Source organism: Gadus chalcogrammus, chromosome 15, assembly GCF_026213295.1.
Source record: "Gadus chalcogrammus isolate NIFS_2021 chromosome 15, NIFS_Gcha_1.0, whole genome shotgun sequence".
In the NCBI taxonomy this organism is placed as follows: Eukaryota; Metazoa; Chordata; class Actinopteri; order Gadiformes; family Gadidae; genus Gadus; species Gadus chalcogrammus.
In genome coordinates this window covers 25,003,872-25,292,229 of record NC_079426.1, presented here as the reverse complement: position 1 = coordinate 25,292,229, position 288,358 = coordinate 25,003,872, and the positions used below count along the sequence as shown (strand labels likewise).

General features: G+C 44.2%; 4 protein-coding genes, 1 long non-coding RNA gene and 2 pseudogenes across 5 annotated transcripts; 3 read left to right on the top strand and 4 right to left on the bottom strand.

Annotated features, from left to right (window-relative positions):
* Positions 1-62,545: 62,545 nt before the first annotated feature.
* LOC130404236 (acetylcholine receptor subunit alpha-like) lies at positions 62,546-157,848 on the top strand (annotated as a pseudogene).
* On the bottom strand, positions 111,494-115,853 carry LOC130404420 (uncharacterized). The gene is made up of 4 exons (XM_056609127.1): positions 115,492-115,853; positions 114,085-114,204; positions 113,463-113,681; positions 111,494-111,811 (listed from the first exon to the last, which is right to left on the bottom strand). Exons 1-4 carry the CDS (start codon positions 115,649-115,651, stop codon positions 111,498-111,500), a joined length of 813 nt encoding a protein of 270 aa, XP_056465102.1. The 5' UTR covers positions 115,652-115,853; the 3' UTR covers positions 111,494-111,497.
* On the top strand, positions 117,401-120,435 carry LOC130404417 (uncharacterized). The gene is made up of 4 exons (XM_056609125.1): positions 117,401-117,666; positions 117,752-117,865; positions 118,370-118,577; positions 119,573-120,435. The coding sequence occupies exons 1-4, from the start codon at positions 117,488-117,490 to the stop codon at positions 120,044-120,046; spliced, it is 975 nt and encodes a 324-aa protein (XP_056465100.1). The 5' UTR covers positions 117,401-117,487; the 3' UTR covers positions 120,047-120,435.
* LOC130404425 (uncharacterized) lies at positions 138,757-141,140 on the bottom strand. The gene is made up of 3 exons (XR_008904228.1): positions 140,848-141,140; positions 140,604-140,745; positions 138,757-138,985 (listed from the first exon to the last, which is right to left on the bottom strand). It is a non-coding gene; the product is annotated as an uncharacterized LOC130404425 (long non-coding RNA).
* LOC130404423 (endoplasmic reticulum junction formation protein lunapark-B-like) lies at positions 157,356-215,919 on the bottom strand. The gene is given in 17 exon segments (XM_056609130.1): positions 157,356-160,873; positions 161,360-161,555; positions 170,601-170,771; positions 175,362-175,432; positions 176,244-176,349; positions 177,164-177,256; positions 190,420-190,539; positions 202,765-202,816; positions 203,076-203,096; positions 203,098-203,160; positions 203,453-203,494; positions 203,768-203,846; positions 204,228-204,364; positions 209,916-209,966; positions 213,360-213,401; positions 215,074-215,127; positions 215,849-215,919. Coding segments are annotated over 16 exon segments (1,284 nt in total). The 5' UTR covers positions 215,101-215,127; positions 215,849-215,919; the 3' UTR covers positions 157,356-160,860.
* A 224-nt stretch (positions 215,920-216,143) lies between these two features.
* On the top strand, positions 216,144-282,756 carry mcm8 (minichromosome maintenance 8 homologous recombination repair factor). Its single transcript, XM_056609116.1, has 21 exons — positions 216,144-216,204; positions 264,339-264,623; positions 264,783-264,848; positions 265,097-265,179; positions 265,486-265,635; positions 265,918-266,015; positions 266,152-266,350; positions 266,749-266,834; positions 267,204-267,349; positions 267,963-268,037; positions 268,400-268,514; positions 269,436-269,466; positions 269,597-269,734; positions 273,909-273,969; positions 275,397-275,477; positions 276,093-276,288; positions 276,825-277,041; positions 277,345-277,554; positions 280,734-280,810; positions 280,999-281,188; positions 282,341-282,756. Exons 2-21 carry the CDS (start codon positions 264,377-264,379, stop codon positions 282,431-282,433), a joined length of 2,559 nt encoding a protein of 852 aa, XP_056465091.1. The 5' UTR covers positions 216,144-216,204; positions 264,339-264,376; the 3' UTR covers positions 282,434-282,756.
* On the bottom strand, positions 243,247-244,683 carry LOC130404235 (uncharacterized; annotated as a pseudogene).
* Positions 282,757-288,358: the final 5,602 nt, after the last annotated feature.

Sequence of the window (288,358 nt, the reverse complement as noted above, 5' to 3'; positions counted from 1 at the left end):
GTCGCCTCCATGCGCCTAAGGGCTGTAGGGGGGAAAACTCTGACTGTTGTTTGTGCGTATGCACCAAACAGCAGTTCAGAGTACGGCCTTCTGAGAGACCCTGAATGGAGTCCTGTATGGGGCTCCAGTAGGGGACTCCGTAGTTCTGCTGGGAGACTTCAACGCCCGCGTGGGCAACGATGGAGACAACTGGAGAGGTGTGGTGGGGAGGAACGGCATCCCTGATCTAAACCCGAGCGGTCGTTTGCTATTGGACTTCTGTTCTAGTCATGGATTATCCATAACGAACACCATGTTCGAACATAAGGGTGCTCATAAGTGTACCTGGTACCAGAGTACCCTAGGCCGAAGATCGATGATCGATTTCGTGATCGTGTCATCTGATCTGAGGCCGCATGTTTTGGACACTCGGGTTAAGAAAGGGGCGGAACTGTCAACCGGCCACCATCTGTTGGTGAGTTGGATCAGGGAATGGGGAAAATTTCCGGATAGACCTGGTAAGCCCAAACGAGTAGTGCGGTTGAATTGGGAACGTCTGGAGGAGGCCCCCGTCCTAGGTATCTTCAACTCACACCTCCGGCTGAGTTTTTCTGGCATTCCTGTGGGGGTTGGGGGCATTGAGCCGGAGTGGCGGTGTTCAAAGCCTCCTTTGCTGAAGCTGCGGTGGCTAGCTGTGGCCTCAGGGTCTTAGGCTCCTCAAGGGGCGGGCACCGTGGTGGACACCGGTGGTCAGGGAAGCCATCCGATTGAAGAAGGAGGCCTTCCGGGATATGATATCCTGGAGGACTCCAGACTCGGTTGCAGGGTACCGACAGGCTCGAAGGGCTACAGCTGATGCCGTGACGGAGGCTAGGCAGGGGGGTGGGAGAAGTTCGGAGAGGCCATGGAGAAATCTGAGACTTTGGTCGGCACCAAAGTGTTTCTGGAAGACTATCCAACTAACCCTAACCTCAGGAGGGGGAAACAAGGAACAATCCAAGCTGTGTACAGTAAGGATGGGACTCTGTTGATCTCAACTGAGGAGGTCGTCGGACGTTGGAAGGAACACTTTGAGGAACTCCTGAATCTGAATAACACGCCTTCTATGTTGGGGCAGAGCTCGAGGTTGATGGTGTTTCGTCGTCAATTTCCCTGGTGGAGGTCACTGAGGTAGTCAAACATCTCCGCAGTGGCAAAGCCCCAGGGATTGATGAGATCCAGCCAGAAATGCTAAAGGCTCTGGGTGTTGAGGGGCTGTCATGGTTGACACGCCCATTCAACATCGCGTGGGAGTCGGGTACAGTGCCAAAGGAGTGGCAAACCGGGGTGGTGGTTCCCCTGTTCAAAAAGGGGGTCCAGAGAGTGTGTGCCAATTACCAGGGTATCACACTTCTCAGCCTCCCTGGTAAAGTCTACTCCAAGGTGCTGGAAAGGAGGGTTCGGCCGATCGTCGAACCTCAGATTGAAGAGGAACAATGCGGTTTTCGCCTCGGACGTGGAACTACGGACCAGCTCTTCACTCTCGCAAGGATCCTGGAGGGGGCCTGGGAGTATGCCAATCCGGTCTACATGTGTTTTGTGGATCTGGAGAAGGCATATGACCGGGTCCCCCGGGAGAAACTGTGGGAGGTGCTGCGGGAGTATGGGGTAAGGGTCTCTCCTCAGGGCCATCCAATCTCTGCTCCCAAAGCGAGAGCTGTGTTCGCGTCCTCGGCAGCCAGTCAGTTTCGTTCTCAGTGGGTGCTGGTCTCCGCCAGGGCTGCGCCTTGTCACCAATCCTATTTTTGATATACATGGACAGGATATCGAGGCGTAGTCGTGGTGGGGAGGGGTTGCAGTTCGGTGGTCTGAGGATCTCGTCACTGCTTTTTGCAGATGATGTGGTCCTCATTGGATCATTGGCCTGTGACCTTCAGTACTCACTGGATCGGCTGGCGGCCGAGTGTGAAGCGGCTGGGATGAGGATCAGCACCGCTAAATCTGAGGCCATGACTCTTAGCAGGAAACCGGTGGATTGCTTACTCCGGGTAGGAAATGAGTCATTAGCCCAAGTGAAGGAGTTCAAGTAACTCGGGGTCTTGTTCGCGAGTGAGGGTACTATGGAGCGTGAGACTGGCCGGAGAATCGGAGCAGCGGGGGCGGTATTGCGTTCGCTTTACCGCACCGTTGTTACGAAAAGAGAGCTGAGCCGCAAGGCAAAGCTCTCGATCTACCGGTCGATCTTCGTTCCTATCCTCACCTATGGTCATGAGGGCTGGGTGATGACCGAAAGGACGAGATCGCGGGTACAAGCGGCCGAGATGAGTTTTCTCAGAAGGGTGGCTGGCGTCTCCCTTAGGGATAGGGTGAGAAGCTCAGCCATCCGTGAGGAACTCGGATTAGAGCCGCTTCTCCTTTACTTAGAAGGGAGTCAGCTGAGGTGGTTCGGGCATCTGGTAAGGATGCCCACTGGGCGCCATCCTTGGGAGGTGTTTCAGGCACGTCCAGTGGTGAGGAGACCTCGGGGAAGACCCAGGACTAGGTGGAGAGATTATATCTCAACACTGGCCTGGGAACGCCTCGGGATCCCCCCGTCAGAGCTGGTCAATGTGGCCCGGGAAAGGGAAGTCTGGGGCCCCATGCTTGAGCTGCTCCCCCCGCGACCCGACCCCGGATAAGCGGATGAGGATGAGGAAACTCACCCTCCTGATCCTTGTTAAATACCCAGATGTGAGAGTTGTGGCCTGGTGGTCTAGCAGCTTCTCTGCCGTCCACTACCCTATGGACTTTTTTTATGAACTTGGACTTATGGGACTATTTACTTATGTATTATGACCTCTGTTTAATCCTCTGTTGCTTCTGATGAACTGTTCCTACCTGATGTGGCACCTGGAGAAGCGCTGACCTCGTCACCCGAAGCCTGGGGGGGAGGACGGTCTGTTGAATAAGCTCCGGCAAAGTCCTTTTCCTCAAACGCAGAGGGGTAAAAAGGCCAGCTTCAACTCCTTGGAAACACGGGTGTGACTGGTGAAGTGGGCCAGGTACAGGAGGAAGTCTGGCTCCTTCATCCATCCAGTTGGGTTGCCGCTGCCAGCACAGCCAACGGGTCCACCCCTCAGGAAGTGGTCTTTGAACCGCTTACGGGGGAAGATGAAGAATGGCGGAACAAGGTCGCCCTGCCGATTGCCTGCCAGGGCAACTGTGACAGGGTCCCCCTCTCCGCTGAGGTCACTGACCCGACCTGCTTCTGCCCCATCTGGGCGACGACACGGTTTGGCACCTGGACAGTAGTGACCCCTGTAAATAGTTGTGTGAGCATAGTTGTATGTATATAGTTATGTGATATATATACATATAGTTGTGTTTTATGTTAATATAGTTCATATTAAATACCGGTTTCATCAATGTTCCAAATATCCTTGGCCTGGAACTGGTGCCGTCTTTAAATTTTGGTGGAACAAGTTGACATTTCTTTGGTTGAAATTTGACAACCGTTGTTGGCTAGTGGCCTCTGGACGCCGAAGGGAGAGGCTGCCACTGCGCTCCATGAAGGAGGTGAACCAGTCCTTCCCCGCCATGCTCTTCCTCAACCAGGATGCAGGGAATGGGCAGCTGAAGTGCACTGCCAGCTCAAAGGCTTATTTTCTGACCTGAAGGGGTCATAGAAAGTTGATGTACATTTGTGTGTTTATGTTTATGTTTGTTATTTGTTCATATTTATTAATTAAAGTATGTGCATAGCATACATGTGTGCCTGTCCTAAAACTTATGTAGCCCTTTTCACAACACTGACCTCATTAGGGGTGAGCCCAAAATAAATGGCTGCTGCCCTGTTCAGGTAGTCCCTGACCTTTCCCTCCTGCGCTGCGTTAAAAACCCTATTGTGCGGGTTATAGCCAGGGGACCTAGCCACTTCACTGCCCTCTTCTGCCCTCCGCTTGAGGTAGCGTGACAACGTCACATGATTTATGTTGTTTGCCAACGCTGCCTGCCTCACTGAGCTCCCAGAATTGACCTTGCTGCAGGCCCTGGCATACACCCATGCAGGAACCAGCCCACGGGAGGTGGTTCTCCTTCTCACGCGTGGCATTTTTCACTCAGTAATAATCTGTTGATGCATGTGATAAACACGTTTTGTTCATTCAAAATATGTTATTAATTCAAAGCAGTAGTTATTCATTGCAAAACATTTATTAATTCTGTGATTTATAGAGGTAATGATTGTGCAATGCTCACGTAATTACGCATGGTGATGTGCTGGACGTTTGAAACAGGTTAAACACTTAAACCTTTTTTACCTCTAAACTTCAAAACTGTGACATTGCACACTTTATCACAGGTTTAAGTACTAATTCATCTGTTGTATAGTCATATTATTATGGCATGAAACAAAAAATAAAACTATTAATTAATAAAAAACTACCGCAGGAAGGATTTTACTTACAGCTCTCGTTATCCCGCAAACAGGTTTGCGGGATAACATCTGAACGGCGTGACGTCATTACACAAAATTTCCCGGGGTTGGTCAGTCTTGCTTGCTGAACGTAGTGACGAAATTTGTCGTGAAAGCCTTGCGTGGTTTTCGAGTAAATCGCTGTGTTTCAATCGTCCCGTGTTTCAATCGACCCGGCTCTCCCCTAGGCACTCTGTGATTTATAAAGCAAAGATTGCGTATGGTGTCCGTATGCAGGGTTTTATAAATCGGAATATTTTTTGGCGCCCCTGGTCACCCCTGGTCATCCTATGAAAGCAGAGTCGAGTTATCCTTTTGAGCCCTTGGTGTGTGAGTCTAACGTTAAAGTAAACTAGCAGCGAGAGAGACTCTGCTTTTCAAACATTGTTGACGGATACTTGCTGTGGATTAAGGTGGACTCGTTTTCAAGTGACATAGCTTAATAGAAAAATCATGCTGTTTTACAACCACTAATCCAGGGTTGCCAACAGTAACGCCCCTGGCGGGACTATCACACTTTCACCATCAATCTCACGCTGTCACGCACACGCAAGAAAAAATCCTCCCGTTCATTTTCTGCGGGAGCAGACTAACAGCTGTAACATCTGCCTACCTACAACGTGATCACGGCAGTATTCTCTGATCGTTGATTCGCTGAAAACCACGCACCTGATACTAAGTTGCTTTTGAAAAGGTCAGTTCAGAGCCGGAGTCGGAGCCTACTGATGCGCGTTTGGGGATGGGTTGGTCGCGACCGATTCGTTCACAACGAACAAATCCCGAAAGTGAACGACAAGAACTTGTTCCCCAGAACAGGAAGAACTGGTTCTTTGATTCTTTCTTTTTTAACATAAAACAAAAATATGGTCACGTAAATAAAATATACAAACGAACAGAGCTTTGTCTCCCCGCGACCTTATATCGATTGAGTCTACAACGTTCTCAAAGATTCAGCCAATGAGAAGTAGCAATGGTGTTGCCATGGCACCTGGGTAAACAAATGACAAGGTGGTACCGTCTAATTTGCGCGCTTTCTCTGTCTGACGTATCTTGGGTCATACCATTCGACGTGGGGCCACTAATATATCCCCCTACATTTCCGAAAATAGACTTGACCTCCATCTGTTTATTGGATAAACGCATTTCCCAATCCCAGGAGCCTTTGCTCCATTCTACGTCAATTCAAGAACAAACAAAGAAATTAAACTGCAGTTCGTATTTTTTATTTATGACCATGAAAGTTCTGTAATGCCTGAATTATGAAGAATTAAATGTAAAGTAAAATAGAATTATATATATAGAACCATGAATGACATATAGAGAGTAAGCAAGTGGTATAAATATTGCTGGGATGTTTGATTATACTATATTGTATATCTTGTCGATTTTCACAATTAGGTGCTGAGACAGTAAAGACTTCAACTAGTTGCAAACGTTTTCTCGCGTATGTTATTAGGGCTAGGTAATTGCTAAATAAAGGCTCATTTGCAATGACGTTTTGTTAGATGAGCTTGCTGAAATATTTCAAAAGAAAAACGAATCATGGACATGGAGAGAAGAATCAAGCAGAGCTTCAGCAGGTAAGCTAGTCACATAATGATTTATGTTCAGTTGTTTGTTAGCAAAAACAATAGGGATCCAACCTGTTGGCTTGGACCCCTAAAAATCTTACACTAGGCTACCTTTTCATTAAAAGATGGACAGTGTGCCTTATGAAGGTATTATTGTAGCAAAAGTGTTTAGCACCTGTATCTGCAGAATTTGAATGCGTACGCTAAAGTCACAGTAAATTTGAAGTCGTATATATTTATTTTGCAAGAGTACTCTAAAGTCACAAATGTGTGACAGTACAAGATCTAGTTTACATAGGCTACAAAGAAGCGGTCATCAGGACAAATGAGGATGGGGAGTACCACAGGATGGCCCACCTATGGGTACATCTTGGAAATCTTAAGAATCGGGCAAGTGGCACTTTTAAATTCCCCAAATTATTCAATGTGGCCCAGATTGTGTTGAGCATGCCTCACTCAAATGCGAATGCTGAGCAAACATTTTCATTGATTGGCCTAAACAAGACTGACACCAGAAACCGACTGTCCCTTGAAGGCACCCTGTCGTCAATTATGACCATGAAAATGAGCAGCCTTGAACCCTGCGTCAGATACGAACCTCCTGCAGAGGTTGTGAAGCAGGCCAAAACTGCCACTGTGGCATACAACAGGCCTAATATGTAACTTCTATGTTCTGCCTCTGCTGAGGAGTGTACAGGCACACACACACACACACACAGCCCCCCACACACAGCCCCCCACAGCCAGCCAGCCAGCTCTGGAGAGCTGGGGTAACTATTGTGTCCCTTTTTTTATACAAGATGCCTGTCTTTATTTTGTAATAGTGCAATCAATAAATGAATTGTACATTTTGAAAAAGCGTTTCCGTTCTTTAAAAAAAATTAGGGTTAGGGTTGTCAAAAATAATCGCCGCTCACGCTAATATTTTAGAGTCTCACTCCAGCCAAAGTCCCAAAGTTGGAAACCCTGCTAATCAAACAACTCACATGTCCTTTCTTTCTTTCATCCCCTCTCCAAAGAAATGCATTGAATTGAACTGCTGTTGGCGTTTCATTTTTATGGAAAACCCTGCGAAGTCTCTTCATTCAGTGAGCAATTTCTCAAGTGCGCATGCGTGGTGGAACACGTCTGAGACCCGAGTCCACAGACGCCACAATGGGGGATTATCACCCTGATACGTAGTACTTCCGCATTCGGTGATCTTTGTGCACTGTGACATCCGGTGAATCACTCATCACTCTGGCGAACCGATGATGGAGGGCCGGCAGTTCACTTTCAAGACATTCCTGGTAAATGTACCCAAAGTCACGTTTTCTGACGTTCACAGACTTACCGAACAACACTCCATAACAGCCCGCTCCAAACTATATCGACTACGAAGGTGAGTGTCTGCTAGCTAATTTACGCTAGGTAGGTTGGCTTATGCTAATGTCAGTTTGGCGTCAGCTCAGTCTGGAGGGATGATGGAATGATAAAAGAGATGAAAAATAAAATAGACTTGTACTTCCTTGGTACACATATGAATGTGTATCTTCAGCAGAAAGTGAAATGAATGTGAAATGAACTGAATGAATAAAGAATGAATAAAGGAACTGAAAGAAACTTTTTCTGAGTACATCATTTACTACATTACATATTAACATTATTTTGAATACTTTCAGGATGGACTGACTGGAATTTAAAATGATTATAGATGAAAGACTTCTAATTCAATTACATACATGTCATTCAATATATACAATGTTTTCAGTATGCAGAATTACAGCTCCGGAAAAATGAAGGGACCACTCCAAATGTTCAGTGTCTCTCGTTTTAATATTTATATATTATATTTAATATTTATAGGTACATGTTTGAGTAGAAACACTATTCAACAGGGATGTAGCCTTTTAAGTCAAGTGGTCCCTGGTAGTTGGTCATCACACTGCAGACGGTCCACAGCTGGTTGACTGTCCCAGACAAGGTGAGAGGACAGTGCGTTCCCAGATGCGGTATTCCTTGACTCTGCGTATTGCTCTTTTTACGAGGATTCGAAGTCGGGCGATTGCTTGTGTTTTCAGAGCATCCTCTTCGGTGAACTGCGCAGTGGTTAGAGACAAGTTAATTAGTATTATTATTGTGAGTGCTTCAGTCCACGATCAGCTAGTGGCTTCTCGATGGTGAAACCCTTGTCTGCCATGCAGCCATCTCCTGGCTCCAATAAATCCAGGAGCAATTGCTCCACAGGAAGGGCTGGGTGAACGTCATGGCCTAAGCGAGTTGATGCTCTTTTATAAACAGACTCCCTTCTTGGCAGTCCCAAGTTGTTCCACTGGAAACGGGAGGGTACAGACCCGATTTTCAGTCGCTTGGTGTGACCCCGGTTGGTTGCTAGCTGTAGCGTTAGTGTAGTCTGATTCACTAAAGTGCCGGCTACAAACAAACGTGCTACCTTGTTTTATTTCAAGTTTGAGCCTTCATCCCGGCGAACCGCTTGAATCCACTTCTTCCTTAGACTCAATTCAGTCGGGAATCCATGTAAACTTAAGTAGGGTTAGTGTTATTTGTTAGATGTACAAAGTGGAACAGAGCAGTGACATCTAGCCTTTGTTTCAGCCATTGTTGAAGTGCGCAAGTGTTCATGCACAACGAAGACAAATCCCGTCAATGGAACCCGGAAGTGTGATAATCCCCTATGTAGCCTACTATAGAACCGCGTAAGCAGGCGGTCCGTGTCCGCTACTCGTCCGTGGCAATTCTTTATGTTATTATTTTTTTATATATCAGGGCCTTACAATCAGCAGCTCAATTCACATTCTCAGCAAGAATCTGACGGTTGGCCAAACAGTAAGGACGATTTTTGCGGTTAAAAAAGTGGGGGGACACAAACAGGATTTTGAAAAGAGGAGGGGACATGTCCCCCCGTCCCCAGTGGAAATGACGCCCATATATATACATATATATTAGAGCTGTCAGTTAAACGCGTTATTAGCGCAAACCAATTTTAACGGCGTTAAAAAAATTATCGCGCGATTAACGCAATTTTTTTTTTTTTTTTGGCTCAAAACAAAGAAGCAGTAGCCTGACTGCTATGTTCAAATGACATTTGTTCGAAGCAGTCGTTTAATTGCACTATAGGCTTTTTTTGTATCGTCCTGTTTTGATCAGTATATGACAATGTTGTTATCAATAAAAAATCTTTTGCACAAGGCAAGCCGATGCACTTCACCATGTTGATAAGAGAATTAAAATGAGAAGAATTATGGGACAAAAAAATCAAGGGATATTTAGCATAGAAAAAGAATTTGCGATTAATCGCGATTAATCGTGAGTTAACTATGACATTATTGCGATTAATCACGATAAAATATTTTAATCGCTTGACAGCTCTAATATATATACATTGCTGGCCGTTTCGGTGCCCTACGCTAGCGGTCCCCAACCACCGGGCATTCCTAACCGGGCCATAGCTTAACGAGGCTACGACATGACTAGAAAAAATAAAATTCATGCAAAATGCATGCACACTTAATAAACTCAATTTACTTCGCAATACTGTCACTCTTTTACATGCCATAAGTCTATATGCAGTTGTTAGATTGCATATAACATGTTTGCATTTTTGGCAACCTCTGCGCAACATAACCCAACCACCCAGCCCTACACACTCTGCATACTCTGCGTATAGGGAGCGGCGGGCCTGTATATATATATATACATAAAATAATAACATATCTATATATAATTTAACCTTATTATAATAATCATTATTATTATTGTCTCGTACTCAAGTGCTTTGATTGCACAGCCTTGAGTTTATATAGATTTTTCTTACAATTATTAATACTAACAGGAGTTACCTTGTGTCTTGTAAAAGTGACGCGTGTCTTGTAAATCAACATTTGAATGAATGTGCAATAGTTGTGCAATAGAAGCCCTTAAATTCTTTCCAAGAAGTCTCTTGCTCAGCAAAGACGGGAAATACTATCCAATTTAAACCAGTATAAACATGTATAAAGATTACCAAGCTATCGATAAGCCATGCACGCACGCACACACGCACGCACACACACGTACACACACACACACAGCCACGGAATGGAAATCGGGAGAGTTGGGAGAATTCCCGGTGGGCCGTTAACGTTTTGGGGCCGCCGGACTGATTACTGTGGGATAACAATATTGCGTTTATAAAAGCGTTGTCCGGCAGCCTGAGCTGTGCGCCCCCAGCCTCTCACTCACTCAACACAAGCAACACTCACAAACTGTCAACGTTAGAACCAAGTCGATATGTGCAGAGGGGAGTAAATGAGCGGCCCCTCCCCAAGTGGTACAGCCCAGCTGGGCTGGACTGGCTTTGACTGGCTGATTCCATGGATGTACTTTGCGTGTTCTATGTCGTATAGGCTTCGCCTTTTAAGGCTATCGCTATTTGGTTATCCCTAGGCGTGAGCCGTAGCACTGAAAAATTTGTAATCCCCGCCCACCAACAGCGTGGGCCTCAATTACGTCCGCGTGAATCAACGACGTCCGCATTTCGCAGATATAGTCGGGCGCCGGCGGACGTTCTGCTCCCATTTTCTTCAGGACGATCCTGTAGCATACTGAAGTAAATAAATAGATATTATAGACTCAACGGCGAACGGCATCTGCAAGACATGTAACGCGGGTAACTTCTTGGCGTATGGCGGCCATGAGGTGTGCGAGGGCTGCCTTTGTCATGCACATGCCGTCTCGGCGCTCTCGCCGCCCTGCCTGTGTCGGCATTATGCTGCGCTGGCCAGACAGCGCGGAGCCGACACTGCCGCCGCCATTGCTGAATGGGACGACGTCTTTACTGTCCCGCTCGACGATGCCCTCTCTCCTTGTGAGCTCGGAGTCAGACGACTCCGACCGCGTCGAGGAGGGGGCGTTGCCCCCGGCTTCCCCTCTCCGAACGGAGAGGCCCAGGGCAGCAGCATTACCCGTCTCTGCCGCCACCTCACTTCCATTGGTTGGAGCTTTGCAGGCAGAGCTACCGGGCATTTTCGTCAGGGCAGCCGCAAACCTTGGCCTTGCGGTGCCCATGCCTCCGGACCAGCTCCGTGGCATCTGGGGGCTCGAGGCCGCGACACGCCCCGCCCGTCTCGACCCGATCTGGCCGATGTTTCCCGCCATCAGCCCGTACTTCAGTGGGGCTGCGGCGGAGCCCGGGAGGCTCGGTGCCCCGGTGAAAACATTTATCCAGGTCACGAAAACGGCGGGTCTGACATACCGGGGTTATAGGGCGGTACCACCGCTGGATACGCTCTGTGTGCTGTCTTTGGAGTGAAGCCGGGGCTCAGCGACCGCTACCCCACTCCCGAAAAACCAGCTGACGGCCAAGCTTACAGACAGAGCGCTGTCTGTAAGCGGTGTATGATGCAGCAAGAGGCTGTTATGAATAACATCGCCCTGCTGGCGCGTAACATCTCCACTATGGCGGTTGACCCTCATCGTCTGGCCGAACAGGCAGTCGACGTGGCGAAAACCGCCGGTGTCATCCTCTGTCTCTGCTCCACCGGCGCAGTGGCAACGGCCCGGACGGCGGCATGGCAGCAGCTCATACAGAGGAACCTGTGGCTGCAGCAGACCGCGGGCATCCCTGAGCCGATGAGGCGGCAGTTACTGGAGTGCCCCATCAGCCCGGACGGGCTTTTCGGGCCCCGTCTGTCTTCTATGGTGGATGACATGCAGGCCGCTTCCGAGGAGGCAGAGAAATTCCGGAGACACGTCTCCCACCCTCCGCCTCCACCCAGGCGGCAGCGCTCCGCTCCAAGCCCCCGTCGCTGCCATAGGCCCCCGGCAGTCACTCTCGCGGCGCCACCGGAAGCTCCTCCTCCTCCTACCAGCCCCGCCCGCCTCCATCGCAGGCTGCGGCGAGCGGCCAGCGAAGGCCCAGGGCAGCGGGCTCATGGGGCAATGTCCCGCCCCACAAGCGCCGGCGAAGGCAATTACGGGGCGAGGGAGAAGCGTGTGACAGCGAGAAACACCTCTTTACTAAAGACGCTTGTTTTTTCCCCCATACAGTTAACGCCGGAGCCTGCCGGCCCGACCATAACTGTTTCTCACGCATCTCCCACCACACATTGGCAGGCCGTCAATAAACCTTGTATTATTGATCGAGCCAGCCCTTCATTACCTTTTCAAAGGCAGACTCATCCGGCTTACCGCCCCCACCCGCCTCCATCGCAGACTGCGGCAAGCGGCCAGCAAAGGCCTCGGGCAGCGGGCTCATGGGGCGATGTCCCGCCCCACAAGCACCGGCTATTACGGGGCGAGGGAGAAGCGTGTGACAGCGAGAAACACCTCTTTACTAAAGACGGCTGTTTTCTCCCCGTGCCCCAGTTAACGCCGGAGCCTACTGGCTCGGCCATAACTGTTTCGCACACATCGTCTGCTACGTATGGGCGGGCCGTCAATACACCTCGTGTCATTTGTCGAGCCAGCCCTTCATTGCTTTTAAAAAGGCGACCTCGCCCTGATTACCAGCCCCGCCCACCTCCATCGCAAGCGGCGGCGAGCGGCCAGCAAGAGCCTCGCGCAGCGGGCTCATGGGTCGATGTCCCGCCCCACGAGCGCCGACTATTACGGGGCAAGGGAGGACCGTGTGACAGCGGGGAACACCTCTTTACTAAAGACGGCTGTTTTCTCCCCACACAGTTAACGCCGGAGCCTGCCGGCCCGGCCATAACTGTTTCATACGCATCTCCAACCACATATAGGCAGGCCGTCAATAAACCTCGTATTATTGATCGAGCCAGACCTTCATTACCTTAACAAAGGCAGCCTCGCCCGGCTTACCAGCCCCGCCCGCCTCCATCGCAGGCTGCGGCGAGGCAAAGGCCTCGGGCAGCGGGCTCATGGGGCGATGTCCTGCCCCACAAGCACCGGCTATTACGGGGCGAGGGAGAAGCGTGTGACAGCGAGAACACCTCTTTACTAAAGACGGCTGTTTTCTCCCAGTGCCCCAGTTAACGCCGGAGCCTACCGGCTCGGCCATAACTGTTTCGCACGCATCTTCTGCTACGTATGGGCGGGCCGTCAATACACCTCGTGTCATTGGTCGAGCCAGCCCTTCATTGCTTTTAAAAAGGCGACCTCGCCCTGATTACCTGCCCCGCCCACCTCCATCGCAGGCGGCGGCGAGCGGCCAGCAAGAGCCTCGGGCAGCGGGCTCATGGGTCGATGTCCCGCCCCACAAGCGCCGACTATTACAGGGCAAGGGAGGAGCGTGTGACAGCGGGGAACACCTCTTTACTAAAGACGGCTGTTTTCTCCCCACACAGTTAACGTCGGAGCCTACCGGCCCGGCCATAACTGTTTCACACGCATCCCCCCCCACATATAGGCAGGCCGTCAATAAACTTTGTATTATTGATCGAGCCAGACCTTCATTACCTTAACAAAGGCAGCCTCGCCCGGCTTACCAGCCCCGCCCGCCTCCATCGTAGGCTGCGGCGAGTGGCCAGCAAAGGCCTCGGGCAGCGGGCTCATGGAGTGATGTCCCGCCCCACAAGCGCCGACTATTACGGGGCAAGGGAGGAGCGTGTGACAGCGGGGAACACCTCTTTACTAAAGACGGCTGTTTTCTCCCCACACAGTTAACGCCGGAGTCTGCCGGCCCGGCGATAACTGTTTCACACGCATCTCCCACCACATATAGGCAGGCCATCAATAAACCTTGTATTATTGATCGAGCCAGACCTTCATTACCTTAACAAAGGCAGCCTCGCCCGGCTTACCAGCCCCGCCCGCCTCCATCGCATGCTGCGGCGAGTGGCCAGCAAAGGCCTCGGGCAGCGGGCTCATGGAGCGATGTCCCGCCCCACAAGCACCGGCTATTACGGGGCGAGGGAGAAACGTGTGACAGCGAGAAACACCTCTTTACTAAAGACGGCTGTTTTCTCCCCACACAGTTAACGTCGGAGCCTACCGGCCCGGCCATAACTGTTTCACACGCATCCCCCCCCACATATAGGCAGGCCGTCAATAAACTTTGTATGATTGATCGAGCCAGCCCTACATTACTTTCCCCTTACCACGTCATGCCTGGCATGACACGTGGTGAGACGGCCGCTAAAACAAGCTCTCTGTCTACGAATGACACGCAGCTCGTTCACAGTGTCAGCTGTCTGCTGCCCAGTCACAGTGTTATTCCTCCTCGCGTCCCAACGCTCAGGAGAGAGGAAGCTACACTCTTGTCACAAGCTGAGCATGCCTCTGCTAATGACACACACACCCAGCCCTTTCGGGCAGAGCCCCCCATGGGCTGCGGGGAGGACTCTTCCCCTTGCAGCGGCGGCAGGGGCTCAAGCGTGGCTTGTTTCCATGACAGCCGCATCAAAACAAGAGGATGCACAGCCGCTTTCACAGCATTCCTCAGAATGGCTGAACGCATGCACCCTGGCCAGATGGATGGACAGGCTGATCAGCAAGGGTCAAACCCTGCAGTTCACCTCCGTTCCGCCGCGATTCAACGGGATTGTGGAAACAACGCTGTCATCCAAGGATCAACAGCTGTTTCTTTTGGCGGAGCTCCAGCAGCTTCTAGCGAAAATAGTGATTTCCACGGTCCCGAAGGGAGAGGAAATGCAGGGATTCTATTCCCGTTATTTCCTGGTACCCAGGAAAACAGGAGGGCTGAGACCGATTCTCGATCTAGCCCTATTCAACGATCTGATCAATCAGATATGGAGCGAGTTTGGGAAGGCGGAGGTCGACCTATTCGCCACGCGGGAGAACACACAGTGGGAGCTGTGGTTCTCTCTCAGCGCGAAGGACAATCCCCCGCTCGGGGTCGATGCGTTCGCTCACAGACCACGTACAAACACTCCTGTACGCTGATTCCCCAAGTCTTGGACCGAGTCCAAGAGGAGCGGCTGTGTATGATTCTCATAGCACCGCAATGCACGAGTGCACCGTGGTTTCCCTGCCTTCAGCGTCTGCTCTCGGGGCCGCCGAAGGAACTCCCTTGGAGGCGGGACGGTCTCTCACAGGCAGGGGGAGCAATCATAGATTACCCAGAGATCGGCCAGCGCTTGTGGGCCTGGCCGCTGAACGCAAGCGCCTAGAGGGTCTCGGCCTCTCCCAGGAGGTCGTATGGACCAACCAGGGTGCCAGAGCTGACTCCATCAGAGCGTGTTACTCGGCTAAATGGGCGGCTTTCCAGAAATGGTGCACGGAGAGGGGTTGTGATCCCATCTCCTGCCCTTTACCGCGTGTGCTCTCTTTCCTCCAGACACTGATGGAAAGAAGGCTGGCCTTTAGCACGGTTAAGACGTACGCGGCTGCTGTTTCATCATGCCACGAAGGCTTCGGGGATAAAACTGTTTTTAGTCACCCCTTAATGAAGCGCTTCCTAAAAGGTGTTAGGAGAGAGAGACCCGTGACACGCTCTCTCACTCCACAATGGGATTTAACACTGGTGTTGCGTGCACTGGTTAAAGCACCATTTGAGCCTCTTGACCGGGTGCCCCTCAAGTTTGTGTCAGCCAAGACAGCTTTGCTGCTGGCCCTGACGTCAGCTAAGAGAGTGAGCGACCTGTCTGCACTCAGACACAGCCCATCTCTTGTGCCCCGTACGCGCGCTTTCCTGTTATGTGAAGCGCACGGAGGCTCTGCGCAAATCTCAACAGTTATTTGTGCATTACGGAGAAAATTCCCAGGGCCTCCCCCTGACGAAACAACGGCTGTCGCATTGGCTGTGTGATGCTATCACACAGGCTTATGTGTCAGCGGGGGCAGAGCCTCCTGAGACTATCAGAGCTCACTCGACCTGAGGAATATCGTCCTCTGTCGCTCTGCAAAGAGGGATGCCTATGGAGGATATCTGCATAGCAGCCTCCTGGGCTTCCCCATGCTCTTTTATTTTTCTCTTGGGTTTTACCCAAGAGACATGTAGCGCCTCTCCATGACACACTCAGTTCTAGGTGCTTTGTCAGAGTGAGTGTGATTGTGTGACTATTCCCCTCGCATATTAGACAATGTGAGGAGGAGTCAAATATTCATGCTGAGAGCTCTTGTGTCTTATCAGACACATTGGAGCTGCTCGTTGATGACGTGCCGTTAGACGCATGACGTATGTTATGCTACGTCTGACGCATGATACTAGCGCGTATGTAGCTGTGTTTCTGGTACTGATCGGGACAAATGAGGCATGGACTATATCGTGCTTCGCCCTTTAACCCAATAGTGATAGCCTTAAAAGGCAAAGCCTATATGACATAGAACGATAGTTAAGTATTGTAACTCTAGATTCTATGAGTATAGGCGCAGCCTTTTAAGTGTCGGCCTCATTGTCCTTTCAATAGCTGAAGAAAAGCTGTTTATTGGGAGCAGAACGTCCGCCGGCGCCCGACTATATCTGCGAAATGCGGACGTCAACGTAATTGAGGCCCACGCTGTTGGTGGGCGGGGGTTACACATTTTTCAGTGCTACGGCTCACGCCTAGGGATAACCCAATAGCGATAGCCTTAAAAGGCTGCGCCTATACTCATAGAATCTAGAGTTACAATACGTAACTATCGTTCTGTTTTTTCCCGCGGATGTGAAGATGCTGTATGGTTATGCTGTTGAGAGCTTAAAGAGATACTTCACCGGTGGGAATATGAAGGTTTTATGAATTAAATAATTCAATGTATTATAAATGTGAAAAAAAAATTGAAATCGGTTCATCCTAGCCTGAAAAAAGGCAGAAAGAGTGTTTTCATGGTCTCTCTGGCTCAAAGTAAGAAAACCTCCAACTACCACAGTGCATTGCGCTCGCTGCCCCGCCCACCTGTCGGTCTCCCATCCCCCTCATTCCCCCTCAGTACGCGAGCTCCCGGCCCCTCTCATTCCTTATTGGTGGAAAAATTTGCCACCAAAAGTGTGTTGCAGTCCTCGGCCCTTCTAGCGGGACAAGAGGTTTCTCCCGAAATGACGTCAAACGCGTCATTTGACGTCATTTCGGGAGAAAATTAGATGAGTAAAAATGGGCCAAGGGGAGACTGGTTTAGACTGATATTTATTTATATATTTATTTATATTACAATAGCGATTTTATAGTGATAGAACGCCGGTTCTAAATGGGTGAAGTATCCCTTTAAATAAATTGACAATATAAGTTGACTACGAACAATTATTGAGGTTTAACATTTTGTTCAGCAAATGTGACAACTGACTTGAATTTCAGGTTGTACTTTTTCTTGGTTGTGCCGTGGCATTTGAAGTTATCCAGTAACTACTGAGGAGTTACTGGTAAGCAGACTAGGGGACTTCTTTATTCGTTACTGAGTAACGAATGATGAACGACTGGGTGGTTAATGAGTAGGCCCTAAGTGACAGTGATTCAGTAACTACTGAGGAGTTACTGGTAAACAGACTAGGGATATTGTAATAATTAATCATTCCTTGAATTAGCAAACTGACCAATTGATTATTGATTTCACAATTAGTTATTAAATTAACAGGGCACAGACGGGATGATTGTCATATTTTAACAAAGATATTCACAATACATATCCATTACTGTTCACATTTAAGGTTTATTATGTGGCATTAGTAATGTTGAAGGCTTAAAAGCAAATGTCCACCACTGCAGGGCACGCTTTAAACCTGCCTCATTTGGTTTCAAGCATTGGTAAGGGCTGGCTTGGGTCCCACACTGGATCGATTGGTAGAGCTGGATTTGACTGATGATTAGTTGTTACTCATTCGTTCACCTTTCGTTTACCATTAGTGAAGCCTTTTTAATAATTTGTTCACCAGTATTTAAGCTGTTTGAATCATTCATTTATCATTCGTTTAACAGTAGTGAAGCACTTTAAGTTTAGTTATGAAATCCCAAACCACTGTTGATGAAAGGCCTAGTAAAATGAAACAAACGCTTAACTTTCAAGCAATGCATTTCTCACAACAAACACTCAAAAAAATTGACAAACAAAAGAGCTGTCTGCATCAACAAAACTTCAATTTAAATGTTACTGATGTTTTTTTTTCATAAAACACATGACACTGTGACCAAAATGCAGACTTCTTCAACCTCTACAATTTGAATAAGCGGCGAAATGTCATGCAACAATCTGCCTAGGGGAGCATCTTTGTGGTCACAATACACACAATACACAAAATGAAAAATATAAAAGACACAAAACAAGAAAATAATAAAATAAGCTAGAGTAATGGACTGCAGTTGCAAGACTGGGTTAGTTAAAGGCATCTGTTTTTTAATCTTGGATTAAATTGAGTTTTTGGGAGAAATCTTAATATTTAGGGGTAGGCGGTTCCATAGACGGAAAGCTGCCTATCCCTGCTTAGTGCGGGCCCTGGGTTCTACCAATTGGTATTTTTCTACTGATGTAAGTGATCTGGAGGGACTGTACATTTTAAACATGTCTGATAAATACAGAGGTCCTTGGCCATTGAGTGATTTAAAACAAGCAAAAAGGGCTTTAAAATCTATTCTGTAGGTCACAGGTATCCAGTGTAGTGATTTTAAAACTGGTGTAATGTGATATATGTTTCTGGTTCTGGTCAGTAACCTTGCAGCTGCATTTTTAATCATTTGGAGAGGTTTGATTTTTTTGGGGGGGAGACCAGTAAAAAGAACATTACAGTAGTCCACCCTGCTGGTAATGAATGCATGAATATGTTTTTCTTGATATCCTGGTGATATGAAGTTTTTTACCTTTGCAATCATTTTTTTTATTAATATAAATCCGATTTTGTGATTGCCTTCATGTGGCTACTGAAACTTGGGTCACTGTCAATAATGATTCCAATATTTTTAATGAGCACACTGAGCTTAAATACCAACAAACCAATCACCACACATTAGCAACAGGTGTGTTCACAAAAAGGCAGCACTTCAAATAAAGACAGGAGTAGCAGGGTGGAGTCAAAAGTACATGTTAAGCCAAAACAAACAGAAAAGCACAAACAGGAATGTAACCCCCCCCCCCCCCCCCCCCTCCTACGGACGCCTCCTGCCGTCTTAACTGGGGGAATGGGATGTTTCTCCAGAAAGTCTTTAATGAGCGAACGGTGGGGTTTGGGGGGAAGCAGACGGACGGCAGCGGGGCAAATAATTCTTTCAATGGGGTATGGACCAAGGAAGCGGGGTGCAATTTTCCGAGACTCCACCCTGAGCGGAATTTCCCGGGTCGACAGCCAGACACGCTGTCCCACATGATAGGGAGGAGCCTTAGAGCGATGGCGGTGTCACGTTAAAATTGTACCGGCCTACGTCATCCATAGTAATCAATTCTGCCTGGCAACAGACGATCGTCGCCCGTTGCCTGCCAACCGGCGTTCGCGTCGAATGATGTGGGAAGGTTCTTGAACATTCGCGCGTCGAATGACGTGGGTAGGTTCTTGAACATTCGCGAACTCATTCATTGAGCGCGACAAGACATATAACACTTATTTTACAAATTACATTTATTAGCGTTCCAAACTTTATATTTGCATTGTATTTATCTATTTCCCTACACAGTAATAGCTAAATGTTATGGGGATAACGTGAATAATAATGATAGAAAACATTTACCAGTTAGTAAATGGCTGCTCACCTATCTACCCATCTATCTATCTATCTATCTATCTATCTATCTATCTATCTATCTATCTATCTATCTATCTATCTATCTATCTATTCTCTATCTATTATCTAACACTCAGTTTACTAGCTAAATTCGATTAAACAATTAATTGCAATACAAATATGAAGTAAAAACAAGTGTTATCTAGCGATCCGTTGTCTGTATTATATTATTTCGTCTTCGGCAACATGAGCGCGATTGAAACCTGCCTGGCAACGGACAACCCCTTAAGTAATCTGTTGTCCGTTGCCTGGCAATTGACAACTGATTACGTACCCGGTACAATTTTCCCCCCTGGTACAATTTTAGGCTGCATCCCATTTCTACCCCTTAACCCTCCCCCTTACCCCTCCCCCTTGTTTTGAAGGGGTAAGGGTGTCCCAATTCTCATTTGGGTTAAGGGCTAGGGCGAAGACAAAAGGCTACGTAGCCCTTGAAACGAAGCTATCCAAGGACCACACTTTAAAGGGAGGGCTTCGAGGAAAATCCGGCCGAAAATGCATTTTACTAGTTGTTATCATTCGGACTCATGCTGTAAAGTTGTATATTCGGCTCGAAGTCATACACGGACAATGCGATCTCTGAGCTCGATATAAAACATGACATAACGGTAAATAACTGTTGAACTATACATACAAGATTTTGGCGCTCTCAAGTGGCCAACCGAAATCGTCAAATAAACAAACAGCAGCGATGGCTCAAGCGAAGGACACGCACAAATGTAAGTATTTTCAGCACTTTAATTACGGCAGACTGGTGTAATAATACTATTTTCGAGGGTTTTTTAATTGTGAAGTTAGTTTTGAATCACTAGTCAAGTTTGTTTTGATTCACTAGTCAAGTTTGTTTTGAATCACTAGAAGCCAAAGCTAATGTGTTCCGCTATCGCTATTTGTTGAGATAGATATCCGATAACCCTTGACATGACATGTTAAGGTTTAGAGTAAAATTTGTGTGCAGTGGATTTGCTTACTACTACTATTCCTATGTTGATTATACCGGCGCACTGCTTTGATATCGGTAAAGCTGCCACCTAGGCTACGTCGCTCGCCTGTCAAACTGAAGATTTCCTTTCCACTTTTACCTCAGGGACACCACAGGAGACCAGACCGCTCATTAATTTCAGGGCGACCAGGGACAATGAGTTCCTAAAATCGAAAATGATCGCCAGAAAACAGTGGGAGTGAGTCTTACGTTGTTCAAACTTTTCATTTTTGCGTCTGTTTTCTACTTTGGTATTTCTGTGTTGAGCTCAATAGCCCACTGAATGTCTGTGTCGTTAAACTGTACGTTGGCTGTGATGTAGGCTTTTTCTGGAAGAAATGGGGATGGAGGGGAAAGTGACCAGGCAACAGGCTTCTAAGAAGTGGGAGAACCTTAAAAAGAAGTACAAGGTATGTGTCTATTTTGATTAAACAATTACCAATTGTCTAATGAATGTATCAACCAAACGAGACCATTGTTTTTGTTGTAATTGAGTATTTGCTGTGTGTGTGTGTGTGTGTGTGTGTGTCTGTGTCTGTGTCTGTGTCTGTGTCCGTGTCCGTGTGTGTGTTTGTGTGTGTGTTTGTTTTTTCAGGATTTGAGGACTCCAAAAACTGGGTCGGGGACTGAAAGTGGGGAGGTGACTGTGGCGACGTGGCAGTATTATGACTTGATGCACGAGGTTCTTGGTGCCCGGCCAGCAATTGACCCACCAGTCCTTGTGTCATCTATTCAAGACCCCATGGTTATCCTCATGGTGAGGGTGATGTTGTCTCATGAATTTCACTAACTGCTATTCAAACGTTTCATGAGATATTAGCTGAACATTTCTAAAGAAAATGACTTCTAACAACTGACTTGCATTGTTTCTTTAGGACAGTGGTTTTCAAACTGTGGGGCGCGCCCCCCCTGGGGGGCGCCAGAGTTCTTCAGGGGGGGCGCGACGTGAGAAAAAACAAACAAAAAAAACCTGAAAGACGATTATTCAAATCAACAGTCCTACTTCAACTGTAGAAGTAACATACATAACTAAATCAATTTTCAACCGTTTATCTTCGTGCAAACCATTTAACAAATCTACGCACTTGTATCTTCAATAATATCTAATCAGAATTTCGATATCATTTAAAATGTCTTCAGAATCACAGTTTTAGTTTCATACCGCTTCGTTTTCAGATGTTTTCATTGAAGACGTCAGCCCATTCTGATACACCTACTTCTAGACATCGTAACTCATTCCCTTTTCAACCGTTTACCATCATTCAAACCATTAAACAAATCTACACACTTGTATCTTCAATACTATCTAAACGGAATTTTGATAGCATTTATACTTTTTTCAGAATCACAGTTTTAGTTTCAAACAGGCGTCGTTTTCAGTTGCTTATAATAATTTAGGTCACCATAGCAACGCCGGTAAACAAACCCCGCCGAATAGTCGAATCTCTGGACTGAAAAGGCAGATCTGATTCGACTCAGAAAATTCAGAGTTGGGTACCCTGAATGAATCTGTAAACTGGCAGTTTACACAGACTAAGATGTTCAAATGTATTTAAAAAAGGTTAAGCTAAAACATGCTTAGATAAAGTTGTTAAATTGTGTTGTTTAAAAACGCAAAAAGATGTTGTAATGTTTCAGAAATATGTTTAAAAGATATGTTAAAAAATTTGTTTCAAATGTTTCAAAAATATGTTCCAAATGTTTTAAAATTATGATCGGAGATGTTTGAAATGTGTAAAATAATTAAAATAGCTTTCAAAACACAGGTATTAGAAAAAAAAATTGGGGGGGGGGGGCTCAGCTGAATTTTTATCTCTGAGGGGGGGCTCACTCTCTCACACTTTGAAAACCCCTGCTTTAGGAGATGGTGGAGCCCTACACCCAAGCACCCCCGACAGCAGCCAGCACCCGAGTACACCCTACCACATCAATCATACCACCACGAAGGAGGTCCAAAACACTGGCAGAACTCCTGGCTGAGGAGGCCCTTCAGGAGCAGAGGCGCCATGAAGAAAGTGAGGCCAAGACGGATCGCTTTCTGGATCTCTTTGAGAGGATGGTCAACAAATTATTATTATTGATTATTGTTGTTCCTATGTTTTTTATTCTTGCTATTTATTAATTTATGCTATTTATTATTCCTATTTATTATTGTTATATATATTTATATTTATTAATTTATTATTCATATTTATTATTGTTATATATATTTATATTTATTGCTATTTATTAATTTATGCTATTTATTATTGTTATATATATTTCTAATTTTAAAGTTACTTGTAGAACAATAAAATATTCTTGTTTACAAAAGTTTTTTCTATGTGTGATAAATGCTACAAGAAGCAGATAGTTTTAAAACATTTATCAATCAGTTTTAAAACAACTATCAATCAACAAATAAATAACACAGTATGAACATAATCATCAGGATAAACTTGTAAGGGAACATAAACCAACAGGTAACTGTAGAAAAACTATTTACAAGTGATAAGTAAGCGTAATAAAAAACAACAAGAAAAACTATTTACAAGTGATAAGTAAGCGTAATAAAAACCAACAAGAAAAACTATTTACAAGTGATAAGTAAGCGTAATAAAAACCAACAGGTAACTGTAGAAAAACTATTTACAAGTGATAACAGTTAAAATTCATATGAGACTTGGGCAGCCAGCGAGTCTGGGATAACAAATCCTGGTGTTTCATTTGGTCCAATTTGTTCTTGAGGGGGATGGGGGTCAAGGTCATCCCTGGCAATGTCTTCATCAGGATCCAGTGTGTCTCCATTGTTTAAGAAGACATTGTGCAAGAAGGCACAGGAAGCAATGACCTGGGGGGCAAAGGTAGGCTTGACTTCTAGCGCCCGGAAAAGGGTTGACCTCCACCTTGTCTTCATCATCCCGAAGGCCCGCTCTATCACAGAACGTGCCTTGGAGTACCCACCATCACCTAAGAGCATGTAACCCGGCGGTGGATACCTGGCAGTCAAATAAAAAGAACTGTTGTTCATTACCCTTGTGTCATGGACAGACCCTGGGTAGCCCACAAAAATGTCCAAAAATGTCCCCTTTGCATCACATATGGCCTGCATGTTAATTGAATAGAAATTATTGTAATTTAGATAGTCTAATCGATGTCGTGGTGGTGGCTTGATCCGAATATGGGTTCCATCGATCGCCCCAACAACATTTGCAAAAGCAGGGGTCCCTGATAGATCGCAAACCCTTGCCCCACTGCTTTCAGCTCCTCATAGGCCTGTGGGAAGGAGATCACCCTGTTCAAATTTTTCCATATACTTTGTGCCACCCGGTGTATTACTCTGTGCACAGTTGCCTTCGGTACACTGAACACACTGGATACCACCCGGTATGACAGTCCATGGGCAAGCCAATAGGTGTAGATCAGGATTTCAAATTGATTCCCCCAACCATGATCTTGCCCCCTGTCCAGGAGCCTCTGCAGGCTGTTCATGGCACGTCTGGACAGGCGAAAGTCTTGCCACAGTTCAGCCCCCTCATCGCGCCATATCCGCAGGATGGGCACAGTCGCATCCACCCTGCAGTACATAGGGGGACAATCCACCTGGAGAAACAAAAATACTGATGTTCAAACTGGGGTCGAGATGATGCGTCATGAAATGTCAAAGCCTGTGACGTGTGTCCCGATAGGACTCACTATATTGATGCACCTAGCCGTTCCAGAATCACTCCAGAATCATGCTGTGACACCATGCTTTCAACAAGATCACCATATATATTGTGTATCTCATATCTTATGATAAAGTAAATTAATTGCTTTATAACTTTTTGTGTATCTCATATCTTATGATAAAGAAAATTGGTTTCTTTATAACTTTTTGTGTATCTCTTATGATAAAGAAAATTGGTTTCTTTATAACTTATTGTGTATCAAGTATATTTTATGATAAGGTAAATTGTTTACCTTATAACTTCTTCAATGCTTACATATATTTTATGATAAGGTAAATTGTTTACCTTATAACTTCTTCAATGCTTATATATATTTTAGGATAAAGAAAATTGGTTTCTTTATAACTGCTTGTGTGAAAGTAAATTGCTTACTTTAGATTTTCTTATGTGTTAAGATTATGTGCCTTAAAATGTCTTACCATAGGGCTAACTGGTTACATTATATACACTTTTATGTAGTAAATTGAATGCTTAAACATGTCTCCTCGTGGAGAAACATTGGAGGAATACAAAGAACATGTGTCCCTTTAGACCCCATGATGTATGAACACAACTTCAAGCTCCTTGTGTTGCCCCTTGGGCAAAATAAGGGAAACTCTGGAACGTTTATCAAAGGATCTGTTGTTATCAGGAGAGTAAAACAGGGAAATCTGCAGAGAAATCCCACTCTCTCTCTCTAGCTCGTGCTCTCTGGGTCTTTTTGGTTCTTCTGCTGCTGGTGTGGTGCCGTGTGTTCTCGCTCTGCTCTGCTCCTGCTCTTCTGCTTCCAAAAAACAGCGGCCTTCATAGCAATAGGTTTTTTTAGCTTAAAAAGACTCTGACACCGTAAGCGCTCGGTTCAGACTCTGTTTTCTTTTTAGTTTAGATTTAGAAAATCCAACCTCAAGCTCCTCTTGACGAAAAGTTGGTGGTTTAGTCCTAGAACCGTCTTCCCGAAAGAAAAAGGCAGCTCTCGGGGTCGTGCGTTGTATTGAGGCACGAGAGTTTGCTTGAACGTAAAATTCCTGGGCTCCACTCGGGAAACGTTGGTAGTGTAGATCTAAAAACCCACCTGCCTTGAGCTCCTCTCGAGAATAGCTGGTGGCTTTTTAGTAGATTTAGTCATAAAACACCGTCCTCGAGCCACTCGAGTGCATTTGGTAGTTTTAATAGGATTCCCCTCCCCTACTTACAAGCGCTGCCTACCCCTCCTGGGTAAGGCTCAATTAGGATCCCCTCTTAGAATTAGCAATAGTTTAGGTTAAAAGGCCTGTCCACTCTTCATCTATTTTCTTCTTCTTTTTACTGTCTTTTCTTTTCAAATCTATACTCAGTTGTAAAAGTTATTTTGTTTATTGGACCTAATAATAAATCTACCTGACTACATTTGTAGTAGGTTAACTCAATCGTTCGAGTCCTTTTCCCTGTCGACTCCTCGACACAGGCAAAGCAGAACGACACGCGCTCTCCCAGCTGATCCCCTCACGGTGAGTGGCGCATTGTACAGGCAATGGTTGATTGTGACTGACGTGTATAGGGGGTGACAAGGCAAAAAAGATACATCATCATTTCGTGTTAACTATTATTATTGTATTCGAGAGACTTTGGTCCCGCTAAAACGGACGGGTCTGAATTTGTATTAAAGTAAAACTGTTGTGAAGGGACTTAACAGAGTGACCTGGGTCGGACCGTATCACGACTGAGCCGAGCCGGACCGAGCGCCTCCGTGAAACCGACGATTCACGGAGACAAGCGGGCTCGACCTTGGTTGGTCCCGGGGAGCGTACGTGCGACACCCAGACTCACACACACACAAAACACAAAGCACACCCCTGCGGAGCGGTGTGTGTGTGTCGTACGCGATCGTTCCTATAAATCACCGCGAGTGCGGTGTCCAACACTCGACATGGCGCCCAACGTGGGGCTGTAGCTAGTCAAAGAGACTAGGCAGTCCAGTGCACGAATCGCACACCTAAAATAAAAAAGACTGTAACTAATCCACGGACTAGGCAGTCTTGGTCTTAATTTTCGATCATTGATATTAATAAACTATAGTTGCATTGTGATTTGTTGTGGTTATTGATTATTGCTTGTGAGTGATCAAGGATTGTAATCCTGTTGCGATTGTAACTTGATAGTTGTTTTTTCCCCATATTTGCGTCTTGTGAGGCTGTGACTAGACAAAGGACTAGGCAGTCTTGGTTTTGAATTGTGGGAAAATTGATTGATGTTCATTGGCATTGATAGCTATGATTGTTGTATTTGGTTTAAATTATTGATTATTGGTTGGCAATGGTCGATGGTTTTTGATTATATTACAATTATCAAGTTTTGGTTATTTCTGCTTGTTAGCGTGCCTAATACATTATTGGGGTTAAAGGTACCATCTCATCTAAAAATAAAGTAGTCTAATGAGATCGGTATTTGTGCTAAAAGTAACGTTACACCTTAATTTTATTTCTATTCGATTTAATTTTCAAGTTAAACTGGCCCGATTGGTCTAAAAAGCCAGGCCGTTTTGACTTCAAAATTAAAACAGAGGCCCGACTGGTCAGGAGAACCAGGCAGCCCTATCTAAATGGATTTAAAGAATAAATTAAGTTAGCCCCATAAAATAAAATAAAAAATAAAATAAATATAAATAAAATAATTTTATAAAGGTACCATCTCACCTAAAAATTAAAATAGTCTGATAAGATAGGTAATTGTGCTAAGAGTAACGTTCCACTTTAATTTTATTTTAATGCGATTTAATTTTCAAGTTAAGCGGGTCCGACTGGTCTAAAAAGCCAGGCCGTTTTTGTCTACGAAAATTGATCGGAGCCTACTGGTCTAAAAAGCCAGGGCCGTCTCTGTCCTCGAAATTGAACGGGTTCTACTGGTCTAAAAAGCCAGACCGTTTTTGTCTTCGAGGAGAGAACGGCGCCTACTGGTCTAAAAAGCCAGGGCCGTCTCTGTCTTCGAAATTGAACGGGTCCTACTGGTCTAAAAAGCCAGGCCGTTTTTGTCTTCGATAATAGAACGGCGCCTACTGGTCTAAAAAACCAGGTAATCTGCTATATTATGTTAGGAGGCCTGACTGGTCCGAAAAAACCAGACAGCCTTACCTGAATAATCTTCTATATTATGTTAGGAGGCCTGACTGGTCCGAAAAAACCAGACAGCCTTACCTGAATAATCTTCTATATTATGTTAGGAGGCCTGACTGGTCCGAAAAAACCAGACAGCCTTACCTGAATAATCTTCTATATTATGTTAGGAGGCCTGACTGGTCCCAAAAAACCAGACAGCCTTACCTGAATAATCTTCTATATTATGTTAGGAGGCCTGACTGGTCCTAAAAAACCAGACAGCCTTACCTGAATAATCTTCTATATTATGTTAGGAGGCCTGACTGGTCCTAAAAAACCAGACAGCCTTACCTGAATAATCTTCTATATTATGTTAGGAGGCCTGACTGGTCCGAAAAACCAGACAGCCTTACCTAAATAATCGTTACGGATACAATAGGCTAGCCACCTGAAAGATATTAAAGCAGGTTAGTAAAGGAGTTATTTCTTTCTAAGGTAATATTCCACCGTAGCGCGCAGGTCTCTAACGGAGTTACACTTCATAGAAATAATATTCCACCTGGTGAAAAAAAAAAGGGTTTTCCCCCCCCTTTATGGTGAATACGGCAGGTGACTAAAAGGAGTTATATTTGTTGAGAGTGATATTCCACCTAGTTGTATAGGTTGGCAACGGAGTCATTTCTTAATAGAGCTCGTTTCCCACCTGTTACAGAGGGTTTTTTCCTTGTTCCCCCCCCCCCCTTTTGTGGATTAACGCAGGTTGGCAAAATAAGTTATGAGCTAAATTTCCACCTGCTAGAAAGGGTTTCTAGCCCCGCCCACCCCCCCCCCCCCCTTTTTGTGGATTAAAGCAGGTAGGCGAAGAAGTTAATTTGTTGAGGTTGACGTTCCACCTTGTCGTAAGGTTGGTAACGGGGTTGTTCTTAATAGAGATAATTTTCCACCTGGTAGAGAGGGTCTATCCCCCCCCCCCTTCATAGTAAATAGAACAGGTGGACGAAGGAATTTAATTTGTTAAGGGTGATATTCCACCTAGTTATATAGGTTGGCAACGGAGTTATTCTTAATAGAGCAGATTTTCCGCCTGGCCAAGGGGGTCTCCCCTCCCCTGGTTTATGAAGGTATTAAAAAAGTCATCTTTTGTCATGGAGTAATTTGGTTCGTGATAAAAGCTTGGTCTGTCTAGGAAAAAGTTTTTTCCCCTCTTCCCCCCCCCTTATAGTATAGTGCAGGTGTGGCAGAGGAGCTATATTTGGCGAGGGTGATATCCCACCTAGTTATATAGGTTGGCAACGGGGTCATTCTCTGATATAGCATACTTTCGACCTGGTAATAAAAGGTTACCCCTCCCCCTATTAATAAAAAGGTTGCTAAAGGATTTATTTTTTTTCATGGAGTAATTTGGTTTGTGATAAGAAATAACATTCTACCTTATAATAAAAGGGTTGGCCCCCTAAAGTATTGAAGCAGGTGGCTAAAGTAGTTGTATCTGATGAGGGTGACATCCTACCTAGTTGTATAGGTCTCTTGAGGATGCATTCTTGCGTATGACTGATTTCCGCCTGGTAATAAAAGGTTTGCCCCTTCCCTAGTTAGATAAAGCAGGTCTCATACGGAGTTATTTCTCGTCATGGAGTAATTTGATTTGTGATAAGAAATAATATTCCACCTGGTAAAACGGGTTAACCCCCGGAGCGTAAGTAAGATTAAGTATAGTTAGTTTGATAAGAGAGTAATTCTAGTCAAAGATAAAAGTCCATTAATAAAGAGGCAACCTGAGTTAAATAAATAAAAGTCCACTTAGAAGTTTCAATAGGAGATAGTAAAATAAGTTATCTTATCTGAAAACAAAATCCCACCTAAATATAGATTAGGTTAAAAAAAGGAGTAACCTGTGTTAAAAGTAAAAATTCCCCCTAAAAGTTGCGATATTAAAAATAAAATAAATAAAAATAAAACATGAGCAGAACGGCTGCCTCGGAGATAGGGGAGCGAGATGCCGAGATAGATACCCTGGAGGACGGGGAGATCTCGGAAAGATATGATGAGCCTCAGGGAGGACCTGGACATGGAGGACCATGGAGAGCACCAACGCCACACTCCCTTTCCCCGGTCCCTCCTCGAAGAGACTCCCAGGTGATAGAGATACCTGGGTCCGGAGTACCAGGGCCATGGGCGCCCTCAGATTTCATAAGAGGACCATGGCAGGAGGGACAGGTGACCATATACCAGGGCGACCTGTGTAGCTGTCCCCTGCCCCGAGGACCAGGAGAAAAGGTTTACATGTTGAATCCCACCAATCCAAATCTAGCTCATGATTCGGGTGCCGCTCGAGCACTGAGGGATAGATTCCCCACGCTAACGGATAGATTTACTCAGGATCAAAGGCTAAATAACCGGCTACCATTCCACACCCCATCAGCCCACCTACAAACAAACAAGGAGCATGGACTGGTGGGAATAGTGCATTGCTGCTACCTCCCCAGGCAGGGGCACCAGACGGTCAAAGACCAACAGGTGGTGCTAGAGGAAGTGATGAACCTAGGAATACAGACGGTACTCGATATGGGAGACCCCCCCCCAATCAGGATTGTCCTGCCAGTGTTTGGAGGTGGTGGTTTCCAATATGAAACACATGCGTTTACCTTGGCCTTCCATAGACTGATCTGGGAAAACCCCACCATTCGCTTCACTTTGGTGACCCACTCGGTAGAAGAGTATGAAGAATTGACGGAACAATTGACAGATCGAGTAACTCTCGACCAACCCCGGAGTAAAGGGACCCCCCAAGCCGAATTAATCTACGGACCACAAAGAGGGGAGCCAACACGACCGGGGGCTCCACCGGCCCCGGGGACCCAGGGTTTTGACCAATACAGGCCCCCCGCATATAACTATGGGGGATCGGAACTAGTGGGGCCACACCATCCGGCATTCTTGGTCGACGCGGAACGGGACCATGATCCGGTACAACATCCAGCACCAATGGACATGGCCACCCCAGATCCAAATCCGGCTCCAATATTGGTAAGGCCAATCCCAGTTAGGGGACTGATCAACCCTAACCGTGGAGGAGACCCCATGCATAGTCGAGTGCAGAGGACTCATGACCTATACCCGGTACCTGACTATCGGTATCCCGAACCCCGCCGGCAACAAAGGGAAGAAAGTCACACACTCCCATCTCATAAACACCCAGAAGGGTCCCACAGATCCCTGAAGGCACAAAAGGAGGAACACCCTACCCGGAATCAAAATTCCGCCAAGGAACAATCAAAGTCAACGAGCAAACAAAGACCACAACCACCTTTCTTAGAAGAAGAGAGGTGTGAAGAAGAGAATGCAGGAGAGGAGGAATACGAAATGTATAACCCACCGAGAGGAAAGAGGCAGGGAGTGCCAGGATACAGGTGTAGGGATATAGACCCTGACAAATACCCGTGTATTAATGAAAAAACCTGTATGAATAAAATAGCAGCGAAGATTGATAATACTAATGATGAATGTAAAAATGGAGTATTGAATGAAATTGCGGTGATACTACGGAGTGAATTTTTGGACGTCGGATGTATAAAATTAGCAATTATAGAAATGACTTGCGGTCATAAAAATCTATTTATCTGGAAAAAAGTTTTATATGCGAACATGATGTATCTGCCTTGCCCCCCCTTCTCTCACGATCAGCCTCACCATGTTGTATGTTGCTCTGCTGTAAACCCGGGGGGACTGGGAGGAGCCTATCAATTTCGCTCCCGCTTTAATGGGAGGATGTTGGGAACTAGTTCCACATTATTTAGTTAAAAGCGGATCGCGAAACAATAACTCTTGGACACACCTAAACCCTGTTTTTCAGATGGCAGGGGCGAGCGGATCACACGGCACCACCACCAAGTGGTCAGAGAACCCCCTTTATGAGGGCCAAGGGCCCGAAGGGCCACATTCAGAGTTTAGAGAACTAAACTTCAACAGGTACACATGTGACACCAGGAACATGTGTGAAGTGCAATACCAAATGTTTTCTCCCTGTATGGACAGGGTTGAAGAAAGATAAAAAAAATGCAGCAAGGATGTAGCCAACCTGCAAGACCCAGAGGTTGTTAACGGCTATGTACACGGAGCAAAAGGTTCCCCAAGAGGAACCACATGAACCTGCTGGGGGTCACTGCAGCTCCACATTGGTGGAGCTGCCCTGACAACAGCAGGTGACGTTACACAAAGCATAATATACACCATAGGAGGGTGGATCTGGCCTCTAATAAAAACCCTCCTCACATGGTGTGGGTATGGCTTGCTGGGCCTTTTATGCTTAGGGGTCATATACTATATGATCAAAATAGGCCTTGGGCAACTCGTAAGAAATTTCTGTAGCAAACAATCGTCCAATGTAAAGAAGCAGGAGGAGAGTAATGCGTGAAGTAGGCCGGCCTATACCACATGATTTTATCTTAACAAACAGACCAACACATATAGACTCACAAGAGACAAGAATCAAGCTGCAGCCAAGTCCTACAGATTCTACCTTCACTCCACATCGAGCCCAGACAGAAGCAAAACTTGAGCAGCCCGGAAATCCTGATAGAATATGGCAAGCAATATGACCTCGACACCAATGGAGGGAGCAAACAATTGCACCCCGGGAGAGTCCGAGATCACTGGCTTAACCCAGGTAATATTTCGAACCATATTCTATAGAGACATGTTTGCTATAGTTATGTACTCTGTCATGGCCTGCTTCCACCTCTTAAAAGAAGGAAGGTTAATGGGAGGAGCATTAGCATTACTATACCTACTTAAGGCCTATGCAGCTTTTTATTTTACTGGAGCAATCATTCCATCCTACAATATTATATTCCTATATCAGATGTACCTACCAGTCAAGCTAAGGGGATGGACTTGTGTGAATTTTCTCATGTATGTTGTCTCCATACTAGGACGTGCTATAGAATATTTAGGAGGGGAGAACAAGACACTCATTAATCTAGGAGTGGCTGTAAGCCTGGTTATTATCTACCTCACCTACTTAGACCAGCTCAATAGGAACTCCCAAGGCAGTCTACGGAAACAATGTGAGAAAATAGCTAGTCAGGTAGCAATAATGACCACAGCCTGTGTACTAAGCACGGTTGTTGAAATAGATCCGGCATGGGCTGTAATCTGTTACACTAATTATGTGGCGGGACGGGTAAAGAGTAACTAACATCTAGGGTCAGTGTCAAGAAGACTCTGACCAAAAAACTCCTTTCCCCTTTCCTATACTAATAAAAACTGTTAACTAATCACTGGCTTAACCCAGCCTATACAGCTAGATGGAGCTCCTGAAACCCCCACACCGGAGACAGGAGGAATGACTGAAAACAATAGCGGACCAGCTAGAGCTACGGCAGACACGGAGGTGGCTGGTATAGTAGAAAGCATGTCCAACGTTGTAATCACTTATTCTTTCGAAGAATGGCCCACCTTAGGTGGACCAAGCTATCCAACCCGAAAAAGGAAATCTAAAACACCCTTAAAAATCTCGGATGACACCCCACGTGACGTGGGATACATAGGAAGCACGTTAGCGGTAGAAATGCAAGAGGTAATCGACCAGGTGATAGAAGATCACCATAACAACCCAGTTCAAATTAACCCTGATGCGGACACCTCAGACCCCTTTTTCTTAGAATCGATTATTCAGGGAATAGGCGACCTCAATGGGGACAATAGAGAGTTGCCTCAAGGGGAACTCTCTGAAGCCCCCTCAACCGAAAGGAGGGTAACGTTTAACTTAGAAACTGAAAGCTCCTCGCCTAGCGACAATGACTGTCATTCTCCAGGCGAGGAGGGTGTTCACTGGGGAAATCTAGATAGAAACCCATATACTAGATATCGATGCGGCCCAGGAGACAGAATAGTAGTAGATAGTAAAACTAAGGGGGCCAGGGTGTTGTCTTCACTTTGTTCTCCCGTTTATAGCCAAAGGAATTCCCCAGCTAACCAAGGGCTAGCACCCAGAGAAGTAATGATCTATCAATGTCCGGCGAATACCCCCAGGGGCCACAGACTAGATGGGCGGTCCTTGAGCCGGGTGTCCCAAGCTCCCCGCTCAAGAAGGGAGCCTTATGACCTAACAAGGGGGCACGGCGACAACCAGACGAGACTCAGACAGCTTAGAGAGATGACCAGCCATAGAATTCCCTCTGCTGCATCTAACACTCATGCCCAAGGAGGACCAAACTTCAGGACTCGTGCGGCACCAAGAGACACCACTCCAATGCGGTCTCCACCCCTGATGGGCGTTGGGGCCCTTGTACAAGGCCACACTGGGTCCCGCTCTGCTCAGCGACCAGAACACTCCCAACATACTCGGAGGGAAGGCTCCCACCTCCCCTCTGAGATGGTTTTCCGGGAGCTAGGAGCAGGCAGAAACCAGCTGTACCAGCTCAAGGAGGGAAAGTGGTCCAGAACGAACAACAACAAGCTGAAGAACCCAGAGTGGGCCTTCGACCACATTCGCGGTCTCCGGTTGGGACCCCGAGGGTGGACCCATCTAGAAGAGGATTACCAATACATATGGCCTCTTAATTCCATCAGAGAAGCGGACCACCTGATGCCGTACTCCACTCTTGTCGCATCCTCCCCGGAGGAAGCCAGGATATATTCTAACCTGAGTATCATACACCTGTCCCGGAAGCTGTTTTATCATCTCCCCACAAAGAAGAGTTTCTGTATCCTGGAAAGCAGCAATGGACGACACATCATCTACTTTGAACAACCCAAAACCCCTAACATCTGGGGTTGGGCTCCTACTTCGGATGAAGTTGGACCCCCCAGGCCTTGGCGCACATAAACAGAGAACTGGGGCCCCCACAATGACAACACCTACACTCTAGTACACATACACTCACGCATACACGAGTACACATATGCACATATACTGATACGGCATAGGTGCATGGGAGGATGACGTGTGTCCCGATAGGACTCACTATATTGATGCACCTAGCCGTTCCAGAATCACTCCAGAATCATGCTGTGACACCATGCTTTCAACAAGATCACCATATATATTGTGTATCTCATATCTTATGATAAAGTAAATTAATTGCTTTATAACTTTTTGTGTATCTCATATCTTATGATAAAGAAAATTGGTTTCTTTATAACTTTTTGTGTATCTCTTATGATAAAGAAAATTGGTTTCTTTATAACTTATTGTGTATCAAGTATATTTTATGATAAGGTAAATTGTTTACCTTATAACTTCTTCAATGCTTACATATATTTTATGATAAGGTAAATTGTTTACCTTATAACTTCTTCAATGCTTATATATATTTTAGGATAAAGAAAATTGGTTTCTTTATAACTGCTTGTGTGAAAGTAAATTGCTTACTTTAGATTTTCTTATGTGTTAAGATTATGTGCCTTAAAATGTCTTACCATAGGGCTAACTGGTTACATTATATACACTTTTATGTAGTAAATTGAATGCTTAAACATGTCTCCTCGTGGAGAAACATTGGAGGAATACAAAGAACATGTGTCCCTTTAGACCCCATGATGTATGAACACAACTTCAAGCTCCTTGTGTTGCCCCTTGGGCAAAATAAGGGAAACTCTGGAACGTTTATCAAAGGATCTGTTGTTATCAGGAGAGTAAAACAGGGAAATCTGCAGAGAAATCCCACTCTCTCTCTCTAGCTCGTGCTCTCTGGGTCTTTTTGGTTCTTCTGCTGCTGGTGTGGTGCCGTGTGTTCTCGCTCTGCTCTGCTCCTGCTCTTCTGCTTCCAAAAAACAGCGGCCTTCATAGCAATAGGTTTTTTTAGCTTAAAAAGACTCTGACACCGTAAGCGCTCGGTTCAGACTCTGTTTTCTTTTTAGTTTAGATTTAGAAAATCCAACCTCAAGCTCCTCTTGACGAAAAGTTGGTGGTTTAGTCCTAGAACCGTCTTCCCGAAAGAAAAAGGCAGCTCTCGGGGTCGTGCGTTGTATTGAGGCACGAGAGTTTGCTTGAACGTAAAATTCCTGGGCTCCACTCGGGAAACGTTGGTAGTGTAGATCTAAAAACCCACCTGCCTTGAGCTCCTCTCGAGAATAGCTGGTGGCTTTTTAGTAGATTTAGTCATAAAACACCGTCCTCGAGCCACTCGAGTGCATTTGGTAGTTTTAATAGGATTCCCCTCCCCTACTTACAAGCGCTGCCTACCCCTCCTGGGTAAGGCTCAATTAGGATCCCCTCTTAGAATTAGCAATAGTTTAGGTTAAAAGGCCTGTCCACTCTTCATCTATTTTCTTCTTCTTTTTACTGTCTTTTCTTTTCAAATCTATACTCAGTTGTAAAAGTTATTTTGTTTATTGGACCTAATAATAAATCTACCTGACTACATTTGTAGTAGGTTAACTCAATCGTTCGAGTCCTTTTCCCTGTCGACTCCTCGACACAGGCAAAGCAGAACGACACGCGCTCTCCCAGCTGATCCCCTCACGGTGAGTGGCGCATTGTACAGGCAATGGTTGATTGTGACTGACGTGTATAGGGGGTGACAAGGCAAAAAAGATACATCATCATTTCGTGTTAACTATTATTATTGTATTCGAGAGACTTTGGTCCCGCTAAAACGGACGGGTCTGAATTTGTATTAAAGTAAAACTGTTGTGAAGGGACTTAACAGAGTGACCTGGGTCGGACCGTATCACGACTGAGCCGAGCCGGACCGAGCGCCTCCGTGAAACCGACGATTCACGGAGACAAGCGGGCTCGACCTAGGTTGGTCCCGGGGAGCGTACGTGCGACACCCAGACTCACACACACACAAAACACAAAGCACACCCCTGCGGAGCGGTGTGTGTGTGTCGTACGCGATCGTTCCTATAAATCACCGCGAGTGCGGTGTCCAACACTCGACACCTGTCAGCCAGATGAACCACCAAAGTGGTTCGATCAAATCATTTGAGAATTCATAAATCATTTGGCTAAGATTTTCATATCGCGGGACAGCACAACGTAATTTCGCCTGTGAATCCTACTCGATACGGAGCTTCGCTGGGGAGGAGCCAACACCTACTTGACACACGCCCCAATGCCTCGACGCAAACCATTACATCACTATTTAAAACCACTTGATGATAAAAAATGTTAACTCACCCGGCACTGACAAAAATAAATTAACACATACATGGTTAAAAAACAGATCGTATACAAACACATACGAAAGCTAGCCTACATTTCCAGCTGAGCCGGCTGGCTAACTGATATTTCATACAATGAAAAAATAAAGAAGTTATACGTACCATCATTTGATTAGTCAGCAGACGTATGCGTCGGTGATACATTCGTCGCCTCCGGTGTCTTTTTTTAGCAGCAGACAGGCGTAAAAACAGAAAAATGGCCAAGGCAACCGACATTATAACCGGTGAGGACGGCATCATGAATTAATAATTAATGCGACTCAATTGCCGCCTTTGAGAGGGGTCTGTGCGTGTGGAACTCAACTGTAATTCCTTCTGAACACCCACTGATCGTAACTAATACGAATTAACGTTTTAACATTATTTAGGATCTTCATGCTCTTCCACCGGCACATTTTACGTGTTTCCATCGGTTATTGTCTACTTTTAATAAAGAAACCAAATGCAATATGTTCTTGTACTGTTGTGCTTTGATAAAGTGGTCAGTTAGAATGAAGATCAAATCACATTCCAGTGACCATAATGTATTTGTGCATGTAAGACATGGATTTTTGTAGCCTATCAACAAATTATTCACGACAAGACACGTCTTCTTTTGCATAGCTCCTCCAAGCGATGTGTGTGTACACTATCGATTGAAGGAGCTTGGTTAGATTTCATTCCAACCAACTGAATTCATTACCCTCTTGTTTAGCTTTTATTTTATTTTCCAAAGAGGGCAGCATGTTTCTTGTCAAACGAGCGCCTGACAGTCTCTCCGTCCTGTCTCCCCACACTGTCCTTTATGATTCTTGGACGGAATGTAACTGATCATTTCGTTGCTCTGTAACATGTGCAATGACAACAAATAAAATCCTATCCTAACCTATCCTATCCTATGGCAATGTTTTGATATGTTGAGGGGAGTGTCTTATGTCTGCATTTATTTGAAAGAGCATATGCACAGAAAAGCAGATGGATGGAGTTACAATGGAGATCCTGCGAGTTTTTAAAAGCCATGTGACACGTCACATCACATAGGAAAGTTAACGCACGCATTTCTGACGTTTTTATCCACTAATTCATTATGTTATGTGAGGCAACGCAACGTATGCTTGATCTGAAACATGCCTTCTCGTGGCCTCTGTTGACATAGCAGTCAGCTGTCCGCAGTCAGCGACGATGAAGCCACGTAATGGAGGGGCGTCCCATTTCTTAGGGGAACGTTTTACCCCTCTGTATTGAGGGGCAAGGGGAAGGGGTAAGGGGAAGGGGTAAGGGGGAGGGGTAAGGGGAAGGGGAAGGGGTAAGGGCTAGAAATGGGATTGGGCCTTAACGTGACAGCGGTCAGCCTGACTCTTCATCTTGACCGAGGCACGTGTGGTAGAAATTAACCTTACATTTTATGTTAAACTATGATTATTATTAGGCCTACATATCACATAGATACTTTAATAGTGGAAAAGAGCTGATCACCTTTAGCCTAGATGTTATGTGCCATGTGGCACCAGTGACTGGTTCCAGTCAATATCTTGTGCAAACAAATTCGGCCGTTTTTTTCGATACACTATTAAACGTTGTATAAACTGTTTCCTTCTGTATTTAAGTTGTGTTAGGATTAAGTTACCTCGGAGGCTTTTACAATCCGTTTTGTTTTTAGTTTATCCTGTCATTAATAAGACAGTCAGAGAATAAATAACTTGTCTGGAACAAGTGGGAAAAACCTTATCTAGGGGTGTGTTCTCTTTGCCTGTGGCCAGAAAGGGTGGGGGCTTAGGAGCAGAGAATTGCTGGGACGCACATCCCAATCAACAGAGAGAGAGAGCAACGCACGGGAGGAGTGCACATTTATAGCCTTAGAGATAATAAAATAATTTGTCTAACGAGTAGAATAAACTCAAATAAATTGTATTAAAAATAGTGTTTATACACCTAGAGAAGATTAATATGTCACAGACGGCAGTGGAGATTTTGAGTAGAGACCGTCCATTGCTTAAAAAGAAGATTAAAAAGATCTCTGAGAGATGGAGGAAAGAAAAGAGAACAACTGGAGAAATAACAAATAAAGACGTAAAAACTGAGCCATTATCCCGAAGGCTCAGTCACCACCATATAACACAGGATTGTATCCACTGATAACAGGCACGGTAGATATTAAAGGGGAGGTCGAAGTGAATGCAGAAAATAAGGGGGAGAGTTTCTGGGACAGACACAAGGGGGGGCAAAGTCAAGCAGCATTAAATCATTACAGAGCCCCCTAAGCGCTCGAGTTACATGGGAAGCATGGTAGATCGCATGAGGAGAGAAGAGCACCCGACACGTCATCAGGAAATTATCTTATTCTAGTTAAACAGCAACGGGCATTCTCTCCTCCAGTACAATGGCCTTAGAGCCAATGGTCACCTACTCCACCTGTCATAAATATAATCATACATCATTGTGGGAACCAAACAAATGGAAATAGGCAGAATCAGTATAAGGGACCCAAGGATAGCAAAGCAATCAACAGCAGGACAACGCAGAGGACCTTTAATATGTTTTGGGTGCAAGCAGGAAGGAAAAATAAGAAAAATTGTATGTGGTTGCTAGTGTGTCCTAAAAATGAATCCTGACGGGACAGGTCATTAGATTTGGATGAATTTGTCATGCGTTTCAACTCCAAGGGTGACAATCTGAGAATTCTTATTTTCAAAGTGAGTAAGTGAGTGAGTGTGTGAGTGCGTGAGTGCGTGAGTGAGTGAGTGAGTGAGTGAGTGAGTGAGTGAGTGAGTGAGTGAGTGAGTGAGTGAGTGAGTGAGTGAGTGAGTGAGTGAGTGAGTGAGTGAGTGAGTGAGTGAGTGAGTGTGAGAGAGAGAGAGAGAGAGAGAGAGAGAGAGAGAGAGAGAGAGAGAGAGAGAGAGAGAGAGAGAGAGAATGGATTTGCATTGTGCTGAATAGATTACATTTGTGATTGGATGTACTCTGTACTACTTGGTCCTTTGATGTAACCTGTGGCCCCTTAATGGCCCCTGTTTTATGAAAATCATAGAACCACCACTGGGATCGGTGACTCTGTGGTTCTGTGTGTCGCGACAACCTTTGAGACTCTCCATAGCGTCGTGGTACCATGTGATATGAATCATTAGATCTTGGTACACAGAGCAATTGCAGAAACACTGTGTTGCTTCAGAGGGATACAGCATGTTGGGTAAGGGAGAGGATTGAGAGGATTCTGGATGTGATGAGTTTAATGTAAAGGACACAGAGAGAGATGGTAGGGCCCAACCCAGAGGTGATAAATCAATGGAGAGCCCAGTATCGAAGTATTAGAGCTACATGGTAATCACAGGTTATAAGGGTAATTATCTAGACTCCATAAAATGAACAATTAGCGTTTAATGTTGTCAATAACATGCACACCGCTCGTCCACAGAAGTCCAGGGGGCTAGCAGCGCTCGGGATTCTTATTCAAAGAATTCAGGGTAAACACAGTTGCACTCATCCAAAGAGGAGCTTACCCAACCCTTGGACTCCGCGGTGGATAGGTGGATGTTGTTTTGGTGTTTGGACCTGACGAGGTCTAGGTGCCAAGATAACAACACAAATTAAATATTTCCTAAGGAAATTTCCCCTACGATAATAACGGACATTTATTAAAAGTGGTCGTACAATCTAGAAATAATAATCGGCAATACTTAAAAATTAGACTAAATGAGTACGATAAAATATTATTCAAATTTATGAATTCATGTCATCCACAATGACAAATGTCATTTAAAAATAAATAAGTAAAATACAAAAAAAAGGGGTGTGTGTTTCAGCCTGCTCTCGCGTGTGTGCAGTGGTGTATTAAGTACTCAAAAGCCATACTTAAGTAAAAGTACAGATACCTTACTGGAAAATTACTTAAGTAAAAGTAAAAGTCACCTTTTAGAATAGTACTTAAGTAAAAGTATTAAAGTATCTGATCTTTACTGTACTTAAGTATCAAAAGTACTTTTCTGATATTAAATGTACTTAAGTACTGAAAGTAAAAGTACAAGTAACCGTTATCGAAACTCCTCCCTATAACTGCCCTCGTCCAATCATGCCTTAGCACTAACTGGCTAGATAGATACCTCGCCAGAGATGGAATAAGAATAAATAATCTTTATAGGTTATTAGCTAGCTTGAAATATTATATACAAATATTACCCAGTGGTGAAAGAACCTTACTAGTTTAAAATGTTGTGCTGGTGGTATTTATTTTGAGGTCGTGAAGTTTCTAATTTTTTGATTGAGACCTGTATGATTTTGCTTCGATTATTGTTGTTTCCCCTTCGTTGTTGATCTTTTTTGAAAACATCCTTCCACTGCATATTGCAGTCCATTTTGCCATGATCTGGATGCTGTCGCGGAGTTACTCCAAAAAAAAATCACTGACACTGACAGATATCGTAGCCCGACCTATTATCCCGCAAGCGCTGGTACACGTTACTTAATATTGATTTTGGTGTCATCCAGGATTGCGGATTTTCGGAAAACTTAAGTCCCTGCCCAAAAAGGGTATTTAAATTAGCTTTGTAGCAAAAATGGCACATATACAGCGTATTGAAGTGTATAAGATAGTATTGTAATACTGCGTGTACAAACCAGCCTGATACAAATAGTAGAATTTTGATAGCCCTTGCCCTCGTCCTAGCCATGCATTTGTGTGTTGACAGTCGTAGGAGTTTTGATCGACGTAGCAACAGTAACTAAGCAAGGGGGCTTTGCGAACGTGCGCTGGGACAGCTGATTTGCCAAACAGGCTCGCAGTCTCTGTTCTACCACAGTCCCCGACGTTATTCTCATATCTCTCATGATTATTTTTTTTTTTTCTAAAGATGAGTTGATTTTGTAACGAGTAACGAAGGTTTCAAGGGAAATGTAGCGGAGTAAAAGTATCAGTTTTCTTCGCAAAATGTAGCGAAGTAAAAGTAAAAGTACAGAGAAATATAAGTAGTAAAGTAAAGTACAAATATCCAAAAAAACTACTTAAGTACAGTAACGAAGTATTTCTACTTCGCTACTATACAACACTGCGTGTGTGTTAGGGCCACAGAGGCAGGGGAGAATCCTCTCCTACTTAGTGTGATGAATACACAAAGGGGTACCAAAAGCTTACCTCAGACAAAACAACAGGTAGAATATAATAAGATTAGATCGCCCAAATTAAATAGTGAGTATAAGACAATCGGGTGGAATTATAAAGGGAATTGTGATTATGAGTAACGGTTAACACAGAAGTGAGTCGCCAAATATTGAAAATGCAAGTTTTGATATTGTGATTTTTGTTTTATTTCACATCTCCTTAGTTAAGGACAATAGGTGGATTAACGCCACATCTGTTGGGAATGGATCCTACATGCTAGGTCTCAATTTACATTCAGAAGTAGTGGGTTTACCTTTCAAATGCCATGACTGCTGTTGCAACACTTTTATAGAATATTAACATTTGATAATATGATATTTTTAACTGATAAATTACCTTTAGGTTCACCCCATCATATACCCCCCGCACACACAGGGTCAAATTTTAGTTGTTGTTGTTGTTGTTGTTGTAGCTGCTCTGATGTGTATCCGTTACGCACAGCCTTGGCTGCATGGGCAATTGTGATTGAAGACTGTCTCCATCCCTCCACTTTGCGGTCAATACCGCCTTATGGGTGGGGATTGATTGTATCCCAGGCACGGCATCCTGCACTAAGCCAGTATGGAAGGCTGGTTAGCCAACGATGGGTAAGATCCCACCTTGAAGCCCGGGACAACCTAAAACAGGCACAGTCACGATTACTTGGCAGTCACTGTGAGCACTGGCTCACTTGATCATGAAGTGACAAACTGCAACCATCATAGGAAGAGCCGGCTGGTCAAAGGTGGAGGGGGAACAGGAGTCAGATGTGGCAGCCCCGGCAGCAGAGGTGGTGGTCTTGGAACAGGGCATGTTGCGTTTTATTTGACCGTTGAGGTATGAAGGCCTACTGACGCATGAAATCTTTTCGGTTTAGTGCATGACTTGGTAACGGTGTGGTTTCAAGGCGGCTGATGGTAAAACCCACCAATATCAACCTTTGGTTTTGGATATACTGGCTTCGATTTCCCTTCCCAATAGTTTGGTTTTAGTTTACGGATGGTTAAGATTAGGAGTTCCAACGTTGGTTCCACCAACGGCGTTGTTAAGTTTGCCTATCATTTAAATGTGCATGGTTTTGACCATTGCGCAAGGGGGGAGGTGTTGAGGAGTGTTGAGGGGAATTAGAAAACAAGGTTTTTTCTTCACCATAATTGCAAAAAATGATTGATAACCAACTAAATGAGTATGAAAACAATGTAAGAAAAACAATCACTACTACATTGGGACACATTCCCACACCTGAAGGACCATTTTGACATTTGGTCATGAACTATGTTGACATGTTGTGCATGTTAGTTATCCTTGACAGGTTCAGCAGATGGGTAGAAGCAGTCCCATCAAAAGACCAAAGTGCGGCTACAGTAATGAAGTTTCTGACTGGAAAAGTCATGCCAAGGTTTGAAATTCAATCAGAGATAAGTTCAGACAATGGGCCAGCGTATATTCAGCAAACACTTATTCAAGCACTAAATAGAACTGGTTAGATGCAATTATTATCTTTATAACTTTTTCACAAACACACACACACACACACACACACACACACACACACACACACACACACACACACACACACACATATACACTCATCTATACACACACACACACACACACATATACACTCATCTATACACACACACACACACACACACACACACACACACACACACACACACACACACACACACACACACACACACATACACGTTTACCATACCAACAGGGGACTATCGGTTTTCATCGACCAAGTGTGGAACTCTATTTCTGGTTATTTAAAAAATACAAAAACATAATACAGAGTTTAGTTTTAAGTTATTTTGTCATAATATAACTTCAAATGTGTTTTTTTAATTTATTTTAAAGAAGTTGCCAAGAGGGGACTTGAATACTTAAGCGATATTTACATATCAAAGAGGGGACTCCATTCACTGCAGCAAGGGAGCTGTCTGTGCCTCTTGTTTCACTCAATGAGTGTTTGCCAACTGCAACTGTTGCTTCTTTCAGTGCGTTTACATGGGAAAATATAAAAGATGGTCCCCATTTGGATTGTAAAACATGACATGACGAGTCCCCTGTTAAATGGTATGGGGCGACCCTCACACTCCTGCATGGATCTTTTCATGTGTGGAAAAGAATAAATGTAATCCTCATCAATAATCAGAATCATCTTTTAAGATATATTTAGAAGGGTTAAAAGATGTGCGTTTAATTTGCAATTTGCAAGTTAAATATGGACAATAATGCGATTAATCATCATTAAATATTTTTATTGATTGACAGCCCTAGTTAGCCCTGTTATCTATACGCCTTTTTTTCTCACGAAAAAAAAGTCTCTTATGAACTATGGAAGAACTGTCTAAAGGCTCTATGGCAAATTATTTATTTTTTACTATAGGGAAAGCAGTTAACAATTTTTTTCTAACTCCTTTCATGAAGTGTGGAAAAGAAAAAATGTAATCCTCATCAATAATCTATGATCATCTTTTAAGATATATTTAGAAGGGTTAAAAAATGTGCGATTAATTTGCAATTTGCAAGTTAAATATGGACAATAATGCGATTAATCACGATTAAATATTTTAATTAATTGACAGCCCTAGTTAGCCCTGTTATATAAACGTTTTTTATCTCATGACAAAATGTCTCTTTTGAACTATGGAAGAACTGTCTAAACTGTCCAAATGATTTATTTTTTTGCGATAGAGAAAGCAGTTAACCATTTTTTTCCAACCCATATGTATGCATAAATGCTGGAGTGTAAGTGTCGCTCCATACCATTTAACAGGGGACCAGTGTCATTTTGTACAGGCAAAGAGGGGACTTCTGTCATTCTGTACATTCCAAGTGGGGACCATCTTTTCTGTTTAACAGCACAAATTTAAAAACAAAATTCTACACATTACAGTTTTTCTCAGTCGCTTTGGTACATTTCTCAGATCAGAAATGAAATTTGCAAAGCAGTAAGTGCATTTCTCAAAACAATGCGTTCAAATAGCAAAACACCATGGATTACCTGCAAAAGCCAGTCTCTTGCTCAAAATCCTTAGCTCATCTCTCAAAAGTTCAATGAACATGTCAGTGCCATCAGAATGACAAGTCCTTGCGTCATTGTCTACGGATAAGACAGTCAAATTGCTTAGTCATGTTGTCAATATAACAGTGTACTCTTGAGGGATAATCTGATGTAAACTATGGCTAAAGTTTTGAAGACAGTTATTGTAAATTGTAAGTTACACCTTAGTGTATGTGGGAGATTGATTGCAAGAGACTGGACAAGATTCACATTTACGCTTTGACTGTTTGTACTGCAATTTGTTGACAGACCATGTCATTGCTAGAAATGTGAACATAGGAAAATCTCCTTAGGGAAAACTGTACATGCATTGCTGTCGGAATTACAGTGCAGTCATCCTACAACTCCTGACGTTCCTGTGTGTTGGGCCACAAATTCTCAGACAATTTACTGTAACATTGTGTTGTGCTCCAGCTATATACTTGCCAGTTCATGGTTCAGGAGATGCACCTTTGAGCTATTGGTTGATCGTTGGTTGAACTAACACTTCACACATTTCCCTTCTTTAGAGAAAGGCAAGATTCAACTGGTAGCAATTGACCAATTCAGGATAGATTTAGAAAAAAAAGAAAAAAAAAGAGTCTAAGGCCAGTGTATAGAAATGTATAGAAATATGCTTGACATATTATGACAACTTGTTCAACCATTTTGCATGCAAAGACTTATGCAATGAACTAATACCTAAATGTTGTGGGGGTGAGACTCTTCCATAGAGACCATTACAATACATTTTGATCAACATGACATAAGCAATTGATAATGTAGGAAAGAGCAGAGAATTGTACATAATCATGTGCATGGATGTACCAAAGCATTCGCAACGTTTTCAAATAAATGAGAAACTGTTTTTTTCATGTGCACAAGTGACACACTGATTTGAAAATTGAACAGGTAGTTTTGAGAATTTCAATTCTGATCTGAGAAATTAACCAAAGCGACTGAGAAAAACTGTAAACTTTCTTGAATGGTCTGTATACTATTGTGCAGGTTCCGACATATGCTGTAGATAACTCCATCAAAAAGACAGGTGATAGCTTTAAGGATGTTCAAGTGCAGGGAACAGCGATTGTTGCTTGATTGAACCGTGATAAATTGTGGTAGTTAAAACTGAAGTCATGATATTGTGGAAAAATATAATTTAGAAAAAACTGTCCCTTACATAAGTTCACATTCAAAGAACAGACAAACATTGTGCTCTAAAATATGAAAAGATGGTCCCCACTTGGATTGTACAACATGACAGAAGTCCCCTGTTAAATGGTATGGGGCGACCCTCACACTCCTGCTGCATGGATCCATTCATGAAGTGTGGAAAAGAATAAATGTAATCCTCATCAATAATCAATAATCATCTTTTAAGATATATTTAGAATGGTTAAAAAATGTGCAATTAATTGGCAATTTGCAAGTTAAATATGGACAATAATGCGATTAATCACGATAAAATATTTTAATTGATTGACAGCCCTAGTTAGCCCTGTTATGTATACGTTTTTTTTTCTCAGGACAAAATGTCTCTTATGAACTATGGAGGAACTGTGTAAAGGCTCTATGGCAAATTACTTATTTTGTACTATAGAGAAAGCGGTTAACAATTTTTTTCTACCCTAATGAATACATAAATGCTGGAGTGTAAGTGTCGCTCCATACCATTTAACAGGGGACCAGTTTCATTTTGTACAGGCAAAGAGGGGACTTCTGTCATTCTGTACAATCCAAGTGGGGACCATCTTTTCTGTTTAACAGCACAAAGTTAAAAACAAAATTCAACACATCAAACTTTCTTTGATGGTCTGTATACTATTGTGCAGGTTCTGAAATATGCTGTAGGTAACTCCATCAAAAAGACAGATGATAGCTTTAAGGCGGTTCAAGTGCAGGGAACAGCGATTGTAGATTGATTGAACCGTGATAAATTGACTGTTTATCAAGCACTCCTTCACACGACTGTTGTGAAGGAGTGCTTGAACGCCGCTGCCGAGACGTTATTTGAAGGTAAACAAAGGGATGAATTGTGTGAAAAAATAAAGCAAATCCCAATGTGAGCTGCAACGACAACCAGAAAATCCGAAATGTTATCAGATGACGCACTGTCACAGCTTCATGCGGCTGTTCAGAGTGCCCCATCCTTAGCCATTGATGAGTCTTCAGATGTAACGGATAATGCCCAGCTTTTGGTTTATGTGCGATTGTTTCATCAAGACAAGAAAGATCTGTGAGGACCTGTTGGGTCTAACACCACTTGAGACACTGTTGTGCTTACTTGAAATGAAGGCCTAATGCTCTTTTTGTGTTTATTTGAAATGAAGGCCTGGTGTTCCTGTTCTGCTTACTTCACATGTAGGCCTTATGCACTTTTTATGTTTACTTGAATTGCAGGCCTAATGTACCTGTTTTGTTTACTTTAAATGTTAATATGCGTTACTTTGACTTAGTAGTTTTTCATGGTTAAAAGTAAGCTATTTGGAAATTGAAAATAAATACATCTGAAAATATAAGGTAATATGCCGTGTTGATTTTATTTGACAAAAGAAGGCTATTAGGACGTGGTAGGTTCGGACCTTACTTAGAAGGAATTTTTAGTAACTGGACCTTGTTCAATTTTAATTGAAGACCCCTGGCCTAGTGTGAGTGCAGGCCAGAGAACAATGGGGCCAGTTGAGCCAGTTAGGTGTGAAAACTGCCAACGGCGTTGGTGTGAGTGCACCCTAAGTAGCATAAAGTATGTAAATGCAACAACCCTCCCCCGTCTCTCACTTCTCAGGGGCCACTCACACTAGGGCCGTTTGCCTGTTCCTTGCTGCAGGAAGATTCAGCAAGATTCCCCCCCTTCCCCCCTCCCCCCGCTGGCCCGTGGTCACACTGCTCCCAAAGGCCGTGGCCTGGGCACGATTGCTCCTTCATACATACGTCATCACGTCGTAATACGATAAATACGTCATCACCAAGCGTGGTGTCCAGCTGCGACTGAGTGCTGTCGTCGGCCCAAATTTCAAGTAAACACTCGACTTCACTATCGCACCAACGTAAACCCACTCGTGAACCCCTTGCCGCCATTGTTTAAAATGATTGTTGTGGGGAAGAAGGGCATGGACCTATAAAGAAAGAAGAGTCTCGCAAGGACTACGTCATCCAGCTCACGTTGGTATGAACAAAGAAGAGCGCTTTTGGAATCTCAATTACGCATCATGCTTTAGCACATCACTTTATAGACCTAAGGCCTATAGATAGACGTAGTAGTCAGGAATCAAATATTTCCCTCGTAGTTTAGTTCTGCTTGTATAACATGAGGCCGACTTTTTCGTAATTCTGTTGAATTGTTTAAGTTTTCAACAATATTTCGACATCGCAACAGACTGGCTGGGCTTATTATACGGAACATGCATTCAAATTTAGGCTACTACGAGATAATAACTACAATAGTCTACCGCAAATTCACGGTCATCCGAGGTCAGAAGGTTAACAGCCCTTCAACGCAAATCAGAGCAAGCATCAATATCAACATTTATTTTGCTGCATTTCAAAAACAAAGCCTTTCAGAAGCCTTTAACTTATCAGGCAAACTAACAATATCCTTAAGGGCAGAACATCAAAATAATAACTGGGTAGTTTTGCGCCAACAGGCAGGCTTAAAAGATTGCCAAACATGAAAATAGATAGGCATGGGAAGAAGAGAGAGCATGAAAAGAAAATGTATTAATTCATTTACAGGAGTAATCGGCGGGGTTCGCTCTTGAAAATGTCAATGATTTCATCGAAGTCGAGAGTTACTGTAAGCTGTCTCTCAAATGTCAACAGACAGAGGGACTTAAGGCGAGTTGTAAGCATGGTGCTCCTATTTGCTGTTTTAATTCGGTTGACACTGGAAAAGACGCGTTCAACTAAACAGGATGTCATTGTGTGATCAGAGCTTGAAAGCATGGATATTCGGGAAAACGTCCTCATTGCATGTGTCCATCACTTCAAGAATACTTTTGAGATGTTCTCCTATTTTTTCCATAATCGCACATTTTTTAACCCTTCTAAACCCTCTTTGTTGCACAAACACTGCGAGCTCCGACTCTGATATGGTTATCTAGCGCTTTCCTGTATCATTGAGAGAGTTCGCTTTAGTAGCCAAAGTGGTGTCATTTATATCGAGGATGGGGACATCAGGATTGCTGCAGATGACATGAGCCCATAGGTGTCACTGTGGAATCGGTTGTTCAGTTCATTAAGCTGGCAGCCTATTAGCGCGTTGGAAATGTTGCGCAGGTCACTGTCACTCCTCACTCTTGTCGATTTCCCCAACGTGCATGTGAAGATACTTCCCTCAAATCGGCCTGGGAGATTTCTTTAGCGGGAGGGCAAACTGGGTACATCCCAGTTGTTGACATCATGATCCTCCATCATCTTATTTGTTGTTGCCAACATGTTTAAGAACGTCACCTGAGCGCATGTCTGTCAGTTCTTGTTTGAGGTTCTCGATCAAATCAATCGTGTCTGTCACTGATGCGGTGATGGACTGGAGGCTATTAGACGTGATGTTAAAGGCTATATTGCCAATGCAAAAAAAGAACTTCACAAGGTCTGTCTTTTTACAATTACTATTCGTAGCGTTGATTAGCAGAGAAATAGTCTGCTTAAGACGTTTACGTTGCTTAGCAACCGAATACGCTGGGGTTTATGAATACCTGACATGCGGAGTGATATCAAAGACGTGATTCAGAGGCAAAAACACTTCCCTTGACGCTTTCATTCCACAGCATTGAAAAGAACTGTGCAATAAATTAAATATATAATATATATTATTTTATTTTTTATTTTTTTAAGAAAAGTTTTGGGTGGGCCTGTTGAACAGTGGGTGGGGCTGGGTCCGTCAGGCCCACCCATAACGCCGTGCCTGGTGTGAGTGCAGGCCAGAGAACAATGGGGCCAGTTGAGCAAGGTGTGAGTGCACCCTTAAGTAGCATAAAGTATGTAAATCCATTCCACATCCCCCCCTCCCTAAAAGCGGTATATAATGTGGTGAAGAAATGGTATAGTAACAAAATCCTACTGTATCTCTATAGTTAAATTAGTATTTTATTATGATCAGAGCAATTTATTAGAATTCAAAAGAATAATCCGCCTAGTTTGATAGAATCTAGAATAAAACTGGAAGCCGACCTGTCTGCAGTTTGTGATGGAAAATCTACATGTTGTATTGTTTTGGTCTATGTATGAATTTAAGGTTTGTTGTTATTCTGTGTAATTTAATATAGGGCCTACGTTCTACTCCATGCGGGTCATTTAAAGTGTAAACCGTCAAGGGTTGAGTGATACATTTTTATTGCCTGCCTGTTCCTGTGTTTTCGTGGCATGTAAATCACCCTCCATGCAATCCTCTGATGTGTGGGCCTGTTTTCTCGACCCCCTGGCTAGCGTCAACCAAGCCAGGGGTTTAGATGACACGGCCGCTACCCCCTCCAATGGCATTCCCCACAGCTGCAGTTGTAAAGATAACCATCTGGTACACAAAGGCTTTTGGTATTGGGGGACCACCCCCTAATAAACCCAAACGAATAAGAACTCATCGATTGGAAGACTCGGTGGACTTCTCCCCAGCGTACCTTCAGAGAATGAAGTAACACGCAAAGAGAAGCTCCCATCTGGGGCCTCAGATTATTGTAATGTATGCCTGTTATGTTGTTTGTTGATGCATGTTGTGATGTATCTTTGTTCATACTTTTAATACAAATATATGCGACCAGCAATTGCCTACAAGTATTGTGTGCTTTTTTGCATCTAAAGATCTCATCTGTCTCAGACGCAATATCTAATAGAGAAATTGCCACGACAATTTGGGGGCTCGTCCGGGATATCTAACCTGAAGATTCCACGAAATATCGCTCCAAAACAGGTCCGAGTCGGTCCCAAAGCTCTACCCCGCCTCCAGGTGACTGTAACCAGACTAATGGGGTCGAGGAGAGAGTGCCTGTGGGGGATAAACTAAGGCTTCTTCAGTACGGTATCCAGAAGGAAACAAAAGAATTCGAGCAGGTGAGATCTCAATACTTCTGTAGCTTGAAAATACCTTTAAGCTACAAAAAAATCCGTTACTAAAACGGTATATACTGTTTTCAAAACGTATATTCGAACAAATCGGCCACGTTCGAACTTTGTTATAGGAACATACGGTAAAGCAACTCCGGTGAAGTTCCGTCAATATATGAACTATATGTTATATATGTAACAGAAAGGGCAGGAGGGTCTGTCAAAACGGTAAAGGGAAACCCGTTATGCGCTGTTGGGGTCACATATATATATAAATAATAATAATAGGTATTCATTAATAAATATATGTATATGTGTGTAGTAACAAGGAGGTTTCGGCGATATTAGATAATTTGTAAAATAATAACTAGTGTAAAAGGATCTAAAATATGGGGAACAAATCTGGAAAAACGGAGATAACGGGACCTGCGAAGGTGATGTTGGAGAAGCATGGTGAAGCGGCTCTGGAGGGTTTAAAATATTGGTGCAAACTGGGCTTTCCTGAAATGGGGAGTTTTAGCTTAAAACGATTACAGGAGTTAGAGAGACGATTGTTGGAATCAGAAATGAAAAAGAAAAGTTCCAAACTATGTTGGTGTGCGTTTTATTTGTGGGAAAGAGAGGGCCAGGATAAAAAAAAAAATCAGCCAGGGACAGAGAGCGTAGAGAGTGTAGGGATTTTTAATCTCAATGTCACCCGAGATATAGACCCGGACCTGGACTGCACCGGCGGACCGCGTGCGAATCCCCCTTCTCCTCCCTCCGTATGACAACGCCCCTGAAGCTGCATCATCGGACAATCTCTACCCTGACCTCAAAGATGAGGAGAAAGCACCCGATTGCAGCACGGCAGGAGATAGGCCTGCAACTCGTAGCCAGAGGAATGCTCCACAGCAGGCGACGGACACACCGACCAAGCGGGAGCCCGTCGCCAGCCGCTTGAGAAACCAGGGAATGGCGTTCTCCCCAACTACTCAACACGGGGACGTGATGAATGGACAATTCCCCATGATCGAAGTACTGAACCCCCAGGATGGCAGTCCAGCATACGTTTTCCGTGCATGGAGACCCAGTGACATTAAGGACATAGCGGAATGGCTCCCAGACCCATCTGTAGTGGGGGGGGGCTGCCTTCGCCACAGCCCTTCAAGAGTTGGTCCAACAACACAAAGCCTCCATCAGCGAAGTTCGCCAACTCTGTGCGTACAGACTGACCCTAAGGTGGGGTCGGATCCAAGGCGACATGCCCGGGAGGGACGAAGCGGATTTAATGTTCAATTGGGATCAAGGGTCCGTGTACCGCCGGCTGGTAGAGGGACTGTGTGAACGGGCCAGGGGGGCGTTCCCCATGGTTAGAGATTGGACCGCTATTCGAAAGATCAAACAAACAGAAGGCGAGACGGTGGCTGACTTGATGGACCGCGTCGAAAAGGTGTTCAAGATCCACGGGGGAGTGCCTGTACCAACCGACCGGGTGGTTCAGACTCCGTACGAAGAAAATCTCACCGCGGCCTTCCTGGATGCGTTGGACGACAAAATATCGGAATTCATAGAGACACACTGCATTGGGTGGCGTACCGCCAGACTTGATTTGATTATAAGTCACGCAACCCACGCAGAAAATCTCTTCATGAAGAAAGAAAAGTTCGAGAAGAATAGAAAAGAAGAGAGAACCAAGAAGCTCCAGCTCGCCCAACTGGAGGCCCTGGAGAATCCTAAGCCAACCCGTCGCAACAAAGACCAAGGAACCGATCGGCCAGAAGAGAGAAAGTCCCGTGGAGTAATCAACCGGGACTGTTTGTATTGTGGCTCCAAGGATCATTGGTTAAAAGATTGTCCCATTAGAAATGAGGAAAACGATGAAGCGGACGGCTGGGAAACCGCACCTTCCCGTGAAGTGACTGTGAATCATCCAAGAGGCAGAGGTGAAGGGGGGATTTCGCATTGACGGGACGCCGGAGCAGACCAGGTCCAAGGAGCAGGTATGAGCACCATAACACATAACACAACCAACCAAATGATTGTTGTATGGTTCTCACCAGCTTTAAGCGAGCTAATCAGCTAAATTTAATATTAGATATGGTTATTTTAAACAACGGGCTATTGTAGACAGTGGATACTCGATTTTTACAATCTATCAAAACCAATTTAATGGTCAACCATATCACACAGCCATGACATGACCCCAACTGACCCAGACTAACCCCGACTGACCCCCACTGACAACAGAAGTGTATTGCCTAATATTGAAAAATGCAGATTTTTATATTATGATATTTTGTTAATGTTTTATGGCCAAATGGCAAGAAGGTGAATTAATGAACGTATGAGACAGATTGGAAGAAGTATGTGTTATGGAAGGAGAAGAGATAGATAAGAACGTAAGGCAAGACAAGATAAGGAAAGGGGTGGGGAGAGAGATAACCCATCTACATCAAGTTTTGTTCAAATAGATCCGGACCTGGACAACGCTCCTCCTTCTCCTGCTTTCAGCCCGACCAGTGGCCCAATACAGTGCAAATACCCCACGTCACAACTCCTTTGCATCAGACTTTATGAAGTTACAGACCATGGGAGGCCCACCTGAAGAGCTACGGAACGGTCTGCTGGACGACACAAGGAGACAGTCCAGCAGGACCAACAGCACCAGAGTGGTGGCCTCCATGGTGCCTGTGTAGCCACATTGAAGTGGCCTGAACATTGAGACAAAGGAGGGTCTCAGAGACGGGAGAGACGTGGGGACAGGCACTTCAAAGGACAGCCCGGGATGCGGATGAGAGGCAGGAAGCAGAGAGAGAGGTGGAGGCGTGTCCAGGCGGAGGGAGAGAAGAGCAGTGTACGGAAAGTATCACACTAGACACAGCAATACTGTCTATATGAGTGTGTGATAGTTTCTAAGAAGTATATCTGAAAGGTTTGAAAGTTATTAGGAAAAGTAGTTTGAAGGATCAAAGACAAGTAGAAAAGTTGAAAGTTAAAGAAATGTTTTTTTTTTCAGAATTAAAGTAGAGGGTTTTTGGTGCGCTCGCAACAGAAAGCCATGCTTACAGGCCTGGGCTTTCCCTTATTATGGTAAATTGACGCATGGGTAAGTCCATGCGTCAAGAGGGGGGATGGGGAGCCCACAACAACAACCTTGAACAACAACCTTGGGTATACTAAAGCAAACCAAAGGAAATAATTACTAAAAAAAAAAATATTAAACAAACCCCATGTAGGTCCCTCAGAGACATCATGAAGGACAATGGGAAAGAGAAGAGGAATACCGTTTAAATGTTGGGTTATACTGTGTGTTATTAATGCTGACTGGATTGACAATTAATGTTTAGAGTAGTAAACATTAAGTGCTTGCCAACTACTCATGTGTTAGTATCACGGAAGCAGCATTAAGGACACATTAAATAAGAATATTTTTGTTTAGAAATGTTTTTAAAAGGTAGCCTTGTTTCTTTGTTTTGGTTTTCTTTTCTGTTTTTATTTTTATGACTTTTGAATATATGGAAACAGATGACTTGATTGTGATGTTAGGTGATTTTATGCTACCTTCTGTAAAAGCGAACGGTGGTATAAATAGTCTGAACAACCTCCTATAAAAGCGGAGAAGTGCTGATGGTCGGACATGATAGATTTTTGAATTTGTGATTATAAAATAATCAAAGGGGGGATTGTGATGGAAAATCTACATGTTGTATTGTTTTGGTCTATGTATGAATTTAAGGTTTGTTGTTATTCTGTGTAATTTAATATAGGGCCTACGTTCTACTCCATGCGGGTCATTTAAAGTGTAAACCGTCAAGGGTTGAGTGATACATTTTTATTGCCTGCCTGTTCCTGTGTTTTCGTGGCATGTAAATCACCCTCCATGCAATCCTCTGATGTGTGGGCCTGTTTTCTCGACCCCCTGGCTAGCGTCAACCAAGCCAGGGGTTTAGATGACACGGCCGCTACCCCCTCCAATGGCATTCCCCACAGCTGCAGTTGTAAAGATAACCATCTGGTACACAAAGGCTTTTGGTATTGGGGGACCACCCCCTAATAAACCCAAACGAATAAGAACTCATCGATTGGAAGACTCGGTGGACTTCTCCCCAGCGTACCTTCAGAGAATGAAGTAACACGCAAAGAGAAGCTCCCATCTGGGGCCTCAGATTATTGTAATGTATGCCTGTTATGTTGTTTGTTGATGCATGTTGTGATGTATCTTTGTTCATACTTTTAATACAAATATATGCGACCAGCAATTGCCTACAAGTATTGTGTGCTTTTTTGCATCTAAAGATCTCATCTGTCTCAGACGCAATATCTAATAGAGAAATTGCCACGACAAGTTGCATTGCCAGAGGCAAATTAGCAACCTTGAAACTCACTGTAGAAAGGCCTAACGACCATCGTCAACTCAGGTAACCATCCCCCATCACGATACGAGACGAGAGCAACAACCCTCCCCCGCTCTAAGTTTCTCACTTCTCAGAGGCAGCACTCACCACAATTTAAGCTTAAAGTTAGGATCTGTGAAGTGCATGGTTGCTGGTCACTCAACTGTTCTTAAAAATATGTAGAGAGACATGAATGATTATTTAGCCATCCTCTAGCTGACTGGTTCTTTGCCTTCTGGGTAGCCCTTTATTTAATACAGTTTCATAATTGACAATGGTTAAGCAATCCATTAAAGCTGAGCCCTAAGATTCTGTTAGAAAAACATAGTAACATTGAGTATATATAGTTATTTCCTCTTTCATAAAAGCAGGAGTGTGAATGTCGCTCCGTGCTATCTAAGAAGGGACTTGTGTCATTTTGTAATAGCCAATATAAATATATCATAATAACAATCTAAATATATCATATTCAGATTGTTATTATCTCTTAAGAACTATCCATTTTGCTTATTTATTATTTTACTCATCCATGTTGGAGTGTGAATGTCACTCTATGCTATCTAAGAGGGAACTTCTGTCATTATGCATCAGCCAACAGTGGACCCCTGTCATTCCATACAGTACAAGTGTGGACCATTTTCTGTGATGCAAATCAACAATTCAAATGCATTTCTTTAAAAATAGATTGGGGACTGAAGTACATTGTAAAATGGTAAATTAAGGCTAATTTGGGGATTGAACAATTTCAAAGATCTAGAGCCTTATATTGTATTTTAATTTTATTTGTTAATCATTTTTATTGATACAAATGAATAGATAGGTTTTTGTTAGACTATTCTGTTCCTAAAAACACACTAACAAATCAAGTTGGACAAATTATTATTACATTAGTTGAGATTACTATCTTCCCCTTACAGTATATATAGTTAATTCCTCTTTTCATAAAAGCAGGAGTGTGAATGTCGCTCCATGCTATCTAAGAAGGGACTTGTGTCATTTTGTCCTAGCCAACAGTGGACCCCTGTCATTAGAAAAACTTATGTTATGCAAATCAACAGATAAAATGCATTCCTTTAACCGTAGACTAAGCACACAAGTTTGTAGTTGTAAAGAAATAAAAACTTTATTAAGTTTAGAAATTTGGGTTCATGACAAGCCACAATTACAACATTGTTGGGGCAACTTTACTTGCAAAATAACACAATATATATGTATACATATATATTTGAATATATATATATATATATATATCATATTTAGATTGTTATTACCTCTTAAGAACTATCCATTTAGCTTATTTATTTTTTTACTCATCCATGTTGGAGTGTGAATGTCACTCTATGCTATCTAAGAGGGAACTTCTGTCATTATGCATCAGCCAACAGTGGACCCCTGTCATTCCATACAGTACAAGTGTGGACCACTTTCTGTGATGCAAATCAACAATTCAAATGCATTTCTTTAAAAATAGATTGGGGACTGAAGTACATTGTAAAATGGTAAATTAAGGCTTATTTGAGGATCGAACAATTTCAAAGGTCTAGACCCTTATATTGTATTTTAATTGTATTTGTTTATCATTTTTATTGATACAAATGAATAGATAGGTTTTTGTTAGACTATTCTATTCCTAAAAACACACTAACAAATCAAGTTTGACAAATGATTATTACATTAGTTGAGATCTCTATCTTTCCCTTACAGTATATATAGTTATTTCCTCTTTTCATAAAACCAGGAGTGTGAATGTCGCTCCATGCTATCCAACAGTGGACCCCTGTCATTACATACAAAAAAAGTATGGAACTTTTAAAGCTGAGCAGTTACATTTTGTTAGAAAAATACACTATGTTTGTTTGTTGTTTGCATGTTTCAAGAGACTGGTTCTCTTTGTGATTGCATGTTTGAAGAGACTTTACTAAGTAGTCTGTTTAACAGCCCTCTACACTCTGACAGACGTGTGAACGGCTGCAGGTCGTTCACACAATAGAGGAGTGTTTGAAGCGACGTGTGTGGATTGGTCGTTGAAAATCAAGCTCTGGCCAGCAGAGGCGCTATAGAGTATGGACTAAACACTCACACACTTTCAGGTCCCCTCTTGGCAAAAGTTGAGAAAATGCGTCAAAATATTTTAGGCATGTTTTTAGGTTGATTTAAGGCATGACCAAAAGGGGACCTGAAAAATGTCCCCTCTTGGCTCGGAGGTCCCCTGTTGGTGAAGGTGTTACGACGCCGAAGTCCACTGTTGGATAGTTAGGCGAGTACACACACACACACACACACACACACACACACACACACATCTATATACACATATACACACATGTACACACGCACACACACACACACACACACACACACACACACACACACACACACACACACACACACATCTATATACACATATACACACATCTACACACACACACACACACACACACACACACACATCTATACACACATAAAACATTTAAGAAGGAATGCAAATGAGGCATTATCAATTATAATACAAACATATTTAAAACACATACATATTTCGGGTCCAATGTTTCCAGAAGCAAGGTGAGTACCTTGTATCTCTCTGAGAGATATCAATTAGACATCAATCAATATCTATAGCAATACTGAGTTATCACATACAAGCTAATAGAATGACACAGCTAACTTACGGTTAGATTCGTGCTTGCACTTACATTTCAAGGGCCCCATAAGGGACTTCCATTCGAACAATTAAAAATAGAATCAAAGGAAATATGTTTTTGAACAACTAACTGCTGTACATGAGTATGTATTTCTACAATAGAAACGCAAAGTTCCAGAGCCAGATGCAGGCACACCCGGAGCCTACAAACTACGTCCGCCAAGCAAGGAGTAACAGCCACATGATGCAATCAAATAGTGGCAGGGGTTTGAATGAATTCTGTTTTTGTGTTCAACCATTCACAAAAATATTGATTGTATAATTTATATAAAATCAGCAACGTTTTATCAAATTTACCATGGATACAGCAGAAGGACTATCAGAACAATTAAATGCCACCTCCCGAATGAACTATCAAATTAAGCTAGTCTTGGTTATGCATTGGCAGAACTAAGAGGGGTGTGTGGGATGATAGGGGCGACATGTTGTGCTTTTATCCCCAACAACACAGCTCCGGATGGGTCGGTGGCCAGGGCGCTGGAAGGATTATAGTGCCTCAGATTAGAGTTGGCAGAGAACTCCGTAATTAATAACCCCTTCTCAGGACGGATGGAGAGCCTGTAAGCAGTGAGCACTCAAGGAGCACCAGGTGTCATCCAAGAATACATGGAGATCCAGTTGAACCTGTGAACACAAATGAGGATCCAACAGAGGCCCGACCCGATCCTACTGGACGGTTGGGGACATATGCCCTTGCCAAAGAGGATTACGGACTGTGATATATCAAACACTAGGTGGAGGCTCACGTGATGTGCTAGTGACCTCTTCATGTGAGCCGGCCTCGTGATCTACAAGGCTTGATTTCAGCCAACAGGAGCAACATCTATGACCTTGTCCAAAACCCCCCACCTGTATCCTGCGCACCAATACATGAAGATCACCTGAGCCATTCAGATCCGTGCAAACCTGCAGACAATCTCAAGATTTCAAATGCTGAAATGTCCATGTTTGGGTACATTATCATGACGCATATTTTAAAAATTATACATTTTTAGTTTATTATTATGTCACATATTTTTGAAAAATTGTGTTTTTCAATGCATGCTGAAAACATATTGTCATGATTTTTATGATTTTTATGAGGGTATTTTAGGTACACATTTTGATTTGGTTGTATTCTGAATGTCGGAACATTGTGGTGTTATGTTTAGAAAGGTTTTTTGATCTTTTTATGAATACTTTGGGGGAGTCAAAAATATTGGACATAATTCACCACATTTGGCAATCTTTTTCATCACCAGGTTTCAATTCCTGGATGCAGGTTGAAACCCCTGCTTTAGATTAGCGGTGTTTTTTCTAGGTAGCCAGATGTGGTGCTATTCTGATCCAATCGCCGGCACATAATCTCATAGACTAATTAATAGATAAAGGGGACATGGGACAATTTAAGTAATAGAGATGGTATTATTGTTTTCTTTTATTGAGGCTTGGGCAAGCCTCAAAGGGGGGATATGTGGTAGAAATTAACCTTACATTTTATGTTAAACTATGATTATTATTAGGCCTACATATCATATAGATACTTTAATAGTGGAAAAGAGCTGATCACCTTTAGCCTAGATGTTATGTGCCATGTGGCACCAGTGAGTGGGTCCAATCTATTCCCATCTGATGTGCAATGTGGCACACCAGTGAGTGGGTCCAGTCTATTCCCATCTGATGTACTCTCTGAAGACAATGCTTACATTTACACGTGTGCATCGTCTCTGTTTGTATAAGGATAATATATGTTCTAAGGTCACATTGGGACCCAGAAGACATGAGAATATGCTGACATCCACACAGTATGACCCAGAAAAACATTCTATGCACATCAATATTTGATGAAAGTCCAACTTTGTATTGTGTAAGGATTGGGGATATAAGGAGCTGTACGGGTGTCATTCAATAGTGTGTATTCGCGAATACCATTCGGCTTTGTTGTCTCTCGGTTGCGGGTGTGATTAGCTCCAGGATGGCAGAAGAGCCGGGATGAATGACCCCACTGCAAGACCTGGGAACGGAGGGACACAGTGACAAACAGGCTGTTGACAGGGCACTGACTGGGTGCAGCATTGTCTGGTTGGGCGGAGCGCACCAGAGACTCTATGTCCCACTGGACTGCCCCAACAATACAGTGGCCACGAAGGTTATTCCTCAGTTAATCTGCGCTACTTGAGGCAGGAAAGAACCGGGAGAAGGCATCTGGTTTGCCATTCTTTCATCCGGGACGGAAAGACAGGGAGAAGTTGAATCTGGAAAATAAGAGGCACCAGTGGGCTTGGCGGGAATTCAGACGTTTAGCAGTGTGAATGTATTCAAGGTTTTTATGATCAGTCCAAACCAGGAATGGAACATTAGTCCCCTCTAGCCAATGGCTCCACTCCTCTAGAGCCAACTGAAAGGACAATTCCGGTATTTTGATCAGTGAGCCCCCTTTCTGGTTTTTTTAGGATGAAATAGAGTGGGTGACACAGAATTTTGAACTATTAGTCCTTTCTCGGGTATTTGGCTCATTTTGAATCGCTCCTGCCTGCTTCACAATGGTTGTCTGTGTGCATACACAAACCTGTCAACCCAGCAACCCTAAACGTTCGTTTTCAAAAATGTGCAAGTAACCGAGTGGTGAGTGGCATTCGTGAAGTTTAAAAAATATATATCGGCGCAATATATGGTTTCCATCCGTGTTAGTTGCTAATTGGAACTATTTTTTCAGATACCTCACAACCGCATATAAACATCCGCAAAAGGTCCCACTCCGTGCAGCACCTACTTTCGACTTCCGTCGGCATCTGTCTGAACTTCCCACAGGCACACCATCAATTTCCCGTGATCCTGGGTACCGCTTCAGCCGGAGCTTCAGACGCCTCCGTAGCCCTAGCCTCCATCTCACGTAGCTCCTCTTGGGTGAATTCTGGTTAAAAAATATATCCTCTGCCGTCAAACTCAAAATCGAGTGCGTCCTCCAGAAGCCACCTTTCATAATCCATTTTCAGTGATTTTCTATGTGATTTTCCCAGCCCACCTTTCCGGTTCGGCGGAGTAATATCAACGTGCAGTAATGAGTCTTCCAACTGAAATCAACTGGCGATAAATGTGCAATAAAACACGACAGAAACCATATATTGCGCCGATATATTTTTTTTAAACTTCACGAATGCCACTAACCACTCGGTTGCTTGCACATTTTTGAAAACTAACGTTTAGGGTTGCTGGGTTGACAGGTTTGTGTATGCACACAGACAACCATTGTGAGGCAGGCAGGAGCGATTCAAAATGAGCCAAATACCCGAGAAAGGACTAATAGTTCAAATTTCGGTGCCACCCACTCTATTTCATCCTAAACAAACCAGAAAGGGGGCTCAATGTTCAAAATACCGGAATTGTCCTTTAACGGCCAGCAATTCTCGATTGCCGACATCATAGTTTTGCTCCGATGGAGTGAGTCGATGGGAGAAAAAAGCACAAGGGTGTACCCTCTCATCCTTGGCTGAACGCTGGGATAGAATGGCTCCAACACCCACATCTGACGCGTCCACGTCCACGATGAACTGGCGGTTGGGGTCATGCTGCGTCAGGATGGGGGCAGAGGTAAACCGCTTCTTTAGATCTTGGAAAGCTCTCTTCGCAGCAGGTGCCCAGACAAACTGAACTGATGTCGAGGTAAGGGCAGTGAGAGGGGCAGCCAGAGCGCTGTAGTTTTGAATAAATCGCAGATAGAAATGGGCAAATCCCAGAAAGCGTTGCAGCTCATGGCAGGTTGTCGGTTGGGACCAGTCAATGACTGCTTTTACCTTCTGTTCATCCATCTCAATGGCCCCGGCAGAGATAACATACCCAAGGAAGGGAACAGAGCTGCGGTGGAACTCACACTTCTCTGCCTTGACATAGAGTTGATTCTCGAGGAGGCGCTGGAGAACCTGGCAGACATGGTGAACATGGTCAGTAGGGGAGCGAGAAAAAATCTAAATGTCTTCTAAATAGACAAAAACACATTTATTTATAATGTCTCTCAGGATGTCATTCACTAGTGCCTGGAAAAAAGCTGGGGCATTGGTGAGGCCAAATGGCATGACGAGGTACTCGTCAGTTCGATAATGAACTGTTGGGGTATTGAACGCGGTCTTCCATTCATCCCCCTCACAAATCCGAACCAGGTGGTAAGCACTCTGGAGGTCCAGTTTGGAGAAGATGGTCGACCCATGGAGTAGCTCAAATGCGGAAGACATGAGGGGAAGAGGGTACCGGTCTTTAACTGTGATGTCATTGAGACCACGATAATCAATACATGGACGAAGGGAGCCATCCTTCTTAGCAACGAAAAATAATCCTGCCCCCGCAGGCGAGGATGAGGGGTGAATTATGCCGCTGGTCAATGAACCCTGATATACTACTCCAAGGACCCATATTCAGGTCGGGGGAGCGAGTAGAGTCGGCCCCTAGGTGGCGCCTTACCTGGCAGGAGGTTGATGCCACAATCACATGGGAGATGAGGGAGAGGGGGAAGGGCAATGGTGCAGGATTTACTAAATACGGCCTCGAGGTCCATGTACGCAGAGGGAACGGCAGATCAGGGAATTCACCAGGGGGTCCACCACTGCAGGGAAAGGGAAATGAGCTTGGCAGAGGCAGAGTGACAAACAGGATGGGCTCCAGCCCAGAACCTTGTTGCTGACCCAGTCTATTTGAGGGTTATGTTTCTTCAACCAGGGATGACCAAGGACTACGGGAGCGTGAGGGGACTCAATATGTGGAGCTGGATCTGTTCACGATGGTTAACAGAAACTAGAAGAGACACAGGAGCAAACACATGGGTAATATCAGCAAGCTTCCTACCATTCAAGGCATTGGCCACTAGGGGTGAATCTAAAGGAGGAATTTGCAGTCTCAATTGTAAAAAGCTAGTTTAGTGTCAATGAAATTCTCATCAGCCCCAGAGTCAATGAGAACGGTGAGTGGTTGCTGCTGACCAGCCCACTCTAGAGTAACAGGAAGCAGGATCGAGGAGGACTTGAAAAGGGTAGCACTCACCAGTACTCCTAGTCTCACTGATGAGCACCGCCTTTTGATGGACAAGAGACTGAGAGGCGGAGGTGGAGTTGGAGATTAAAAGGCAAATGCAGCAATGTCCGGTTTCCCAAACGTAATCAGCGCAATTGACTGCACTCATATTGCTATACGGGCTCCATCTGAAAATGAGTTTGTTTACGTCAACCGAAAGCACGTGCACACTATTAATTTTCAAGTTATATGTGATGCCCATATGGTCTTAACAAACATAGTGGCACGTTGGCCTGGTGCAACACATGATTCCTTTATTCTGACACACAGTAGTGTAGGGAACAAACTACAGGCAGGCGCGGGCGGGATGGCTGGCTACTAGGTGAGTTTTAAAGAGAGGAAAAATGTAACATTGTGGTTCTTGACATAACTAATGATTTTCTGCCTTGCAGGTGACAGTGGATACCCCCTGAGACGCTGGCTCCTCACCCCGATTTTGAACGCGCACAGCGCAGAGGAACATAGGTACAATGACATCCATGCCCGTGCTCGGTCAGTGGTGGAGCGCGCCATCGGCCTCCTGAAGTGCCGGTGGCGCGCTCTGGATGCGTCGGGCGGGAGGCTTTTATACCAGCCTGCCAAAGTGTGCAGCATTATAAGAGCCTGCGGGGTGCGGCACAATTCGTCCCAGCGGAACGACATCCCTCTCCCCTCCGTCCTCCCTCCCCCCGAGCTTGACCCGGAGTCCGAGCCCCCTCTGAGGCAAGTGGGATTTCAACAGGGTGCAAGAGTATTTGTGGATGTCATGCGGCGTTTATGAAATTAAGACAACTTCAAGGTTCATTTTTTCACAGTATCTTTTAATATTGTGGCAATTTCCCTCGCCGGCATCATCGTCCTCCTCCCAACCGACCCTTGACTCTGGATGACGCACAAGCAAAATAGCTTGCACTATGCATGATCAATAATAATAATAAAAAAATCTATAAAAAACAGAAATCAGCTTTACTTTGTTCTTCTGTGTTGTCAGTGTCTCCTTCCCTTTCGGACACGATGCCACTCACGCTTGCGGTGCCAATTATGGATGCTACTTTTGTGTCAATTGGTGTTTGGTCAGGAGTACTGGGACCCCTCCCCCACCAGTTGCAGTCAAGCTCTGGCGGTGTGAGGACAGCCTCCGCTTTGCATCCACCTGTAATTAACGATCTTCACTGTACGATCAGTAACATTTGAGCAATCAATTATAAACATGTGCTAATAAAAATATGTACTTTATGTCAGACCACTTCTTTTTTAATTCTGGGACTGTGCGCTCCGTGCCACTGACAGAGTTCACTGCTGCAGCAACATGTTGCCACTCACTCTGCTTTTTGTTGTTAGTGATCCCAGTCCCGTGATCACCGAACAAAACTACTTTTCGGGCCTCCACCTCACCCACAAGTGTCTCCACTCCACCAAATTTCGCTTTTTTGCTTTTCTCAGTCCTTCTGCCATTGTTTCCGACAAGGCATAATTGACCATTTATGGTTAAAAATGGCTGTGAACAGGGCGGAATGTGAAGCTGATTCAGCTGCTCACACTTGTAGACACTCTGTGATTTATAAAGCAAAGATTGCTTAGAGGTGTGCGTACGCAGGGTTTTATAAGTCTGAATATTTTTTGGCACACGCCATACTTGGCTTTTGGGTGTACGTACGCTTTTAGTAGCGATCCCACGCACAGCTTTATGAATATGACCCCAGGTCTGAGGTGACTTATCCTGCTCACAGTCAACAATGAGCATTATTGGAGCTTTAAGGAGGGCTTTACAACACGCTCCCAAATCGCTCAGCCCACTTTATTAGCTGCTCGGTTAAAAGATTTGGTCATGCAGCAATGTCCGGTTTCCCAAACGTAGTCTTGAAATGTCTTGAAATGTGCATTTGGAACTTCAGATCAAACGATTGACCCTCTTTACCCAGAATGCAGTTCTGACCTCCAGTGCCCAGAATGCAGTAGAGAGGTGAAGGAAAATATGCTTTTATCATAAAACCCGTTCATTTTAAATGAAAGGTAAAACATTCCTAAATGACAGCAGCAGATATTCTTTGTATTTTAGGCTACAGACCTGCAACACAATAACTGTTGTTACCTTTATAAATAACACTAAAAGTGGAGCCTTCCTTATTTCCAGTTCACCGTTTCTGTTGGACAGTGAAGGATACAAACGCAGAGCTGCATAATCATGAGGAAAACAACATTACCGTCCATTCTCCTCTGCATGGGGCAAGGACAGTGTCACCTTGTGACTCACAACACAACAGCCTCATGCTCATCCTCAGCTTTATCCTGAAGACTGCTGGTTGTGTGTGTTTCTGTCCCCCCCTCTCCCCCACTATATTAATTTTATGATCATTTCCTCCATCTCCTGGCATGCTGAACTTTGTGTGATCCAACATGTGTCCAACATATTCCTGTATTTATGGTTTTGAAGGCTTTCTTTTATATTGACATTATCTCCAGCAAATATTTATGAACTCTCCTCCGTCCTAATCAGAATCAGACGGTCTTTAAGAGGAACATCTCTCTCTCTGTCTCTCTCTGTCTCTGTCTGTCTGTCTGTCTGTCTGTCTGTCTGTCTGTCTGTCTGTCTGTCTGTCTGTCTGTCTGTCTGTCTGTCTGTCTGTCTGTCTGTCTGTCTGTCTGTCTGTCTGTCTGTCTGTCTGTCTGTCTGTCTGTCTGTCTGTCTGTCTGTCTGTCTGTCTCTCTCTCTCTCTCTCTCTCTCTCTCTCTCTCTCTCTCTCTCTCTCTCTCTCTCTCTCTCTCTCTCTCTCTCTCTCTCTCTCTCTCTCTCTCTCTCTCTTTCATTACCAATTATTTCATGTATTATACATATTCAATATTATATAAACACATCGGTCTATCTTTCCGTCGTTCTCTTGTTCTGTTGTCCTTTCTGAGACTGTCAATTCTGCTAAGTTCTCCATGGGAGCTAAACACGATGATGAAGAGTTATAGCAGAATGACCACCAATCAGCAGAACCACCATGCCTATTTACAATGGGTTGGAATGAATGTATGCGGTCAACATTGTGCTCTGTCGTGAACTCCATGGTTGTGACGCATCAGTCTCATACTGCCACCCAGTGGTCAACCTCATAAGACATGTACATCAGATATCGTTTGTGGATGCGATTATTTTTATGAAGTTGATTTTAATGCTTTAATTGAAAAGAAAATTGACACATGAGTCATGGAGTAAATTAAAATGGAATGATTGGCACCGATTTGTCCAGATTTCATTTGGTTGATTTGACATCCAACACATTTACACTTAAAAAATGCATGTTCTCAGAACAAGCTTTGTTTAATAAAAACAGAAATTCAAACATGCGCACACACACAAACACATACCACATTATATTTAGATGATGCATTCCTTGTCTCCGTGTGTTTTGCCTTCAGCTTTCAGCTGTCTGTCACTCTGTCTGTCCCAAGTCTGGTGCTTCTTAACATTCAGTCTGTCCCTCAACATCCTCTACCTTAAAGCGGACCTATTATGCTTTTTCGACTTTTATGACCTATAAACGTTGTTATAATGATTGATAGTCATGTTTAACCATACTAAAGTCTCAAATAATGACGAACATGCATTTCGACGTATTCCCTGCTGACAGTCTGGGGTGGCTGTGCAGAGCGCTAAACACTCGGGACAACGTTTGAGATTCACTTGTTCACATTTCCGTGAAATCATCTACGTAGAGGCACTCCTGCCACGCCCCCATATGCCTGGTCAAATCTGCCCTGCTCTGCGGGCTTCAAGGAAGGTAACCAATCATAACGGAGTTTGGTTGGCAGGAGGGGGGCTAGGGGGCGGAGAAGGACGAAACCGAGAGTTGACAGAGAATGCTGAAAGCTCCCAGATGAGAGGAAGAGTTTCCCGAAAATCTACATAGTTTTTTGTGTATGGTTAAGCATGTCTATCAAACATGATAACGTTTATAGGTCATAAAAGTCGAAAAAGCATAATAGGTCCCATTTAATATCTCCCTTCCCCGGTCCCCGTCTCTCTCTCTGTTCCCGCTCCCTGTCTCTCCCTGTTCCCTGTCTCTCTCTCTGTTCCCTGTCCCTCTCTCTGTTCCCGCTCCCTGTCCCTCTCTCTGCTCCCGCTCCCTGTCTCTCTCTCTGCTCCCACTCCCTGTCTCTCTCTCTCTGCTCCCTGTCTCTCTCTCTGCTCCCGCTACCTGTCTCTCTCTATTCCCGCTCCCTGTCTCTCTCTCTATTCCTGCTCCCTGTCCCTCTCTCTCTTCCCGTACCACTTGCTGTCTGTCTGTCTGTCTGTCCGTCCGTCCGTCCGTCCGTCCGTCCGTCCGTCAGTCTGTTCGTCAGTCTGGCTGTCTGTCTCTCCATCTCACTGTCCGTCCGTCTGTCTGCCGTGAGGCCAGCAGTTGCCCCGGTAGAGCATTTGTAACGGATATGATGGCGCCGTAATATCCAGTCTGTTCCACACCGTGCCTGCTGTTACACACAATCCTGCCCAACCTCCAACAAGGCAGCTGCCACCCCCCCCCACCCCCCCCCCCCCACACACACACACACACACACACACACACACACTCGCATCGCTCACAGTCCTCCGTGCCGATGCAGTGGGCTGGGTGCGTGAGGCGGGGGGTGGGTGGGGGTCACCATCAGAGGGTGGTGCTCCAGTACTACGAGTTTGACCCTTCCTGCACTTCGGCCTCAGGAACAGGAGTGGACGGTGGCTCCATGAACTGAGCTGGGAGGTCACTTTTTGAATATCTAATGACCTCTTGGTTTCTGGTTGCTGCCACTATGATGCCTCGCCAGATCTTTCTGGCATGGATCCTAAGTTTACTTCCCGGTAAGTGTGTGTAATGTTTGTAATGTGTGTGTGCCTGTGTCTGTGTCTGTCTGTGTATGTGTGTGGTGTGAGAGAGAGTTGATTAGGAGTTAGTTGACACATTACATATCATGCAAATGTTCAGTTGAATGTATTGAAGGCTGCTCCTATAGTCTGCTATCAGGCATACAGCATGGGGACTGAATATTTATACTTGATCTTCTATATCGTCTACATCATCTACGTATGCACAGTTACAAGTTACAAGTTACGAGTTACAAACTTGGTGCCTGAATAGTTCTTTATTCATTTATTTTTGTACAATTGCTTCCCCCTTAGAGGTGGTTGAGTATTGTTCCCCATTACAGTCCCTCTCTGAGCCCATATAGCAGAGCAGCGCTCCTCCAACAGACATTACGGACCAAATACAAAACTACCCACTACTATCATGTTTTTTCTGGCCAAAATATAAAAAAAATAACATAAGTTGTCTCAGTGGTTCTCAAATAAAGTGTGATCAACTAAAAGACCCTGGTAGTATGATGGTAAATAATAATAATAATAATAATAATAATAATAATAATAATAATAATACATTTTATTTATAATGCACTTTATATTCAAGAATCTCAAAGTGCTTCAGAGAAAAAAATACCAAAAAACTATTAAAAAGGGGGGGAACCTCAAAGAAAGTTTAGCTAAATGCTCTTTTAAAGAGATGGGTTTTGAGGTTCCGTTTAAAAAGAGCTGTAGTCTGTGGAGCCCTCAGGTGGTCAGGGAGGGCGTTCCATAGTCTAGGGGCAGCAGCAGAAAAGGCCCGATCACCCATGGTGCACAGCTTCGTATGTCGGGTTTGGAGGGTGTGAGTGGATCCTGAACGGAGTGTACGTGAGTTTGTCGGGGGGGTGAGGAGTTCCTGAAGGTAGAGGGGGGCAAGTCCGTGAAGGCACTGGTGGGTGAGGAGGGAGACCTTGTACTCAATTCTGAGTGAGACAGGGAGCCAGTGCAGTGATTTCAGGATGGGGGTGATGTGGTCATGCTTGCGCACCCTCATCAAGACCCTGGCAGCACTGTTTTGAATGTATTGGAGCCTCTGGATGCTCTTGCCAGGGATCCCAATGAGGAGTGCATTGCAGTAGTCCAACCTGGAGGAGACAAAGGCATGGACGAGCTTCTCTGCATCAGCCAGGGTGAGTGATTGGCGGAGTTTGGCGATGTTCCTGAGGTGGTATAAAGCTGTCTTACAGAGGTGTTTGATGTGGGTGTCAAAATTAAGTTGTGGGTCCATTTTAACACCGAGGTTGGTGACGGATGTGGAAAGGGGGATGTTTTTGCCAGAGAAGGTGATATTGGTGATGGTGGGGGAGCGGAGCTGATGTGGCGTGCCACTAAGGATGGCTTCCGTTTTATGGCTGTTAAGTTGTAGGAAGTTGAGCTTCATCCACGCCTCTATCTCCTCCAGGCAGGTGGTCAGTGTGGATGTTGGCAGAGGGGCAGAAGAAGTGGGGGTTGTCCTGATGTAGAGCTGTGTATCATCAGCATAGCAGTGGTAAGACAAGCCATGCCTGCTAATGACACTACCCAGGGGGAGCATGTACAGTGAGAACAGTGTGGGGCCCAACACCGAGCCCTGGGGGACACCGCAGGTGACGTTGTTGGTGTGTGATTTTGCTTTGCCCAGGGCAACGTGCTCAGTTCTGTCAGTGAGGTACGAGGTGAACCAGTTCTTTACATTTCCTGATAGTCCAATGGTGTATTGCAGGCGGTGAAGGAGAATATTGTGGTCAACCGTATCAAAAGCAGCTGTTAAGTCCAGGAGGATGAGGAGAGATGGGGAGCCGGTGTCTGCTGCCATCAGGAGGTAATTTGTGACCCTGACCAAGGCTGTTTCTGTACTGTGGCCATAGCGGAAACCAGACTGGAATTTTTCAAACAAGTGATGTTGTATGAGGTGATCCTGGAGTTGTGCTGCAACTGTTTTTTCCAGAACTTTTGACAGTAATGGGAGATTTGAGATGGGCCTGTAGTTGGAGAGGACTTCTGGATCAAGGGTAGGTTTTTTTAATGTTGGTCTGATGACAGCAGTTTTTAATGCAGATGGGATATGGCCGGCCAGGAGGGAGTGGTTAATGATATTGGTGATGAGTGGAGAGACAGCAGAGATGTTGGCCTTCAGCAGAGCTGTAGGGAAGGGGTCTAGTGCACCGGTGGATGGCTTCATTTTCCTGATGACGTCCTCCACCTCTTCCTTTGTGATGCTGGAGAAGGAGCAGAGGGTCTGGACAGAGTCAATCGGTGGGTCAGCAGTTTGAAGGGGCAGGGCAGTAGTGATGGAGAGGTGTGAGCGGATGTTATTCACTTTTTGTTTAAAAAAGTTGATGTGCATGTTGCACCTCTCCGTGGTGACATCAGATTGGGATGGTAAAGGGGGTTTGAGAAGGTGATGGACAGTTGAAAAGAGCTGTTTGGAGTTACCAGGGCTATTGTTGATTATTGCGGAATAGAACCTGGACCGTGCATTATTCAGGGCTTCAGCATATGCCCTCCTGTGTTCCCTGTATGCCTGTTTGTGAACGGTCAGACCAGAGGCCTTGAGTCGCCGCACAAGGACACGCCCAGCAGCCTTCATTGTACGTAGTTCACTGGTGTACCAGGGTGCGGAGCGCGAGAAGGAGACTGACCTCGATGTTAAGGGGGCGTGGAGATCCAGGAGACTGCTCAGGGACTGGTTGTATAAGTCCACTGAGTCAGCAACAGAGAGGGAGTCAGTTGAGCCAGAGGAGAGATGTTGAAGGTCCAGGGCCAGGGCATCCATGTTGATATTTTTCACATTCCTGAAGTGGATCTGCCGCTTTGGTTTGGTGTGGGAGGAAGGAAAAGGGAGCTCCATTGACACAACTCTGTGATCCGAGACGCCAAGATCATAGACCTGTAGGTTGCTGATGGGGGCGGAGTTTGAGATGACCAGGTCAATTGTGTGTGCTCTGGAGTGTGTGGGGGCATCAACATGTTGTTGTAGGTTGAGGGAGTCTAGCAGCTGAAGAAAATCAGCAGCGGGCTGGCATGAGGGGGTGTCAACATGAATATTTAAATCACCCAGAATGATGGTATTGGCAGAGGTAGTACAGAGTGTTGTGAGGAGATCAGACATTTCCGGGATGAAAGCAGAGTTGGGTTTAGGGGGCCTGTATATGAGTAGAACAGTCATGGGATGGGGGGGCTTGCATGTGAATGCAAGACATTCAAAGGAGGAAGTTGTAGGCAGCACCATGGGGGACAACTCCAGGTCCTGTTTGTGGATGACAGCTAGGCCACCACCGCGTCCAGTTCTGCGGGCTGCCTCCAAGTAACTGTAGCCTGGGGGACAGGCTTCGTTTAGGGCAGAGTAAACCTCTGGCTGGTGCCAGGTTTCTGTTAGACACATGAAGTCAAGTCCTTTTTCCCTGATATGCTCTTCAATCAAGCTGGATTTATTATTCAAGGATTGAGTGTTGAAAAGTTCAAATTTAACCAGTGACTGTGGAGTTATTCTCTGTACAGGTCGCAGAGCCTTAAAATCCACTCCGCGCAGGTTGGAATCCACTACATGAAATCAATCCAGCCGGGAGTGCGGGGATCTTGCGATGTTACGTCTTTTGCCCTCAGCCGTCTCAGCGGACCTAATGGATGTGATGAAGCCGGCAGGCTGACCATAAATAAAGTTTCTCCCTGAGCCTCTGTGGATATATCGAGGTCTACGCAATAGTCCTAGCTGCTTAATGGTGGAAATACAGGGTGGGATGGAGCGATTGTTGTACTTCAGCAGCTGTGGGGCGAAGTACGTCAACATCGAACCTGATGTTGAGTGATGTTTGCCTGTTAGCAGCTAGGTACGGACCCGACGCATCTGGGGAAGAGCTGGGAGGCAGTGCAGAAAATCCACGAGACAGTAGAGACAGCTTAGCAGGTTGACCAGGGCATATTCCTCACCAGGATCGCCGAAAAAAAACGCCAGCAGTGACCAGGAAAATGTCACATCGGCTACTTGTTTTTAGCCGTTGTTTTTAGCCGTTACTAGGGAAACCAAAATAACAAGTGAGCTACACGGCTCTTCACAATAACACAATAACACTGGAACAACTAAAGACAGTCCATAAGCTTGCTTTTCGTCGCTGATGTAGCTTGCAGGGAACCAAGTAGAGATAATATGTCAACAAAAAATCACTTTTTAAGTAACTTTGCCAAAATTGGCCCAAAAATTGCTTGGAAAAGCGGCGAACAGACAGCGCCAGCGTCCTCTCCGTTTGTTGCCTAGATACCTAAATGTATATCCTATGATCATATGAATGTCATAGATCGACATTTCCACCGGACGCGTTACGGCCTGCGGTACGGAACGGCTGCGACTCTGCCCTGCTTACACCGGGATCCCACCGGACGCGTACGCGCCGCGGAACGGCTGCGTCCTCTGCCCTGCGTCCATTCCTACCGGGCGCGTAACGGCAGCGTAGCGCTGCCTTGCGAGCCCGCCAGTATTCACGCGAGATCACGAGATCACGAGATCACGCGATAATTCTAAACCTAATGTACTCACCTTCCACTCCCAAAACGATTGCAATTAAATGCCACGCTTTGTCCTTTCTGACATTTTCCTTATAAAAAGGATGATTTGGTACATAAATGACATTTGACATTCATGTTGCTGAACTTCGACAATGAGTCTCTCGTCTTCAATGTTGCCGACCCTCTGAGACCCACCGGTCATGATGTAATAATGTTGATGTGAAGTTACATGAGCTGAGTATTGTGTTTTATTTTGAAAATTGACCGGATGCTCTATGGCAGGGGTTTTCAAAATGTGAGAGAGTGAGCCCCCCCTCAGAGAAAAAAATTCAGCTGAGCCCCCCCCCCCCCAATTTTTTTTCTAAATACCTGTGTTTTGAAAGCTATTTTAATTATTTTACACATTTCAAACATCTCCGATCATAATTTTAAAACATTTGGAACATATTTTTGAAACATTTGAAACAAATTTTTTAACATATTTTTTAAACATATTTCTGAAACATTACATCTTTTTGCGTTTTTAAACAACACAATTTAACAACTTTATCTAAGCATGTTTTAGCTTAACCTTTTTTAAATACATTTGAACATCTTAATCTGTGTAAACTGCCAGTTTACAGATTAATTCAGGGTCCCCGACTCTGAATAGGCTCTGTGCACTAGAACCCGGAAGTCAACTGGCGGTGTTGGCATTCTAGTTTCCGGTCTACTTACTGACCCAGTCCATAGCGTGAACATGTCTGGCTTTTCTAGATGTCTCCAAGACCTACCGACAATAAATGTTAATGATGTTCACCGCATTGTTGGTGCTAGTTCCCTTGCACCTACAAGCAAGCGGGAAAAAGGATTTAAGATCTATATTTCGAGTTATTTGCATAACTTTGAGGGTAGGTAACAGACTACCGGCTTTTTAGTGAACATTTGTTAGCGACAACATTTTTTTTCTGTATTTAAAACTGTCCGTTGTTGTACTAACTGTACCAACGTGTGTCCATTTTTTAGTGTCTAGCAAAGATAAGGGAACATCGGAGGTGATTATCGGAGCATTGTGCCACAGGTCCATGAAGAAATCAGAGAAGCCTCACAGCTTGAGTGTATGTTAAAGCTAGCGATAAACCAACCGTTATAAACAAACCGTTATACGCCTGTTTCTTTTATAACAGTGTCCGTTGGGGGATTTAGCTGAGGTCATATGTTTAATCAATACAAACATGTATAATTAAAAAAACAGCACAAATGTACACACAAGCGCACTTTCCTCATCAGCCACCACAACACGCAGAAAGCTCCAGCCGAGAGCGCCCACCACGGCCCCAACACAGTGCAAGCACGCGAGCCGCACACAGACACAAACACACCAGCTTCACATTGCCTCAAACTCCACAAATGTCTCTTTTTGTATAGCACTGTAGTGCTCACGGTCAACACACACTGTACTAGTAGCACTGTACTCATGGTCTAAGACCATCGGAACGGGTAGCTCAGGCTCTTCGGGGTCGGAGCAAGGCTCGGGACTCGCCGGTCTCTCTCTTCGCTCCCACACACCAGCCCGTGTTACCGGCTGGAAGCTGAGCACAACTGTACACAGCAGTGTTGGTTTGATCCGCCTTTACTCCGTTGAAGCTTGTGAAGTCTTCTAACATTAAATTTCCGTTGTTTGGTTGGGTTTTCCATCTTTTTACTATTTATAGTTGCCGTGGTAACAGATACGGGAAGTAGACCGAAAACTAGTATGCCGACACCTGGCGACACCGGAAGTTCGCTTCTAGAGTTGTGCACAGAGCCTATTTTCTGAGTCGAATCAGATCTGCCTTTTCAGTCCAGAGATTCGACTATTCGGCGGGGTTTGTTTACCGGCGTTGCTATGGTGACCTAAATTATTATAAGCAACTGAAAACGACGCCGGTTTGAAACTAAAACTGTGATTCTGAAAAAAGTATAAATGCTATCAAAATTCCGTTTAGATAGTATTGAAGATACAAGTGTGTAGATTTGTTTAATGGTTTGAACGATGGTAAACGGTTGAAAAAGGAATGAGTTACGAATGTCTAGAAGTAGGTGTATCAGAATGGGCTGACGTACAATGACTCAATGACGCACCTGCGAGTGCATGACATTATTCCTCAACTGTTAGTACGCAGCTGATCGCTTAAACAACGGTAAACTTTATAACGTGTGGCTGTGTGTCTCTCCAACCTAACATATGTTTACTATTTTTTCTGGGTACATCCCCATTCACGAGGCTTTAGTAGGCTAATTTCTTGCGATGTTGACTAAATAAGTGTGGGTTGTTCGAAAGCGCCCACCAGAGCCCCCCCCCCCCCCCCCCTTCGCTTTTTTTCTACTCGTCCTCAGCGCTCCGGGAGCTCCCACTTGACAAATTAAGCACTGGTTATGTTACTTCTACAGTTGAAGTACGACTGATGATTTGAATCATGTCTTTCAGGGTTTTTTTCGGGTTTATTTTTTTCTCACGTCGCGCCCCCCCTGAAGAACTCTGGCGCCCCCCACAGTTTGAAAACCACTGCTCTATGGCTTTTACTTTTCACTTCCTGCCCGGCTCGACCTGCTCTGTCGAAATTGACGCGGTTTAGCAGCGGCTCGCGGCAAAAATAGAATTGGACGGAAAGATAGCGCCGCGGCGCGGCACGCCGTTCCTGGGACGCTGCTGAAACGTTCCGCGGCGCGCCCGGTGGAAATAATCTCATTGATTATAGTGGAAGCGATCAGCTGCGTGACCGCGGCGCAGCCGTCCCGCGGCGCGTACGCCTCCGGTGGAATCTAGCCTTTAGATTTCCAGCGGGCGCGTTACGGCAGCGGAGCTGCAGCGGTATTCACGCGAGCTCACGAGATCACGCGATAATCCTAAACCTAATGTTGGTACATAAATTACTTCATTTTGCGGAACGACAATGAGTCTCTCGTCGCCCATGTTGCCTGACCCTCTGAGACCCTTTGATTGATTGACTGCTGACCTGGTGCCACCGGTCATGAGGTAATAATGTTGATGTGAAATTGTGATAGGCTACATGAGCTGAGTATTGTGTTTTATTTTGAAAATTTGACTCTATGGCTTTTACTTTTTCACTTCCTGCCCTGCTCGATCTGCTCTGTTGAAATTGACGCGGTTCAGCAAAGGCTTGCGGCAAAAATAGAAATGCTACTGAATGATAGCGCTGCCGCGCAGCGCTATCATTCACACTGCACTGGGACACTGGGACACTGCTGAGACGCTCAGCAGCCGCGCCTGGTGGAAATGGTTTCATTGATTACAGTAGAACCTATCTGCTGCGGTGACTGCGGCCAAGACGTAACGCTGCCGTAACGCGTCCGGTGGAATCGGGCCTTAACGCGTCCGGAGGAATCCCGGCGTTAAGGTTGATAAAGAAGGATCAAATAACTGATAAATACTGCCCTCTAGTGGTTCTGAATGTGCTGACATCACCCCCCATTAGTGGTTTCTAATTGGGAGCTGTACTTTTGCTGAATTCAAACAGATGGATGGGTCAGCCAATATTTTTGAATCCCTGTTGTGTACATTAAAGCCCTTAATACTCTTGGCTATTACGTATGGCAATAAAAAAAATAAAAAAAATTAAGCTCACCCGCTACACATTCTAGCTGCACAGATAGCCAGGAAAATGCTCTAGGCTGGAAGCTCTCCTGTATCGGCGATGGGTTCACTGTCTTTCATTGTGTAGTGGGAGGAGAAAGAGAAGCAGATGTAGCCGCTGTCGAGCACCAAACGGCTCAGACCGACATACAGCATAATAGAATGAAGAGAAGAAGCACACAGAGTTGCAAAGGTTTAAAGAACCAGCTCTCGCTAGAAACAAGTCATGAGTCCAAGCTATATAACCACTGAGTCAGGCATTAAAAGGACAGATACTGTTGCAGCCTGCAGCACTTTGTGTGCGTAATGGAATGTACCTGGCGGTGTACTACACCTGGAGGCCTTCCAAGGCCTCTTCATCTGATGTTAGCCACCATCCCATCTGGGCCGCTGCTGTTCTTCAACTTCCAGCCCCGCTCATTTGTAGTAAAAGTGTGCAGCACTATATTCAAATCTCCCTTAGTGTTTGCAGAAAGACATTTATTTGGCGTTAACATTTCCATAATGATGATGATCAATTGATCCAAACATTCAGAATTTAGGCTGAGTGGGGATTGTTGTAAGATGCATGCATGTAAAACAAATATGGTGTTTAACCTCATATAACTGACCTCATATAAGTGATTGACAGGTCCAAGTGTCCCTTTCATCCTGCCCCACCTAGTCTATTTTAGTCAGGGGTCCATTGAAGCATTCCTGAGAACATACTACAAGGAGAGTAACATTCATGCTGATCACACACAGACACACAAAGGATTAAAATAGTAATCTACTGGGCAATTTTCGCATACACATGATCCAAGTCCGAAAAATAATATTAATACTTCTCATAGCATAAGAAGATGCTGGCCTCTTCATTATGAGGTCAGCAGACAACGTAGGACCACAGAACTCCATCATGTCTCCACACCAATCTAATGACTTTATTTTGGCTTTGTCGTTTTGTCCAGAGTTAAAGGTCCCATGACATGCCACCAGGTGTGAGTGTGATTAGCCATTACAAGCTGTTTTGAAAATCTGGCTCTTCTGACATCACAAGTGGGATTGTCCACTAGATGTGTGACGGTTAGATGAGCAACGTTTGCTACAGCCCCCTAGGTAGGCTGGTAGACAGATATATCCACCGTACATCTAGGTGGACACGCCCAGGGCCGTAGCACCAAATCCTGGGCCCCTATACTATAGCTACTGATGGGCCCCCCTGCGCCAGTTTGTTGAGGGGGGGGGGGGGGGGGGGGGTCCGGGGCAATTGTTGACGGGGGGTGGTTCGGAGCGATTGTTGACGGGGGGGGGGGGGGGGGGACTGAAAATATATATATATATATTTATTTTTTTTGGTCATGGGCCCCCCCTCTGCCTTGGGCCCCCCCACAACTGTCCCCTTTGTCCCCGCAGTCCGACGGCCCTGGACACGCCCATTTGTGATGTCAGAAGAGACAGATTTTCAAAACAACTTGTAAGGGCTAATCACACTCACACCTGGTGGCATGTCATGGGACCTTTAAGGCTTAGTTATGGTTCCACGTTGACGCAACGCAAGGGGGTTTACGGACCCATTGCGTCCTTGCTGACCCTCCTTGCGTCCACTAAAAGGGCCTGGTGTGCGAGTCCCAAAAAATGACAACCTTGCATTGAGGTGGGCTGTGATTGGTTCGCTAACTAAAACCCGACTCAGAACCAAAACAGGTTCATGACTGCGGCAAAGCGTCCGCGTGGTCATTGCATTGCATCGACATGGAACCATAACTGAGCCTTTAACACACAAGTGATGATGACAATGTTTGTTTCTTCATGTGCTCCAGCAGTTAAATAAAATGGGAGTTCAAACGTTAAAAGCAAGGGAAGGCAGTGATTGACAGGTCCAAGTGTCCCCTTCGTCAGGGCCTCCATTTGGTCTGGGGCCTGGTGGGTGATTGACTGATGCTAGCAGGAAACCCAGAGACCACAGCAGACGAGAGGTCAAGGGAAGTAACATCCATCCTGACACACGCACGAACACACACACACACACACAGTTGTCAGGATTTTGTTTTTAAGATAAAGAGGCAGATGTTGTCTATGCCTGTTCGAAGGCTTTCGTTCACAACGAACATTCACATGCCGAAAATATCTCCATATGACCTGCTGGCATCAGGGAGAATAACTCCATAGGACCTATGGGCACCAGGGTATTTCATGTGGATAGCTGCAGGCTGCTAACCTAGAGACCATTTGAGTGTGTGAGATTAACACACAGCTGTTGGCAAAGCTGTTTTCACAAGGAAAAACAAAGAGAAATTGGTGCCATTTTTACGTTGATTTTATGGATTAATTTCAAGAAGATTATGTATATTTTTTTGAGTCTATTTTTTTGAGTCTCTATTTTCCCTTTCCCTAAATTTATTCAATTGACTGAGTAATAGTCTGGCTGCAGACCTACCTTTTGATTACCATCAAGGGGTTGCACAGTATCAGGTATATTTTTCACTTCTACAAATCCCTAAGTTGGTTTTCAATATTGGTACAATGGTAGTTATGGTTCATTTCTGTGTTTGTCTCTTCTAATTCGCTGCTAATCCATTCGAATCAGTGCTTCAACTAGATGTCATGTTAATAAAAACACGGTGTGTGTGTGGGTGTGTGTGTGTGTGTGTGTGTGTGTGTCAGGCCTGGCGCTGGGCTCCGAGGCTGAGACCCGTATGGTGAAGACCCTGTTTACCGGCTACAACAAGGTGGTACGGCCCGTCAACCACTTCAGAGAGCCGGTGGTGGTGACGGTGGGGCTGCAGCTCATCCAGCTCATCAGCGTGGTGAGAGGCTCATCAACACATCTTTATTTATTTTATATTTATAATACAGGAAAGTATTAAAAGTAACAAAGTTACAATTTAAAACTGGCCTGTCTCAGTAAAATAGCTGATTTCCAGCAGGTTCCTGTTCTGCAGCACATATAATATATAACAGGGACATGCATTCACATTGATTCTTCCTTAGCGCAGGTGAACCCCTTCCCTATAACTAGGTGACCCATCAACACCCTTTATCTTAACATCGCTAAGGTTTGATGGACTTGGATGCATTGCAGTCCCATTATGTCCCTTTTCACAAATTTTAACCAATTTGAGGAAATCACGGATTTGGTTGAGGGATATTCTGGATTCATGATTCAGCTTTAGAAACGTCTCCATCTATCTAAATGTAAAGATCTTCTCTTTCACCTCCCTCCCGAGGATGAGGTGAACCAGATTGTGACCAGTAATGTCCGTCTAAAGCAGGTAAGAGATCGGCCTCTTCTTCTCATACCTCACGTGGCAAGGCCCGATGAGCAGAGCTTCAAAGATGTTCATGGAGGTGGACGGATGTCAACCTTAACTGGAACCCTGACGACTACAGTGGGATCAAGAAGATCAGAGTCCCATCGAAGGACATCTGGAGACCCGACCTGGTCCTATACAACAAGTAAGATCCACACATCAACAAACAAACTGTTCTCATTAAACCCTCTGAGGTCACTTTTATGGGTCAGCCTCTTTGGCTAACCACCACAGATGATAAGGAGATAAATCAGGGGCCGTATTCACAAAGCTTTTTATCTTACCGCTAGGAGTGCGCCTAAATCTCTTTTTTTTTTTTAAAGTAATTCACAAAGCCGCTTATACGTAAAAGGATTAGGGCCACACTGACTTTATTCTCAGAATTTAAATTTGAGTTTAAACTCTGAATTCTCACTTTAATCTCAGAATTGTTACGATGCCGACCTACCGCAGCCATCATTACCTGGGTACACAACCGTGTGTCTGTCCCATTGTGGTGCGTTGAATTTGAGGTATGTTCCTAAGCTTTCCCTGGGTGAGTGCAATCTTACCTATCTAGGGGGTTAGGTGCGAGGTACCCACCTCAGTTCCACAGCCACCGTAGGCAAACAGCTCCGTGTCCCGCCGCACAGGCACCTAGTCTCCTGTTGCCCAGCCCGCGCTTGGTATTCTGTCTTTTAATTCCAACGTGTATGTATAAATCAAAAAGGTTCCCTCAATAAAGTGTCGAGCAACGCGTGTCTATCGGTTTAAATTCCTATATACAAGTCCAAACTACAGAGAGCCACCTCCCGAGACTCTCACCTCACAACCGTCTACCCACTGCACCGTTTGTCAACGGATGACGGAAGGCGTGGCTGACGGATGGGGGAGTAGTATTTGAAGAGGCATACGTCAGCCAAACCCGACAACGTAACCTGTGAATTTGAAACATTTTCAACTTTCTTGACGGAGCCGACGGATCCAACGGAACGGATGGATCCACAATGCATTGGGGTACCGCCTCATTCTAAGTCAATGGGATCCGTCCGTTGACGGATGCAGTGGGCAAGAGGGGGATGAGCACGTCAACACCGCCCCCTCTGTGGGACGTCAGTACTGAACCTAAAAAAGTCTGAATTATGAGATTAAAGTCAGAATTCTTACTTTATTCTCAGAATACCATAGATCTGAGTCTAAAATCAGAATTCTGACTTTAATCACAGAATTTTGACTTTTTTCTCAGAATTCTGACTTTAATCTCAGAATACTGACTTTAATCTCAGAGTTCTGAGATTAAAGTCAGAATTGTGAGTTTATAATCAGAATTCTGAGAATAAACCCACTAAACATTGGACGTTGGATAGACTTGCAGATCATGTTTATATCTGGTCCGTCGGTCCATGACCAATTCTTGACATCTATTTGACGTCCAAAACTAGGTCCACTATTTGGAAGTCAAACCGTGACCCAATATGGACGTAATTTTGACGTACAACATTTCACCTTTGAACCGAGTTATTTTTTTGGACATAATTTGGACGCCTATGACTGCAGGAAAGGTATACATGATTCCACTGCGCCATGTACCGTCGGAGTGACGTATTTTCTGTGTCATTATTGGTCTTCAAATTTCGGTCCACTGAAGGGGTTGTTTTGTGACGCCAGGCCCAGGTGGCATCTTTTTTTCGACGTCTACCAAACGTCTAATGTTGACGTCCATGGGACCTCCGTGCAAGGGCTATTTATAGTCCAAATGTGACGCCGGAGTGTCTTCTTTTCTACCTCAAATTTGTATTTCCAGGTTTTACCCTTATAATATATAAATATTGCATGCCATGTGATATAATCACATTCTACTCTTAATTAACACCATTAAGCGTTTAAACTTCAGTTTAGTTTACCTTTACCAGTTGCAACAATAGTGTAATTATCTGCGTTTTCTTTGACACAAAACCATTTCTGTTCATTCAATATCTTCTCTGGAGATCTGTTGCCAAAAATGCCAAAGCTTAATAACTAAATATCCGGATTCTTATGTCAGACATTAAACAATACGTAGCTTTTGAAATATTAACCCCTTAATATCATCATCAGAAATTTGGTCTTAATCAGTAAAGTATTAACAATCAAGGATAGCAGTCATTAACTGAACACAGCAGTATTTTTCTTTTTCCTTTCTTTCTCTTAACTGATCTCAGTCCTTTTTCTCGGAGGACACACTTCATGGACAGTTAGTACTCAGTTCACAAACAGTTCTACTGTGTCCACTTTTTTTTCTCTTTCCAAATCAGTCCATGCTCAATCTACAAACAGTTCTTCAGTAGTATCCCATGGACACAAGTGAAGGACAACCCAGGTGTGGTCCAAACATCTGTGGAGGTGGCCAAGGCATACAGTATTGTCCATATCCTGGGGCCAGTGCATTAACATACAGTAGGTTAGTGTGAAGCTCCACCACATGATGCGTTGGATGACCTAATGAGTCATCCGTCAGTGTTTCTCTGGGTCGTCTTTCCCTCTGTGAACGACGTGGTTGCATGTCAGTGAGTTCTGGCTCCCGGTCGCCAGGACAGTCGTCTGCAGCTGGAACTGTCTGTGGCACCTCTTCAGTGTCAACTCTAGTAACATCATTTTCGGTAGCGTCATTGTCCACAGGCACTGGGGCTGAAGTATCAAACCTGACCCCCTCTATATCAGCCTCAGGTTCCGGCCGAATAATTTGAGGAGGATTGTGAGATGCAACATTTAGCTCTCCAGGCTGGTAGCTCAGTCTATTATCCCATTATTATTCATCCTCACATGAGCTCTCTGAGTCCTCTTGTGTATGTAACCCAGGTAGTAAATCTTCCAGGCTATTACCTCCATTATTTTGGAAAATTAAGCTGCATTCCATGTGATTTGTTGTTAAATTTAGTTTTTTAAAGAAATAACCTATTCCTCAATTTGGTCACAAGGTGGCAGCAGAGGCGCAATCAATACTCTTTTAGTTGCGAAGAAAAAACGCTACGAGTCATCATCTTACTCGCACGTGTTTCTTTGTTCTTCCTCGTGCCTGCTACGCAGTTCGTGCGGATGTTGGAGAAACAACATAGCTGTACCTTGATAAAACTGAGTCAGAAAGTTGATAACTGAAATAGAAAGAAGATATTGATAAACATTGAGACGCTTGAGAAGCTGTGGACATCGTGTAGAACTCTGTTGAACTATTGATTGATATTCCGGCTGGTTTTTTTTGTGGAGCCCTTCAGAGGACCGTCATCTGTCCATATCTCCATCCTGGTTGCTTTCCATCTTCTGCCAGGGGATCATCATTCACATTGCCATTCCATCCTGCAATACTCTTCCTGGACTGCCTCATCTGACATCCATTGGGGTGGTAGGACTTCTGGGGTGGACTCAAATTTCTATTATTATTTTATTATTTCTTTTTCCTGAGATCTCAGAGGTTTTTGTTTGGTACAATTTCATTTAAGAAAACCACTTATGAAGATATTGAAGGTTTAAGGTTCTTTGTGAATTTAACTACATTACTGTGTTATCATACTAAATTGTTTATTACTATTACTAGAAGTGTGGTACTTTCGTGCCTTAGCAGTATTTTGTTCTTCATTCCATATATCTGCATTGTGGAATACTGACTCCATAAGTTTGTTTTCAATATATATATTTTTCTTCAAACTAAATCGCCAATCGGTTGTCGTGTGAGTTATTTGGGGTGGATATTACAGGTATATCCTTACAGTATAACAACCAATCTCCTCATCGAATCTAAAATAGATAATGACCCCTGCCTCTTGGTTTTATAAACACACTAGCTTAAGGACTTAGGTGCCAGAGGGGTTACATGTATCTTTTGTTTTGTTCTCCTTGTGTTCTATGTCGTATAGGCTTCGCCTTTTAAGGCTATCGCTATTGGGTTTTCCTTAGGCGTGAGCCGTAGCACTGAAACATTTGTAATCCCCGCCCACCAACAGCGTGGGCCTCAATCACGCCCACGGGGCCTCAATCACATCCGCAGTTCGCAGATATACGCAGGTACCAGCGGACGTTCTCCTCCCATTTTCTTCAGGGCGATCTTGTAGCATACTGAAGTATATAAATAGATATTATGGACTCGAAGACGACCCGCATCTGAAAGACATGTAACACGGGTTACATCTTGCCGTATGACGGCCATGAGATGTGCCAGGGCTGCCTTGTGCATGAACATGCCGTCTTGGCGCTCTCGCCGCTCTGTCTGTGTCGGCATTGTGCGGCACTGCCGTCGGATGACAGACTGCGCAGAGCCAACACTGCCGCCGCCATTGCTGAATGGGCCGACGACTTTACTGTTGACGATGCCCTCTCTCTCCTTGTGAGCTCGGAGTCGGATGACTCCGACCGCGACGAGGAGGGGGCGTCTCCCCCGGCTTCCCCTCTCCGAATGGAGAGGCCCGGGGCAGCAGCATTGCCCGTCTCTGCCGCCACCTCAGTTCCAGTGGTTGGAGCTTTGGTGGTAGAGCTACCGGGCATTATCGCCAGGGCAGCCGCAAACCTTGGCCTTGCGGTGCCCATGCCTCAGGCCCCCTAACGCCCGGACCAGCTGCATGGCATCTGGGGGCTCGGGGCCGCGACACGCCCCGCCCGTCTCGACCCGATCTGTCCGATGTTTCCCGCCATCAGACCGTACCCGGGAAGCTCGAGGCCCCGGTGAAAACATTTATCCAGGTCAGGAAGTCGGAGGGTCTGACAGCCGGGGTTACAGGGCGGTACCGCCGCTGGATCCCGCTATGTGTGCTGTCTCTGGAGTGAAGCCGGGGCTCAGCGACCGCTGCCCTACACCCAAAGACCAGCTGACGGCCAAGCTTACAGACAGAGCGCATCAGTGTATGATGCAGCAAGAGGCTGTTATGAATACAGGGATGCAAACACATGTATGACAAAAAAAGAGAGAGCTACCCAAAGTCGGAAAAAATATGACTGCATGATATCCTATTATCATGAGATGGCCTATGCTATATTCTATATGCCTAGAAAGATAAAAAAAAGTGACTTTTTAAACTAAGTTAAATATTTTCACATACACACAAACACACGCCTCTGCATTGGATATGCGATCACAGGTACAGGTACTGGCAGTGTAGGCCTGGCACTGTCCCTGATCTTATCTGCTGCTTAGGGGGTTTCTGGAAGAGGGTTTCGGAGAAGCTGTGCAACACTTTGTGTAGTTATTGTTGTTGTCACTTTCCTCAGATGAATGTCTGCCTTACAGTGTGCATACAGGGCATGTACACCCCTGCTGGCATAATTAATTTCTTTAATGCAGAGTGTGCATTTAGCACATCCTTTTTTCTCAATTTTTTTGAAAAAGTCAGACAGTGAAAAGTTATGCTTCACTGAATTCACCTCAGTCGTGGCTTCTAATTTGAGCCATGACCACTTCCAACTGCACTTGCACCCGGCGTCCTGCTGCACGATAAGTGCATCCTTCTCCGATATTTCCCACCACTATCCTCGGGCCGGGCCTTTGATCAAGCGTTTTTATTGGCCTAATCTGAGCAGAAATCTATGCCATAAACAGAAATATTATAGGCCTTTATTACACAGGTCTTCTCAATGCCGTGGAACGCTCCGTTCACTTTGGTAGTAGTCCGGTGACTTGTTGACCCCAGCGTCTTCAGTTGCTAAGCGACGTCACCGTCTTTGTGGACAATTTATTATTGCTGTGCTGTTCACTACGAATGCTGGTAACGAATACATTTTAAAAAGGCACACCATGTGAAGTCAACTGAGGAGGTCGTCGGACGTTGGAAGGAACACTTTGAGGAACTCCTGAATCCGAATAACACGCCCTCTATGTTGGAGGCAGAGCTTGAGGTTGATGGGGTTTCGTCGTCCATTTCCCTGGTGGAGGTCACTGAGGTAGTCAAACATCTCTGCAGTGGCAAAGCCCCAGGGATTGATGAGATCCAGCCAGAAATGCTAAAGGCTCTGGTTGTTGAGGGGCTGTCATGGTTGACACGCCTATTCAACATGGTGGTGGTTCCCCTGTTCAAAAAGGGGGACCAGAGAGTGTGTGCCAATTACCGGGGTATCACACTTCTCAGCCTCCCTGGTCTACTCCAAGGTGCTGGAAAGGAGGGTTCGGCCGATCGTCGAACCTCAGATTGAAGAGGAACAATGTGGTTTTTTGCCCCGGACGTGGAACTACGGACCAGCTCTTCACTCTCGCAAGGATCCTGGAGGGGGCCTGGGAGTATGCCCATCCGGTCTACATGTGTTTTGTGGATCTGGAGAAGGCGTATGACCGGATCCCCCGGGAGAAACTGTGGGAGGTGCTGCGGGAGTATGGGGTAAGGGGGTCTATCCTCAGGGCCATCCAATCTCTGTACTCCCAAAGCGAGAGCTGTGTTCGCGTCCTCGGCAGCCAGTCAGTTTTGTTCTCAGTGTGTGCGGGTCTCCGCCAGAGCTGCGCCTTGTCACCAATCCTGTTTGTGATATACATGGACAGGATATCGAGGCGTAGTCGTGGTGGGGAGGGGTTGCAGTTCAGTGGTCTGAGGATCTCGTCACTGCTTTTTGCAGATGATGTGGTCCTCATTGGATCATCGGCCTGTGACCTTCAGCTCTCACTGGATCGGCTGGCGGCCGAATGTGAAGCGGCTGGGATGAGGATCAGCACTGCTAAATCTGAGGCCATGACTCTTAGCAGGAAACCGGTGGATTGCTTACTCCGGGTAGGAAATGAGTCCTTAGCCCAAGTGAAGGAGTTCAAGTACCTCGGGGTCTTGTTCGCGAGTGAGGGTACTATGGAGCGTGAGATTGGCCGGAGAATCGGAGCAGCGGGGGCGGTATTGCGTTCACTTTACCGTACCGTTGTTACGAAAAGAGAGCTGAGCCGCAAGGCAAAGCTCTCTATCTACCGGTCGATCTTCGTTCCTATCCTCACCAATGGTCATGACGGTTGGGTGATGACCGAAAGGACGAGATCGCGGGTACAAGCGGCCGAGATGAGTTTTCTCAGAAGGGTGGCTGGCGTCTCCCTTAGGGAGAGGGTGAGAAGCTCAGCCATCCGTGAGGAACTCGGATTAGAGCCGCTGCTCCTTTACTTAGAAAGGAGTCAGCTGAGGTGGTTCGGGCATCTGGTAAGGATGCCCACAAGATGAGATGAGAGAGATGAGATGAGACCATGTGAAGTTATTTTTTTAGTTTTGGCAAGTAACCGTGTAATAAGCGGGTTCATGTATAGAACGTCGCCGGTCATTATCGAAAATAAGCCCCTTCAGGGCATAGCAAGACATCTTCGCTGCGCGTCGGTGTACTGTTCACCATGTCGGGGCTTATTTTCCCGATAATGACCGGCGTTCTATGCATTATCCCTTACATATATATTTAACACAGAAGGCCTAGTATCAAATGTGTACAAAGTTACATATGTGTTAAAATAAATGTCGGGTTGAAATCGGGCTAGGGCTCATAATTACAGTTAATGTGTCGTGTCGGGCCAGGCTCGGACAGAACGTGCACGGGCTCGGGCCGGGTCGGGCTTGATTTTCTGGGCCCGATCTAAGCTCTAACGTGCGCATCTGCATCAAATATTTAACCTTCAGTCGACGCGACGGCAAGAGCTGTGATTGGTCCCCTAACAAAATAATTTCCGGAATCACTTTTCTATACTTTGAAGGCTCGAGGGGTCTCAGGCCCCGTCCACACGAAGCCGAAACGGGCGAAACCGTTCCGGTTTCGATCTTTCCGGTTTCGGAGTATCTCCGTAAAGACGGAGTCAAGCGAAACCGGGTAGATCTGTAGAAACGCTGTAGTACACATGCCAGGCCCATAAGGGGCGCTGCTTCTGCTACAGAAATCCAGAAGAAAATTAAATAAGAAGAAGAGGCGAGCATGCGCATAAAGGCTGCCCCCCGATCCACTAACAACACAAACCAACAGTCAGTCAACAGTCTGAATAAATAATGGCTTAGCAACCCAACAAGGGACATGATCTGCTGCAGAACGATTACGAGCCAGTAGTCCGCCATCATCTTTGTTGTTGTGAGTTCTGAGACTCCGCGGGCTTAACAGTCATTGGCTAGAGGGCCGAGGGGTGTGGCGATGACGTCATGGTTTACGGTTTCAGTCGGTTTCAGGCGTCCAGACGAATCCAAAACGAAACCGGGTAGATTTGAAACCACCTCCTAGGGTGGTTTCAGAAGTTTACGGTTTCGGTCAGCGGATTCGCCGGCTTCGTGTGGACGGAAGGCCGAATCGTACAAGACCTTTGCGGTTTCGCCATGAAATCGTCTTCCTGTGGACGGGGTCTCAGTCAGTCAGATTACGGAATATTGACACCTGCCCCCCCCAAAAAAAAACTCTTCGGATCTGTACGAACCACACAGGTCCCCAAAATGTATGCTAAAAAAGCGACTGCATGTCTGTGAATAACATCGCCCTGCTGGCACAGAACATCTCCACCATGGCGGCTGACCCTCATCGTCTGGCCGAATAGGCAGTCGACGTGGCGAAAACCGCCGGTGTCATCCTCTGCCTCTGCTCCACCGGCGCGGTGGCAGCAACTCATACAGAGGAACCTGTGGCTGCAGCAGACCCCGGGCATCCCTGAGCCGATGAGGCGACAGTAATTGGAGTGCCCCATCAGCCCGGACGGGCTGTTCGGGCCCCGTCTGTCATCTAGGCCGGATGACATGCAGGCTACTTCCGTGGAGGCAGAGAAATTCCGGAGACATGTCTCCCGCCCTCCGCCTACACCCGGGCAGCAGCGCTCCGCTCCAGGCTCCCGTCGCCGCCATAGGCCCACGACAGCCACTGTCACGGCGCCGCCGGCAACTCCTCCTCCTGGCCCCCAGGCTTAACGGCCACCTCCATCGCAGGCTGCGGCGAGCAGCCAGCGAAGGCCCCGGGCAGCGGGCTCATTGGGCTATGTCCCGCCCCACAAGCGCCGGCGAAGGCAATTACGGGGCGAGTGAGAAGCGTGTGACAGCGAAATACACCTCTTTACTGAAGACGGCTGTTTTTTCCCCACTCTCCCCACCGGCTGTTTTCTCCCCACTGTGAAACAGTGTTTCACATGCATCTCTCGCTACATATAGGCAGGCCGTCAATAAACATTGTATCATTGATCGAGCCAGCCCTTCATTACCTTTAAAAAGGCAACCTCGCTCGGCTTACCAGCCCCGCCCGCCTCCATCGCAGGCTGCGGCGAGCGGCCAGCAAAGGCCTCGGGCAGCGGGCTCATGGGGCGATGTCCCGCCCCACAAGCGCCGGCTAATACGGGGCAAGGGAGAAAATGTGTGACAGCGAGAAAGACCTCTTTACTAAAGACGGCTGTTTTCTCCCCACACAGTTAACGCCGGAGCCCGGCCATAACTGTTTCACACGCATCTCCCAACACATATAGGCAGGCCGTCAATAAACCTTGTATTATTGATCGAGCCAGCCCTACATTACTTTCCCCTCACCACATCATGCCTGGCATGACATGTGGCGGGACGGCCGCTAAAACTAGCTCTCGACGAATGACACACAGCTCGTTCACAGAGTCAGCAGTCTGCTGCCCAGTCACAGTGTTATTCCTCCTCGCGTCCCAACGCTCAGGAGAGAGGAAGCTACACTCTTGTCACAAGCTGAGCAGGCAGGGCATGCCTCTGCTAATGACACACACACCCAGCCCTTTCGGGCGGAGCTCCCCATGGGCAGCGAGGAGGACTCCTCCCCTCGCAGCAGCGGCAGGGGCTCAAGCGTGGCTCGTTTCCATGACAGCAGCATCAAAACAAGAGGCTGCACAGCCGCTTTCAGAGCATTACTCAGAATGGCTGAACGTATGCACCCTGGCCAGATGGAAGGACAGGCTGATCAGCAAGGGTCACACCCTGCAGTTCACCTCTGTTCCGCCACGATTCAACGGGATTGTGGAAACAACGCTGTCATCCAAGGATCAACAGCTGTCACTTTTGGCGGAGCTCCAGAAGCTTCTAGCGAAAAAAGTGATTTAAACAGTCCAGTCCAGCTACAATGAAAGCACTGCTCTCACAGTAGAGGATGGAGACCCTGTTGTCTCTCCTCCGCCCCTGTTCCCCGGGCAGCCCTCTCTGTCATGAGGCTGCTGGGCATGATGTCAGCCGCTCACACGGTGGTGCCGCTGGGGCTGCTTCACATGAGGCGGCTGCAGAGATGGTTTTCTCGCCTGCGCATCGACCCGGTGCGCCAACAACGGCGCAAAGTGACCATTCCCCTATCAGTGGGCCCATTGGCGTCAGTTTGGTTTGAAATGTGCTGGGGACAGAGAAGCATTCGGAAGTGCATTTTTAGAAGTGCTGGGTACAATGAAGATGCACTCCTTTTTCTCTCTTTTGTGCCGGTAATGAAAGGTTCTGAAAGACGGCATAACCATGTAGCTAATTACTAAGGAATAAAATGTATACAAAATCAGTCTGGCACGTTTTATGAAGAAAACGTTTTCAAAAAGCATCGGACATATGACCCACTATGTTCTGCTCCATGTGTCCAATGTTGACAACGTGACATGTAATGGCTAAGCTAACAACATAAACAAGAGGAGCTAGGAAAGGAATTTAACTGCGTGTTTAAGTTCAGAAGGGCCAAAGATGTGGCTACACACAGCACTATAAAAGTCGTCAAGATTGAAAAATAAAGAAATATTTGTTGCACAGCTGAACGCTGTAGCCTATCACATCAGGAGCTAGCTCAATTCACAACACGCATTCCACCAAAACTAGCCTACATCAGGCATTCTGACCAAAACTCATGAACTCCCCCCCTCAATTATTCCAGAATTCAAGAATGAGCAAAAGTCACTCTGTGTCAACAAGAGACTGACTCCACCGACTATCAATTGCAAGTTAAAACAGCCGACCACTTGAATGCAAAAAACACAAAAGACCTCGCCACAGCACCAGCAAATCTTGAGCAATAAATATCGCGTCTTACCTTTATTTATGTGGCAGTTGTCTGCAGATGCATCCCGTGGTGTAGCCTACCACATCCATTTAGTTCAACAGGTTATCGTTCTGATACAGTCCATGGTACTAGCAACCGGCCCTGGTGCTTTCTATCTATGTATTCAGGCTAAAATGACTTGATTGTCTGATTGCCTCATCATCCCAGCCAAAGATTATTGGTATCATTAGTAATGGCTACTTGCCAAATTGAAAAAATATTTTTCCAATGTATTTGTTATCATTCGTAGCGTTGATCAGCAGAGAAATAGTTCGCCAAAGTCGTCGACGTCGCTTAGCAACCGAATACGCTGGGGTTGATAAGTTACCAGACTGCGGAGTGATACAGATGACGTGAATCAGAGGCAAAAATAAACACTTTCCTTGACAGCGGTCAAATATGCTGGACGTGAGCATTCCACTGCATTGAGAAGAGCTGTGTAATGAACTAAAAGAATTGACAGCTGAACGTTAGGAAGGCCCATGCAAGTGAATGGAGCAGTCTACAGCATTGAGAAGAGCCGTGTATTAAGTAAGGGATAATGTATAGAACGCCGGTCATTATCGTGAAAATAAGCCCAGACAGGGCGAACAGGACACCGACGCACAGCGAAGGTGTCTTGCTCGCCCTGAAGGAGCATATTTTTGATAATGACCGGCGACGTTCTAGACATTATCCCGCTTATTACACGGCTACTTGCCAGAACGAAAAAACAACTTCACATGGTGTCTTTTGACAATTTATTTGTTACCCAGCATTCGTAGTGTTGATCAGCAGAAAAATAGTCTGCCAAAGACGTTGACGTCGCTTAGCAACCGAAGACGCTGGGGTTACCAGTTACCGGACTACTTGAGGAGTGATACCAAAGACGTCATTAGAGGTAGGGCTGCACGATATGGGCAAAATATGATATCCCGATATTTTTTGGCTGAATGGCGATATACGATATATATCTCGATATTTTCTATAGAGCGGGTTAGATGTTTTTTTTCTAAGTCAAATACCAAATGTGAGATGTTGCAAGCACTTTTATTAAAACATAGGTCAGTATGACTGCAACATGTGATTTTGTATCGGTATTTTCAACAGAATAGAGTGAACATGTTAAAAAAAAGGGACGTTTTTCACCTTCTTCACAAAATAATCACCTATGCAAAACATTATAAAGCTGTAGGTTACACACATTAGCTACCAATAAGAGCATTGGCTTCGTCGCATTGTCCTGCGTACTACGGTGAGGGTTTCAGTGCGCCGTAACTTTAATCCCCCGCCCCCTCCCTTCTCCGTTCCATTTGGGAACATGTTTGGTTTCATTTCGCTTGTTTCGTATATTTTAATTAATTAATTAAGAGCGTCACCAGAGGGCGCTCCCAACACATTTGCCGAGCGCCGGCCCTGGTTTCGGGGCAGAAGAAACTGTCGCGGCCGGTGATGCAGCACTTTGTACCGCTGCTGTAAATGGTGGAACAGATTTGTCGTGCTTCCACTTTTAGTCACAACGGTTTTGCTACACTCTCTACAGATGACCTGCAGCTGCAGCTCATCTGTTTTTTTTAAACCCAAACTATTTCCACATTATGGAGCCGTTGTTTCTCCTCTTTGAAACAATTTCGTCTCCCGCCGCCGTCTCGTTTTCTTTACGGGTATCATCCATGCTTGTTGTGTTGTGAGGGGGCGGCGGGGGTGGGAATGAGGCGTCTTTGCACACGGCACGTTCGGAAAGACAGAGTGAGAGGGGGAGGGGTCGCGCTCACAGTCTCCAAGGCAAGCGCTGTAGACGCTTGAGCGGGAAACTGACCATTTTAACGCATATCGATATTAACGATATTATCAAATCTTGTATCCCCTTGGAAATTATATCGATATATCGTACATAGCCGATATATCCTGCAGCCCTAATTAGAGGCAAAAAGTCCTTTGTTTTCCTTGACAGCGGTCAGTGAATTATCAAACATAATTCACAGACGGAAGTTGTGAAGAGCCCATGCAAGTGAACGGAGCGTTCCACGGCATTGAGAAGACCCGTTTAATAATCAATAATTATTCAACTCTATTTATTTTTTTAGATTTTTTTTACAATTGGTGGGTACAAAATGAATCTTGACAAAATCTGGTGGGGACGCGTCCCCAGCGTAATCGACCTTGCCTTGCCTTTGCAGGGAGAGGCTGAAAGGGATCAGAGGTAGACAATAAGTTAGCTGTGAATTTGGTAATGAATTCAGTGAGGTAATCTATAAATGGTAAATGAATAAACCATAACTTGTCAACAATTGTACTTTAGTGTAACACGTCAGCAGAGTTGACAAATACTCACAGCTGAAGACATAATTAAACAAAAAATGTAGCTTTAACAGAAATATTGAATGTCAATCTTGATTAAAAAAAAGACAAAAGATTGTGCACAGACTAAATATTATAAGACAATTAACCTAATTAAAAAAGGGTCCAGCGATCTTGGGGTCAGCTTTGCTTGAATGGTGAGGAGCTTCACATGCTGTTTCATCTGCAGATCTTCTTCCCTTGGCAAGCCATGACTTTACATAACGATGTGGATTGAACTGGTGTAAAGGTGGCCCATTGCATTTCAGAAACACCAGGTTGGACAGTCTGATCATAGCAAGTGAGTTTCCATCTGCAGTAAGAAGGTCATTCATGCAACTGAAAGCTCGCTCACATTCACTGGTAGACACAGCAATGATATGGACAGCTTTAAGTAGTGGCTGGGGTCTGGGATGCTCTATTGTCCTTGTAATCCCGAAATCCCTGGATACTTCCTCTTCTCTCTACTTTTAGGTAGTCACACAAACGAAGCACCTCTGCATCACCATGCTGTATGTCCAGTTTTCCCTCAGGCCAAGTTTCTGGTTGAAGAACTTTCATGTCTGTCACCAGTTGGTTGCTACCTCTATGTTCTGTTGTGCTGACATGAGAGGAAGTTGTTGGAGTTATTCAGCATTTCATATTTTCGGCCATGCTTCGGAAGAACTGTCCTGCATTGATCTTCACGAGTTTGTGGTTCTCATGCAGGGCTTGTCTTCTTGAAAGACATCTCTGTCTGAGCTTGAATCACAGTGTTTGTGTAGGGACCAGGTGTTGAAATGATGGACTCAAAGACTCGAATCTGTCTGGTCAACAGCTTGTCTGCTTCAGGCAGTGTCATGTCTCTCTTCTGGAGCATCTGTTAGGGCATCATACATTACTCCAAGATTAAAAACAAAGGGCATAGAGGTGAGAACATCATTAAGTCCCTTGTATTTTGCTCTCTCTGTTGAATCCCTTTTCACATCATTTGCGGCAGTAGAAAAGTGCACCTGAAGCACTCTGTAGCTCTCCCTAACAGCTTTGACGGTTCTCTCACTTGAAGCCACCCAGCGGACTGACAAAACACGTCCTATGACAAGAAGACGCTGACCGACACTCTGTGCACACTGGACCAACTCTCTTTGGTTTTTGGGTGAAGCATTGTATAAAGTGTACAGCTTATCAATGAAAATCTTGAAATTATTTAGTCCACTGACCTCCTTCATAACATCCCCAACTGCCAATTCCAAACGATGATTTGAGCAGTGCCACACAAATAGGTGTGGGAATTTAGCACAAAGCTGTGTAGCAACCCCTGCGCGTCTGCCAAGCAATACAGATGCTCCATCACATGCAAAGGCCATAAAACACTCCCCCAAAAAGTTGTCATCGAAGCCATATTTATGAAGGCATGTCATTAATGTGTCTGTGATTATGTTTGCTGTGGTCCCATCCAACTCAAGAAGATCGAAGATGATTGTGTCCGGCTCTGCATCAGCAAAAGCTGCCCTTAAACAGACCACCAACACAGTCTTGCCACTGATTGTGGTGGATTCGTCAATCAACACACACAATTTTCGTCTGTTTTTGATTATGTCGTCGGCTATTTTCTTCTTCATGTCTGCCGCAAAATGGTCAATTATATCACCACACGTCTTGTCTGTGTGCAAAACTCGCCCCATGTTTACTCCATTTAACTCTTGCAAGGTCACATCAGTTGGAATATCTGTGAATGGATGCCCATGCTTACCGATTTTGTAACACTCTGCAACTAGTATCGTGTTTAGCCTTATGCATGTCTTGGATTTTCTGGTGAATGTCATTACGTTCTGTGTTCTTTTCTATCTCCACTGCTTTTAAATGGGATCTGGAATCTCTGTGTTCCTTGATTTTCTTACGCAGTGAATGCTGTTGCTTAGCCTTGTCAGTACCAAAGGCAGAGATTGAACAGCCGCTCCACTCAGGTGACAGCCTCAGTCCCTGCTCTGTGTGAGCAGCAAGCGATTTTACTTTGCTGCACACTTTTCAGCCTAGCTTCTTTTCTTTGACAATGAGCCAGTCATTTTGTGATAAAAAATACATCCTTTGGTCACTTTACCAACAGTGAGGCCATTACTTCTGCAGGACTCACCGGGTTATTATTAACGTCATCGTCAACTTTATCGGGAGCCGCTGGTCGGTCTGGTCGTTTGGCATGTCAGGCTGTGGACAGCTAGGAGCGGTGCTAACGCTCTGTCTCGTAAGCGTTGCTAAAGGTAATGTTGACGAGTCATTCGAGTTTAGAAGATTGGACATGCCGTCTTCTGAATCCGTTCGTTTCCTTTTACTCTTGTGGAGCCAGTTCAACATTTTGGAAAGGTTATTCTCACAGTCATTACATTGACTAGCCGCCGACAGACGCAATGAAACAATGGAACCCGGTGATCGCCACAGTCAGTGTTGGGGTAGTTATTGTGCGTTTTATACTTCTTCTCGGATCTCGGATCTCGGTGGTGACCGAGCAAAATTCCGAGACAGAATTCAAGATTGCTGCGCCCATTGTGACTTGAAGTATGAACTGTTTTCATTGTGCTTGGACCACTGCTACCGCAACAACAGCTTTCCGGGTGGCGTCCATGTTTTCCTCCAACGGCCGAGCAAAATAATAAAACGCTTGAAGTGTGGGCGTGGCGTCAGATCCGAGATCCGAGTCGGTTCACAGAGAATACTCAAACGCAGCATTAGCCTGTATTTCTTTATCAATTCGCAGTCCTCCATTGTCTCTAAAACATTTTGTTTCACTGCAGCCATTTTCAGAATCTTTGTGAATAGGTCTTACTGAGTTAGGAGTCCTCTCGAGGACTTTTAAGCTCTCCTAGACTTAGGTGCTACTTTTAGGCCTAAAATACTTTGTGAATTGCTCTGAGTAAAATAAATTAGGAGTCCTAATTTTGAGACTGACACGCCCATAATTTTTAGGAGTTTCTTCTAAATTTGCCACTTATGAGCTACTTCTAGCCATAAGATTCTTTGTGAATACGGCCTTAGATCTTTTAAACTGCGATAATCTCTCTCTCTCATCTCATCTTCATCCGCTTATCCGGGGTCGGGTCGCGGGGGGAGCAGCTCAAGCGGGGGGCCCCAGACTTCCCTTTCCCGGGCCACATTGACCAGCTCTGACGGGGGGATCCCGAGGCGTTCCCATGCCAGTGTTGAGATATAATCTCTCCACCTAGTCCTGGGTCTTCCCCGAGGTCTCCTCCCCACTGGACGTGCCTGAAACCTCCCAAGGGAGGCGCCCAGTGGGCATCCTTACCAGATGCCCGAACACCTCAACTGATTCCTTTCTAAGTAAAGGAGCAGCGTCTCTAATCCGAGTTCCTCACGGATGGCTGAGCTTCTCACCCTATCCCTAAGGGAGACGCCAGCCACCCTTCTGAGAAAACTCTTCTCGGCCACTGGCACCCGCAATCTCGTCCTTTCGGTCATCAGCCAACCCTCATGACCATAGGTGAGGATAGGAACGAAGATCGACCGGTAGATCGACCACATCATCTGCAAAAAGCAGTGCCGAGATCCTCAGACCATCGAACTGCAACCCCTCCCCACCACGACTACGCCTCGATATCCTGTCCATATATATCACAAACAGGATTGGTGACAAGGCGCCGCCCTGGCGGAGACCAGCACCCACTGAGAACGAAACTGACTGGCTGCCGAGGACGCGAACACAGCTCTCGCTTTGGGAGTACAGAGATTGGATGGCCCTGAGGAGAGACCCCCTTACCCCATACTCCCGCAGCACCTCCCACAGTTTCTCCCGGGGGACCCGGTCATACGCCTTCTCCAGATCCACAAAGCACATGTAGACCGGATGGGCATACTCCCAGGCCCCCTCCAAGATCCTTGCGAGAGTGAAGAGCTGGTCCGTGGTTCCACGTCCGGGGCGAAAACCGCATTGTTCCTCTTCAATCTGAGGTTCGACGATCGGCCGAACCCTCCTTTCCAGCACGAGTAGACTTTACTAGGGAGGCTGAGAAGTGTGATACCGCGGTAATTGTCACACACTCTCTGGTCCCCCTTTTTGAATAGGGGAACCACCACCCCGGTTTGCCACTCCTTTGGCACTGTACCTGACTCCCACGCAATGTTGAATAGGCGTGTCAACCAAGACAGCCGCTCAACACCCAGAGCCTTTAGCATTTCTGGCTGGATCTCATCAATCCCTGGGGCTTTGCCACTGCAGAGATGTTTGACTACCTCAGTGACCTCCACCAGGGAAATTGATGACGAAACACCATCAACCTCGAGCTCTGCCTCCAACATAGAGGGCGTGTTATTCGGATTCAGGAGTTCCTCAAAGTGTTCCTTCCAACGTCCGACGACCACCTCAGTTGAGGTCAACAGAGTCCCAACCTTACTGTACACAGCTTGGATGGTTCCCTGTTTCCCCCTCCTGAGGTGGCGGATAGTCTTCCAGAAACACTTTGGTGCCGACCGAAAGTCCTTCTCCATGGCCTCTCCGAACTTCTCCCATACCCGCTGCTTAGCCTCCGACACGGCAGCAGCTGCAGCCCTTCGAGCCTGTCGGTACCCTGCAACCGAGTAAGGAGTCCTCCAGGATATCATATCCCGGAAGGCCTCCTTCTTCAATCGGACGGCTTCCCTGACCACCGGTGTCCACCACGGTGTCCGAGGGTTACCGCCCCTTGAGGAGCCTAAGACCCTGAGGCCACAGCCAGCCGCTGCATCTTCAGCAATGGAGGCTTTGAACACCGCCCACTCCGGCTCAATGCCCCCAACCTCCAGAGGAATACCAGAAGAAGTCAGCCGGAGGTGTGAGTTGAAGATACCTAGGACGGGGGCCTCCTCCAGACGTTCCCAATTCACCCGCACTACTCGTTTGGGCTTACCAGGTCCATCCGGAAATTTCCCCCATTCACTGATCCAACTCACCACCAGATGGTGGTCGGGGACAGCTCCGCCCCTCTCTTAACCCGAGTGTCCAGAACATGCGGCCTCAGATCAGATGACACGATCACGAAATCGATCATCGATCTTCGGCCTACGATACTCCGGTACCAGGTACACTTATGAGCACCGTTATGTTCGAACATGGTGTTCGGTATGGATAATCCATGACTAGCACAGAAGTCCAATAACAAACGACCGCTCGGGTTATTGCGATGATCCAGAACATAAAAAGAGTACAGGGCAGAAGCAGTATAAGACAATATATGAAAATAAACCATGAATCTACAAACTAATAAACAGATAATCCTTAAAGTAAGAGAGGTCAAAATGTTGGTAGACATTTGAGTTAGAAATGACGGACAGTTTACATTATGATATCAATGCATTAGTGACCATCTGATGTAAATATGTAAACACAGAGCCATCCTTTCACTGTTCTCCTCCATCCATTGATCATTCTGGTTCCTCCTCTTCATGCCTGAACCCTCTGTGCGGCCCCTTCCTCCCTCTTTCTCTCCTTACCAGTGCTGACGGGGACTTTGCCATCATCCATGAGACCAAGGTTCTTCTGGAGCACACCGGGCAGATCACCTGGAACCCGCCCGCCATCTTCAAGAGCTACTGTGAGATCATCGTGCTGCATTTCCCCTTCGACCTGCAGAACTGCAGCATGAAGCTGGGCACCTGGTCCTACGACGGCACGCTTGTGGTCATCAACCCGGTGAGTAACCCGATGGGGGCACTTGTACACACAGGCACAAACACACACACACGCAGACATACTCGAATCCATGCGCAGTGAAGCAATCTACGAACAAACACACACACGCACACACACAATCACCCTCAAACCGCACACACACACAAACACACACAAACAAAAAAACACACAAACACACACATGTTCACACTCTCACAAACACAGACACAGACACACAAACCTACACACACGTTCGCACACACACACACACACACACACACACTGTGGCATCCCGCCACGGAAACCTCGGCCTGGACGGGCCCGGGGTACTGTTAAGGACTGGGTATACCAACCCCACCCACCAGCCGGCGACGAAGAGCAGCCCTTTCGGCTCCCCAATCAGGGTGATTGGGGGACACCTGGCCGAAAGCGGAGGAGCCATTTTAAAAGGAGGCACAGCACAGCACAGCACGGGTCGGGTGCAGGAAGGAAGGGCTCGTGGCAGCGAGAGAGCCTAGAGGCCCACGGAGGCCCTAGAGACCGCGACTCCTTCCTTGTTTGATTGATTTAAGTTGATTGTTGAATAAATGCCTGAAATGGCGTTAACCCTCGATAAACGTGTCGTTTATACCTGGAACCCGGCTCATTCAAGGAGCGGGTTACCACACTTGGTGGAGAATGCAGGCACCTTGAAGGTCCCACTACGGCTCCCCGGTACCGCCGCCGCAAGAGACGCCGCCGCCGCCGCAAGGGACGCCGCCGCCGCAGCCGCAAGGGACGTCGCCGCCGCCGCCAGAGACGTCGCCGCTGCCGCAAGAGACGTCGCCGCTGCCGCAAGAGACGCCGCCGCCGCCGAAAGGGACGCCGCCGCCGCCGAAAGGGCCGCCGCCGCCGCCGAAAGGGACGCCGCCGCCGCCGCAAGGGACGCCGCCGGCGCAAGGGACGCCGCCGCAGCGCGAGACGAGGCCGCAGCGCGAGACCGGGACGTGACAGTGCCGTCGGCCTACGCGGACGTGGGGACGGGCCGGCCCTGCATGCTGGTGACATGTTGGGCAAAGGGAGCGTCTGGGTGCCCAACCGTACCTGCGAGAGTGATGACCAAACAGACGCAGGCCATAGTGGACACTGGCAGCATGGTCACCCTCCTCCGGCCCGACCTGGCGGTGGGAAGGGAAGGGTCACCCATGGAGGTGACATGCGTACACGGGGACACACGAACTTATGAGACCTGCCACATGGTCGTCCGGACACCACAGGGGGTGTTTACGGCTAGGGCAGGGGTCGTGCCACACCTGCCGGTGCCGTTCCTAATTGGGAGGGATTGCCCGATATTCCGTCGGCTTTGGGACCCGGCACTAGAGTCCCGGGGCAGGAGAGATGCGGTCGCCGCCGCGGCAGGAGAGGCAGCCGCCGCCGGCGCAGCGGGAGACGAGGCGGCGGGAGACGAGGCGGCGGGAGACGAGGCGGCGGGAGACGAGGCGGCGGGAGACGAGGCGGCGGGAGACGAAGCGGCCGGAGACGAAGCGGCCGGAGACGACGCGGCCGGAGACGACGCTGCCGGAGACGACGCTGCCGGAGACGACGCGGCCGGAGACGACGCAGCCGACGCGAGGGACGCAGCCGGCGCCGCAGGAGACACCCGGCCCCGGCGAGACACCATCCTGGGCGGGTCCCTCGGCTACCTGGGGCTTGGACAAAGGGTGGAGGAGTGTGGCATCCCGCCACGGAAACCTCGGCCTGGACGGGCCCGGGGTACTGTTAAGGACTGGGTATACAACCCCCACCCACCAGCCGGCGACGAAGAGCAGCCCTTTCGGCTCCCCAATCAGGGTGATTGGGGGACACCTGGCCGAAAGCGGAGGAGCCATTTTAAAAGGAGGCACAGCACAGCACAGCACGGGTCGGGTGCAGGAAGGAAGGGCTCGTGGCAGCGAGAGAGCCTAGAGGCCCACGGAGGCCCTAGAGACCGCGACTCCTTCCTTGTTTGATTGATTTAAGTTGATTGTTGAATAAATGCCTGAAATGGCGTTAACCCTCGATAAACGTGTCGTTTATACCTGGAACCCGGCTCATTCAAGGAGCGGGTTACCACAACACACACACACACACACACACTCACACTCACACACACACACACACTAAGGGATGGAGATGGCCTAGTCTCTCCAGCCCCCTATAGGATGTGCAACTGTCTCAAATATACCTTACTCGTCCCAAACTATGAATGTGCATCAGGTCTATTTACTTTGTAGTGTTTTCCTTGCCCTTTACTGTGGTTTGTTGGTCCCAGCTTGTGTAACGGTAGCTGTGAGCCAGTGCAGAGAACACTGCACTCTAAGTACATGCTGAGGAGTAATTCCACTGGGACTCTTTATAATGCAAAGGTACAACATTAATTAACATTAGTTCATGCACTTAGAAGTATTAGCTAACAGTTAACTGACTAATGGTGTTCATGTTAACTAATTAAATTACCCTTTAAGGTACCTAAAGCGCTTTTACATAGTATTTACATAGACTTCATCCACTACCAGTATGTGTAACCCAGTATGACCACCACACACTGGTCACAGTGGAGGGGTGAGGAATGAGGCTATCCAATCAGAGGTTAAGGGATGATTAGTTGGTACAAGAGCCAGGACACCAGGGTTAGCCCTCCTCCTCTTGTGATGAGTATCAAGGGATGTTTAGTGAGCAGCAGGGGTCAGGACCTCCGTTTAAGCTCTTATTGAAAAAGGTGCGCTTCCCAAAGATACAGCTGCCCTCTGTCCTAGGGATGAGCATTCCCGGGTCCTTCTCTGTATGGTGACATGAGGCCAGAGGTAGGAGCCCTCCCTATTCCTTCTTTGTGGTGATATGAGGCCAGAGGTAGGAACACCCCCTAGTCCTTCTCTTTCCAGAATGATGAGCAATCCCTAGTCCTTCTCTGTATGGTGATATGAGAGGAAGGAGCACTCCCTAGTCCTTCTCTGTCCAGAGGGAGGAGCACTCCCTAGTCCTTCAATGTATGGTGATATGAGAGGGAGGAGCACTCCCTAGTCCTATTCTGTCCAGAGGGAGGAGCACTCCCTAGTCCTTCTCTTTCCAGAGTGGTAGGCTTTATTTATTAGGCTGTAAAATGCACCGTGGAAAGCTGAATTTGACATAAATTTAAATCATTCCTGTGATGAGGTTTAGTTGTTACCCTTTGACCGTTGATTGCACTAAAGAGATCTTATGTATGGAGTAGTTTGCCCGCTATGGGCTACTGTTGCGTATTCTTGAAGAAAGTAGTCCAATCCCGGGTTGCTTTTAACTCACTTTATTCGTTATAAAGTCGGCATGTTTCGGTATGGTAACTGAAGCTTAAGGGAGGGAATTGTATCTAACGCGTGTGAGAGGAAAATACCGTGATCTACTTCAAGCCCCCCGAGCTTAGGCCCGGGTGGCTTTCTGCGCCGTCTACCTATTGATCTCTGCCTCTGGAGTTCGAAATCACCCGCTAGAGAGGACGTCAAGTAGGCGTGGCCTAGTGGGCGTGGCCGGGCTGACAATGGCTTCGGCTTCTTCACCTAACTAAAGATGATGCCTTCTGTGGTGGAGAAGCCTTCAATAAGGTCTTGCTCCCCTTGTGGCTATGTGAGGGTAATGCAGCTTCTTAAAATACTTAACAATCCCTCCTTGGTCATCTCAGATGACCATACAATAATATTTTAAATCATAAACACCATTTACCACACTGATAACATAGTCAAAGTAGGATAAATCATCAACACCATCAACCGTGTGGGAACAACTCTATCGAATAGAGAAAAACCACTACGCGTCCCCATAATATTGAAACGGTATTCACATTGTGGGTCTCATAGGAAATACAGGTCATTATTTAACAATACAACAATGAACTTATATCTTGTTATCATACAATCATATGGTCAAACAACACACAAACAAAAGTATCCATAGAAATCCTTAGCTAATACCCTTCGGTTATGTGCTACAAGGTCATACAATTTTCAACATGTGCAAAAGTAAAGTAAAAATTGGTAGTCATAATACAATTTAAAAAATTCCAAAATGATTGATAGGCTAGCAGGGATTTGGGTGGTTCAGGTGATCTTTGTGTATTGGTGCGCTGTTGCATGTGGGTGGTTTTGGGCGTTGTTATTATCGTAGCCATTGTTTCTTCTGTCGCCGTCGGGCCTGTAATTCATGAACCCAAGACTCGTCCCTCCTTGTCAAGGGCTCAGCTCACAAAGAGGTTACTTTTACATCATGGGAGCCTCCAAACAGGTTCTCCATCGTCGTCGTGTCAGCAACAGGTGGCCTGTAAACAACCGTCTCAAAGAAGATCAACAATACCATTATCAATGCAGCGATACAGAAATAACGGGTTGCACTCGCAACCAAACAATACTATATAATAACAAACACAACTCGTCTTGGTGGTTCAAAATTTGTTATTCAAGTAAATCCGGGATATTGATTATCTTATATACTGGCGCTTCTACTAGAATAGTATAGGTGTTGACTATTCTACATATTACAGCTGGATAGGGTCGGGCCCCTCAGGTGAGGTCTTGTCCACTTTCATCGGATCATATCTGATCCCCATGTAAGCCTGAATGGCGCTTGGCGCTTCTGTAGCGCCCACTGCTGTGGTGATCAGCAGATGCAGTAGCCCTCGTGCGCAGGGAATACAACGGCAGCCGGTGACAATTAACACGGTCTCTGCATTTATTCCCGCGACGGGCACTTACTGGATCATGCCTTTCCACCTCCCAAACATATTCTCCAGCCATCCTGTGAAAGGGTCATTAATGCCGGAGTTCTCTGCCAATTCTAACCTGAGGGATTGTAATCATGCCAGCGCCCTGGCCACCAACCCAACCGGAGCTGTGTTATTGGGGATAAAAGTACAACATGAAATGTTGTGCCTATCATCGCATACACCCCTCCTTGCTCTGTCAATAACATATCCATACCTTATATATTCCTTTAACCTTATTCGTGGAAAACTGTATGAACTGTTGCTGATTATGATATGTTGTTTATACAAACAATATTTTTCTAATGGTGGACAACCAAAACAGAACCGATTCAAGTCCTGCTGTTATTTGATCTCCTCATGTGACTGTTAGTCCTTGCTCGGCGGTGGTAGTTTGTAGGCTCTGTGGGTGTGTCTGCATCTGGTTCTGGAACTTTTGTTTCTATTGCAGAAATACAAAGTCATGTACAGCAGTTAGTTGTTCAAAAACATATTTCCATTAATTCTAATTTTAATTGTTTTACAGTATCTACTTTGATTTAATTTCACACTACATCCCTCCTTGCGCATTGCTTCAGCCATGCGCATTGAATGACAACCAAACCTAACAACGCCGTAGTGCAACCAAGTTGCTATAACCAAAAATATGTAAAAGGGAAATAACAATGTTAAAATTTGCATGTTCAATATCACTTCTGTGTTAACCGTATCTCATAATAACAGTTACCTTCATCATACTACCCGATTGTCCTACACTAACTATGTATATTGGATGACCTAATCTTCATTTATTCTACCTATTGCTCGCATTTGATGTTGTCCACACTTTGATTCACTCCTATGTACATAGCATACCACATCAAACGTGCATACGCCTTATTCTCTGCACAACATCCTATTGCGCCACCTTTTGCATACCACATCAAACGTGCATATGTCTTAGCAAAGTGAAGTAAAGTAAAACCCAGTTTTATCTTTACTTATTTTATAGCTATACATGTCCCGGACACGTTCATTACTTTTTCCAAAACAGTTTTTTTTAGCTACGCAGGTCCCAGACCTAACTATACCATAACATGAACAGTATTTATTATTATAATTATCTAGTTTTTTGTTGGTCAACATCAAATCGATACATTAATTCAACCTTCTGACTTACTGACTAACTTGATTTCTCACCGTGTGAGCCCGTGATTGACAACTCTCCCGGGGCCTCCCCATGAGCCCCACCGCCACCACTCCCCGTGTGAGCCCGCGATTGTTAACTCTCCCGGAGCCTCCCATTGAGCTCCACCGTTACCACCTCAGAACACTGCAGGAACGATTAGTCGATCAACGCGTGGCTCGGAGGCTCCGAAGGAGTGCCACAATCCTACGTCTTGACACCTGGTGCAGTCGACGTGTGGCTCGGGGGCTCCCAGGAAGTGCCACAATCCTACGTCTGACACCTGGTGAATCTTGAGCTAGGTCAATCAATACCGTCTAAACTAGGTAGAATAAAGAGTCATCTAAACTTACAACAATTATGCACATCTTGGTATTAAATATATGGTGATATTCTATAAACAAAACAAAAACTGAACCTAAAAGAAAAATTCAGAAGTTATCGGTTGAAACAAATGTTATTGTAATTGAACTACAGCAGTTGAGCTAACTCCCGCCTTGTGCACCGGTTAAAACCATGAATGCCGGGCATCCATCACTGCTTGGGTTGCAAAGGCCTGAAGAGGAAGAACAAATTGACTACAAATGTGAACATTTACAGATCGTTTAAACTATTAATGTTGGTGAATCAAAAAACATTATATATATATTCGTATGTCACAAAGTACATCTCAATACTGTTAAATTACTAAGCTTGTGTCCTCTAGCCATGCCAGTGCTTCACTGTTCAGGGTAGACAGTGCCTGGACACCAGGGCACTGGTAGTTGGTGCAGCCGTTTATGATGTGATCAGCCATTTGCTCTGGGGCTCCACAGGGGCAGTCAGGGGCAACACAAAGGTTCATCCTGTGCATGTTGGCTCTGAAGCGTCCATGTCCTGTCCGGCATCTGTTAAGTCGTACCCAGGATTTTCAGTTGAGGTTGTGTCCTGCAGGCCTTGTGGACGGTGTTTCGATGTAGCCATGTAGCTTGGTGTTGGCTTGGCCCCACTGTTTGGTCCATTGTGTGATGGTCCAGGACCCAGGTGGCTGGCCATTTGCCTCATGCAGCAGGCCCCGGAGTCTTGCAGAGATTGGTTCCCTCGACGGTAGGCGTGGTGGTGGGTCGTTTGAGTTGATGTCGTGGTGGAGTAGGTGGCTGGCTCTGCGTTGAGCTCTCTGTGCAAGGTTAAGGCAGGCTGCTTCACGACGGATTGCTGGTGGTGGGATTCCCCTGAGGATTGGTAAGTATGAGATTGGTGTAGATTTTATGCATCCTGAAACTATCCGCATGCTGTGGTTGAGGGCTGTGTCAAGCTTGGAGGTGTGAGTGGATTTGCACCAAATAGGTGCACAGTATTCTGCTGTTGAGTAGGCCAGTGCTAGAGTAGCAGTCCGGAGTACAGGGAAACTTGCTCCCCACGAGGTTCCGCAGAGACGGTGAATGAGGCAGTTTCTTGCTTCCACCTTGGCTCTGACTTGCTGGAGGTGTTGTTTATAGGTTAGGGTTCTATCCAGAGTAACACCCAAGTATTTTGGGGACTTTTCAAATGGGATGATGTTTCCTGCACATTTGACTTCTTGTTGGATGTTGGCTAGTCGGTTGGCAAGATGGAAGGTGCTGCTGACAGTTTTGGTTTCATTCATTTTCAGTCGCCAGTTGATAAAGTATTTGTTCAGATTAGTAAGATCATCAGTTAAGGTGTCATTTAGTGAGCTAAAGGAAGTTCCGGTAGTTAGGAGTGCGATGTCGTCTGCATAGGTGTATTTTTTGCTGCTTGTTTTTGGTAAATCCGAGGTATAGATGTTCAAGCAGATTGGAGCTAGAACAGATCCCTGGGGCACGCCATTCTTTAGCATTTTCTTTTTGGTTTTTTGATGGTCGATGTGCAGTGTGAAGCTTCTGTTTGTCGTCATCTGCATGATACGTTTTACCATGTGTTTGCTTGGTATTGTTTGTAGCAGCATCAAGGCAAGGCCACGATGCCATATGGTGTCGTATGCAGCACTCAGGTCTACAAATACTGCACCAGCCTTTTCTTTGCATTGAAATGCAGTTGTGATATCCTCAGTAAGTCGGGCAACTTGGTCAGTGGTAGAGTAGCCTTTTCTGAAACCGGCTTGTTCCTTAGGGAGGTTCTCATCAACGGTGTCAAAGATGCGGTTGAGGATCAGTCTTTCAAGGAGTTTGAAGCTGATGCAGAGTAGGCTAATTGGTCGGTAGCTTTTTGGATCTTCAGCTGGTTTGTTTGGTTTGAGTATGGCAACTATTTTGGCGGTGCGCCAGATCTTTGGGATCTTCACTGTCCTGAGACACGTGTTGAAAAAGTTCTTCAGCCATAGTAGGGTCAATTCTGGGAGGTGTTGGAAGAATTCTGGGTGCACGGAGTCTGGTCCTGGAGCTTTGTTTTGTTTGAGTGTGGCAATGGCTGCTTTGACCTCAGCCATGGAGAAGTCAGAGCACAGATCTTGGTCAGCTGATGGTGCGTTCCATGCTTCTTTCAAGTGTCTATTGATCTTGAAGGTAAAGTCTTTGTTTGGTGTATTGAACTTCCCATTATTTATCAGGTTGTTAGCTATGTCATTGGCCTTAACTGGAGCTTGTGAGGTGAAAGGTTTGACATTTCCAATTAGCCTGTTCAGTTTGCTCCACGTTTGTCTGCTGGAGTGTGTGAAGTTAATATCTTCAGTTTCTTCTATCCATTTCTCTCTGCGTCGGTTGTCAAGATGGTTGAGGAGAGCGGTGGCAGCTTCTTGGGATTCCTCGTAGGAGGTTGCATTGTCATGGAGAAGAGCATATGTTTCACATTCTTCATCCCAGCCAGGAACATATACTCTGCGGTGGCCACGAGGTATGCTTGCTTTTGCTGCGTTTATGACGGAGTTGCTAAAGTGCTTGTAGGTAGTATCTTGGTCTTGTTCTGCTAGGTCTAGTGGGGGGTGTTTGTTAAGTTCTTCTCTGAAAATGTCCCAGTTTAATTTTTTAAAATTCCATTCCAGACTGTGGCATTGATGTAGTTGGAGTTACAAGAGCTGGGTGGGTAATGAGAGAAGGTCTATGCTGTGAGCGTGGGAACTTACTGATAACAGTACGCTGTGCTGTAGAGCGATCTTGGGAGCTGCAGAAGGCCAGGTCAGGGTTGGTGCCGGTTTGCCATCGGCCAGAGGTAAAGGAGCATGGTTGTTTGCTGTCGTAGAGGAGTGTTAAGTTGTTGGTGGATGCCCAGTTTGCAAGTGCTTCTCCGTCTGGTGTTGTGTATTTGTAACCCCATTGTTCGTTTTGGCAGTTAAAGTCGCCAGAGTAGATAACAGGATGGTGGTAGGCCGGCAGGTTGGAGAAACTTGTTTTTGGTGATTTGTATACATTTACCACTGTGGTATCTCCGATTGATACAGCAATCCATTGTTGATTGCTGCTATGCGAGGAATCCAGTATGGAGTAGGTGTGTCCATTTTTCACTAGCGTGGCTATTCCATGATGTTGAGAGTGAATTGAAGCTGCAAGGTGGTAGCCGTAGATCTTAATCTCCTTGTCCTCCTTAGTGTGGGTTTCTTGTAGAAGGAGGACTTCGGCTGAGTGCTTTGTAGCAAGGCGTTCAATCACTTCACATTTGGAACGTGTAAGTCCTTCAACGTTGAGCTGTAGGATACAGGGGCCCGTAGTCTCTTGAAAGATTCTATGGCTGGGTTGCTTAGTCATTGCAGGTACGAGATGTCGGGACTGGTTTATGAGCAGTTAGCCGTCAGAGACGTTGTCCAGGGAACACCACGTGGAGGTAGCTCATATCGTTCCCTCAACATTGATTACAACCTACACAAATATTTGCGTGTTTTGCCGATATCAACTATGGACCGGCTCCCTGTATTTCAGCACCCAGACACACAGACCCTCAAATATACAAACACATACTAAATTTACAATCTGGTTCCAACACATTATCAGATGTCTAGGTTGGGAGGGAGCAAGGGTAAGAAAGAACAATAAGAAAATAACTTAAATTTAACTAACAATAGAGAGGCGAGTGGCCTTCTTTAAGCAATATGAATAAGGAAGGGTAGGGGAAGAGAGTGTTTGCAGGGACAAAGGGTGGGGAGGGGGGGATCTGACGACCAGACCTGTGGAGAAAGGGACAAAAGGATGGGGGGGGGGGGGGGGTACTCGTGTGTAGGGGGCCTGGAGGGGGGGCGGGGGGGACTTCACGTGTGTAGGGGGTCAGGGGGTCTTTTACGAGTGTAGGGGGTCAGGGGGTCTTTAACCTTAATAATTCATCGTCTTTAGTAACAAAATACCAACAGACTTGAACAATTAAAATGTAAGCATGCCGTTTAGGGTAACATTTAGCGGATCGGCAGACAAGATAGTATACACTCCGAACGTCCGCTATGGTGCTACTGCTTAGGAACACAGACCGTGCCGGCCTCAGCGGAGAAGTGAAAGATAACTCTCGTTAATATACTATTTTGGCCCGATCTATACAGAGACCGATAGTGGAGGTTTACCTCTCAACCAGTACCAAGAACGATTGTTAACGACGAGCACTCAAAACAACTCAAGCGTAAGGAATGGGGGAGGGAGGGCCCTCAGTGTTCCTTGCAACTGTTGATCTACACGTGTTGTTATGCTAGGCCTCTGGAGCAGCACGACTGGACGGTGGCTAAAACAAACTTACACCTAAATGTTCTTATAACCAATCCTATTTCAGATTTAATCTTTAAAACAATGAGTTCTACTTACCTCAGACGTGTGTGGCCTGTTGAAGTTGTTTTAGCGTCGCGCCCGCCGGGATTCTCGGGACTTTCTTCCAAACGTCGTGGGTCACCAAATATGTTGCATATTCTTGAAGAAAGTAGTCCAATCCCGGGTTGCTTTTAACTCACTTTATTCGTTATAAAGTCGGCATGTTTCGGTATGGTAACTGAAGCTTAAGGGAGGGAATTGTATCTAACGCGTGTGAGAAGAAAATACCGTGATCTACTTCAAGCCTCCCGGGCTTAGGCCCGGGTGGCTTTCTGCGCCGTCTACCTATTGATCTCTGCCTCTGGAGCTCGAAATCACCCGCTAGAGAGGACGTCAAGTGGGCGTGGCCTAGTGGGCGTGGCCGGGGTGACAATGGCTTCGGCTTCTTCACCTAACTAAAGGTGATGCCTTCTGTGGTGGAGCAGCCTTCAATAAGGTCTTGCTCCCCTTGTGGCTATGCGAGGGTAATGCAGCTTCAAGAGATATAAATCTAGGTAACCAAAACACAAAGCTTCTTACCTTAATCGGACTATACCCTTAAAAAATATAAACAGATTTAGTAATGTTGTATTTAATTTCTGCCAGGTCTGTTGGGCTAGATGCCACTTCATTCTATACATCTAAAGCTTGTGTGCCGTCCTCGGTATGTCTACTCATACCCTGACGGCCAGCTAAACTCTTTCCCAAAACACCAACTCTGCAGATGTATTTCTCACTTCCACAGGTTCATTGGAAGAACACGGGAAAAAGGTGAAACTGCAACACACGAATAAAAAGCAGAGAAATCAGAAATCTCATTTGTAATCATCTCGAACAACTAAGCAAGAATATTTACTTGTAAACAGCATTCTTTTAGGTCATTACAAAACTATTAGCGTCGTCAAATGTCCCACGTGTGACCTAACATGGTATTCGTGTAGCCGTAGTACATTTGACATCCTGGTCTCACAGGAACCCGTGAAATGACCACGGACGCTTAACTCAAAATCCGTGGGATCATCACGGAAACACGCCGATTTCCGTGATATGGGCATGGAATTTGCTCCAATGCAAGTAAATTACACTGATATTCCGGGGCCACACACGGCACGGAATTTGCTCCAATGCAAGTAAATGACACTGATATTCCGTGGCACACACACGGCACGGAATTTGCTCCAATGCAAGGAAATGACACTGATATTCCGTGGCACACACACGGGTTCCCTTTTCAATGAGCGAGTTGACCTGGCCTCACAGGGATCCGTGAAATGACTATATATATATATATATATATATATATATATATATATATATATATATATATATATATCACCTAGCCCAGGGATTTCCAAAAATGACACTCTAACACAGTACATATAATACATATTGTAGTGGCGATTTTTCCTCAATAAAACAATAACAAAGCAAAATCAAACAAAGCAACGTAATCAAAATAGCCACTGAGGCACCAGGGGGGACGAACTTAAAAGAGTCAACTGTCCAGTCGTGAATTTAGATTTCTGCAGGTTTATTTTCCGATCTTCCAAGCAAACAAAACAAATGTGCAACAGTGTGAACCAGCAGCCTCACTCCTTTGTTTTAATGTTTAATTACCTATTAGGGCTGGCCCGAATGCCATTTTTCAAGCTTCGAATACTCGTTGGTTTTCCGAGCGAATATTCGAATACTCGTTCCAGAAAAAAACACCATAAAAAACAACATTAATAATCCCTATATTCTCCCTGGAACCGATTTTAACAGTATCTGCAAATTTTGTTGAATATTTAATAGCTTTTGAACGTTAATTAGTAGGCCTAAGTAGGTTGAAGTTCTGGTAACACTTTATAATAAGGTGCCATAATAAATAGCAAACTAGTCATTACCTAACCCTTTGTTAATATTTGTTAATTGTTACTAAAATATCTATTTGGCACAAGTTAATAGTTTTTCCATCATTAATTAAATATTAGTTGTTTGCATACAATTTGTATGTTAATGTTTTAACAAATAGAAAACAATCTATTAACTAATATTGTATTAATATTTATTAATAGTTAACTAAATGTATTTTTGGCACTAATTAACAGTTATTTCTTACATTATTTAAATGTTAAATGTTTATTTACAAACTATATGTTGATATAAAAGTTAATGACATATTATTATTTAACTAATTGTTATTAAACTGTGCTTCTGCCTATCCCAATATGAACCACTCCTCATCGGACTCTTACAATGAAGTTGGTTAAGCTTAATTAATATATGAGTAATATATAACTATCAGTATGGGGGACCCTTATAATAAAGTTGGTTAAGCTTAATTAATATATGAGTAATATATAACTATCAGTATGGGGGACCCTTATAATAAAGTTGGTTAAGCTTAATTAATATATTAGTAATATATAACTATCAGTATGGGGGACCCTTATAATCAAGTTGGTTAAGCTTAATGAATATATTAGTAATATATAACTATTAGTATTGGGGACCCTTATAATAAAGTTGGAACAGTAATTATTAATCATTTACAAATATTTATTATAACATGTATTAACGATAGCAAATATTTTAACTCTCACACTGGAAATGAATGATCTCAGCACACACTGTTGGGAAGGGGGATGAAAATACTTTATTTATAACTCTCTAACAAAGGACTCTCAAAGAGCTCACAAATAGCTTTTTGTTTTCTCCTGGAACACTGACCACTGATAGTTAACCTGATGGTCTACTGGAACACTGATCATTAAACTGATCAAAAGATGATCAAACTAGAATGCCAACAGAATGTATAAAATGGTATATCAAATAAACAGAGAAAGAGAGAGGGGTTCAACCAGAGCGTGAGAAAAAGAGAGAAAGACAGTGAGACAGAGCACAAGAAAGTGAGGGAAAGACAGAGTGAGAGACAGGCAATATTTCTTAACCACACTAGAAAAAAACAACACGAACGGGTAAAAAAATAATAATTATGCTCTCTTTGCATACGGGATTAATTTGCATTGACTTTTTAAGTCATCTATTTTTGTCTGAACCTGAGCATCACCTTTAATGTAGTTTTCGCATAAATTTGCTACATCTTTCAGCTTTCCCTGTTTGGTTTTATCGAGGAGCTTTGTGAACTCGGCAGGTGACGCTGTTGCCAGCTCTGCAATGCTTGCCGTGGACCTGACTGTGAGTTCGTTCACCCCTGCGTATGCACAGGAAGCCGACAATTTCAAGCCCCGATTGTATGCTTTCAGGACCTTCTTGTATCTTCTTATCACTTCAAAAGGGCCACGGGCTGCAAGGAGCAAATCATAAAGAAAAACTACATTATGGACGGTACATAAAAATGTGTGTTCACAACAGTGCTATGAGTTGAAATGCTTATTGTATTGTTATGTGGCAGCATACAAGACAAGACAGAATTCCACCTAGCTCCTTTAAATAGGTCCACTTTATGTTAGGGTAGAATTAAAGGGATACGTCACCATTTGGGGAATTACACCAGTTTCCACTTTCCCTCGAGTTAAGTAGCCTAATTGAGATTGACCTTTCTCCAGTTCATTCAGCCGTTCTGAGTCTGACGGTAGCATTTTTGGCTCCAGCCAAGCATAGATCATTGAATCAGATTAGACCATTATCTCGCCCATTAGCATCTTGCTCAAACGTAACTAAGAAATCTGATATTTTCCCTGTGTAATACTTCAGTAATTACAAAGTGTACCAACAGAGAATGAACATGGTGATCAATACCGTGGTTTGCACTACTTGACTTAAAGGGATTATGCGGAGTGAATCAACCTGTAGCCCTGTTGTTTCGCGTTGCCAAGTGCTGTCGATAGGCATGAGAACGACAGAATTCCATGCACGGTAGACCAAATAGCGAAACGGCAGCCAACGCTAACTACTGAGGGCATGTGAGTTTCGTTTTCCTATGCCCGCATCTGGTCTACGTTGTAACTATTGCTGTCGTTCTGATACCTATTGACAGCACCCGGCAGCCTCAAACAACAGGGCTACGGGTTGATTCACTCCTGATAATCCTTTTAACACATGGAGGGACTATTTTCAGATGTGTCAGCAAATGTCCTAATTTACTATGCTGGAATGAGAGTATAGTTCCATGTTTTATAGGAATAGAAAATCGCCACATTTCATTATCCACTGTCTTTGTACTCTTTGCAACTACAGAAGGATCAAGTTTTAATTAGAATTTTTCTTTGAATTCTTAGTCACTTTTGAGCAAGATACTAACAGGCGAGATGCTAATGGGCTAATCTGATTCAATAATCTATGCTAGGCTGGAGCTTAAAGTACTACTGTCAGACCAAAGTTACTGACCAAGGTAGAGCAACATAATACATTACAATGGGAGTAGTCTCGCAAAGCCAGACCAAACTACAGCAAGTAGAATGGTCTGGAACCACGCTATTTAGAGCCGTCTATCCGTGGGGAAACTGGGCTGGCCTGTTTTTATTTCTTTAAACCAATCATAATCGTAGGGGCGGGGCTAACCCCGGGAAGCAGCAGCGGTGCGCAATACGGGAAAGCCAGAAACCGGAAGGGGAGGAGTAGCGGTGGAATCTGACGCTAGCGCAATAGACGCTGTCCATTTCCGCTCAGCCAGACTACAATGGGAGTAAACTTGAATAGTTCCAGTCTGCATAAGTGGGAGTGTCACATAACGTCACAATGTAAACTTTTCAATTAACTTCTGTATGAGGTATGAGGGCTCGACTCTGGGATTTCCCCCCCTCCCCCTTCTGAAAATAGAACACAGAATTTAACAGACATTTGTGCTTCTCGCTTCACTTTTAACCTCTCTGGTCAAACTCAGAGAAAGGCTGAATGACCTGGAGAAAGGTCAATCTCAAATGTTGAAGACAAGGGGAGGTGGAAAATGAATTTGCTCCATAAAGGATAGATTCAACGTTTTACTGGAGTTTTACCTCTTTTGCGGACATCAGTCACTTTGTGGTGCTTCCTGGCCTTCTTTATTTTGTTCTTTGTCTTTGAAAGTCTGAGTTTTCCCTTGCCCTTTCGTTTCATCTTCTCATCTGAGGAGGAGGAGGAAGAACAGGAGGAGGACCGGCTCATTGAAGACAATGATGAGCAGGAGGCAGTGTCTTCCTCTGAAGATTGTTCTTCTCTGGGAGCTTTAGACAGGTCTAGACAGTACAAAAAAACAAAGATTAAACAGATATTGCTGATGCCTTATACAGAATACCATTTCTTCCTTTTTGTTCCAACAAAGGTAATATTTTGTGTAAAGTCAAAATAACCCTAGACCTGGGATGTGTTACTATTAGGTGGTTACTATTAGGTGGTTAAGTGTCGAACCAGGGTAAGTAAAGCTAGAGGTAGTGGTAAATATGATAATAGAAGAGTCTGGAGTCTCCATTCTCTTAACTACAGAAAGCCAGCAGGCTACTATAAGGAGGTTTACCACTTCCTCTAACTTAACTAACCAGGTGTACCACTTAACCTCCTACTTGGAATAGGTATATGTTTGACTGACACTGTATACATTTTTGTGTCATACACCGAAAATGTAGGCTTGTTGAACCTTACATGCCAGTTGTTTGCGAAGAGCATCCCTCTCCTTTATCACTTTCTGGAGTTTCTTATCGTGAGACCGCTCTCTCATCTTGGCCTTTTGGAGGAGATTCTTCACCGTTGGTGACCGGTCACCTGTCAAAAAACGTCATTTCAGCATAGTTGTACAGCTAACACACAGCAATTTAATATATTTTTTTAACACAGCCTGTTTATGTTATAGCAAATTCGGTAACAAATACCACGAACATTGTCTATCTAGCCATAACTTTTGAAAGTAAGAGATTTTGAAAGTATTGTGCATCAAAGTTACTGTTAGGAGCAAAATATTGCCGTTCTCATGAATAGCTTAGAGTATTTTGGACATTTAAGTAGTTACTCAGCTGTAAAGTAGCCACTAAGCTGTAATGTAATTCATGCAGAATAATAATTTTTATACACTATGACAAGACCTGAGGTGCGTTCAAGTTCAGCGAACATAGGCGAACGTTCGCAACGAACGCGTTGACCATAAACAATTAATTTTGAACGATTTTTGAACACCGTTCTAAACAAACTGTAAACGAAAAAAATGGATACGAAGGCCATGGTATTAGCGGCAGCCTCCATGTTAATGGAAGAGTTTACAGAAGAGGGTTTGCAAGTGGTCGACCTCGTTGAAAGCCTACTGCAGACAACCAGTACGGAAAATTCAAGAATAGAGGGCTACGTCACCGAAGTTGTACCCACTTACTGCGATATAACGTTCAAATCGCATTTTAGGATGCAAAAGACAACAGTTGAAGTAAGGGTGTAGATAGGCTATATGAAACGTTTTATCTATTGCTTTCAGTGTAGGAAAGGAGTAAATGATTTCAATATAGTTTAGTTTAATGCCATGGCAACGAATGTCACGTAGCCGAAGAGAGCACCGCGATCCATCTCTGTTTGTGGAGAACTACCTCTTCAGACAGTTTGCCTATGTTCGTAAACGTTTGCTTGCTTATGTTCGTTTAACGGAAAATGTTTAAAATCGTTCGCGAACGTTCGCCCATGTTTGCGATTCTGAAAGTGAACGCACCTCAGGTTATTTGAATAGGCTCAGGCTTTAATAGGCCTACGGTCAGAGTTCGACACTCCATTTGTTCCGACCCGTGGTCGTAACAAAAGTTGTAAGAATTACATAATACCTAGTCAAAAATAACCACATGTACTCCGACTGTGTAATAAATATGTATTAATAATAATAAAAACAAATCTAGGTCTCGTACCAGTGCATGACATGCTTCGGCCAATGAATCGATTTTCTCACCACGCGGCGGACTATGGCGGTGCGCCATAGTCTCGTCAATGTGTGGGAAAGGGTGCCAGTGTTAATGCTAACCAGTAAGCATAGCCTAATTTTATGAACATAATGCTAGGTCATAACCTGTTCGAACTTACCTTTCTTCGGTTCAGAGACATGGGGGGTATCTGTGGAGTCATCACCACTGTCAAAGTTGATGTCACATGTTTGAGCGGAGGCGGAGGGGAGCATTTTGTCGTCCTTCGCTGCTGTTGTGTTCTTTCTTAAAACTTTCCCAGATCTGGTGCCTGCCGACATTATGTACACTTCCAAATAAACTAGCGAGCCTGGCTTGCGCAATCAAAAGAGCATCAATGTGAACTTCAGCCAAGTGTCTCTGCTTGTTGAGCTCTGCGAAGTGAGTTCCAACAGGAGGAGTCAGATGTATGCAGACCACTGTGATTGGCGCATTTGAAAAAAATAAATGTATGCATATTTATTTATTTAGTGGTTTATAATATAAAAGTTTTAAGAATTACATAATACATAATTACGGTAATAAAAAAAAGTTTCACAGCTAATGTAGCCGTTTTGAACGATTTTTGAACACCGTTCTAAACAAACTGTAAACGAAAAAAATGGATACGAAGGCCATGGTATTAGCGGCAGCCTCCATGTTAATGGAAGAGTTTACAGAAGAGGGTTTGCAAGTGGTCGACCTCGTTGAAAGCCTACTGCAGACAACCAGTACGGAAAATTCAAGAATAGAGGGCTACGTCACCGAAGTTGTACCCACTTACTGCGATATAACGTTCAAATCGCATTTTAGGATGCAAAAGACAACAGTTGAAGTAAGGGTGTAGATAGGCTATATGAAACGTTTTATCTATTGCTTTCAGTGTAGGAAAGGAGTAAATGATTTCAATATAGTTTAGTTTAATGCCATGGCAACGAATGTCACGTAGCCGAAGAGAGCACCGCGATCCATCTCTGTTTGTGGAGAACTACCTCTTCAGACAGTTTGCCTATGTTCGTAAACGTTTGCTTGCTTATGTTCGTTTAACGGAAAATGTTTAAAATCGTTCGCGAACGTTCGCCCATGTTTGCGATTCTGAAAGTGAACGCACCTCAGGTTATTTGAATAGGCTCAGGCTTTAATAGGCCTACGGTCAGAGTTCGACACTCCATTTGTTCCGACCCGTGGTCGTAACAAAAGTTGTAAGAATTACATAATACCTAGTCAAAAATAACCACATGTACTCCGACTGTGTAATAAATATGTATTAATAATAATAAAAACAAATCTAGGTCTCGTACCAGTGCATGACATGCTTCGGCCAATGAATCGATTTTCTCACCACGCGGCGGACTATGGCGGTGCGCCATAGTCTCGTCAATGTGTGGGAAAGGGTGCCAGTGTTAATGCTAACCAGTAAGCATAGCCTAATTTTATGAACATAATGCTAGGTCATAACCTGTTCGAACTTACCTTTCTTCGGTTCAGAGACATGGGGGGTATCTGTGGAGTCATCACCACTGTCAAAGTTGATGTCACATGTTTGAGCGGAGGCGGAGGGGAGCATTTTGTCGTCCTTCGCTGCTGTTGTGTTCTTTCTTAAAACTTTCCCAGATCTGGTGCCTGCCGACATTATGTACACTTCCAAATAAACTAGCGAGCCTGGCTTGCGCAATCAAAAGAGCATCAATGTGAACTTCAGCCAAGTGTCTCTGCTTGTTGAGCTCTGCGAAGTGAGTTCCAACAGGAGGAGTCAGATGTATGCAGACCACTGTGATTGGCGCATTTGAAAAAAATAAATGTATGCATATTTATTTATTTAGTGGTTTATAATATAAAAGTTTTAAGAATTACATAATACATAATTACGGTAATAAAAAAAAGTTTCACAGCTAATGTAGCCGTTAGCACACTCAGGATCTCTTAATTACGAGATAATATCTCGTAATTACGAGATCCTGAGTGTGCTAACGGCTGCATTAGCTGTGAATCTTTTTTTTATTTGGTGAATGCTCAGCGCCACCGTACGTTAACCTATAACCCCAAGGAAGAATTGGAGGGAAAGAGCCATTATGTACATTGGGCTAACAGCGCACTCAGTCAAGCATAGATGGGTCTGACGACATGCTGTGTACACTATGACAGACTTAGCTAGGAAATTTAGAATCCTTATTGAGGGTCGCCGATCAACTAAGAAACATTTAAAATTAATTAAGTGGCTACAGAAAAAACAAATCCTCAAGCAGAAGATGAAATGCAAAACCTGCAGAGGCAAAATGAAAATGACAAAGAAGTCTTGTGGAGACTACTATGAATGGTAAGTTGGTCTTCTTCTTAAGTTTAATGTCAAATTTACTTTTGACTTTTTTGTTAAAGAAATATATTTATATTTTAATCCGCAGGATGTGCAGAGGGGGCTTCCATCACAGGAACAGAGTGAAGCAGTCTATAAGGCACAAGTCAATTTTCAGCCAGTCCAAGTTATCTCTTTTTGATTGGTCACGGTTCATTTACAGGTAAGATTATGACACAATAATGTAGGCTAAGGATAGATGAGTGGAGTGTTTTCATTGTGCGCCTGCATGTAGCCTCTGGTAATGTTATTTTAACGTATAGCTTGAGAATGAAAGGAAAGGTGAGAATGAAGTGAACGGCTCTTCTGCCAAAGTGCACCACATACACCAGCAGCCAAAATGTGACATTAAAATAGCCTGTAGCCAAATAAACACTGTCATGCTCTTACACAATTTCAAATGTGATGTGAAGCCTTGCAGTGTGATGTGAAGCCCTACGCATACCGGCTCTGTTACTAATGTGTTACACGTGTCCTTTCTATTTTCTGAATATTATTACAGTCTATGTATGTATGTGTGTGTGTGTGTGTGTGTGTGTGTGTGTGTGTGTGTGTGTGTGTGTGTGTGTGTGTGTGTGTGTGTGTGTGTGTGTGTGTGTGTGTGTGTGTGGAAGGGGGGGGGGGGTCATTTGAAGAAATGCTAATTATTTGTGATGCTTTGTTTCAGGTTTTCACAAGGACTGCGTTTAAGACAGATTGACATGATGATGGATGAGATATCAAGGAGTCCGACCTCTCTTTCAAAGATGGCAAAGAAGCTACGAGAAGTATGTATTTGGGCACTTAATAGAAGAAGGAGAAGGAAGGGACAGCGATTGGGTGGAAGACACGAGTATGTGGTGATCGACGAAAGCCACTTCAGACATAAGAGAAAGGTGAGAAAATATTGTTTGAATTTTCATAACATGTACATAAAATATCAGAGTAACTACCATAATTAAAATATTCTGGAAAATTAAGTGTTAGACATCACTGACAACAACACACATTGATAATAGTAAAGTGCATACACACGCATTGTGCACCCATTCCCCTCTGCATTCGGCCAAGTGTCATTCTTCACATTCAGCCCCAACCTACACACACTCATTTACCCACATGGGCCCACTACTCTACCCCGACAGCTCGGCCCCTAGCTCTGCCCATCATCAAAAAAAAACTCCACTGATGTATTCTGTATATTGTAAGGCCCCCCCCGCCTCCCCCCTAACGCCTGCTACCACCCCCCACTCCACACACCCCATAGCCCATCACCAGGAAGCCCCCCGCCCCTCCTGCCTGCAAACCCCACCCAGCTCTTGCCCATTCGTCATACCACTTCATCACCTTATGCCTAGTACACAACATCATACGAGTTCAGCCTCTGATTTGGAGAGTGCCGACACCCCTGCTAACTCCATTGTTAAAACCACATGTCTGGTATTTTTATAATTGGGAGTCTCGAGTTCGTGCATAGGGCTGATCTGTAACTTCGTTACACACACCACTGGCACAGGTAGACCCTCAGATTACATGGTGACGTCATGTTTAATCCCTTTCAAAGTGTTAACATTAGATCAGGGGCAAATTCAACCGATGCACCGGTTTTCGCAAATGAATTACCGATTGATTTACGAGGCAAGGTCTTTATCTGTGATGTCCAAGCCGACCCTACAATCCCTCAATAATCCCTCCCCAATGTCCAACATGCACTTTACATCTTTACGAACTCAATTTCATTGCATTTCTTACACCAGTAACTATGTGCATGTGACAATAAAACGTTGTTGTATCCTTGTGTAATGCATCCCTTATACACAGAATGTGTTATGCTTTGCTGCGACTTGCTTGCCTTCATGATCATTTTCTCTTTTGTTTTGTTTTAATATAGTATGGGAGAGGCAGAGCGGCTGGGGGGTGGAAAAGAAAAAAGTGGGTTTTTGGCATGTTGGGCGTGAAGAAAAGTGATGGGAAGAGTCAGAGACCAATCCTGCGCCTGGTGGACAGGCGAACCAGACAAGAACTTGTCCCTTTGCTATGCCGACATGTAAAAATGGGCTCTTACATCATTAGTGATGAATGGCGGTCATACCGCGTACTTAATGATCTGGGGTTCAGACACTTGACTGTAAACCACAGTATGTGGTATATGGATCCTATTACAGGAAACCATACACAGCACATTGAACGTGCTTGGCGAACTGTTAAGGAGCAGGTCTGGAGACAAAGGGGCAACCGGACAGAAGAACTGTTGTCAGACCACCTAAATGTGATTGAGTGGCATGAATGGATTGCAAAAAAGTACCACAGTGGTCCATTGGGTAGGATTTTGCATGACATAGCAGAGATGTACAAACATCTCTGAAACACATACACAGTCTTTCATTAAAGGCACACCAGGTAACATTTTTAGGTTAATTTAACAGTTTCTTAGTCACTGATGATTAAATGGCTAATTACCGGGTGAATGGAGCGTCTCTCACCCATCTTTGCCTTGTGTGCCTTTAAGAAACCTATTAAATCTTAAAAAAAAGCTATTGGAGAGTTCTTTGTTAGAGTTATAAATAAAATATTTCCATCCCCCTTCCCAACAGTGTGTGCTGAGATCATTCATTTCCAGTGTGAAAGTGAAAATATTTGCTATCGTTAATAAATGTTAAATAAATATTTGCAAATAATTAATAATTACTATTACAACTTTATTATAAGGGTCCCCAATACTAATAGTTATATATTACTAATATATTAATTAAGCTTAACCAACTTTATTATAAGGGTCCCCTATACTGATAGTTATATATTACTAATATATTAATTAAGCTTAACCAACTTTATTATAAGGGTCCCCTATACTGATAGTTATATATTACTAATATATTAATTACGCTTAACCAACTTTATTATAAGGGTCCCCCATACTGATAGTTATATATTACTAATATATTAATTAAGCTTTACCAACTTTATTATAAGGGTCCCCCATACTGATAGTTATATATTACTAATATATTAATTAAGCTTAACCAACTTTATTATAAGGGTCCCCTATACTGATAGTTATATATTACTAATATATGAATTAAGCTTAACCAACTTGATTATAAGGGTCCCCAATACTAATAGTTATATATTACTAATATATTAATTAAGCTGAACCAACTTTATTATAAGGGTCCCCCATACTGATAGTTATATATTACTAATATATTAATTAAGCTTAACCAACTTTATTATAAGGGTCCCCCATACTGATAGTTATATATTACTAATATATTAATTAAGCTTAACCAACTTTATTATAAGGGTCCCCATACTGATAGTTATATATTACTAATATATTAATTAAGCTTAACCAACTTTATTATAAGGGTCCCCCATACTGATAGTTATATATTACTAATATATTAATTAAGCTTAACCAACTTTATTATAAGGGTCCCCATACTGATAGTTATATATTACTAATATATTAATTAAGCTTAACCAACTTGATTATAAGGGTCCCCCATACTGATAGTTATATATTACTCATATATGAATTAAGCTTAACCAACTTCATTGTAAGAGTCCTATGAGGAGTGGTTCATATTGGGATAGGCAGAAGCACAGTTTAATAACAATTAGTTAAATAATAATATTTCATTAACTTTTACATTAACATATAGTTTGTAAATAAACATTTAACATTTAAATAATGTAAGAAATAACTGTTAATTAGTGCCAAAAATACATTTAGTTAACTATTAATAAATATTAATACAATATTAGTTAATAGATTGTTTTCTATTTGTTAAAACATTAACATACAGATTGTATGCAAACAACTAATATTTAATTAATGATGGAAAAACTATTAACTTGTGCCAAATAGATATTTTAGTAACAATTAACAAATATTAACAAAGAATTAGGTAATGACTAGTTTGCTATTTATTATGGCACCTTATTATAAAGTGTTACCGAAGTTCTTTAGTTTTTCCCCGTGAAAGCGAACAGCTGTTGTTCCGTTCCAAATCAGCTGTCCTCTGCCATCTCAACCCTTACGGGAGCTTTTCAATTCATTTCAATGCATCTTTTCAGGGAATTTGTACAATAAATCCATAACAAATACTGAATATTGATTGTCTTATGTGTCCATATTATATCCATTATATTGACCGGGTATTCCCAAGACCAGGGATGGGCAACTTTCATGATAAAGAGGGCCACATTTTTCACCATAACCATCGGAGGGCCACATGACTGCACACTTCAACTAAACGTGAGCTGAGAGAAGCTAAACAATTTTGAATTTGGTAGATATGATTTCCTGTATTCTGGTGCATTTTGGGGATGGCCACTACCTAAAAAATCATCCAGAATCATAACCTATGTACGGTATGTTAATTGAACCAACATACATAAATTTCATGTTTTCCATGCTCAAACAGCCACATGAATGGTCAGTATTTGTATCAGTGCAAAGGGCTCACATACATCATCATTCAATGAAGTCAAAAAACTGAAAAACAGTGGCCCAACATTAAGTGCAACAACTCAATGAACTCAAACCCAACAAGCAGTTGTAGTAGTTGTAGTGGCGACTTAAGTGGATATCTTTAATGACTGATATCGCTTCTAAGCAAACTAGACGCATGGGTTTGCCTTCGAATTCTACTCATCTTTCTTGACCGAGTTTTCTGTAACTCGATCAATTATTATTATTCTTTTTTTTTTCATTATGTGCGGGCCTGACTGAGTGAGGATGCGGGCCGCACTGAGTGAGGACGCGGGCCGCCAGTTGCCCATCCCTGCCCAAGACGCTCACGCTCTGCAGCAAGCCAGTCACAGTTGATTGGCGCGGCGCTGTACAGCGAACGTAAACAAACAACTAAGGTTAGCATTTCGTCAAGTATTACATTTCCTCCCGAGATCCCGCTAATGTTGTGTTATAAAGTAAAGGGAAACAAGATATATATTCTTCCTCCACCTCTCTCGCTTCTCTGCTTGGTGTCGCTGACGCTTATAGTTTGCCCCCCTCGCTCTTGTAACGTCACGTACGTGGAAAAAAAACAACGAAGCTCCGAATACTGATTTAAGCTTCGAATACTAATTTTCCGAGTAGCCGTTAGCTGTAAAAATCCATAGATTAACCGCACCGTTATATAAGCCGCAGAATCGAAAAATGGGGAAAAAAAGGCGCGGCTTATAGTCCGAAAATTCCGTTACATTATCTGCGACACTTTATTACAGCAGACACCCGACAATGGTTAATTAGGTGATATTAGAAAAGTTTCCCACGGCACACCTGACGATCTCTCGCGGCACACTCGTGTGCCACGGCACACTGGTTGAAAATCACTGAACTAGCCTATATCATGCGATTTCGTGCTCATGCGCACAACCGTTAATCTATTGAATCGTGTCCAAGAGCACGGTTGCACCTTTTTCATCTTCCACAGAACGGAATGTCGAGAGAGGGAGAGAGCGCGCAACCTGGTACCACGCCAAAGCGTGTAATAGATACGTTGGTCCACCTCGCAAGACGTGTTCAGTGTTACGCTTTGCACCAACAGGGGGCGAGATGTTCTCCCAGCATTTGGTGAAATTGTTACATAGCCTATATTTGCGGGTCAAGCAGCGAAGCTGCGAGACAACCTATTGTTTTCGTACGTTTTTAGGGTGCCAAGCCCGAAGGGCTGGAACCCTATTGTTTTTGTAAGGATTATTATTATACTTACCCCCCTAAAAGTGGGTCCACAGCCCAAACCGTAGATGGTGCAGACATGCCAATTGCATGACTAGATCCAGGTCCGTCCGGTGTACGCAGACGACAAAATCCAGACATGCCGGTCACTAGGTGGCGCTACACCAAGGATCAATTTCGCCACAAGGGGGCGCAATAAACGAGGAAATTGTAAATCTTGGCACCCTCAATAACTGCTTGCAGTTATAGTCTTATTATTTTCCTGCCATGGGAGTCTATGGCAGCCCATAGAATGCCTCGGTGAAAAGTTGTAAAATTTGGCACACTGTTTCAGGACAGGCCCATTAGCCCATGAAGATAATTTGAGGTTGCTAGCTCATCAGCTCTAGCGCCACCATCAGGTCAAAGTTGGACATGCATTCATGTTCATAACTTTCGACCCATTCGTCCAATATTCACAAACAAGGTATCATTGGATTCCTTGGTCCAAGCCGAGTTCAACGCACCCTATGAGGTCAATTTGCGCCATGATGGATTCTCCGCCATCTTGGTTTATGTCAAAAACCTTCAAAATGCATCTCCTATCACATATTTTCTCCAATCATCTCGAAACTTGGCACACATGATGTTTAGGTCATGTTTGATGAAAAATATTGAATACATTTTTTTAATTCAAAACCGTTTGCCCGCTAGAGCCAATCAAATTTGACCGCCAAGTCGCCAAACAGGAAGTAAGCCGATATCTCAGCAGCCCTTTGACATATCATAACCAACCTTGGTTCATAGACCCATGACATCATCATGGGGACACCCAATGAATCTGGTGACCTTTGACCACTAGGGGGCGCTGTTATTAATGTAGAAGTGTTTTAACTCCTTTCTCTTCACATGAGTATATTTCAAACTTATTTTCCATGTCTGATGATGCTATCAGACCTCCCCATATAGCTAGTATATTATTTCTTGCAGAAATATCCGCAACAGCCAATCATATTCGACGCGAAGCCGCCAAATAGGAAGTAAGCCAATTTCTCAGCAAGCCTTTGACATATCATAACCAAACTTGATACATAGACCCATAACATCATCATGGGGACACTCAATGAATTTGGTGACCATTGACCCCTAGGGGGCGCTATAATTAATGAAGACGTGTTTTAACTCCTCTCTCTTCACATGAGTACATTTCAAACGTATTTTCAATGTCTGATGATACTGTCAGACCTCCCCATATAGCTTATAAATTATTTCTAATGGCAACATCAGAACTTGGCCGCCAAGTTGAGAGTTGTCAAAATTAGTTGTACATTTCCACAGGCCACAAATGATGTCCAATCTTCATGAAACTTGGCATATATGATCTTCAGACCAAGCTAAACAAATTCGTCAAACAGACTTGACGGCAAAGCAGCCAAACAGGAAGTAAGCCTGTTCTCAGCACTTCTTTAACATATCATAGCCAAACTTGGTACATAGACATCATTCTGGGTACATCCAAACTATTTGGTGACCTTTGACCTCAGGGGCACGTCAAACAGGAAGTGAGCTCATATCTCTGCCAGGCCTTCATGCATCCAAACCAAACTTTGCTGATAGTCTTATGACCCTATCCTGATGATGCCCAAATAATTTGGTGTGATTTTAATTTTAGGGGTGCGTTGTTAGCGTTGTGGGCTATTCCAGCCCTTAGAAAGCAACTTCAATGTATTCTCATTGTGATACCCATTTGCCAATAACTTTCATTGTCTAATCATATTTATTTTTTCATGGTCATATCCAGGGCTGTAGTGGAGGGTAAACGCACGTAAACGCCGTTTACGCACCTCTGGAATTTAGGAAATAGCGTTTACGCACCTCTAAATAGCGTTTACGCACCTCAAAGTTCCCTGTGCCTTGTATCCTGCCGTTGGAATAATCGGAAATAAATTCAGCATCATTTTAAAACACCTAAGACAAGGTTTCATATTGTTGAACAAATAAACGCTGTAATCTGAATAATTTTCATCAGAGGGGTGTTCCACGAACGGAGGTTTAACAAACACTGAGTTAACGCTGAACTCTAGGTTGATTGACCCTGTGCCGACCAACCCAGAGTTTTCGGTTCCACAGCAGCGGTTATGTATTAGTTCAATCAACTCGGGGTTGGTTAACACAGGGTTGTGCGCGTCCACGCCAAACTTAAAAAGACGTGATGTATGGATCATGGAAACCCTGATCGATATGGCAAAACGGGCCGCTTATTTCAATGAAATGGAACTCCAGGTTCTCCTGGAGAGCTATGACGAGGAGAAGGACATTATCACAAGAAAAGGGAACGCTAAAACCTCTGGAACCCGGAGAACCAAAGCCTGGCAGCAGATCGCTGACCGCGTAAATGCGTTAGTTACACGTCAAAAGCATGATCCTTAATATTTGAGCCATGAATATATAAATATCCCAGTTAAGCAAGATCCTACCACATAACCCCTTTCTTCTAAAACAATATGTAGCCTACTCCGATTGCTTCCAAGCTGTTAGAGGATCAAGTATAAAAATGAAGTATAAAAAACATACAAACTAAGCTTTTCCCACCATCGTATTGGTATAAATTTAAATAAGCCATTTTTTTAAGCCAATCGTGAAAAGGCCGACAGTCGGCAGACTGGATCTGGCCCTCAAATTGTCTTGACCCCGGTGGAGGAGCTGTTAATAAACATAAATTCAGGGCGCCCTGGCATGGAGGGGGTACCTGGAGGTACCTACCACCTCAGAGAGTCATGGGCCATACCCCACACTGGTTGAATGTAGGTTTTTGTGTTTTCTTGCATTTTAGATTTTTTTTGCCTTCGAAGTAACACATGCAAACCGTGTGCTTGCCACAGCGCATACTATTCCAAATGTTTCCTTTTTTGGTAACTGGGTAGAAAACCTAAAAGTGACAAATCATCGACTTCACAGATCAAGATGGATCAGTGCTTGTAATGAAGCCGCCGGCTACGATCGAACATTCTCCAGTGGATGCAAGTCCGTTGGGACTATTTTATACTTTATGTTGTAAATGCCTCTCGGCATAGAACTCAGACAATATTGCTCTTTGTATGATAGGAGGCCGATACAAATCTTGGATGGGTCATCTGAAACGACTGTGATGTGCTCAGCATCTCCAGCATTATAGCCATTATAGCCTATAGATAAAACTACCATTTGAAAAAAACGGAGGGCTACGCAAATAGTCTGGAGTGAACTGAAGCCAGGTCCTCGATTGGTAGTGTTGGCTATGTAAGGCTATTTAAATATATTAAAGATTTGCGCGAGAATCTATATCTCTCCACTCCAGCAAAAAGTCATCCAATATGCCAAGATGTCGAGCCGTGGTCTTATCAATCGCTCCCGGTGGATTGCACGTATAATTTGCGCTCTGATATGAGCAGTTCTTTCATCAAAAGGGCATGCCATTGTGAACACATGAAATCTGCGGTGAACGCCGGTGGAAATACCCAAAACCGGGTTATGTTTCAAACTTAACCTGCGCAAAACCTGGTCCGACCAGGTTTGATTCAGAGCATATGTTGCTATAGCAACTAACATACCGTGATCCTTTTGGAACGTAAAACCTAGGGTTACAGCAAACCCTGGGTTAACTTACCCAGTTATGTGATAAAACCGGCTTTGTGGAACACCCCACTGCGCTGTAGGCCTATGATATTATGGTCTGTGACCCTCCAATCAGTGCCTTGCGGCTGCGGCAGCGACACCAATCAGGATCCAGGAAAATATGTAAACAGGAAGTATGTAAACACATGGCCCTGCGCGTTGTGGATTATCATGCCTGCCTACCTGTCATTAATTAGCCATGGATATCAGGCGATTTTTGAAGAGACCTTCGAGTGCTCCCACTCCAACAGATGCCCGAAAAATGCCTCAAGTACAAAGTAAGACTGAAGATGATCAATTCACATGAGTTGTTTTTGTGATTTATAAATCAATTTTACTTGACGAACTATTAAGTGACTACGAGCATTCAGATTGGCCAATGCGTAGTCATGCTATCCGTGTACTGCCCACGTCAAAATGAGTGAAAGTCAGTCAGAGTTTTACTATCCATATTAAACTCCGGTTTCGGCGTATCAACTTCGCTATAGCTTGGTCGCTATGTTAAAGCCTCAATTTGGAGATGTGAGGTTGGCGGTTGCAGCCGTGGACTCCGCGGCTGAACCGTGGATCGGGCGGATGACGCGACAAAAAAATATATTTTAATTAAATTCGGGCGGTTGGCCGTTAAACCAATAAAAATATAAATATTTATAAATATTTGTATTTTATATATTATAAATATTTTTATTTTATTATTTATTTTCTTTAAAGTTATTTTCCCAGCAAACTGGCCTGTTCCCTAGAGGAGCAGTATGGGGAATCCAAGTTGAAACAACTTGCCCAAAGGTTCAGACTTGATGACCGAAAAATTCTTGAAGGCTATAGGGATTTTAAGGATAACTCAAGCATCATTCCAGAAAACCTTGCACCACTCCTGAATATCGACCATCTCATTCCAGTTAGCACTGCTGAGTGTGAGAGGGGGTTCAGCTTAATGAACATCATTAGTGTGCCCCCTGAGATGCAGTCTGCACTTGGTCACAGTGTCGTCCTTGATGTTTATTCAACTGAATGGCCCACCACTCAGCCACCACAAAGTTCAATCCAACACGTATGTGAAGTCCTGGCTGGTGAAGCACAGGGGAGCCATGAACTCCAGAACACGCCCCTGCAAGGCAGGACCTGACGTGGAGGACAAGGAGGACCTCTGGGTACTACTGTGAAAAGCATGCATACTAATACACACACATACACACATGCCATATAGATAGTTCTTAATCTACACATACTTTTCTTTACTGTTGAAATTTGAATAACTTGAATAAACTACAAACACATTCATTGACTGTCATTGATTGATTTAATATGACTTTAATTGATAACATAATGGAATATAGCCAGGCTAGCCTTACAGAGTCGCAACACTTTGCGTTGCGTTGTGTCGAGGTCGGTCTGATAAAAAAATTCATAGTTTACCCACCTCTAATTTGACCACTACAGCCCTGGTCATATCATATACTGTGTTATATAAAACTGATAACATATCAATCATATTGAATCACCATGTAAATCTAACATACAGCATACAATCAGAACACTACTTCAGAACAGCGCTCATTAAAGCAGTGGTTTTCAAACTGTGGGGCGCGCCCCCCCTGGGGGGTGCCAGAGTTCTTCAGGGGGGGCGCGACGTGAGAAAAAAATAAACCCGAAAAAAACCCTGAAAGACGATGATTCAAATCATCAGTCGTACTTCAACTGTAGAAGTAACATAACTAAATCAATTTTCAACCGTTTATCTTCGTGCAAACCATTAACCAAATCTACACACTTGTATCTTCAATAATATCTAAACAGAATTTCGATATCATTTAAAATGTCTTCAGAATTACAGTTTTAGTTTCATACCGCTTCGTTTTCAGCTGTTTTTATTGAAGACGTCAGCCCATTCTGATACACCTACTTCTAGACATCGTAACTCATTCCATTTTCTTTACCATCGTTCAAACCATCAAACAAATCTACACACTTGTATCTTCAATACTATCCAAACGGAATTTTGATAGCATTTATACTTTTTTCAGAATCACAGTTTTAGTTTCAAACCGGCGTTGTTTTCAGTTGCTTATAATAATTTAGGTCACCATAGCAACGCCGGTAAACAAACCCGGCCGAATAGTCGAATCTCTGGACTGAAAAGGCAGATCTGATTCGACTCAGAAAATTCAGAGTCGGGGACCCTGAATGAATCTGTAAACTGGCAGTTTACACAGATTAAGATGCTCAAATGTATTTAAAAAAGGTTAAAGGGGTAGGTCGGAATTTTGGACATAGGGCCTGATTCCGAAGTGAGCATTGGTATTCTATATCACTGGAGACAGTTTTCAACACATTTCATTCAGTCCTTCTAGTTGCAGAGTTCGCTCGTGCTAGGCTAGCGCAAGTCAACGGGCAATGCTAGCCTGCTATTAAAAACAGTCTTACCCACTCCACAGTACACCCGAGGTAAATCAATTATAACGACAGACTATACATCTAAATGTCTGTTTATAGAATAATGTTAGAAATAAAACCAACCTTGCATTGCATTGCATTTTGAGGGAATTGCGGGGTCTCAGCAGCAGTGTTTATATTCCTGTACGTAGGCTACGGCAGCGGCGGACTGATACCTAGGTTACCTGCCGCTGTCATTGCTACAAACGCAGAGTACAGTGAACGAAGGAATTCTACAAGCGTATTAAATTAACAAGATATGGCCACGTTTGGAGGAGTTAGCGATGCATCTGCTTTTGAAGACGATTATGAGGAATTTGTTGTATCCAACGAACCGTACATGTACGAGCCGGTGTTTTGATGTCAAAGCCAGCAGCAACAAGCCACAGTTGAGTCCTTTCTGGATCTCGCACTGGAAATGGGTGGAAACTTTGTGGTGCCCATCTGTACCGTTTTATTTCTACAATTTCTAAAAGCACACTGAACCATCATGTTGCCTAGTCGTTCAATTGCGCTTCTGTCCCACGCTTCTCTGTTTACGTTCTTCTGTCGTGATTCGGTTACAAACCTAACCAGCGCATAGTAGAATTCCGCTTCTGCTGAGAAAGTAGTCCCTCGATGATTCATGCGATGCAAGGTTAGTTTTATTTCTAACATTATTCTATCAACACAGACATTTCAATCTATAGTCTGGCGTTATAATTGATTTACCTCGGGTGTACTGTGGAGTGGGTAAGACTGTTTTTAATAGCAGGCTAGCATTGCCCGTTGACTTGCGCTAGCCTAGCACGAGCGAACTCTGCAACTAGAAGGACTGAATGAAATGTGTTAAACTGTCTCCAGTGATATAGAATACCAATGCTCACTTCGGAATCAGGCCATATGTCCAAAATTCCGAACTACCCCTTTAAGCTAAAACTTGCTTAGATAAAGTTGTTAAATTGTGTTGTTTAAAAACGCAAAAAGATGTTTTAATGTTTCAGAAATATGTTTAAAAAATATGTTAAAAAATTTGTTTCAATTGTTTCAAAAATATTTTGACTGTATTGCGCCCTTACCTCTAGGTGGGGTAATTTTCCCATTTGGTAAACATTGAAGCGCACTCGCATAATGCTCATCACACCGGCTGGCGGTATTACCGATTACCGAGACGGTCGTCATGTAGCCACCTCAAGTCCCATTATGCTTGACCACATTGCTGCTCGCAGCTATATTTGTAATTCCTTTTGTTCCTGATGGCACCATACGACACAGCCAACTAGAAGGCCTAGACGTGTAAAAGGATACGCCCAACTCGGCATATTCGAAATCTGATTGGTTGAAGAACATGTCAATCAACAACATAGTCGCCATTAGCGTCAACAGCGAAGGGATTCTCTCAGGATTCTGGAGGATTTTTTTTACCCGCAGGGAAATAATCTCATTCTCATCATCTCATTTTCGTCCGCTTATCCGGGGTCGGGTCAAGCAGGGGGCCCCAGACTTCCCTTTCCCGGGCCGCATTGACCAACTCTGACGGGGGGATCCCGAGGCGTTCCCAGGCCAGTGTTGAGATATAATCTCTCCACCTAGTCCTGGGTCTTCCCCGAGGTCTCCTCCCCACTGGACGTGCCTGAAACACCTCCCAAGGAAGGCGCCCAGTGGGCATCCTTACCAGATGCCCGAACCACCTCAGCTGACTCCTTTCTGAGTAAAGGAGCAGCGGCTCTAATCCGAGTTCCTCACGGATGGCTGAGCTTCTCACCCTATCCCTTAGGGAGACGCCAGCCACCCTTCTGAGAAAACTCATCTCGGCCGCTTGTACCCGCGATCTCGTCCTTTCGGTCATCACCCAGCCCTCATGACCATAGGTGAGGATAGGAACGAAGATCGACCGGTAGATCGAGAGCTTTGCCTTGCGGCTCAGCTCTCTTTTCGTAACAACGGTGCGGTAAAGCGAACGCAATACCGCCCCCGCTGCTCCGATTCTCCGGCCAATCTCACGCTCCATAGTACCCTCACTCGCGAACAAGACCCCGAGGTACTTGAACTCCTTCACTTGGGCTAAGGAGTCATTTCCTACCCGGAGTAAGCAATCCATCGGTTTCCTGCTAAGAGTCATGGCCTCAGATTTAGCGGTGCTGATCCTCATCCCAGCCGCTTCACACTCGGCCGCCAGCCGATCCAGTGAGTGCTGAAGGTCACAGGCCGATGATCCAATGAGTACCACATCATCTGCAAAAAGCAGTGACGAGATCCTCAGACCACCGAACTGCAACCCCTCCCCACCACGACTACGCCTCGATATCCTGTCCATGTATATCACAAACAGGATTGGTGACAAGGCGCAGCCCTGGCAGGGACCAGCACCCACTGAGAACGAAACTGACTGGCTGCCGAGGACGCGAACACAGCTCTCGCTTTGGGAGTACAGGGATTGGATGGCCCTGAGGATAGACCCCCTTACCCCATACTCCCGCAGCACCTCCCACAGTTTCTCCCGGGGGACCCGGCGTGTCAACCATGACAGCCCCTCAACACCCAGAGCCTTTAGCATTTCTGGCTGGATCTCATCAATCCCTGGGGCTTTGCCACTGCGGAGATGTTTGACTACCTCAGTGACCTCCACCAGGGAAATTGACGACGAAACACCATCAACCTCGAGCTCTGCCTCCAACATAGAGGGCGTGTTATTCGGATTCAGGAGTTCCTCAAAGTGTTCCTTCAAACGTCCGACGACCTCCTCAGTTGAGGTCAACAGAGTCCCATCCTTACTGTACACAGCTTGGATGGTTCCCCGTTTCCCCCTCCTGGGGTGCCGGATAGTCTTCCAGAAACACTTTGGTGCCGACCGAAAGTCCTTCTCCATGGCCTCTCCGAACTTCTCCCACACCCGCTGCTTAGCCTCCAACACGGCAGCAGCTGCAGCCCTTCGGGCCTGTCGGTACCCTGCAACCGAGTCAGGAGTCCTCCAGGATATCATCTCCCGGAAGGCCTCCTTCTTCAATCGGACGGCTTTCCTGACCACCGGTGTCCACCACGGTGTCCGAGGGTTACCGCCCCTTGAGGAGCCTAAGACCCTGAGGCCACAGCTAGCCACCGCAGCTTCAGCAATGGAGGCTTTGGACACCGCCCACTCCGGCTCAATGCCCCCAACCTCCACAGGAATGCCAGAAAAACTCCACCGGAGGTGTGAGTTGAAGATACCTAGGACGGGGGCCTCCTCCAGACGTTCCCAGTTCACCCGCACTACTCGTTTGGGCTTACCAGGTCTATCCGGAAATTTCCCCCATTCCCTGATCCAACTCACAACCAGATGGTGGTCGGTTGACAGTTCCGCCCCTCTCTTTACCCGAGTGTCCAAAACATGCGGCCTCAGATCAGATGACACGATCACAAAATCGATCATTGATCTTCGGCCTAGGGTACTCTGGTACCGGGTACACTTATGAGCACCCTTATGTTCGAACATGGTGTTTGTTATGGATAATCCATGACTAGCACAGAAGTCCAATAACAAACGACCGCTCGGGTTTAGATCAGGGAGGCCGTTCCTCCCCACCATGCCTCTCCAGGTGTCTCCATCGTTGCCCACGTGGGCGTTGAAGTCACCCAGCAGAACTACGGAGTCCCCTACTGGAGCCCCATACAGGACTCCATTCAGGGTCTCCAAGAAGGCCGAGTACTCTGAGCTGCTGTTTGGTGCATACGCACAAACAACAGTCAGAGTTTTCCCCCCTACAACCCTTAGTCGCAGGGAGGCGACCCTCTCGTCTACCGGGGTAAACTCCAACACCGCTGCGCTCAGCCGGGGATTTATGAGTATCTCCACACCCGCCCGGCGCCTCACGCCCTTGGCAACTCCGGAGAAGAATAGAGTCCAACCCTTATCCAGGAGTACGGTACCAGAGCTGAGACTGTGCGTGGAGGTAAGCCCCACCAGATCTAACTGATAGCGCTCCACCTCCCTCACAAGCTCCGGTTCCTTTCCCCACAGCGAGGTGACGTTCCACGTCCCCAGAGCCAGCTTCTGCCGCCCGGGTCTGGTCCGTCGAGACCCCTGACCTTCGCTGCCACCCATGTGGCTGCGCACCCGACCCCAGCGGGTCTTCCCACAGGTGGTGGGCCCATGGGATGAAGAGAGGGGGGGTGCCACGTAGTTTGTTCGGGCTGTGCCCGACCGGGCTCCGTGGCAAACCCGGCCACCAGGCGCTCGCCATCGAGCCCTCCGTCTGGGCCTGGCTCCAGACGGGGGCCCCGGGCTTCCTCCGGGCCGGGTCACATCTCCTCTTCTTTCGTTGTTCATTGGAGTTTTTGAACCATTCTTAGTCTGGCCCCTCACCTGAGACCACTCTGCCATGAGAGACCCTACCAGGAGCACAAGGCTCCAGACAACACAGCCCTCAGGTTCACAGGGACACGCAAACCTCTCCACCACGATAAGGTGACGGTTCCAGGAGAGGCAGGGAAATAATCTGATTGGATAAACTCTAATATATATATTATCGCACTGGAGGCAACGCAACTGAAGGAAAAACAAATAAATACGTATTTAGACTTATGTGAACAAACTTATTAAAATAGATAGAATGACAAAATAAATATATATATTAAAAGGTATCAATTATATATTTAATAAAAATAATGTATTGTTCTGAAAGTGTCTAGGCCAGCAGAGAAGGCTTTGCTGGCCCTGACGGCCTGCCTCTGTAGCTAAGGTCCGTCCTATTTACTGGAGGAGTGAACATTGTTTCATGTTTCCGTTGCATAAGAACCTTACGGGAGGGTAATGATTGGAAAATATCATGCATTTTGAATGTCCAAATAGCACACCACTAACATTTTAGTCCTGTCTAATCTCGTCAACGAAAACGAAACTTACATTTCGTCATAGTTTTTATTATCAAAGATCTTTTTTTTAGCTCGTCATCGTCTCATCTTTGTAATGGAACCAAAGTGGTAACACTTTAGTTTGACAGTCCACTGTTGACACTCAACAAGCCATCAGTAGATACTCAGTTGCATGTCAACAGTTAATTGAGTTGACAATCAACTGAACTATATCAACAGATAAGTAACATGTATTCAACTAACTGTAAGTTAACTATAAGTTGCACTATTAGTAGATGGTTAGTTGATATTTGAGAGAGCTTGTTCAACAGATAAGAAACAAGGATTCAACTAACTGTCTGTTAACTATAAGTTGCACTATTAGTAGATGTTGTTTTGTACACGTAGCATGCATTCAACTAACTGTCAGTTAACTATTAGTTGCATTATTAGTAGATGGTTAGTTGATATTCAACAAAGCTTTCAACAGATAAGAAACAAGCATTCAACTAACTGTAAGTTAACTACACGTTGCACTATTAGCTGATGTTTAGTTGATATTCAACAGTGAGTTAGTTGATACTCTACAGAGCTTGTCAACAAATATGTAACATGCATTCAACTAAGTGTTAGTTAACTATAGGATATTTTTATTTTGTTTACAAAAACAGTCTGCAACAGACATTGTGCTTTTTACTACATGTTCTTTACAAATATTCAACTATCAGTTGAGTGTCAACTTCTAGTAAGTTGACTATCAACTGCTGTTATTAACCAATTCTCAACTTACGTTTCATATGGATCAACTTTCCCCCACTCACAAGGAACACATCTAATGAATGAACATTCAACCCTCTGTTGATCATATATGTTCATTGTAAAATAAAGATGAGAATATTTTATCAATCAATAGGCACCCTGTGTAGGTGACAACCTGTTGATTGTCATATGACTGTCGACAAACTATCAGTCAATATTCAACTAAGCATTAGTAGAGAGGTCTTAGGACTGTCAAATTAAAGTGAAAACAGTTTAGTGTCTACACACTATTAACAGAGCAAAACAGAGAAAATAGTTGACTATCAGTTGATTCTCAACAAACTATCAGTCGATATTCAACTAAGCATTAGTAGAGAGGTCTTAGGACTGTCGAATTAAAGTGAAAACAGTTTAGTGTCTACACACTATTAACAGAGCAAAACAGAGAAAATAGTTGATTTTCAACAAACTATCAGTCGATGTTCAACTAAGTATTAGTAGAGAGGTCTTAGGACTGTCAAATTAAAGTGAAAACAGTTGAGAACAGTAGACACTCTACAAACTAGTAACAGCACAAAATAGACACGTTTTGCTCAACTGATCAGTAAAACTGGATGACCGCAAAGTGAAATAAACAACACATAAGCAGCATATCAGAGAAGAAAGCAACTTTATTATTTAAAAAAAACTAAACTTTAACAGAACTTTTTTTACAAAGGAAGATTTCAAGGACCTGGCGGTACCGCTTCACCACATCCGATATTGTTGTCACTGAAAATGGAAAAAAAATCCATTTCATCACTCAATTTGGCCCACCTGATTGTGTTTACCTGCTCGATTTTAGGCAATGCAGCTCAGGGTTCACAAACTTTTGCACATACAACAGTTGGCAAATCATTTGTTTGATCTGTTTTAACAATTGTTTTCCGGAAAAGAAAAATGTTGAAGTGATAAACAATTCTGTTATTTCTAAAAAAAAATACTGGTATTGATAAAAAATGAATTAATAATGGTTAAACACAATAAAATTCCAAAATGGTCAAGGGGTTCACAAACTTTCAAGCAGCACTGTATATGTAATGTCTGAACCTAAAGAAATACAGCACAATTATATAATTTACTTTACCACGATATCCTTTGGCCTTTGACTTCTTCGACTTCTTCGACTTTTTGCTCCTTTTTTTTGCTTTCTTCTTGTGCTTCCTCTTTTTCTTTCTGCCATCAGAGGAGTAAGAGCTGCTGCTGCTGGAATCTGAGTCAGTGCTGGAGCTGCTACTTGCGTCAGTGTTTGACTCTGGTTCGGTGTCAGTGTTGTCCACTGTGTCACCTGGGAAATGACGAAAAGCAGAAAAAAGCACTTAAAACAACTTTTAAGGGTAACTTTACCCCCAGTCTTAGCATAACTTGTCACACTGCACAATTTTGAAAAATGCGTTCTGACCAAGGTTCTGACGGCTCAGTTAGGAAGGAGGTGGCTGTAAAGGATGCTGGGTTAATCTAGCTGTCACTCAAGAAGATCTAAATGATATAACTTCCTTGAAAAGCAGAGTGACAGAGAGTCTAAGGGCACTATCGCTACACGATATGAGCTCATATGTCACACAGATGTGTTGTTTGAGGTGGAGGATTTTTCTAATTTTAAATTGTTGGAGGGCAATTCGGAAGTAAATGATGTATCTTGATAGTAGTGTTATGAGACAGAGTAGCCTAAGTGAGTGAGCGAGAATGGCAGTGTGTTGTTGTTTGAGGGATTTCAGTGAGTGCATGGACGAGCGAGGAGAGTGAGCGGTAGCATGTGTCAATCAAGCAAAGCAATGAATGAGTCTGGGTGTGTGAATGCAAGCGATAGAAAGCAGCATAAGCTAATGCAACCTACTGTAAAGTGAGTGCAACGGGAATAAAGTAAGCCTGTCAAAAATCGGTGTCCTCCTCATTCCGACCCACTGCCGGTAGAGTTAAGGGTGTTACCGTAACAGTTGTGTCTTTTTTAAAAGAGCGCAGCTGGCCGGCTTTGCAGCGTTCACCTGTAAGGCGCAGGTGTGAATAGTGCCCACCTGATAGGCTGATGTCTATCAGATGTTGTAACGTAGAGTGACCCTCATACAATGGGTGAACTCCAATATTGTGGTTGTTGTAGTGAAGCCACATACATTACAGTTTTTTTTCGATCGCTAACCCACAGTGGGCACAACTGGAGCTCAATGTGCAAAAATCTAACTACAGTCTGCACTACCAATAGTCACTGGAGCTGAACAGTTCACATCACCTGCAAAATAGGCTCAGAGCAGCAAACACTATGAACCAGCCTCATCGCGATAACACATGTCACTCAGAACATGCTCAGAGTATAAAGCATCAAACCCCAATTCACAAATGACAAACTTTGATCTTTACAGTTTAAATAATCAGAGTTACTTCACACAAATTACGTAATATTTTCTTTGAAGAAAGAGTGAAATTTAATAACAAACCAGTTTTTTCTAGGTTATCATAAATAAATGAAAATCAGAAGTTTGCTTCAATAGATACATCTTTAGTTCATATTGATAACATTTCTGAATGTAGTATTTATCTGTGTTAATAAGTCAATTCCTTCAATTTTGCAATTTGCATCTCAAATTTTCATATCTTTTTAAAAATTTGTATTACCGATGCAACTTTAAATCTTTGCAGATTGGGTTGCACTCTCAACCCTGCCTCTCTCAATGAGAGACCATGATTCACAACAGGGTCTATCAGTGTAGCCCTTACTGTATTTCATCAGACATAAAATTCGATGTCTTCTTGGGGCCTCTCCGAATAGTCCAATCTCCTAAGCTATAAGCCTCCTTTCCTATACCTTAACCCCTGAACGTCATCGGGGTTAAGGAGAGATGAAAGGTGCTTCCTATCGAACATAGGAAAATACAGCAATGTTTCAAATGAATTCGACTCCACTTTTCCTAGTTTTACAACACTAGCCTATTTTGATCCATGCGTTCTTTTCATATTGATTTTAATCAGGTTTTCGCCAACAGAGTGAGAATCCCTCCGATATATCCCAATTCACATGTGGATAAATCTTCCTCTCTTCTCCTCTCCTCTCTTCTGTTTTACCTCTTGTTCGTATGAATTTGTGTAGAGTCGGTAAACTCCGGCGGTGGCCTGTTGCTTTAAGTCTTGCCGCCGTAAAGGATTATGGGATACCACTATCTCCTTTCCTTTCGCATAGGTTGGTCCGGAGTAACCTATGCTAAAGGAGGGTTAAAGGAAGAATCAAGGCTCCTTTCCTATGCCTTTCTTAAGTATTTCGAGAATTCGAATCACCTATCCGCCGAGTATTTCCGGGTCATCTCGATAGGAAAGGAAATTTCCTATGCAAAAAAGACTATTCGGAGAGGCCCTAGGTCTTCCACACATCCACACTCTCACTGCCACTCTTCTCCCTCCACCAACCTTTCTTCCTTGGTCCATTTCCAAAAGAGAGTATTTTTGTACTTTCCCTATATACTGTACATATGTTCACTCACAAGTCTAAAACAAGACACCTTGTGTTTCAGTTGAAATTGCAATCCACAGTGTTTAAAATGCACCAGGATGAAATCCATTCTGTTTTGAATGTGTGGTTTACAGTTGTGACAGCAGTGTGTTAGCATTTGAACAAAGTGCTGAAAATCCACAGTGTTGTGCAGGTTGTGATATAAGCCATGAGATAAGTGTGTAGAGTTCTGCAAATTGTGTTTAAGCAATGAAAAATGAGCTAGTGGTTGGTCCACAGGAACTGCATGCTGAGTTTTGCACGTGTCGCTCCAGTTGTGCCCACTGTGGTTAAGCGATCATAAAAAACTGTATTGAAGTCCTCAGGTAAAACTATACTCTAGCTTTACAAACCTTGCTCTGCTGAAGGCCTTTGCTCAAGCTGCCGCTTCAGTAAAGCATTCTCCTCCTCCAGCAACTCTATCCGGGTCTGCAGCTCTTCTGACTTCTTCTTCCATTGGACTTTGCCTGGTTGAAATAGAATATTTTCCATATTAACAACTGCAACATATGACATGATAGATACAAAATTCATGTTAGTAGAGTATATGAGGCAAACCTTGTAGGAAAAGTAAAATATTTTTTTATATGCATTATAATATTTGATCTATAAAACATACTACTGAAGTCTCGACTGGACACGCTAACAAGCATAGAAGAAATTAAAATCTCCTCATGAAGCACATGAATCTGCACCTGCCACTGTCAGGCAACTCGGAGTCCAACAAAAATAATCCCACACAAGGATCAATTCTGCCCCACCATAATATGTGTTGGTGTGTTTTTCTGCACAATCCTCCTCTCTCTGGATGTGTTTTACATAGCGTGGTTCCAGAGTACGCCTGTTTTAGGCACCTGAATATCTGTGGATAGTCTTTAATAATCGTGATTACACTGTCAAACAAAATAATCATGATTATGATTATGATTTTTGCCATAATATACATGCTGATATGTTCAGCGATCAGATGGAGAGGAGCGTCTCCCGTAGTCTACGGTGCCAACAGGTTCACGCTGCGCTTTGCATGAAGTGTGTGTTTTTATTTTTCTTCCCAACGGGACCGTCAATACTGTCCCAGTGTCAGTTTGGAGCTGAACTGCGCCGAACTGCCAGCTGATACACAGCTAAATCAGCTGTGTTTCAGTTTGAGCCTATACTTCTCGCGAGCCGCGCGTCCAGCAGCAAAAATACAGTAGGCTATACATTATGTTTCACATCGTAGGCTACAAACCACATAACGTGGCATTGACATAGGGCTACATATTATAATGAAACAACAATAATTTGATGTTTTTCTTTTTTATTTATAGGCTAGATGTAGGCATTTTTATTATTTTTAACCCCATATTATATCAATGATATATTTCGCAGTTTTTATTTCGTTCTTCCTGCTTCTCTCCACCCCAGAATGTCTGTCCAATGAATGAATGATCTCAGATCACGTGTGGTTTTGCTTCGTAATGCTGGTTCACTTGCAAAAGTGGACCACACCAAACAAAAAAAATCTAAATTATATTTGGTCTGGACCAAAGCAAGTGATCCAACGGACTTTCCATGTGTGAATACACCTTAAGTCACACCACTAAACATCTAAATGCATGTGTAATACCATCTTATGACACTAAGGTCACAGGTCACACGAGACAAAAACCTGCAAAAATTATGTAGATAAATATCACTGGTAAGGGCTTCTGTTTTTGGTGAAATACAGTTGCTTATTTGCAGCTGAATTATTACTTTGAAAAGTAGTCTCGCCACCGTCTCGCAATTAATCGCTTGTGGTGGCGTTAATAAAAAGACCCACAATTTTATGGTTCATGGTCTAAAGCTAATTATAAGCCTTTGGTTGATATCCAGACAATCCTCTATTATTCAGTTGGCAATGACCACCCGCAACACTGCTACATGCGCCAAAGTATGTGAATATCGAGACGGGAAGAAAAGTCTACGATGTCGCCAAGCAGCTATTAACGTTGTCACCCCCTAGCTAAGCAAAACTAACGTTACTAGCTCTTGCTGAGCCCGGCCAGAAACAGTTCTGAGTATTACACTGACTTTTTGTACAAATGTGTCAACCCAACTTACCAGCAGTAGGCATATCGGAGCTTTCTCCTTCATTCCCCCGCTGTCCTTTTGCTCGGGTAGAGCGCTCAGGCCTTTCCACCATAGGCCTATTCAAATTTCCAGGCGAGGCCGATCTTAACTGATGAAAAATCATATGCTGGTACTGAAACAAGAGATAGGCCTAACATAAGTGGTTCACACATACAAGTAATGGTGCCTGCTTTCGAAATAAAACAATAACTGTTGAGAGAGGGTTGATACTTACCATAGCGACAAGATCCAATTTATTTTGCGCGGACTAATAGCTTCTTTCAACGGCACCGAGTTGGCGGTGCGGCTTAGCCAATCGGACGGTAGAAGCGCTTGATTATTATGATTGAGTCAGGCATCAACCAGGGAATCAGCCAGATTTTCAAATCAGGGACTTTTTGGCCAGTAACATCAGTTATTTCCTCTGCCCACCGGTGCTATGGCTTCGCTTGCGGGAACACTTTTGAGAAGAGTGAATGTCAAGGAGACAAAAAAAACATCATTCAAGTTGATAACATGGTTGCAAAAGAAAAGGTTGCTGCAAAGAAAAGTGAAATGCAAAAACTGCAGACACAAAATGAAGATGGTCTACTATACACTGTCCACAGACCTCCACATCTGGTAAGTGTGCTAATGTTATTAATTATTGTTAACTCATGGGCCCATCAGTTGTTTGGCAATCGGCACAACCATTTAGGTTGGAATATGATATTATTGCGAGTTTCCGCGCCTCCACCGCGCAGCAGCTCGTCGCCTCCCTTCATTTCAATGAGGGAACGCGGCAGAGGGGAGGCGGTTGCCCTACCGCTCAGCTTTCCCAAACTGTTGTCTCGACTTTATTATTGGTAAAAGCTCATACAGAGACTATTACACCGGTATACATGTTTTAAAAGAGAAATACATGTGATGAATTTCTGGTCAACCTATCCCAACGAGGATGATTTTTTTTAAAAAGGTCACTTTTCGTTTTTCGTGTTTTCATTTCCAAACGGATATGGATTGAACGGAAGATACATGGATTTTGGGGCCATAGGATTTGGTGCTTTCACGTTAAAAATTGTACCAGGGGCGAAAATTGTACCGGCCTACGTCATCCATAGTAATCCATTCCAAACCTGCCTGGCAACAGACGATCGTGTCTCCCGTTGCCGGGCAACGGGCGACGGGCGATCGCGTCGAATGACGTGGAAGGTTCTTGAACATTCGCGAACTCGTTCATTGAGCGCGACAAGACAGATAACACTTATTTACAAATTTACCCTACATTTATTAGCGTTCCTAACTTTATATTTATATTGTATTGCATTGTATTTATCTATTTCCCTACACAGTAATAGCTAAATGTTATGGGGATAACGTGAATAATAATAATAAAAAACATTTACCAGTTAGTAAATGCCTGCTCACCTATCTATCTATCTATTATCTATCTATCTATCTATCTATCTATAATCTATTCTCTAAATTTAATTAAGGAAATTAAATTAACACAAGCTAGCTAGACTATGAACACATTAAACACTCAGTTTACTAGCTAAATTCGATTAAACAATTGAATGCAATACAAATATAAAGTAAAAATCGAAGTGTTATTATCGCGATCCGTTATCTGTATTATATTATTTAGTCTTCGGCAACATGAGCGCAATTGAAACCTGCCTGGCAACGGACAACCCCTTACGTAATCTGTTGTGATGACGTAGGCCGGTACAATTTTCGCCCCCGGTACAATTTTAACGTGACACCGCCCCAAAAAAACAAATGCTAATATTGCAATATTTGTATGGTAGCCCTTATTAACAATTCCCATTTGAATGTAATGTAAACTAATGAATCAAATGCTAATGAATGGTTTGATTGATTCAATGTTATTATTTCAGACATATCAAAAAATTAAAAGCATGAAAATACAATAGACAAAAATGATGTTCAAATCAATTCACAAAAAATTAAATTAAACAAAAAATTTGATATATTTAATTGATATGCCTGAAACAAGTAGGAAGAACTATTCACTTAATCCTACCCCTTTGTAATGCATGATTGAAATGATGAATAAGCTTGTACACAGCGAATAGCCGGAAGCATGTAGCTTGATATGTAGTATCAAGCTAGTTTAAGTTTTAAGATATCTATTTGATCAAGTTATAATTTATGACATGATCATCAATAAGGGTTATTTACATTGCCACAATGTTTTAGGCTGAGCAGTTGTTAGACAATGTATGTATGTATATGTCAAACTTATAGACATCATTTAAATTTCCAATTTGTTTGCAATTTTCAGGGAGTGCCGTCGTAAAAGATGTCGACGTTTGAGGAGAAGTGTAAGGACCAAGTCTCTTTTCTCAAACTCACACTGTAGTCTCTTCACATGGATGGAGTACATCCACAGGTAATCATTTTAGGTTTTCTCCAACTCCAGTATTTCACAGATTACAGCTCTAGGTTCAGAGTGTGAAATGTTTGTACAATTGAAGCTGAAACTATAGTTGCAAGTTGCAACAGTAGTTTTTCAGTAGAAAAAGCTTTGTGACAAAAGTAGACTTACGGATTGATCAAACAAGCACATATTTTCTTTGTGTATGTAAACAGTTCTGATTAAATCTTTGTTTTCTTTGTAGATTTGCACAGGGTTTGCAGCTACGGCAGGTAGACATGCTTCAGGATGGCATCACTAAAAGCACTGCTACACTCTCAATGATGTCTAAAAAACTGCGAAGAATTTGCCTAAAAATTTACTCCCCAGAGTATTTGCCTTTTGTGTTTACTCCCCAGAGTAAACACAAAACATGGGAAAGCAGGATTTAGTTACTATGCAACAAATAGCTGGAATAAACTCCCAGAGGATTTAAGACTTGCCCCAACTCTGAGCACCTTTAAAACAAGACTTTTTATCGTGTGAAGACTTTTATGTTTGCTATAGCCTTCTGCTAAAATCTTAAATACATTGCACTTTCTAAAAAGCTTTTTAACTTTGCCTCTATTTTTTATTTTAATACTAAAATGCCTTTTTAATTTACCCATTTCTTTGCATATGTTTTTCTTTTACTTATCTATTATTATTTTATTTTATTGTATGACAATGTTTATATGTGAAGCACTTTGAGTCTGCCTTGTGTATGAAAAGTGCTATATAAATAAAGTTGCCTTGCCTTGCCTTGCCTAAAAAGCCTTAAAAGGCACAGGAAAGAAAAAGGCCAGAAAATCGGTGGAGTCAACGCTATCGTCCACATTGACGAGAGCAAGTTCTGCCATAAGCGCAAGGTATATTTGTAATATAATTCACTAAATATGGGGTCATTCAATTTCAACTCATCAAAAATCTGATCTTTCCTCAGTTCTTGTTTTGAATTTTATTATAAACTTAATGTTGAAATATCAATTGTCTTCTAGAGAAATCTTTAAGCCTTACTTTTAGATTAATTATTGTGGAAGTTTGGCTCTATGAACATAATTTCTGAATTTTCTGAATTTGTATTAAAAGCCTCACCATTCAAAATATTTTCCCTGGAATGGTTTTAACCACACTTGAAAAAAAATATTAATTTAAGTACTTCATGATGTTAATGCAATCAAATAAATAGCACTATGTACTGTATTCACATGCAAATCGGCATATTGGAGGGGCCAATGAAAAGTGACAAGGTCATGACTTGTGTGCTGCATGCATCTTTAAAGAAGTATGGAAGACGCCTCGGAGTGTTTTGATACTATTTGCTATAACTAATCTATACCTTAAGAAAACATGGCCTACATTATAGTTTTCAGGTAGAGCAAGTTGAAATAAGAAATAAAATTAGACCGTAGGCTATATCATATCAAGGTAATAATGCAACTTCTTGGTAACTGTCAGGTAGTTCAATGCATGAAAGAGTTATCAACTCATTCACTGTTGACATGCAACAACACATACTAATAATAATATGCATTCCAAACTTAAAAAAACAAAAGTTTTTATATTACTCCATTATTTATATCATTTGGAAATTAGCATAATCATCATACTTCTCACTGGCTGTAATATAACATTGAGTGGTTTTCTTGATTATGTATATATTTGACTTTAGGGTATTATTTATTGTATAACATTTATATTGTGTTTTGGCAGTACGGAAAGGGCGCTTCGGGAACAGCTGGAGGAGAAAAAGGACATGGGTCTTTGGAATGCTCCAAATCAAACAGTCTGACAGGCGTCCTATTCTTCGCCTCGGACAGAGAAGAAATAAGGAGACCCTTGTTCCTATCATCAAAAAGCATGTGAAGCGTCACAGTCTCGTCGTAAGTGATGAGTGGAGAGCGTATGCTGGTCTCGCCACAGAGGGCTACAGGCATGTCAGGGTGAACCACAGCCAACATTATGTTGACCCTCAGACAGGACTCCATACTCAGAACCTCGAGAGAGCGTGGCAGACCTATAAAAAGGAAATTTGGAGAATGCGGGGGAATCGGTCGGAGAAGGCCTTGAAAGAGCAGCTCTGCTTTATTGAGTGGACCTACTGGTTAGCGAGGGAAAATTCAGAAGGTGTCCTTGGCAGGCTTGTCAAGGAAATAAGGTGTTCCTATCAGACATAGGAAGCAGAGCTTGGCATTGATCAAAATAGGCTGAAATGGACAGGAGAAAGGGGAGAGTGTTTTAATTTATTTTTAAAAGAAAAGTTTTTGTTGTATTTGTTCAAACGGTTTATAGTATTCTTGGTTCTTTTGACTCTTCGAACTCTTCCTTTGTAAAAAGAGTTCTGTTAAAGTTTAGTTTTTTTTTTAATAATAAAGTTGCTTTCTTCTCTGATATGCTGCTTATGTGTTGTTTATTTCACTTTGCGGTCATCCAGTGTTACTGATCAGTTGAGCAAAACTTGTCTCTATTTTGTACAGTTACTAGTTTGTAGTTTGTCTACTGTTATCAACTGTTTTCACTTTAATTTGACAGTCCTAAGACCTCTCTACTAATACTTGGTTGAATATCGACTGATAGTTTGTTGAGAATCAACTATTTTCTCTGTTTTGCTCTGTTAATAGTTTGCACACACTAAACTGTTTTCAGTTTAATTTGACAGTCCTAAGACCTGTCTACTAATGCTTAATTGAATATCGACTGATAGTTTGTTGAGAATCAACTGATAGTCAACTATTTTCTCTGTTTTGCTCTGTTAATAGTGTGTAGACACTATTAGATGTTAGATGTGTTCCTTGTGAGTGGAGGAAAGTTGATCCATATGAAACGTAAGTTGAGAATTGGTTAATAACAGCAGTTGATAGTCAACTTACTAGAAGTTGACACTCAACTGATAATTGAATATTTGTAAATAACATGTAGTAAAAAGCACAATGTCTGTTGCAGACTGTTTTTGTAAAAATAAATTAACAAAATAAAAATATCCTATTAACTAACACTTAGTTGAATGCATGTTACATATTTGTTGACAAGCTCTGTAGAGTATCAACTAACTCACTGTTGAATATCAACTAAACACCAGCTAATAGTGCAACGTGTAGTTAACTTAGTTAGTTGAATGCTTGTTTCTTATCTGTTGAAAGCTTTGTTGATTATCAACTAACCATCTACTAATAATGCAACTAATAGTTAACTGACAGTTGAATGCATGCTACGTGTACAAAACAACATCTACTAATAGTGCAACTTATAGTTAACAGACAGTTAGTTGAATCCATGTTTCTTATAGGTTGAACAAGCTCTGTCAAATATCAACTAACCATCTACTAATAGTGCAACTTATAGTTAACTTACAGTTAGTTGAATACATGTTACTTATCTGTTGATATAGTTCAGTTGATTGTCAACTCAATTAACTGTTGACATGCAACTGAGTATCTACTGATGGCTTGTTGAGTGTCAACAGTGGACTATCAAACTAAAGTGTTACCAAAAAAGTTGTTGACAAACATTTCTCGTCATATTTTTCGTAAACTAAATTAACACTGATGCACACGTGCACTAACACCAAAGCTATGACCATGTGCTAGCACTCCCCCACTACCCATGCACACGTGCGCTAGCAACATGGCTATGACTATGTGCTGGCCCTCCCCCGCTACCAATGCACACGTGTCTCTCGCATGAGTACTTACAAATCTGGTTGTATACACATACATTGCCATTTCTTTCAATACAAAGCACGAAAATCAACTTTGAGAATACTCGGGTGGTCCATGGGTGTAAATTATAGAAACCTAGCAAGGCGGAGTTGAGCTACTTAGCGCTAACTGGGAAACAAGTGACAGAGAAAACTTGAGAAATTTTCTCGGAAATGTATCATAAGGGCTAATAAGTACAATTTAACACTCACACGGTTAAATAATATACATTTGTGATTTTAGATATGAATTACTTACCCCGTAAGCCCCGTGCTAGTCCGTCGGTATCAGTCCGTGTCATCCGGTCGGTCAAGGGCGTGAACGAGCATGCGCAATAGCTCGCAATACCACAGTCATTGTCTTGATTATTCCACTTCACATTGGATTGATATATATGTTTCTAATTGATCTGCATTTTCTTCAAATCAGCTATTATGAACAAGAATGAATCATGTAATGACTAAAAACATGTTTCAATCATTTCATCTCAACATATTCCTAGCTTGCTAATCAAACACATGCCCTAGTTCATTTTTTTGAGTGCAGGCCAGCTGTGTCTGCACACCTTAAGCCACAAATGTACACCCCCATCCCACAAAAAATGGGGACTAGAAACTATCTCTGTCTTTTGTACATTTACTCTACTGTTGGAGGTCAGGCCCCTTTTCCGGCCTCTTCGAGATAGCTAGGGATGCTTAAATGTTTACACACATTTCCCCTGGTCCCGAGAATGTCATATCCGAGATTTGGAGTTCTAGACCATAGATAAAAATTGTTTTACCAAATGGACTGTTATTTGGACAAAGCCCCTCAGAAGTGTTGCCTGCAAGACCTAGTTGTTCAGAATGTGGTGAAAAAACAGTTTTTGAGATAGGAAGGTCCTACCGCCCTGAAATTTGAATACCTTATTCTAGGGCCTAACTGGGACCCCCACACTGAAACTTGGCCCGGTCGGACCCCGAGGGCAGGAAGGGGGGGCCTGCCCTCGGGGTCCGACCGGGCCAAGTTTGGGTGCGGGGGTCCCAGTTAGGCCCTAGAATTCCTGCCCTCGGGGTCCTACCGGGTCAATTTTTGTTGCGGGGGTCCCAGTTAGGCCCTAGAATATGGTATTCAAATTTCAGGGCGGTAGGACCTTCTGGTGGATCGGAAGCATATCTCTCCTTGATGTTGCCCTGCGCCATTGAGCAGTTTACATAGGAATGAATGGGCGCCACTTTGGAATCCGGTGTCCATTCTATAATATGTCCATGATTGACAGTAGCGTCGTCTTGTTGTTTACCTTCCTAATTTCCGGATTTCCCTATGGTCTCTGCGGGAAACGTCACAACGCCTTGAACTGTGGGTAATTCCCTCAGGTGAACTGATGCAGACCCACGGAAAAGGGCTCGGTAAGTGTGGACTCAAACCCTTTGGAATTCGACATTGGGACAATAATTTTGCAAGAACGCGCATCAATGTCAGTCAGAGTCTGGACATTAGGATTGGGCCATCCAATGCCTCTGCCTCCTCCATGCTGCCACGATACCTTGGATCCAAGATGGTGGCCTTTCTCAGGAGGACTTGGATTCCAGGTGATTTGTATTTTTCAGTCAGGACCCTGCACATGTTTTGTTTAATGCCGGCTGTCAGTGCAGTGTCATCGGGGCCTGGAGAGAGAAGGTCGTCTTTAATCAGTTCCAGCACAGGTTTAACTGAGGACACTGTGAAAGATTTTTCCCCAGAGAGGACGTCTGTGAAGTCAGCTAGTGGTTTCATTGCTGCGTTGATGGACTCCAACACAGAAACATCCTGCCAGGTTGGTTTGAGGTGGCTATATTTTCTGTCTTGAACCAGGACACTTCTTATGGCTGGAAGTAGCTCAAGCACCCTCTCTACCATCTTCTGCTTAGTGCCCCATCGTGTGACAACATCCTGTGGGAAAGATAATAATGTTCTTGTTCATTAGTTAGTCTATGTCTATGTATTTTTATATGCCAGTGCATACGACTACAGACTCAATTAGATTCTACAGGTTATTCTCCAGGTCTACAGGCTACTATGAAATAAGAATAACAACTCTTTAAATATTTTCTGTTGCAAATTAGTTCAAGTTCAAGTTTATTATAGCCATTTCAACAATATATAAAATACAGTTGATAGGAATTTGTTTTGGTATGCTCACATGTATTACACAGCAACATAACAACACAACATAACAAGACAAAAAGCCAAAACGGTACATAAATAACAAGGAGTACAACACTTAACACACATAAAAAACACACAATGCATGGTTCGCAGAGAATGACAGCAGTAAAGTACAGTACAGTGGTGCAAAAACTGCAAGTGAGGTAGACCATGAAGATCTTAAAGACCTTGAAGTGCTTAGTGCTTGTTCAAGTGGCGTATAGCTTGTAGGTAGGTACTATCCCTAAAGCGTGATGTTTTACTTGTGATGCTTCTGTACCTCCTCCCTGATGGTAAGAGTGTGAATAAGTGGTGTGCTGGATGAGAGGGGTCAGAGATGATCTTCCTAGTTTTCCTGGAAATTCTGGTGTCATAGTGCAAGCCTATGGTAGGCAGACTACAGCCAATGATTTTAGAGGCCTTGCGTACTACCCTCTCAAGCTGTTGTTTGTCCTGGCTGGTAGCACTACCATACCAGACCAGGATGGAGAAGGTGAGCACGCTTTCGATGGCTGCACGATAAAAATGGGTCATGCCTGCCTGACTTACCCCAAACTTCCTCAGCTGACGGAGGAAGTATAATCTCTGATGGGATTTGGAAATAATAAGACTAATGTTCAGGTTCCATGATAGGGACTGGTGGATAGTGGTGCCTAAGAAACGGAAGGAGGAGACCCACTCCACAACTTGGCCATTAATGGAGATGGGAAGGTGCTGGCCTGCCTTTTTCCTATAGTCAATTATGAGTTCTTTGGTTTTGGTTGTATTTTGTATAAGGTTATTGTCTTCACACCACTGCACCAGCTGTTCAACCTCACTCCGGTAGGTAGATTCGTCCCCATCAGATATGAGGCCTATGACAGTGGTGTCATCTGCAAACTTTAACATTTTAACAGATGCAGAGTTTGATGTACAATTATTAGTGTAAAGAGAAAATAATAGAGGTGACAAGACACACCCTTGTGGGGCGCCAGTGTTCACAATCCTTGGTGATGACACATTATTCTGGATTTTAACACACTGTTTCCTACTGGACAGGAAGTTTAAGATCCACTGACAAAGTAGAGCATTAACTCCTGCGGCCAGGAGAAAGTTGAACAGTCTGACAGGAATGATGGTATTGAAAGCCGAGCTAAAATCAATGAAAAGTACACGGGCATAGGTGGACTTAGTGTTCAGATGTTGCAGAATGAAATGTGTGCAAAGTGAAACTGCATCGTCCACTCCCCTATTAGCCCTGTAGGCAAATTGGTGAGGGTCTAGCGTGATGTACGTCAAGTACCTACAAACTAGGCGCTCAAGTACCTTCATAACTACAGAAGTAAGTGCCACAGGCCTATAATCATTAAGACAGGTTATGTTAAATTAAACTATAGAATAGAGATTTATTGCACAGTAATACATTATACATCGAAATTCAGTGCACTGCACTCACTACTGGACTCAATAAATAGTCAATAAATAATACATTCTCATCGTCTCATTCACTCAGTCAGTACATTCATGTCGTCATACACTGTACCATAAACTCAGTGCAATTGTAATCATTCGATGCATTAAATTAAACTATCAATGAATTAAACATCTCTCACCAGTATTAGACTGTGTTAGGGGAGATTAGCCTCACTCTGTGCCTTCCTCAGGTTTCTCCTCTCAAGCCAGCTCATGTTGAATAGGTTGACCATACTTTTACAGAGTCCTACTGCACGCGCTGTCCGATCTTTGTCGCTGTCCAGACCATGGCACACAGCAAGGTGGAGGTTGTGGCCAAAGCAATTGATCAAGGACCAGCCAAGATTCCTTATTGCAGCAACAATGTTAGCACCATTATCTGTAGTGATACAGACTAGTTTGTGCTCATCCAGTCCCCAGTCTGCTACAGCAGACTTCAGGTTTTCTCCAAGGATGTCAGCAGTATGATTATCTGGGACATATCTGGTCTCTAAAACTTGTGTGCAGGGTCCAGTCAGCAGTTATGTAGTGCATGGTCAAGTTCATATAGGGGGTCACATATCTGTAGTGGCTGAGTAAAATGCAATGTCTTTGATCTCCTTTAGTATGTCGTCTTTAATACTGTTGTACAGTTGTGGAAATGCCATTTGACACGTATGTTCTCCCAGGCAATTCGTAGTTGCTGTCAAATGTTGTCAGCATTCGTCGAAATGCAGGCTTTCCCATGATACTAAAGGGCATCATCTCTCTAGCGATGAAGCAACCTACACGTCAGTGAGCGCGCACCAGTCTGTGTTGTACTTTGTTTGCCGACTAAACGCCCCAGTGATTGTGGGTTAGGGAAGATGGAGACTTCCCATCTGTTCGTTTTGTCCCAAGCTGGGAGAACTGCATCGGGTGATTGTGTTTAGGGTGAAGATTCATGAATGTTGTATTGGCGTGTTTGTCAATATTGTTTTCAAACAAATGCGACATCTCGGGTCGCTCAGGTTAGTAGGTTCGCCCCGACGGTTGCGTTTGAAGCCGAAGTGGTCCAAAAAAGCAGCTGTCGCGTTCGGCCTAGACACCAACTCCATCTTTTTATTCCTCCAAAGTTTTGTTCTCTTGCTCTCCTCTTCACAGGGCACTCTCATGCTGCACTCTGTGTAAAGCCAGTATATCAAAAGTAAAAACTATTGATATCCAGTCTCTTTGATAGATAGAGACACAAGGAAAACAAACAAGCGTGCGAATGGAAATTATTGCATCCGGCAAAAGATTATCGCTCATTTTAATTTATCGCGCAATTAATTGATTAATTGCTTATCGCGACAGGCCTATCCATAGTCACTGGAACAAGTGGCCTGTCGTTGATGATCGCTGCAATTTCTGCCATGAAAGTCACCAGCACTTTGAGGGTGAGCTTGTCTTTCAGCTTGAGGAACATTGCGTCCAGAATTCTCCTCGCCACCCCTATCATTCTCTCCCATGATCCACCACAATCGGATGCATGTGGAGGATTAAAGGACCAGGTGCAGCCCTTGTCTGAGCGGTAAGTCTTTACTGCGGTGCTGTTAATGTTTGAGGCTATCTTCAGTTCTTTACAGGCGCCAATGAAGTTTGTGAGGTAGACGAACATCTCCAGGCAACCTGAACCTGTTGGCTCGTCAGTGTCCTCGTATGCGCTGGTGTAATGCTGCTGTGAGACAAGACAATGTGGAGCAGTATTGTTCTGATGTGGATAGAAAGGACTAGCTTCAGGCTTTAGTGGTGGAGGTTACACGTTGTGGCTAGGGACCGGCGCTGTCTTTGCCCGTGTGTCACCGTTATCACATGACTGTAATTCTGAATCCCTTTCTTTAAGTTGATCAAGCAAATACTGCTTTGTGCATTGTGAGGCTTCTAAAGGAACAGAGTCTATGTTCAGGTCACAACTATGTCTCTAACTCTTTACATCAGGAGCAGCTTCAAATGCCTCTGCTTCAGCAATGGCTGCTGCAGCCTCTTTTTTATGTTTGAGCATTTCTAAAGACACTACCAACTTAGTTTGTTGTAGCCTCCTCTTTAGCATAGGATAGCCGTGCCTTTGCTGCTTCGGCTTTTGCTCTTGCTCTGACTGCTGCAGACCCCGCTGATGATGAACTTGGTCTCTCTGAACAAAATACTTGTGAGTGTGTCCTTTACAATGCGCTGTGGGGGTTCTCCTGTGTTGCTGTACTTCCATGCGAACTCTCCTCTGTAGCACTTGACTGTAGAGAATGCTCCGTTGATCGTCCACTGGATGGGTATGACAACGTCATGTCGGTTGGCTTCCAACTTTCTCTGCTTTATCTCGCTTGCTCTATAGCCGTTGTTTCACTGTGCCGTCCTCGGCATGTCTACTAATACCCTGACGGCCAGCTAAACTCTTTCCCAAAACACCAAGACTCCGCAGATGTATTTCTCACTTCCACAGGTTTATTGGAAGCACATGGAAAAAGGTGAAACTGCAACACAACACACGAATAAAAAGGCAGAGAAATCTGAAATCTCATTTGTACTCATCTCAAACAAATAATGAAGAATATTAACTTGAAAACAACCTTCTTTTTGGTCATTACAACACTATTATCGTCGTCAAATGACCCACGTGTGACATAACATGGTATTTGTGTAGCCGTAGTACATTTGAACTATCTTGAGATGAAAACTATAAAAACTTTACACTAACGTCAAAACAGTGATGAATACTTTCAAATTAATTCAAAATACAAAGAATACATACCAACAATGCTATGTAAAGCACAAGATTTTGACGGATTCGATTAAATTGTTATGGATTTAACAGATTTGAACGAAGCGCTGAACCAGCGAGTTTACTTCCTGGAGTCACGCGATAGGCCGATTAAAACCATGCGCCTTAAAGTGAACGCGTCCTGAATAGAAACGCATAGGAAATTCATATTCCTGGAACACATACCGTATTGGTCCGAATATAAGACGACCCTGATTATAAGACGACTCCCCGTGTTCAACAAAAACATTTATAAAAAAAGATTTGCAGACCAGATTTGCGCTGACTGTTGGCATCTTTGAGACGTTGTTTTTGTGCTCGCCATCTTCTTACGTTACACTCCGTGACCCCGAACTTCTTGGCAGCTTGTCAGTTGTTACTTGACTCATGCCTTATTGATGACCATTATTTTAAAATTGGCATCATAGCTCCTCCGCTGTTGTTGATTGACCTGACCCACTTTTAAGCCACTTGTCTCTAAATGGTCACCCTGTCTTTCCATATTTAAACACCGGTAACGGGCTGGTTGTTAAGGACACTGGACTACTTCTTCCCGGAACCAATTTTTTTGGCGCCACCTGGGGCCATGAATGTGTATTGACATTTAATGGGAGCGGCGAAGAAGAGAAGCTGCGCTCTGAATACTAGACCCCGAATATAAGACAACCCGACTTTTTCAGAACTATTTCGAGGGGAAAAAAGGCCGTCTTATATTCGGACCAATACGGTTATTATGTAATGCTGACTAAATATAAAGCATTTATTTTTTACCTGTAACATTAAACTTCTTACTCATAACAAAACAGCTTGTTCTTCTTGTCTGTTCTTCGAGCCCTTCATTGCTTACTGATACTGCGTCTCAATTGGTTTTATTTTGTATCAGTATTAAAAAAAACATCTGAAAGGCTATAACAAATACAAAGTTATCATCAGGCCTTTCATCGCTATCTTCTTTTTCAGGAAAGTGACGGCCAGACCTGAGCAACTTCATGGAGTCAGGGGAGTGGGTTCTGAAGGACTACCGTGGCTGGAAGCACTACCCCTGCAACAGCCCCTTCCTGGACATCACCTACCACTTCCTCATGCTGCGCCTGCCGCTCTACTTCATCGTCAACGTCATCATCCCCTGCATGCTGTTCTCCTTCCTCACCGGCCTGGTCTTCTACCTGCCCACTGACTCAGGTAGGAGGTCCTCTACATGCTGCCTACTGACTCAGGTAGGGAGGTCTTCTCAAACAGACTCAGGTAGAGAGGTCTTCTCCCACAGACTCAGGTAGGGAGGGCTTCTACCCACAGATTCAGATAGGGAGGTCTTCTACCCACAGACTCAGGTGGAGGTCTTAAATCTGCTGCCCAGACTCAGGTAGGGAGGTATTCTCCAACAGACATGGGAAGGTCTTCAATCTGCCCAGACGCAGGTTGTCTCGCCGTTCTTCATTTGGACCATGGGTACAGAAGATGAGGTCAGCTCGACTTGCTTCCAAAGATATCAAGAACTCGTGACTTAAAAAAAAAATTGTGTTTATTTTTACATACAAAAATTCACCAAACTGTCTTCTAAATTAAGAAAATGGTACTGGGAAACTAAAAACCTTTATAAGTAACGAGTACACTTAAATAGTAACAAACTAAACTTAATATGCGCGGTCGAAAGACTTTTTTAAACTGCCGCCTCTTTCCCTTGACATTCTGTGTCTGACAAACACACACCTGGCCTTATATTACCTGGGAGGTGCCAAGCCTGCACAGACCCCTACATGCTAAATGCAAGAAAAACATTTCCAGCCTGCACTTTTGCTGAAATTACATGTGACTTTCTTTCCCACATGGACTATTCCCACATCTTGGCGAAGACATTGTATTTTCATAAATAATAAAATAATAAAAAGTAAGACCCAAAGAAAGTAAAGCAGAAAATCAATATCCCCAATTAAACATCTGCGACACAAGTAGAAAAAACCTCAGTGCCTCTTATCATGTGGGGTCTGAAGTAGGCATTTAGTATTAGTCCATCTCGGTGCTGCTCTCTCTCTCTCAGGGGAGAAGATGACCCTTTCCATCTCGTTGCTGCTCTCTCACTGTGTTCTGGTGACTCTCTCTCTCTCTCTCATCTTGTTCTGGTGACTCTGTCTCTCTCTCAGGGGAGAAGATGACCTTGTCCATCTCGGTGCTGCTCTCTCACATGTGTTCTGGTGATTCTCTGTCTCTCTCAGGGGAGAAGATGACCCTGTCTATCTCGGTACTGCTCTCTCTCACCGTGTTCCTACTGGTCATCGTGGAGCTCATCCCGTCCACGTCCAGCGCCGTGCCACTAATCGGGAAGTACATGCTCTTCACCATGGTTTTTGTCATCTCCTCCATCATTGTCACCGTCATCGTGATCAACACCCACCACCGCTCGCCCAGCACTCACACCATGCCCCACTGGGTCCGCAAGGTACAGCTCGGAAATGTGCATACACAGCAAAACATTAACCCCACACAAATAAACCCAGATACACACAAATAAACCCAGATGCACATTCTCTCTCTCTCTCTCTCTCTCTCTCTCTCTCTCTCTCTCTCTCTCTCTCTCTCTCTCTCTCTCTCTCTCTCTCTCTCTCTCAAACCATCCCCAACATGATGTTCTTCTCCACCATGAAGAGACCGAGCCAGGAGATCCGCCAGAAAAGGCTCTCCCCCATTGAGATGGACATCTCTGACATCTCAGGTCTACACCAAACACAACACCAACAGTCTGTAAATTAAACCCTGATTCTGATGTTGAAACACACGTTTGCCATGTAAACATGCTAAAACACACGGGTGCTATGCTAAAAGTGTAAGCAGACTCCGTAATCCACTATAACCTGTTATGCACCTGGCCTAGGGGCGCCAGGCTACACAACAAAAAGACGGGAGACAAGAGTTTTCCAATCAAAATAAGTATTTAATCAAACCAAGCCAATCCAAGTGCTCAAATTATAATAAAAGTATGGGATGTGGAAGTCAGTAAGTCCGTAGTGTGGAGTGTGTATGCATGAGTGGATTATATGTGTGTGTGTTGTTTCAACATAAGTGTTGAAAGGTGTGCATGGCTATGGAGCTGAAAAGAACAGAGAGGGAAGGACTGGGGAAGCAGACTCTTATAGGGCATTGGCACCCGGGCCCAGGTGCACGCCAATCACTCCTAATGACCAATTAAGTAGGTCTCTGCTCCCCAGTCCTAGAAACAAATGGAAGACACAACATACAGGGAACCGTCACAAACCTTTGACCCTTTTCCTGTTTGAAGGGAAGCCCACCCCGACTAACGTGCCCCTGAACTCCCAAATCACCAAGAACCCTGAAGTGCGCAGCGCCATCGAGGGCGTGAGCTACATCGCAGAGACCATGAAGTCAGACGAGGAGGCAAACAACGTGAGTCCATACTGCCTCTTCAGTCAGCCATACCTATCCTTTATTGTTAGGACAAAGGTCAAAATGTTAAAAGGGAAATTTATTTAATTAATTCGTCATTTTGAAACATTGCACCAGAGTGCAGCACTGAACGGTTGCAGGTCAGGTGAGGTGAGGTGACAGTGAGTTAATTTTTTCACGCTTCCGGATATGCACTTTGTTTGAGGTATGTAAATGGTCGAGACAAAACCCAAACAAACTAAACTGGGTGCGCATCAATGTAATGATGCCTGCATAAATGCTATTGGTTTTCAACTTTACAACCTGCTGGAAACACCTGGCAACCTTTGAACCAAAAATTCGGCAAATCTTGAAAATAAACAAAATACGTTTTCAAAGGATTGAGTGCTGCACTTCGACCTATGTTGTGCTCAATGCCATTTTCGTCAACCTCTCAAGTACTAATAATCGTCTGATCAATGCAGAGTATACTGTTATAGCGTTAGACTGGAGCACTAGGTATTGGACAGTGATCCCTTATGTGTACAATACTAACATAACTGAGGATAATCCAGAAGAACCTTGTATTAATGACCAGATGGATTGTATATCCATATTGCTCAGAATCAGTGGTCTTGCATGTGTCGAGGCGTGGCCTGTTGTTGACCCTGAGTCCCCTACCACTCCAGGCGGCCGAGGAGTGGAAGTTCGTTGCCATGGTGCTGGACCACATCCTGCTGTGCGTGTTCATGGCTGTGTGCATCATCGGCACGCTTGGGGTGTTCGCTGGACGGCTCATCGAGCTCAACACGCTGTAGTGAGCACGCCTCCTCTGAAGGCAGAGTGGTCCACCTGCATATGGAGCCCGATACACAGAGAAGGACTCCTTCCGATTCTGCATTTCACCCGTTTCATAATACACATATTTTTGTGTATGATGCAGTTCATTTTGCTGATTAAGTCCAGGTCATGAAGAACCAAACATATATCCATTGACTTGTACTTAGCTAAGACAAGCGAAGCCTTTGGGGGAACTGGTTAGACAGACCAATACGTCTTCCCATATGGATGATATGACATTAATATCTGCTTCATTAATCACCAGCACTAAGTCATAGGACTTAGTGTTATTCTGGCATATCATATGATTATATTATTGGATTGTTTTCTACTTGTTTACACATTGAGGCATGGTTTGATTGAGTTTCCCGGCCTATAGAAATCTATAAAAAACATGAATGGGTGGAACTATAGAGTCTGTTAAATCCCCATGTGTCCGTACCCTTTGTAGGTGCCAGTATTTTCCTGTTTGTATGCATCTCATAAAAAAAGTATATACTGTACTGTATAAAAATAAGTTCCAATAACTAAAGTAATGTGTCAATCCAACAGTATGTGCTTTCCTTCAGATTGATGGCCTGATCACCAGCACCCCATGGAAGTAGTCGCACCCCCCACGCAGAGGCCCCTAGTACCCTCAAGATGATACCATTACAAAATACACATCCCCACAAGGGCTACAGCAATAACCAATAACAAAATCATGACACTATATCAATTGCAATGTTTCCAAAGTGTATTTGATGGCAAACACAGTAAATCCAGAATTGGTCAAATACTGAAAGTGCAAAAGCAGTCATATGCTTGAAAACCTAATTCAACAGACATGGCATTGGAGAGCTTAAAAAGCAATGATGTGATATTGAATTGAACCAGCGTTTTGATAAATAATTAGGCCAACATTGCCATCAGGGTTAAATCGACTGTAATCTGCTTTACATTAGTGCTAAAATAATATACAATGTAAACACATATAGCAGCCAAGGCACACAGAGGGACTGCAAAAGGTGCCAACCAAAACAATCAGAACAATAATGGTTATCTGAAAGAATATCTATATGCTAGAACAGTGACTGCTATAACGCTAAAAAGCCTCAAGTAATGCTTGCTAACAAACACGGTACAAAGCGTCACCCAACCCTCTCACACCAGGACTGGTTTCAGTGGCAGACTCTTTACATGCAGGAATCGTGGATGCATGTAGCCTAGAGTAAATTGTTCTTTCGAGTAAAATCACCTAGAATAGCTAGAATAGGACTCATTTCTAAATCAATTCAATAATATTTTCAGAAAGTGTCTGAAAACAATGTACAAGTAGGATGAAGATCAGCTGGTTTCTGTAGACATAAACTGACTGGTTAAGATAAAGCAGATTAATAGCTCAAAAGAAACCCCTTAATAAACTTATTTCAGATGAAAAGTAGGTACTGGAGTTACACTGTGGATATGGTTGATCATAGTGCCTATCGCCAAATACATGCACAAAGTTTTTAAAACGTAAGATAATATGTACATATGGATTGATGTTATATTATGTTGACAAGACCATAACAGGATCCTACATTCTGATTATGGGAGAAATAAATTGACAGAAAAAACCGGCACACATTTTAGTATTCAGTATTCTGTCGTGCATGTCCATTTCTGTGCGTCACACAGGAATAGGTCCAAACTAGTGGTATTTACCTCTCTGATTATTTTTATCAGTTGAACCTGACCATCTGGTTAACAGAGGGTTTTGTTCGAGTCTTTGGTAGACGGGATGGAGACCGTTCTATTCATGACTTCTAGCTCATAAACCAATGTCCTCCTTCGGGTCACATTATAAGTATCGCCCTCAGACACAATGTGAGGATTTAATTAAGATTGCAATAAATATAGTGTTTAAGATCCAAATAATGTGAGACAATGATTACATAATTCTACTTTGCAGTTACTTTAAATTATCGTTAAGACAAGCCCATGCTATAGTCAACATATCAAATATCTTAAAGGGGTAGTTCGGAATTTTGGACATAGGGCCTGATTCCGAAGTGAGCATTGGTATTCTATATCACTGGAGACAGTTTAAAACATTTCATTCAGTCCTTCTAGTTGCAGAGTTCGCTCGTGCTAGGCTAGCGCAAGTCAACGGGCAATGCTAGCCTGCTATTAAAAACAGTCTTACCCACAGTACACCCGAGGTAAATCAATTATAACGCCAGACTATAGATTTAAATGTCTGTGTTGATAGAATAATGTTAGAAATAAAACTAACCATGCATCGCATGAATCATCGAGGGACTACTTTCTCAGCAGAAGCGGAATTCTACTATGCGCTAGTTAGGTTTGTAACCAAATCACGACAGAAGAACGTAAACAGAAGCGTGGGACAGAAGCGCAATTGAACGACTAGGCAACATGATGGTTCAGTGTGCTTTTAGAAATTGTAGAAATAAACGGTACAGATGGGCACCACAAAGTTTCCACCAATTTCCAGTGCGAGATCCAGAAAGGACTCAACTGTGGCTTGTTGCTGCTGGCTTTGACATCAAAACACCGGCTCGTACATGTACGGTTCGTTGGATACAACAAATTCCTCATAATCGTCTTCAAAAGCAGATGCATCGCTAACTCCTCCAAACGTGGCCATATCTTGTTAATTTAATACGCTTGTAGAATTCCTTCGTTCACTGTACTCTGCGTTTGTAGCAATGACAGCGGCAGGTAACCTAGGTATCAGTCCGCCGCTGCCGTAGCCTACGTACAGGAATATAAACACTGCTGCTGAGACCCCGCAATTCCCTCAAAATGCAATGCAATGCAAGGTTGGTTTTATTTCTAACATTATTCTATAAACAGACATTTAGATGTATAGTCTGTCGTTATAATTGATTTACCTCGGGTGTACTGTGGAGTGGGTAAGACTGTTTTTAATAGCAGGCTAGCATTGCCCGTTGACTTGCGCTAGCCTAGCACGAGCAAACTCTGCAACTAGAAGGACTGAATGAAATGTGTTAAACTGTCTCCAGTGATATAGAATCACTCACTTCGGAATCAGGCCCTATGTCCAAAATTCCGAACTACCCCTTTAAAACTAATCAGAAATCAGAACAATGTTCAAGAATATGCTACATATTCTAACCACTTCTATACAAATAGCATAAATACAATAAATAATTCATAGTATGCGTGGTACCCCAATGGCAGACCCTACTAGTACCCCTTCAAACCCCAAATAGTGGTCAATTATCCAACAAAGAATTCCAATCCGATGATGACTTCAGGCCTGGTTAACATGTTTACGGTACTGAAACATGGTAGCATTACTCTGCGTTTAAAGTGACTGTGAAAACAAAGCTTGAAAAAGTGTGCTGTGTATTCATCTATTGTTGGTTCACTCATAGTGCACGTGCCAAAACATACAAACAATGGTAGACTACAGTTGTGTTTAGTTGAGTTGAATCCCATGGCAGCATGGCCTTCATCATGTGTTGGACTGGCACCTGAAGAAGAAGCCCTCTGAGACATGCTCCTCAGTTCGTATGTCTGATCAGCACCTTTTCTTCTGGAAGGAGAGATTTTCTAGAAGAAATCCCTTTAAAAACAGACAGAGAAATACCTTTGCAGGATTGTTTTGACAAGGCCTCAGTTTGTAAGGGAAATAGAGTTGCACTATTGCAGGAGATAATACATTATATACTGACGTAATATGGCCAACCAAAATCCTTGTTTTTCCTATAGTTGGCTATGTTGCATTCTATATTTTGATCAATTCTAAGAGCTATAAAACCACGTTCTGATGGGCAGAAATCATCGTAGCCTAAACCATAGTTACCACAGTTCCTTGGCCGACTCCCTAGTAGTCATCTAGATATGTGCTATGAAGAACCTAACTGGCATTCGTTATTTGAGAAGTCTGTAGCCAATAAGAAGCCAATGATAAATTATATATGAACATGGCTGGATAGAAGCGAACTAAAGAATATTAGCATCACCCACAATAATTGTCATCATCAACGCCTCAACAGATTCCCTGTCTTTCACAACCTGGGAGAAGAGGGGTTCATCCTTAGAGTCTCACTGCAGATCTGACGCTTGTACTTCTGCTTCTTGGCCTTCGCTAGGAGCCTCCTCCGATCCAGCTTCTTCCATTGGTTCTTCAGCACGCTGCTGCTCCTCCACCTCCTCCTCCCCTTTCTGCTGCAGGGACTCCTCTGATTGGCTGTTGTCCACCACCTGCCTGCCAGACTCCTCCTCTTCCCCTACCTCCCTCTCGTCTGAGGCAAAACAGAAAGACAGAGAGATGAAGAAACAAACGAGAAGCAGAAGAAGGGAACGCGGGAACAGGAGAAAAATGAGTTTGATGAAGAGACTGAAACAAGAGCATCAACTGAATTATAGACGCCTTAAAGATGAACCAAACACAAATAAACCTGTATCCAGGGCAAGCAATAATCTAATCTAACGATCATCAGGATTGCCGATGTCAGGAATACCCAAAATCGGAATGGGAAACACTGCCAGAAGCCTGCCATAGTTTTCATCAATGTACACATATCAAAAGTCAGTTGAACCTGTATTATATTATAGTCTATGTTTAATCAGTTAAACCTGTATTATAAACTCTATAGGCATTTTATAAAGTCTATAGGTCCATGGCACACCCTGCAGGCAAGGTCTTGCCTTAGCCAGGCAATGTCTTGCTTGGTTAAAACCTAGGGGCATATTTGCATATTCCAAATGTGTTTTTGTTTATTTTGGGCTTCTTTATTTTTCTGCCCACATGTTTTTTAAACCCGACAAAAGTTTCTAAGTCCCGCCGCTGGTACTGCGATGCCATCAATTTGCATTTACATGAAAATGAACACCCCAAATGTGTAGGGTTCAAGAGGGGAAATTGGTGTGAGAAATCAAGCCGGTATATTACCTCGGCAAATGTGTAAAAACAACGATTTTCAATCAGTGAAACCTGTATTATATACCATGTTCGAACATAAGGGTGCTCATAAGTGTACCTGGTACCAGAGTACCCTAGGCCGAAGATCAATGATCGATTTTGTGATCGTGTCATCTGATCTGAGGCCGCATGTTTTGGACACTCGGGTAAAGAGAGGGGCGGAACTGTCAACCGACCACCATCTGGTTGTGAGTTGGATCAGGGAATGGGGGAAATTTCCGGATAGACCTGGTAAGCCCAAACGAGTAGTGCGGGTGAACTGGGAACGTCTGGAGGAGGCCCCCGTCCTAGGTATCTTCAACTCACACCTCCGGCGGAGTTTTTCTGGCATTCCTGTGGAGGTTGGGGGCATTGAGCCGGAGTGGGCGGTGTTCAAAGCCTCCATTGCTGAAGCTGCGGTGGCTAGCTGTGGCCTCAGGGTCTTAGGCTCCTCAAGGGGCGGTAACCCTCGGACACCGTGGTGGACACCGGTGGTCAGGGAAGCCGTCCGATTGAAGAAGGAGGCCTTCCGGGATATGATATCCTGGAGGACTCCTGACTCGGTTGCAGGGTACCGACAGGCCCGAAGGGCTGCAGCTGCTGCCGTGTCGGAGGCTAAGCAGCGGGTGTGGGAGAAGTTCGGAGAGGCCATGGAGAAGGACTTTCGGTCGGCACCAAAGTGTTTCTGGAAGACTATCCGGCACCTCAGGAGGGGGAAACGGGGAACCATCCAAGCTGTGTACAGTAAGGATGGGACTCTGTTGACCTCAACTGAGGAGGTCGTCGGACGTTGGAAGGAACACTTTGAGGAACTCCTGAATCCGAATAACACGCCCTCTATGTTGGAGGCAGAGCTCGAGGTTGATGGTGTTTCGTCGTCAATTTCCCTGGTGGAGGTCACTGAGGTAGTCAAACATCTCCGCAGTGGCAAAGCCCCAGGGATTGATGAGATCCAGCCAGAAATGCTAAAGGCTCTGGGTGTTGAGGGGCTGTCATGGTTCGACACGCCTATTCAACATCGCGTGGGAGTCGGGTACAGTGCCAAAGGAGTGGCAAACCGGGGTGGTGGTTCCCCTGTTCAAAAAGGGGGACCAGAGAGTGTGTGCCAATTACCGGGGTATCACACTTCTCAGCCTCCCTGGTAAAGTCTACTCCAAGGTGCTGGAAAGGAGGGTTCGGCCGATCGTCGAACCTCAGATTGAAGAGGAACAATGCGGTTTTCGCCCCGGACGTGGAACTACGGACCAGCTCTTCACTCTCGCAAGGGTCCTGGAGGGGGCCTGGGAGTATGCCCATCCGGTCTACATGTGTTTTGTGGATCTGGAGAAGGCGTATGACCGGGTCCCCCGGGAGAAACTGTGGGAGGTGCTGCGGGAGTATGGGGTAAGGGGGTCTATCCTCAGGGCCATCCAATCCCTGTACTCCCAAAGCGAGAGCTGTGTTTGCGTCCTCGGCAGCCAGTCAGTTTCGTTCTCAGTGGGTCGCCTTGTCACCAATCCTGTTTGTGATATACATGGACAGGATATCGAGGAGTAGTCGTGGTGGGGAGGGGTTGCAGTTCGGTGGTCTGAGGATCTCGTCGCTGCTCTTTGCAGATGATGTGGTCCTCATTGGATCATCGGCCTGTGACCTTCAGCACTCACTGGATCGGCTGGCGGCCGAGTGTGAAGCGGCTGGGATGAGGATCAGCACCGCTAAATCTGAGGCCATGACTCTTAGCAGGAAACCGATGGATTGCTTACTCCGGTTAGGAAATGAGTCCTTAGCCCAAGTGAAGGAGTTCAAGTACCTCAGGGTCTTGTTCGCGAGTGAGGGTACTATGGAGCGTGAGATTGGCCGGAGAATCGGAGTAGCGGGGGCGGTATTGCGTTCGCTTTACCGCACCGTTGTAACGAAAAGAGAGCTGAGCCGCAAGGCAAAGCTCTCGATCTACCGGTCGATCTTCGTTCCTATCCTCACCTATGGTCATGAGGGCTGGGTGATGACCGAAAGGACGAGATCGCGGGTACAAGCGGCCAAGATGAGTTTTCTCAGAAGGGTGGCTGGCGTCTCCCTTAGGGATAGGGTGAGAAGCTCAGCCATCCGTGAGGAACTCGGATTAGAGCCGCTGCTCCTCTACTTAGAAAGGAGTCAGCTGAGGTGGTTCGGGCATCTGGTAAGGATGCCCACTGGGCGCCTTCCTTGGGAGGTGTTTCAGGCACGTCCAGTGGGGAGGAGACCTTGGGGAAGACCCAGGACTAGGTGGAGAGATTATATCTCAACACTGGCCTGGGAACGCCTCGGGATGCCCCCGTCAGAGTTGGTCAATGTGGCCCGGGAAAGGGAAGTCTGGGGCCCCCTGCTTGAGCTGCTCCCCCCGCGACCCGACCCCGGATAAGCGGACGAAAATGAGATGAGATGAGAAACCTGTATTATTGTGTCTGTGTTTAACCATTTCAACTAATCTTCCAATATGTCATGAATGGCCCTGCCTGATTGGTGACCTTAGAGTCAGTCACCATTGTGTACGCTCATGTCCCTGAGGTTGGTTTTTTTTGTGTTTGATTTGGCTTTATTAATGCAGAGTCAAATAAGTTCATTCGGATATGAAGAGATCAGAAGATGGAATTTGAGAGTGAATCTGTTAACATTGATCCAGTAAAAGTGAGCGGCTCTGCATTCCAAAGAGAGGGACACACATCCATTGAACTCCCTGCAGTCCTCCTGTGGCGCTGCACTAAAAGCCAGGAAACACCCAACGCTGGCACATTCAAATCCCGATAGGTTATAAATAGTTATACACACCATCCATGTTAGACATATCAATAGTCAAGACAACAAGGAAAGAAACACTGAAATCATTGCGACCCTACGGACGATAGTCCTGCCAGGTAAAGAGCCGTAATAATTAATTAAATGTCTTTTCCCATTGGTTGGATACGAATGAAGGGATAATTCACAGAGCTGAGCCAAGGGGAAAAACGACTGCATGACGACGCTTGTGGTTTGTACACCTCTCTCCTACCTCAGCATTGACCTGACGACCTACGCTCTGTTCAGTTAAAACTCTCTCCTACCACAGTATTGACCTGACAACCTTTAACCTGACGACCTACGCTCTGTTCAGTCATAACTCTCTCCTACCAAACTATCAACCTGACGACCTATGATCTGATGCCATTGACCTGACAACCTACGCTCTGTTCAGTTATAACTCTCTCCTACCACACTATCAACCTGACGACCTATGATCTGATGCCATTGACCCGACAACCTACGCTCTGTTCAGTTATAACTCTCTCCTACCACACTATCAACCTGACGACCTATGATCTGATGACATTGACCTGACGACCTACGCTCTGTTCAGTCATAACTCTCTCCTACCACACTATCAACCTGACGACCTATGATCTGATGCCATTGACCCGACAACCTACGCTCTGTTCAGTTATAACTCTCTCCTACCACACTATCAACCTGACGACCTATGATCTGATGACATTGACCTGACGACCTACGCTCTGTTCAGTCATAACTCTCTCCTACCACACTATCAACCTGACGACCTATGATCTGATGCCATTGACCTGACAACCTACACTCTGTTCAGTTATAACTCTCTCCTAGCGCAGCATTGACCTGACAACCTACAATCTGTTCAGTTATAACTCTCTCCTAGCACAGCATTTACCTGACAACCTTTGACCTGATGACTTTTGACCTGATGACCTATGCTCTGTTTAGTTATAACTCTCTCCTACTGCAGCATTGCCCTGATGACCTTTGACTTGACGACCTACGCTCTGTTAAGTTAAGTGGAATCTTCTCATACCTTATTTTGATATTAAGGACTAAATTCCATTCAGACAGTAAAATCGCACCAGATGTTGCCCCTGATTGTCCTATAACGTTACCTAATCTACAGCAGAGCAGGACTCCACAAGGGGGCGTGGGGAATTAGCTTAAGCAATTGAGATTAAATGAAAATCAGAGGAGAAAAGGAGAGAGGGGAACCTGGATTCTGCAGGGGCTGTGCCAGAGGGTGCTCTGGGGGCTGCTGGCTCTGGATAAAGCTGTGGACAGAGGTCCATGGAGTCGGGGCCCTAGCTAGAGGCAGAATCACACCATTAAAGATGAACTGAATTGAAATCGATAACGTGCCTCATCTCATCTTCATCCGCTTATCCGGGGTCGGGTCGCGGGCGGAGCAGCTCAAGCAGGGGGCCCCAGACTTTCCTTTCCCGGGCCACATTGACCAGCTCTGACGGGGGGATCCTGAGGCGTTCCCAGGCCAGTGTTGAGATATAATCTCTCCACCTAGTCCTGGGTCTTCCCCGAGGTCTCCTCCCCACTGGACGTATCTGAAACACCTCCCAAGGGAGGCGCCCAGTGGGCATCCTTACCAGATGCCCGAACCACCTCAGCTGACTCCTTTCTAAGTAAAGGAGCAGCGGCTCTAATCCGACTTCCTCACGGATGGCTGAGCTTCTCCCCCTATCCCTAAGGGAGACGCCAGCCACCCTTCTGAGAAAACTCATCTCGGCCGCTTGTACCCACGATCTCGTCCTTTCGGTCATCACCCAACCCTCATGACCATAGGTGAGGATAGGAACGAAGATCGACTTTGCCCAGACTCAGCTCTCTTTTTGTAACAACGGTGCGTAAAGCAAACGCAATACCGCCCCCGCTGCTCCGATTCTCCGGCCAATCTCACGCTCCATCGTACCCTCACTCGCGAACAAGACCCTGAGGTACTTGAATTCCTTCACTTGGGCTAAGGACTCATTTCCTACCCGGAGTAAGCAATCCACCGGTTTCCTGCTAAGAGTCATGGCCTCAGATATAGCGGTGCTGATCCTCGTCCCAGCCGCTTCACACTCGGCCGCCAACCGATCCAATGAGTGATGAAGGTCACAGGCCGATGATTCAATGATGACCACATCATCTGCAAAAAGCAGTGACGAGACCCTCAGACCACCAAACTGCAACCCCTCCCCACCACGACTACGCCTCGATATCCTGTCCATGTATATCACAAACAAGAATGGTGACAAGGCGCAGCCCTGGCGGAGACCAACACCCACTGAGGACGAAAAATCCTCGGCAGCCAGTCAGTTTCGATAACGTGTTAGAATATGACCATTATAAAATAAATAACACTAAAAAATATTGAAAAAAAATCAATATATAGCTTTTTTTAGCAACAAAAGAAAATGCGTCTTTTAGTATTAGAGCGCCGATGACGTTACTGGCATGGTAGGACTAGGTCGTTGCTGCAGACACGCAAACGTCTTCTACACTGCACGGCGGGAAATAGTGATTTTAATATGGCTGGTTTGAGCCTGTGTGGGACATGCCTGTAGTGTCCGACTGCCAGGTGGAGAGGGATCAATTTCAGGCTCCAGCTCCACCTTCGGATCGTGTGGGTGCTGCCGGAGCATGGACACTGCCATTGAATCGGTTTGCTGCCGAGAGGTCCCGGTCAACCATGACCATCTATGGTTGGATTAGGTTGCATAGGGCATTTCAAACGCTGTGCGGCGAGAGAGAGGTTTTGGAAGTGCCCATGCTCTCTCTAAGGTACGTCCGAGCGGAGACACTGGAGCGCCCCATAAATAGCAAACAAGTAACAAGGCGAAAACGATCTTTCCCCCTCCTTTTTCTTTTGATGAGTTTCAGGAATATCTCTGTATAGACGGACTTATTGCGGAAACGCAACGAGCTGTACAGACGCTGTAGTACCTACATATTCAAGGCGCTGGTTGTCCACAAAAAAAAGTGGAGCGCATCAAGCCTGCGCGCATCCAGCCTGCGCGCTGTATAAAAATATTCAAGTCGAGGAGGAGATAGTAGTTGTTTAACCCTTTAGATTGAGTAGAAATACTTCTGAATGTACAGTTAGTAATTAAATTGAACAAGGGGCTGTATTTAAAGCTACAAAAAATTATACAAAAAAAACCCTGTAACTTTCAACACAACTCTAACGTCGCTTCAGGCGTCCACACGAATCGTAACACGAAACCGCATAGGTCCGGTTTTAATTGAAACCACCCTGGGACCATGGACCTATTAAAGAACATGGTTTATTATCTGCCTAATAACATGGTTATTAAAGACATGGTTTCACAAAAAAATCGGCTCCGGGTGGACGGGACCTGAAAGACATGTTGGATGCACTTTGGGAGATACACCCGTTGATGAGCATAGATGCGAGGCGGATTCACAAGCGTCACGTTTACTTTAGGTGGATGTTGGCGGTTTACTTTTTAATGGATGTTGATGGATATTGAACAGATGGATATTGCACAGATACATCTTACTATGAAACTACTTCTTCGAGTTTAACTCCCTCTGCATCAGCAATCGGCTAGTCAGCGAACATCAGGGTGAGTAGAAAGAGACATTTGTTGAACTTCTGTTTACAGACCCGCCGTGGTTTAATTAGCAGCTTGGAAACATAGATCTGTGATATCGTCGGAGTACTAGTTTATACACTTTATGGTCGGAGTGCTAGCTTGTGGAGATTGACATGACAGGGGCTATCGGAGGGTTAGTCCGTTTTAAGGGCTGGTTTCCCATTCAAAGGAAGCCTGTGGAAATGTATGATTACCCCAGCTGCCTTGGCCCTTTATAATGCATTACTGCAGCCAGGGGCAATGCGATAAGATGATCCTCCTGTAGACCTGGTTGTTTGTTTTTCTGTAGCCATTTCAGCGAGCCTCAGGAACTGACTCATTACCTGCTATGGCTGCTAGAGCCACAGAGTAGGAGTAGGTTACCATGCAAGTGTCGTAGCGTTGTTGAAATCCAACATGGCGGCGCCACACTTTCACCGTACTATTTAATCCCTTTTAGCAAGTCCAGCCATTTTTTGTTATTGTATCAATGAGAAGGCAGACAATACATCTGTTATATCAGCTAAACTTCAAATTTCAGTTCAGTTCATCTTTAAAGGCTGAGCTCAAAGGTTCAGCAATGATGATGCCGGCACTTTGACTTCCCCATTACATTTGAATGATAAAGAGCCTATACAGATATACTACTTTAGATATGTTGGTCATTCTATATCCAAACACAACGATAAATTCAATGTCTCTTAAAGCTAGGATAGGCTCGTTTTTGAAAAAGTTTTTGTCATGTTTGGTGAAGCTGCCCCCTCATCTCGCCAGCAATCAATACATCCAAAAATCAGGTACCTGTGGCAGGCCTGGTAATGCCCAAGACAGGCCTGTGGTAACGCCTGAGACAGGCCTGTGGTAACGCCTGAGACAGGCCTATAGTAACGCCTGAGACAGGCCTGTGGTAACACCTGTAGTAACCCCATAGACAGGCCTGGAGTAATTGCTGAATCAGTCCTGTGGTAATGCCTGAGACAGGCCTGTGGTAACGCCTGAGAAAGGCCTGTGGTAACGTCTGAGACAGGCCTGTGGTAACGCCTGAGCCAGGCCTGTGGTATCACCGGAGACAGGCCTGTGGTAACGCCTGTAGTAACGCATGAGATAGGACTGTAGTGACGCCTGAGCCAGGCCTGTAGTGACGCCTGACAAAGGCCTTTAGTGACGCCTGACAAAGGCCTTTAGTGACGCCTGACAAAGGCCTTTAGTGACGCCTGACAAAGGCCTGTAGTAATGGCTGTACTAACGCCTGATACAGGCCTGTACTAACGCCTGGCAAAGGTGTGTAGTGGACAGAATCAGGTTTTGTTTAATAATGTGCACATTCCACCTCAAATGTGCTCATAAATACTAAAACGGTCCAATTAATCTGTATATGCATTGTATGGACTGAATACAAATGTATTCATCAAGTACTGTGACGTTTTAGCCAGCAGTGGGGAGGGGGGGTTGTTAAGAATAAAAGGAGAATGAGGCAAACCCAGCCAACAGGTGCAGACTGCAGAGCTATACATTTACATTTAGGGCATTTAGCACACTTACATCAGTTAATACACACATTGACACACCGACGGCAGAGACAACCATGCAAGGCGACAGCTCGTCAGGAGCAGTTTAGGGTTAAAAGTCTTTGATGGAACATGTTAAACGGAGATCTTCTAAAATGTTGCATACGTTATAAAATGTTATAAAGTAAAGTCAAAACCAAAGCAAAGGCAACATATTGGCATAATATTTCCATGTTCCATTTGCCACAAAGGACCAACTCCAAGTAAGACAAGACAATTGGTTCCATTAAAAGGGGCCATAGCCATAATAAAAAAATGCGTGCTCAAAAATAGATTGATCTCCTAGTTGATCTGTCAATCTCACATCTAGAGATTCACTCCTAGTTGGGAAAAGAAAAAACCTTTTGAAAATGTCATGACTAATCAATCTCGGGTGTGGGAAAACAGTTGCTCTAAAAAGCCTAAAATGAAGCAGCCTGCTGTGGTGTCATGTGTCAGTACCTCCAGACGGTGTGGCACTCTCCTCTGTTTCTGAGCCGGAATGAGGCACCGGCCCTGGGGAAGGGGACTCGGCCCTCAGCCTCCTCTCGAAGCTGAACTCTGGAAGCCTGGGGGCCTGGGGGCGCGTCTTGCGGGCCGGGTTCATGAAGTAACAATACGCACAACGGAAGGCTGAACATGGAGGAGGAATGTGAACAAGACAATTAACAAAGCAAAAGATCAGCTTAGTCACACACATCTACTCCAGAGCTAACCCACTGATTCACTGTGTGTTTTAATGGTATAATATGTAACATTTCCTCATGAAAACCAATTTCTTTATTTTTTTATTCCGTAACTTTATTCAAGGTACGGCCCGTTACATTTGGTGAGGTTGCATGTCAATGTTCAATTCCCTTTACCCCCCTACATCCGAGGAAACTGGGAAAACCGTAATCCAGAGGCGATTTGTTTCTTTGATAATATTGATCTAGCTGCCATGTGCTAGTGTTCCCAGTGGCTCATGCCAGCCAGCGAGTAAGAGTTACCAAACAGACTTACCTTGGGCAGCTAATTTTGTATTTACATTTTGTTTTACCCACAGAGATTTCCTGAACAGAATAAATGCAGAACTCACAAACCAGTATTACGGAATACCAAAAACTTGAATTGGATACACGTTCTGGAAGGAGAGGAGTACTGCTTTTGGGGAAACTTTGTGGTGACAAAAGCCTTATATCGTTTCTAAACTTTCTATTGATGTACACATATCAAAAGACAGTTGAACCTTAATTATAAAGTCCATGTTTAATCAGTTAAACCTGTTTTATATAGTCTATATTAACTCAGTTTAACCTAGTTTATGTTAACTCAGTTTAACCTACAGTCTGTGTTGACTCGGTATAACCTGTATTATAGAGTCTATGTTAACTCAGTTTATCCTGTATTATATATTCTATCATTAATCAGTTTAACCTGTATTATATAGTCTATGTTAACTCAGTTTAACCTATATTATATAGTCTATGTTAACTCAGTTTAACCTGTAATAATATACAATATATGATAATTGTCTGTTAATTCAGTTTAACCTGTATTATATAGTCTATGTATAATCAGCTTAAAGGTGCCATGGCATGAAAATCTTACTTTATGAGGTTTTCTAACATAAAAATGAATTCCCCTAGCCTGCCTATGGTCCCCAAGTGGCTAAAACTTGCTTTCGGTGTAAAACGAGCACCAGGCGTTTTGCTCGCCTTTGATAAAAACGGAGGTTCAAGCGCGTTGAATTGGAATGTGGTTTCCTTTGTCGTCACACTGCAGTAAGCTCCTACCCTTACGCCCCGTGCCCACTACATGCGTCCGTTGCGTGATCCCCATTGGCTTTAATGGGGACGGACGCGCAATGCATTGTGGATCCGTACGTTCCGTTGGAGCCTTCGGCTCAGTCAAGAAGTTGAAATAGGTTCAACTTTTTCGGCAGCGACGGATCCGTCATCCAATCAGATCGCGTCTGCAAATTTAAGCACTGTGACGCGACTCGGGCTCTGACGATACTGGAAAGCGGGAAAGCGGGTCATCTTGCATCGCAACAAGCAGGAAGTAGCGGGAAGAACCCGGCGAAGCGATTTGATTGGCTGACGGATGCCTCTGCAAAGACTACTCCCCCATCAGTCAGCCACGCCTTCCCACATCAGTCGACGGACGCATGTAGTGGGCACGGGGCGTTACTCTGCCTGGTCCGCCCAGAGACTTGGCCCGCCAATGAGACACGACCGTGCGAGTGCCACGTGTGTGTGTATGTGTGTGTGTGTGTGTGAGGCACCACCGCCGCGAAGCACCAACGCCCGGCAGCGGGAAGCCGGTGTTGTTTCGAGATGTGTTTCCCCGTCGAGATGTGTTTCCCCTAGTCCCCACCCCCGTCCGAAATTACCCGAAGGGCGAATGAAGCGCGCGTACACAAAAAGCTCGCCCACGAGCTGCTGTGCTCGTACCACAGAGGCCCTTTGGAGAGAGCTAAGGTTCAAAACTGACTTTTTTTAGCGAATTTTATCTGAAGATGTTGTATTGTAGATTTCTATCAATAAAAAATATTATTTTTGTGAGAGACTTTTCATTTTGAATGTTATGGACTTTTGGAAGGAAGTGTGCTCATTCATAATACTGTCAGATACTGTACGGGGAAATAAGTCAGCAGTATGAATTTGAAAGATGTGAGAGCCTCCTTTCCTATGGAACCGAGGGGGAACGCATCCTGACAGTATTATTCCAAGCTGTCAGGATGCGTTCCCCCTGTTCAAAATGGTCAAATTGAATGATATCAGCCTGAAAATCACAGGACTTATCTGTTGTGGGGAAATAAGTCAGCAGTATGAATTTGAAAGATGTGTGAGCCTCCTTTCCTATGGAACAGAGGGGGAACAGTATCCGACAGTAATATTCCAAGCTGTCAGGATGCGTTCCCCCTGTTCTAAATGGTCAAATTTAGTGATATCAGCCTGAAAATCACAGGACTTATCTGTTGTGGGGAAAGAAGTTAGCAGTATGAATTTGAAAGATGTGTGAGCCTCCTTTCCTATGGAACAGAGGGGGAACAGTATCTGACAGTATTATGAATGAGCACACTTCCTTCCAAAAGTCCATAACATTCAAAATAAAGTCTCTCACAAAAATAATAGTTTTTATTGATAGAAATCTACAATACAACATCTTCAGATAAAACTCGCTAAAATAGTCAGTTTTGAACCTTAGCTCTCTCCAAAGTGCCTCTGTGGTACGAGCACAGCATCTCGTGGGCGTGCTTTTTGTGTACGCGCACTTCCTTCGCTCTTCGGGTAATTTCGGACGGGGGCGGGGACTAGGGGAAACACATCTCGACGGGGAAACAGATCTCGACACAACACCGGCAGCAGGCAGCGTGCGGTTCAGTCTACTTCAGATTGATGTGAAAGTGGAAAGAACCAGAGACGTCGCAGGACCCGACGAAAGTCTGTTTGTGATTCATAATATCGTCTGGAGGCGCACACAGCTTTTGGCCGTGATAATATGTATTAAATCATATAGATTTCTATGTATTATATGATATTATTTAGATATAGAGCTCCAGGACTGTAACGCAAGTGTTGTACACTTCCTTCTTATTTGGATAACCGTTCTGCTTTTGGTGTTATGGCGAATAACACGTCGGACTCTCTTCTCTGGTATTTCTACAACGAGACTCGTATCTCAGCCAAGGTTGAGAATGAATTGGGGGGAAGGAACTTTGGCTTTGACTCCCTCAAGAACATGAACCACGACATGGAGGAGAAAGGGATTGTTGGCGGCGAATGTCTCCCGCTTGAGACACGCTGAGGGACCACCGCCGGAGGCGGAGGTGCCTAAGCGCTGCCCGGCAACAATCCTTTTCTCCTCCTTGTCGCGGTTCAGTCTACTACACATTGATGAGGATGTTGAAGAACCAGGAACGTCGGAGAACCCAACGCGGTCGTTTGAGATTCATAATATCCGCTCACACAGCTTTTGGCCGTGATAATATATATTATATGATATAGATATCTATAAGGGCTATATGATATTATTTAGATATAGAGCTCCAGGACTCCCGTGTGTTGTAGAATATGTACAGAACACAGCTAAAGGCTGTGTACGCCTCGCCATTGCGATACATCCTCTGTAAACAGAGCGCATGGTACCGTGGCTGCAATCATCATCATCAGTTTTTCCCGCTAGGCGCATATCTGGCCTTGGGGCGCTACTGCTGGAGAGTTGGAAGTCTCTGTTCCAGCAGCAGCTGTCGAAGACAGACAGGATGTCTGTCTTCGACATCACAACATCAGTCAGGGTTAGGTACCTTGTCAAGGACACCTCGACACTCAGCTAGGAGAAGCCGGGGATCAAACCAGCAACCTTCAGGTTACCAGCCAACCCGCTCTACCTCCTGAGATACTGCTGGACAGCTGCTCAGGGCCACACCCCAACCCTCCTCCTTGACCCGCCTCGCTCCTCCTCATTTGCATTATAGCTACAGACACCAAAACAGCGCATTTGGGGGAAGCTCAATGTGCGACTGGCTCGGAGTGGCTGTAACTCTGCACCACGGCTGAATTTCGGGAACGTCTTTGAATACTGTGTTAGTGGCCCACTAATACCTATATTAAAGCATCCATAAAATAGCATGTCATGGCACCTTTAACATATCTTTTATAGTCCATGTGCTTACTGGCCACACTTTTTTTTACCTGCTTGTAACTTGTAAACACTTAGTGTTATCTATGCAATGGATAATTGCACTGTTGTTACCTGTGCACTCATCACAGTTCATGTGGGTTGGTGGTTAGCATACAATGTTGCGGGAAACACAGTAATGGGTACGGTAACGTCATACAGTAACATTTATTATGATTGTCTTACCCATGGAAAACAGCACTAGAATACCTCAGACAACATTATCTTCAGCTGTTAACACAGCTTTAATACATTAACTCATCCTTGAACAAGAGTTCTGCCCATCACATTGGTTTTCACTGTCAATGGGGGAGAAAACAACAACTCCTCCGTCATCAAACATGTCTTTTCTTATTAGGTTGATTGAGACCCCTACCAGCAGAAACAATATAGTATAGCTTCAACGACTAAGTAGCCATGGCTTAACGACATGAACAAATAATATAAAACATGTCAATGACCTTCATTAACAGTTGATCTCGCATGGATCACATGAGAAATAAAGCGGAACGTGTCTGTGTATGGAGATAGTACCGTGAGTAAAATTGTTTTTGTTACCTATATATTCAAACTCCTCTTTCAGAGCCATCCCATTGTGAGAAAAACACTGCTGGCAGATGAGAGCATATCTAGAAACACACAAAGACATTGGGTTAGGATTATTTAAACCATCCTGTCTTAAGCCCTCATTCAGCTCTCTAAGGGGCCACTCACACTAGGGCCGCGTCCCCGTGCCCGAGCTCATTTGCATACTTTACTAAAGTCTAGAACGTTTGGCTAGTGTGACCACGCCAACCGTATTCCAGCACGGAACCGCCCCTTGGCCACGGCACACTTGGGAGAGAGGTGTGCCGTGGCCAAAGTACAGATGCTAATTAGACAACACTCGCGGATACGCAACGTGAGCTGGATGACGTAGTCCTTGCGCGACCCTTCTTTCTTTATAGGTCCATGCCCTTCTTCCCCACAACAATCATTTTAATCAATGGCGGCAAGCGGTTCACGAGTGGGCTTACGTTGGTGCGATAGTGAAGTCGAGTGTTTACTTGAAATTTGGGCCGATGACAGCATTCACGTTGTTGTTCTCCATTGTTGTTATGGCGGCGAGGACGCTTGGTGATGACGTATTTATCGTATTACAACGTGATGACGTGTGTATGAAGAAGCAATCGTGCCCAGGCCACAGCCTTTGGGAGCAGTGTGACCATGGGCCAGCGGGGGGAATCGTGCTGAATCTTCCTGCAGCACGGAACAGGCAAACGGCCCTAGTGTGAGTGGCCCCTAAATGTCACTGATTGGAATATGAATCTTCTTAGACGTCCCCAACTATAAATGGGTTTCAAAAAAATGCAACCAAATGAGTCCATTACCAAGGTAGTAACTTGCCTGGTTGATTGTATATTTAGTGAATGTAAAGCAGCGTTACTCCCTGATGCTCACCTGTTCTGGGGGCCGTCTCCCACCAGGTACTCTATGACGCGGTCCACCGTGCCTCGCTCTCTGGGCAGGACAGGCCTGGCTAACGGAGGCCCAGGAGGGTGCATGCCTGGGGAAGACCAGGTCACTGACACACCAATCTCTAATATCCTTACAAATCTCTATGTCTACACTTAGTTAATCTTGAGCCCAATGGCTACTACCCAGCATCCTGCAGTTGTTTTATGTGGTTAGCAGCACCAAACCAAATTTTATTGTATGCCTCGATTGTTCTTAGCCTTATCTCCTTTGCATAAAACAATTATCTAAATAAGGTAAAAGTTTACATATTCTGTACTGTTGTTATTATTATTACTTTTTAAGTGGCACAAGTCAGGCCTCTGGGTTGATAGCTGTGCCGTGTTCCAATACCCGTACAATCCGTACTTACTAGCCAAATTTTGAGTACATGGTACGTTCCAATTCAGATCTGGCGAAAAGAAGTATACTTCAAAGACCCGAATGTCGTACTCAAAACGGGCTAATCGTGAAGTGTGGATCGAAGGACACTTTCTGTACTCAACGGCAGCCATCTTAGCTACGTAGCGGAAGAGGCGGAGCCAGGCTGAGCGATCAACTCGAAAAAAAATGGATACCGAGGGGACAGCGCCTGCAGCTTCTGCACCATACAAATGTAAGTTTCGTCGTGTAACATATTCATATTTATTACATTTTACAATCGCCTCTGAATAGTTTTTTTAGGCGGCTATCGCGATCGTCATTTCCGGTAAGTGCACCACGGACTACTCGATTTAGAACAGCACTCACATCTGAAAAATTAACGTACTCAGTGAGTACGGATAGTACGGATAGTATACCCTATTCCTTTAAGTATACTCATGGAAGTACGGGTATTGGAACACGGCACTGGACTGGAAGCCTACCTTCACCTGGGATGGGAGAGCAGGGTGTTCTGTGTATGGCCCCCTGGTGGACATGGGTTGACAGAGCAGATCTCTCAGGGGGACCCCCTGGAGCTGAGAGAGGGACCAGGGAGGAAACACAGACATAACAACCCTTTCTGCGTTACTCTTCTGTGGTAAGACAGCTCACATTCACAGAGAAAAAACGAAAAGTAACACAATCTACTAAATCTCACCCATGTTCACAAACAAGAAAAAGGAGCAACAGAGAGGGGGGCAGGGAGAAAGTACATTGAGAACGTTGAGAGTCGGGGACGGATCATGTGTGTCCAAGGTCAGGGTGTTTGGAAAAGAGTTGGGACAGTTGGGGAGGGTGAACTGACTTGTGATAATGGTATTGGGTTCCCCTGCATCTGCACCACCCAACCCGGTATCACGCGATTTCGTTCTCACGCGCACACAACGTTAACCTATTGAATCGTGTCCCAGAGCACGATTGTCCGACTTTCTTCGTGCTACACAGAATGAAATGTAAACCAATGCATTATGAATAGGAGCGTTTCTCAGACTTTTTTGTGCTAGATAGAACGAAATGTAAACCCATGCAGTTTGAATGGGAGCATTTCTCAGACGAGAGAGAGCGAGCGAGAGAGAGAGAAGGGCTTCAGAAGGGGTGTGCGCAGACAGTACAGTGGACCCTCTGGTTATATATGTCAATATTTCCGATTTTTAAAGCAGGCCTCAACAACTGAAACAAATTTTTCGTGCTCCACAGACCGAAATGTAAACCAATGCATTTTGAATGTTTCTCAGACCATTTGCGTGCTCCATGGAACGAAACGAGAGAGAGAGAGAAAGAGAGAGATGGACAACACAGTCTCACTCCCTTTCGTTTTTTTTCAACTCGGGGGTCCGTCAGATAGACATTCATGTTTTACCTTTAGTGTCGTTTTTCAACGCGGGGGTCAATCAGATAGACATTCATGTTAATCCCTCACACTCGGATATAGACGAAAGGAAATCAATGTCCATCAACGGTGATGCCGTCACGTTATGCAACTATTGATTTGTTTGACATGATCTAAAAATAACCATCAGAGCCATCTACCTTAGGTTACTTTGATCTTGCATCATTTTATTCAGCTCCGGTGTTGGTAACGTAAGGTAAAACAAATCATAATAATGACGATGATGATGATGATATAATAATAATTATAATAATTTAATATTTATCTCTTTTTGTGTATCAAAGTGAGATAACCCAGTCGCAAAGTGACTGCAACCCAGTCGCTTTTGGCGACTGGGTTGCCCAGATACACAAAGTGAGATAAATATTCAATTATTATAATTATTTTTATTATATCATCATCATCATCGTCATTATTATGATTTGTTTTACCTTACGTTACAAACACCGGAGCTGAATAAAATTATGCAAGATCAAAGTAACCTAAGGTTGATGGCTCTGATGGTCTGCGTTGTTTTGTTTTTTAGATCATGTCAAACAAATCAATAGTTGCATAACGTGACGGCATCACCGTTGATGGACATCGATTTCCTTTCGTCGATATCCGACGGTGAGGGATTAACATGAATGTCTATCTGACGGACCCCCGCGTTGAAAAACGACGAAAAATAAATTTCGTAAGAGATTGACGCCAGGGATCCTTGGCCATGCGTCACACATTTGACGAGTAGGGAGTGAGACTGTGTTGAGATGGAGGCATCAGAAGGGGTGTGCGCAGACAGTGTAGTGCATTTTTTTTCTGTGGACCCATTTTTTTTAAACTACAAACCATCGCGACCCAATTCACAACAGCCCTTATTTATAAAATCATTTTTGACCATGAATGAACATTCCTGAAAGTTTTTACTGCCAATTCTGCATCCCCTTATGTATTAACTTAAACCAGCCATTTCAAAGAGATAAATCACAACTTTGTTTTATGCACTTGTTATTGAAAACATAAAACCCGTATTAAATACTTTATAAATGAGACGAAATAAATGCATTTAGGCGGAGCGAACATCTCCTTGTTTTGGCTATCTCATTGTTTTTATTTCCTCTCATCAGTAAAACAAACACAATCTACGTTAGCCTTTCAACTAGATTCAATGTTATAAGTAAAATTAACAGTTACAAACATAGAAAACATTCAGTACTATCAAAAACATGCTTCTTGTTGAAAGTTTTTTTAAATGCTAATGTCAAAAAAACAACTGTATATATATATATTAGTGCTGTCAGTTAAACGCGTTATTAACGGTGTTAACGCAAACCAATTTTAACAGCGTTAATTATTTTATCGCGCGATGAACGCAATTTATTATTATTATTTTTTTTTCTTATTTCTTAAACTCAAAACAAAGAAGGAGTAGCCTGACTGCTATGTTCAAGGCAGTGTGTTTGTATGTTCATCGTTTAATTGCACTATAGGCTTTTTTTTTGTATCGTCCTGTTTTGATCAGTATATGGCAATGTTGTTATCAATAAAAAAACATTTGCACAAGGCAAGCCGATGCACTTCTCCATGTTGATAAGAGCATTAAAATTAAAAAAATTAATGGGAAAAAGAAATCAAGGGATATTTAGCATAGAAAAAAGATTTGCGATTAATCACATTTACTCGCGATTAATCGTAAGTTGTCATTATTGCTATTAAATATTTAAATCGCTTGACAGCACTAATATATATATATATATATATATATATATATATATATATATATTATAAGTGCTGTCAAGCATTTAAGATATTTAATCGTGATTAATCACATTAATGTCATAGTTAACTTGCGATTAATCGTGATTAATCACACATATTTTTCTATTCTAAATATCCCTTAAACTTTGGAACAAAACTCTTGCTCAGCAAAGATGGGAAATACTATAACATTTACTGCTGATTACTGCGGGATAACAATATTTCGTTAAGAAAAGTTCCTTGCAGCGCCGTCCGGCAGCCTGAGCTGTGTGCCCGCAACCTCTCACTCACTGAACAAACTGTCAACGTCGCAACCAAGTTGATTTTGTCTAGAGGGGAGTAACTGAGCGGCCCCTCCCAAAGTGGTACAGCCCAGGGGCCTTGAACTGCGATTGGTCAGAAAGACGTAACAGCTAATGACAACATTGATCTCTTGTGCAGCAGGCTTGAACAGAGTGACACACAAACACACACACACTTTTAAGGAGTTTTTCATTAATCGCGGGATAAAAAAATTAACGTTGTTAAAATTGGTTTGCGTTAACGCTGTTAATAACGCGTTAAACTGACAGCACTTATATATATATTTATATATATACTTTTATTTCGCAACCAGGTTCAAATCTCCCATGAACCACATGTTGGTCGCGACCCAGTCTTTGGGAACGACTGGTACAGTGCACCCTCTAGTTATATATATGTCAATATTTCAGATTGTTGCAGACCTCCTCAAAAACGGAAATTTTTTTTTCGTGCTCCACAGAACGAAACGAGAGAGAGAGAGAGAGAGAGAGAGAGAGAGAGAGAGAGAGAGAGGAGAGAGAGAGAGAGAGAGGAGAGAGAGAGAGAGAGAGAGAGAGAGAGAGAGAGAGAGAGAGAGAGAGAGAGAGAGAGAGAGAGAGAGAGAGAGAGAGAGAGAGAGAGAGAGAGAGAGAGAGAGAGAGAGAGAGAGAGATTTCAGAAGGGGTGTGCACACATAATACAGTGCACCCTCTGGTTATATATGTGTCAAAACAACAAATGCATCAAAGGGTAAATGTAGTGTATAAGGGATACTGTGATTTGCCCGTTTTTTACAACAAACCTCCTCAAACCATTTCGTGCTCATACTAATGAAATTTAATCTATTGAATCGTGCCCATAGCACGATTTTCTGGCTTATTTCGTGATACACAGAACGAAATTCAAACCATTACCATTGATATTTTCTTAGACTACAGAAGGTGCGCAGATAGTACAGTGCACCCTCTGATGCATTTGTTGTTTTAACAAATACATAAGTAAAGGGTAAATGTAGGGTATTAGGGATACTCTGACTTCTCCGTTTTTTTCTTGGTTGCCATTGGCCTGCTTGCAATGTTAGTGGCGTACGGTGGCATAAGTATGTGAGACCCAAGTTGATTGAGGGTGTTTTGGTGAACTACAAAATAGCAGGGATGGATAATTATGTGAATCGATACAAATCCACCAGTGGCAGCATTGTACTTTGAAAGCTGGTGGGCAGCATTTCTTTGACTACAAGGGTAGAAGGAAAGGATGCAAAGCCAATTAGTCAAATCAGGCCTACTTTTGTCTGTGTTTCCCATAGGAAATCTCTTAAGTCCCATTCACACCCTACGGTAAATACGGATACGCACCGTTTCGTCCGGTCCCGTAGGTGTTTCGTCCGTCAATGGGTACGTCGCCTCTGAGCTTACGAATCCGGAGTGCTCCGGGAGAAACTGAGCAATACCACCGGAAAACGAGGCAGCAGTATAGAGTCAAAAGTCAGACCATTGGCGAAAATAGAGAGTAGTATAATATCTGATATATATTGGTTTTATTCTTATATTATACTACATACCAGACCTTTTTATTTAATTGTTCACCTGCTGTGGCAATGAGTTGTAACTGGTCATTTATCAACATTTTGAGGAGATCTGCGGGTTGGTGAGGGGTGTCACATGCCAACGCCGCCTAGGCCTACAGTTTTAGCACTTTTTTTTGCCGATTTCGGATGACACAAAGCAAAATCATCTCTACAGATATCATGTTTGCGATTGTCGATGCCTTTAATTTGTGAAACGACAGTCACTGCCCTCTAGAGGATTTATTGCGTAACATCCATAACACAGCTGAAACCAGACGGAGGTATGAAGGGTACTTCTGGAGGCAACGTTTGGGGCGGACGGACGAATTTCGTCAGGATCCAGAGGTATGAATCGGCCTTTAGTCAAGGTATGGGGGGGGGGTTCGGTGGGGGTTTGCAATAATATATACAACCAACAGGTGCCGCTGTTTCAATTCCATTCCAAAAGCTTTACGCCACGACTATTGTTGTGAACAGTGTTACCAATACATTATTTTCCGTAATTTCTTTATGGGCCAGCGTCCACGTCACTTGACTGTCATGGTTGCTATATTGGTTGCCATCGACCATCCCCCATATCTTTCTATTTTCCACAGTTAAGACTTTTAATTAATAAGTTACTTTTGTAATCAACATGACCCTTTTTATCACTGTCTGGTGGCTAGTAACGTCACTCTGAGAGATGCGCGCGGAAATATTTGGTAGTGACACAGCATATAACCTTGTGAAAGCAAAACATCAAGCTCATTGATATAACGAGGCAGGGTTATTTGAAACAATTAAGTTATCATGTGTGAGAGGTCATTCCTCCTCCTGAGTGTGTATTGATAATTGCTGGTGATTGAAATGCTCATTGCAAGCTTCCTATGTAAGTCTAGTGTAGCCCAACTGTCCACAAGCACCCCCCCCCCTTCCCATATGGATATGGAGAATTGTTGCCACGCCCCAGTGGTGGTAGCGTCTATGAAAGAGGGCATTCAAATATACTACAATGATCAATTAGGAGGCCGAGGCCCTAAAGGAACGGTTAACTTCTGAGTCAAGGACAGTAAAAATTAAGCTATAGACCAGGGGTCCATTTTATATCAAAGGGGGTCTCAAAGGACACATACAATTATCAACTTGGGGGCTCCAGCCCTACAGGAAATGAAAATCAGGAAAGGAAAATCTGTCTATTCACATATCTCAGAGTGACGTTACTAACCACCAGAAAAATAAAAATAAAATAAAAAAGTCAAGTTAAGTATTTCCTAGCCAGCAGACCCTAGTTTACGACAAAAACTACATAATTGACAACAGCCCAGTTGCCGCACTTAACGTTGTTAACGTGGTTTTGAGCAGAGCAAGGTTTGAACTCATGAAGTCCTTTGCAGGTGAACGGTGCACACAGCATCCCGCTCCTATCACAGGAATCTAGAATCAATATGTTCGGGGTTTGGTCAGAATATTGTGCATATAAAATGTACATGTATTAAATGCAGGATATATGCGTGGATGTTACAGAAAATTAAATAATGGCCATAGGTCGTTAACAAGTGCATATGGATACATACGATAACTGTGGGAAGGGGGCGGTCGATGGCAACCACCATAGCAACCATGACAGTCAAGTGTCGTGGACGCAGGCCCATTGAAAACAATAGGGCGTATCACATTTTTAGAGACGATATTGTAATGCATTTTCCGGTTCTGCTGCAAAAATCGGATGAATCGGATTGTTGTTTTACGAATCCATAACTAGAGGGTGCAATGCGCAGCCCTCCCCCTCTTCTGAAGTCCAAAAAAAATCTCCCGATTGAAATGCTTTGGTTTAACATTTAAATAATTATGTATTAAAGTACATATTAAATATATACAGTAAATATACAATTATTTAGTTCTATTAATATTATGAGTAGACCATGTAGCTTTTATTCAATTATCGTTATAACAAGATCTGTATCTGACCATGGAAAATCCACTTCCACCAATGTGGAAGTGTGGTTCAGGTATAACCAGACAATATTAAAATATTTATAATATAAAGACTAGGCTACACGTACAGCATATCATACATTTGACTTGTATATAGAGTAAGACCAGATGTATGTATAAGGTCAATTCAGCCTCTGCTGGCCCACAGATCGTCTCGTTGTGTCGTTACGCGCTTTATAAGTTAATTATATTTAAATTAATGTAACCAAGGAGCCTTTATTTTCTTGGCGTCATCATTACATCCTTTCTCGTTATATCAATACAAATTCTCAAAACACAGTGGAAGGAGAGAGGGAGCCATAGATAGAGTTACGATGCACTATGGATCCAAGTAACTGACGGGCTTAACCAATAATCTCTCTGTATATAATAAATAAATACATCTATATCTAATATAGATATAGATATATTCTGAGAAACGCTCCCATAAAAAATGCATGGGTACTGTGCAGTACTGTTACAGTAGGGTAGCATGTGCTTAGGGTTAGGGTCAGTACTGACGTCACACAGAGGGGGCGTTGTTGAGGCGCTCATCACAGGTAAGTAGCAACAGCTGAGGGGGCAGGGGGGGAGAATGAGACTGAGATGAGAGTCGGGGGAAAGAGAATTACCCGAGGGACTCGTGCTGCTCGGTAGGGATGGGAATCGAGAACCGTTTTTTGTTCAGAGCCGGTGCCCAGTGAACCAATTCCTTTGAATCGTTAGCATGCCTGCTTAACGATTCCGCTTACCTGGGGTCACACGAAAAGTGTGACCCCAGGGGGCGCTGTTGCATATTTTTTGCAATATGCACGAGTTTGAAGCGTAGACAGGCATGACAAAAACATAAATAAAACATAAGATCTCCCCCCAACCAATTACCTTTTTATTAAAAGGTGCTTAATAAATACATTTGTTTTGATTTGCATTTTACAGAGCCAAACAATGATAGGGTGTTTAGTACCATCCTTCACCGTTGCTTTTTTACCCATAAAAAGCTACAGTCAGTGTTAAATTACGCTGATTTACCTTGGAGCATTTCCTATTATAGCCTACTGTGTAAAACGCTGTTTCGAATTAATGTTAGTATCAAGAAAAGAAAGACCCACCGGTGGGGGGAGATCTTATGTTTTATTTATGTTTTTGTTATAATGCAAACATGCATGTTGCAGAAAATGTGCAACAGCGCCCCCTGGGGTCACACTTTTCGGTGTGTCGCAGAATTCGGTGTAACACCAGTTGTTTCAAATGTGACACACATCACACACGCGCTGCTTTGTTTTGGTTCAGAGAACGCAGCCAGCATGGCGCCGATGCAGAAGCGCTCTAAAGCTTGGTTGTATTTCATGCGAAAAGACGAAAATATGGCCATTTGCAACAATTGTAAAGTTTCCATTTTGCAAAGGGGGGAACTACCTCCAATATGCAGAAACATTTGGCTACACAGCATGCAGTTCATTTGCAGGAATGTTGCGTGTTTGATACCATACTAACTAGCGACGCAACTGAGTCAAGCAGCAGCGGAGCTATCGGGACGCCATCTGTTATTAATGCCGAAGGTAACTTTAAACTCCAGGCAGGACAGGCCCTGTCTACTTAGTTAATGTGAGTGCTATTTCATTGTGTAAAAGTATACTATACGAATAATCTACATTGTCATTGTCCATCAAATTTAAAAGATGATGACGGCCAGAGTCTGGCTGGCTCAGAGGCTGGCTCTCACACTGGCTCAGAGTCTGCACTGCAGCAAGTAGCTCTTGTGCACCTCTAGCTACTCCGTTCACAGAGGCAGGGAGGAATAAAATGACCGAGGCGAGGATAAACGAATGTCACCGAGCAGTGACTAAGTTTGTGGTAAAGGGCTTGCACCCGTTTGCCACGTTAGAGTCCACTGAATTTCCGTAATATTTTGTCCAGCTTTTCTTTTCAAATGAAAATAACAAATTTCAAAGTTTTTATGTCAGTATAGTCTGTTTTATTCATTCCTAATCCTACCATATATTTTCTGTAGAGATATGAAAAGACTCAAGAACTCAAAATACAAAGCCCCAAACAGAGACAGTTTAACAAATCATCTGATTCCTGCTTGGTATGGGGTTGAAAAGAGCAATCTGATCACAGACCTGAGGCATGTCACAAATGCAGCCAGCACAGCAGATGGTTGGACTAGTTTCAGTTAGGACCACTACCTCACTCATTGCACTACGTCAGGGAAGGTCAGAGTAAAGAAAAAGTCCTTAAAACCAAAGCAGTGTACCAATCTCAAACAGGGATAGCTGTTGCGGAGGAAATTGACGGGATCCTGGAGAGTTTGGAGTGAAAGAGAAGGAGGTGGCAGCAACTGTGGATAACACAGCAAACATGGATGTAGCTGTCAAAAAGCTAAACATCAAGTTTCACTTGATGTTCACATGGAAATATTACATTGTTAACTGTGTGTGTGTGTGTGTGTGTGTGTGTGTGTGTGTGTGTGTGTGTGTGTGTGTGTGTCTGCAGAGCTGCCCCAGCACATGCTCCTTTTAGATGTGAGGACAAGATAGAACTCCCTGTATTTGATGGAGAGATTTTGTGAACAGTTCCCTGCCATCCAAGATGCAGCCATAGACCAACGGCTTAGAAAGCCCATTGAGAAGGAGAAGAAAAAATTAAAATGACTTATAGAAAACTTGGTTGACTAAAGACACATTAAAAAGGTTATGTTTGTTGTGTATGCAATATATATTGCAACCAAAGATAGTACCAATCTCTGGTGGTGGAAGAAGAGTGACACATTGCCAGTGTTGTCAGCTCTTGCTGAGGAGTATCTCTGTGTGCAAGGGTCCTCCATCCCTTCTGAAAGGGTGTTCTCCACTGCTGGAGACACCCTAAGTCCAGAAAGATCTCGTATCCTTCCTGAGAGGGCAAACATGATAATTTTTCTGCACAAAAAGTGACTTCTTCTCTGTTTATGTCAGTTGAATTTTGTTGAACGCAAATGAGCACGGTTAATATTCCAAAAGGCACAAGCTCTTACTTGGCTATTTTCAGTCTGTGTTTTTAGTTTTATTGCACATAATGATTAGCCTGGCTCCGCCCGCCTAAGTACTTCCGCTCAATTTGAATTTCCCTTCAGTACTAGGTCTGGACCTGCTGTATGTAATTTGGTTTTCTGGTGCCGCCACAGCGGCCACCAATCAGCAAACAGAGGGCGTGTCTGAGAACAATGACGATAAAGTCGTACGCCAGTTTGAGTTGTTGTTGTAGATCGGTAGTTGATTTACAATGTGCAATTTTTCCCTGATAAATTAAATTTGACGAACAAAACCTGCAGCTGTCGTTGACGGACATTTTCGTGCAGACGCGCAAGGTGCTTGGTTTGTGTACAACCTGCGCGTGATTCCCGGCGCATGACATACGTCACAACCAAACGTTAGCAATTGGTTATGGCAGATCCAGAGTGGCACTGGGCAGATCCAATCATTTTAAACTTCAACAGACACCTGCCTTCAAGTGAGTTAACGTTTGTCAATTGATTAGGTCCAGACTCTCTGTACAAATGAAATGAAATGAAGTGAAGTACGAGAGTCTGGTAGAACCAGGCTACATAATGATGGCATTTGGGCTTAAAAAGCCAAACATATCCTTTTTTTGTCTAGACCAATTAATGTGAAAATGTACAATTTCCTAATACAAGACGCAATTCTGATCAGATATTAAAGAGAGTTAATATAAACAAACAAATTTGTACTCATTTTCTCACCCAATGAGAATCGATAAGGGATCGGATCGATAAGCAGAATCGGAATTGTTAAATTCTTATAAATTCCCATCCCTACTACTCGGACATTCCATTAAGGCAGGGGTGCCCAACCAGTCGATCGCGGTCTACCAGTAGACCGCCGACAGATCCCAAGTCGACCGCGAGGGGTGAAGAAGGAAAAAAATAAATAAATATATATATATTTTTTTTTTAAATAAACTAAAATTTGCGCGGGACATATACGCGCGGTAGCGCATGCGCTGTCAACAGCAGTTGAAAGCCGTCAACAGTAGTTACGCACTCCTAAACGTTGGCATGGCTGAGGGGAAACGAGCTAAGACCTACCATTTTCACCCTGAGTGGGAGGGAGATTATTGATTATTGTTGAGAAGGTGCCGTGTGCAGACGGAATGAAACCCCCACTGAAGTCTGTAGGTTCACGATACAACCCCCCCCCCCGTCCCCCCCCCGCTTGAAGGTAGGTTTGCAATGTTGACACTAGGCTGGTAGATCTCGGGAGGTTGGCTACTTGAAAAGTAGATCTTGGGTCAAAAAAGGTTGGGCACCCCTGCATTAAGGGAACACTTTTGGGATATACAGTGGGGAGAACAAGTATTTGATACAATGCCGATTTTGCAGGTTTTCCCACTCACAAAGCATGTAGAGGTCTGTAATTGTTATCATAGTTACACTTCAACTGTGAGGGACGGAATCTAAAACAAAAATCCAGAAAATCACATTGTAAAATTTTTAAGTAATTCATTTACATTTTATTTCATGACATAAGTATTTGATCACCTACCAACCAGTAAGAATTCCAGCTCTCGCAGACCTGTTAGTTATTCTTTAAGGAGCCCCCTGTTCTCCACTCATTACCTGTATTAACTGCACCTTTTTGAACTTGTTACATGTATAAAGGACACCTGTCCACACACTCAATAAAGCAGACTCCAACCTCTCCACAATGGCCAAGACCAGAGAGCTGTGTAAGGACATCAGGGATAAAATTGTAGGCCTGCACAAGGCTGGGAGGGGCTACAGGACAATAGGCCAGCAGCTTGGTGAGAAGACAACAACTGTTGGCGCAATTATTAGGAATGGAAGAAGTTCAAGATGATGGTCAATCTCCCTCGGTCTGGGGCTCCATGCAAGATCTCACCTCATGGGGCATCAATGATCGTGAGGAAGGTGAGGGATCAGCCCAGAACTACACGGCAGGACCTGGTCGATGACCTGAAGAGAGCTGGGACCACAGTCTCAAAGAAAACCATTAGTAACACACTATGCCGTCACGGATTAAAATCCTGCAGCACACGCAAGGTCCCCCTGCTCAAGCCAGCGCATGTCTTGACTCGTCTTAAGTTTGCCAATGACCATCTGGATGATCAAGAGGAGGAATGGGAGAAGGTCATGTGGTCTGATGAGACAAAAATATAGCTTTTTGGTCTAAACTTAGGGCGCTAAACTTAGATAATCTTTTGGAGGGAGGTGAAAGTCTGTATTGCCCAGCGACAGCCCTGAAACCTGAAGGATATGGAGAAGGTCTGTATGGAGGAGTGGGCCAAAATCCCTGCTGCAGTGTGTGCAAACCTGGTCAAGAACTCCAGGAAACGTATGATCTCTGTAATTGCAAACAAAAGGTTTCTGTACCAAATATTAAGTTCTGCTTTTCTGATGTATCAAATACTTATTTCATGCAATAAAATGCAAATTAATTACTTAAAAATCATACAATGTGATTTTCTGCATTTTTGTTTTAGATTCTGTCACTCATAGTTGAAGAGTACCTAAAAATTACAGACTTCTACATGCTTTGTACTTGGTCTAAACCCTACTCGCCATGTTTGAAGGAAGAAGAAGGATGAGTACGAACCCCAGAACACCATCCCAACCATGAAGCATGGAGGTGGAAACATCATTCTTTGGGGATGCTTTTCTGCAAAGGGGCAGGACGACTGCACCGTATTGAGGGGAGGACAGATGGGGCCATGTATCGTGAGATCTTGGCCAACAACCTCCTTCCCTCAGTAAGAGCATTGAAGATGGGTCGTTGCTGGGTCTTCCAGCATGACAACGACCCGAAACACACAGCCAGGGCAACTAAGGAGTGGCTCCGTAAGAAGCATCTCAAGGTCCTGGAGTGGCCTAGCCAGTCTCCAGACCTGAACCCAATAGATAATCTTTTGGAGGGAGCTGAAAGTCCGTATTGCCCAGCGACAGCCCTGAAACCTGAAGGATATGGAGAAGGTCTGTATGGAGGAGTGGGCCAAAATCCCTGCTGCAGTGTGTGCAAACCTGGTCAAGAACTCCAGGAAACGTATGATCTCTGTAATTGCAAACAAAAGGTTTCTGTACCAAATATTAAGTTCTGCTTTTCTGATGTATCAAATACTTATTTCATGCAATAAAATGCAAATTAATTACTTAAAAATCATACAATGTGATTTTCTGCATTTTTGTTTTAGATTCTGTCACTCATAGTTGAAGAGTACCTAAAAATTACAGACTTCTACATGCTTTGTACTCACCCAGGGCAAGATTAGGAAAAAAAAAACTCAAGTTCAGCACACCACGTAGGGACAGACTTGGGTTATGGGCTGTCTACGGTCAGCATCGTAACAAGTAAGAATAAAGTCGGACAATCGTGCTCTGGGACACGGTTCAACAGATTACTTTTCGTGCGCATGAGCACGAAATCGTGTGATACCAGCTTGCACCTCTAGAACTGGACCCTGGGGGTGTCAGGGTTAGGGACAGGGGGTTCTAAGGGAACAGGGTTCTCTGTGTCAAATGGCACAGAGTGGCGTTGTGGCAGTCAGGGACAGCCGTATGGTAAGCTGTCCCCATGGGGAACTTCATGCATTAGAATGCACTCTATGTCGAATAAAACAGCAGATTCTAACCCTACGAGGACAGGGTGGGTGCACAATTCCTTACATTGCCAAATAAATATTAATAAGATTTAGTCATAAACACAAAACTTTGTCTCCCTTTTCTCTGACATCCTGTACCCGTGTGGGCACTTCCTTACCCATTGGTGTGGCGCCCGGGGCCATTGGAGGGCGTTCCCCCAGGGGCGGAGTCATCATCACCATACCAGCCGGGCCCACCATCGGCATGGGCCTCATGGCCACGCCCCTCTGACGAATCTCTGATGGGAGGGGCAGCAAAGCCTTGTCAGCAGTACCAAGACAAACCGTTCAGATTCAGGATTTAAAGACTCTATTTAAAGGGATCATCCTGGCTAGTGCCGTGTTGATCAGTTCAGTTTGTTAGTGATATGCACACCGGGGTCATGCAACTGTCATTGGGCTCAAATATATAGGGTTCAACCTTCCTATTGGTTCTACTGTCCTATGAGAGCAATGTACGTTTTATCAGTCTGTTTTCTGGGAATAATTGGCTAATATAGCAGAAACGAGAAAACAAGCCGTTTTTTTCGTTTTTTCCTTTTGTAAAAAAAAAAGAAAATCAAAATTTCAGGACATTTATTCGTTTTTTGGTTCTTACTTAAAACAAATTTGTCACTCAATATCTGGATTCCATCGGTAGGCGGGTCCTCTTATTGGCTAGTTTGCTTCGTTGCCATGTGCTCTTCAACATAAAAGTTCTTGTGTTTCATAATGTCGACAAAAATATTACTGTATTATAGACACTAGCAGACAAAGAGGACCCCATCACCCACAGTCAAGACTGACACGGCTTCAAATAACAATGTATTCATAATCATTTGAAAATGAGAATTTGCAGTTGATGTTTAGCCACAAGGTGGCACAGTTATTACATGAAGAGTAGACCTGAGGGCTTACTACGATGGAGGCTCAACATATCCAGGCTCTGTGTTCATAATCCGGCTCAACAAAACCTAAAGCCCCATTGTCCGGCTCTGTGCGCGTTCACATCAAAAGAGCTGCGATCGCGGGTTGCTGATTTCCTCACAGGCTGAGAGCTATGAGGAATACAAGTGATCACAACACATTTCTCACAGCTGAACATTGCGCATCTGTTGACCTTTATCCATTTACAGTTAACAAATTATATTTTCTTGTTGAACGATATTTCATATTGTTTTCATATTATTATTTACTGATGGTGCTTACAGAATGCGATATTGAAAGCGAGACTGGGTGTTGTGGCAACCCAGCCCAGGCCAATTAAGGATATTGGGAGCACCTGAGGAACAAGTGGAGAAGCAGGGCTTAAATAGCCGTCTTCTCCACTCATTCGGGGCTCTCCCAGGCCAATTAAGGATATTGGGAGCACCTGAGGAACAAGTGGAGAAGCAGGGCTTAAATAGCCGGCTTCTCCACTCATTCGGGGCTCTCCCAGCCCTGGAGCTCCTGCACGGAGAGACCGGTCCTCGTGGGTGACGGGATCCACCCGCGAAGGAGGGGACCGTTGATTCCTCCCAAGGTTTACGTTATTTGTGTTTTGAGAGACTTTTATGTTCCGGAATAAACATGCCTTTTTTTTTGGCTTTTCCCAACGAAATTGTGTCCTGTTTGGGAGGAGTTGGTTTGCTCAACGTGGCGGGTTGCCACAGTGTGCCTATGAATATAGGCTACAGTGAGTTTTTTAAGGTGCTGTACAAGAAAACCATGTTGTCTACTCTTTAATGATGTTAACTAGATCTTATAAATGGCCTAAACACATCAAATTTGTATATACCCTATACCGTTTGACTATAAGACTTCTATAAGATCTCCTCTGTGCAACTACTCACGTAGTCAGTCAATGATCAAACTAGTAGCATGAATATGAATTACAGTCCAAGCGGGTTAGGCAAGGCAAGGCCATTTTATTTTTATAGCCCGTTTTTACGAACAGTTTGTCTCCAAGGGCTTAAAATAGCATGAGCATCATAACAACATCCTCTTCCCTTAAACCTTCACATCCACTGAGTAAAAACTCCCAGGAAAACCCTTTTAACAGGGGAAAAATTGCAGTTGGTGCAGAGGAATGGAGCTGTGGAGAATATGTGGGAACACAGAGAGACTGCGAGACGCCAAGGCCAAACTACAAGTTGCGAAAGGTGAGGGGGGGGGGGGGGGGGGGCTCTACTTAAAATGTAGTTAGAGTGTCTGCCTCTCTGACCCATGGAGAGAGCTGGTTCCACAGTAAAGGAACCCAGTAACTGAAGGCTCTACTTCCCAGTCTGTTTTTAGAGATACTGGGAGTCACTAACTGACCTGCATTCTGGGAGCCAATAAAAACATTTAATTAGTCTGTGAATGACTCATTATTGCGCAATTAAAGATGTATATTATTACATTACAGCATTATTTGTGTTTTGTCCTGGGATTACTATAGTAATCCCAGACTATAGTAGTCTGGGATTTCCATGAATGTGCATTTGAGTGACAATTTGCTTTGTATTCCAGCTGGCCTGTTAGCAAATCTCTATAGGCTACTATAGATCAATTTCAAAACATGTTCCAAGTAGGCTATAGGACAAAGCATAGTATATCTTGGAATGAGTGAAGCTTGCCTGCTGACATGTTAAAATGACTGTCACAACTGCCATGAGCAAAGCGCAAAACCATTTGTTTATAGTGTAGGCTACAGTAGCCAATTAAATATTGAATGAAGAAGGTTACTGTTGTGATGGAAAATCCACATGTTGTATTGTTTTGGTCTATCTATGAATTTAAGTGTTGTTGCTATTTTGTGTGATTCATATATATTGCCTGCCTTCTACTCTCCTTGTGGGTGATCTAAAGTGTGAACCTTTGGGTTTCGTGTGATGCATATTATTGCCTGCCTCTTCCTCTCCTTTCGTGTGATGTAAATTTGTTTCCATGCAATCCTTTGATGTATGGGCCTGTTCCTCGACCCCCGGGCTAGCGTCGAGGAAGCAAAAGGGTCACATGGCACGGCCGCCACCCCCTTGAATGGCATCCAGGGGAGCTTAAATTGTAAAAGATTACCATCTGGTAAACAAAGGCTTTTGGTTAATTAGGGGACACACCCCCTCCAGAACCCAACCCAAGTGAATAATAACTCATTGATCGGTGGATTTTCTCTGAGCGTACCTTTAGTGTATGAAGTAAGACGCATGGAGAACTCCCATCTGAGGCCTCCGATTATTATTATTGTATGCCTGTTTTTATTGTTTGTTGATGCATATTGAGATGTATCTTTGTTAGTACTTTTATTACAAATATATGTGACCAGCAATTGCCTACAAGTATTGTGTGCTTTTTGCATCTAAATATCTCATCTGTCTTTGACGCAATATCTAATAGAGTGATTGCTACGACACTGTACACGTTTGTCACTGTACAGAGTAGACAATATGATTTGCCTGTACAGCACCTTAAAAAACTCACTGTAGCCTATATTCATAGGCACACCCAGACTCGCTTTCAATATAACACACACTCGCATTCTGTAATCACCATCAGTAAATAATAATATGAAAACAATATAAAATATCTTCCAACAAGAATAAATTATTTGTTTACTGTAAATGGATAAAGGTCAACAGATGCGCCATGTTCAGCTGTCAGAAATGTGTTGTGATCACTTGTATTCCTCATAGCTCTCAGGCTGTGAGGAAATCAGCCGCCCGTGATCACAGCTCCTTTGATGTGAACGCGCACAGAGCGCAAAGCTCAGATCCGGACAATGACCACCGTCGTCATACCAGTTAACTCTGACCGGGGCTTTAGGTTTTGTTGAGCCGGATTATGAACATAGAGCCTGGATATGTTGAGCATCCGTCGTAGTAAAGCCCTCATGTCTACTCTTCAGGTAATAACTTCATGTCAACTGCACTGAAGTCATCATAACTTAATAAGTTCTCATTTTCAAATGATTATGAATACTATTATTTTTGTCGACATTATCAAACGGAAGAACTTTTATTTTGAAGAGCGCAGGGCAACGAAGCACACTAGCCAATCAGAGTACCCGTCCACCCACCGAAACAAGATATTGAGCGGTCAATTTGTTTTGTTAAGTAAGAACCAAAAACGAATAAACTAGCTAAACTTTTGATTTGTTTTTTTGACAAAGCAAAAAAACAAAAAAAAGGCTTGTTTTCTGGTTTCTGCTTGTGTCAATTATTCCCAGAAAACAGACTGATAAAACGTACCTTGCTCCTATTAGTTCTACTGTCCTATTTGTTATACCTTCCCATTGGTTCTACCTTCTTATTGGTTCTAGTGTCCTATTGGTTCTACGGTGTGGATCACAGTTCTACTTTCATATTGGTTGGAAAAAAATAAATGCAGCGTGCGTACGCATCAGTCTGTCTGTTCCTCGTTTAATCCCATTTTTAATCCATTTGGGAAAAGTCTGTTTCGGGTTTTACCGCGAACTCCAATAGAAAAATAAGGAAATAAACCACAATAACCAGCGTCTCTCGACCCGGTGTAGCAACAACCCACCCAAAACAAAAATACACACCGGGTACTCACGGTACCGAAGTTGTTTACGTTAGTCAGAGTCAGAGTGAGTCAGTCGTGAGATGCCGGTTCCCATGAAGCAACGTCCGGCAGGGAAATGAAGACATCCACAGGCAATCGCAGACGTGCCGACGAAACTCCCGTGACAAGGATGCAAAGCATAAGACGGCTATATCGCAGACTTCAACCAAACGCTTAACGCCGTGATCCCACTTCTTCTTCACGGACTCCGCTCTTTCGGGGACTTGCACTCGCTACCACATTTCCTTCCTGGAGGACGGATTTTAAAATGCGCGGAATCGGTGGGCAGTTTATTTCCATTGGAGTAGGAGATGAATGGGGTGGATGACGGAGGAAGACATGAATGGAGGTGTGTTTTACTGGAAAGGGGTTTAGCAATGTGTGATTCTGACAATGCGGCCGCTACACTCCTCCCCCCTTAGCAGAAGCCGACCAAAGGTAAGGCGCAGTAGTTGTCCTACTAAGTGTGCGTTTTACACAGAATCACCTCCTAGTTTATTTGTAGTAGAACCGGAGGTGTCTGCGAACCCAAGCAAGTCCTCTTCATCCGACTCCTCATTGAAGATTTCAAGAAGGTGTTTTTTCTCCAGCGCAGTCGGGTAGCAAGGTTTGAGACGGGAAATGTGTACAACTTTTAAGTCTTTGCCTGAATTTTCTAAAACAACTTTATAGTTCACCGGCCAAACTTGTTCCACTACCCGATATGGACCTTGCCATTTTGGGGCTAACTTGGCGGCAAATGATTTTTCAGCCTTGGAGAGAGGATGGGCTCTCAACCAGACTCTGTCCTGTTCCTGAAGCTCAAGGTCACGTCGGTGTTTGTCATAGTTTCTTTTCTGCCGTTGACGAGCAGAGTCCAGATTTTTTTCAACAAAGGAACAGAGATCTTTGAGCCGTGTGATTTTGGTGTATGGAGGGGTGTCAGGAGCAGTTTCCTGAGGTTGCAACATTGCATCAAGAGGTCCTCTGAGGGAGCGACCAAGATTAAGCTCTGCAGGAGAAACGCCTGTTGACTCCTGGACTGCAGAGTTAATCGCGAACCGGAACTCCGACAGGTTCTTGTCCCAATGTTTATGATTGTCACCAACATAGGATGCTATCATGGATTTTAGGGTACGGTTCACCCTTTCTGTAAGGTTAGCTTGTGGATGGTATGCAACTAACTTGTGTTCCACATTCCAGGACCTGCATACAGTTTGGAAAACTGATGAAACAAACTGTGTTCCCTGGTCCGACAGGTTGTAGTCAGGAATGCCCCACCTGGTCAAGATGTCTTTGACCATGACCCGAGAGATGGTTTCAGCAGTGGCAATTCGGATTGGGAACAATTCAACCCACTGTGAGAAATAATCTACAAACACAAGGAGATAGACGTTTTGGTTGGAGCTTTTGGGAAAGGGGCCCATCAAATCCACTCCCAGCATCTCCCAGGGGGTTTGTTGGAGTTTTCCTGCAAGTTCTTTGTTTTCTGGTTTGTAAAGTTGACATGTGTAACAATGTTCTCTGACATCCCAGCTCATCTTTGGCCAGTAGACAAGATGTTGTAGTCTTCGGTAGGTTTTGTGCCTGCCAAGATGTCCAGAGAGGGGATCTTGGTGGAAGTAGTCAAGTAAGTGTGAGCGGAAGCTATGAGGTATGTAGAGTTGGTAGATGGTTTTGTATGGGAGGGTGACGAGACGGTAGAGGAGATCATCCAGAATGATGTAGGAAGGGTTTGAATTAATGACTTGTCCAGTTTCTACTACTTTTTGATATAGAACCTGACATTCTAGATCTTCCTGTTGGGTCTTCCACAGGGCCTCAATTGAGATAGGAAGCTCTTTTGATGGTTTTGGAGGGGCAGATGTGATGGTAGCACACAGCGGTGCGGTTGTATGGATGGATTCTGTAGGAGCTCGGGAGAGGGCATCCGGTACAGTGCCCACCTGATGAGTCGGGTGCTGGGTTTGGTGGTTTTGAACACCCATAGTAGAGAGGCATGATCTGTAACCACTGTGAATAGTCTACCTTCCAGGTAAGTTCTCCGCTTCTCTACTGCCCACACCACTGCCAAACATTCTAGCTCAGTGGCAGCATAGTTTTTCTCTGCAGGGTTTAGACTGCGGCTGGCAAAGGCGAGGACTTCCTCGGTTCCTTGGTGGGATTTCTGGACAAGCACAGCCCCAAGTCCAATCTCACTGGCGTCGGTGTATACCACAAAGGGTGCATTGAAGCTTGGGTGGCCCAGGACAGGTGGTTTAACCAGGTGCTTTTTCAGGGTAATAAACGATGTTTGGCATGCAGGTGACCAGCAGTATTTTGCTCCTTTTTTCTTCAGGGCATTGAGTGGTTCAGCAATCTGGGAAAAGTTGGGGACGAATCTGTGATACCACCCAGCCATGCCCAGGAACCTTTGTAGGGCTTTCAAGTTGGTGGGTGCAGGGTAGTTCTGCACAGCCTCAATCTTGTCTGGGTCAACATGGACTCATGTAGCAGAGACAAGATGGCCCAGGAATTTCAAAGAGGTTCTGAACAGTTTACTTTTCTTCATATTCACAGAGAGGCCTGCGTTTCGGAGTTTGTCCAGGACAGCTTGGACATCATAAGAATGCTGTTCCCAGGACGAAGAGAAGATGATAATGTCATCCTCACAGTTCTTGAACTCACCTGTTCAAACTCGCACACAACGTCTAACTGATCACTGTTTTGATTGTTTTTTTGTTTTGTTTTGTCTTGTTTTTGTTTTATTTATTTCTTATTGCTTATGTTTATTTATTTATTTATGTATTTATTTTTTTTCCACAATGTCTTTTTTTTTTTTTTTTTTTTTTTTTTTTTTTAAATGTATGATGACTACCGTATTTTCCGGACTATAAGTCGCGGTTTTTTTGTAGTTTGGCTTGCCCTGCGACTTATATTTCGAAGCGACTTATATGCCAAAATTGTGCGTACATAATCTTCGGCCGCAAGATGGCACCGTCATTCATTAGGCCTACAACTGAACGCTGCAAGCCTACTGCACCACCGAATAAATTATATTCTCGTCGTCATCGTCCTCAATGTCCTCCGGTTCAACCAAAGCTACCCCAGCCTTAGCTGCAATGTTGTGCAACATAGCTGTCACACATATCACAGCGCATGACTTGGCCGGCGAAAACTGGAGCCCTCCGCTGGACTTGTGAAGGCATCTAGCGCAACTTCCACCTCCCGATCGGGCGCTCAGGTTAGGACCGCGGCGCATACGCGTCCGGTGGAATCCCGGTGTCACTGAATTCAGTATACTCTCAGAACTACGAGTGGGACCGACACACCTATATTGCTATTGCAATTTTATTCAGTCTCTCCAGACTAAACGTTCTTGTTTAAATGTTTAAAAATAAATGCGACTTATACACCGATGCGACGTATATATGTTTTTTTCCTCGTCATGGAGCATTTTTTGACTGATTTTTTGACTAATACTCGGGAGCGACGTATAGTCCGGAAAATACGGTATATGCTCTGTAAGGTGACCTTGGGTGTTTTGAAAGGCGCCTCTAAATTAAATGTATTATTATCCAAGTAGACAAAACAGATGATTCCCTTCAGCTCTCCCAGGGCTCTCTCCATGAGCCTCTGGAAGGTGGCAGGGGCATTCTTAAGTCCAAATGGCATGACTTTAAATTGGAACAGTCCATGAGGGCATATAAATGCTGTGATTTCCCTCACCTCTGGATCCATATCCACTTGCCAGTAGCCACTATTTAGGTCTAGTGAAGAGAAAACAACAGCACCCGAGAGGCTAGGGCTGTGCAATTAATCGAATTTCGATCGCGATATCAATTTTGGGGTCAAACGATCTCCAAACTCGTATAATCGAGTTGAAACGATTAATTTGACATTTTCCATTTTACAATAGGCCTAGAGAGTTTATGAAAGAGACGCGCATGCGAAAGCATTCAACGCGGCGAGAGAGAGTACAATCTAACAGGCGTGCTGCATCAGGAAGTATGCCGTTGGCAGGAGGCGGGACATGCCAGTGAACCGCCAATCAGCAGCTCTCGACTGTTGACAGACATGTTGGAGTAGACCTACCGCGTGGAATCTAAAGTTTCAGTAACGTTACAGTTTGATGAACGATAACAAGCTCCTATAGCAGACTTTAACGAGTTCTGTAAGGCAGAACTGCCAAGTACATCTTGTATATGTATTTCTGTTTAACAACAATATGATTTTTATTAGCCATGTGTTTGTTATGGCTTGTGACTTTTAACTTTGCAATGGAGAAATGCTGGGACCGTTGTTCTCTATCATTAAATAGGTTAAGTTAATTTTGGATACTTATACGTGTTTCTGTGATATTTGATTGTCTTAATATATTGTATTCATGAAATGTTTTATAAAAATCAAATGTCAGATTCAGAATGTTGTGGCAGACAGTACACTTATACACGAAAAGGTTTTATTTTGGATACTTATACGTGTTTCTATGTCATAATTGATTGTGTCAATAGATGCATGTTTTCAAACTCAAAAATAATCGTTTGAATAATCGTGATATCAATATTGACCAAAATAATCGTGATTATGATTTTTCCCATAATCGAGCAGCCCTACGAGAGGCTATCCAATATCTCTTGGATTGTGGGAATGGGATAAGCATCAGTGACTGTGTTATCATTCACTTTTCGATAATCAACATAAAACCGTGGTTTCCCGTCTTTTTTGGGAATCAGGACTACAGGCGAGGCCCATGCAGAACAAGAAGGTTCAATGACGTCATCTTGTAGCATGTCCTCGATAAGTTCCTGCATCACCTTTTGTTTAGGAGGGGAGACTCGATAGGGTTTCTGTCGAATTGGTACAGGATTGGTGAGAAAGATTTGATGCTTCAATATCTCAGTACGTCCTACTTTGGTTGTACACACATCAACATTGTTACATAACAGGTTGTGTAACTGAGGTTTTATGTGCTCCTCCAGGTGAGACTCCTGAACTGCCTTCAGAATCAAGTCTGAGTCCTCCAAAGGGGCCTGTGTAGGGAACAGTGCAGTGGCCGATGGAGCTACCACAGAAAAGGCAATAGAGTTGCCAGTCTCCCCCTCCCCAGAAAGAGAGGACTCTGCACAAAAGTAGAATTTATTTTCTGCATTATCCCGGAACCAGTACATCCCGCCTGCAACATCAAGCTGCATACCAGTAAAAAACACGAAGACCAAACCAATCAGGGCAGGAAAAGCCAGAGTCCTGGAGTCTAGGACCACCACAGTTATCAACCAGGTCTTATCATGTAGGCTCATTTCAAGCTCGATCCACCCAAGGGGTTTCCTGGGTTGACCATCAGCAAGGTAAAGAGGATCACCGGTCCATGGGGTAAATTTATCATTTGCAGCTTTGACATTGTTCCAGATGTGTTCATTTAGCAGAGTATATTTGGAACCGGTATCAACAACAGCTTTTCCTGTCCAGTTCCTTATAGTCAAGGGCACTTTCAGTTGTCGTGGGAGGGCAGTATCAGTGCTTCCCCCGGGGATGCTGAACTTTTTCAGGCTCTGTACAAAGAGATGTGAGGTGATACATAATGGTGATTGAGCTGAATGGGGTCACAGCGTTCACTGAAGAATGGTTCTGGGGATTTGAAGAGTCAAATGGCTGTGGGTAGGTTTGATTAGAGGAGTGTTTTTGCTGGTGGGGTCGCTGAGAATGATGTGGCTGAGGGTGTTGTTGCTGCGGATGGGATTGTTGAGGGTGGGAGTGCTTTGGGTAGGATTGTTGCGGGTGAGACTGCTGAGAATGATGTGGCTGAGGGTGTTGTTGCTGCGGATGGGATTGTTGAGGGCGGGAGTGCTGTGAGTGGGATTGTTGCGGGTAGGATTGTCCAGGTGAATTAGATTTCTTGAACTGATTATAATTTGGGCATGAATATGGAGCATGGCTGCCTTTACACCTCCAGCAGTAAACCACATGGGAAATGTTGTCTTTCTGCGGTGGTGGGTCATTAGGAGTAAACATCTCACTTTCTCTTTCTGCTTCACAATTTATTTTGTCCGTTGTTCATAGTTAGTCTGACTCGCCCTGTCCTTTTCCAGTTGTTGTCCGAGCCTCACCAGTTCATCCACTGTAGTTACTCTGCCTCGGAGCTGGCTTGCCATATGGGGATTGATGTTTCTGAAAATCAGCTTTAAGACTGCGTCTTCCTGAATTTCAGGCTTCCACCTCTGACACAAGGAGCGATACCTGAAAGCAAAATCTCTAATGCTTTCACCTTTGCCTTGAACTCTTGTCCTCACTCTCTCTGCCAGTTCATCTTCATAATCTTCTGACAGAAAGGCAGCACGGAATTTCTGTTGAAAGTCTGACCAGGTATGTGTGTTTAAACATACCACATCCCACCAGTCTCTCGCTGTTCCATGTAGAACATTTCTCAAGATTGCCATCAATTCCTCATCCATCAACGGATTTAAATCAAGAAAATCACTACATTTCTCCAAGTACAAAAGGGGATCTGGTTCATCCTCCATCTTTCCAAATGATGGGAACAGCAGTTTTACAGGACATTTTCCTGTTAACCGTCCCCTGGACTCAGACAGAACAGGAGAATCTTCTGGAGTCAGAAGCACACCTGCCGTATCAGTCAGAACAGTAGATTGGAGGCGCTGCACAAAAATAACACAAAAATCCATATCTAATAAGGAATATGTGGTTTTCGCTGCAGATGGCTGAGTTTCTCCGCAGTATTGCTTTGCTGAGGCCATTTCAACAGGTGTTGGTGAAAATAAATCCATTCCTGAAAAGGGTTGATTTGAAGATTTTTTTTTTTTAATCCCGAGTTTTAGTGAATCCAGAATTCTGGGGTGCCATTTTGTAGCGGGTTAGACTAAATGTAATGTTGGGGTGCCAGTCAGAGTCAAGTCTGACAAAGTAAAATAAAACATAACCGAAAGTAGCTTAGTTAACCCACACAAATTAATAACTAGGCAGATCAAACAGCAACAATAAATCACAAAGACAATCCAGCAATGCGATTTCCACAATATATTTGCATAATAATTATCCACAGTACAAACAAGAAGAAAATAAATGCAGCGTGCGTACGCATCAGTCTGTCTGTTCCTCGTTTAATCCCATTTTTAATCCATTTGGGAAAAGTCTGTTTCGGGTTTTACCGCAAACTCCAATAGAAAAATAAGGAAATAAACCACATACCCAGCGTCTCTCTCGACCCGGTGTAGCAACAACCCACCCAAAACAAAAATACACACCGGGTACTCACGGTACCGAAGTTGTTTACGTTAGTCAGAGTCAGAGTCATAGTCAGTCAGTCGTGAGATGCCGGTTCCCAGAAGCAACGTCCGGAAGGGAAATTAAGACATCCACAGGCAATCGCAGACGTGCAGACGAAACTCCCGTGACAAGGATGCAAAGCATAAGACGGCTATATCACAGACTTCAACCAAACGCTTAACACCGTGGTCCCACTTCTTCTTCACAGACTCCGCTCTTTCGGTGACTTGCACTCGCTACCACATTTCCTTCCTGGAGGACGGATTTTAAAATGCGTGGAATCGGTGGGCAGTTTATTTCCATTGGAGTAGAAGATGAATGGGGTGGATGACGGAGGAAGACATGAATGGAGGTGTGTTTTACTGGAAAGGGGTGTAGCAATGTGTGATTCTGACAACACGGCCGCTACAAATGTTTGGATCACGGTTCTACCTTCCTATTGGTTCTACCTTCGTGTTGGTTATTCCGTCCTATTGGTTCTACCTTCCTCTGGTTCTACTGTGTGGATCACAGTTCTACCTTCCTATTGGTTCTATCGTGTGGATCACAGTTCTACCTTCCTCTTGGTTCTACTGTGTGGATCATAGTTCTACCTTCCTATTGGTTCAACTGTGTGGATCACAGTTCTACCTTCCTATTGGTTCTACTTTATGGATCACGGTTCTACCTTCCTACCGATTCTACTGTGTGGATCACGGTTCTACCTTGTCCTGGTCGTGGAGTCATCTGGAGACGCACTGGAGTTGACTCCACCTCCTACAAAAACATATGAAAAACATCTACAATCAAGTCTTCAACATGTGTTTAAATTCCCCTATTCCCGCCTGTGACCGTGTTGCAATGCCAGAGATAAAAGAGACACAAGTACCACACAATTCCATCCCAACCGGTAGGGGTTGTTTGAGTATTTCTTGTGGCACACTAGTAAAATAAAGGCTGGTCCTGCTGAACTCTGAGTGGTGTTGCATAAACCTATGAATATAGGGATTTAAATAGCACACAACACCGTGCTCACCGCTTTCTTCTTGGCCTCAGTGGTCAAAGCGTTCTAGGATGAGCTTGGCATTCTTGTAGGTCTCCGTTTCCATCACTTCCTCCAGCTGAATCAAAAAACCTTTATCTCCACCTCAAGCTAGACCTTTTAGTTCTGTTTGAAATATAAATTATTGTATAATCTTCCTCATTAAAACACTCTCCTAGTGCATCAAACATGTTACACGGTTTGTTACTAAATAACTACAAACCCATTCATCCAGCTGTTGAGACTGTATTTGACACATTACCTGCAGAACAATATAATTTGAAAGAAAACAACACATGGTACCCCAATGCATACAGAAAAACCCCAAACTAGCACCCTTCCAAGCTCTGATTGGATGCTCATATACTTACAATCTTTCTTTTGGAAACTTTCAAATCTTCTAATTTTATCATCTAAAAGTAGAAATAGAAACAATGTGACAAAGTATCACACCAGTGGGGAGATGAGAAACTCCAGACCTGCCTCAGTAATGGCTAGGACAGTATGGCACATTTCCATAAGGGGTAGTATTGTAGCCCGGCACATGCAGACCATGATGTCTGTAAAGTCTGCCGTTGGCATCACTTGCAAGATATATTTACATTGAACGGAATTGAAATTGTAACACAACATGGAACAAAAGCATAGAACAAAGAAGAAACCAAAAACACATAGATAAAACTGACAGGCGAGGAGAGATGCTTACTGTTTCGTTCTGTGCGTTTGGAGAAGAGATAGACCAGCAGTTTCCTTGAGAACCACACCCTGAGGGAGAATGACGGCCACAACAGATGAGAGAAGATACTGCTATTTCACATCAGTTTAAAAGCAGGGTTAATATTAAATATTGGTTCCATTGTGGTATGCTGGTTGCTATAGCGACACCAGTGATATAACTTCGTACTTTACATGCAAGAGGTATAGTAAATATTAATGAAAAGACTGATAAATCAATGTTGTAAACGTATGCCAGCAAGGAAACCAATGTGAAATGAGTCCATATGGCGCTAATAGCAGAAAGCTAACCATATTTAGTTAAAAATGTAACATTAACATTATCCCTAGATGCAGATATATAAAGGCAAGTCTGGGCAACTTGATTGTAAAATCCATTTCATAGGAACCTATGTGATGCTGCATACTCACAGCACAGGAACCATGAAGAACGGAAGGGCCATGGCAATCCTCTGGATCCATGGCTCAGGGAGGTAGAGCCAGTAGACGACCAGACAGGTCAACAGGTACAGCACTGAGGAGTAGAGGATGAGCCTGCCAACCCACAGCTGGGGAGAGACAACGCAGGACTGTCATTCACGTATTGATGGACACTGGGTGAGAAATGCAAAGGCTCAACTTCTGCCACTGTCGATATTGGCACCTGCCCAAAACTCACATCCAGCAATCTATAGTGATTGTTTAACAATAACCTGTTGTTTTTACACTTCAGTCTGCACTGTGAATTTGAAGTAATGTTCCGTTTTTGAATAAAGATGCGGCAATTACAAATGTTTCTTTTTTTTATCCGATTGGTCAATTAATCGAAAAAACTATTGACCGTTTAATCGATTATTAAATAATCGTTAGTTGCAGCCCTAAACATAAATTTCAAATTTTGTGCCTCCTTGACCAAGAAAAGGCAGACAGTGACTTGTTGGCGCTTGCGGATTGAAGACGACAACTCCCACAATGCCAATCAACATTCACTCCCTGAGGGACGTAACATAACAGCCAATCAGCGTTCACTCCCTGCAATCCAGCGTGAACAGCAGCATAGAGGAGAAGTGATTGTTGCTGTTTGCGGACTCCCGGAGCTCTTTATCTAAATAGTATAATATTATATAATATAGCAGTGCTTTCCCTATATGCGGTACGCCGCTGCTGAAAAATGACCGAATTTCTTTTTTTTTGACAAGAGGAGAGCTTCTTTAAATTACGAATGTTACATTATTTTGCACTACTCAAAGTAATATAACATTCCGTGCGCTACGGACGCTGGATATGCACTTCATATCGAGGTCAATTCACACACTTGTGATTAAAGCATGTAAACGGAACGGAGAGGATAGCTCCGTCTTGAGGTGCTGCAGTCAATTCGTCGTACTGCTGCCTTTGCTAGCAACAGTCTTTGAACAGACTTTGCAACGGGGTGTTGTCTGGTCTCAATCTGACCTCGCGAACGCGAACTAATTCCAAATAACGGATGACGCGTGACTTTCTTAGGAACACTTTCTTAGAAACCGGCTCACTGCAATGTTTGTGTATCACTTTGGTAAATGTGCGGAGGGAGGGCTGAGCCCATTCGAACTACGGGAGCTGAGAGGGAAGCGTTGTCTGATGATGAAGAGAAAACCGATTTTCATTTAAACAAGTCGACGTGAACTGGTTAATCGATAGTCGGTTTATCGCCCAGCCCTAAGCCTACTGTCTTTTGATGTCAATTACAATTCAATTGCAATTTCAGGGGCACTTCTAAAGTATTTTGGAGCATCCTCTACCACTGGTCAGGATGAGCCAACCACCTCCCCCACTAGAAAGGACTCTGCTGTAGTCTCAGTGTGTGTGTGTGTGTGTGTGTGGGGGTGTGGGGGGGGGGGGGGCGGGGGTATACCTAGGCTAAAAGACTACTGGACAACTGCAATTTAATGTAATTTTTATGTTTCTGATAATTTATGTGTTATGTCTGATACAGTGATGAAAACAGTCCAGAACACCTCAATTGCATGAAAGCATGGAAGGAACTGGCAGTGTGGTTAAGAAGTGGAGAAACTATTGATAAGCAGACAATGGCGCTTCTGGGAGTTGAAAGGGTGAGATGGAGAGCAGTGCTGACACGTCTCACTGCTATTGTGCAGTCACTGGCAGTTTGAAATTTGTCTCCAAGCGGACACACAGAAACACTGTTCACACCATAAAATGGGAATTTTATGGTTGAACTTATGGCTAGGTTTGATTACATTATGAAAGATCACCTTAACCGTGTTGAAAGAGGAACAGCAAGTCACAACATCTACCTAAGCCATCATGTGCAGAATGAGGTAATTGATTTGTTGAGCAGCAAAATCACATCTGCTATATTGGATGATATCAAGCAGGCAAAGTTTTTTTCAATAATTCTGGACGGCACCCCAGATATAAGCCACACAGAACAGTCGTCAGTGGTCATTAGAGTGGTGTCACTGATGGAGAAGCCCCATATCAAGGAACATTTTATGGGATTTTTGGAGGCAAAGGAGTCCACAGGCCAGCACTTGGCATCCATGATCCTGATGAGACTTGAGGAGCTGGGAATTCTTTTTGAAGAATGCAGAGGACGGTCATGTGACAATGAGGCAAACATGAGAGGCAAAAATAAGGCAGTTCAAGCCAGGTTCTTAGAAAATAATCTGAGCTCTGTTTGTGCCATGTTGGGCGCATACATTTAATTTAGTTGTGTGTGATTCTGCTAAGGGATCTTAGCAGAATGAGCTACTTTGGTGTCCTGCAAAAGATTTACACATAATTTTCAGCCTCCACCCAAAAAAGGGCCATACTGAAGAATCATTTGAGCATCACCTTAAATATGTGGGCAGAAACAAGGTGGGAGAGCAATGTGAATAGTGTCGATCCAATGAGGTACAATGGGGCTGCCGTGAGAGAGGCTTCAATTGAGGTGAGAGACCACACCAAAGACCCTGCTAAAAAGGCTGAGACCCAGTCTTTGTCTGAGGAAGTGGGGTCATACCGCTTCAGCATCTGCACGGTTGTCTGGTATGACATGCCATCTGCAATACAGCATGTCAGCAAATTCATGCAGACTCCTAATATGCATGTGGACCTAGCTGTGCGTCTTCTGAAGAAGACTGAACGAGGTCTTAAGAGCTACAGGGCAAGTGGCTTTGTGACTGCACAGATGGCAGCCAAAGACCTTTGTGAAGAAATTAATGAGGAGGCTGTTTTAAAACAAAAATGGCTGAGGTCCATAAAGCACCACTTCTTATATGAATCTCATGATGAGCCGATCAGTGATGCACTTACGAAATTGGAGGTTGGATTCTTCAACGTTGTTGTTGATGCAGCCACGTCAGCCCTCAAGGAGAGGTTTTCCTCATTGGAAAATGTGGTTAACCAATTCTGGGTTTTGACCAATTTCCCAAGCCTCACAGATGAGGAGCTGGCAGAGCAATGTGAGGCACTAGGCACCACACAGTGCACTTTGAAGTGCACTCTGATTTGGACAGTAGAGCTTGTGAAGGAAATTAAAAACTTCCCTGACTTGCCATCAATAACCATGAGCCTCCTTGCGCTTATCTGTTTCATGCATGATAAGGACCTATCGGAGATCTATCCTAACTTTTGGACTGCTCTCAGGATTGAACTTACTCTTCCAGTCACTGTGGCTCAAGCAGAGAGGAGCTTTTCAAAACTAAAATTGATCAAGTCGTACCTTAGGTCAACCATGTCTCAGGTACGGCTCACTGGCCTTGCTGTCATCAGTATTAATCATTGAATAGGGGAGCTGATATGATATGATGATTTTGCATCAAGGAACGACAGAAAGGTTAGGTTTTAGCTTCTGTTTTCTGTTCTTGGTGCAATAGTGTAATAATTCACATTGTGCTATTTAGAATATTTATTCAATATTTTATTTGTATATGTCAGTTAATATTTTTCATTATTGTATCACTGCTCTTGTCAAATTTTGCGCTCGGAGTGGTCTCACCCGGGGCGTAATTCAATGTAGAACCGCCATTGGTTCAGAGCATAAAAGCTATCACTCCCTGTGCCGCCTCAACGCACATGGTCTGAGACGGGCCACCAAGGACCTTGATCCCGGTCTCAATTAAGCTTGGAGCAATATACTGCTTTTCAAAGTCCCAATAATGGACTGGTTTGAACTTTGTTAAGCCCCTTGAGTGGGAAGCAAGACTCCTTCACTGCGCGTCGGTGTCCTGTTCGCCCTGTCGGGACTTATTTTCCCGATAATGACCGTACTATACATTATCCCTTACTTATACACGGCTCTTCTTAATGCTTTAGACTGCTCCATTCCATCAAGTGTTATTTTTTGCCTCTGATTCATGTCATCTGTATCACTCTGCAATCCAGTAACTTATCAACCCCAGCGTATTCGGTTGCTAAGCGACGTCAACAACTTTGGCGAAATATTTCTCTGCTGATCAACTCTACGAATGATAATAAATACATTAGAAAAAGACACACTGTGTGAAGTTATTTTTTTCGATTGGGCAAGTAGCCATTACTAATAATACCAATACTCTTTGGCTGGGATGAGGAGGCATCAGACAATCAAGTCATTTTAGCCTGAATAAATAGGTAAAAAGCACCAGAGCATGTTGCTAGTACCATGGACAGTATCAGAACGATAACCTGTTGAACTAAATGGATGTGGTAGGCTACACCACGTGATGCATCTGCAGACCACTGCCACATGAATAAAGGTAAGACGCGATATTTATTGCTTAAGATTTGCTGGGGCTGTGGCGAGGTCTTTGGTGTTTTTTGCACTCAAGTGGTCGGCTGTTTTAACTTGCAATTGATAGTCGGTGGAGTCACTCTCTTGTTGACACAAAGTGACTTTTGGTCATTCTGGCTTTGCTTGAATTCTGGAATAATTGTGGGGAGGGAGTGCATGAGTTTTGGTCAGAATGCCTGATGCAGGCTAGTTTTGATGTGTTGTGAATTGAGAACAGCCAGCTCATGATGTGATACAGCGTTCAGCTGTGCAACAAATATTTTTTTCTTTTTCAATCTTGACGTTTGGCCCTTCTGAACTTAAACACGCAGTTAAATCCCTTTCCTAGCTCCTCTTGTTTATGTTGTTAGCTTAGCCATATCATGTCACGTTGTCAACATTGGATACATGGAGCACAACATAGTGGGTCATATATCCGTGACTTTTTGGAAACGTTTACTAAATAAAACGTGCCAGACAGATTTTGTATACATTTTATTCCTTAGTAATCAGCTACATGGGTATGCCGTCTTTCAGAACCTACCATTTCGGCACTAAAGAGAAAAAAAAGATTGCATCCTCATTGTACCCAGCACTACTGAAAATGCACTTCCGAATGCGTCTCTGTCCCCAGCACATTTCAAACCAAACTGATGCCCATGGTCATAGGGAACCACAGACATATTTAAGGAGCTGCATTCCTTCCTTCGGGGGAAGAGTGACTTCAAAACAAACACCAGTTAGGACAAACACAGCAACATTTGTAATTGTGAGTATAATGGCAAATAGATGAAAATAACTACATTTATGTAGGATTGTTTCTATATTTCCAGGTTACATCCCACCTGTCAAGGCTGGTGGACAAGCTCAAGAAATACAGTCCATCACTTACAGAAGAGGATCAGCTTCTCAACTCTAGGGCAAGAACCCATTCACTGAGAACCTTGAGACAAGCCTGCCAGAAACCTCTGTGTTGAGTCTTCTGGAAGAACTGTTCCAGACCTCTTCGGACTCCAACAAAATCTCTACAAGGAATGTTTCTTTGAAGTGCGACCAATCTTAAATGTGTCTAAAGGTACGGCCACACTGAGCGCGTAACGCACGTAGGATTACACGGGTAATGCGCCTAACCTGCCGCTTGATCATTGTGTGTCACAAAAATGGTTCAACACGCCTAACACGCCTACGCAGCTAGATGAGCCCGCCCAAAGATTATTTTAGCGTGTGTAAAGCATCTACGCACCTAAAGCAATGGTTCCCTATGCAAAAATTGAGATTTTCTACGCCTCTAACGCGCGCAAGGCGTTCAGTATGGCCGTACCTTTAGAGAAGAGTGGAGTTGTAGAAGTCTCTGTGGATAAGTTCTTGTTCTGTGAGCCTACCTTCAAAAGACGCTGGTTCTTGGTTCGGAATTCCTCGAGGTCTTTGATCTCCTACAAAATAAATAAGAAGCCCAGTCTCACTACACTTGTTATGTGACAGAAAGTGAGATTTGCGAGTCAGGAATGTTGTATTAACTTCGTTGGAAATGACACAGATGTTAAAGGATTCGGTCGGTTAAGACCCCAGGTAAATTGCTGATATTGTCTGTGTTATCTTGATAGTGTTTTCTAGCTCTGGTAGCTGTATCTATGTTTTGTTCACATAAGCGGATGTAAACTGCCTTGGCTTGGTGGCTTTCTCCAATAGGGCTCACAAACTAACAGTTAGGTATTCACTAGTTAGCTACTCACATAGTAACTGTGGATACCAATTTTATTTGTACTGCTATTATTGATTTCTTTTTTTAATTCAAAAGCTTATATCTCAGGCCCTGATTGCAAAAAAGTTGTAAAATTTCTCAAACATTACGTATCACAGTCACTGCTTATGGCTGAGTCTAGCATTGCAACTCCCTGGTTTTAAGGGTATTCAAGGGCCCTCGGTTATTGTAGGCTTTCAGCCCGCAAGTTTATCTTGATCTATGCACAGAGTGAATGAAGTTTATATTATTTTATACTTACGGTGTGTTTAACTGAAAGTAGCATGAGAGAACTGAACATGAATTAAACCTTTTCCGCAGTAAGCAAATCCATTAATATCGGTGGGTCGAAGCAATATTCACGGATGAACCCAAAATTAACCCAAATCCCTGTGACTAGGAAATGTAACATTCAAAAACGCTGACTTCTCACTCTCAGCAGGTCTCTTCGTCTGTAAGCATGGGAACTCAATTGGAGGTCAATTGACCGCCAAACTACAGGTATCAGACCTTGTTTAAACCGCAAGTTGACTATGTTACATCACAACATAGTCAATGTCAACAATTCACGACAAACTGTCCATAGAGATGTCCAGAGAGAGAGTGAACGCATCACCAAAAAGGTTTCATGTGTTGGCAGTAAACACAACACGAATTGGTATCTGCCAGTTGGCTACTGGCTACTGGATCCATGACATTTTTTATTTTGGCAGCATCTTTCATTCCTTGAACAGCTGTCAACGGTTTAAAAGTAAACATTGGTAATGCTTTAAATTAAGGTCCTTGTAATAAGCCTAAGTTAATAGGTAATAAGACCCTTATTATATGCTTATTAACATTAATTGGTGTAAAGACTATAAGTGTTAATAATGACATAATAAACATGTTTATTGTGAGATATAGGACTTTTATAAGCACTTATAAGAAACTTCTTAACTATTTATTGATTGCTTAATGACATTAATAATGGTTTAATGAGTTTATTTTAGTTGTTAATATACACATTACAAACCCATTAATTGATTCTTACTAACACACATCTTGAGTGAGTATGATCTGTTTTGTGAGTCATATCAGATTGTTTAAAAAAGACAGGAACAAGCACAGTAAACATTGGGAAGAGGTCCGAACTGGAGGATGACTCTTCTGGTAAGTTTAATAATGTAATGGTATAGTAGCGTTAACTTGTTCTAGCTAGCCAACTGTTTCCTAGCAAACTTGAACTGAAATTACTTTCTTTCAGAGGCTATGGCGTACTACATTTCAGCTAACGTATAGCTTATGCCATCATTTGAAACTAGGTAACCAAATGTATCTAATTCTTACAGTTGTGTCATGAATTCATGTCTAAATTGCTTAAAGACAAACTTCACCGGTGGGAATATGAAGGTTTTATGAATTAAATAATTCAATGTATTATAAATTTGAAAAGAAAATTGAAATCGGTTCATCCTAGCCTGAAAAAAGGCAGACAGAGTGTTTTCATGGTCTCTCTGGCTCAAAGTAAGAAAACCTCCAACTACCACAGTGCATTGCGCTCGCTGCCCCGCCCACCTGTTTCCGGTCTCCCATCCCCCTCAATCCCCCTCAGTACGCGAGCTACCGCCCCCTCTCATTCCTTATTGGTGGAAAAATTGGCGGCAAATTTGCCACCAAAAGTGTGTTGTAGTCCTCGGCCCTTCTAGCGGGACAAGAGGTTTCTCCCGAAATGACGTCAAACGCGTCATTTGACGTCATTTCGGGAGAAAATTAGATGAGAAAAAATGGGCCAAGGGGAGACTGGTTTGGACTGATATTTATTTATATATTTATTTATATTACAATAGCGAATTTATAATGATAGAACCCCGGTTCTAAATGGGTTAAGTATCCCTTTAATTGTAACCTGTCTGCTAATTGTCTACTGTGGTCATTGTTCTTTGTGTTTCTTTATACAGTAACAAGAAAGACCAGCCAGAGAAAACCTCAACAATCCCCCGAGGCCAAACATTTTTTTTTTTCTTTCTATAGAACTGTCATAAAGTGTGTTTTTGTATTTACATTATACGTGTTTTTTTTACTTCCCATTGATCAACCTTAACATATAGTACTCTTTAACTGTTGATAAGTGTATATTAAGTGTAAGATTAAGAGACACAAAAGTCACGGTTCGGTACGTACCTCGGTTTTTAAGTCACGGTACGGTACAGTTAATAGTTAAGGGGAAAATTGAAAAAAAATGTTTTTTTCTCAACCATGGAGAATGGCCGTAGATAAGCAGCAAGGAAAACACCAATAAGCTTGGTAATGTAATTTGCATTTCTGAATTCCCAGACAGGGGTTGTTGAAATAGTGTTGCGAGCTGGGTTGCACAGCTCGTTTTTTTTTTTTTTCACAGCAACGTTGATAGTAACACCTGGATGGTGCCTTTTCAAATGTGTGTGCATGTTAAAGTGCTGTACGTGGACACGTAGAGCCCTCTCCATGGCCGGAGAGCCTGTCGGAGACCCTCTCCGTAGCTTACGTGCGCATCCGATATTTTTTAACTATCCGTCGACGCCATGGACCTATTGGTCGACGCAACGGAGACAGCAAGGGCTGTGATTGGTCCTCTAACAAAATCATTCCTGAATCACTTCTCCGGTTTGACTTTGCACCTTAATTACTTTGTACATCGTTTACTTTGCACCTTAAGGACGAATAAAAAACCAAATAAGATTATAAAAGCTTTGGAAGTTTATTTACAACACTGCTTACATGATTTGTAGTCAACATTTAAGATAGATCGGGCGGCGAATTGCATTGTTTATCCGACATCCCGACAGAGGGCTGCTGAGGGGTCTCCGTAGTTATGGAGTCGGATTACGGAGTTGGAGTACTATACTTTGGCTAAACGGTCCAGTTGGAACCCCCAACTTCAAGTTTTCAATTCTGCATCGCAAAACAAGCCTTTACATTCGCCGTATTAACGCTATGTATCAGTATGCCACATTTACAAACCGCGGTACACCTCTGTAACCGCACCGAAGTGCCTGTACGGTACAAATATGTGTACCGTTATACACCTAATTATAATATAACATAGTGTGAAAGAGTGTGTTTGTACCTTATCCAAGTTTTCAAGTTTTTCAACTGTGGTTGGCTTTGTCTGAACAGAAGATAGAGAAAAAAACAAGAATAGGGCATATACGTATAGAGATAGATAGATGCTACAACAGAGAAATACAAACATTGGCTGGCCTGGGAACATCAGATCATTTTGGGATTACTTCTTTTGAATGTTACACAACATATACATTAACACATATTCAATATTAATATTTCAGACCTGAAGTAGGGCTGGGCGATATATCGAATATATGCGATGTATCGCGAGATGTTCTCCAGGGGATGTATAAAATGCCCCTGTCGCGAACATCGAATACAAATTGGCACGCAATGTTTCTTTTTGCCGCCGCCGGCATACTCGTTGTGCTTTCACGCGACGGGGCGACAAGATCTCATACAAAGTGAACGTAGGGACGCGTATCGGGCGAAATTTTTATTCACGCCACACTTTCGCCGTGCACAGGCGAGCCTATTCACGAGGATTTGTGGCACGACAAATTCGCTCGAGTTGAAATATTTCAACTTTGATGCGAATTTCGCGTGATGACAGACAATCAGCGTTCAACAGCGTGGCCACTCAACCGTCAAACTCGGTGCAGTGCAGTCCGGGGTGAACTGCAGCATGGAGGAGAAAGTGATTGTTGCCGTTTGCGACTCCCGGAGCTCTATATATAATATAATATAATTGTTTATATAATATTACGGCCAAAAGTTCTGTGCGCCTCCGGATGGCCGTAGCGTGGGGAGCTCATAGGGATTGGGCTTCTCGGGGTTTGTTTAACGCACAGTGTTCCCTTCTCTCGCTCTTTCTTGTGGCTCTCTAAACACACTCACTCCCCCCCCCCATTGCGAGTCCACGAGATTCTCATGGACGCGCGTGTGTGACGTAGTCTGGAAGGCGCGCTGCTGTAGGTGTGTGTACCTCCGACCGGTGAGTGAGAACAGCCAGAGAGAGAAAAAAGGATGGAAACGGAGGATTCGGTTTCGAAAAAGAATAGCACTGGATCCTTCGTCTGGCAGTGTATATATAATAATTATTATTCAAACTGTTAATAAATAATTGACGGTTTGAATAAATGCTGTGTTGGTAAATCTAACTTGCTGTGATTTTCCTTTTCTTATGTGCAAGTTCTAAATTGTTCCAATAGAAAGCACTAATGAGTTTAAAAAATATGATGTTTCATGTAATCTACATGCAGACTTATGTTTCAGTAATACTAGAATTATTACTGACGTAACATTATGCCAGACATGGTTGAATCGAGCATTTATGATGTGCTCTAGAGGAGATTCAAAATATATCGAGATATATATCGTGTATCGAGATATAGTAAAGAAATATCGAGATATTCATTTTGGCCCATATCGCCCAGCCCTAACCTGAAGTTACTTGAAACAACCAAGATTGAATAGAAAGAAGGGACAATGTATTTATTGCACAATGGTAACCTCCAATTCTTATTTACCAGTTAAACACAGACTGAACACCAACACCCATGACTATTTTCCCCTACTTCTGTTTCTATCTCTCCCTCATTAATCCCAATCCCTCTGACTCGGTATCGCTCACTTCCCAGTGTTGCTCAGAATAGAAGCTGGCTTCATTCCAGATAGGGTAAAGAGGTTTAATTTCTCCTCTAACAGAGCAAAACATGTGAACTGCTCACAATACAATGTAAATTGTATCTCTGCAGGCCCAAACTATTCCTTACCTTCCACCTGGATATGACAGCCCCCATATCTGCAGGTCGGCCGTTTTCTTTGAGCTTTTGATATCAAGAGTTTTAGTTAAATAAATTATAATCAACTAATTGACTTAATCATACATTTCATTGCATTTGTATCATAACATAATGAACAAGTAACAGTCATATCATTAAATGTAATGGCATAGGGGCCATTAATGGCCATTACATTGGATGATAAAATAAGATTAGTGAACAATAATAATAGCTGCCCTCGTGATGTGTGAGGTTTTAAATTAATGACTGTCCGTTTATTAAATACTTATCACACATCTCAATAGCAGTTCATGTAGTTTGAATGTATTATTTTAAGTTAGAAAGATAATCTTATTAGATATTTTACCGATATTCACGGTCTGGTTATAGCGATTTGACCAAATACATGATCATCCCAACAGCAGAATACAAAGTGCCCTAAACAACAGCCCAACTAAACACTTCCATATGTCTGCAAATCCGTTCATATGTGTAAATGTGTACAGTAATGGGACTAGGGGGAACTATAGGGGACTAGGGGGGACTAGAGGGGAACTAGAGGAGACTAGAGGGAACTAGGGGGGACTAGAGGGACTAGTTGGGACTAAGTGACGGATTTAAGACAGCGCCTTAAACGGTCTGAGGTTAAACTTTAAACGGGACTAAATTAGACCTTAAATGGGACGAAAGTTAGCACTTAAACGGTATTTGCATGGCAGGCTGCTGTTTCAATATCTTCTATAGAATATAATCTAGACGTACTTACATTAGTGAGCACGGTACAGACGGAGTGACGGAAACACTGTCCGGACAAACTGACGGTCCAGACTGACAGCTTCAGCTAGCGGCGGAAAAACAGTGACGTAAATGTACTTCCGGTTCCAACGTGAGTTTTATCTTCCAAATACTGTATATATAGTATATAGTATGTGCATAAATTAGAATGGTGCATTGGAAAAAATAAGAAACACTGAAGATAAATATTTAGGAAAAAGATATTCAGATCACAAGACACAATGAACTGTTTTGTCGGCAACCTGACGTCAGCAACGCGTTGACGTCATATTCAAGCGCCATGGAGGAAGATTCAAGTGTCTTCTCTCTCCAACTAACTCCAGTCAGGTAAAACACGGATTAATACCATTAGAGACGATATAAACTGCTGCTGTGACAACACCTCACTAATACTAAATCATTTAAAAAATAACGAATTCACGAAAGATTTACTGAAACTGTATTCACGACTGAGTTGTTACGCACTGCAGTCCATTTGAATGGATACTTCACCGGTGCCGATATGAAGGTTATATGAAGTAAATAATTATATGTATTATAAATGTGCATTTAAAAAAAAAAAAATCGGTTCATCCTAGCCTGAGAAAAGGCAGAACGTGTCTCTCTGGCTCAAAAGTAAGAAATCCTCAAACTACCACAGTGCATTGCTCCCGCTGCATCCTAGCGCGAGTGGAGTCGTGAGCAAACTTGTGTAAACATATCCCCGTGATACGTTGACTGGTTTTTGCCCTCATTCTTTAAAACGCTTCATTTGTGAATTACTGTACAGTGTAAAAACATTTGCTAATTACAGTAGCTCAGCATATCAAGTATTTGTACTCAACCTTTTCTCCCCAGTTGAAATAAGTGTATCTTATACAGTAGGCCTACTTTAATTTAACAGCACTTGGGTTAGTAAACAAATCACAACAACTAACATGAATTTGAACTTTTATTCATGAAAAAACTACTTGCAAAAATAAAACGTGTAGGGTGCGTTTGCTAGAGTCAAAATAGTCACAGCTCTACTTGAGCATCTACTGTCTCCTGGTAGCCACGGTACTTCCCATCCTGTGCTGGGTAATTAGCTCTGATGGCCTGGACAACACAGAGTAGCCAAAAAGGTAGCCTATACAGCATTACACAGACGTAGCCTATGCTCTGCCGATAAGATCGGCTACTTTCGGAGACCTACATTGTCACGTTCCCGGGGACTCAAAACTATTGTAGCCAATGTGTTAATAAAAAAACAATGCTCAGACATCTGTTTCTCCCGGCGGGCTATGGCTGGCGTTTCCAGTTCACTTTCTGGGTCCGGAAATATGTATTGAATACCGAACTGTTAGGCCTGTCGCGATATGCAATAAATCAATTAATTGCGCGATAAATTAAAATGAGCGATAATTTCCATTCGCACTCTTTTTTTAAAATCATTGCTTTATTGGCCTAATCTGAGAAGAAATCTATGCCATAAACAGAAATATTATAGGCCTTTATTACACAGGTCTTCTCAATGCCGTGGAACGCTCCGTTCACTTGCATAGATAACTTGTCAACCCCAGCGTCTTCGTTTGCTAAGCAACGTCAACGTCTTTGAAGAACTATTTCTCTGCTGATCAACACTACGAATGCTGCTAACGAATAAATTGTAAAAAGACACACCATGTGAAGTTATTTTTTCGTCTTGGCAAGTAGCCTTGTAATAAGCGGGATGATGTAGTATAGAACGTCGCCGGTCATTATCTAAAATAAGCCCCTTCAGGGTGAAGCAAGACACCTCCGCTGCGCGTCGGTCGCCTGTTCGCCCTGTCGGGGCTTATTTTCCCGATAGTGACCGGCGTTCTATGCATTATATATATTTATATATATTATATATATTTAGCAGGGTAGGCCTAAGTAACAAATGTCGGGTTGAAATCGGGCTCCGGCTCATAATTATAGGGCACAACGAGTAAACCCCCTCGTCAAGTGTCAGTAGCCGCGTTGACATGGACACATCTGTTCCGCATAGATTTCTATGCGGAACAGAAAATGATCATGTATACGCCTCATTCGGAATACAATTATCTGTTCGGCATAGATTCTATGCCGAATAAAAGAGGTGGTGTAGTCCGTTTTAATCGCCATGTATGCACTTATTCCGAATAGATTGGGGTTTAACTTGGAGCAGCCGCAGTAGTTCGCAACTGGTCCACTGAGCTCCGTCTGTACTTTTAAGCACACCGAACTTCACCGCTGTCAAGGAAAGTGGATTTATTGCCTGATTCACGTCTTTGTTATCACTCCGTAAAAGTAGTCCGGTAAGCGTGTCCAGTTGCTAAGCGACGGGACATGGGTGTTTATTAATGACGTGTTTGCGTATCGTAGTGTCCACGCGCGTCCGAGGTAACTGTAAATGAGTAGGCTACTAGTAGTACTTTTGCAGGCTGAACGTTAAAATACTTCTTAACTTAGAGAGATGGCAGCTGCAGTAGTTCGCAAATGGACCTTCGAGGATTCCTGGCACTAAATTCCTGTAAGACCACTCTCTCCCACCAGTCTTGGCTGCAGACTCGCATCCAAATTCCTCTTGTTTGCGGCGGAGCTTAAGGTAAATATAAAGATCTGACGAGAAATTGACGTTGCTGCGCTGTCCTCCTCCTTCTTAATTGAAGGAGCAGGGAGAGAAAAGCTCTCTCCTGCTGTGCTTTCATTAAAATCAAATTTAAAATCCCCGATAGTGATAAGACATCCATTATGTCGCCGCCGGTCCAGAGATGTGTCAGGTGTGCGCGAGAGACAGAACGGACACTTTTGTTACTGCCATGTATACAGTAGCCTACATTCGGAACACATTTTAGGAACAGATCTATGCCACATAGAAATCTATGCGGATCAGATGTGCCATGTAAACGCGGCTACTAACTTGACTCTGTCTATAGGCGAACAGAGCAATCCGGCGTGCTCCGGCTCCTCGTCCTCGGCAACAGGCAAGGCTTGTTCAGCTGCTGCAGCCGCAGCAGCCTCCTCTATTTGTGTCAATTCTTCCTGGCTGTATTCTGGCTCATACTAATAGCCCTGAATTTCCAAATCAAACTATAGATTTTCAAAATCCACTTCGGCTGTTTCACATTGCAAATTTGTTCTCGCGGTGAAGAAACATGGCGGACATTGTGTTTACATATTGTCCCCGAGCTCCCGCCCCCCTCATTCCTTATTGGTGGGCTCACAAATTTGCGGAACCAGTGGTTTGCAGTCCTCGGCCCTTCTAGCAAAGTTCTCCCGAGATGACGTCAAACGCATAATTTGATGTCTTCTCGGGAGACAATTAGAGCTGGGCAAAGGGAAGACTTAGATTGAGGGGGGAAAAAATATATTTTTTACGTTACAATAGCGATTTTATAATGATAGAACGCCGGTTCTGAATGGGTGAAGTATCCTTGCATAAAAACTTTTTGGCATAGTTTTTATAGATTCTATAGACTAATCTAATATTCGAATAGCAATCTCTTGTGTTTCTTCTAGGGCCCGACCGATTCATCGGCCTGCCGATTTAATCGGCCGATTATAGCCTTTTTGAAAATAATCGGCATCGGCCAAAAAGACGCAGATTACAACCGATTTTTTTTTTTTTTTTTTTTTTCGCTTAGTATCCTACAGATTGCGCTCCTACTCGCCTTGCTAACACTAACAACTTTAGCTGGAGTAAAAAAGAGGAGATTGAATTTTACCGTACAACATGAAAGCACTCTCGCTCAGGCAGCTGCGCGCTCACCTCACCAATGTACACAAGACGCGTTGTTTGAGCATGTTGTGCCTGTTTTTCTTTAGGTCCCAGGCCAGGTTAATTTGTTATACTGTAGACTCTAACGGTGAGACCATACTGCTCAGCACGCACGTGTTAGTCACTGCTCACGAGCGCAGCACATTGGGAGTTAGTTATTTATTTTACATTTTACATTACACTCATTTTTGACTGTAAATGTATTCTAAAACACTCAAAGGTTCTGCATTCAATTCACATATTCGTCAAAAGTGTTTAAAGTATATTTAAGGTATCAAAAACTACGTGTTTTTGAACGGTCGGGCCCTAGTTTCTTCAGCCATATATATAGGGGAGAGTGGGTTACGATTGGTCAATTGTACTCCTGTGGTCCTCTAGGCATGGAAAAATAAGACAGAAGTTGTATGAAAATATCGACCCATATTTCAGGATGTCCCCTGTCAATCAAAATGCATCTATTTTTTTTATCTTTATTCCCCAATTTTTCATTTCACAGTCTTGCTGTGCATGCAATACAATGCAAAGTTGTGTTTGTTTTCAAGCTGGTTTGCTCAAGAGGCTATTGTAGCTAACAATAAACAACGACTAGCCAGGCATCTGGATCACACCATAAATTTACCAATTTACTTTTTCAAGCTGAATAACCTTTTCCAAATGGTCTTTATATATTTGCTTAAGTTAACTTTAAACAATATAAAACCTGTCAATATATCTGTATTTTTCAGTGCGTTTACTCAAGAATATCGTTATTATTTTATTATTGGGTTAGTCTGATTATTGAGTTCGTCCGACTATGATTGGATTATTAAGATGCATGTATACACCATAGTCGGACTAGAATCGAATTGTGTTTCCCATGGTCAAAATAAGACCCCCAGATTATTTGATTGTTAGTCGCATTAACGGGGAACTATGAAACTTTTTTGCCTTAATTTACCTTAATATAACAAGTCAATGTGATGGTTCTATAACACTTTATGGGCCGATTGGTCGCTGTTTCGACTCCCCCTTGCGCATCTTGGCGAAGAAAGGGAATATGCACGTTTCTGCCGGCGACGCGCCGCCCACTCTCGCGGGAGTCGGGTTTCGCGAAGTAACGAATTGCTTTACGGCACTGCAGACCCACAAACACAGAACCGGCTCGATATAAACACGAGTAGCGAGGGATTGTTACATTCATCATGGATCAGCCGACTTAAAAGAGACGGATGAACCCAATGTCGGAGGAACAGAAGAAGAGAAAAGGGACACTGACAGAGAGGCCAGACACGAGTAAACGTTGGGCGAGCTCCTCAGGAATAGCATGAACTGAAAGAAAGAGAAGACTGCAAATCGGATGCCGACTTGGCCGTGTTGCTCTTGAAATTGTAAGTACCCTTTGAACTTTTTCCTCTTTTGTATTGTGGCTTTCTTGATGTTGACGGTCTCTGTAAAAATGTGTTTGCTCCACCGTTTTGTTGTTGTTTATATCGATCACTAGACCGCTATTTGAATTCCTCTGATTTTTCTAAGAGTGTTGCCTGTATCATGTGATATGTCAGGCTGGCCATATAATGTAGCACGAGAGCTGCTGTTGGCACATATTCGTCGGTAACAGAACTGTAACGAGACGTGATCCTCCATTATACCTTTAGCCATGTTATTATCTTTGGTGTAGTTCCCCGCTTGTAAACAAGTTGAAAAAAGATTGCTTTATATTTTTTCTTAGTTACAAGCATTGGCAAACAGCATTGTTATGAGTGATCGTTACGAGGCTTGATGACCCAAGACGGCTCGGCCTGTCGGCCACCACCCACATCCGGACTTGTGCGGGTACAAGTGTCACGAGGAATTCCAGAGAACCCTCAAGAAGATGCTACACAATAGCCCTAAGGCAAAAAACAAACCCTGATGAACTGTCCAAAATAAATATTTTTCTAACTAAAAAGTGTTTATTATTAAACATGAGAGAAAGGTGGCACAAACATTAATGTAAAAAAGGGAAAAAATTTAAAACCATATACAATAATATTCATTTTAAATGTTTATTTGCAAACATTTACACATAAACATAAATGTGACCCCTAATCTTCCAGACACAGCATTTGGCTATGACAACTCTCCTGCGGGGACCGGCGACAGCATATCCTCTCGATATCTGAATCCGTCTCCAGGGGTTGACACTAAGGGCCAATTTCCACCGGAATCGGCTCGGAAGCGGCACGGCAGCGAACCGGTCGCCGAAAATAATAGAAACCATTAAAGTCAACGTAGGCTATTCCACTGGATACGGCACCGGCACGGAACGGAACCGTCCCCAAACCTGGACTTCGTTTACGATACTTGCTCCTTCTATTTCTGAAAGTTGCCAGTTCGCTGCCGTGTCTCAGAAGTAGACTACAGCCAATCAGTTTGCCTTTGCTCATGAATATTCATGAGTTCGCATCGATCCCTATGCAATTCACAGGGTATTGTAATATCATCTTGTATATTGGATATATAATATTGTCTATCTACGGTATCAATAGCTAATCAGTGGCAAAGAAGTAATGAAAGTCTGCGTCGATGCCTCGCAAGTCCAGTGACGCGAGTGCCATGACATCTAGAAATCATAGGTCTACCGTATTTAATGGGTTATGTGTATGGTTGATTATAAGGTATGTATGTATGTATTATAATGTATAATATATATATATATATATATATATATATATATATATATATTATAATATACATGGTTTGAATATAACTCGGGAATAATATTGTATGGATAATTATTATAACAATCCGGGCAGTCAATCATCTTTGGAATGGGCAGGGCTTCAAAAACTCCTGCCAATGATTTCCAGACCCACCGAGTGGCATTGGACAGTAAGTACGTCAATCAAACGGTCGTACTGCACTCCCCCTCGCGACCCCTTCGTGCACGTACTCAAAGCTCGTGACCCAGAGCAAGCTTCTGTTTGTTGTTATCCTGTGGTAGCTACTGGAGCTAGCTAACTAGCTAATGGCTCGCTCTCGCGCATCTGTGTTCGCTCGTGCTTGATTCGCGTCCATGTACTTGGAATGGGAGGAGTCAGAGTCAGCGTTGAAGGAGAGGGTAGGAACATTTGAGTTGTGTGTTTTCAAAATCTGCTGGCGTTTCGCAAATCCCATACCCAACCTTTAACACCGTCACACAGAGCATTGAGACTATTGCCGAATCACTGCCAGAGACCGCACTGCGAGTGAGTGACAGGAGGCGGGGATATGTTCGCGCAGTAGCGCTGTGTGTCTGTTTACTGGCTGTCCGAAAGAAGAGAAGACGGCGCGCTGATCAATTGCAAATATATCTATTTTGTGTGATTTTACGGAAGAAAATGGTTGCTTGGCAGTTTTTAGAATTTCTTAAATGTATATGATTATATATGAACAAAGCCTAAAAAATGCACTTGCCCTTTCGGGCAACCAGAAATAATCTCAACTTGCCCAAACATTATTTTTAGTTGCCCCGGGCAAGCGGGCAACCATTGGTGTCAACCCCTGATCTCCCTGTAATTCCTTACACAAGTGAAGTACTTGAGCAGATACCTAAATGTATGATTGCTGCGCAAATTGTTCATGCTGTCGTTATGTATTATGTTGGCCAACACTCTTACATTGATCTTTCTGTTCAACAACCAAAGATAATACAATTCTATTCTAGAATATAACATCTCCCCGTCAACTATATATATATAATTCTTTATTTCAGACCCAGGAGGATCCATATCAACACAAACAAAATAAACAAATAATCAAACACAGAGTAAAAAAATACACAAATTCACAATATTCAGTGCCGAGCATACAGACATGATCGCCAATGGTTCCACAGTCTGGAAGAAAATCTAACCGAATTGCATAGAGGGTTGGCCAAAACTGCAATTAAGTTATTTTCGGACTCTGATGCCCTACACATAAATCCATACATCAGGCCACGTAGCAGAGCAGGTAGGGACCCCAACACTTACAAACATTTGGCTTGCGCTGGAGCTTCTTGGAGCTCTCAGCAGTAGCCTCATGCTATCATTATAGGCCACTGTAAGCTTTCTAATGCTGCCTTGTTTATAACGACACCACAGATGGGCAGTATACAGCGGCGTACAATACACTCGAAAGAGTGAGATTTACAGGTACAGAGCACATACTAAACCTACGGCAGAGCATGTTTGCTTGTGCATACAGCTTCTGACGCTGCCTATAGATATCCTTGTCATCAGACAGGTCATTTGACATAATATGGCCCAAGTATGTAATTTCACTGCACACACTGAGTGCAGTGCCAGACAGATAGAAGTCAGGGTTGACTGTCCGTCTCCTCTGCTTCTGACAATCATGATCTTACTCTTTTTTGCGTTGTATTTTATGTCAAAATCATCACCATACTGTGTGCATACTCTCAGAAGCTGTTGTAGACCAGCACTATATGGACTAAAGATGACCAGATCATCTGCGTACATAAGGTGATTAATGAGTGAGTCCCCAATCCTACAGCCTGTACCAGATGCATTTAAAATCAAAGACAAGTTTTTCATATACATATTAAAAAGAAAAGGAGACAAAATTCCGCCCTGGCGAACACCATTGGTAACATGGAAGGGATCAGATGTTACACTCCCCCATCTCACCCTCTTTGCCTGATGTGAGTACCAATAGACCAAGATTCTAATTAAAAAACCAGGGACCCCACTTTTAGACAATTTTAAAAACAATTTCCCATGATTAACACGATCAAATGCTTTAGAAGCATCAATAAAACACATGAACATTGTGGAATTTTGCCTATTATATTTATCTAAAATTTCCTTTAGTGCAAAAATACATAAATCAGTACCATGCTTTCTTTTAAAACCAAATTGGTGGTCAGTAGACAGGACATACCTCTCAAGTCTACTCAGTAGAACTGTCTCCATTACTTTGGACATGACACTGGCCAGAGCTAGAGATGTCCGATATTATCGGCCCGATATTAGCATAAAAATGTAATATCTGTCAATATCGGTATCGGATTTTTTTTGCCTTAAAACCGTTTTTTTTTTTTTTTTTTTTTTTTTTTTTAATAGCTCAAATAAATGTTTTCAAAATTGTGCAGTACAGTGCACATTGTAATTGACTCATATTTGTGCATTTATTCAATTAAGGTTATTGAGTTTTAGTTAAAGAAACATACTGCTATGTTGCACATAGTTGTTCAGGTACAATGTTTTATCATTTGTGAAGTCAAGTTTGCCCTATTTGTTGTGGGCATTGTCAAGATTATCTCAGGGAGAGTGTAATCCAAACTGTTGTCTGAGACAATTAAAAAAATAAAAAAAAACATGGCACTTTTCCCTTAAATTAAGTTGAAGTATTTTTCTTATTTTGCACAGACAATGTTAACATTTGGAAAGCCTTGTTGCATTCAAGAATGCATCCAGTGGGGCATCACAATAACATTAAGCATGTTGTGTTAATTCCACAACAGGAGATATGTAATGTTACCTAAATTAGGTTTGAGGAAAAATAACCCAAATATCGACATCGGTATCGGCTGATATCGGAATCGAAAATTTAGAGTTGGACAATATCGCATATCGGATATCGGCAAAAAAGCCAATATCGGACATCCCTAGCCAGAGCTATTGGCCTGTAATTATCAGAGCTGTTTAGCTTCCCCACTTTATCTTTTATCACTGGTACTAGCACAACAGAGAGCATAGAATCTGGTAACACTCCATGAACAAAAAGGCCTGTGTGAGATAGAACCACCAGAGGGTATAGTTTCTTACTGGCAAGTTTAACATGTTCAGCTGTAATATCATCCTGACCACAGGCCTTGTTATCTCTTAACTTCAATATAGCTTCATGGACTTCAGCAGCAGTGACAATAACATCATCATTAAAATCGACACTATCCACTACAAACATATTACCTTTTACACAGTTTAACAGTTCATAGTATTGTTTCCGCCATAACTGTGAAGTTTCATCAGGACCACTCACACCATCTATATTAGATGGAAGAGATTTTTTGCAATTATTAAGTTTTTATTTCATTCCAGAAATCATAAAAAAAAAAAATTGCAGCTTCCTTGCCAGTGAATCTGACCTCATCATGTTTTCTTTTTTTTTTTTTTTTTTTCTTTTTTTCTTTTGATGTAGCGAAGTGCATTTTTAAATCTAGCATTAGTGCATTTTTTATTTTCAAATAAAGGGGCATGCCTGCTTTTGCCAGACTCAGCCCATTCTTTAAAAGCATTTCGGGCCTCTGCATGGAGCTCTTCTACTTAGTCCTTCCAACCAGGCTTAGCATTGAAGACTTTACTCCTATGTTTATATAGTGACCTGCTCGAATTCTTAAGAGACTGTACAATTGCTTCATACAAAGAACATAACTGTTTACCATGTTGATCATCTTTACAGTTCATATCCCGACACCATAAGGCATCTCTTGGTACCTGAATATTACACAGCAAAGCATCAGTATCACTAACATATTTATTAAGATCTGTGCTAGACAGTTTCGTCCAATCTATTTTTCCTACATCAATGCCTTTATCCACAGGTAAATTGCCGGTGTTCAAGACCATGTGAAAGGGTATATGGTCCGAAGTAGCCAGATCATACTCAATCTTCATAATAGAAATGGAGTCATGGGCATCCACTGTACAAAGGCAGTGATCTAGCCACGAAGTAGAGTGCCAGGCCTCGCTGATATAGGTATAACTATCATTTGGCAATAGTAATTTACTTGATAAAATCAATCCACTGTCTGAACAAAACTGAGCCAAATGTTTACCAAATAAAGAGTTGGCATCAGTTACATCAGCATTCATGTCACCAATAACATATATGCAGGTAGAAGGATTGTCCTGAATAAAAGACATGATAAATGCCAATCTACTGATGTACTCATCCTCATTTTTCATGCACTCATATGGCGTATAGACATTTAAAATAATTATTTTCTTATCATTACAACACAGCTCAAGTCCAATAGCCCAGTCAACTCCCAGTCGTATAACATTAACCAACTGGTCATATTTTTTATTCCACATGGTGGCCACGCCCCCTGGGATCCTCCCCCGGACGACTTTAGCGCTCAAGTCAGTTGTTGATTCACCTGCCCCATGAAAGTCCCTATGTATAGAATTTAGTCCTCCCAGGTCTTGTTTAGCCAGGAACGTCTCGTGAACACACAAAATCTCACATCTCTCCATCAGTTTGTCCACAACAACACGGCGTGATTTATCAGTTTCACTGTGGCCAACACGCAGTCCACGCGCATTGTAAGATACGACACAGATGTTCATAGTAAGGTTCATTCATATCCCAGCAGCAGCTAATGCAGACCGGCTCTCGTGTTGAGCTACAGGTGTACCATGGCAAGACAGTTCCCTCCCCCCCTCACCAACCACCTTAGGTACACGGTGCCAGCCATACCTGCTGCGGGCCGACTCGATCTTTCGACACGTCACTGTTTTAGCCTCCAACTTCTCCGTTAAATAGTCACGTAGCGTGTCTGCATCCAGAGTGGGAGAAAACCTAGTGGCAAACACATTCACCAGCTTTGTTTTCACCACTCCAATGTTGCTCTCAGTGCCAGTTCCAATTATTCCATCATTCCTTTGCTCACGTTTAAAGTGAGCTGGCTTGTTGCAGGGTTTCGGTGGCACATTTGCTTTAAGGGACCCCAACTTTTTACGACCTTTTTTCACAGCAGCGCTCCACTGTGGGGACTGTGGTTGTGATCGTGGCGATGTGACTTCCACATCCAGTAGCTCCTGCTGTTGAGTAGAGCCCACCAGCCCCTTCCAGTCCACGCGTGAGGTGCTGGCGATCTCGCCGGTAGGCCTATTCAATCCCAGGAGACGCGACTTAACAGCTGGAGACGTTGTTGACTCCTCAGGGCGCACGGTGCCAGCAGTCCCAGGGTCGTAGTCCGATGTACGGTGCGTCTCCACCGCTGCCACACGGCGATCCATGGCCGCAACAATTGCCCCCAAGTTCTCACTCACATCAGCCTGAGTATCCAACGCCTTTCTCAGGCCAGAGACTTGTTGGCTCAGCTGCTCCACTCGGCTCAGCAGAGCCGAGGCGTCCATATTGCCGAACCCGACAGGTGGCAGTTCATCCAAGTAATGTGAAACAAAACGTGGAATATCTTCACCGCACTCATTAAGTAACTTCATGCAGGCCTTGATATTATTCGTGTCCTTCTGTGAGCCTTTGTGTGCGACACAGCGTTGCGTGGAATTCGGGCATAAATCAAACAGACGCTTGGACTCCTCAATCCACTCAGATGAAAAGTTGTTTGTTGTCAGCAAAACAATTTCATCATGGCTTAATGTTTTCATTTTAACCACAATAAAATTTAACAATTCATCTTCCACTATCACCTTCCCACAATCCGTTTTGTAGATTACAGGTTTTGTGCGAGGGCAAGCAGAGCCTCCACCAGCAGCACGCACATCCGCCGCCATTAAGATAAGCCTGATCCTATATTATAACTATAAAAAAGCATGGGGTTTATTTTAACACAAATACACCATTTCAAAATGTATAACCTTTTCTACTCTTTATGAACACCTACCTCGGACATGGCTCCACGCATCTGCCGGGGTCTTCCAAAACAAATACACATGGCTAGCATAGAAGTGGATGGGGATGGGTCGTCAACGAGTTGTTACGACAGTGTTGTAAAATATCTACTACAAAGCTGTAGGGGGAACTGTGTAGAGAAAAGTGTGAGCCCAAACCGAGAAAACAGTGAAGAAATGGCCGATCCTGCATTGTAGGCCTTTAACTAAGCGTGCATGTATACGGTCAATCGAATTTGGTTTTGCATTCTGCGAGTGTGTACGATTTTTTCCGTGGGCTGTGGGCCGTAAATATAAAGAGAGGTAGTCGTGGTCAGTGTTGGTCAAGTTACTTTTAAAAAGTAATTAGTAACAGTTACAAATTACTTCTCCCAAAAAGTAATTGAGTTAGTAACTCAGTTACCACATTGTAAAAATAATTAGCTACTCAGCAAAGCAACTGTGGCGTTATTTTTCATGTTCTATAACGCTGTTACGTTCTATAACATCTTTAACGTCAAAGATGTTTCTATTAACTGATAATAAAAACACTATATACAGCATTTTAGAACATTTGGTATTTATTTGAACTCAATAGATTGCAGCCTGCCATATGATGCATAGAATTAAAACATATACAAATAAATATTGAAAATAGAATTCAAGTGCAAATGTAAACTTGGGTAAAAAGAAACAAAGGAAAATCTGGCCATTAAGTAGTGCAATTCTCTGTACCTGTATACCATTGCACAATAAACAGAACACTATCCAACTCTTAAATATTCAGTAGAGTAACAAAATTAAATATTGAAAATTAAAATAATATTCACACACTTTGCATTCAAGTACAAAACCAAATACCCAAAAAAGTAAACTTGGGTAAAAAGATACAAAGGAAAATTTGATCTTTAGGTAGTGCAATTCTCTGTACCTGTATACCATTGCACAATAAACAGAACACTTTCCAACTCTTAAATATTCAGAACAGTAACAAAATGAATTGTTAAAAATAAATAATATTCAGCTATTCACACTTTGCAATCAAGTGCAAAACACACGAATGCAAACTTGGGTAAAAATAAACGAAGGATGATCTGGCCATTAAGTAGTGCAAATCTCTGTACCTGTATATCATTGCACAATAAACAGAGCACTATCCATTGAACGTTGTTCATTCTCAGTGAAAATGATCAATGCATTAATCTATCTATACTGAAATACTCCTCATCTAACGATTAAACCAGTGGTTGTAACGTAGGAGGTGAAGCTTTTCAAATCTTTTGTCTGACAGTCTGTTCTTCTTCGGAGAGAAAACAAGTTTGCCCAGGCTGAACAGTCTCTCAACAGGTGCACTAGATGGAGTAGCAGCATTGTAACGTAGTGAAATTTTCTTGATGAGAGAAAAAGTTTTTTGCTGAAGATCTAATATAGTCTGCCACCTGGTTTTCTGCTGAAGAGGAGGTGTCCTCCTCATCCTCCTAAAAAGCAAAGAAATCGCTCTTTGGTTGAATCTGTGTGATGTGAAGATGTGCTGCTGGTACCTGGCTGTGGTTCTTCGTGGACAATTTTACGGCACTCAGCCAGCAAACTTGCCTTACGCCTCGTGCCCACTGCACCGTCAGTCAACGGACGTGGGAAGGCGTGGCTGACGGATGGGGGAGTAGTCTTTGCAGAGGCATCCGTCAGCCAATCAAATCGCTTCGCCGGGTTCTTCCCGCTTCTTCCTGCTTGTTGCGAGGCAAGATGAACCGCTTTCCCGCTTTCCAGTATCGTCAGAGCCCGAGTCGCGTCACAGTGCTTAAATTTGCATACGCGATCTGATTGGATGACGGAACCGTCGCTGCCGAAAAAGTTGAACATTTTTCAACTTTCTGACGGTGGCGAACGCTCCAACTGAACGGACGGATCCACAATGCATTGCGCGTCCGTCCCCATTCAAAGTCAATGGGCAACGGACAACTAACGGAGGTAGTGGGCACGGGGCGTTAGCCTTATCCTTTAACTCCTGTGACCGCAGCCAGCGAAGTTGAATTTTGAAAGAGTTACGGCAGCAAGCATCGCCTCTTCATTTCCCAGGACATCAGCAAATCTGGTTTGGATAGCCTGAAATTATAAAAAATAATCACATTAAATGTATGTATCCACACTAGGGATGTGTCGGTCGTGACTGATTCGTTACAACGAACGAATCCCGAACGTGAATGACAAGAACTGGTTCCCCAAAACAAGAAGAACTGGTTCTTTGATTCTTTTTTTTTAACATCAACCAAACATATGGTCACGTAAATAAAATATACAAACGAACAGAGCTCCGTCTCCCCGCGACTTATATTGATTGAGTCTACAACTTCCTCAAAGATTCAGCCAATGAGAGGTAGCAATGGTGTTGGAATGGCACCTGGGTAAACCAATGACAAGGCGGTACCGTCGAATATGCGCGCTTTCTCTCTCTGACGTATCTTGGGTCATACCATTCGACTCATATATCCCCCTACATTTTTTCGAAAATAGACTTGACCTCCATCTGTTTATTGGATAAACGCATTTCCCAATCCCAGGAGTCTTTGCTCCATTCTACGTCAATTTAAGAACAAACAAAGAAATTAAACTGCAGTTCGTATTTTTTTATTTATGACCATGCAAGTTCTGTAATGCCTGAACAATGAAGAATTAAATGTAAAGTAAAATAAAATTATAAATGTAAAACCATGAATGAAATATAGAGAGTAAGCAAGTGGTATAAATATTGGTGGGACGTTCGACCTACTATATAGCAGGCATCTCCAAACGGCGGACTGCGGTCTCAACGGTCCTATCCGGACCCATGACCAATTACAAAAAAAATAAAAATTATAAAAAAAAGTTTTTTTTAAGATGTAATCTGACGTAACGAACGAATCAAAACGAACGAATCAAATAAACGAATCGTTATAGTGAACTGAACTGAAAGAACTAGTTCCCGGAAAAGAATCATTTTGCCCATCCCTAATCCACACCCACAGTGTTATTATCATCATTATAATTAGTAGTATTTATTATTATGAGTAGTACAGCAATGTTCACTTAATAAATAATAAAGTTTTCAATTCATGGGTTCTTACTTTGACTATGGCGTCAGGAAGGTCCCTCAGTATTTGCAGGCCACTTTTAAGGGCTTCTGTCTTCAGCATTAATGTCTCCATCGTTGGTAGGAGTGTACCATGAAAACAGTTGTCTTCTCCCTGAAGTATATCTAAAGCAACTGTAAGGGGCTTCATCGCAGTACAGTGCTCCTTTAAAAACGGGTGTTCCCTTTCTGTTATCGCTGTTAGTCCTAATTTGGAGAAGATGGTGTTAAGGTCTGCCATGGATATTCCACAGATTTGAGCCAGGGCATCATAGAAGGAATTCCATCGTGTTGTACAAGGTACAAGCAGCTTTTTTGACACCAACTCATCAACTGTTTCAGTAGCCAAAGATGATCGACTAGTCTTGTTCCATAGGGCAGTACATTTGGCAGTAAACGGCCTTTGTTGCAGGTTGCGACAGCAGCCATTTGTCAACATCTGTTCATGAAATCAAGTTTAGTGTGTGTGATGCACATCTCTTGTGGGGGGGGCAAAGTGATCACAACATCAGCATCATCAGCAGTTGCATGTAGAGCATCATTAATGTCTGTAAATGTCACCTCATCTTCATCGTCTTCAGAATCAATCTCAAGTGGCTGGTACCTCTTAAATCAGGGGTCTCAAACTCGCGGCCCGGGAGCCAATTGAGGCCCGCGGGATGATATTTTGTGGCCCCCTACTTGACATCAAAGTTTAGTGTTAGTGCGTTGTTGTCAAACGCACATTTTTGCTGAGTGGCTTGCCACGCTTTTTTATCACTTGTGATAGGGTGACCAGATGGCCCGGTTTTGCCAGGACAGTCCCAATTTTGAGTTGCGTGTCCTGAGTCCTGACAAAAGCCAAAGGACGCTAAAATGTTCCGGTTTCCAGCAACCGCTATGAAATGTCCTGTGTTTTCGGCGATTATATAGCCAACGTAATTATAGCCCGATCATTAACTTAGATTGGGTCAGTTGTGGTCCTTTCTTTTTGTGGAATACTTGATGCGGCCCAGCCTAACCCAGACTCTACCTCCAGCGGCCCCTAGGTACGTTGAGTTTGAGACCCCTGTCTTAAATCCTCATCCTCCTCATCGTCATCCGCTTATCCGGGGTCGGGTCGCGGGGGGAGCAGCTCAAGCAGGGGGCCCCAGACTTCCCTTTCCCGGGCCACATTGACCAGCTCTGACGGGGGGATCCCGAGGCGTTCCCAGGCCAGTGTTGAGATATAATCTCTCCACCTAGTCCTGGGTCTTCCCCGAGGTCTCCTCCCCACTGGACGTGCCTGAAACACCTCCCAAGGAAGGCGCCCAGTGGGCATCCTTACCAGATGCCCGAACCACCTCAGCTGACTCCTTTCTAAGTAAAGGAGCAGCGGCTCTAATCCGAGTTCCTCGCGGATGGCTGAGCTTCTCACCCTATCCCTAAGGGAGACGCCAGCCACCCTTCTGAGAAAACTCATCTCGGCCGCTTGTACCCGCGACCTCGTCCTTTCGGTCATCACCCAGCCCTCATGACCATAGGTGAGGATAGGAACGAAGATCGACCGGTAGATCGAGAGCTTTGCCTTGCGGCTCAGCTCTCTTTTCGTTACAACGGTGCGGTAAAGCGAACGCAATACCGCCCCCGCTGCTGATTCTCCGGCCAATCTCACGCTCCATAGTACCCTCACTCGTGAAAAAGACCCCGAGGTACTTGAACTCCTTCACTTGGGCTAAGGACTCATTTCCTACCCGGAGTAAGCAATCCATCGGTTTCCTGCTAAGAGTCATGGCCTCAGATTTAGCGGTGCTGATCCTCATCCCAGCCGCTTCACACTCGGCCGCCAGCCGATCCAGTGAGTGCTGAAGGTCACAGGCCGATGATCCAATGAGGACCACATCATCTGCAAAAAGCAGTGACGAGATCCTCAGACCACCGAACTGCAACCCCTCCCCACCACGACTACGCCTCGATATCCTGTCCATGTATATCACAAACAGGATTGGTGACAAGGCGCAGCCCTGGCGGAGACCAGCACCCACTGAGAACGAAACTGACTGGCTGCCGAGAACACGAACACAGCCCTCGCTTTGGGAGTACAAAGATTGGATGGCCCTGAGGATAGACCCCCTTACCCCATACTCCCGCAGCACCTCCCACAGTTTCTCCCGGGGGACCCGGTCATACGCCTTCTCCAGATCCACAAAACACATGTAGACCGGATGGGCATACTCCCAGGCCCCCTCCAGGATCCTTGCGAGAGTGAAGAGCTGGTCCGTAGTTCCACGTCCGGGGCGAAAACCGCATTGTTCCTCTTCAATCTGAGGTTCGACGATCGGCCGAACCCTCCTTTCCAGCACCTTGGAGTAGACTTTACCAGGGAGGCTGAGAAGTGTGATACCCCGGTAATTGGCACACACTCTCTGGTCCCCCTTTTTGAACAGGGGAACCACCACCCCGGTTTGCCACTCCTTTGGCACTGTACCCGACTCCCACGCGATGTTGAATAGGCGTGTCAACTAGGGGTGTAACGATATGACATTTTTAGTACGATACGATACGATATCAAAATTAGTATCGCGATATCACGATACGATATTAACTTTTAGCTGTCAATTAGATTAAAATAAGACAGAAAAATGTATTTGCTCTGAAGAAAATATTTATTAACAACTTAACAACTTAAACATTTAACAACATTAAGAATAATTATTCAAACAACTAATTACCAAAAAAGATACTGTTTCTCTACTGCTTTTTTACCTGAGAAAAATTAAAGCAGTAACTGAAGTGACACTCACTCTAGTCTGCCCTCAGCTTAAAGCCCACTGCTCTCTTTCCCTCTGAACTACTGACACTGTAAAGTATCTGGCCAGTCATGTATTTATTAAAGTTAAACGTCCAATTAATTGATTACTCTGAGGAGTCTTTGGACAGGTTGTTGTGCAGGAAGGACAGCATGTTTACATTTGAAACTGTGAGTCCGGACCTTTGGGGAGAGAGAATGTGCCCACTTGTGCTGAATGCCCTCTCAGATGGCACGCTTGTTGCAGGGATACAGAAGAACCTTTTCACCACATTAGCTAGGAGTGGAAGCTGCCGTTGGTTGTAGTTCCACCACTGCAAGGGATCAGCAGCTTCGTCGATGGATGGCATGGACAAGTACAGGGTTATTTCATTCCTCAGCGTCTGGTCAGGTGTCATGGGTCCCCTCTCATCGATGTTGTCATCCTGTCTAGCTCTAATGGACTTTATGTGCTTCAGGATCCCAGACAAGGTTTTCTTGGAGCCTCTTCCCTCACCGTTTATAGCTCCTTCTGATTGTGCTGCTGGAGCAAGCAAGCAAAGCAAGAAAGATTAATTTATACAGCAGCAGCACATTTTCACATATTGAATGCAATAAAAGTGCTTTACATAAAAGCAGCAAAGATACAATGTGGTACATACAAGATGTTGTAGGAGGCAGCAGAACAGATGTTTCTTCTGTCCCTGGAGGTGCAGCTGTTGGAGGAAGAAGCTTCATGGCTTCTCCAATGCAGGCCTTCTTTGTTTCATCAATGTTGGCACAGAAGCTTTCCTTAAATCTGGGATCTAAGAAACAGCACATTTCCATCATTTGTTTTGCCTTCTCTGAGTACCTTGCCTCCAAGTTGCCTCTAATTGCCTGCTTCATTGCCTTGGTGTCAGCTGAATCTGCACCATCAATGAGAAGGATCTCGCCAATGATGTGCTCCATTATTGGTTTCACAGCTGACATGGTGACCCTTGTCTCCGAGGCAAGGGCATCTGTGAAATCGTTAAGGGGGGAGAGGAGCTGCCTAAGATTCTCCAAAGTGGTGATGTGGTGTTCCTTTGACATCAGAGCCCATGAGCTCCGGTCGTCAGCTAAAACACTGCTAACAGGTTGCTGCTGCTCCAAGAATCGGGATACCATTTTGAAGGTGGAACCCCACCTGGTTACCACATCATGTATGAGGGCATGGTTTGGGAGCTCCAGGTCATTTTGCTTATTTTTGAGTGCGCGTTTCTTCTTCCAGCTTCGTGAAAAGGCTTCCACCAGGTGCCTGCATGCCTTGACTGCCAGTTGTACTTTCTGTATGCCCAAGGCTTTTGAGATCGCTAAATTTAGATTGTGCCCAAAACACCCTAACCACACCCAAGGATGTTGGTCATCTTCAAATGCCTTCCTCATGTTGGAGGCATTATCTGTTGTGAAACAGACAATCTTCTCTCTCGGTATTTTCCAAGCCTGGAGAATACTGTATAATTTTCCAAGCCTGTAGAATACTGATAATTTCTAAAATGTGGGCGTGGGTGTGGTCTTCCGGGAAATACATTGTTTCCAAGCAGTGGGACATCAGCTTCCAATCCGGGGAGATGTAGTGGATGGTTAAACTGATGTAGGGTTCACCTCCACCACTGCTGCTCGTCCACAGGTCTGTGGTTGCTGAAAACCACTCTCCCTCAGACACCTTTTTCTGAATACTCGCACGCACCTTTTCAAACATCCGGGGAATCTCTGATTCAGAAAAGTAAACCCGAGATGGTAGCTTGTAGCGTGGGGCCGTCTTCTCCATCAAATGCTTGAATCCAGGCTTTTCAACCATTTGGAAAGGCATCATGTCCTTTGCAATAAAAAATGCCACTGCTTCATCCAATTCCTTTGCCTCTTTTGATTTGGGAGCATATTTTGCTCCCTTGGCAAAGGATTCTTTTATATTTGGTTGGCTGCTTGATGGCGCACTTGAAGGACTTGCTTTCTCCTAATAGAAACACAAAACAGAAGCCCATATTACAGATACAATTTCAACAAGGTACACACAACTTGGTTATGCAACTTAATTTAGGCACTTTTAGGTCTGTCATTTTAAAATTATCTTTAAAATTAAAATCACTTAACAATAGTGTGATCGTTTTCAATGTATCTATGTTGGCCTATTACCCTATCAAATCTATTTTATTTAACACTGTTTAATCTTAATACATTCTGACTTAATGAAATAAAAAAAGGATTACGATATTTTTATTTGTTAATTATTATTAAAAAAAAATAATGCAAGTCTGTCCCAAAATGTATGTTTTTACAGCGCACTCTTCTCACGCCTCCCTCCCTCCCTCTCACTATCGGAGGTGGGCAACGTCACCTAAGTGTGACCTAGTAATGATTCCATACTTCTGCGCAACATGCCGGTAGTACACAAGCTAACGTAAAGTTATGGTGAACATATTAAGGATCATTGGACATATTTATATAATCTGTCATGGATGTTTGCCAACCTTACCGTGGTTTTGATGATTTTGGCATGGTCTTGTGGATGTTTCTCACGGAGATGATATGCCATGTTGGACGTGTTTGCCGCTTTGCAATGCACTTTCCTCTTGCAGCGTTTGCAAGTCGGCATTCCATCTTCAAGAATTTTGCCGTCTTCATCCTTTGGATAGCCGAAAAATTCCCACACTGCCGACCTGGTTCGTTTTGGTGGCCTAAATAGCGGAGAGGCGTCTTGTTCGCCTGAATTCATAATCACTGACCCGTGATGAACCACTTTCTGCTCCAACAGGTAATTTACTTTCAATCGCTATTCTTCTCTTTTAAATTCTGCTAGCGTTTTCTCTGCGACTGTTTGAATAATGTTGTTGTAACGGACAGTGCAAAACTGAGCTGGTTAGTGTTTAAAAACAAAGGTCCACGTGAGAGGGGACTGTTGATTTTCAAATTAGGCGTCATATTTCAGTGGTGTTGTGTCAATGCTTTATTATTTTGTGTGGTGTGGGCTGCCTGGGCATACAGTGTTAAGTTGATTGGAACATTTTAATGACAATGTCGCTCACCAGACTCCCCACAATATCAGTGCGCATTTACCATGCACTCTCGCAGCTATACCGCGACACGGTATTACATGAAACAACGTACGGTTGACATTCGTGGCCTTTTCATATCGCGATATACCGTTTTACGGTATATCGTTACACCCCTAGTGTCAACCATGACAGCCCCTCAACACCCAGAGCCTTTAGCATTTCTGGCTCTGGATCTCATCAATCCCTGGGGCTTTGCCACTGCGGAGATGTTTGACTACCTCAGTGACCTCCACCAGGGAAATTGACGACGAAACACCATCAACCTCGAGCTCTGCCTCCAACATAGAGGGCGTGTTATTCGGATTCAGGAGTTCCTCAAAGTGTTCCTTCGAACGTCCGACGACCTCCTCAGTTGAGGTCAACAGAGTCCCATCCTTACTGTACACAGCTTGGATGGTTCCCCGTTTCCCCCTCCTGAGGTGCCGGATAGTCTTCCAGAAACACTTTGGTGCCGACCGAAAGTCCTTCTCCATGGCCTCTCCGAACTTCTCCCACACCCGCTGCTTAGCCTCCGACACGGCAGCCGCTGCAGCCCTTCGAGCCTGTCGGTACCCTGCAACCGAGTCAGGAGTCCTCCAGGATATCATATCCCGGAAGGCCTCCTTCTTCAGTCGGACGGCTTCCCTGACCACCGGTGTCCACCACGGTGTCCGAGGGTTACCGCCCCTTGAGGAGCCTAAGACCCTGAGGCCACAGCTAGCCACCGCAGCTTCAGCAATGGAGGCTTTGAACACCGCCCACTCCGGCTCAATGCCCCCAACCTCCACAGGAATGCCAGAAAAGCTCCGCCGGAGGTGTGAGTTGAAGATACCTAGGACGGGGGCCTCCTCCAGCCGTTCCCAGTTCACCCGCACTACTCGTTTGGGCTTACCAGGTCTATCCGGAAATTTCCCCCATTCCCTGATCCAACTCACAACCAGATGGTGGTCGGTTGACAGTTCCGCCCCTCTCTTTACCCGAGTGTCCAAAACATGCGGCCTCAGATCAGATGACACGATCACGAAATCGATCATCGATCTTCGGCCTAGGGTACTCTGGTACCAGGTACACTTATGAGCACCCTTATGTTCGAACATGGTGTTTGTTATGGATAATCCATGACTAGCACAGAAGTCCAATAACAAACGACCGCTCGGGTTTAGATCAGGGAGGCCGTTCCTCCCCACCACGCCTCTCCAGGTGTCTCCATCGTTGCCCACGTGGGCGTTGAAGTCTCCCAGCAGAACTACGGAGTCCCCTACTGGAGCCCCATACAGGACTCCATTCAGGGTCTCCAAGAAGGCCGAGTACTCTGAGCTGCTGTTTGGTGCATACGCACAAACAACAGTCAGAGTTTTCCCCCCTACAACCCTTAGGCGCAGGGAGGCGACCCTCTCGTCTACCGGGGTAAACTCCAACACCGCGGCGCTCAGCCGGGGATTTATGAGTATCCCCACACCCGCCCGGCGCCTCACGCCCTCGGCAACTCCGGAGAAGAATAGAGTCCAACCATTATCCAGGAGTACGGTACCAGAGCTGAGACTGTGCGTGGAGGTAAGCCCCACCAGATCTAACTGATAGCGCTCCACCTCCCTCACAAGCTCCGGTTCCTTTCCCCACAGCGAGGTGACGTTCCACGTCCCCAGAGCCAGCTTCTGCCGCCCGGGTCTGGTCCGTCGAGACCCCTGACCTTCGCTGCCACCCATGTGGCTGCGCACCCGACCCCAACGGGTCTTCCCACAGGTGGTGGGCCCATGGGATGAAGAGAGGGGGGGTGCCACGTAGTTTGTTCGGGCTGTGCCCGACCGGGCTCCGTGGCAAACCCGGCCACCAGGCGCTCGCCATCGAGCCCTCCGTCTGGGCCTGGCTCCAGACGGGGGCCCCGGGCTTCCTCCGGGCCGGGTCACATCTCCTCTTTTTTCGTTCTTCATTGGAGTTTTTTTAACCATTCTTAGTCTGGCCCCTCCCCTGAGACCACTCTGCCATGAGAGACCCTACCAGGAGCACACAGCTCTCAGGTTCACAGGGACACGCAAACCTCTCCACCACGATAAGGTGACGGTTCCAGGAGAGGTCTTAAATGCTTTAACGAAATTAGAGCCATTATCAGTCACTGTTGATGTGATTTTGTGTGTTATCCCATATGTTGAGTGTATATTGTCAAGCTCAACTGCAATGGCGTCATGAGTATGATGCCCCTTAAACCGTCTGCAGGCAAGAGCTGCTTTCTCTCTTTCCATGTTATTTGGATTGATCCAATGTGCTGTCACACCCATGTAACTTTTATTGTGGGCAGTCCAGATGTCTGCTGTAGTTGAAATGTACTCTCATTCCTCCAATGACTTTTTGAGCTCAATATTGAGCGCAAAAGTGTTTCGGCATGGGGCAACCCCCTGTCCTCCTCCTCGTATTGGTATTTTAGAAAGGATAGCTCTGAATGACTTAGACTCCACAGAGGACAGGGGTAGCATGTTTCCAACAACATACCTTGCAATCAGTGTGTTCAGCTTGGCCTTGGTCATCTGATGCTGACCCGAAAAATCGAGCGTTGTTTAAGAGTGTCTCCGTTTCCTTCTCTGGAGCTCACGCTAGCTGCATTTGGGCTTGGGGTTGGGTTAGCAGCTGCATCAGCAACAAGTGTCATATTCGCATGGGTTAATGTAAGGTGCTTTATTCGATTTGAGTTACTTGAGGCAGACGTGGTTAAAGTTTTTTTCCCTGGGCATAGCGTGCATGATACATACACAATTCCTGCCTTTAATTTCCCTGAGTGAGAAGTAGTGCTAGTACTTCCAGTTAGAGAACGCTACGTTTGAATTTCCCTGGCTCGTCGCCATTGTCGCTTTCTTGAGCTGTAGTCAGAGCGTGCAGTGAGACAGCGCAGCTTGTGTGTAATATGACACCGCATGCTTCATTCAACCAAATTGTGGTAACGCGCCACTTTACATTATCAGTAACGATAACGGCGTTGCAACGATGAGAAAAGTAATTAATTAGATTACTCCGTTACTGAAAAAGAACGCTGTTAGTAACGCCGTTATGCTTAAACGCGTTACTCCTAACACTGGTCGTGGTGTTGTCGCCATGAACCTATTAAAGAAAGGACAGCAGACTAAAACATGGCTGCCCATTCATTCCTATGGCTGTTTCTCAAAGTGAAGGCTGCACCCTTGCTAGAACACTTCCTTGCTAGTCGCGTCCTATGGAGATGAGGCTAGAGTGCTGCTTAGCGTTTGTAGCGTTCAGAGTTTGGAACGACTTGCTTATGTGGAAACGCTTCCGCTTTTTAATACTGCTCCAGTGGTAAATATTTTTACCCCGCAGCGTGTAGACTCAAAGGATTGTGGGTATTTTGGCTCGTTGAGGATCCATCGATGCATCCTGGAAAAATTTAGGAATTCTCAAGAATAAAGGGCGCGAAAATGGCGCGGATTTCCGAGTGTTCGACAGTGCTTGTCGGCGTTCTATGACGTAGCATCTAGGGCTGCAACAAAGAATCGATAAAATCGATTACTAGAAGCGTTGGCAACGAATTTGGCCATTGATTCGTTGAGTCGCGCGAATAATACGGCACTCGCAGGCGCGACACAGCCAGCCGCTGACAGGTTGGTTCATGGTTCATGCACGCCCACAGCGAGCTTTAGTGTGAGCGATCATAGCTTTTTAGTCGTATTTTAATTTTGGTCGTATTTTAACACTGGACTGTAGGCCTACAAAAAAGTGTTCAACAAACTCCTTCAACTCAGTATCCGTCTAGTCCAACCAAAAACTCTGTCAGCAGCTGCTGCTGCAGTGTGCAGACGGGCTCGGAGTCAGCACAGCGTGAATCAAGTAATTTAAAGCAGCGGTAGTAATCACACAACCGGACGGTGTAGAAGGTCCCGTCAGCTAAAAATAGTAATCCGGTTTTTAAATCCAAGTTAAAATCGGCAGGATATAGAGCTAGTTAGCTTAAAAAAAAGTAGCAAACAGTGTCAAATGTGATGTGTTCAGGTCGGCTCAGTAATATGATTGATGTGTTCAAATGCAACACAAAACAAAAAAGAAAATAGATTTTGGCAAACTCGTTTGCCAGCAATATAAAATAGATAGTAAAGATGGAATTATGATCTGTTTAACATCCTATCTTGAGCTATGATCATCTTATCAGCAGTTAAAGCAATAATACAAGTTATATTTCAACAACATAATAGAAAAGTAACAATAGTGGTATCAATAAAGACTTGGATCGTTAAGGAGTCTCAAATGGTATCGATATCAATAAAAATTAACGATCTGTCATCTGAGAGAAATTAGGATGATTTAATTTATTTTTAACCGTTAGTCTTTACCAGTTAAAGATCTTATCGGTTAACCGGTTAACCATGGACATCCCTTATATACTGTGTGTTACTTAGTTAGTTAGTTAGGCCTTTGTATTCCTTTCGGAACCTGTCTTGTGCCTTCCTCTCCGGCTGTTTCCACGTCAGTCCCTTCTTTTTCACATCTAGCTCTGTGCTCCTTCTCCAGGTGTTTTTGGGCCTCCCTCTGCTCCGTTTGCCTTGTGGATTCCATGTTGATGCCTTTTTGGTTATTGCTGTTTTGCCTTTTCGTAGTGTGTGTGACCTATCCAGCTCCACTTTCTCCTTATCAGCTGTATCTCTATTGGCTCTTGATTGGTGCGTTCCCACAGGTTGGTGTTACTGATACGGTTTGGCCAGAAGATCCTGAGGATGTGTCTAAGGATGTGTTGATGAAAGTCTGCAGTTTATTGGTGATGGTATTGGTGGTCTTCCAGGTTTCTGATCCATACAGCAGTACAGATTTGACGTTGGAGTTGAAGATTTTGAGCTTAGTATTGAGTGAGATGTTTTTATTTTTCCAGATCTTATTTAATATGTTGAATGTTGTTCTTGCTTTCCCTATTCTTGACTTCACATCTTCCTCCGTCCCACCGTCCACAGCTATCACACTTCCCAGATATGTAAATTTGATGACCTCTTCCAGTGTTCGGTCCCCGATGTTTATAGGACTTATGCTTTTGTTGTCCGCATTATTTTGGTTTTTGCTCTGTTTATTTTAAGCCCCAGTCCTGTTGCTGTTGTTTCTAGCAGTTGGGATTTCTCTCGCATCTGCTGGTGGCTATGTGAGAGTAGTGTAATGTCATCTGCAAAGTCGAGGTCCTCTAGCTGTTCTGTCAGACTCCATTGGATGCCAGTATTTTTATTGTGGGTAGTTTGATTCATGGTCCAGTCAGGCAGTCCTGTTTCACCCCGGTGAGCACTGTGAATGTTTCTTGTGCCTGTCCCTGGTGGAGCACTTGGCATTGCATGTCCTGGTATGTGTTCTTGATGATGTTTATGTATTTGGGGGGGATTCCGTAGTGTGCCATTAAATTCCATAGCCGCTTTCGGTCTACACTGTCAAATGCCTTTTCAAAGTCAATGAAATTGACGTAAACAGGTGTGTTCCATTCTATAGATTGTTCAATGATGATCCTGATGTTAGGGCTGGGCGATATGGCCTAAAAAAAAAAATCCCTGATTTTTTCACAAATCAGATTTCCCGATTTAAATCGATCTACATAAAAAGGCATTATGGCAGTCCCTGCCATTGTAAACAGTGTAACCTGTAACATAGCATAAAATGTAAAATATATAAAATAAAATATTTCTGTAAACATAAAATATTACTAATGATAAGAGGTAGTTCTGATAAAGTGCCAACATAACATTCAAACTTTCAACATGTGTTCATAAACATAGTGTTTTGCAAACGTTAATTACCTTTAAAAAAGGTTAATAAACATAGTTGAAATGTACTCTGAGAGAAATTAGGATGATTTAATTTATTTTTAACCGTTAGTCTTTACCAGTTAAAGATCTTATCGGTTAACCGGTTAACCATGGACATCCCTTATATACTGTGTGTTACTTAGTTAGTTAGTTAGGCCTTTGTATTCCTTTCGGAACCTGTCTTGTGCCTTCCTCTCCGGCTGTTTCCACGTCAGTCCCTTCTTTTTCACATCTAGCTCTGTGCTCCTTCTCCAGGTGTTTTTGGGCCTCCCTCTGCTCCGTTTGCCTTGTGGATTCCATGTTGATGCCTTTTTGGTTATTGCTGTTTTGCCTTTTCGTAGTGTGTGTGACCTATCCAGCTCCACTTTCTCCTTATCAGCTGTATCTCTATTGGCTCTTGATTGGTGCGTTCCCACAGGTTGGTGTTACTGATACGGTTTGGCCAGAAGATCCTGAGGATGTGTCTAAGGATGTGTTGATGAAAGTCTGCAGTTTATTGGTGATGGTATTGGTGGTCTTCCAGGTTTCTGATCCATACAGCAGTACAGATTTGACGTTGGAGTTGAAGATTTTGAGCTTAGTATTGAGTGAGATGTTTTTATTTTTCCAGATCTTATTTAATATGTTGAATGTTGTTCTTGCTTTCCCTATTCTTGACTTCACATCTTCCTCCGTCCCACCGTCCACAGCTATCACACTTCCCAGATATGTAAATTTGATGACCTCTTCCAGTGTTCGGTCCCCGATGTTTATAGGACTTATGCTTTTGTTGTCCGCATTATTTTGGTTTTTGCTCTGTTTATTTTAAGCCCCAGTCCTGTTGCTGTTGTTTCTAGCAGTTGGGATTTCTCTCGCATCTGCTGGTGGCTATGTGAGAGTAGTGTAATGTCATCTGCAAAGTCGAGGTCCTCTAGCTGTTCTGTCAGACTCCATTGGATGCCAGTATTTTTATTGTGGGTAGTTTGATTCATGGCCCAGTCAGGCAGTCCTGTTTCACCCCGGTGAGCACTGTGAATGTTTCTTGTGCCTGTCCCTGGTGGAGCACTTGGCATTGCATGTCCTGGTATGTGTTCTTGATGATGTTTATGTATTTGGGGGGGATTCCGTAGTGTGCCATTAAATTCCATAGCCGCTTTCGGTCTACACTGTCAAATGCCTTTTCAAAGTCAATGAAATTGACGTAAACAGGTGTGTTCCATTCTATAGATTGTTCAATGATGATCCTGATGTTAGGGCTGGGCGATATGGCCTAAAAAAAAAAAATCCCTGATTTTTTCACAAATCAGATTTCCCGATTTAAATCGATCTACATAAAAAGGCATTATGGCAGTCCCTGCCATTGTAAACAGTGTAACCTGTAACATAGCATAAAATGTAAAATATATAAAATAAAATATTTCTGTAAACATAAAATATTACTAATGATAAGAGGTAGTTCTGATAAAGTGCCAACATAACATTCAAACTTTCAACATGTGTTCATAAACATAGTGTTTTGCAAACGTTAATTACCTTTAAAAAAGGTTAATAAACATAACGCACGCTCATAAACATAACTAAAAATAAACAAAACCCTAATTTCTTCCCAAAATAATAACAATAATAATATCAAAAAACAATCATGTTATAACTTAACCAACCAGTCTACGGATTTTTGTTCAGAAAGATGAGCATGTTGACATGCTCTGGGGTCAGACGCGACCGCAGCCTGGTGACCGTCAGCAGGCTCGGACTGGTAATCTGTGATACCGGGCATTTGCCAGAAGGGCCGGTCCACATTTCGGCGTGCGAGGGCCGGCCCTCCTTCAATCATACCGGCCCCATACTGATTATACGACCGCCTTACTTACCTGCCAATATGGATAACTCAAAGAGCCCAAGAAAGAACCTAACGTCAAATTGTTGCAATGGTGCATCCAGTATATATAGCACTTCCTTGTCATGCACATCTATGTGACGGTTGGTATATGGTATAATTTTCTATTTCTTCAAACTGTAAAATCCTGTTTCTTCAAACTGTACAATCATTGCAACAAACTAAATTAAAATAAAACTAAAATGCTTTCTTTAAACTAAACTACGATTTTCTTCTTATATTTGGCGAATTTATGTTCGAATATTTTGCAAAAATATGTTGCGGTGCACGATGGGATTATAAATCTAACAGCGAACGTTAACGGTCCATGGATGCTGCGGATGTTGCTTCGCTTATATTTTAATTTCAGTGGATGGGCTAAAAATCATGGAAAGAGTTGGCAAAAAGAAGAAAGGGGGAGCGGAGAAGATTCGGGACAAAAGGCAGAAATCTCTACAAGCTGAGGCGTCTGGATGTTTTAAAATAGATCGCTTGTTTGATGTGGCCAGTGCTTCAACCGTTGCTGCTAGTGCCCCCGACGTCCCTGCTGCTACAACCTAACATAATCCATTGCTTGCTAGCAGGACTGTCCGGGTATGTTAAACCGTGTGGATTAATGTGGAATAATTGCAACTTGCAAGAAGCCCCGCGATCAAGACAGCGTCAAGGTAGGCCGTTTGGTTTTTAATTGTGCCCACCGCGACATGTTGAATTTGGCTCACAGGTCTTTCTTAAAGGGGTAGTTCGGAATTTTGGACATAGGGCCTGATTCCGAAGTGAGCATTGGTATTCTATATCACTGGAGACATTTCATTCAGTCCTTCTAGTTGCAGAGTTCGCTCGTGCTAGGCTAGCGCACGTCAACGGGCAATGCTAGCCTGCTATTAAAAACAGTCTTACCCACTCCACAGTACACCCGTGGTAAATCAATTATAACGCCAGACTATAGATTGAAATGTCTGTGTTGATAGAATAATGTTAGAAATAAAACTAACCTTGCATCGCATGAATCATCGAGGGACTACTTTCTCAGCAGAAGCGGAATTCTACTATGCGCTGGTTAGGTTTGTAACCGAATCACGACAGAAGAACGTAAACAGAGAAGCGTGGGACAGAAGCGCAATTGAACGACTAGGCAACATGATGGTTCAGTGTGCTTTTAGAAATTGTAGAAATAAACTGTACAGATGGGCACCACAAAGTTTCCACCAATTTCCAGTGCGAGATCCAGAAAGGACTCAACTGTGGCTTGTTGCTGCTGGCTTTGACATCAAAACACCGGCTCGTACATGTACGGTTCGTTGGATACAACAAATTCCTCATAATCGTCTTCAAAAGCAGATGCATCGCTAACTCCTCCAAACGTGGCCATATCTTGTTAATTTAATACGCTTGTAGAATTCCTTCGTTCACTGTACTCTGCGTTTGTAGCAATGACAGCGGCAGGTAACCTAGGTATCAGTCCGCCGCTGCCGTAGCCTCCGTACAGGAATCTAAACACTGCTGCTGAGACCCCGCAATTCCCTCAAAATGCAATGCAATGCAAGGTTGGTTTTATTTCTAACATTATTCTATAAACAGACATTTAGATTCATAGTCTGTCGTTATAATTGATTTACCTCGGGTGTACTGTGGAGTGGGTAAGACTGTTTTTAATAGCAGGCTAGCATTGCCCGTTGACGTGCGCTAGCCTAGCAAGAGCGAACTCTGCAACTAGAAGGACTGAATGAAATGTGTTGAAAACTGTCTCCAGTGATATAGAATACCAATGCTCACTTCGGAATCAGGCCCTATCATGGACATAATAAAGGATGGACCACGGACTGGAAAATGGCCGCCCATTCATTCCTATGCAAACTGCTCAGTGGCGCATGGTAACATACAGGAGCGATTTGCTTCCGCGTTATGTGGCCAGGACACGTGACCTAGTCCGTGACGTACCGGATGCAGAGATCTTCTTCTTCTTCTAGTTTAGTGGTGGATCATAGTTTTTCCCCATATACCGCGACCTACTGGACTACTACACAGGAGTTTGTGACAAGGACGTTGGCAAATCATACTTTAAATCATACAAATAAATTCAAAGAAAAAACCAAACTAACGAAACAAAATAAACAAAATAAAACAAACTAACAAAAGAAATGAATAAAAAAAATATATATATATATACTTAAGGTTAAATTCTTCTAATTAGGTTAGTATCTTTTATCTAATTTATCAGCAATTTCATTGCCATATATACCATGGTGGGCTGGAATCCAACAGAACTGAATAACTAAACCAAGGCTTATAATATTTAAAAGAAGATGCTTTACCTCTATCACCAAATCTTCACGCATTGAATTATTTGTTATAAAACTTAGTATCTACAACCCATCTAAGAGCGGTTATTATTGATAGCTGATAACCAAGGTACACACTGTAATACTATAATCAAGAGGACATACAGGCAGTTCAAATAAAAAAGAGATAGAACTTTATTGATCTGGAAAACTTCATAGATATGTAAGATTGCTCCATATAATACCATAGTAACATAGTAAACGTATGTAGGCCTAAAAAATTCAGTTCAATGTTATTGCTTAAGAAACAGATTCCTTCCAACTAACTATTTTACGAAGAATGCAATCAATAATTTATATAAAAGTAAATGTTTACATATCGACCAGCAACGAAGTTGGAGTAGCCTACCCAAATATTGAATTGTAATACACCAACATTGTCAACTGTCATACATAGCTAACCATAACCCTGTCATACATAGCTAAACAAGCAAATGAAAATGAAATACCTACCAACGCAACTGAAATGTTAATATTAGACAATTAACAATATTATGAAAATTACGTAGGTCTCCCATAATCATTCAGGTAATCAATACGTCCGTGCCTGTTACAGCTATTTCAATGATGTGTGTTATATATCCGTGTTCAACGCCATTCATGTTAAGTAAAAGGACAAATCTCAGACTTCGGAAGTTAATGGAGTTAATGGAAGTTAATTCGGAATTTAATTTAATTCGGAAGTTAATGGAGCCGTGCACTTCAAAATAGGTCCATAGCAAGGAGCCGTTTGTTTCAGTACGGCTCCTTTCAGCTGCCCACCCAACATCAACTGCTAATAAAACGCTTGAGGAGGCGTTTTGAAAAGAAAAAACTTACATTTTTTTAGAACAGGGTAGAAAGATAATTATGAGCCTTTGATTGATATCCAGACATTTTTTGCGGAGACACAATCCTGTTCCCCACTTGTATTGGAGTGGACGGCGATATCTACTTCTGGGCCACATGAAATGACGGACCCCCGTCCACTCCCAGCTAAAACAGCTGCAATACCAGGCTTGGCCTCTGAGCACGGGTGGATTGCGGAAGTATATGCCTGTCCTGGGGGCCTGGGCCCTATGTCCAAAATTCCGAACTACCCCTTTAAGTAGGTTCGCTGAAGTTGGTTCGGCTCATTTGCACTAAAGGGGGGGGGGGTCGGTCGGTCGGTCCATAAGGGGCCGGTGTAGATGGAAAAATGCCAGGGCCGAAAATCGTTCCCAGTCCGACCCTGACCGTCAGTCCAGCCGCCGAAAACACCCACTCTGAGGGGACCGACATTGCCGTGATGCACAAATACCTCCTCACTTCGCCGTGGCCTCGTCCGCTTCATGATTACATCGCCTTGTTCCAATACTATCCGTACTATCCTTACTAGTCTAAGTTTGAGTACGTAGGGCGTTCCGATTCAGATCGGGCGAAAATAAGTGTACTGAAAACGGTCAAATCGCGAAGTGTGTGGCGATGTACACTTTTCGAACTCAACGGCAGCCATCTTAGCTACTTAGCGGAAGAGGGCGGAGCCAGGCTGAGCCAAAGTCGGTGCATTTTCCACATAGCCTGCATTAATAGTCATTTTGTAGTTTTTCTAGTTTTAATAGCTTTTTATAGCTGCTAAAGAGTTCACCGTTCAAAGCGGGATGTTTGTTGCGGGCGATGAGCCGCAAATATAAATATTGCCCCCGTGTGGTAAAATGTTTAATTGCACCCTGCATTAGTTTAATCTATGAAAAATGTACGTAATAGACAAAATTCTTAACGATCAATTAGTCGTTCGTCGATTAATCATGCCCATCCCTAATATATATATATATATACATCATGTAGAGCCCGACCGATATAGGATTTTTAAGGCCGATACCGATACGAATATTTTGTGATTTAAAAATCCGATATGCCGATATATAATATATATATATATAAAAATCCAGAAACGCGCAACAAAACAAACAGATTTCCCTAACATTGGTTATTTGTAGTTATCCTTTAAATCCTTTTCACTCTCAGCTAACACGTAACAACAGCAAAACTGGAAATGGTAGTCATGAATTAAGTCATGCTTATCGCCTTTAGAGAATTGATGGGGATGTTCTTTTAATTGTTATTCAAGCAATGTATGTCTCGTGATAGTTGCCAACTTACCATGAACACACTTTCACACATGAACAACGCCGATGATCTCCGTCGAGATCCGTCATTCACTCTGCCTAACTCTGGCTGAATCAGTGGGTTTGGGGCGTTAGAGAGAGACCGTTTTTTTTTCTAAATATTCATTTATCTGCCATTATCAACGCTGATACCGAATAGTTTGAAAAATGCCTAATATCAGCCGATAATATCGGCCTGCCGATATATCGGTCAGGCTCTAATATCATGCATTGTATGTTATTTTTGTGTTTTCCCAGTTATGTTTTTTTTATCATTTAATAGTTCCGGGACGTTGGGATCAACTAGAAATTGCATTCCCTGCAGAAAACGGGTGTGAATGCTAGGGCCCGACCGATTCATCGGCCTGCCGATTTAATCGGCCGATTATAGCCTTTTTGAAAATAATCAACATCTGCCAAAAAGACGCCAATTACAACCGATTTATTGCGCTCCTACTCGCCTTGCTAACTAACAACTTTAGCTGGAGTAAAAAAGAGGAGATTGAATTTTACCGTACAACATGAAAGCACGCTCGCTCAGGCAGCTGCGCGCTAACCTCACCAATGTACACAAGACGCGTTGTTTGAGCATGTTGTGCCAGTTTTTCTTTAGCTCCAGGCCATGCTAATTTGTTATACTGTAGATTCTAACGGTGGGACCATACTGCTCAGCACGCACTTGTAAGTCACTACTCACGAGCGCAGCACATTGGGAGTTAGTTATTTATTTTACATTTACGAAGTATAAGTAGTAGTAGCTGATGTATTGGTAGTTGCTGAAGTAGAAGTAGTAGCTGAAGTAGAAGTAGTAGCTGAAGTAAAAGTAGTAGCTGAAGTAGGGCTGGGCGATATGGACAAAATCTTATATCACGATATGAGTAATTTTATATCACGATATGGATATATATCACAATATGGTATTTTTGAAGTAAATTAAAATAATAAATGGCTTAAAATAACCATACTTCACAGGGGTTTTTCTAGAAAAAATTCACAAGGGGGAAAACATCAATGGTGAGGGAGCAAAGCGACTGAGCGGGGGGGGAGGTGTGGAAGGGGGGGTTCCCAGTGGTGTAGTCTATTTTATTGTAGTGGGTATACTGTGATGATTCCCTCCCAGCCTCGTACAATCCCGTCCCACCGGTACGTGTACGCGTGTGGCGCTTATGGGGTGTCGCACCACACTCACTAACGCAGGGGTCTACAACCCACTGATTTAAGAGTATAACGATTTTGAGCAATCATGGAAAGCTGAGTAGGTTTATCCGTTTTAATAACAGTATGAACAAATACAACACAAAAATGACGAGTTGTCCTTTGTATATCTAAAGTAGCAATAGGTGGCACATGCTAAACAAGGACAAAATCTACTCAAAATAATTTAATGAACTCTTTACAACCATGGCTAACCAGTGCATGAGAAGGAGATGACAGGAGACTAATGTTTCACTCTTTCAATTGCTCTAATGTTTCACTCTTTCAATTGCTCTAATTTGAGCTCTTACTGTTGTTATCTAACATACCATACAGTAATTGAATTGTGTAAAAGTGTGAAATTACTGCACCTTATTAGCTATACTCTCATTTGCATAGTGATTAACATTATGAATTTCAATTGTGTATACCAACTGTATGTTGGCTGACATTTACCTAACTCTTTTCCCCTCCACTCTAACCAAGGATGCCTGTTTTTAAATTCCCTAGCCTGACGCCCAGTCTGAAAGGCTGGCCAGGGGTTCTCATCTAAAAGTAACAAGGAGATATAAAGTGGGATTAAAACATTGTCTTCTGTTGACTACTTATTATGTGGTTTACACATTAATATGGGAGGACTGGACACACACACACACACACACACACACAGACAGAGAGACACAGACACAGACACAGACACAAGCGCATGCGCACGCACACACACACACGCGAGAAGGAGGGGCTCGGCCCGCCAACTAACGTGAAGAGACGCATGGGCAGCTTCGCGCTTCGTAACAGAGACAGGGCAGAGCGCGCAGGGGGAATTTTATGAATGGTGAATGTAGGAGATAATTTCCCCTGCTTAAAGTATTTTATTGCAGTTATACCCAACCGGTATTTGCGAAAAATAAACACAGAAGTGAAAGATCTGTCACAAGACGATTGATACGTATCCGTGCACATTTTTAAGTGGGTATACGCAAATCCTGGTGCGTTCCTAGTGGGTATACGGCGTATAACTGCGTATCACGTAGACTACACCACTGGGTTCCCCCCCCTTCCGCGGTGCGGAGCTTTTGAAAATTTGCAAGACAATCCTTGCTTTTCTTCACCCCGCGGCACGACATTTTAAAAACACTGTAAACTAAGTCACCAAACGCTATATTTTCTTTCTTCTCAGACACTCTCAGATTCACTGAACTGATAAATTTGGTTCGGGAGAAGAGATAAAAGCCCGCCTACACTGTAAACTGATTGGTTGACTTACCGATCCAGGCCAATCAGGAGGCGCCTGCGGCTCACGTGCACACTGCCTCATGCACAGTTTCTAGATCCCTCTCTGTTGTGCTGCGCGCTCGCTACACAGATGCAAACGCGGTTAGGAGCACGTCTGTCTCCTGTGCGCGGTCTTGCTCGCTCGCTCTCCATTCCGGGAGATTTTAAGTAATTTAAAATTTTCGACAAGGAGGCGCTGGGTTGAAACAAGGAGGCGCAGCGCCCCTCTTTCCCGGTTTAGATTAACCCCTGCTTCACTTTTGATCAGTTTTTTCTTTTATTTTGAACTTGAATTTCCATGCTTACAAAGGAGTTAGTAGCGAACAATCTGTCATTAACTGCAGTGTCATATAGTGCAAACATCTTGTAAACATTGAACTGTTTTTTCAATACAAATAACTTTTTTTGAAAGGTGTGCTTCACACCTGCCTGGCTGTCAGTCAGTGCAGTGTAATATAAAATATAAATCACAGCATCACACAAATATTTTAATTAGTAATTATACACTTATAAAATAAAGTTGCTGTGCAAATAGCTGGTGGTAAAAATAGAACTGTTTCTTCAATACAAATGAGATTTATTTTCAAGTTAACAGGTGAGTCTCACACCTGCCTTGCTTCAGTCAGTGCAGTGCAATATAAACGATATGGCCAAATCTCTCCCGGTAGACACTTTCATATCGTCCACGGTATGATATCGTCATATCGCCCAGCCCTAAGCTGAAGTAGAAGTAGTAGCTGAAGTAGTGGCAGGAGCTGAAGTAGTGGCAGGAGCTGAAGTAGTGGCAGGAGCTGAAGTAGTGGCAGGAGCTGAAGTAGTGGCAGGAGCTGGGGTAGTGGCAGGAGCTGAAGTAGTAGTTGCTTGAGTAGTAGTAGCTGGAGCAGTAGTAAAAGCTAGAGTAGCTGAAGTAGTAGTAGCTGAAGTAGTAGGTAGTAGTAGTAGCTGAAGTAGTAGGTAGTATCTCAAGTAGTGGTAGTAGCTGAAGTAGTGGCAGGAGCTGAAGTAGTGGCAGGAGCTGAGGTAGTGGCAGGAGCTGAGGTAGTGGCAGGAGCTGAGGTAGTGGCAGGAGCTGAAGTAGTGGCAGGAGCTAAAGTAGTAGTAGCTGGAGTAGTAGTTGGAGTATTAGTAGAAGCTGGAGTAGCTGAAGTAGTGGGTAGTAGCTGAAGTAGAAGTAGTAGTAGTAGTAGCTGAAGTAGTAGGGAGTAGCTGAAGTAGTAGGCAGTTGCTGAAGTAGGTGTATTGCAGTGGTGGGCTGTCAGGGCCAGCAAGGCCTTCTCTATATTAGGGCTGCAGGATATATCGGCTATGTACGATATATCGATATAATTTCCAAGGGGATACAAGATTTGACAATATCGTTTATATCGATATGCGTTAAAATGGTCCGTTTCCCGCTCAAGCGTCTACAGCGCTTGCCTTGGAGACTGTGAGCGCGACCCCTCCCCCTCTCACTCTGTCTTTCCGAACGTGCCGTGTGCAAAGACGCCTCATTCCCACCCCCGCCGCCCCCTCACAACACAACAAGCATGGATGATACCCGTAAAGAAAACGAGACGGCGGCGGGAGACGAAATTGTTTCAAAGAGGAGAAACAACGGCTCTATAATGTGGAAATAGTTTGGGTTTAAAAAAAACAGTTGAGCAGCAGCTGCAGGTCATCTGTAGAGTGTAGCAAAACCGTTGCGACTAAAAGTGGAAGCACGACAAATCTGTTCCACCATTTACAGCAGCGGCACAAAGTGCAGTATGAGGAATGCGTAAAACTCTGTGGCTGTGCTGCTGCATCACCGGCCGCGACAGCTTCTTCTGCCCCGAAACCAGGGCCGGCGATCAGCAAATGTGTTGGGGGCGCCCTCTGGTGACGCTCTTAATTAATTAATTAAAATATACGAAACAAGCGAAATGAAACCAAACATGTTCCCAAATGGAACGGAGAAGGGAGGGGGCAGGGGATTAAAGTTACGGCGCACTGAAACCCTCACCGTAGTAGGCTACGCAGGACAATGCGACGAAGCCAATGCTCTTAATGGTAGCTAATGTGTGTAACCTACAGCTTTATATTGTTTTGCATAGGTGATTATTTTGTGAAGAAGGTGAAAAACATCCCTTTTTTTACATGTTCATTGAATTCTGTTGAAAATAACGATACAAAATCACATGTTGCAGTCATATGGACCTATGTTTTAATATAAGTGCTTGCAACATCTCACATGTGGTTTTTGACTTGCATAAAAAACATCTAACCCACTCTATAGAAAATATCGAGATATATATCGTATATCGCCATTCAGCCAAAAAATATCGGGATATCATATTTTGCCCATATCGTGCAGCCCTACTCTATATATATATCTCTAATATGAGTTCCCCTAGCCTGCCTATGGTCCCCAAGTGGCTAAAACTTGCTTTTGGTGTAAAACGAGAACTAGGTGGTGGTGGTGGTGGTGAGTTAGGTTTCCCCCCTTCTGTAAGCGTCTTTGGGTCATTGAAAAGCGCTATATAAATATAATGAATTATTAATTATTATTATTAATTATTAATTATTATTATTAATTATTATTATTAGGTGTTCTGCTCGCCTTTGAAAAAAACGGAGGCTCAAGCGCGCTGATTTGGAATGTGGTTTCCTATATCATCACACTGCAGTAAGCTTGTGTGTGTGTGTGTGTGTGTGTGTGTGTGTGTGTGTGTGTGTGTGTGTGTGTGTGTGTGTGTGTGTGTGTGTGTGTGTGTGTGAGAGAATACACACTATCGCAAGTGTTTCTTGTCGGTTCTTTGACGTCTCTTGTATTTCCACAACGAGACTGTAGTGGGGGTTATCTCAGCCATGGTTGAGAAAAAATTGGGGGAAAGGAACTTTGGCTTTGACTCCCTGAAGTACATGAACTGCGTCATGTCGCCGCGAAGCACCGGCAGTGGGCAGCCAGCAGCAGGAAGCGCGCGGTTCAGTCTACTTCAGATTGATGTGAAAGTGGAAGAACCAGAGATGTCGCAGAACCCGACGAAGTCGTTTGTGATTCATAATATCGTCGGGCGGCGCACACTGCTTTTGGCCGTGATAATATATGTATTATATGATATAGATATCTATGTATTATATGATATTATTTAGATATAGAGTTTCCAGGACTGTAAAGCAAGTGTTGTACACTTCCTTGTTATTTGGATAACCGTTCTAATTTTGGTGTTATGGCGCACGTCTATGGAAAGCCAAGGAGGCCACTAACTGGCCCTAGAATGGCGCGGTAAAAGTGCAAAACCTCACGGAATCCATACGGATTACGTACGGTTTGGCAGGAATTCCGTACGTTTTTTGAATGACTAATAGCCGGGGCTATTAGTTATTCACTCCGGCTATTATTTATTCACTCCCGCTATTAGGTATGCAGAACGATTAGGTATCCCTCTTCTTTGCTTGACTACAAAGTTTGAAGGCTGTCTAACCAATCAGTGAAGAGAAATACCAGACTAAAGTAACGCATTGTCGAGAGCTGCAGTGCCTCCATGTTTCGCCGTAACATAAAGCTGTGTTGTCTTTACTAGTTTCACTCCAATGTAATGACCACCACTAGCTAGCGGAAAATACATTTGTGTCTAGTACAGTGATATATTTGTATATGTTAGGCTATATATTGAGATGGCAGTGTGCGAAATACCAGTCAATATTCGGGGATGTCCTCATCCCCAGATTGTTCTCGATATGCAGTAGCCAGCTAGGCTAAAACATTACAATATTTCATGGATGCAAGCAAGCCAAGACAATAAATCGCAGTTACGTATGTAACTCCGGTTCTATGAATCCTGGATGACCGCCAGAGGCGGTGCATTAAGCACTGGATTTATCCGTCTCGCGCATGCGCAGTTCGAGTACCTATACCAACAAGGTCACATGTGACCCTCGTGACACCGGATTGGCTATATAGCCCGGTGTCGACAGAGGATCTGTTCCCAGAATCTTCTCGCGAACCACGAGACTTCTGAGTGACCTGTAACTCTGGCGGTCATCCAGGATTCATAGAACCGGAGTTACATACGTAACTCTGCGTTCTATTTCATCCTTACTGACCGCCAGAAGCGGTGCATTAAGCACTGGATGGCCAATACCAACAACGTCACGAAGAGTCAAGGTGCTCACCTACTGATCAGAGAGAGCAGAGCTTGGCATCAGGGCCACGCCCATTGGATGGGGAGTGGCAACGTTGACCCGGTAGAACCTGGAGAATGTGCTAGGCGACGCCCATGACGCCGCGGCACAGATGGTCCCCAGGGGCACCCCTCTCAGGGCAGCCCATGATGTGGAGACGCTCCTAGTTGAGTGACACCTCACCCTGGATGGCGGGGGGCGGCCACTGGCCCCGTAGGCGTGTGTTATGGTCTCCACAATCCAGTGGGACAGCCTCTGCTTTGTTAAAGCACGACCCCTGTTAGGGCCACCATGGCAAACAAAAAGCTGCTCCGACTGGCTAATACCGGCGGTAGCAGAAATATAAGCCCTAAGGGCCCGCACCGGGCACAGCAGCTCAGACCCACCCTCCCCAGAAGGGGGGTCAAAGCGTGCTAACTGGATGGGCTGGTTAAGGTGATTGCGTGGCAGGGTCTTTGGCAGGAACGCAACGTTCGGCCATAGAGTGACACCCGAGCCATCAGAGTTCCACCTCAGGCATGTATCACTCACTGATAGGGCATGCAACTCCCCGACCCGCTTGGCAGATGTTATGGCGAGTAAAAAGGCAGCCTTCATAGACAGCCACTTCAAACCCCCTTGACCCAAAGGCTCGAAGGGAGGAGATGACAAGGCTTCCAGCACCAGCGGCAGGTCCCATGCTGGAGACCGCATGGCTGTAGGGGGACGCAGCCTCAAAGCCCCTCTTAGAAAGAGGGACACTAATCTGTGGCGCCCTACCGTGGCGCTGTCAACCCTATCATGTAGGGAGGAGATGGCAGCGACATAGACCCTCAAGTTAGAGTGCGACCGGCCACTATCCAGGAGGGACTGCAGAAATTCCAGTACCGTGGTCACAGCGCAATGCACTGGATCCACGGCCCTCGCCGCACACCAGTTGGAGAACAGCTTCCACCTGTTTCCGTACTGCAACCTGGTCGATGGTGCCCTGGCACTCATGACCGTACCCCTGACAGCCGCAGTGCACTCCCTCAGGAGTGGGTCGGGCCCTGCAGTGGCCAAGCCCAGAGCTGTAGGCGAGAGGGGTCGGGATGCCAGATCTGACCCCCCAGCTGGGACAGGAGATCCCTCCTGTCGGGGAGGCGCCATGGCGAGCTGCAGCAGAGCCTGAGCAGCAGTGGATACCAGAGCCTCCCCGGCCAAAAGGGGGCCACCAGAAGGAGCCGGTGGCCCTGCAAAAGGACCCTCTGGAGTGTCGGCAGAACCAGAGGCAATGGTGGGTAGGCATAAAGAGGCCTGTCCGGCCAATCGTGCGCCAGCGCGTCCTGCCCTAAAGGGCTGGACGCTTCTGCCCAGGAGAACCAGAGGGGGCAATGCGCCGACTCCTCCGAGGCAAAGAGGTCCACCTCTGCCCTGCCGAAGAGGCCCCACATTGACTCCACCACCTCGGGGTGAAGCCGCCATTCCCCCGGTGGAGGCTTCCGTCGGGAGAGGAAGTCTGCCGCCCAATTCTGGGCCCCCGGCAAATAGACTGCCCGTAGGCTGGCCAGACGGGGAGAAGCCCAAGTCCACAGGCTCTGGGATACCCGGAGTAGCCGTGCTGACCTGGTGCCCCCCTGGTGGTTCACCTGCGAAACTGTGGCCATGTTGTCCGACCGGACCAGGACATGCCGGCCTGTCAAATGGGGCAGAAAGCTGGCTAATGCCAGCTGCACATCCCGGAGTTCCAGCACATTGATGTGTTGTGCCACGTCCCGGCCAGACCACCGTCCCTGCGCAGTCCTGCCCTGCCACACTGCTCCCCATCCCGAGAGGCAGGCGTCGGTTGTCACCAACTCCCGGCGTGCCGGGATTGCGCCCATGGGCACGCCTGCCTCCAGATACGCTCTCTTTCTCCATGGGGCCAGAGAGACAAGACACTGCAGGGTCACCTTGACCCTCCTCTGCCTGTGCCACTTGGCATCTAGGTGCAGGCTGTTCAGCCACATTTGGAGTGGCCGCAGGGACAGTAAGCCCAGAGGCACCACAGCTGAAGCAGCTGCCAGCTTGCCCAGAAGCTGAAGAAAATGAATAAAAAGCAGCCTCCTGCCGGCTCTGAAGAGGGGAAGGAGGCGGAGGATGTCGTTCACCCGTCGAGGTGAAAGGTAGGCCCTCATGGCGACCGAGTCCAGGACCAACCCCAGATAGGTAACCCGTTGGGAAGGGTCCAGGCAACTCTTCGTTTGATTCACCGTCAAGCCCAGCCGGGCGACGTGCGACAGCAGGCGGGCCGTGTCCTGGGCCACCTGGGACCTGGAGGGCGCACAGACCAGCCAGTCGTCCAGATACGGCAGGATTTTCATGCCCTGCGTCTGCAGGGGTGCGAGGGCTGCCGCCACAACCCTGGTGAAAACCCTCGGGGAGAGGGAAAGCCCGAAGGGAAGTACCCTGAATTGGTAATGCCTGCCCCGATAGGCACACCTCAGGAACCGCCTGTGGTGTGCCGCAACCAGCACATGAAAATAGGCGTCCTTTAGGTCTATAGTCGTGAACCACTCCCCCCTGGCAACTACCCTCAGGGTGTCCGCCGAGGTGAGCATGTGAAATGGTACAATTTTTAAAAACGTGTTCAGGCCCCTTAGGTCTAGAATGGGCCTGAATCCGCCGTCTTTCTTGGTGACCAGAAAGTACGCCGAGTAGAACCCCCCGGGTTGTAACTGAGGGTCTACTGGCTCGATCTCACCCTTTGCCAGGAGGGTGGATAGCTCCTGGGCCAGAGCTGCGGCCTTCGTCGGGTCGCGGATGACTGTCATCCTGACCCGGCCGAAGGCCTGGGGCCGGCGTCGGAACTGTAATTCGTACCCCCGGGTTAAGGTGGAAACCACCCAGGGGTCTATAGTACAGGCAGCCCAATAGCTGATCTGCTGCTGGGAAAAACAGCCGACGACCGGCTCCGCGGCCCAAGGCTGCCCGGGCGATGGGCGGGCGGGGGGGCGCGAAAGCTATCAGCGGGCTGCTGGGCGGACCGCCGAGACCTGCGTAGGCCCTCATCTCTTGCTGGGTAAGAGCGTGGTGGCTGGTAGCGGCCCCGGGGGGCAGCCTGGGGGGCTCTTGGCCTGCCAGGAGCGGAGACACTCCTGTGAAGAAGGTTGGTTTGCCTAGCTTGGGCAGCTCGCTCCAGCGTCTCCAGGGCAGCTGACCCAAACAGCTCCCCCGGTACCACTGGCACGGCTCTAAGGGCCTTCCTGCACGCCTCCGTCAGGGGCGACTGAGCCAACCAAACCTGGCGGCGAGTCTGGACCAGGGTGGACATAACATGCCCCAATTCCCTGGACATGTGGGCAAAGGCCTGTAGGGACGCGTCGCTCAGGTCCTGTGTAGACTGTGTAGCGAGGTCGAGAGCGCCAGCATTAGGTGGGAGAGGGAGTTGCCAATCCGCCCCATACGTGCTGCTGCGTCATAGGCCTTCGAAAGCAGGTCGTCTGTGACCCTGCACTGGGGCCGAGGACACCTGGCTTCCGGCCGCAAGGCCTGATCGGGGGTTAGAATGAGGGAGGCAATGGCGGGCTCAACGGGTGGCATGCAACCCAAACCATACTGCGCTGGATCCCGCATGGCAGCCAAGGCCCGAGCACTGGAAGAAGGACGGGGGAGAGCCTTGGCGTCCTTCCAGCAGAGGTGTAGCTCCTTTAAATACTCCTCCGAAGGAGGGACAGAGAAAGGGGCTGTGGCAGGGCTGCGCCTGAAAAAGGCGCTAGGCTGGGCCAAGTCTGCCTGAGGAGAATCGAGCCCCAGGCGAGCCAGGGCCGTACGGATGACGGCCCCGATGGGGTTACCCTCTGTGCTGTGCCCAGAGCTCTGAGCAGAGGAGCGGGAGGCCTCCCCAAAAGCGTTTGAGGCTTCCTCCCCCGTGACACCCTCACTGAAGAGGTTGGCTGATGCCGCCAGCGACAGGACATCGTCCGTCCCCGGCACATGCCCCAAGGAAGGGTCAGGCCGGATGTCAGCCACCGCGCCACCTGCCCCAGGTTGCAGGGTCAGGAGGAGTTCCTGTATCCTCTCCATATCGGACGACAAGCGATCCACCTTGGATGCTAGCTCGTCCCTAGCCCTTTTCCTGGCGGGGGGCCTGCTCTACCCCGACGCCAAGAATGGCCGGGCTGAGCAGGAGGAAGTGGCGCCATTGATGGTAGGTCGACAGCTGCCGGATGTTCCACCGCTGCGAGCCTAGCCAGCCTGAGTGCCAAGGGCATGGAGCCGCAGTTCATACAGGCCCTCTCGGTAAGGCCCTCCCTCAAATGCTCGAAGCCGAGGCAAGAGGGGCAGCGATCATGGCCATCGTCAGGCTCAAGGAGGGCCACACAGGCGCCACACACATGAGCCATCAGCAGAACACTGGGAGAGGGAGCACTGCCTTCACCAGAGAGCTACTAATTCAAGAAAAGCCAAGAAAGTGTTACCGGGAGAGGACGCGAGAGCTCAGTCTTCACCAGCAAGTGACTGAAAAAATAATTACACACTCAAATATACAGCAGTGTTCTCGGGAGAGGACGCGAGAGCGCTGCCTTCACCGGTAAGTGACTGAAAAGAAACAAACAAGTGTTACAGGGAGAGGGCGCGAGAGCGCTGCCTTCACCGGTGAGTGACTGAAAAATAAACCCCAACAGTGTTACAGGGAGAGGGCGCGAGAGCGCTGCCTTCACCGGTAAGTGACTGACTGGAAAAACTTTTACCAAATAAATTTGGTAACCCAGAACACAGCCGAGCTGTTTCTATAAGGGAGCTATCAGTAGCGAAATTAATCCCAGTAGGGAAAAAATAATCCCAGCAGTGTTGCCGGGAGAGGACGCGAGAGCGCTGCCTTCACCGGTAAGTGACTGAAACTAAACAAAAACTTGGAAGCTTCTACTCAAGGGAAGCCTTTCAGCGCTGTACAGACCAACAGCCCCTGGAGGACGAGTTCACCCGTTGCTCCGACCCTTGGTCGCGAGGCTGCACACAGTCTGGAGCGCGATCCTTTTCAAAAAGCGAATACGCTATCCGCAAGCGGTACTACAACATGCGTCTTTGCGAGAAGATGAAAGGAACAGATCCTCTGTCGACACCGGGCTATATAGCCAATCCGGTGTCACGAGGGTCACATGTGACCTTGTTGGTATAGGTACTCGAACTGCGCATGCGCGAGACGGATAAATCCAGTGCTTAATGCACCGCCTCTGGCGGTCAGTAAGGATGAAATAGAACTATATCTATAGCCAACATGGCAACGCACGCATGCGCGCACGCGCGCGCGTGCACACACGCACACACACTTTAAATACACTGGTAAAGCAATAGGAGCCTGCATTGGCTAAAGTTGTTGGGATGCATGTTATTTTATAACACGGAGAGGTAAAGTTGTGCATTACAATGCAAACACGACAATAATTGGCACCATTCTTGCGCACTCAGAAGAACATGAACTGAATAAATGCCAGGTATATAGCATATCGGAGACGGGCACACAATCAGTGCATTTGCAAATGAGAGCCTGCAGTATGACCGATCTTGTGACATTATTTAACCATCCATCTACAGCTAATACGATCAGACAGATACATCATTGATCACATAAGACCACAACAAGCGCAACATCACCACGGCAGGTGCGCTCTCTCTCACACAATCACTCCAACTTCTCCAACTCCAAGGCAAGGCTGTTTCACTAAGACCACAAACAACCACAACTAACCAGCCTACATATCCACAACAATCAGTTCTATACAAATTTGCGTCTATCTTGGCGCACATGGCTAATTTGCATAGGCTACTTGCACAGGACTGTCGGCTCCGCTTGGCAAAAAAATAGAACGTATTTGTGAATAAATGCTTTGAATTCTGAATACTGGACTTGGTGAGCTTAAATAGGCTACATTTAAGTGACCTTAAGTGAGATGGCCTAAAACTGAATACAAATGAATTATTCTAGGACATAGGCTTTTCAGGACAATTCAGAGGTTCAACTGTTCGGGATTCATTTTGCTTATTCAGTGAAAGTGATCAGCTGTAGATTCCACACACTGTTAAAAATACGGCACTAGAAGTAGGCTATAAGTCCTCCAAATAATTTAGCAGAATTGCATTAGGCCTACTGCCATAAGCATAAAAGGCAGCAGTCATTATGCGCTAAAATGGTCCCTGCCAGTGTTCTAAAATGGTCCCTTCCAGTGTTCTATAAATTATTGGAAGAGCCCCCCTGGATCGGCTGGGAAAGTCATAGTCACGCTGATTACAGGTGTTTTTAAAATGAGCATACGGCTCTCACAGGACAGCCACGTAACGGACACATCATCTTACATAATTTGATGTATTGCTGTATAGTTAAACTAGCAAACCATCGCAAGGAAATGTAACAAAGCTGTAGCTGAAAGATTCATCCACAAACATCAGAATGGAAAAACACTGGCACCATTTTAGCGCATAATGACTACTGCTGCCTATGCTTGTGGCAGTAATGCAGAAGAAAAGGATTGTACTCCTGGAGCTGAGTTACCGGACTGCCCCGAGCTCCCCGCGCCAGAGCTGCCGGCCGCCGCCAAAGCCGTCCGGCCGCAGTCCGGCAGCTCCGGCGGTGTACTCCGGGAGCTGAACTGGCGCCGAAGCTAGGTGGCAGCTCCGGCGGATGAGCAGCTCCGGCTGGGGTAGCTCGGCGGCAGTCTGGCAGCTCAGCTCCGGGAGTACAATCCCTTTCTATTCCATGTCTCCTCCCCCCGACTTCCCTTCGGTAGCAGCTCCGGCCGGGTGAGCTTGGCGCCAGTAAAAGGGTTTGCACTCCCGGAGCCTAGCTGCAGGGCTAGGGCCGAGTTCCCCCCGCCGGAGCTACTCGTCCGCTGGTCCACAAAATCGTAGCGATGCTCTGATTGGAGGGGAGTGGGGAAGTGGCAGTGGCGCAAAAAGTGGGTATGCACTATATGCGGCGCATAGGGGCGCCGCACCAGAGGGGGCGCCAAAGCGATGGAATATCGCGATGATCAATAACGGAGGAACGTCACTGATAAGGCGCCCCCCTGATCCTTCGCCTCCCTCCCCCCCTCCTCCCCACACGGCGCTCCAGTGGGCACCCCCTCGACCACGCCCTGGAGGGGAGCGCCAGTGTCTTTATTTGAACCGTATTGTCATCTCATGACACGTACCTCAATATGGAGAGGCAGAGAAGAAAGCCCTCGGGGTCACAACATAGAAAAAGAAAGATTGGGAAGGAGAAAGTGTGCGCAGGGTTGAAAGAAAGGTTTTCAAAGTGGTTGAAAGACAGTCGTTTTTATGTCAGTGTATCAAGAGGAGGCTTGTAAATATTCAGGTTAGCTAAATCTACTATTAGTAAAACAACAGGTTACTGTTGTCTTGCAACTGTGTACTGATCAGAATGGAGCCTACAATATAACGGATCATAACAAGACAAGGAACTTGTTTGTGGTTATTTTGTTTTACTTCAATCTCTATGCAAGTCTTTGTTTTATGTCAATAGAACCAGTAAAAACTGAGTTTTAAAGTTGATACTTTATAACTATAAGATTATTATCGTATCTGAATCGAGACTGAATCGTTCTACACAGTATTGCGATGCATTAAAGAATCGATTATTTTTCCCACCCCTATTGGTTACTGTACTCCAACAGTTCTAACAGAGTCTATTGTTTTGCATGTAAGCTTTTTGGTGAAGCTAGAGTTGCTGACACGCACCTTGTGGTAGGGGTATAATAACTGGCAGTGTCTTTCAAAGATACTGAAGCACCATGAAACAAGTGGTTATCTGATGTGGAAAGAATTGGCATCCCGCTTATGCCTAGGTAAAACTATTGATAGCGAATTGCAGAGAGCCTGTTGACTCGAGTGATTGACTGCATACTCTTCCTTGCAGAAAGAAACCTGCCACTGAGGGGGACAAAATTCACAGTTAGGAAATCCTAGAAATGGAAATTTTCTGGGTATCCTTGATCTCTTATAGCACGGTATTATGTTACACTGGCAGAGCATCTTAGAAAGGCTGCCTCTAAAAAAACACCGGATATCTGTCCTGGTGCACTCAAAATGAATTTTTTGATTCGATATCAGAGTGTGTTTTTAGGTCAAATTTGTGCCCAGATCAAAGGGGGGGGGGGGGCGCCTGCTATGTGTCTGCACACCCCCCAGAAAGTAGGCAGTTGCGCCCCTGGGAAGTGGGATGTCATTCAAATGTGCCCCCTACCTACGTAGGAGGGGGCGCCGAAACTGAATCGCTCGTTTGGTTGCTGGAGGCGGGCTGCTTCCAGAAATGCGTATCTCACTCAAAAAATCATGTACAGACTTATTTCAAAGTTTGTATGCGTGTGGGAGCATCATCTACCCACAGTAACACCCCAAATCCCAGGAAAAGTGCTGTTTTCATAAATGTCCCCTTTAACATATGTTCCATGGTCCATTTGCCATGGTCACAGCCAGATATAAATGATGGGTGTTTTCTGATTTTTGCCTAAATGCAGGGGGTTGCCTAAATACAGGGGGCAGGTCAATTTACAGACTGGCTCATCTTTCCCCACCCTCCCCTACATATCATCCTCATACTTTTAGGCCAGGTTATGTGAGGTGTCTCTGTCTCTGAGAGAACGATGAGTAGAGAGGGATCCCGGAGCGGCCCGTGGAGTGGTGAGGCCGGAGGAGGAGGGCGAGGAGGAGGAGGAGGAGGATGGAGAGGTGGGACCGGAGGAGGGCGAGGAGGAGGATGGAGAGGTGGGGCCGGAGGAGGGCGAGGAGGAGGATGGAGAGGAAGACAATGGGGAGGAAAGGGGGCCAGGAGAGGTGGAGAGGGAGGAGGACGAAGAGAGGTTGCTGGGTCTACCTTCAGCAGCCAGATGAGTAGGTTCCTTTCTGAAATGTCGGACATTAAAGAAAACGTGATATGAGATTGGAGTTTTTGTATTATTCTGTTATTGTATGTGTATTTGTTTGTATTATTATCTATTATACAGATATAGATAGATTGATTGAAATCAAATTGCCTCTTTCTCTCTGCAGACTTCTATCAAACCACGTTAGACAGTTTGTGTCCTTATAAGGGATGGCCCCTCTACTTTACTGAAGGTACGCTTTATCATTTTAATACATTTTCAATCCTCGCAAATATTAGAATGACTGACTGACTGATTTTAGAATTAGACCAGTTTTCAGTTTAATGAAACTGACATTTTATGTTTCTGTTTAGGCATCTATTGTATCACTGTAAAATATTAGTTTTCTTAGAGATTGATTTGTTCAGTGTTTTGGTATTGGTTATTGCTTTCAGAATCTTCAAGTTCCTGAGATAATCAGTCTAAGGTGTGTGTGTGTAGGTTTCATTGAGAGTTCACCGTCTGTGGAGAAGATCAGAGTTTTTGAACAATACTTCACCTCCAAGATCGACCTTTACCACAAGGTCTGTTAGCCCCATCAATAATTTGGCAGCTATGGAATGGACTATATGCAACAACCTATCAGCAATGTTCATTATGAATCTAAATTATCAAAGAATATACAGAAGTTAATCTCGAAAAAAAGTTATTCAGCCTTTAGTCAATGTAAATAGTTGCTGTAACGGCGAACATATTTTAAATGGACTCTTGACACGTTGCTTTTTAGTGATAATGTTGTAACGTTGCGGTTATTGGACAGATATACAATGCTGTATCTGTACTTCCTTTTAATTCCAGTGTCGATAAGTGTGTGTTTTATGCGTACCCAGGATGACATTGAGCGGCAGGGCAGTGTTCTGGTGGACTATGCGGACCTCATGGAGAACGTTCTTGTGGACGACACGCTCCATGAACTGGCTACAGAGCTGAAGGAAAAGCCAGAGGCCGTCCTTAACTGTTTAGGACTGGCCATTCACCAGGTACACAGACAGACAGACAGACCGATACCCCTACAGCGCTATCATAGTATACTCCTCTGAACTGCCATCCTATTCAACACATATCAGATGCATTTGTGATTGGTTTGCTGGAGATCTAAAGGGTGTGGTCCAGAGGCTTATGCCAGATAAAACATGAGCTGCAGGTTGGTTTGGTCCCCAGGCGATGTTTTTTAGACTTTTGGAGGATATTTTTTCCATTGTAGAATATTATTTATTTTCTCGACAAAGAGGGAGATTCTGGATCGTTTTCTTTTTGTTTAGGTGTTGACCACCGACCTGGAGAAACAGGCTGCAGAACTGCAAGGGGAAGCGCTTAATACGGCTGCATCTATTATTAGCATACCTCACATAAACGCCAGGTAAAATATCAAACATTTGATGACTTTACTCTAATCCAGACTTCATTCAGTATTTATATCCAGTCCTAGAACCAGACATAGCATCCAGACTCACAGTCCAGTGTTAGAGGGTCTTTAATGGTTCTATGCGCTCCAGGCTGTATAACTTTGAGCCACTGACCCCCCTGCGCACACTACGGGCCAATGTGTTCGGCCGCCTGGTGTGTGTGAGAGGCACGGTGGTCAGAGTGAGCAACATCAAGCCCATGTGCACCAGGATGGCCTTCCTGTGTCAGGGATGCTCGCACACCCACTCTGTCCCGCTGCCCCACGGAAGCTTCACCACACCGGTCAAGGTACATACAAACACGTACGCACGCAAACATGCTGCCACCACAGAGGCAAATCAACCGCTTTGCTTCAGCCACTCATTGGTGTATTGCCCGGTGTAGCAAAACGAAAGAACCCATCCCAACTGAGTGATTGCGAGACAATGTTAATTAGAAGTGAACTCAGTCTACGCTTTAAGCACATGCTTGTTTCTGTAAGTGAACAACTTCATGGCCCTCTACGATTTACGCATGTGCATGTTAAAGAAAATTTGCAACAGTGACCCCTGGTGTCACACTTTATGATGGGGGACAGTGTGAGGTGTAACACCGGTCTGTTTTTTTAATTTTTTTCTGTTTATTTGAATAAATATATAAACTAACATATACGTGTTTTGTGTGTATGTTTGTCTTCGCTCTAAAAGTGTCCCCAGCCTGAGTGTCGGAGCCGTTCCTTTACTGCCGATAGAAGGTCTCCTCTCACACACGCCGTGGACTGGCAGACCATCAAGTAGGTCTACAACCAATAACACTAAACTACTGCGCCCATCCTTCTTTACTCCTTTTCTCAGACTATTCTGGGTCTTAGGGACCAATGCAGACAACATTATATAGTGAGAACCCTGCAGCCGTGATCTGCAGAACGGGCTGGGATGTATCCTTGGGCACATAGCTCTGTCAATGTCCGTCCTCTCAAAGGGTTTTCTGCCACAGATTGGCTACAATTATATCCTTTCATTATGGAAATGATCCCTACATAGAAACACAACTCTTTTATTACCCTTTGCTTGAAATTGTTTGTTGTGTCCAACCAATTTTCTCATGAGTTGAGTTAAGTTGTTGCAGACCGCTAAGTATGGGGTTTCCTTATGCTACATAGAGTGCAGGAGCTGATTTGTGGGGAGCAGAGGGAGGCTGGAAGAATTCCACGCACAGTGGAGTGCCAGCTGACCTCTGACCTGTGCGACAGCTGTGTCCCCGGTGACACGGTGACAGTCACAGGGATCGTTCGGGTGGCTAGTGATGGTATGCACTCGTATATGCAGACAGAAACATGCACATGGTTCCTCAAAGCTGCACTTGTTACCATCATGTTGGCATTGAAAAAGCTGAGCGAGCAGATTGCAAAGACTGAGAGGGCAGAAGCAAAGTCATTTTAAAACTAAGTTCTCCTCCCTTGCTACTCTGATCTAATTGTACGGGCTCGAATGATTCTACCATCTTGGTAGAAAAGCCCTGCCTGGTCAGAACTTAGTTGGGAGTGGTCAAAATACAAATCGTTTCGGTTGTCTAGATATCATAATATACATAATATAGATATAATTATAGCTCTTACATCGTATGCATATGATTTAAAATGCGCTCTAACTTCTGAATCATAGATGGATTGAGTGGTTGTTTGATTGATAAATCCATTGACGTATCCCTAATGGGCCGGGCGCCGTCCATACGGGTCATACCACATTCTTTCACTGTCATTCAGGCCCTCTTTATAGATTCTGGTCTTTTGATGTAGAATAGTGCAGTATTATAGGGCCCTATTTTGCCACCAGGTGGCTAACCAAACTCGCACATTCAAAAAATCCTCTCGGGAAAAGGTCTTTAACGCACCATAACCAGTGTTTGTGGGTGTGTGCAGGCACTTCAAAGGGAAAGAAGGACCAGTGCATGTTCCTGCTCTATATTGAAGCCAACTCAGTCAGCAACACCAAAGGTACGGTCTCCTCAACACCCACCCTGTACACGTCTGAAGACCGGATTACTGCTCAATCATTTTCCTTTGCTTCTCATTTCATGTTTGTTGCTTGCTTTCTGTCTGTGTTGCTGCATTTGCCTAATTTGGTCTATAAACCAGACAACTGATGTCTGTCTTTATGTCTGCAGCATTCAATACAGTGTTTTAAATTGTATATTAAATTGACCCTTCTCATTAAGTTCACTCTTATTCCATTGTTGAGTTCAAGTAATGGCATGTATAACATGTGTTGCATTAAAATATGTTTTTTCTGGATATCTCTGGTGATCCACAAACAGGTGGTTATGTTAAACCTTCTGTCTTACGCTCTCTTCTGCCAGGTCAGCGCTCTGACCTGGGCGCTCAGGACTCTGGAGGGGAAGAGTTCAGTCTGAAGGAGCTGTACGCCATCCAGGAGATCCAGTCCCAGACGGACCTCCTGAGACTCCTAGTGCAGTAAGACACTAGTAGCTGTACGCCAGCCAGAAGATCCAATCCCAGACAGACCTCCTGAGACTCCTAGTGCAGTAAGATACTAGTAGCTGTAGGCCATCCAGGAGATCCAGTCCCAGACGGACCTCCTGAGACTCCTAGTGCAGTAAGATACTAGTAGCTGTAGGCCATCCAGGAGATCCAGTCCAAGACGCACCTCCTGAGACTCCTAGTACAGTAAGACACTATTAGCTGTAGGCCATCCAGGAGATCCAGTCTCAGATGGACCTCCTGAGACTCCTAGTGCAGTAAGACACTAGTAGCTGTAGGCCATCCAGGAGATACAGTCCCAGATGGACCTCCTGAGACTCCTAGTGCAGTAAGATACTAGTAGCTGTAGGCCATCAAGGAGATCCATTCCCAGACGGAACTCCTGAGACTCCTAGTGCAGTAAGATACTAGTAGCTGTAGGCCATCAAGGAGATCTAGTCCCAGATGGACCCCCTGAGACTCCTAGTGCAGTAAGATACTAGTAGCTGTAGGCCATCCAGGAGATCCAGTCCCAGACGGACCTCCTGAGACTCCTAGAATATACCAGTAGTACGGCAGGGCAGAGGCTCAGGGGGGAAAGCAGGTAGTCTGGCAACCACATGTTTGCTGGTTTGACCCCGGCTCCTCCTAGGAGTTCGTCATGGCCTCCCTGAGTGAGACACCAAACACCAACTACTGTTCCCACTCGTGGTTGACAAAGAGACCTGATTGTGATTGTTTAAACCGATTTATCGCAGGTTAGAGCCGGCGACAATAGACCATGGTGAGATCCCATTCAGCTCCAAGATTTTTCATAATCTTATGGAAAACATTGCAACAAACAATCGCGTCCAAGTAGTAGTGTGAAATCACATTAACCCTTTTCTCCCCTGCGCCTCTTCTTTCCACCTCCAGATCCCTGTGTCCTGCCATCTACGGCCACCTGGTGAGTCCCCTCCTGCTCCAAAACACAGTGGGTTCAATCCCTCCATTAAACGAGGAAGTCCTTGTTTTGGATAGCTAGACTATAGGATGGATGTGCATTGATGAGACGTTGGGCCTAACCATTGGATTAGCTGGTGAAGGCGGGCCTGGCGCTGGCTCTGTTCGGAGGGCGTCAGAAGCGGACAGAGAGGAACTGCGTGCCTATCCGAGGAGATCCCCATGTCCTGGTGGTTGGAGACCCCGGCCTGGGCAAGAGCCAGATGCTCCAGGTAAACAAGGACCCCTCTGCTGCACCATGAAGGGAATGATATAACTCAAGCCCCCTGCAATTACCTCACTATGAATGATTGCAATGAAAGGTGACATATTATACCACCAGGTGTGAGTGTGATCAGACATTACAAGCTATTTTGAAAATCTGCCTCTCCTGACATCACAAGTGGGCGTGTCCACCTGGATGTGTGCTGGTGGATAGATCAGTCTACCAGCCTACCCAGTGGACTGTAGCAAACGTTGCTCATCTATCCGTCATACATCTTGGTTTGAGTTTCTCAACAGGGGCGTTCACACAACCTAGGCGCTGGGGGGGGGGGTTTAAACTTTCATGGTTTTCAAATCTTTTCGGTGCAAAAATAGGCTACCTGAAATAAATAGCCTATGCTCAGTGTAACAGTGGTCATACAGCGCGGTTCGGTCCTGCACATGCCCGGACTCCCGTTACATCAGCTATCATCATGATCTCTATAGTAACGCTGATAAACAGCTACGGTCAAGCCAGCCGACCCAGTTTTTTGCTGTACCTGTTTATACTAGCCATTACGGTAACTACTAGTTTCAAATTAAAAGGATTCGACGGGTACATACCAAAAGACAGTCAATAAAAGTAAATACTATCAAAGGAAATGTAAGGACGTTGTGATACGTATTTTCAAAATATAACCCCAACAAATTGACAAACGTAAGATTATGCCAATAGTTTTTTATACGAGATTTAAAAGGAAACGCCCTGTTCTCACACACTCATTCCACGGATTGAGTGGTTGAACAGGTTTAAGATTTAAAAGGAAACGCCTTGTTCTCACACACTCATTCCACTTCAGGGTTATAGTATACGACCCCATAGGGTCACCCAATAAATTTCAGGACATTCTGATGTGTAGTTTCAAATTAAAAGCCCACTAGAAATTGAAATATGAGACATATTAGACATGATTTTGGATTCAAATTAAAAGGAAATGCCCTGTTATCACAGACTCATTCCACTTCAGGGTCATAGTTCACGACCCCATATGGTAGCCCAGTAAGTTTCAACACATTCTGATACATAGTTTCAAATTAAAAGCCCACCAAAATTTAAATATGAGACATATTACACATCATTTTGGATTCAATTTAAAGGAAACGCCCTGTTATCAGGCTCATTCCACTTCAGGGTCATAGTTCACGACCCCATAGGGTCACCCAATAAGTTTCAGGACATTCTGATTTGTAGCTTCAAATTAAAAGCCCAACTAATTGAAAAATTTAAGCTTATGCCAATACCGTAGTTTTCGGAGATGTAAAAGGAAACACCCTGTTATCACAGACTTATTCCACATCAGGGTTATGGTTCACGACCCCATAGTGTGACCCAGTAAGTTTCAAGACATTCTGATGCATAGTTTCAAATTAAAAGCCGACCAAAAATTCAAATATGACACATTACATATGATTTTGGATTCAATTAAAAAGGAAACGCCCTGTTATCACAGACTTATTCCACTTCAGGAATGAGTCTCGACCCCATAGGGTTGCCCAAGAAGTTTCAAGATATTCTGATGTGTAGTTTCAAATGAAAAGCCCACCAAAAATTCAAATATGAGACATATTAGATATGATTTTGGATTAAATTTAAAAGGAAACGCCCTGTTATCACAGGCTCATTCCACTTCAGGGTCATAGTTCACCACGCCATAGGGTAACCTTGTAAGGTTCAAGACATTCTAATGTGTAGATTTTTTAAACCCTCTCCATGTAAAGATTTCTGACGTACAATATTTTCTATGTATTTAAAAAATAACACTACCATTTATAGGCTACAAATGTATCTGTCCACAATCTGAAGATAAAACTGAATAAAAACATCTTATAAAATCATTTTTGAAAATCTTTATTCAAACAATTCTGCATTACATAAAAAATAATATAAAAGAAAAAAGTTCATACTAAAATGCAGTCAGTCCACTTGTGAAAAACATAATTGATCTTTTGACGTCCTAATATGTATTCATAGAACATAAATCAAATACTGGTAACTTGATTAAGAAAACGTTATAAGTAACTCATTTTTTTCATTATCCTATTATTTAATTATATTTTTAAAAAAAACTACAGTTAGCCTTGTAATAGCCCACAATGTAACAACTTAATATAATGCATTAAAGAAATGTATTAAAAAAAAAACATTATGTAAGAAAATACTGGCGCATTTTTTGCCATAACATAAAAATGTATTACATTTGGGTTCACTTAAATACCATATGGAGCAAAATAAACTGTAATGTAATAAGTGAACCAATTGTAATGAGGTAACAGTATCTTACAAGCCTTGATCACTGCACAGTCTGACACCCAGATATAACCAGATTAGAGTTTCGAAGAAAATCTTGATATGTTACAGTTAAACTTCATATTTAAATAGAAGAATACATTTTACTGTATTTGCACTTTAAAAATAGATGTTTAGCCACTAATAGCATTTTTATTTAATAAAATATTGCAAAGTTTAATGAATAAAAATATGTTACAGTATCCATCGAAGTAGAACAATAAAATGGTGAACAAAAGTTGATAGATGAAGACCCTATACTGCTTCCTAGAGGTTCAGTGGTGGAACTCCTGGTGGGGTGAAATGGTTTCTGCAAAGATGGGGCTGGCCTGTAGAGTAATGGAGCTCAGGTGACCCTCTGAACATACAGTTGATCCTCACACTCTTTTACTTCGTCTTACTCATCAAAATAGGTTTCCTATATTTGCAAGACCGTATTATTCTCATCCACTGTGATCCTACAAAGAGAAAAGAATAACTTTCAATGTAAATCAAAATCTGGTGAAAATATTTAAACCAGGGAAACATGTGAACATCATTGAGGCCCATGTGGTGGAGGTATAGGGCCATAAGAAGACATGGGAAATCGAACAGGAATAACTAATTATAATGGTAGTGATAGAATTTTGAAATTACTTATAAAGTAATGCATAAGAGAACTATGTATAATTTGTCACAACTAGAATTTTTAATAATACATAGAAAATATTGTACGTCAGAAATCTTTACGTGGAGAGGGTTTAATAAATCTACACATCAGAATTTCTTGAACCTTACATGGTTACCCTATGGGGTCGTGAACTATAACCCTAATGTGGAATGAGTCTGTGATAACAGGGCGTTTCCTTTTAAATTGATCCAAAATCACATCTAATATTTCTCATATTTCAATATCTAGTGGGCTTTTAATTTGAAACTACACATCAGAATGTCCTGAAACTTATTGGGTGACACTATGGGGTCGTGAACTATGACCCTGAAATGGAATGAGTCTGTGATAACAGGGTGTTTCCTTTTAATTGAATCCAAAATCATATGTAATATGTCTCATATTTGAATTTTGGTGGGCTTTTAATTTAAAACTATGCATCAGAATGTCTTGAAACTTATTGGGTCACACTATGGGGTCGTGAACTATAACTCTGATGTGGAAGTCTGATAACGGGGTGTTTTCTTTTAAATCTCCAAAAACTACGGTATTGGCATAAGCTTACATTTTTCAATTAGTTGGGCTTTTATTTTGAAAGTACATATCACAACGCCCGTACATTTCCTTTGATAGTATTTGCTTTTAATGACTGTCTTTCGGCATGTACCAGACAAAACGCACCTTGTCCTAATCCCTGACATGGTCATGACAAATATTTGAGGAATGTTCCTTTTTAAAATGGAATGACAACAGGGAAAACTCTGCAATAAGCACTCTAATGAATAACAGGCAATGGCATTAAGGACGCTAGGAGGAATTGTGTCCATACGCTATCTAAAGAATCATACCGCTAGATACAGAGCACCATTCAAAGTCATGTGGAGGCAAGATAGGGCAAATTGACTAAAGGATCTGTTAATTGTAATAAATAGTCACAATATTGGGCCGCTAAATAATCACAATTATTATTTTTGTCACAATTGTTCAGCCTTTCTTTGCCTCCCAGAATTGATGTAGTGTATATTAAAATTACATTAGATATCATGTACACAATGTGCCATTTGTTCAGTGTGTGTGTGTGTGTGTGTGTGTGTGTGTGTGTGTGTGTGTGTGTGTGTGTGTGTGTGTGTGTGTGTGTGTGTGTGTGTGTGTGTGTGTGTGTGTGTGTGTGTGTGTGTGTGTGTGTGTGTCTGTCTGTCAACTAAAGGCCTTGTGCAATGTGGCTCCCAGAGGAATCTATGTTTGTGGAAACAGCACCAGTACTTCAGGTATGTCTTATGTGTATACATCAGTGGCGGCTGGTGGTTTTTAAAGTGAGGGAGGAAGAACTGCATGCTTGGTTGCCATTGGCCTGCTTGCGCTGTTAGTGGCGTATCAGCCACTGGTGTCACGCCAAATTTGTACCGGGCACGTCATCCATACGTAATCCATTCCAAACCTGCCTGGCAACAGATGATCGCGTCGTCCGTTGCCTGGCAACGGACGATCGCGTCGAATGAAGTGAAAGGTTCACGAACATTCGCAAACCTTCAAGCTCGTTCATTCGCACTTGTTCATTGACCGTGACAAGACCGATAAGATTGACCGTGACAAGACGGATAACACTTACACTTACAAATTACATTTATTAGCGTTAAATTTGATTAAACAATTAAATACAATACAAATATAAAGTAAGAACAAGTGTTATCTAGCGATCCGTTTTCTGTATTATGTTATTTCGTCTTTGGCAACATGAGCGCGAATGTTTTTTGAAACCCGCTTTAAACACTGTTTACTAGCTAAATTTGATTAAACAATTAAATACAATGCAAATATAAAGTAAAAACAAGTGTTATCTAGCAATACGTTATCTGTATTATATTATTTAGTCTTTGGCTACATGAGCTCGAATGTTTTTTTAAACCTGCCCGGCAACGGACAACCCTTACGTAACCCTTACCGGGCACGTCATCAGCTGTCCGTTGCCAGGCAACGGACAGCTGATGACGTGCCCGGTACAAATTTGGCACCCGGTACAAATTTGGCGTGACAGTGGCATAAGAATGTGAGACTCAAGTTGTTTCAGGTACTGGTGAACTACAAAATAGCAGGGAGGGATAATTATGTGAATGTGATACAAATCCACCAGTGGCAGCATTGTTGTTTGAAAGCTGGTGGGCAGCATGACTTGGGTACAAGGTCAGAAGGAAAGGATGTAAAACTAATTAGTCAAATCAGGCCTACTCTTGATTTGTAAAACTAAATAAAAAAATCCTTTCCACAATATCAAACAGAATGCTCAGAGTAACAAACAATTAAAAGAACAAGAAGAACATTATTTCACAACTATTAGCATGGGCTGTAAGCCTAACATTGTTTGAGGCAAATGTGGATGTTAATGGCTGTTTCAGAATGTTGGTCATGGGTTTAAGCCAATTAAGATTGAGGGACTTCATTTATAGAACAAGTCAATCCTCCTGCAGCTCGGCCACGGGGACTGGGCTGCGGGAAACAAACATTACATATACAAAGGCACTAAAGTAGTCATATTTAAGGGCATTAATTCATTAGTAGTCTTGGCAATCAACATTTTTTATTCTCAACAATGTTAAGGAGGATCTTCCTTCCTCTCCTCACTGGAGAAGCCTCCACTGGTATATATGCATATATACTGTATGTGTGTATCTTTTGTGATGAGTGTTTGTGTGTTTAGGGCTGACAGTGAGTCTGTCTCGAGACCCGGGTTCAGGAGACTATGCACTGGAGGCTGGAGCTTTAGTCCTGGCTGACCAAGGTCTGAGTTGGTGTCTGTTTGTGTTGGTATGCGTTGGCATTATGTTCTTCCTCTCCTTCCATTGTCTTCTGGCGTCAGTCTCTCCATTTAGCTGAATCTCTCATCTCTGATCTCTTGGACGTACATCTTCATCAACCGTTGATGTCTGAATATTATAATTAAAAATAAATAAAGTGCTATAAAATAACAACTGAAACAAGAACAGTCGATGAATCTGTACCATTTTTACTTTGAAAATATATACATTTTTAATCTTTTTGGAGTTTTTTTGACGTCGTAGTTAAGGTGGCAGGCATGTGTGGCTTACTGCTGTGGGAAACCCTTCATGTGTATGTGTTCTCATGTGTGTTTGTTCTCATGTGTATGTGTTCTCATGTGTGTTTGTCCTCATTTGTGTGTTCTCCTGTGTGTGTCCTCTGGCAGGGCTGTGTGTTCTTTGGCAGGGCTGTGTGTCTCATGTGTGTGTCCTCTGGCAGGGCTGTGCTGTATCGATGAGTTTGACTGTAGGTGTTCTCATGTGTATTTCCTCATGAGCGTGTCCTCAATTGTGTGTTCTCATGTGTTTGCTCTCGTGTGTGTGTGTGTGTGTGTCCTCCTGTGTATTTCCTCTGGCAGGGCTGTGCTGTATCGATGAGTTTGATAAGCTGGGCAGCCAGCAGCAGGCGCTGTTGGAGGCGATGGAGCAGCAGTCGGTGAGCCTGGCCAAGGCCGGCATCGTGTCCAGCCTTCCCGCCAGGACCTCCGTCGTCGCCGCAGCCAACCCAAGCGGGGGGCACTACAACCGCTCCAAGACTGTGTCCGAAAACCTGAGGTAGCCCCCCCCCGAGCAACGGCGTGCACACTGTGCAAACACGGCGGAACCTCAGGGTTTAGAAATGAATGAGCCCAACCTAATCTCCAAGCTCTCCTCCCGTTGCTCTCTGAGGATCAATCTTGCTTCAAGCACGTTGAAAGGCTCTCGTTAAAATGTAAAAAATGATATGATGATCGGATTAGTTCATGACGGAATTGGAGCGCCACATCAACAGAATCTCAATACGATGGCGGCGTCTGAGAAAAGTGCAGCAAAGGACGTAGTCATAACCATGTAGAAATTTGCATACTAGGCTTTTCTCGCATGTGGAAATGAATTACTGCCCATCTAAGGCCAGACTGATATTCATCTCTGCTCACACAAGTCTAATGTATTGGTATTCTAGATATATAAACTGAAAAAATTGGTTGAAAGAGTGTGGCGTTGAGGGAAGCCCTTGTCCACGAGCTCTAGACGAAGGGATGGCAAGGTCAGCAGAGGAAGGATGTGTTTTGTGTGTGCGTCCCAAAGAATGGTATTTTGTGTGTGTCTAGAATGGGCTCTGCTCTGCTCTCCCGCTTCGACATCGTCTTCCTGTTGTTGGACGTCCCGGAAGAGTCACATGACCGGCTACTGTCGGAGCACGTCATGGCGACCCGGACAGGGAGGGGTGGGGTAGGCAGTGCCATGGTCAGCAGAGCCAATAACAGCCAATTGGAGAGTTCCTTACTCCTGGAGGCCTCGGAGGCGCCTCTATCGGAACGGCTGCAGGTGAGAGAGACCATCACATGACGTTATCTGGTGGAGACGCAGGGACGCAGGGAGCAAGACTATAGGCGAGAATCCACACTGAATTATGTCCTAAAGAATGAGCTCATTAAACCGGGCAGCAAACTTTTTGCATTTACGATGTGGGGGTCGATTTAACAAAATTATTGACTTAACTAATGAAACTTTCATTGACCAAAGTTTGCCTGCCGACAATTTCTCCTAGCACAAGGCTAGCCGAAATATATATTCATTTATTCTGAAGGATGCCACCCACTGAGGGTCTAAATCTGTTTCTGGTGGAAGGTGCCTGCAGGCGAATCTGTGGACGTAATCCCGGCCTGCTTGTTGAGGAAGTATGTTAGCTACGCCCGGCAGTACGTCCACCCCACCCTTTCGCCTGAGGCGGCACAGACCCTGCAGGAGTTCTACCTGTCCCTCAGGGTGCAGGCGCAGTCGGCAGACTGCACGCCCATCACCACCAGGCAGCTGGAGTCTCTGATCAGGCTGACCGAGGTGAGGTTTGATCAGTAAGAAAAGAGAGCTGGGTCTGGGTCTAGGGTGGTCTGGGTTTTTGGGGGACCGGGTCTGGGTCTGGGGGGGCTGCGTCCTGGTCTTGGGGGGTCTGGGTCTGGCGGGGGGGGTCGGGTACTGGGGAGTCTGGGTCAGGGGGGTTTTATGGTGCCCTAAGAATTCACTTCACTTCGCCAAAGTTGACATATCTATAATTCGAAATTCGTCCCAGCCTTTATACCACAGATACTCTAGGGTCTATAGTATATAACCGCGTTGTCTGATTACAGTTTAATTCATTTTTCACAATTTACCAGCTCTCGTTTTGAAGAATAATCACGTGCCATTCGTTTCAATGGAAATCGCGACGGTCTATAATTTCAACATAAAGTGTACATATTTATAATTCGAAATTCGTCCCAGCCTTTATACAGGGTGTCCGCGGAGGTCTTAAAAGTCTGAAATTATTTTTTTCTAAATTTAAGGCCTTAAAAAGTCTTAAAGGCCTTAAATCTTTGTCGGGGCAGGGTTATTTAATTTTTTTTTTTTCTCGCGGGACTTTTCGGGAAGGAGATGTACGAGAGGCTACTTTCTTGCTAGCTGCATATATAAACGGATGTCTGCGCGCTTGCTAGCTATTCTGCAACAATGGGTAAATGCAAGTTCAACGTCAGTTGGCTGGAAGACGTCCGTTTCCGAGGTTGGCTAGCGTCCGTTGCCAACCCAGAACAGGCCAGATGCATTCCGTGCAAAAGTAGCCTACATTCAAGCTCGGCACCATGGGGATTAAGGCTGTCGTCAGCCATATGCAGAGCCAAAAACATAAAACCTCTGCCAGGAGCCACACACAGACCCAAGCCATTTCTACGTTTTGCATCTCTGCCCCGGCGCCACCGCCGCAGACGGTCCGCGCTGCTAGCACTGACCTGAGGGTAGCATTTGGTGCGACACCAACACTGAAAGCGGAGGTGTTGTGGATTCTAAACAGTCACAGTGGTCAAGCACCAGTCCTACAACTCGAATGAGGGGATAGGAGATCTCTTTGGTTTGATGTTCCCTGACTCTCAAATCGCGAGCACCTTTACTGCTGGAAGGGACAAAACGGCGTATATAACTCGCTTCGGACCAGCGCCTTTCATCCGAAACGAGCTAATCTGCATCGTCAACAAGGCTGATTTTGTTTTGATATTTGAGACGGTGAACCACGCCACTAAAAGCAAGCAACTTGACGTGCACGTCCGATATTGGGTCGGAGATCGAGTGCATTCCCGGTACTTGGGCTCGCAATTCATGGGGCCCCACATATATGAGGGTAAAAGGGGTGATGATACATAATATTTTTTAGACAATTTGCAGAATCTTTTCACTTACGAATTAACACGGTCGGCTATTTTTGCCAGCACGCCACCCTAGCCATATTATGGGCAACCGTGTTCCCCTTGGCTGTGATTTGAACTTTGAATTCCTCGTAGGAGTTCATAATAATACATTGCTCGCCTTGGATGAAATACACCGCTCTTGCGTGATTTTTTTTGCATAAGGGTGAGTCAAATGACGCGAGAAACGCCCCTTTTATGTGAACGCGCATTGAACCTAAAGCGGAAAAACCTGGTTCAACTAATTTAATCTAAAGTGAGCGTTGTGGTACCATTTAACTGTGATTGCGAGTTGCGGCTCTGTCGAGCCAGGTTTTCCCAAGAAAGCCTGGGTATGTTCAACGAGGTTCGTGGTATACCCCCCAGGTCTTACTGAAGGCATTTATTTAATGGTGAAAATATTATTAATCAGTGGCGGGAATATCGACGGTGCAACCGGTGCAGCTGCCCGGGGGCCCAGACGCTGTCACCCCCCTCTCAACAACTCAAAACTTGGGTGCACCATAAATACGTGCTGGTGCACCCAAATAAAAAATGTAGGCGCACCAGTGCACCCAAGGAAAAAGTTAGTCTGGAGCCCTGGAGTATCACTTTATGTTCAATAAACAGACAGATAGTAAACTTGAATGAGTCTCATTGAGTGACACACATGCTATGCTTGGGTTGTAATACAGCGGGATCCCCCCCACCATCGCGGGTTTAAGGTCTTAAATTTCATTCAAGGTGGTATTAAAAAGGTCTTAAAAAGTCTTAAATTTGACTTGCTGAAACCTGCAGATACCCTGTTATACTACAGATACTCTAGGGTCTGTAGCATATAACCGCATTCTCTGATTACAGTTTAATTAATTTTTCGCAATTCACCAGCTCTAGTTTTGAAGAATAATCACCAGGCTCGTTTCAATGGGAATCTCGACGGTCTATACTTTCAACATAAAGTTTGCATATCTATAATTCAAAATTCGTCCCAGCCTTTATACCACAGATACTCTAGGGTCTATAGTATATAACCGCGTTGTCTGATTACAGTTTAATTCATTTTTCACAATTTACCAGCTCTCGTTTTGAAGAATAATCACCGCGCCATTTGTTTCAATGGAAATCGCGATGGTCTATACTTTCAACATAAAGTGTAGGCTACATATTTATAATTTCAAATTCGTCCCAGCCTTTATACCAGATACTAATAGGGTTGATAGAATATAACCGTGTTTTCTGATTAAAGTTTAATGTAACAGTAAACTGACAACATCGCTAATTAACACCGCAACGACACAGAGATAACCATGGCAACCGGTCAAACAAATGTTCTTTTTGCGATCATTCTGCACGCGCATCCACCGTGTTGATAAACAAATAATCCCCCAACACACATGGCCAAATCCCCCTCCCCCTCCTTCTCCCTCTCCCGACACACAAACAGCAACTCGAGGATATCGGTTGTGGATATCGGCCCAATTTTACTCATTGGACCGATGCCGATATTTAAAAAAAATTACGAACACCGGCCGATACCGATATTAATGCATCCCGAGTTTTGATTGTTCTCCACAGCGGTCTGAAGCGCCCACCAAGAGTATAAACACTGGGTGGACTCCATCTTGGCTCCGATGAGCTTGCTCACTCAGATATTGGACAGTTATGAGGTTGCTCCATGGATGGACCTGTCCTCTTGTTTATACACCAGCAAGGTGTTATTTACAGAAACTTAAGATGACTGAAGAGGGCGGAAAGAATGAATACATAAATACAATTCATTAATTACACTGAATGATGCAATAACCCTGTGTGTGCGTGTGCGTGCAGGCCAGGGCGAGGCTGGAACTCAGAGAGACGGCAGTAAAGACCGATGCTGAAGATGTAGTGGAGATCATGAAACACAGGTGGTCACCGTAGAAACAAGGGTGTTAAACTAGACCGCTTTGGAATGCTGTTGTTTATAACTGTGTGTGTGTGTGTGTGTGTGTGTGTGTGTGTGTGTGTGTGTGTGTGTGTGTGTGTGTGTGTGTGTGTGTGTGTGTGTGTGTGTGTGTGTGTGTGTGTGTGTGTGTGTGTGTGTGTGTGTGTGCAGCCTAGCCGATACCTACTCTGATGGGCTGGGCGGCCTGGACTTCCAGCGCTCCCAACTGGGCTCGGGGATGAGTCAGCGCAGCGCAGCCAAGCAGTTGGTCAACGCGCTGCACTCCCACGCTCAGAAGACCAATCAGAAGCAGTTTGACATGCAGCAGCTAAGGTCGCTGGCTGAAAGGCTGAACATACAGGTAACAGCCCATCAACGCAGAGGGAACACATTCACACTGAATGGTAGACCATATACTGGATGTTAAAGATCCAATATCATGCTTTCTTAGGGTTAATAATATGGAGGTACTACTAGAATAGGGTTACATGCCTGTATGTTATAATGACCCCTTATTATTCTCACACTGTTAATTTTTTGGAAAACCAATTCAACCAATTCTTTCAAAAATGTTCTATTTTGTATCATGTCGAGGTTCCGGGAGGTTCGGAAAAGGAGGAAAGTCCTTTGAACACTCTGTTTGGTCCGGGTTTTCGCTTAGATTCGTGCAGAAGTAAAGCAACCCGAATCCTCCGAGATCATGTCACAACAATGGCTGCCGATTGCATTGATAGACTAAAGTGAACTTGCAGCAAGCAGCACTAAGAAGCGGACCCATTCTAACATTTGCATTGCGATACATTATAGCTTACAATTATAAACATCGCCTGATTAAATTCTCGCTCATGTTCAACCATCACAAGGAGTGCTAATATCTGATCAGCAAAGAAGTGCAAAGAGGTCCCTGCGGGCATCCATACTTTTAGTTGTTATGAAGTCTAGTCTCACAAACAAACTTTTTTCAGGTTTTATGTCATAACCTACAAACTTCTGAGGGGCTTTTCCTGAACACTCTTATTTCGGAAGACGGGAAGGTTTACGTAAAGACACGCAAGAGCTTCCGAACCTCCGAGCTGTTTTGAAGGCACATTAAGGCCCCCCTACGAGTAGCCCAGTCTTCTGTGATTGGTCAGCACGCCCACTCTGTTGCAATTGGTCGACCGCTTTGCGCATGCGTCGGCAAATTCACGCCCCCGAGAAGTTGTAAACATTGCGTGTAGCCATGAGTCGGGGACCGCTGCACATCAGAACTGCCCATTGCACAGTCTGATGTCACACTGTTACAAAAGTAAAGTTTGAGCGCCAACAAGCTGTTTCACACACTTAGGAGGGGCGTTCTCGTGGGCACGAATATTCCCCCTGGCTCAGACTTAGATTTTTCTAGTTAAGCAGACGTAAAACATATACATACCTCATATACCATTTAATAGCATGATATCACCCCATTACCATGTATGTCCGCTTGTGTTATGTGTTATGTGTGTGTTCCTTAATCGTGCTCTTTGTATTTCAGGTGGTGGACTTTGAGGGCCTGATCAGCTCTCTGAACGAGCAGGGCTTCTTGCTGAAGAAAGGAGCAAAGTTGTACCAGCTGCAGACCATCTGATCCCCCACTATCACACACCGCTGGATTTGATCTCAACCCTCTCTCATAATCAGTTTCTACTGTGTTACTTTGACAAACATCTACTGTTGGATGTGTGGCTCTTATTGGAGGTGCGATGGTGGTCATCTCTGCCTAGACATAGATTTCAAACATTTATATGAAGAGTTGAATGGTTTTGATGGCTTATTAAATGTTGCGTTACAGTGCGACACTTTTATAGGTTTGTTATTTATTCATTATTTCTGATTTCTTATAGTAATTGTAAGCCTTATGATCAGAATACAAATAAAATGGAGTTTGTGTTTGAATTGTGTTAGTGTCTCTGTTGGAGGTGTAAAGTCCAGTTAACAGCAGGGGCCTTTAGGGATTCTGTTTTGCATAGGAAATTTCCTTTCCTGAGGAGATGACCGAAGTACTTGGAGGAAAAGTGGACGGTTCGAATTCTAAAAATGCTTAGGAAAGGTCCCTCAATGAATCCTTTAGCACCGGTTACTCCTGAGCAAACTTTTCGAAAGCAAAAGAGATTGGAATCCCATAATCCTTTACGGCGGCAATATTTAAAGCAACAGGCCGCCAACAAAGTTGACCGACTCTACGCGAAGATGCACGAGAGGCGCGGTAAAGCAGAAGAAGAGAAGAAAATGCAATTTAGAATATTGGCTACAGTTTCCAGAAAAATATTATTTGAATATAAATTAATTTGTGGCTGGTGTTTAAGCACACAATATACACCGTAAGAAAATAAATGCCAGCTTCACATTTAAGAGAATACTTGGGGCAGTTAACTTCATAAATTGAGCCTCTATTTTTTCACATGTGAATTGGGTTTCAAGTGGCCTAAAATATTCCCGCTTGTTCAAGTCCGACCTCGCTGTTGGCGACACCGCTAGACGCAAGAGTATGGAAAGCCAAGAAGGCCACAATCCGGACCTAGAATGGCGCGGTAAAAGTGCAAAACCGCACGGAATCCGTACGGATTCCGTACGGTTTGGCAAGAATTCCGTACGGAATCCGTACGGTTTCCGTACGGATTCCGTACGGTTTTGAATGACTAATAGCCGCGGCTATTAGTCATTCACTCCGGCTATTAGTTTTTCACTCCGGCTATTAGGTATGCAGAACGAGCCCCTCCCTCTTCTTTGCTTGACCGCTAAAAGTTTGAAGGCTGTCTAACCGATCAGAGCTGCAGTGCCTCGATGTTTCGCTGTAACATAAAGCTGTGTTGTCTTTACTAGTTTCACTACAATGTAATGACCACCATTAGCTAGTGGAAAATACATTTGTGTCTAGTAGCCTACAGTGATATAATTGTATATGTTAGGCTATATATTGAGATGGCAGTGTGCGAAATACCCGACAATATTCGGGGATGTCCTCATCCCCAGATTGTTCTCGATATGCAGTCGCCTGCTAGGCCATAACATTACATAACATGAACTGAATAAATGCCAGGTATATAGCATATCGGAGACGGGCACACAATCAGTGCATTTGCAAATGAGAGCCTGCAGTATGACCGATCTTGTGACATGTGGTCGGAGAGAGTCGTGTGTGTGTGTGTGTGTGTGTGTGTGTGTGTGTGTGTGTGTGTGTGTGTGTGTGTGTGTGTGTGTGTGTGTGTGTGTGTGTGTGTGTGTGTGTGTGTGTGTGTGTGTGTGTGTGTGTGTGTGTGTGTGTGTGTGTGTGTGTGTGTGTGTGTGCAGAGCAAGTTGTTGAAGGAAGTGTTTCTATTTGACGTTACAATATTTCATGGATGCAAGCAAGCCAAGACGATCAATCTCTATATCTATAGCCTATACATGACAACACACACACACACACACACACACACACACACACACACACACACACACACACACACACACACACACACACACACACGACACGCACACACTTTAAACACACTGGTAAAGCAATAGGAGCCTGCATTGGCTAAAGTTGTTGAGATGCGCGTTATTTTATAACAGGGAGGGGCAAAGTTGTGCATTACAATGCAAACACGACAATAATTGGCACCGTTCTTGCGCACTCAGAAGAACATGAACTGAATAAATGCCAGGTATATAGCATATCGGAGACGGGCACACAATCAGTGCATTTGCAAATGAGAGCCTGCAGTATGACCGATCTTGTGACATAATTTAACCATCCATCTACAGCTAATACGATCAGACAGATACATCATTGATCACATATAAGCCCATTACAAGCCCAACATCACCACGGCAGGTGCGCTCTCTCTCGCACATTCACACAATCACTCCAACTTCTCCAACTCCAAGGCAAGACTGTTTCAATAATACGACCACAAACAACCACAACTAAACAGCCTACATATCCACAACAATGCACAAAAATCAGTTCATTGCGTCTATCTTCTGTTTGCCGCACATGGCCAATTTGCATACTTGCACATGACTGTCGGCTCCGCTTGTCAAAAAAATAGAACGTATTTGTGAATAAATGCTTTTCATTCTGAATACTGGACTTGGTGAGCTTAAATATGCGACAATTAAGTGACCTTTAGTGAGATGGCCTAAAACGTAATACAAATGAATTATTCTAGGACATAGGCTTTCAGGATCAATGTAATGCACAACTTTGCCCCTCCCTGTTATAAAATAACGCGCATCGCAACAACTTTAGCCAATGCAGGCTCCTATTGCTTTACCAGTGTGTGCGTGTCGTGTCTGTGTGTGTCTGTGTGTGTGTGTGTGTGTGTGTGTGTGTGTGTGTGTGTGTGTGTGTGTGTGTGTGTGTGTGTGTGTGTGTGTGTGTGTGTGTGTGTGTGTGTGTGTGTGTGTGTGTGTGTTGTCATGTAGGCTATAGATATAGAGATTGATTGTCTTGGCTTGCTTGCATCCATGAAATATTGTAACGTCAAATAGAAACACTTCCTTCAACAACTTGCTCTATACACACACACACACACACACACACACACACACACACACACACACACACACACACACACACACACACACACACACACACACACACACACACACACACACACACACACACACACACACACACACACACACACACACACACACACACTATCTCTCACCCACCACATGTCACAAGATCGGTCATACTGCAGGCTCTCATTTGCAAATGCACTGATTGTGTGCCCGTCTCCGATATGCTATATACCTGGCATTTATTCAGTTCATGTTCATGTTATGTAATGTTATGGCCTAGCAGGCTACTGCATATCGAGAACAATCTGTGGATGAGGACATCCCCGAATATTGTCGGGTATTTCGCACACTGCCATCTCAATATATAGCCTAACATATACAAATATATCACTGTACTAGACACAAATGTATTTTCCACTAGCTAATGGTGGTCATTACATTGTAGTGAAACTAGTAAAGACAACACAGCTTTATGTTACAGCGAAACATCGAGGCACTGCAGCTCTGATCGGTTAGACAGCCTTCAAACTTAGCGGTCAAGCAAAGAAGAGGGAGGGGCTCGTTCTGCATTCCTAATAGCCGGAGTGAATAACTAATAGCCGGAGTGAATGACTAATAGCCGGAGTGAATGACTAATAGCCGCGGCTATTAGTCATTCAAAACCGTACGGATTCCGTACGGAAACCGTACGGATTCCTTACGGATTCCGTACGGATTCCGTACGGAATTCTTGCCAAACCGTACGGAATCCGTACGGAATCCGTACGGTTTCCGTACGGATTCCGTACGGATTCCGTGCGGTTTTGCACTTTTACCGCGCCATTCTAGGTCCGGATTGTGGCCTTCTTGGCTTTCCATACAAGAGGTCCGCATTAAAGGCGGCTGCATGCTTCAGCGTTGGTGTTACGTTGTTGCGCAAAATTTACTCAAAGCAATTCATGCTCCCTTTTAGGTTGCGCGTGTTGCCAAGCAATTTACCGCCAGAACAGTAGGTGGAGTAATATGTGGAGTAAAGTTTTTCGTTGAAGACGACCTCGAGAATGACGTCTTTGTCTGTGGGAGTCGTTGGTTTGTTTATGTGCAAGATCGTGTTCTCCCCATACACAGTGAATGATGGCAACAGACAGAGGAACAGGGGTGATGAAGTAGTTGATCATTGGGGTTGTATAAATGTACATATCTCTCTACATTTTAAAACGACATAATGTGTTGGCAGCAAAGTTAACTTCACTTCACGTTAATGCTTTTGTATATGAGCCTGCCGGGTTCCATTCTATCAAACCACCCACCCTCCTTCCTCCTACGGCAGCGTTTCTCAAATTGAACCACGAAAAGGGGATTTTCCTGGTATTGGTCGAAGACTACCTAAGTGAAGCCTATATGGTGTATTTGTGTGTGGGCGTCGTCGTCGGCTGTTTATTAACCGCCTCCCAGTCATGTTCTACACATTCAGGCCGTTTCTCAATTCGTAGCACGCGTACTACGGACTCGATGACTTGCTAGCACGTACTTGGCAAGTCTGTACTTCAAGCACATACTTGCGAGCACGCGAGTACGTACCTGCAATTGGAACAGCAGCGGACTCGATGACGTCACCACCTCTGCTCGTCCGTTAACTGTGCTACGGCCTCATTTAGGCATATACTACTGAACAATATAAACAAATGATATCAAACAAAATCCCAGCCTCTTTCATTTTTAAATAGTATGTAAATATTCTGAATGAATAACAATTGAAAAGATATGAGTGTCCTGTCATGTGTATAAGCTATACACACACACGACCTTACATATATATATTTATATATTATTATTATATTAGGCCCATATATTATATAAATATATATATAAGTTAAGAGTAACTTAAGCAACAGTTGTAACTTGTGCGTCTTCTCCATATTGTCCGCCCTCTTACTGCTGCGAGTGCGAAATGCATCCTGGGATTTATAGCGGGAGCAAGCACACACGAGCCACCTCCGATGCATGCTCGGTGAAACGGCGATATCGAGCACGCATCCAGAACACTTCCGGGTTTTACGACAGTACTCGCTTGATGCGTGCTTCGAATTGGAACAGTGCTCGGGCAACGACTGATGACGTTTCACGAGTCCACGAGCACACGAGCACGCACAAGTACGCGAATTGAGAAACGGCTTCAGTGAACTACTATCCAGACAGGAAGTAGTAACCAGACCAGCAGACCAATCACAGCCTTGCAGGCTGCGCGGCTCGTGTAAAAGCTTACGTAAAAAATGACGCAAGTCTAGAAAAATCGCCCGACGCACGCAAGACGTGAGAAGTCGCGCAAGGGGCGCGCAAGGGCCTCTTGCGCGCCCTTGCGCACCCCTTGCGCGACTTCTCACGTCTTGTGTGCGTCGGGCGATTTTTCTAGACTTGCGTCATTTTTTACGTAAGCTTTTACGCGAGCCGCGCAGCCTTCAAGGCTGTGATTGGTCTGCTGGTCTGGTTACTACTTCCTGTCTGGAGTATCACATTTCTCTGCCATAGTTCAATGTGTAGAACATGACTGGGAGGCGGTTTATAAACAGCCGACGACGACGCCCACACACAAATACACCATATAGGCTTCACTTGGGTAGACCAATACCAGGAAAATCTCCTTTTCATGGTTCAATTTGAGAAACGCTGCTGTAGGAGGAAGGAGGGTGGGTGGTTTGATAGAATGGAACCCGGCAGGCTCATATACAAAAGCATTGACGTGAAGTGAAGTTAACTTTGCTGCCATCAGATTATGTCGTTTTAAAATGTAGAGAGATATGCACATTTATACAACCCCAATGATCAACAACTTCATCACCCCTGTTCCTCTGTCTGTTGCCATCATTCACTGTGTATGGGGAGAACACGATCTGGCAGATAAACATTTTAACAGTGCTGTCTTTTCCTATGTTCGAAAGGAAGCAACTCTTCATCTCTCCCTGACCCGATGACGTTTTCGACAAAGGCTAAGTAAAGGAGGCATAAAGGTTACGAGATATGA

Coding starts and splice junctions, on each gene's coding strand:
- LOC130404420 (XM_056609127.1), bottom strand. CDS start 115,651: ATGTCGGCAGGCACCAGATCTGGGAAAGTTTTAAGAAAGAACACAACA. Junction 114,205..115,491: donor TGTCTCTGAACCGAAGAAAG/GTAAGTTCGAAC, acceptor GTTTTTTGACAG/GTGACCGGTCACCAACGGTG. Junction 111,812..113,462: donor GACTGATGTCCGCAAAAGAG/GTAAAACTCCAG, acceptor TGCTCCTTGCAG/CCCGTGGCCCTTTTGAAGTG.
- LOC130404417 (XM_056609125.1), top strand. CDS start 117,488: ATGACAGACTTAGCTAGGAAATTTAGAATCCTTATTGAGGGTCGCCGA. Junction 117,866..118,369: donor TGGTCACGGTTCATTTACAG/GTAAGATTATGA, acceptor GCTTTGTTTCAG/GTTTTCACAAGGACTGCGTT. Junction 118,578..119,572: donor ACTTCAGACATAAGAGAAAG/GTGAGAAAATAT, acceptor GTTTTAATATAG/TATGGGAGAGGCAGAGCGGC.
- mcm8 (XM_056609116.1), top strand. CDS start 264,377: ATGAGTAGAGAGGGATCCCGGAGCGGCCCGTGGAGTGGTGAGGCCGGA. Junction 277,042..277,344: donor CTCTATCGGAACGGCTGCAG/GTGAGAGAGACC, acceptor TTCTGGTGGAAG/GTGCCTGCAGGCGAATCTGT. Junction 277,555..280,733: donor CTCTGATCAGGCTGACCGAG/GTGAGGTTTGAT, acceptor GTGTGCGTGCAG/GCCAGGGCGAGGCTGGAACT.